The sequence below is a fragment of the Leuciscus leuciscus genome, assembly GCF_965113295.1.
Source record: "Leuciscus leuciscus genome assembly, chromosome: 7".
In the NCBI taxonomy this organism is placed as follows: Eukaryota; Metazoa; Chordata; class Actinopteri; order Cypriniformes; family Leuciscidae; genus Leuciscus; species Leuciscus leuciscus.
Genome location: NC_138731.1, coordinates 307,673 through 595,000, shown reverse-complemented (window position 1 = coordinate 595,000; position 287,328 = coordinate 307,673). Strand labels below are relative to the sequence as shown.

Here is a 287,328-nt window from a genome sequence, read left to right as displayed (position 1 = left end):
TAGTTTAAATTTTGATTGATAAATTAGTTAGAAAGAAAGAAAAAATATTAGTTAGAAAGAAAAAGATAGATTAGTTAGAAAGATAGATTAAAAGAAAGATTAGTTAAAAAGAAAGACAGATTAGTTAGAAAGCAAGAAAGCAAAAAAAGAAAGAAAGAAAGAAAGAAAGAAAGAAAGAAAGAAAGAAAAGTGGATTAGAAAGAAAGAAAGAAAGAAAGAAAGAATAGTGGATTAGAAAGAAAGAAAGAAAGAATTGTGGATTATAAAGAAAGAAAGAAAGAAAGAAAGAAAGAAAGAAAGAAAGAAAGAAAGAATTGTGGATTAGAAAGAAAAAGAAAGAAAGAAAGACTAATTAGTTGAAAGGAAGAAAGAAAGAATGGTGGATTAGTTAGAAAGAAAGAAAGATTAGTTAGAAAGAAAGAAAGAAAGAAAGAAAGAAAGAAAGAAAGAAAGAAAGAAAGAAAGACTGATTAGTTGGAAGGAAGGAAGGAATGAAGGAAGGAAGGAAGGAAAGAAAGAAAGAAAGAAAGAAATATGGGCTTGGTAGAAAGAAAGACTAGTTAAAAAGAAAGAAAGAAATATGGGCTAGTTAGAAAGAAAGATTAGAAAGAAAGAAAGAAAGAAAGAAAGAAAGAAAGAAAGAAAGAAAGAAAGAAAGAAAGAAAGATTAGTTAGAAAGAAAGAAAGATTAGTTAGAAAGAAAGAAAGAAAGAAAGAAAGAAAGAAAGAATTGTGGATTAGAAAGAAAGAAAGAATTGTGGCTTATAAAGAGAAAGAAAGAAAGAAAGAAAGAAAGAAAGAAAGAAAGAAAGAAAGAAAGAAAGAAAGAAAGAAAGAAAGAAAGAAAGAAAGAAAGAAAGAATGAATTGTGGATTAGAAAGAAAAAGAAAAAAAGAAAGAAAGACTGATTAGTTGAAAGGAAGAAAGAAAGAATGGTGGAATAGTTAGAAAGAAAGAAAGATTAGTTAGAAAGAAAGAAAGAAAGAAAGAAAGAAAGAAAGAAAGAAAGAAAGAAAGAAAGAAAGAAAGAAATATAGAATTGTGGATTAGAAAGAATGAACGAAAGAAAGAATTGTGGATTAGAAAGAAAGAAAGAAAGCAAGAAAGAAAGAAAGAAAGAAAGAAAGAAAAAAGAAAGGTGGATTAGTTGAAAGAAAGAAAGAAAGAAAGAAAGAAAGAAAGAAAGAAAAAAGAAAGAAAGAAAGAAAGAAAGAAAAAAGAAAGAAAAAAGAAAAAAGAAAAAAGAAAGAAAGAAAGAAAGAAAGAAAAAAAGAAAGAAAGAAAGAAAGACAGACTGATTAGTTGGAAGGAAGGAAGGAAGGAAGGAAGGAAGGAAATATGGGCTTGGTAGAAAGAAAGACTAGTTAAAAAGAAAGAAATATGGGCTAGTTAGAAAGAAAGAAAGAAAGAAAGAAAGAAAGAAAGAAAGAAAGAAAGAAAGAAAGAAAGAAAGAATGATGGATTAGTTAGAAAGAAAAAAAGAAAGAAAGACTGATTAGTTGGAAGGAAGGAAGGAAGGAAGGAAGGAAGGAAGGAAGGAAGGAAGGAAGGAAAGAAAGAAAGAAATATGGGCTTGGTAGAAAGAAAGACTAGTTAAAAAGAAAGAAAGAAATATGGGCTAGTTTAGTAAGAAGATTAGTAAGAAAGAAAGAAAGAAAGAAAGAAATATAGAAAGAAAGATTAGTTAGAAAGAAAGAAATATTAGTTAGAAAGAAAGAAAGAAAGAAAGAAAGAAAGAAAGAAAGAAAGAAAGAAAGAATTGTGGATTAGAAAGAAAGAAAGATTTGTGGCTTATAAAGAGAAGGAAAGACAGAAAGAAAGAAAGAAAGAAAGAAAGAAAGAAAGAAAGAAAGAAAGAAAGAAAGAAAGAAAGAAAGAAAGAATTGTGGATTAGAAAGAAAAAGAAAAAAAGAAAGAAAGACTGATTAGTTGAAAGGAAGAAAGAAAGAATGGTGGAATAGTTAGAAAGAAAGAAAGATTAGTTAGAAAGAAAGAAAGAAAGAAAGAAAGAAAGAAAGAAAGAAAGAAAGAAAGAAAGAAATATAGAATTGTGGATTAGAAAGAATGAACGAAAGAAAGAATTGTGGATTAGAAAGAAAGAAAGAAAGCAAGAAAGCAAGAAAGCAAGAAAGCAAGAAAGAAAGAAAGAAAGAAAGAAAAAAGAAAGGTGGATTAGTTGAAAGAAAGAATGAAAGAAAGAAAGAAAGAAAGAAAGAAAGAAAGAAAGAAAGAAAGAAAGAAAGAAAGAAAGAAAGAAAGAAAGAAAAAAGAAAGGTGGATTAGTTGAAAGAAAGAAAGAAAGAAAGAAAGAAAGAAAGAAAGAAAGAAAGAAAAAAGAAAAAAAGAAAGAAAGAAAGAAAGAAAGAAAGAAAGAAAGAAAGAAAGAAAAAAGAAAGAAAAAAAGAAAAAAGAAAGAAAGAAAGAAAAAGAAAAAAAGAAAGAAAGAAAGACAGACTGATTAGTTGGAAGGAAGGAAGGAAGGAAGGAAGGAAGGAAATATGGGCTTGGTAGAAAGAAAGACTAGTTAAAAAGAAAGAAATATGGGCTAGTTAGAAAGAAAGAAAGAAAGAAAGAAAGAAAGAAAGAAAGAAAGAAAGAAAGAAAGAAAGAAAGAAAGAATGGTGGATTAGTTAGAAAGAAAAAAGAAAGAAAGACTGATTAGTTGGAAGGAAGGAAGGAAGGAAGGAAGGAAGGAAGGAAAGAAAGAAAGAAATATGGGCTTGGTAGAAAGAAAGACTAGTTAAAAAGAAAGAAAGAAATATGGGCTAGTTTAGTAAGAAGATTAGTAAGAAAGAAAGAAAGAAAGAAAGAAAGAAAGAAAGAAAGAAAGAAAGAAAAAAGAAAGGATGGTGGATTAGTTAGAAAGAGAGAAAGAAAGAAAGAAAGGTGGATTAGTTAGAAAGAAAGAAAGAAAGAAAGAAAGAAAGAAAGAAAGAAAGAAAGAAAGAAAGAAAGAAAGGTGGATTAGTTGAAAGAAAGAAAGAAAGAAAGAAAGAAAGAAAGAAAGAAAGAAAGAAAGAAAGAAGAAAGGAAGAAAGAAAGAAAGAAAGAAAAAAGAAAGAAAAAAGAAAGAAAAAAGAAAAAAGAAAGTAAGAAAGAAAAAAAGAAAAAAAAGAAAGAAAGAAAGACTGATTAGTTGGAAGGAAGGAAGGGAGGAAATATGGGCTTGGTAGAAAGAAAGACTAGTTAAAAAGAAAGAAATATGGGCTAGTTAGAAAGGAAGAAAGAAAGAAAGAAAGAAAGAAAGAAAGAAAGAAAGAAAGAAAGAAAGAAAGAAAGAAAGAAAGAAAGAAAGAAAGAAAGAACAAAGATTAATTAGTTAGAAAGAGAAAGAAAGAAAGAAAGAAAGAAAGAAAGAAAGAAAGAAAGAAAGAAAGAAAGAAAAGATTAGTTAGAAAGAAAGAAAGAAAGAAAGAAAGAAAGAAAGAAAGAAAGAAAGAAAGAAAGAAAGAAGATTAGTTAGAAAGAAAGAAAGAGAGAAAGAAAGAAGATTAGTTAGAAAGAAAGAAAGAAAGAAAGAAAGAAAAAAAGATTAATTAGTTAGAAAGAAAGAAAGAAAGAAAGAAAGAAAAAATATTAATTAGTTGGAAAGAAAGAATAGTTAGAAAGAAAGAAAGAAAGAAAAAAAAGAAAGTAAGAGAGAAAGATTGATTAGTTAGAAAGAAAGAGAGATAGATTAGTTAGAAAGATAGATAGATTAGTTAGAAATAAAGAAAGATAGATTAGTTAGTTAGAAAGATAGATAGATTAGTTAGAAAGAAAGAAAGATAGATAAGTTAGTTAGAAAGATAGATATATTAGTTAGAAAGGAAGAAAGATCGATAAGTTAGTTAGAAAGAAAGAAAGAAAGAAAGAAAGATAGATTATTTAGTTAGTTAGAAAGATAGATAGATTAGTAAGAAATAAGTAAAGATAGATAAATTAGTTAGAAAGATAGATAGATTAGTAAGAAACAAAGATAGATAAGTTAGTTAGAAAGATAGATAGATTAGTAAGAAACAAAGATAGATAAGTTAGTTAAAAAGATAGATAGATTAGTTAAATTGATTCGTTAGAAAGTATTAGTTAGAAAGAAAGATTAGTTAGAAAGAAAGAAAGGATTAGTTAGAAAGAAAGAAAGATTAGTTAGAAAGAAAGAAAGATTAGTTAGAAAGAAAGAAATAAAGAAAGAAAGAAAAGAAAGATTAGTTAGAAAGAAAGAAAAAGAAAAAAGAAAGATTAGTTTGAAAGAAAGAAAAAGAAAAAAGAAAGATTAGTTAGAAAGAAAGAAAGAAAGAAAGAAAGAAAGAAAAAAGATTAATTAGTTAGAAAGAAAGAAAGAGAAAGAGAAAGAAAGAAAGAAAGAAAGAAAGAAAGAAAGAACAAAGATTAATTAGTTAGAAAGAAAGAAAGAAAGAAAGAAAGAAAGAAAGAAAGAAAGAAAAGATTAGTTAGAAAGAAAGAAAGAAAGAAAGAAAGAAAGAAAGAAAGAAAGAAAGAAAGAAAGAAAGAAAGAAAGAAAGAAAGAAAAAAGATTAATTAGTTAGAAAGAGAAAGAAAGAAAGAAAGAAAGAAAGAACAAAGATTAATTAGTTAGAAAGAAAGAAAGAAAGAAAGAAAGAAAGAAAGAAAGAAAGAAAGAAAGAAAAAGAAAGAAAAGATTAGTTAGAAAGAAAGAAAGAAAGAAAGAAAGAAAGAAGATTAGTTAGAAAGAAAGAAAGAGAGAAAGAAAGAAGATTAGTTAGAAAGAAAGAAAGAAAGAAAGAAAGAAAGAAAAAAGATTAATTAGTTAGAAAGAAAGAAAGAAAGAAAAAAGATTAATTAGTTAGAAAGAAAGAATAGTTAGAAAGAAAGAAAGAAAGTAAGTAAGAGAGAAAGACTGATTAGTTAGAAAGAAAGATAGATAGATTAGTTAGAAATAAAGAAAGATAGATTAGTTAGTTAGAAAGATAGATAGATTAGTTAGAAAGAAAGAAAGATAGATAAGTTAGTTAGAAAGATAGATATATTAGTTAGAAAGAAAGAAAGAAAGAAAGAAAGAAAGATAGATTATTTAGTTAGTTAGAAAGATAGATAGATTAGTAAGAAATAAATAAAGATAGATAAATTAGTTAGAAAGATAGATAGATTAGTAAGAAACAAAGATAGATAAGTTAGTTAGAAAGATAGATAGATTAGTAAGAAAGAAAGATAGATAAGTTAGTTAAAAAGATAGCAAGGCAAGGCAAGGCAAGGCAAGTTTATTTATATAGCACATTTCATACACAATGGCAATTCAAAGTGCTTTACATAGAAGAAATTAAAATAATGAAAAGAAATAAGAATAATTAAAACAGTTTAGAAAAATAAAATAAAATACAGTACTTTTAAAAAATAAAAAAGAATAGATAGATTAGTTAAATTGATTCGTTAGAAAGTATTAGTTAGAAAGAAAGATTAGTTAGAAAGAAAGAAAGAAAGAAAGAAAGAAAGATTAGTTAGAAAGAAAGAAAGAAGGATTAGTTAGAAAGAAAGAAAGATTAGTTAGAAAGAAAGATTAGTTAGAAAGAAAGAAAGAAAGAAAGAAAGAAAGAAAGAAAGAAAGAAAGAAAGAAAGAAAGAAAGAAAGAGGGAAAGACTGATTAGTTAGAAAGAAAGAGATAGATTAGTTTGAAAGATAGATAGATTAGTAAGAAATAAAGAAAGATAGATTACTTAGTTAGTTAGAAAGATAGACAGATTAGTTAGAAAGAAAGATAGATAAGTTAGTTAGAAAGATAGATAGATTAGTTAGAAAGAAAGAAAGAACGAAAGAAAGAGATTACTTAGTTAGAAAGATAGATATATTAGTTAGAAAGAAAGATAGATAAGTTAGTTAGAAAGATAGATAGATTAGTAAGAAAGATAGATAAGTTAGTTAAAAAGATAGATTAGTTAAGAAAGAAAGATACGTTAGTTAGAAAGATAGATAGATTAGTTAGAAAGATAGAAAGATTAGTTAAAAAGAAAGAAAGATGGATTAGTAAGAAAGAAAGATAGATAAGTTAGTTAGAAAGATAGATAGATTAGTAAGAAAGAAAAATAGATATGTTAGTTAGAAAGATAGATAGATTAGTAAGAAAGAAAGAAAAAAGATAGATAAGTTAGTTAGAAAGATATATAGATTAGTTAGAAAGAAATATAAGTTAGTTAGAAAGATAGATTAGTTAGAATGAAAGAAAGATAGATAAGTTAGTTAGAAAGATAGAAAGATTAGTAAGAAAGAAAGAAAGAAAGAAAGAAAGATAGGTTAGTTAGAAAGATAGATTAGTTAGAAAGAAAGAAAGATAGATAAGTTAGTTAGAAAGATAGATAGATTAGTAAGAAAGAAAGAAAGAAAGAAAGATAGATCGATAAGTTAGTTAGAAAGATAGATAGATTAGTTAGAAAGAAAGACAGATTGATAAGTTAGATAGATAGATAGATAGATAGATAGATAGATAGATAGATAGATAGATAGATAGATAGATAGATAGAAAACGTTTGAAGATAGATAGATAGATAGATATGGTTTGAAGATAGATAGATAGATAGATAGATAGATAGATAGATAGATAGATAGATAGATAGATAGATAGATAGATATGGTTTGAAGATAGATAGATAGATAGATAGATAGATAGATAGATAGATAGATAGATAGATAGATAGATAGATAGATAGATAGATAGATAGATAGATAGATAGATAGATGGATAAGGTTTGAAGATAGATAGATAGATAGATAGATAGATGGATAGATAGATAGATAGATAGATAGATAGATAGATAGATGGATAAGGTTTGAAGATAGATAGATAGATAGATAGATAGATAGATAGATAGATAGATAGATGGATAGATAAGGTTTGAAGATAGATAGATAGATAGATAGATAGATAGATAGATAGATAGATAGATAGATAGATAGATAGATAGATAGATAGATAGATAGATAGATGGATAGATAAGGTTTGAAGATAGATAGATAGATAGATAGATAGATAGATAGATAGATAGATAGATAGATAGATAGATAGATAGATAGATAAGGTTTGAAGATAGATAGATAGATAGATAGATAGATAGATAGATAGATAGATAGATAGAAAAGGTTTGAAGATAGATAGTGTAAGAAAAAATGAAGTGGACGTCGAAGATCTCAAAAAATGAAGTTTATTACAGCATAGTAGTGGCAAGGTACACGAAGCACCTTGGGTTCACCGGCGTCAGAATGAACCCCGAACATACCCCAACCTAAACCTTTTATCCTGGTCTTAATGTAAATGAAGTTGCTCTTCTTGCAACAGCTGTGGTCTGTATGTTAATGAAGTTGAGACACCCCATGGTCCCTAGTGTCCCACAGAAGGTTCTCTGTTATTCTTTCAAATAAGAACAGCCAAAGGTTAAAGTGATAAGATTGTTTGAAGTCCCTTTAATCAAGATGGTTCTCGATTGCCCTCAGTCACTCCCAAGCTATAGGTGACACCTGTGCCTCTGTGATACTATTTTCATATTACTGAGATTGGATGTAATCGTCTCTATATGATAATTAAGCTCTTTTAAGTGAAGGAACATTTTGATATATATATATTGGAGTTGAAGGGGTTTGGAACAGACCATAATTTCTTATAGACCCCCATTTGATGCTCTTGGCCCAAAGTAGCATCACAACCACTCCCTTTTCAGATAACACCTCCCGAAACCTGGTGGGCAGGTGCCCCAGTGGCGGTGTAGCCCGTGTCTTAGGTCGTTCCCATCTATGGCCATCAGAGAATCTTACCCGTCATAGGGTCAAACACCTCCTGCACACTGAGTTATGGCTCTACTTCACTTGAGCAGAATTATCATATTTTGTGTTTAAGAAAGAAAATCTTTTTTTTTTTCTTTTTTTTTTTTTTTAAGAGGTAATCAAAAACCATCATATCCAATTAGAACATTCAATATTGATCATAGAATTATCTTCAATCTTACGTCTCAACATGGAACAAATAACATTATGCATTGGCAAATAATAAGAAAGATACATACAGCCATTTTAAATGTGACATTCCAAATTGAACCAGAATAGGGCATATCTCAAAGTGTCCATCAAGCATTTGTTTTCTTTCTTCAAGGCCTTGTTGGGCTCTCACAATGTCTCAATCTTTCCTTTGCCTCAGTGATATTAGCATATTGTTTAGTTTTGATAACTCAAACTATCAACAATCAATAGACAATAAAATGTGCGTGTGTGTACTGTGCACGTGTGTGTTTGTGTCCATTTTCTCCGTGTGGACATCCTTTATCCACTTGTTTTCCCTCTGTGGAAAGACTGTTGTCCATAGTCTCAGAAATGGTTTGTTTCTGAAATCTCCTTTTCTTTCTCTTTTCATTGTCAATTCTTTTCCACTTGGACCATAAGTCCTTCTAGAAGAAGCAGTCACTGGTGTTGTTCGAGTCTGTGCCTCTTCATCAGTTCCATCCATCCCATGGTGGGTTTCAGGGTTTTTAGGTATTTTAGGCCTGCAGTTCATGATCTTGCAGGTCTGGAAATCTCTGTATTCTGTCATTTTTCATGAGAAAATCCCCTGGCTCCACTGGTTCTACAGTACTTCCTTCTCGTCCTTCAAACGACCATGTCATGTTTCTACATGAGGTTACTCCTTTCAGGCAAACATCTTTATGCTTATATCTGAAATGATAATCAAAAAGAAGTTGCCCCCCCCTTTTCCCCACAATCATCTTTTCACATTCAAAACATTAAAGTCAAAGGTTTAATCAAATAAACATCAAACATTATTAATGTCATAAAATTTCACTTTACAAATCAAAAAATCATAAAGAATCACATCAAACAATCAAATAATCATAAATAATCACCCCCCCTTTTGATAGTAAACCTTTCTCTACAATGTGTTACTATCAAAAACTTATTCTAATTTGCATCAGCTTTTGCTTGTGACTGAGCTACAGTCATGTTGCTGGTGCAGTGATATATTTGACAAGGTGTGAATGACTTCTTCATTTCCTTTCAACAGTGCCAACTGGGTTTCTAAATTGCCTATTTTCTTAAGCAAACAACGATAGTCCATCTTTCTTTTGTGTGAAAATTGACACTGTCTTGCCTTGTGCCCCATCATTCCACAATCAAAACAAACAACCTCCTTATCTTCCTTTCTTATCTCTAAACAGTGCCTTGCAATGTGACCATCCTTTCCACAAGCAAAACAAACAACTTCCTGATCTTCCTTTCTTTTCTCCAAACAATGCCTTGCAATGTGACCATCCTTTCCACATGCATGACAGACAAAGTTTTGAAGAGGTCTCTCACTGTCTTGACAATGTCTAGCAATGTGACCAGCTTTTCCACATACATAGCAAAGAATAACACCTTCTGAATTTATTCTTGCAAATCTCCTTGGTCTATGATGGAAACCATTAGGCAATGTAATAGAACATTCTCTCTCGCCAAAGGCAGCAACTGGATGTCTAGATTTGGCTGCTTTCATTTGACTATTTGCATGAACATTATTGTTGTAAAACTGTGTCATTTTAGCAATAATGTCATTATATTCAGATAGTGGTGTCACATGCATTGTCACAGCAGACCGGGTGAGTTTGTCACATTTGTTAATCAAGGCAGACTTGAAAGTGACATCATTCTTAGTAATGTCCGGATTGCCACTGAAAGTTTTAAACATCTCCAATAATCGTTCTGAAAATGCTGCTGGATGCTCCCCTTTCCTCATGTGCATCTCAGATATTTTATCCCAATTAACTGACATCACACCTAAGACTTCAAGCAGTGCCTTTTTCCTCTCTGACTTATTAGCATTTCTGTCCTTTACTTTCTTAGTTAAGGCTCCAGACAAAGTCTCAGGCAAGCACATTCTTAACAAAACGCACGCATCACCATCAGTAAAATTGTAAACTTCAGTATATTCCTCCAAGTTTTTTAGAAAATCTAATGGATCTTGTTTGGCAGGATCAAATTTCCCAATATTCTTGATCACAGCATCTAGTTCAGTTGGATTAAATCCTCGGACTATGGTAGTGGTCATTGGTTCCTCCCTTCCTTCTCTAGCAGGCGTAGTCGTAGTAGAATGAACTGGTGCCATCGGAAATCTAACTCTACAGTCAGAGTATTGGCTACTGAATGACTGATAATCTTTTTCCAAACCCTCAGCACTGTCTTCCTGCAAATCTGGCATCTCTGGAACTGGGTTACACAACGTGACACCTAACAATGTCTTACCAGGGTTTTTCTCTGTTGAGCCATTCTTTATCATAAACTGACAAGCCGCCTTCGCCTCCTCCAAATTTTTAGACAATGTTTCCACAGATGATTTAAGCATACTATTGTTAGTTCTAAGAAGTGAAATCTCATTCTGCATCTTGATCTTTTCTTCTTTCCATATCGTTTCACTAGCCAGGTAATTTTTTGTAGAAATTACCCCAACACTGAGTCGCTCATTTTCAGCCTCTAACTCATCTACTCTCCTCCTAGTTACTTTGTATGAAGCAAAAAGTGCTTGAAGCGCATTAGCAATTTTCCCATTTTTGTTCTTAGGCATTTTGGGATCATTTTCAAACTTAGAGATAGCCCACTTGTACGGTTTATCAACAATATTCTCTATTCCGTCAAACATTCCCTGAGAACCGTGTTTAGCGATGTATTTAACAATAATTTCTTCCATTTTCAAAAGTCTTATCAAGCTTTAAAATATCTCGTGATCTAATAGTTATTCACAAAGTCTGATTTAAATGACTACACGTTATCTAGTTCCTTTAAGATATCTGTTAGTCTAATTATTCACAGCTCCAGTACTTCGGACACAAATGATCAAAATAGCCACATTACCTGAGGCTTCTAAACTTAACCACAGTCACAATCCATTGGTCCTTAAATTTCGTTACGCAAAACAGTTAAGAAATGCAACACTGTCACAGTACGTCGGACAAAACCACACTATGTCTGGTTAGGGCCCGAGCACCGATGGTGTGAGGACCCTCTTGGAATTGCTCTGTTTATTATTATTATTCTTCTCCGCATTTAATTGCATTTTTGAGGGCCTAAACATGCTCGAAAACTCACAAAACTTTGCACACGCGTCAGAACTGGCGAAAATTTACATCTGATATAGGTTTCAGAATTGGACGGGGCAAAATGGCTCGATAGCGCCACCTATAAAAGTTCAACGGAGTGCGCCTCCCGCAACGTTCCACGTACGTGCACGAAATTCGGTACATACATGTAATCACCTAATACCTACAAAAAAGTCTCTTGGAGCATAGCCCTAAACACAACAGGAAGTCAGCCATTTTGAACTTCCTCTCAGATTTTTGTGCAGTTTTTGCCATTTTCATGCCTCGTACTTTAACGAACTCCTCCTACAGTTTTAATCTGATCATCTTCAAATTTGGTGAGTGTAATCTTAAGGCCTTTGCGACGTTAAATTGCGAAGATCTTGAGTTTTCGTCGAAGGGCGGGTCCTCGGCGGCCTGACAAATTTCGATGTTTCGCCATGAAACAGGAAGTTGCTGTAACTCAGGCATGGAATGTCCAATCTGCCCCGAACTTCACACGTTTGATAAGCGTTCTGTCCTGAACACATGACCATGCTCATATTCAGTTATAGTCATAGCGCCACCTGCTGGCAACAGGAAGTGACATGTTTAACACTGTTATGGACTCCTAATAACATATAAAAAAGTGCCAGCAAGTGCTAAACATGCTAACAACATACTAGAAGCATGCTAAAACATGCTAGCAAACTCTTAGCTAAGTGCTAAAGCATGCTATTTTTGCAATTAAATAGGAATTTGCTGTAACTCAGGCATGGAATGTCCAATCTGCCCCAAACTTCACACTTTTGATAATCGTTCTGTCCTGAACACATCTACATGAGAATATTCAGTTATAGTAATAGCGCCACCTACTGGTAACAGGAAGTGTCATGTTTAACACGTTGATGCCATTCTAGCAACATGTTAAAAATGCCATTGACTTCTAAACATGCTAGAAACATGTTAAAACATGCTAGCAATACTTAGCTAAGTGCTAAAGCATGCTAATTCAATGAAACAGGATGTTGTTGTTACTCAAGAAGGCAATGTCCAATCTGCGCCAAACTTCACACTTTTGATAAGCGTTCTGTCCTGGACACATGACCATGCTCATATTCAGTTACAGTCATAGCGCCACCTGCTGGCAACAGGAAGTGACATGTTAAACACTGTTGTGGACTCCTAATAACATATAAAAAAGTTCCAGCATGTGCTAAACATGCTAACAACATACTAGAAACATGTTAAAACATGCTAGCAAACACTTAGCTTAGTGCTTAAGCATGCTAATACTGCAATTAAATAGGAATTTGCTGAAACACAGGCACGGAATGTCCAGTCTGCCCCAAACGTCACACGTTTGATAAGAGTCATGGCCTGAACACATCTACATGAGAATATTCAGTTATAGTAATAGCGCCACCTACTGGTAACAGGAAGTGTCATGTTTAACACGTTGATGCCGTTCTAGCAACATGTTAAAAATGCCATTGACTTCTAAACATGCTAGAAACATGTTAAAACATGCTAGCAAAACTTAGCTAAGTGCTAAAGCATGTTAATTCAATGAAACAGGATGTTGTTGTTACTCAAGAAGGCAATGTCCAATCTGCGCCAAACTTCACTCTTTTGATAAGCGTTCTGTCCTGAACACATGACCATGCTCATATTCAGTTACAGTCATAGCGCCACCTGCTGGCAACAGGAAGTGACATGTTAAACACTGTTGTGGACTCCTAATAACATATAAAAAAGTTCCAGCATGTGCTAAACATGCTAACAACATACTAGAAACATGTTAAAAAATGCTAGCAAACACTTAGCTTAGTGCTAAAGCATGCTAATACTGCAATTAAATAGGAATTTGCTGTAACACAGGCACGGAATGTCCAGTCTGCCCCAAACTTCACACGTTTGATAAGAGTCATGGCCTGAACACATCTACATGAGAATATTCAGTTATAGTAATAGTGCCACCTACTGGTAACAGGAAGTGTCATGTTTAACACGTTGATGCCGTTCTAGCAACATGTTAAAAATACCATTGACTTCTAAACATGCTAGAAACATGTTAAAACATGCTAGCAATACTAAGCTAAGTGCTAAAGCATGCTAATATAATGAAACAGGATGTTGTTGTTACTCAAGAAGGCAATGTCCAATCTGCGCCAAACTTCACACTTTTGATAAGCGTTCTGTCTTGAACACATGACAATGCTCATATTCAGTTACAGTCAATGCGCCACCTGCTGGCAACAGGAAGTGACATGTTAAACACTGTTGTGGACTCCTAATAACATATAAAAAAAAATGCCAGTAGGTGCTTAACATCCTACCAACATACTAGAAACATGCTAAAACATACTAGTAAACACTATAAGTACTAAACCATACTATTACTACAATTAAATATGAATTTGCTGTAACTCAAACATACAATATCCAATCTGCCCCAAACTTCACATACTTGATAAAAGTCCTGCACTGAACACATCTACAAAGCAATATTCAGATATATAACCCCACCTACTGCCAACAGAAACTGAACTGGTTAACACAGTAATGCAGTACTAACCACATACCTATTGTGTACTAAGCATGCTAAAAACATACTAAACATGCTAGCAACTACTATATACTGTATACCTCCTTAAATGCACATTGCCCAACCATGCTCTGTCTTCCTAAAGCCAACGAGTGACGATGGCACGGGTGCGAGGGCCCTTTCATCGCTGCTTGCAGCTTTAATTTTATGTTATATTCTTAAAACAACTTGGCCATAGTACGTCAGGCTTAAACAATATAAAAAAAAATTAACACTGTCACAGTACGTCGGACACAACCACACTACGTCGGGTTTTTATGTTATTTTCTTAAAACAGCTTGCTTATCAGTACTTCGGGTTCAAACTATATTTATGAATTTTAAAACAATGCCACAGTACGTCGGGCAAAGCCACACTGCTTCGGGTTCTTTGTTTTAAACTTCACAAACTCACAGCACATCAGACTCACTAGTCTAGCCTATGCTATAACACACAATAGTTGTGAAATAATTCTGTGACCACACTGCGTCGGGTCTATTCAATTACTTTAGAATTTCCTCAGAATTATTACAACTTCACAATCGGTTTCAAGTATGTTAGAAACATATACATTTGTTTCAGTTACTTTAGAAACAACCAATCTATTATAACTCTGCCACCACTTCGGGTTTATTCAATTACTTTAGAATCTTAACAGAATTATAAGAGACCAACTCCAAATTTCAGTTACTTTAGAAACTTTACACTTAAGCACTTTGTTTCAATTACTTTAGAAACAACAATTCCAATACAAGTCTGCTACCACACTGCTTCGGGCTTATTCAGTTACGTTAGAATCTTTAACAAAAATGTACGGAATAGGCTTAAAATTCTCCTGCTAATACTGAATAAACCAAATTCGATCTCTTCTGTCCTTAATTTTTCTTTTCTAGATTTTTTTAAACCGAGGAATTCCTTGACAAAAACAGCATAAATGAAAGAAAACAGCTTTTTCTTACCTTTTCCCTTTTTTGTTGGAAATCCGTCGATTCCTGGGTCTGGCTCGCCAATGTAAGAAAAAATGAAGTGGACGTCGAAGATCTCAAAAAATGAAGTTTATTACAGCATAGTAGTGGCAAGGTGCACGAAGCACCTTGGGTTCACCGGCGTCAGAATGAACCCCGAACATACCCCAACCTAAACCTTTTATCCTGGTCTTAATGTAAATGAAGTTGCTCTTCTTGCAACAGCTGTGGTCTGTATGTTAATGAAGTTGAGACACCCCATGGTCCCTAGTGTCCCACAGAAGGTTCTCTGTTATTCTTTCAAATAAGAACAGCCAAAGGTTAAAGTGATAAGATTGTTTGAAGTCCCTTTAATCAAGATGGTTCTCGATTGCCCTCAGTCACTCCCAAGCTATAGGTGACACCTGTGCCTCTGTGATACTATTTTCATATTACTGAGATTGGATGTAATCGTCTCTATATGATAATTAAGCTCTTTTAAGTGAAGGAACATTTTGATATATATATATTGGAGTTGAAGGGGTTTGGAACAGACCATAATTTCTTATAATAGATAGATAGATAGATAGATAGATAGATAGATAGATAGATAGATAGATAGATAGATAAGGTTTGTAGATAGATAGATAGATAGATAGATAGATAGATAGATAGATAGATAGATAGATAAGGTTTGTAGATAGATAGATAGATAGATAGATAGATAGATAGATAAGGTTTGTAGATAGATAGATAGATAGATAGATAGATAGATAGATAGAAAAGGTTTGAAGATAGATAGATAGATAGATAGATAGATAGATAGATAGATAGATAGATAGGGTTTGAAGATAGATAGATAGATAGATAGATAAGTTATTAGTTAGACAGAAATAGCTTAAAGCTTAATTGAGTATCAATGGCTTCTAGCAGTTTACATTAAACATAGTTCAAACAGACATGGACTTTTGGTCAATGAAAGTCTATGGGATTTTTATGATTTTTAATATTAATTTTTAAGAAAACCATAACTCAAACCAGTCTGAAAAGATATAGCACACCAAGTCAGAACAGTATGAAGGTCTGACCCGAGTTTGGAGTATGTAGCTTGAACGGTCTAGGAGGAGTTAGAGTTGAACATTTTTGGGTCAGAAGAATAAGAAGAAGAAGAAGAAGAAGAAGAAGAAGAACTAGAATGTACATTTCCTGAAGAAAATGTGAAGTGGTGCTTGCAGTGGCAAAATTTGCCACTCGGATGTTAGGGTGTAGTACATGATTGCATACGAGCCAACAACCATGTCTGTACGATGTTGTGGAGCTGAAATATGGCTTCTATATGTTGCAATATGGTTGCTAGGTAGCTTTAAATGGTTGCTAAGGTGTGGTTACACAGTTACCATGGTGATATTTACAGACTGTTTCCCAACCGAAACAAACAAACACACCCCCATTTCTATACGATGTTCTGGTGCTGAGATATAGCTCATTCATGTGTTTGTACGGTTGCTAAGGTACTCCAAATCATTGCTAAGGTTTGTTTATACAGTTTATGGGGTAATATTTCAAGAGTATTTGCAGGTCTGGGTAAAACAATGCCCAATTCTGTGTTTTTACAATGTTTTGTTGCTGAGATATGGCTTGTAAATGTTGTTCAATGGTTGCTAGGGGCCTGTAACTGGTTGCTAGGGCGTGGCTATGAAGTTGTTATGTCACTACTTTTTGGCTGCTGGATAGGACGAATCAAAAGAGCCCAACCCCAAGGCTCTATGACCTTCTGAGCCAAAGATATGATTTTGCAAATTTTGTGCCAATGTTAAGTCTATGGGACATTTTTCTGCAAATTTTTCGCCTGCCAGACGAACATCGTACGCCCGATTGCTTATTAAAGTCATAGCACACCTCTCCTCAATAAACCGGTCGATTTGACACCTCATTCAGGGGTCTGACAAACGGTGTGGGGCGAGTTACGTGCCGAAGTTTTGTCTAGGTGAATAGTAATCACAACACTAGAATGTACATTTCCTGAAGAAAATGTGAAGTGGTTCTTGCAGTGGCAAAACTCGCCACTCGGTTGCAGGGGTGTTGTACATGATTGCATACGAGCCAACAACCATGTCTGTACGATGTTGTGGAGCTGAAATATGGCTTCTATGTGTTGCAATATGGTTGCTAGGTGGCTCTAAATGGTTGCTAGGGTGTGAATACACAGTTACCAGGTTGATATTTACAGACTGTTTTCCAACTGAAACTAATGAACCAACCCCCATCTATATACAATATTCTGATGCAGAGATGTAGGTCTTGTAAAATGGTTGCTAGGGTACTCTGTTTGGTTGCTATGGAGTTGCTTGGCAGCTGCTAATGATGAAACTGCAAAGGCTTCTTGTCAGTATGAATGATATAAACCAACTCCCATCTCTATACGATGTTCTGACGCAGAGATATACGTTTTGCTAAACGGTTGCTAGGGTACTCTGTTTGGTTGCTAGGGAGTGGCTTGTCAGCTGTCAATGATGAAATTCCAAAGGCTTCTTGTCACTATGAATGATATAATCCAACTCCCATGTCTCTGTGACATTCAGAATGGAAGATATGTCTCTTTGGATTTTGGTTGCTAGGGTACTCTGTTTGGTTGCTATGGAGTTACTTGGCAGCTGCCAATGATGCAATTCCAAAGGCTTCTTGTCACTATGAATGATATAAACCAACTCCCATGCCTCTGTGACATTCAGAATGGAAGATATCCCTCTTTGGATTTTGGTTGCTAGGGTACTCTGTTTGGTTGCTATGGAGTTGCTTGACAGCTGCCAATGATGAAACTGCAAAGGCTTCTTGTTATTATGAATGATATAAACCGACTCCCATGCTTCTATGACATTCAGAATGGAAGATATCCCTCTTTGGATGTTGGTTGCTAGGGTACTCTGTTTGGTTTCTAGGGAGTGGCTTGGCAGCTGCCAATCATGAAACTCCAAAGGCTGCTTGTCAGTATGAATGATATAAACCAACTCCCAAGTCTCTGTGACATTCAGAATGGAAGATATGCCTCTTTGGATTTTGGTTGCTAGGGTACTCTGTCTGGTTGCTATGGAGTTACTTGGTAGCTGCCAATGATGACATTCCAATGGCTGCTTGTCAGTATGAATGATATAAACCAACTCCCATGTCTCTGTGACATTCAGAATGGAAGATATGCCTCTTTGGATTTTGGTTGCTAGGGTACTCTGTTTGGTTGCTATGGAGTTACTTGGCAGCTGCCAATGATGAAACTGCAAAGGCTTCTTGTCAGTATGAATGATATAAACCAACTCCCATGCCTCTGTGACATTCAGAATGGAAGATATCCCTCTTTGGATTTTGGTTGCTAGGGTACTCTGTTTGGTTGCTAGGGAGTGGCTTGTCAGCTGCCAATCATGAAACTCCAAAGGCTGCTTGTCAGTATGAATTATATAAACCAACTCCCATGCCTCTGCGACATTCAGAATGGAAGATATCCCTCTTTGGATTTTGGTTGCTAGGGTACTCTGTTTGGTTGCTAGGGAGTGGCTTGTCAGCTGCCAATCATGAAACTCCAAAGGCTTCTTGTCACTATGAATGATATAAACCAACTCCCATGCCTCTGTGACATTCAGAATGGAAGATATCCCTCTTTGGATTTTGGTTGCTAAGGTGCTCGACAATGGTTGCTATGGAGGGGCTAGGAAGTGTTGAGGTGATTCATGATTGGCCGTTTGCTGCCCCGAGTCAAATGAGACCACCCTCGTGTTTGTATGACAATTCAGTCTGGAGATATCCCTTTGATCTATTTCAATGGAAGTCTATGGGACTTGTTGCTAAGGTTCTCTAAATGGTTGCTAGGGCGTGGCTTGATAGCTTCACAATGAGCCTGAGAGACTGATTGGTCGTCTGAGTAAAATGAGCCCACCCCCTTGTCTCTATGACACTGTGATCCAGAGCTACGTTCAATAGAAAATCCCTATGCAATTTACCATAGTAGGAAAAGCATGTGTGTTTCACGGGATGTTCCTTCCCCATAGTAAGTCAATGGGGCAACTTTGGGCAGCTCCTGCCCCCCAGGGGTGCAACTTTTACCCCATTGTGAGGTATGTTCTTACAGAGCCTGTTAGCCTCTTCAAATGTGGCAAATCACACGTTTCTGCGAAATCCTCGCTCCGAGCTACGAGTGCTCAAAGTTCGTCGCAATGTTAAGTCATTGGGACTTTTTGGGCCGCTTTATCGCCCCTGGGGCGAACACCGCCCCCCCGATCGCTTATAAAAGTCATAGCACACCTCTCCTCAATGAGCCGGTCGATTTGACACCTCATTCATGGATCTGTGACAAACGGTGCGGGACGAGTTACGCGCCAAACTTTGTGTGGAATAATAATAAAAAGAAGAATAATAATAAGTATGAGCAATAACAATAGTGATGCCTTGCTTTCAGCAAGCACCACTAATAATAAGTTTAAATAGGATTTCAGTAAGTTGGCTTTCTCAAGCCAACTTAATAATAAGTTTAAATAGGATTTCAGTAAGTTGGCTTTCTCAAGCCAACTTAATAAAATAAAATAAAATAAAATAAGCTTAACTTAGGATATCAAGGGGAGCCTTATCATTCAAGCTCCTCTTGGCAAAGCAAAATCTGCTCGTCACAACATGGCAGACAGAGCATCATTCTGCTTGCTTCGATGCTGGACAGGACAAGAGGAAAAAAGAAAAAAAGAAAAAAAAGGACTTGCAGGAGGCCTCATCATCAATCTGTCTGCCACTTCTGTGTTGTTAGATGTCCTTGGACCAAGGAGTAGCATGTGTTTCTATCAAGGTGTAGCTCATACACCAACAATGACTGATGTGTTGGCTGTAAAAGGTACAGTAGATCTGTTTGGTTAGGCTATCTGAAGATCTTCAGGATGCATTGACATATACATGGTTTATGGTTTAAGACGGTAAAGGGAAGGGCTGAGGTAGTTAAAGAAGTAGGCCTGTAAGGACAGAGGCCCTTTCAATTTAAGTAAAAGAATAAAGCTGCAGAAAGCCTTCCGACAGTGCATGGAGCATTCACATACACACTTTCATTGGTGCAGTGACCCAGATTGGGACAGATTTATGGGGATAAGTGTAAAGGAGACAGCATTGCTACTGCTGGCATTTGAATATTTACAATATTTATATTGTATGAATATTTTGCTAACTTAACATAAGTTGCTTATAACATATAGTTGCCTGTAGAATGTTGGGTAAATCCCTCCCTGATGCCTCATAGGACCCATTTTGCTACCCGATTGGCTTTTGGTCAGTTTGCACATCCATCTACCACGCCGGATACCCAGATTCAAGACCCGCTTGGGGAGTGGTTTCTGGTATCAGAGGTGGAAGTCATTAATTACAAATACTCAGATTACTGTAATTAAGTAATTTTTTGGGGTACTTGTACTTTTATGAGTAGATTTTCAAGCCTGTACTTTTACTTGTAATTAAGTATTCATTAATCCATGTAATCTACTAAGTTACTTTTAAAATCATAGTTGAGTACTGAGTACAATTTTAATTCATATCCAAACCTTTTATCTGCATTTTTGTAGCCAGTAAGGTGATTTGATAGCAAACAAGCCGATGAAAACCGGGTCATGAGGACGGAAAACAAAACAAAACAAAAAAAGGACGTTAATGATTGATCTTTCATTGATTCTGAATGAAGAATTTAACCAGTTAAAAATGTATTCATGGATATTTAATCAATAGTCGTGGCTTCTCATGTAATTTCGTTTTTTGTCTGCCGGAGACATTTGCTTAATAAGGAAATAAAAACTTAAATGAGAAAAAAATTAGGGAAAAACACTTGTTTTGCATCTTATCAATTATTAATGATTAATAGATTGTTGGCATGTTAACTTCTGGTAAAGGAAAACACACAATTTCCAGCCCTAGTCTGGAGAAGTGACGGTGACATCAGTGGTTAAAAGTAACTAATACTCTGAATATTTTCTTTTTAGTTTTTTTTTTAGTTAAAAAAAAAAAAAAAAAAAAATGACAAACTGTACTTTTACTTGAGTATTTCTCTAACACCGGTGCTTTTACTCGTAATTGAGTAATATTTTAGCAATGCACTTAATTGTACTTGACTACAGATTTTCAGTACTCTCCACCACTGCCTGTTATGCACAACAACACCTAATTAGTCTCATTCATAATGAAGCCAGCGAAGCAGTTAAGTCGTTTGTTAATTCTCTCACATATCCTTTAATTTACGAATTTTATTAAATTGTTATTTGGTCAGGCAGTTCGGACATCTCTGGGGCCTGTATGCAAAGGCCGTTTGTTTCGCGCTCAAAACGTTAACAGTCCATTCGGAAAGCAAGCTGGCTGTGACTTGGAGGTGAAGTGCATATTTCTTCCGACCAACGCCGAATTTCCATAAAATTAAGGTAAGTTGAAATATTATGTTGCCATAAAAATAACACTGCAGATTGTACAGTAGTCTGTATTTTTTGGTTTGTGCTGTTTAATCTGATGTAGAATCTAACCAAAAGGAAAAACAGCGGGTTTGGTTTAGCTATAGGACTGGACAATAATTCAGTATCAATATATCACAATATACTTTTATTCAATAACGGTGATATGATATAAAATATATTCATCATTATTTCACTTCAAATTCATCTGAGTCAATATCAGATTCAGAGTTTGGTTCCCTCCTGAACCCTTCCTCATGCTTTAAACATAAAAACATATTGCACATATTGCATAACACATACTTCAACATATTGCACTGTCCCCACCTTTTGCTCTAAGAATAAATTGGAACAAATCAAATCAAACTAAATGTGTAAGCAAACAGTCTCAAATGTTTTGGGCTTGTAAACATCATAATGTTTGTTATACAGTAACTCCTCATTAACAGTGTCCCTTTCTGCATTTTCTGGAGGCAAAATCATCAATAATGTCGTCATGATATTTGCTTCCCAACATCACGGTTGATGCTCATGATGCCATTGCCAAACCACTCAGATGTTCCTGGGAGTCATAAGGCTGATATTAATTCAGCTCCATCAAATTGGCTGTGCTTGTTTTACTTTCATATACTTAAAATGTAGGCTAGGTAATTATATTATTATTATACAATTATCATTTATTTAGCTCCTTTGTCAGAATATTTTATGAGTTTTAATAATTCTTATATTTTTATAATAAGATATCTGCAGCTATATTTGCTCTTTGGGTTATGCAAGCAAACAAAATTCAACCTTAGTCAATTTTTATCCTTCATTTTGTATTAGTGCAGTTGTAACTGCAACACTACAACTAACGATAGAAGCTAGCAAGATGCACAGGGAGACCTTTTTATGTAGGTAAAACATGGCCAAGAGGGGAGAGGAGGGAGAGATAGGCCGATTCATACAAAAAGTAAATAAAAATGTAAATCTAAAACCAATTAGGCACAGCTCGGTCAGTATAGACATAAATCCATAAACAAATAAACATATCCATTTTTTAAGGACAGGCTAATGTGTTTTATAAAAAAAAAAAATTATAAATTAAAATCAAGTGAACATGTTTTCCTGTAAACCAAGGGCAGGCACATAGCAGCAGTTAAACAGTGAACACAACAAATATTAAGTGAATTTTGTGAAGTACATTCAGTGGACAACTGCACAGTCTGTTGCAAAAGAACTTTACAATTCTCACCAGGCTGAAATTATTCGCTGTATCCAGGCTAAAAAGCTCCCAAACTTTAGCTGCTGTATAGGACACCACCATTACTGTACGCTACCGCTCGGCAGAGATGCTATTGTGCATGTGCAACTCACGGCAGAGATTGTAGTGAGATGCCTTGTCCACAATGGAATTCATTGTCGACTATTTCTATTATCGATTTTTGTCGAAAACATTGACGAGTCGTTGCAGCCCTAAACTATGCATATTGCTGAGTGACACGTGAGCCTTGCTTATCGTGGACGCTTGCACACACTAATGTCCCTGTGTGCTCTGCACGCATACACATGCACACAGACACACGCACACGCCACACACACACACTTAGTGTCATGTAAGCTGGTTATTTGATGTTAAATGGTTACTTATCTTTTTATTGAAAGCTCCTGTTGAACACTGATTTGCTCAATTTTTGTCTAATTTCATTAAGGTCTTGCCAGCCAGGAGACAGGAGCCAACCAGACAGGAGCCAGCCAGACAGGAGGAGGTGTACTCTGTTGTTCATAAATATGGCGTAAGTTTCCATACATCGACCTTAAAGTTTCCTTTAAATGCTCCTGATATGTTACAAGACGTTGACAAATTATGTTAATTTCAAATGCTTATGACTTATATGTTTAACCAGGATATTCTCATTTCAAAAGCAGAGGTGCAGCCCACAACTGATATTGTTTACATTTGATATTTGATGAAAGTTCCCAATCAGGGAGAGGAGGGCTCTAAAGTATTCAGAATTTGGGTGGATATTTTATTTAACCCATTTTGCCCATTTTTATCAATTTCTTAGATTAAGGGTTCTTCCTCCATAGAGATTTCGGTGGCGGCCGCCACCACGTTATTTCTTGCCGCCACCGCCTCACGATGAGAAAATCCAAAAAGAAATACTTCAAGCGCTGTCTGTCGGGTGCGCTGGTTTTTCTTATTCTGCGCGACCCATGCTATTTCTGGATCTTACAGTTACGCTAGCACCCCCCCCCCCACCGTAGTAGCTATGATCGCACCATGCCGCGTGCTCCGCCAGGGGTTACCGCCACTCTCCTTTTTTGGCCAAGGAAAAACCCTGATATTGCTCAATTAAACATGATTGTAGTATCAGTTCTGGCCACAATCTTACATATGACTCCTTTAAACAGACCATCACAGATTAGGGATGTGTCACGATCTTTGGATATTGGAATATATTATCTCTGAGCCACAATTAATTTCACACACACATGTGTGACAGTCCAATCAATCAATATATTCCTCTTGAAACAAACTTTGTTGAATTATTTTAATTTAATACTGTGAAGCTGCTTTGATACAATCTGTATTGTGAAAAGCGCTATACAAATAAACTTGACTTGACTTGACTTGACAGTCAGCAGGTCTTTAACTTAAACACCTCAATATGTCTGTCGGTTTTATATAGTACAAAAGCTTTGTCTGTTACAGATCAAAAAGAAAAATGGATTATGATGACAGTCGTTGGACTAAACGAAGACGTGTTAAAATGAAAGTACAGGAGCACTTGAAGTTTTTGGAAGACTGCCATAATGACGAGGACATTGTGCCAACAAATATGGATTTCATTGCATCAGAGGAAGAGTTGGAGTCTCATGGAAGTAACAATTCAAATGACAGACAGATCTGTGGACATCATAGTGAAGAGTTGGGGTCTCAAAGTGATGAATCACATTCTGAAGTTGTTTCCAAACACAGTTTTGAAGCCACAAATGATCAGACTGATTCGGAAAGCACAGGTGACAAATCAGACCTTTGTAGGAAATTGGGAGACTGGGCAGTAAATCACAATATTTCACATAGTGCCCTGTCAGAGTTGTTGTACTTATTAGTGCAGTGTGGCTTAGAGTTACCAAAAGATCCAAGAACTCTTTTGTCAACCTCAACAACCTACGAAATCAAAGACATCGGAACTGGATGCTACTGCCATATTGGAGTGTCTAACTTAATAATTTCAGCGCTGTCAAAGGAAGCACATTCCTCAGTAGACACTATAACACTGCGCATTAACATTGATGGTATACCCCTCTCAGGCAGCTCTAAACAGGAGTTATGGCCTATTCTGGCTAAGATCAAGGAACTTCCCAGAGCTAATGTTGGTGTCATTGGTCTGTTTACAGGCCCAACAAAGCCTCAATCGGTTCATGAATACCTGAAGGATTTCATTGAGGAGTTGAAGCTATTAATGCGTGATGGTCTAGAATACAATGAAAGACATTACAATGTTGCTCTTCCAGATGCATTTATCTGTGATGCACCTGCTCGTGCCTACTTGAAATGCACCAAAGGTCACACTGGCTACAGCTCCTGTGAGCGATGTACTGAGTATGGGGTTCATTTAGGTACAGTTGTGTTTCCAGAATTGACTGCACCGCTTCGGACAGACTTGACCTTTGATCAGCAGCTTGATAGTGAACATCACCATAATGATATAGTCTCACCGCTACAAGAGCTTGGCATTACAATGGTCTCAAGCTTTGTCCTTGACTATATGCATTTGGTATGCTTAGGACATGTTAGAAGAATTGTACATCTTTGGACCAAGGGACCTTTAAGTAGTCGTCTTTCTGCTTCCACAATCAACATGATTTCTGATCACTTGGAATCAATCAGAGCAAATCTCCCACAGAATTTTTCACGTAAGCCAAGGTCACTTCGAGAATACAGAAATTGGAAGGCCACTGAATATCGGCAGTTTCTGTTGTACACAGGTCCTGTGGTACTGAAAGGACGCCTACCAACAAGGCTGTACAAAAACTTTATGCTACTCTCAGTTGCAATGAGGATACTTCTCAGTCCAGCCTTGTGCTCTGAGCACTGTGAATATGCAGACAAGCTACTGAAATGTTATGTGACAAATTTTGGACAGATATATGGATCAGAGCAGCTAGTCTATAACACTCACTCACTCATCCATCTTGCTGATGATGCCAGAAACTTTGGTGCCCTAGACAACGTGTCATGTTTCCCTTTCGAAAACCATCTGGGGACTATGAAGCGGCTAGTGAGACGGCCCCAAGGCGCAGTTCAACAACTCGTAAGACGTCTCAGTGAAAAGCAGCGTTCACTCTCCCTTAAAAGTGGAAAAGAGAGGGCAAATAAGCCTCTACAACCACATTTCTCAGGTCCGACTCTCCCTGATGTTCCTGTCCGCATGCAGTACATGAAGTACAGACACGAGGGCAATATCATTTCTCGTCGTGAAGGCAGCAATTGTTTTAATGTTAAGGGCAAAGTTGCTGTGGTGCGGAACATTGTTGAGTTGGTATCAGGGGGTATGTACGCAGTCTGTCAGTTTTATGAAAAAGAAGGCAGCTTTTACAACTACCCTATTGAGTCAACGTGTGTGGGGATTAGAACAGTGACACGGCTGTCTCACCAGCTGCACGGTGTGTCGGTCACAGATTTAACTGAGAGACTAATACTTCTGCCCTTGCAGGATGGAGCTGTTGCATTTGTCCAATTACACAATCAGTAACCATTATGAACTTTGCAGCATGCCCCTGTTCTGTGTTGTCGAGTTTATTGGCGAGACCCATGATGGCCAGTCTGTGGTGGATATAATTCCAACATGTTGGATGACCGAAGAACAAAATGAGTGTTTCTGGCCATCAGGCCGTAATGTAACCAAGGCTGTGAAGGACCGACAGAAGCCAGAGGAATCGTGGCCGAAATACTCCATCAGGGTACTTGGATGGGCAGGTAAGAGGTTCTTTTCTGAATTTGACAAATACTCTGTCTGTCATCTATCTAGCTCAATGTCAATAAGGCATCAATTTCTATAAGTGCCAATAATGTACTTTTCAAATTTAGGCTGTAAAATTGTGATTTCTATATTCAATTGTCTTTTTCTGAACCAACATCAGTCATCATAAATGGTAAACAATATTTTTTTATGTTTACTCAACTCCAGGCATTTGAGATTATTTATAGGTGCAAATACCAAAATTATTTTTTTTATCCCGGTCAGTATAGATTGCATACTAATACCCTTTTTCCTTTTGTTATTAAGACACTTTCGAGGCTGCTCGCAAAAAATGTAAAAAAGCGGAGGCAACGTCTGACATACAGACAGATGGTGATGATTTGCCTGCAAGGCGAAAAAGGAGGTAATGTAATACACAGAATATATAATGTTATATAATGTTATATAATTAACGTTGCAGAATTTCTGGCATTAAAGGAAAAGTACTGTTTTTTTAATCTACTGTTTTTTTAAACCTTGTTTCTAGCATGTTTCTTTCATAAACTTACCCGGGGAAGTTTGGAGTGACTTTTTGTCCTTCTGGAGATATTTAGATCCATGTCATTCCAGCAAAACGTTAGAGGTTGGGGCCAGTAAGCCTAAATAAAACATTATCAGTGACAAAACATCTTCTTTTCACCAGTATGTAGTTATGCATTGCCAGTGCTATCCCTCGATGACTTCAGAACAGCTTGTTTGTCATCCAGGCATTTAAAAAAAGATTTGTCAATACGAGCCGATGACGTCATTGCTGTTTGCCACCACATGATTATTTTATTTCAGCCTTGTACACTACATCCAATGGCCTGCTAACTTGCTACTGCTAGTACAATATAGCAGAATATCCGATTTTGAGGATATGTTGGACATCTTCAATTGTGCACAATTTTGTGGAAGTGACGTCATCGATGTCTTCTGTCAACCCAAAGCTATCTAGAACTAACCTTAGGCTTGTTTGCTGAATTTTTTTAAAAGCCCTGGAAGACAACCAAGCTGCTCCAAAGTCAACGAGGGATAGCACTAGCAATGTATAACTACATATTGGTGAAAAGAAGACGTGTTGTTACTGATAATGTTTTATTTAGGCTGTAATGTTACTGGCCCTGACCTCTACCGTTTTGCTGGAATAGCACTCATTGAGATGGATGTAAATTTCTTGCGAACGACATCAGGTGACTCCAAACTTCTCCGGGTGAGTTTATGAACTTATTTCGTGCTAAAAATAAGGTCCAGGTTCAAAAAAACTTTTCCTTTCCCTTTAATTTCCATTTTTCATTTACGTCAAATATGGCAGTTGTTAGAAAAATTCCTTGAGCCACATACAGTATAAAAAACTCCTTTCGGTGGGAATAAATCATAAAAAGCAATATTGATGCCAATATTTTAGAGTCCAAAACTAGATCAGTATGCCTCTTATGCCGCTTTTCCACTGCCACACGGTACATCACGGTATGGCACGGTATGGCACGGTACAGCACCACACGCTTTGGACAACCAGGACGGTTTTTGTTTCCATACAGAAGGTAGTGTCGTTACGACCTGGAAGTGGGTGTAGTTGGCGTGGCGACACTGCTGTGACGTTGTTTTTATTAGACGGCATATGTACTGTCACGCCGTGGTCAGTAAAGTAAACACAACAATGAAGGCATTAGAGGCGTTACTGCTGCTGTTGTTTGCTCTGTGGCTTGTAGTCAGCGAAAACGCCAAAAGACAGAGCCAGGAACATTTAGAAGAGGCGAGGCTGTTGTGTTGTGTGTTCTGTTGTGTTTTACACACATGGCGCGCTCGCTAAAATCACGCTCGATCTGCTGCCCCCCTGTTTACACCAGACATGATTTCTCCGCGATGGTCGGCAAGCGCTTCTGATCAGCTGTTGTCCTTGTAGAACATGTGCTGGGGATCCAGAGGTGGAAAGTAACGAATTACATTTACTCGCGTTACGTAATTGAGTAGTTTTTTTGTGTACTTCTACTTTTTCAAGTAGTTTTTAAAATCTGTAATTTTACTTTTACTTAAGTACGTTTTGTTTTAAGTATTGTACTTCGCTACATTTTAAATCACATCCGTTACTGAGTAAAAAAAAAAAAAATGTATAATAATAATTTACAAAGTTTGGAAAAAAAAAAATCGCGCTCCGGAAACTGCTACATTGATTGAAGGGCGGGAGAACAAACGTGCAAAAAAGGTGACGCTGACTCAGCTGGAAGAGAAACGCCCTCGAATTATTATGAAGCGAACCATGGCCAGAAGGCTATGTGAATATACTTTAGATCTAGGAAAAACGCGTGGTTAGATATCCAATTTGCTGAAAATGTGGACGCAATGTGGTTCTAAGTCTAAAAGGAGGAAACATAGACCATCTATCCATGCAGATAAAGGTATGTCCCGTTTGCAGAGCGCATCCCCGAATCCAGTCATGCAAATGGAATTAACATGCAGATGTCACGTAAAACACGCAATGATGTAGGCCATATGAATAAATTGAAATTATAGCTGTGCATTCAATCCAATCGCGACATGGTCTCAAAGCGCAAAAAGACTGCTGTGTAAATGTTCTGTGTGCCTGTGTGAACGAGCTGCTCTGGTTTGTCTACTGCATACTCAAGTATGCCTGATGCTCGTTGTGTTTTCGGTGTCTAACAAACAATATGAGGACATGATTTAATGAATGAACATTTAGAGAGCTGCTCTGAGAGAACGCATAATACACTCTGCTGAAACAGATCTTCACTACCCGTCAAAATAAAAATTTGGTTTAACTAGGAGAAATTAATATCAGAAATATGTTACTATTGTAGGCCTACAATAGAACATACTTATCAAAATAATAACAATAATATGAATAATAATAAAAAATATTATTTAAGGAATATATTTTTTCACCCAAAAATGGAAATTAGCCCATTATTTACTCACCCTTAAGTCATCCTAGGTGTATATGATATTCTACTTTAAGACTAATACAATTGGAGTTATATAAAAAAAAAATATTATAATGGCAGTGAATGGCCGTTTCTGTTTTGAAGTCCATAAAAGTGCTTCTATGCATCATAAAAGTGCATCTATCAATGATAAAAGTGCATCTATCCATCATAAAAGTGCATATATCTATTATAAAAGTGCATCTGTCCATCATAATAGTTAACCCATCCATCATAAAAGTGCTCCACATGGCTATGGGAGGTTAATAAAGGGATTCTGAAGCAAAGCAACGAGTTTGTGTAAGAAAAATATCCATATTTACTATAGCTTCCGGCTCTAAAGCGCAATTTATGCGAGTAATGAGACGTACTGCTGATATTTACGCTACACAACGCTACTTCAACGTCATAAGTTACGCAAGTTGTGCTTTAGACGCAAGTAGACTCCGTATGGCTGTGTGGCTGGAAGCTAGAATTGTACATTGTACATTTTTTATGAGGAAAACTCATTGCTTCGCTATAGAAGGCCTTTATTAACCCCTCAGAGTACTTTTATGATGAATAGATGCACTTTAAAGGACTTTTTTTTATAACATAACTCTGATTGTATTTGTCTGAAAAAAGAATGTCATATACACCTGATGACTTAAGGGTGAATAAGTCATGGGCTAATTTTCATTTTTGAGTGAACTATCCCTTTAATACCATAAACCGTAATATTTTCTGAGACAATATCATACTGTGAAAATCTCATACCATTACAACCCTACACGGGAGAAACCCCCGCTGTTAAAAAAGTTACTCAGTAACTTTTACTCTAAGTACATTTTAAATGAGCTACTTTTTACTTTTACTTGAGTAATTTTTTAGACCAGTAATTTTACTTGTACTTAAGTAAAATTTTATTCAAGTAGTAGTACTTTTACTTGAGTAGAATATTTTATTACTCTTTCCACCTCTGATCATATCCAACATTTAGCCACTGGGGGGTATATCAGAGCTTGAGTTGAAGCTGCTTCATCGAGCCCCTCTTCAGTGGACAGCAAGCCAAATAAGTTTAACCTAATATCTTAAAGATTTTATGGGCAAGCAAACTCGTTAATTAAAAAATAAAACAATGTCTAGCACTAGTGATATTATTGATAGTATTGTGATGAAACACTAAGTACGCAGTGTTCGTGCTCCAGATCCTCAGATTATGTGTTCTTGAGAAGAGTCTACTGCTACTTTACTGAGTGATCAGACGCAACTCCCTTGTTTCTCCATGTTGGGGGGATTTCGCTTGATGTATACTTAGCAGTGATGCGCGGGTTGATCCAAAATGAGCGGGTCCCTGCGGTCACCCGCAATTACGAGTCATCCAAAAATATTTTTAAAGATATTCGGGTCGCGGTCGGTCGGGTCGTTTGAAATAAAGATGCCAATTAAACCTTTGTAATTTATATAGTACTAGACATAATTTTCTATGAAATACATAGGCCTACACTTTATTGGCTGAATAACTGGCGCGAAGATGACGCACAAGCTCAGTCTGCAGGTAGAGATGGAGGCGGCAAGAGAAAAGGTGAAGACTGGGGAGTGGAAGCTCCGCAAATACACAAATAGAAAGAGCAAAGTGTGGGAGAAATAATGCCGAAATAATGAAAGATGATGACCAAAGTGCTGGCTTTGTCATGTGTAGGCCTACTTCTTGCGATGCTATTTACACATTTGATAGCCACAAAACTGGCACAACCAACCAGGCACGGCGCCAGGATTCCAGTTTTGGATAGGCCAGACCAATTGTGTGTGGGCCTTAAATTAAAAACGTAAAAAAAAAAAAAAAAGTTATCCAATCACTGCTTAACCTAATAAAAAAATATTGACTAATATAGCCTACTGTTATATTATCTGTGCATATACATAATATAGATTTTAATAGCTTCATGCTCTTTAAAAATGTTGTTGCATTGTTAAAAGTTTCGGTGCATAGGACAGACCTAGCCGCGATCGCTCTCCATGGTTCTGACCAAAGAAGAGCGCTTTGGAATCTCCGTTACGCATCATACGCATTATACCTGGGCTGCATTTTCCGATAACATTGTCTCTTAGCGCGCTACGAAGACTCTTAAGGTATAACTTAACTAAAGGTACTACCACTAAAGGTATACCATTGCTAGGCGTCTTCAGGGCTATCATCCACTCGCGAGGCAGAGGCGCTGAAAGGCAGAGGCGCTGGCGCCCTCCTAGCAACGGCGCTGTTTTTGGTAAAACATAATTTTGACGACTTCAATAAGTTTTGTTTTATAGAAAACTCTTTTTAAAAGATTTTCGTTTTGTATAAATTGTATCTTAATTTTGATCAGTGTTTTATCAATCAATTGCCCGTATTTAATAAATAAGAAGCAAATATATAGCAGACAATGTAATAAGGCACCGGCACTATCACTTGCATTGCATGTGAACTGGAGGGCGCCGAAACTCAGCTTGAGTCTCACAGATTTGAGAAATATAGGCTATATATTACAGAAAGCTTGAAATGTCTACTTTTAAACGAAAATATTCAAACCAAAATAAATAGGCTACTCTCTGATTATGTAATTCATATGAAATGTGCATTTCTCTCTGGCGTTTATGGCGAGTCCGCATCGTCAAGTTAATCTTTGCAGCGACACAGAAAACACAAGTTTATTACTAAACAATTAAATGTCTCCTTGCTAATTTAGACACATTCATAATCATTACTTTAACCGGTTCTTTGTGGCAAGCTTTATGCGTGCGGTCATAACGCTTATTATCCTGGCTATAGCCTAATTAAATTAATATAAAGGGGCGATTTGTCCACGAATGGCTTAAATGAACAACTACTAGTCGACTAGAAAAAAAAAAAAATTGTCGGAGGCAGCCCTTATTCCACATTTTCGAACCAGCAGGCCATTCTGGGTTGAGCGAGCGACCCTGCGTAATGAACGAGCGGAGCGGAATATTCAGAAATGTGCTCTCCGCTCACGAGCTCTGATCGGAACAAACCCGAACCACTGTCTGCTGAACTTGCGCAGAAACATCAAAATAGTTCCTACGTCAATGGCCCAATGACGCTACGATGAGCATTTACTACTTTAAAAAAGTTGCGGGTCAGGAAGCGGGTCGGGTACAATATTTTCTTTTTCTTTTTTTGCGGTCCGAGTTGCGGGCGGGTTAGTTGAAAACGTCGGTCGGGTGCGGTTTGTTTATACATTGACCCGCGCATCACTGATACTTAGCACGTATTCTCAATCTTCATTGTGACTCACAGCAGTGTGTCGTGTGTGTATCGGCAGTGACAAGTTACGTACTATAATCAACAGCCACAATAACGGCCAGACCAAACACATCAATAGTGTCATATTCATTACCATGCCAAACTCTCAGAGAAAAATACAAAGTTCTGTCCTGAAACTCTAGATGGCGCAGGCTGATGAGTGCTTAACCTTAATAGGGCACCGCTTATTGGTTCCTGCTGTTTCATCAATGATGAGCTTGCTGTTCAACATTCACATACTTGCCTATAGTTTGCTGTAGCAGTTTGCAGTGCGCTTTCAGAAACACCACATCTTCCCCAGCTCCTCTTACGTTTTTAACATTTGTACTGCAGTAGTAGTTCATCTCGACAGGTTATTCTCTGCCTCACACTATGTGCCCATGTTGTAATTTTTACACACAATAAACACCACATTCACTGAACCCTATGCTGGATTTGGTTTTAACAATGATTCCGCAGTGTATCTGTGTCAGATTTAACAATTTCCTTTGAGGAACCACAGAAACATCACACAATGGGATAAATAATTATTTTTTACTCTCACTATTCAAGTGGTTAACTCATTAATCAATGTTAATTTGTTAACATTAGTTAATGTATTAGCTAACATGAACTAACAATGAGCAATACATTTTTTACTGAATTTTGTAATATTTGTTAATGTTAGTTAATAAAAAATACAGCTGTTCATTGGTTGTTCATGTTAGTTCACAGTGCATTAACTAATATTAACAAATAAAACCTTTGATTTTAATAACGTATTAGTAAATGTTGAAATTATTATTAACTAAGATAAATAAATGCTTTAGAAGTATTGTTCATTCTTAGTTCATGTTAACTAAGATATTGATCATTAATGAACCTTCTTGTAAAGTGTTACCTTTTAATGTTCCATTCCAGTATATGTATATTTTGGATGCAATGTAATTTGGAAAGTGTCTGCCAAATGCATAAATGTAAATGTAACACTTCTTTAAAAAGTCTTGTTCTGTTTTGGGTCATCATGACATTATATGTTAACTTTTAATAGTGTCATTATATATTTTTCTCAATTTTGCAGTGGTTTTATTTGTATTGCTTTTTTCGTACTTTACTGTGCTTAATGTGAGAATCAATATGACTTCAGTAGGTTTCAGCAGTGAAAAATAACTGGTCAGATCAGGTGAACATGTCTCTTTAATGGAACATCTGCACTGTGTAACACTGGGTTACTGGTTTTCTTCAATAAATCTTTGCACATGGTGATGGTAAATCACATTAACTGTCATGTTGTTATTTTAGACAGTTTTAACTGCAGGTAGGTCAGAAGTAACATACATACTGGTAACAAACATACTGGTAACCGACAGCATAAAGTTTTTATTAAATAATATTTATAGTAATACAACTTCCATTCATACGGTGTGTGTGTTTAATCACAAAACCATCTTAAAGCATGACTGCTTTGAGAATGTAATGATGCTCTGCACCACTAGATGGAGTATGATTGCTTTTCAAATGGCTGGAAGTGAAAGTAAAAGAGGATTAAAGATTCTCTATGCCAAGACTTTAAACCTGTTAGAACTGGATATTTAAACGGCCGCATATTTTGGTAGGTCCAAAACTTATTCTTAATCATGTAGTCATATAAAAATGAGCTTACATTTTTTTCTTGTTTTGTTTTTCTTCCTTACATGACATTTTAAATCCAGATAATTATATTTTGATGTGATTTTTGGTTAAACTCTTATGTCTATACAATAGCGATCTTTGACCAGCTTTGATCAAAATAACAACTAAAGTTAAATTACTTTTGGAATTTACTACATATTTGATCACATTTTTGTTACAGTATTTTAAACTGTCAATATTTTCAGATCATACATTCACACACTGCTGTAGCAAATATTAAAATCTAAAGAAACTGTAAGAAATTAGAATGTGTCATATGTCAGGTATATTCATATGAATATGGAGAGTATAACAAAAATACCTCATCAACAACTCACAATGAACTAATTTAAACTAATTAATATCTGAACTAAATATTAATATATATTTTCATTCATATAAATTAATGCCATCTACTTGTATATATATATATATATATATATATATATATATATATATATATATATATATATATATATATATATATATATATAATTGGGGTTTTACCTCAAACAAAATTACAACAAGCTGAATATGCTAATAAATACTAATTGAATATTAAAACTGAATAAATACATAAACACAAAACAGAAGTTCTGTGAAATATCTGCACAATCCTCTATGATCGCCCATCATTATGTGTGTGTTTGTCTGTTATTAAGTATCTGTTCCTCTCTGCAGATGATGTGGTTTTTTGACATGTGACAGTGTCTGTCTGGGCAGAAATGTGACTACACAGTCTCTTTCGTTTATTTAAGTAAAATAAATTGTGTTTAGGATGACCAAAGCACAAGAAGGCAGGAATAAAAAAAACCTGATCCCCAACTGAACAATTTCAGCTCAAGTGTTTGTAGGGAGGATATGGTTTCTAAATATACCCTTTAAACAACCATCTAGAATTAACTATAATTTAACTTTATCAAATTATGAGAAAGATAATGAGATATCAAAGCGGTTTCTGCAGTTTCCAAATATACTGTTGGTTGCAGCATGTTAACTTTGGTAAAGCATTACTGTACTACAGAAAAACTCTGTGTTTCCAAATTAAAGGTCTGCAATCAGTTTCTCAACACTTATTTGTAAGAGTAAGTAAGAGTTGAAGGATAGTGACTTTAAAATGAGTCTCCATGTCAAGAGAGACGATGAGGGCACTGCCTCTAAAATGAGATCTCCATATCCTGGATCAAGCTGTGTGTCTCTGAAGAGTAATACATCCATGGAGAAGAATCCTCCTAAACTCAGTGATGGATCCGTAACCTCTGACCCCAGGTAAGACACTAGTGTATAAAGACTTTTCTCTGAGCACTTGACTGAATCCTGTTTATGCAGCACTGTCTCTCTTTAATAGTATTAAAAATAAAAAAAAGAGTAGTTTTCTCTGTAGTCTGTGTACTATTTATTACATTAATCTCTATACTAACCTGTACTCATCTGAACAGTCTTTTAAACTCGTATTACAGCACTTATGTCACTGAATCATTTTTGTATACCATCTTTGTACACGAATAAATGTAAATCTGAAGTGCATTCAAGCTACACAAGTGTGTAAAATGCTTGTTGCGAGCAGGACGAGGCCGAGGGCCATGAGAGAACGGCGCGAGGCCGGAGGCGTGATTGATAATGATTGACACCTGCGCGACGCACCGGTCTCATTTCTCTCATGGAGGAGTGAAAGCATAAAAGGAGGAGCGACGACAGTGAAGAGAGAGAGAGGACCGAGCCTGGACTTATGTTGTGTTTTGTTTTATTATGTGTGGCAGCATTCGTCTGTGAGGGGCTGCCGTCTTTACTTTCGTTTTGTATTTGTTTATATATTTATCAAAAGTTGTTGAACGTTTGCCAGTTCCCACCATTTTTCTTCCCACAACAACAACAACAAACTTTTTAACAATGCTTTTTGTTGTTTTTGTCAGCATCAGCATTAGCAGCAGACAGAAATCTGAGTCTCCCGAACCCAGCAGTGTGTCTGTGAAGACTCTCAGTTCCATGGATTGTACTCTTGACTTCAGATATGGAACAGAGACCTCTGACCTCATGGTGGATGACACACAAGCAGCCCTGCTGGTGGAGACGGGAGACCACATACTGGATGATGAACTACAGAGAGTCAAAGATCAACACAAAACCAGCATGAAGAACAAGTATGAGAGATTATTTGAGGGACTGAAACTCCAAGAGAATGAAACCCTCCTGAACAGGATCTACACACAGCTCTACATCATAGAGGGAGAGAGAGAAGGAGTGAATGAAGAACATGAGGTTTTACAGATGGAGACAACAGCCAGAACACAACACTCACAAGACACTCCAATCTACTGCAATGACATATTTAAAGCCTCACTTGAACCAGTACGTGAGAAAGAGCAAATCAAGACTGTTCTTACTAAAGGCATCGCTGGAATCGGGAAAACTGTCTCTGTGCAGAAGTTCATTCTGGACTGGGCTGAGGGAAAAGCCAATCATGATGTAGATTTCATGTTTGTTCTTCCATTTCGAGAGCTGAACTTGATCCGAGATCATCAGTACAGTCTTCACAGACTTCTGCTGAACTTTCATCCTGAACTTCAAGATCTGGACTCAAAAAAGATTTATAAGGAGTGTAAAGTTGTGTTCATCTTTGATGGTCTGGATGAAAGCAGAATCCCACTGATGTTTTCAGACGCTCATAAAGTCTCTGATGTGACTGAGACTTCATCAGTGGGTGTGTTGATATCAAACTTCATGAAAGGAGATCTGCTTCCCTCGGCTCTCATCTGGATCACCTCCAGACCAGCAGCAGCCAATCAGATCCCCTCCAAATACATCCACCGTCTGACAGAGATTCAGGGATTCAATGAGCCTCAGAAGGAGGAATATTTCAGGAAGAGAATTAGTGACGAGCATCAAGCTAGCAGAATCATCTCACACATCAGAAGAGCAAGAAGCCTCGACATCATGTGCCACATACCCGTCTTCTGCTGGATCTCATCCACTGTGCTTCAGAAGCTCCTGGAAGAAGATCTGAGTGCAGAAATCCCTCAAACTCTGACTGAAATGTACATCCACTTCCTGCTGATTCAGATCAACATGAGGAATCAGAAGTATGAAGAGAGAGATCCAGAGAAACTCCTGCAGTCCAACAGAGAAGTGATTGTGAAACTTGCTGAAGTGGCTTTCAAACAGCTGATGAAGGGCAATGTGATGTTCTATGAGGAGGACCTGAGAGAGAGTGGCATAGACGTCACTGACGCCTCAGTGTATTCTGGGATTTGCACTGAGATCTTTAAGGAGGAATCTGTGATTCATCAGAGGAAAGTCTACAGCTTCATTCATCTGAGCATTCAAGAGTTTCTCGCTGGTTTCTATGCATTTTATCATTATGTTATAAAAAATGTTGACACGTTGCAGTTCTGTGATGTGATGCATAATCTGCATAGAGATGCAGTAAATAAAGCCCTTGAGAGTGAGAATGGACACCTGGATCTGTTCTTGCGGTTCCTCCTGGGTGTCTCACTGGAGTCCAATCAGAGACTCTTACAGGATCTACTGACTCACACAGAGAACAGCTCAGAGAGCATCAGGAGAACCACTCAGTACATTAAAGAGAAGATCAAAGATGGATATGAACTCTCCACTGAAAGATCCATCAATCTGTTCCTCTGTCTGCTGGAAGTGAAAGATCAGACTTTTTCCAGAGAGATAGAAGAGTTTCTGAAATCAGACAAACACTCAGAGAAGAAACTCTCTCCTGCTCACTGCTCATCAATCTCCTACATGCTTCAGATGTCAGAGGAGGTGCTGGATGAGCTGGACCTCAAGAAATACAACACATCAGATGAGGGTAAAAGAAGACTGATACCAGCTGTGAGCAACTGCAGAAAAGCTCTGTAAGCATTTAGTTATTTACATTTACATTTTACATTTATTCATTTAGCTGACGCTCTTATCCAAAGCGACTTACAATTGCTATATATGTCAGAGGTCGCACGCCTCTGGAGCAACTAGGGGTTAAGTGTCTTGCTCAGGGACACATTGGTGTCTCACAGTGGATTCGAACCCGGGTCTCTCACACCAAAGGCATGTGTCTTATCCATTGCGCCACTACCACCCCGGTTATCAATGAAGATTCTGGTTAAAACATTTTAAGTAGCATCTTAAGTAAGTAACTGCTCAGTTCACCCATCAACAGATAAATGTTTTTATTGCAGTATAAAAAATTTAAATGTAACAAAATTCTGACTAAATTTCTGATTTAATTTCCCTCTCTGTATGTTGTAAGGCTGTATGGTGACAGAGGAAGGCTGTGGTTATGTGTCTGTAGATGATCAGTCTGTTGATGTGTGTGTCTGTAGATGATCAGTCTGTTGATGTGTCTGTAGATGATCAGTCTGTTGATGTGTGTGTCTGTAGATGATCAGTCTGTTGATGTGTGTGTCTGTAGATGATCAGTCTGTTGATGTGTGTGTCTGAAGGTTGTCAGGCTGTATGGTGACAGAGGAAGGCTGTGGTTATGTGTCTTCAGCTCTGAGTTCAAACCCCTCACACCTGAGAGAGCTGGATCTGAGTAACAATGACCTGCAGGATTCAGGAGTGAAGCTGCTCTCTGATGGACTGAAGAGTCCAATGTGTCAGCTGGAGATACTGAGGTATATTATGGTGGTCATAATGCTGATATGTGTTTGTATGTGATCTGACTGTGTATGTGTGTCTGTAGATGTTCTAACTGTGTGTGTGTGTCTGTAGGTTGTCGGGCTGTATGGTGACAGAAGAAGGCTGTGGTTATGTGTCTTCAGCTCTGAGTTCAAACTCCACACACCTGAGAGAGCTGGATCTGAGCTACAATCACCCAGGAGAATCAGGAGTTCAGCTGCTCAACGACAAACTCAATGATCCAAACTGCTCGCTGAAGATACTCAAGTATGGGGGGCAGTGTAACACATTGACTTGTGTGTGTCTGTGGCTGCGTTTACACTTGTCTTTTCAATGTGTATGTGGACAACATCCAGATACAGGTCGCATGTTAATTCCAAGTGTAAACGCAGCCTCCGACAAGAGTTTTTAAACTGGGACACTCATCATTATTCCTCCATGTCCATGCTTATAATTCTTCCTTTTGGATTCAAATATTGGCCAGGATAAATATTTACATTTGCTACGATCCATATTTATAGATCAGATTTATTCTAACAGATAATAGTGGTTTAAAATAGCATATAGTGGAGCAAAAGATAAACTTTTAATGTTATATCTCATATTCTCTATATTACTTGTGCACTTTCTAAATAATTAAACACTAATTATTTGTGGTTCTTATTTGTCTCTTTCTAGTTTGGACCTTGGAGGCCATTTCAGAATCACAGCAGGACTAAGAAAATGTAGGACCTGTTTCTCATTCGATCTGTCTCTCACACTTATTTAACAGTGTTATGAACTATTTTTGACAAAGATGCCTTGTGTTCAGATGCCTGTAATCTCACACTGGATCCAAACACTGCAAACACTTACATCGTTCTGTCAGAGGAGAACAGGAAGGCAACACATGTTAAGGAGCCGCAGCAGTATCCTGATCATCCAGAGAGATTTGATGGTGGTGAACGGGTTCTGTGTCGAGAGAGTCTGACTGGACGCTGTTACTGGGAGGCTGAATGGAGCGGCTGGGGTCATGCAGCAGTGACCTATAAGGGAATCATGAGGAAGGGAGGCAGTGACAGCAGGTTTGGATACAATGACAAATCCTGGAGTCTAGACCGCTCTGATAACAGGTTCACTGTCTGGCACGATAAAAAGCGGGCTGACTTATCAGACCCTTCACCCCTGTCTAATAGAGTAGGAGTGTATCTGGACTGGCCGGCCGGCACTCTGTCCTTCTACAGCGTCTCTGACACACACACACTCACACACTTACACACATACAACACCATATTCACTGAACCCCTCTATGCTGGATTCAGGGTTTATGATTCTGAACTGACTCTGTGTCAGATTACTCAACAAAGAGACAAACTCTAACTTACACACTTTAAAATTAAATCACATGCAAATTAAAAGTATTATAAGTGAGCCTCTTGCGTGATTTTTTTAAAGACCTTTTATAGACCTTTTATGATACGGTTTCTGTGGCAAAGCTTCTGCAATGGCTCTCGCCTTGCTCTTTTTAATTATTCCACTGCTTTCCTTGCAAGGAGAAAGAGAAGAGCATGCAGAAAAGAGTTTAAAGAAGATGATTGTGAAAAGATTCACAGGTACCGCTATTGTTGTGTTCCGCTGGGATCTGAAAGAGTGTTTGGGTTTTACAGTCATTGTATCATTTTTATTCACAGTATTCACACCCATTATTACGCACACTTGAATATGTATACCAACTCCTACTCCTTACAACTACTAAAGCCATGTAATAAGTAAGCAAGAGTTGACATATTAAATACTTCAAAAATTTTCATTTATTAATCAAATTAAACTGTATACTCCAGAGTGATGAATCCTAAAACAAGCTATAAGCTGCATTGGCATAACCATACCATGTATGAAATGGACAAAACGTTGTTAAATAAATAAACAAATAAAGTTGTGTGGATGTCTCAATTTCATTTCAGTATATTGTTCATAATCACCTAAACAAAGGCTGCCTCACAAACACATTTTTGTCAGGTCCCAAAAATACACTGTTCACCCTACAGCATATAATAAATAATAAACTAAACAAGATTACTGCCAGCTGACTCACTGTTATTGTTGACGAATGGTGATTATTAACTAAATAATGTTCTCAATTTCAATAAGACTGTATTGTTTGTTTTCATTGATTTGTAGTCTTGTGTTTTGCTGTCAGTGTGTTAAAGGAGTCATGACCTGTAATTTTCACTTTTCCACGAGAATCAATGTATGTTATGATTGCCTAACGATTATACACTGGCCGGGAAGCCGATATTTAAAAGTGAAGCGTTTGTTTACCCCTAGGTTCGTAAACCAGCCCACGTGCACGCGCACTCAAATACGAGATTTTAATTTCTGCCCCGACTTGACGTCAAGACGGGGCAGGATATACCATATATGGACACCGCAGACCTATGCTGCAGGAAGCCCGCCCTGCCCCTCTCCCCCTCATATTCAGTCGAGCGCGGAAGATGCAGAAACGTGGTGCACACGTGAGTTGCTCTGTTGTTGAAATTTTTTTTCTCTCCCAAGAACGGACCAAGCTATCAGGGACCAGTGGGTTAAATTCATTTTTAATGACGCGGTTCTTACAACCCTTCCCACTGGCTTAGGTGTCTGTGCTAAACATTTTACAAAAATTGCGTTGCAATGATAAGATCTTTATTCACGCGATCAACAGACTGTCTGTCTTCTGCTCAGTCAGTGCTCATCATGCTGCAACCTTTCATGTGATGGAATAGATTTAAATATAATGCTTTAAACGATACTTTTCACGATTCGTTAATCTCGATAGCTGTAGTAGTAAAAACGTAGTAAAAGTTTTCGAGAGAGTTCATGAACTTCATGTAATACTACTAGCTATTTCATATGCAAGCATGTCAGCCAATCACAGCAGTGGGCGTTTGCACTGCAGTCTCACAGCAGACACGCCCCTTAAAACAGAGCGTTCAAATCTGAGGCTGAAATCAGGCTTGGAAAAATGGCTTTTATTTATAAATTATGAAAATTTTTGATGTAAAAATCATACTAACATTATAAGGGCACCCCAGGCAACATTATAAAATAAAAAAACAATCCAGTTCATGACTCCTTTAATTGTTTTTGTCATCCTCATTTTCGCCTGCCGGTTTGTCACCATAGTTACATATTGATTAGAGTTTGAGTTCAGGTGTGTCTAGTTAATTAGTCTCATTAGTTCCTCTGTTTGCAGTGTACTTTCACCCTGTGTGTCTTTCTGCTCATGGGCAGGTCTACGATATGTTACGTTGATTGTTCTATTTGTTATCCTCATTCCTGTGATTCTGTTTTGTAAAGATTTGAGTTTGTTCTTGTAATTAATGTTAAAACTGCTGCACTTAAATCTTGCTTCATCTCTGCTTTAACCAGCCCGTGATATAACACAGACACATTGAAAAAACAGTAACACTTTACAATAAGGTCTCCTTTATCAACATTAGTTCATGTATAAATTAACATGAACTAACAATGAGCAATACATTTGTTACAGTATTTATTTATATTTATTGTCAGTACATATACAGCTGATCATTGTCTGTTCATGTAAGTAGTAGATACACACTGACACTGCACGCTCGCTCAGAGCCATAAGGGTGAGGTGTTTAAAGATGTGATTGGGCCAGCCCAGTGTCAATCAAGAAAAGAACCAATGAGCAGGTGATCTACGTGTTTCATGGGCCGGTCTGTCAGAAAAAAATTTAAATAAAAGAGAGATGTATCGGCCCAAAAGCACGTCAGCCCAGCGGAAATATGTCGTCTCTGCCAGACAGCCAATCCACACCTGGATTAGGCTATACTATTTATGACTAGTTGTATATAAAAATAATGTACATCCAATGTCCCCATTTAGATTTAACATGTAATAATCAAATAATTAAATCGGACCATGTTAAGGAAGCATCAGTAAATGATCCCCTCCTCCAGACTCTAGATGTTGGAAGTGTTTACAGATCAAATACAGAGAGTTTAGAGAGAGCAGCTTTTTACTTTGTAGTTTTCAGTTTTATTTTTATTTTTAAAATAAGGTGTGATGTTTGTGACAGAAGTGTTCATTATGAGCACAAAAAAATACTGTTATGTCAGACACCAAGCAGGATATGCTTTATTGACACGACCATCAATATATAACAGGCAGAAGTTACAAGGCATGCTGGGTAACTGACAGCACAACAATACAAAGTAAAAGCTTCATTTACATTTTTGTGAGATTGTAAAACACTGACCAGATCTGTGAAATAATGACAAAGAGCGTTATAGTTTTTTTTTTTTAAGTTTACCACATCCTGCGATTTCCAGGCATTTTCAATGTTTTATTTTATTTTATTTTTATCTCATTACAGCCTCTCAATGACAAAACATATCACTAAGATACAAATCACCCTCCAGCCTTTATTTATTTACCTTATTTATTTACTATCTCACCACAAGCTATTTGATAGTAAGGGAAAACCCTTGTAAAAAAAGTCACAAATCTGTTAAAGTTCTAACAAAATTTGCACACTAGTCTGCTTTCATTTAAATCCCCCCACATTTATATTCTTCTTTTTCAAATTCATCATCTGGCAGGCTTTCACTGAATTTCTCAGCTTTATCAAGGGAAGAGCAGTTTTCTCCTTTTGAAAGGTTTACACTTGGATCAATTTCACAACAACTGAGGCATCTTTGCCATCTTTTAGGGAAGGTAAGGACCCGACTGACGTGAAAGACGAGGCTAACCTGATCCCACACATTAAACTCTTGGTTCTTTTTTTCAAGTTTTTGAATCCATTGATTACACTCCTGGTTTTTGTGGGTTTGACAAATGGCTTGTGCTCTCCAGATGATTTGATGTCCATCATAAGCAACCAATGAGTTGGAAGTAAACGGTGGAAATGTTTTGAAATTCTCATTAAACTGAGGGCTGTGAACGAGAACAACATACTCAATCTCCTGCTTGAAAAAGTTGGTCCCGTATACCCTGAGAACCGGCTCTTTGCATCAGCTCCTCCATCAGTTCAGTAAGAGGAAATGTGAAGCGGAGGTAGCCGTAGCGTGAGGTTTCATTTTGGAACAAGGGTGATGTGGTGAAATCACTCAGGAACGGCTGCTGAGCTGCTCTTTCTTCTCCGGTTCTCTCTGGAACGAACTCTCGAGGAAACGCTGCTAAGATGCTCTTATATCTGCTTCATTGATCTTCAGGCTTCACCATGAAAATGAATCTTTATCAAGACCCTTGAATCCCCCTGAATTCACAATCTGTGGAAGTTTTGTCTTATTAGTGACATGAGCCACTTCTGTGATGTGAAATTCAGTAGGAGTTGGATAATCTGAGATGTTCTTTGAAAGATAGTTGAAAATTTGTTCTCCTTTTATGTCATCTCTCAATTTCAGATATTGTATTGCAAGGTATTCTCCTTTACGGACCGATTCTTTTGCTTGTAGAGCATTTCTTCTTGCATTGAAGTTTGCCTGGGAAGATAAGGTACATTTAGTTAAGGTAGGTTTCATTCTAGCCACATTCAATGAAATTAAAGTTTACTTCCGCAGTGCACAAATACATACTATAAATACTCTCTAGACAAATAACACTGATCAGTAATACAGGGGCACAAAGTAAAGGACATTTAATGGGAAGGACAGTGATAGTATAGTGTTAATAGTGTTAATAGTGTGATAAAGTGTGGTGCTTGGCACTGTCATACAAACACATTGATTAATCATTCACAAAGATTAGATCCGTTTTTGTATGTTCGTTAGTTCTAACTGAAATGTTAGGGTGTATTATAAATATGAAGTCTGAACAATCTGAAAACTGTGTACCTACAGTAGTTTATAAATTAAGAGCATGGACAACATAGCACACAACTGAAACTATTTTGTTGTAAAACTGCAGTTAAATGAACGTAAGCAATTTTCATATTTTCATATATTATAAAAATGCTGCAATACTGTAAAGTTTTGACAGCTGGGTGCATTAAAAACAATACAATATATTCAGCACATTTTGGTTCTCACTATGTTATTTTAATGTGTCTGCTATGAGTTTAATGCCAAATGAATAGGATTGCCTACTTACTGCGTTTGCCATTTGGTGAGGTTTATGTTTTCAAGCCAAGTGTGATGTTGTTCTGCTCTGCTGCGTGACGACTGAGATCCGCTGCTGGTTTTACAGGCTTTCCCTCTGAACACTTCCACACCTATGAGGGCTTTCTTTAGAAACAACACTTCTCTTCTCTTCTTTAACTTATCTTGCGTCATCACACAGGAAACGTGTTAGTTCGGAACAAATAAATACAAAAATGATAAAGAGTAAATAAAGCAAAATAATGTATTACAAAACAATAAAAAATAAAATAAAATAAAAAACATTTTATACTAACAAAGCCAAAGAGAATCAGTTCATCTTAACCCAACTGCTTTTTTGCACGTTAAAGGATATTTAGGCCTCGGCCAGCTTCTCTATAACTAAGCAATAGTTTTCCTGCGCATGCAAAATATCATGCGTGGTCTGTAACTGTCATTTCTAAGAACTGTCTATCTTTATGTGTCCGTGAGTCACTATTCAATTCCTTTATCTTCAGTCACCATAGAGAATGTGTACGAGTGAAGACATGTCATGTAGACTCTTCAGTATTTTTCCATGACTGCCTTAGAAGTTGTTTTTTAAGACATACAGTATCTATCACAAGCAATCCTGATGTTAACCTGTGTAGCAAAAAGATTACAATTATTACAATTGTACAATTCAGTCCCAGCTCATTTCAATATTTCAACATTACGAAACTATAAAATCCCTTCTCAAACTTACACAAATCTCTTCCTCTGTTCGATTGCAGCAAAAGTACGTTTTCTCTTTGCTTGCACTTTAATGGTGTTCAGCATCGGAGCGTTTTCATTCTTGTGCCATTAACACTATGAAGCCTATGGAGTTATGATCAATGACTGTGATATGAGTAGTTCTTAGTTTTATTTATAATTGAAAAATGTATTTTTGTTACTCAGTGATCAGATTTAGCGGTTCTCCGATTATGAATCTGTTGGATTGCAGATGATAAATATTATATATAACTAATAGACAATGATAATCTAGATCATCTTTCAGTTTTATGCTCACTCTCTCTTCACTACACTATGAATGAAAAAACATAAGAAAACACTCACTATCATTATTATTAATAATCACATTCACAACACTCTCAAAAATACTAATAATTATAATGTTGGAAAGACACGTCACAGTCTTTTTAAGCATATTAGTCTTCTGTTCTTAATGAAATAAGACTGCTGACCTCAGCTAATGTGACAATGAAGCATTATTGTAGCATGATATTTAATGAAGTGTGCTCGCTTTGTTCCGTGTATTTTGTACTTTTATCATATTGTTTAATTTTAGCATGGTTCAGTTTTCTAAAATTCTGACTCTTTCATATTTTGTTTTGTTTTGTTTCATATTTCATCAAAACAAACTCTAGTTCAGTTTCATAAAAACATTTAGAGTTTTTGGAACAAAATACTTGATTGCTCAAGACATGCATGCAACAATCTTCCCAGAGTCCATCTAACTGGCTTTTTCATTTCAAACTCTATCATTAGTGTATGACACATTCATATTTTTATTAACTTTTTAGATGAATTAGAGATTAATTATTCATAAAACATCTATGAAGCAGAGAAACTTGTAAATAAAGGAAAGATCACATTCATTACAGTAGATAAGAGATAATAAATCATTGCTCCACCATTGCTCTAAAATTTTTATTTTTGTGGTAATTTTCTGGCAACAAACTGAAAACAATTATTATTGTTTTTAAATAAATAATTCCCCCAAAATTTCCCAGAAATAGGACATGAAATATGTAGCTGACTCCATATACAATTTAATTCCTAAAAATGTGTAAACCCCCAAGACTGTCAAGCTTCATGCTGCAAAGCATTCTGGGAGCTACCATAGTATAAAACTCATCCACGGTTCCCAGCATGCATTGCGACAAAGCATGTCACCATTGTTGAGATTCATATGCTGATTCTTGATGTCTGTGTGTGTCTAAAGATTGCAGTAAGTCAAAATATTTTGTGCACAATGTGTTTAAAAAAAGTATCTAATTACCACATCATTTGATCTCTTGTTATAGTTTCACTGTGTTTATAATGCAATATGTATATTGTTATGTCCCAGGACGTATGCATTTGTGTTTTACAATAATGTGTAAGTGCCATTCATTGATGTACTGTGTGTGTGCTGCCAGTGGACCCAACGGCCTGCTGGGAGTTGTAGTTTTTATTGTATGTTCTGTCCAATTTCCTGTGCTCCTCTTTGTCTTTATTTAGGTGATGGGACGGTACCAGCTGCTCCTCATCAGTGGCAAGAGGATCCAGTATTTAAGCAGAGCCGGAGAGACGGGGAGACGGGGAGAGGGTCGACGCGGTGCTTCCAGTGGGGATCAGACGGGTGCTTGCTGAAGACGCCCGATTGGAATAGAGATCTGACTGTAACAGAGGATTATTTTGAACTGATTTATTGGATTAATCATTGGACACTGGACTGAGGACTTTTTTTGACTTGATAACGGTAACGTTAGGTCGTTAGTGGAGAAGAGTGTGGGAGTACCGACCGACAGCCTGTATAGGTCCGGTAGCGGTGCTCCTCCTCTATTTCCCATCGACTAAATAATATCAAACTTTTCAGGATGGCGGAAAGAGAATCAGGATATGAAAACAACAACATGGAAAGTAGAGATCAAGAAGGGGAAAGTGAATGGGAGGAAGTGATAGGGGGAACTAGAAACAAGAAATTGTCTAGACATTAAACAAAGAAAAATGACTCAGAAAGTTTGGATGGAATGGAAAGTGAGGGGAACAAAGATGAGGTAAAAGATTTGAGGTCAGAATTGTTCAATGTAGTAGTACGTTTTGAGGGAGAAGGGGGAGTAAAGAAAATTGACCCATTAAAACTTACTAAAATCATTAAAGCACAAGTAGGAGAAGTAAAATATTCAAGAGTACTGGGAGATGGAAACTTGCTCATTGGATGTAGCTCTGAAAAAGATAAGATAGAGAAGGCAAAGAGAATGAGGAGTGTGGGAAAAATAAAAGTAACGAAAGTGGTAAGAGTTGGAGGGGAAAAAGATGAGAGTTGTAAAGGAATAATGGCAGGAGTTCCTCTTATGGTGGGTATGAAGGGGATCGTAGAGAATTTGAGGGTGAGAAATGGATCAATTAAATCGGCTAAAAGAATGACAAGATGAATAGATAAAAAAGAAACGGAATCTGTTCTGATTGAATTTGATTGTAAGGACCTCCCTAAAGAGGTATACTCTGGTTATATTAAATATAACATAAGATAATTCATAAATAAACCTATGAGATGTTATAACTGCCAGGAATTTGGTCATGTGTCAAAGGGATGTAAAAAGCAAAGAAGATGTGCTAGATGTGGAGGAGATCATGGGAAATGTGGAGAAGGTGTTAAACCAAAGTGTTGAAATTGTGGAGGCAATCATAGTGTTGCCTTTTGGAGATGTGAAGTAATGAAACGGTAGGTGGAAGTACAACAAATTAAGGTAAAGGAAAAAATGTCTTAAGGCGGGCATACACTGTGCGATTTTCGTCCGATTTTTGTCCAATTTCAGCCGAATTCTGACTCGTGCGACTCTTTTTCGGGTTGGGCCGATTTTCAGCTTTGTCGTACGTTGTTTGTCGTGCAGTGTTCGTGCAGTGTACAGGGGGGAACGAGAGGCGATTAACCTCTCACGACCGGCAATCGGATGGTCGGATGAATTTCTGGCATGTTCGAAATGTTGGTCGCTCCTCGTGACTAAATCACACAGTTGAAGTGTCACAGGGTGACAAACAGCTCCAGATCTGTATGAGTGTTTGTCGTCATGACAACTAAACGGCAGATTGACGACAGGTGTAGGGACTTCACTCTGAGCGTCTGATTGAGGCCACTCCCGCTTTTAGAGAGGATAAAACACACGAGGAGGAGAAGGCTGGGGGTACTGTGCCATGCTGTGGTGCTGTGTTGTTCTTCTGCCCTGTTGATCTGGATCGTCCTCCCCCCCGATCGTGGGTGGTTTCTCTCTCGTGGGGAATTGGTTATGGGCACTGCAGTTGAGGGGTTGTCTTGAAGGAAGAGGAGCGTTGTTTGAGAGGACGCGAGGACGGCCCAGAGGAATGAAACGCGCTGACTGAGCTGGAGAAGAGAGAGATGAGTAGTTAACAAACTGAATCTCATAATTGCATTGTGTTCTCCACTAAATTGGGTATTGGATTGAAGTGTTTGGAGCATGTGTACACCCTTCACCGAGTGAAATACTGATTCTTTGTCGATCTCTCACCTCCTCTCCCCGATTGGAGTTCAGCGAAGTGAAGTCCGTCTGTGACCGCGAGGAAAAATCTCTCGAGTGTTCTGTCCGCCCCTGGCGATCATCAGTGCGGTAGACCAGGACTTGCGGGTGAGTGCTGGCCTTATGCGCACTAGAAGAGTGAAGTTGCAGTGTTTAAATTGACGTTTCCCCTCACGATTGCATGCTTAGAGTTGGATTGCAGTGTGTGTGTGTGGAAGAATATCTTTATTGCTGTGCAACCGCCCATGCGTCCTGGGGGTCTACTATCTACCGTGAGAGCTGAGTGAGATTGCTTACATCTACGTGCGGTGTCTAGAAAGAAGAACCTCCGCGAGATAACATCACCCCATTTGAGAACTGTGTATTGCTGTTGAAGTTGATTCTGTCTGTCCTAGAGAAGCCCCGCTCAGCCTGCGACTTTGAGCCTGTTGCAGTCCTAAGCCCAACTGCACGGTGTGAAGTTATCTGTCCCCTGCAACCCACGTGAGAGCTGTGTATTGCTGTTGAAGTTGATTCTGTCTGTTCTAGAGAAAGCTCTGCTCTGTCTGTGACTTGGAGTCTGCTGCAGCCCTGAAGCCCAACTGCACGGTGTGAAGTTATCTGTCCCCTGCAACCCACGTGAGAGCTGTGTATTGCTGTTGAAGTTGATTCTGTCTGTTCTAGAGAAAGCTCTGCTCTGTCTGTGACTTGGAGTCTGCTGCAGCCCTGAAGCCCAACTGCACGGTGTGAAGTTATCTGTCCCCTGCAACCCACGTGAGAGCTGTGTATTGCTGTTGAAGTTGATTCTGTCTGTTCTAGAGAAAGCTCTGCTCTGTCTGTGACTTGGAGTCTGCTGCAGCCCTGAAGTCCAACTGCATGGTGTGAAGTTATCTGTCCCCTGCAATACACGTGAGAACTGTATCTTGCTGTGTGAAGTCTTAATTTCGTCTGCCTTAGAGAAAGCTCTGCTCTGTCTGTGCCTTTGAGTCTGCTGCAGTCTTGAAGTTCAACTGCACGGAGTGAAGTTATCTGTCCCCTGCAACCCACGTGAGAGCTGGGTATTGCTGTTGAAGTTGAAGTTGATTCTGTCTGTCCGGGAGAAGCCCCGCTCAGCCTGCGACCCGAGTCTGCTGCAGTTTTGAGCCTACCTGCATGGTGTGAAGTTATCCGTCCCCTGCAACCCATGTGAGAACTCTGTATTGCTGTTGAAGTTGATTCTGTCTGTTCTAGAGAAACCCCGCTCTGTCTGTGACCTTGAGGCTGTCGCAGCCCTGAAGCTTACCTGCATGGTGTGAAGTTATCCGTCTCTTGCAACCCATGTGAGAACTGTGTATTGCTGTTGAAGCCGATTCTGTCACCTGTGACACTCATCTGTCTAACGCTCTCCCATTGAGAGTCTGGCACCAGTCTGTGAAGGGAGTGCGCCTTGATCCCTCTACTCACCTGTGATACTCACCTGTCTACTGCTCTCCCACTGCGAGTCTGGCACCAGTCTGGAAAGGAAGTGCACTTTAAACCCTCTACTTACCTGTGATACTCACCTGTCTACTGCTCTCCCACTGTGAGTCTGGCACCAGTCTGTGGAGGAAGTGAGTCGTGATTTCTCTACCCACCTGTGATCCCCACCTGTCTGACGCTCTCCCACTGTGAGTCTGGCACCAGTTTGTGAGGAAGTGAGCCGTGATCCCTCTACTCACCTGTGACACTTACCTGTCGAACGCCCTTCCACTGTAAGTCTGACACTCACCTGTGAAGGAAGTGATCCCCGTTCTCTCTACTCACTTGTGATACGCACCTGTCCAACGCTTTCCCACTGGGAGTCTGACACCAGTCCGTGAAGGAAGTGAGCCTCGATATCCTTACTCACCTGTGATACTCACCTGAGATTCTCGCCGGTCCATACCCGCAGCGGTGCTGTTCCGGGTTCCTGGGAAGAAGACAAGGAATTTTAGATTAGGATTTCTTAATTGCTTTTTAATAGAAAATAAAGTTGCCATTCCTTTTACTTCTGCCTCTTGCCTCCTCCTTGATACGCTCCTCTGGGTGACAGTGGTTTAGGGGTGAGCGCAGTCTGGCTTGGCCCACCCCGACCTGTGACAGAAGCAGAGCTACGAACCGATTGCCCTAAACTCAGTGTTCTTTCCCTCACTGCGCCTGCGCCAAAACAGTTTCATCTGCAGCAAAAAAAAAAGAAAAAAAAAAGAAGGGAGATCTTTAAGTTCTGTAGTTCAAAGCTACAAATTACTGTAGCTTACCTCCAGTTCGTGTTGCAAAATGGATTAACCATTACCCACTTCTTCCAAGCCACCTGCGATGTAGGCCTATACGCTGATTTCACGCAGCCGCCATTTTGAAATCGAAAATGAGGCTCCGGTGGGAAGAACCCCGGAAGTAAAGATAAACAACAATGCCTTGGATTACCAACCTGAAGCTGCTGCCGTGATTTACACTATTGGATGTTAATATTCAATATAGGATGTGTATATAGTTCATTCCTGCTGCTTTTTTTACATTCTGAATTATATATAAAAAATTATTTTCACTGTATATAGTCTAAAGTTAGAATTGACACAACATCATTAAACACAACAATACGCCATCGCATTCACAACTCTCCTGTGATTAAAGGCGACACTTCCGGTTTTCTTCCCACCGGAGCCTCGCTTTCGATTTCAAAATGGCGGCTGCGTGAAATCAGCGTATTAGCTACACTTTGCCTCTTTTATTGTTAAAAAATGTTTTTACTCACCTGTGACACTTACCTGTCGAACGCCCTTCCACTGTAAGTCTGACACTCACCTGTGAAGGAAGTGATCCCCGTTCTCTCTACTCACTTGTGATACGCACCTGTCCAACGCTTTCCCACTGGGAGTCTGACACCAGTCCGTGAAGGAAGTGAGCCTCGATATCCTTACTCACCTGTGATACTCACCTGAGATTCTCGCCGGTCCATACCCGCAGCGGTGCTGTTCCGGGTTCCTGGGAAGAAGACAAGGAATTTTAGATTAGGATTTCTTAATTGCTTTTTAATAGAAAATAAAGTTGCCATTCCTTTTACTTCTGCCTCTTGCCTCCTCCTTGATACGCTCCTCTGGGTGACAGTGGTTTAGGGGTGAGCGCAGTCTGGCTTGGCCCACCCCGACCTGTGACAGAAGCAGAGCTACGAACCGATTGCCCTAAACTCAGTGTTCTTTCCCTCACTGCGCCTGCGCCAAAACAGTTTCATCTGCAGCAAAAAAAAAAGAAAAAAAAAAGAAGGGAGATCTTTAAGTTCTGTAGTTCAAAGCTACAAATTACTGTAGCTTACCTCCAGTTCGTGTTGCAAAATGGATTAACCATTACCCACTTCTTCCAAGCCACCTGCGATGTAGGCCTATACGCTGATTTCACGCAGCCGCCATTTTGAAATCGAAAATGAGGCTCCGGTGGGAAGAACCCCGGAAGTAAAGATAAACAACAATGCCTTGGATTACCAACCTGAAGCTGCTGCCGTGATTTACACTATTGGATGTTAATATTCAATATAGGATGTGTATATAGTTCATTCCTGCTGCTTTTTTTACATTCTGAATTATATATAAAAAATTATTTTCACTGTATATAGTCTAAAGTTAGAATTGACACAACATCATTAAACACAACAATACGCCATCGCATTCACAACTCTCCTGTGATTAAAGGCGACACTTCCGGTTTTCTTCCCACCGGAGCCTCGCTTTCGATTTCAAAATGGCGGCTGCGTGAAATCAGCGTATTAGCTACACTTTGCCTCTTTTATTGTTAAAAAATGTTTTTGAAATTAAGCTGTTTTTAATTTTCATTGATGAATTATTGCAGTGTTCGGACATATTATAGACTATTAATAATTAATTATATGTATATAATTCATTGTAATCGACCTAAATGTTTTAGACAATTTTTAATGAGGAGAAGAAAGCTTCTATGTAATATTTTATTATCCTCACAGCGCGTTGGTTATGCGGTGATGCGCTATGAAATTGTTGTGTGGCAATTTAATTATAATAGCCTATCACTTTAATAATAAAAGTAGCCTAGGCCTTCCCTAATAATAATAATAATAATAATAATACAATAATACTAACCTACTAATAATTTAATATATAAATTGGAAATTCTAAATCTTCTTGATATTGATAGCTGATGCTTGTTTTGACAATATCTCTGGATAGGATACATGATATCATCCAAAGGCGCAACCGGGCACGAGGATTTATCGCGCTGATTCGCGCATATTTCACACGTATAGTGTGAGCAGTCGCAGCTCAACGTTCGGACCGTACAGTGTGAGCACATAAATCCTGAGCTTTGGCTTTACATCGCATGCGATCTACTCTTTCAGTGTGAGTAGGTTCCTTGCTGAAATCGCACAGACATCGCACAGTGTATGCCCGCGTTTATGCTGATGCTATCAAGAGAAGTGAGGGGAAAAAGCAGGATAAGGATGCTGAGTGTGACAAAAGAAAAAATGGAGGTGAACAGAAAGAATTGAAGCAGATTTGGGAAGAAAAAACGAAGTTAGGTACCTTTATAGCAGGGGTGATAAATGCAACATCTGAGATCAAATCTAAAACTGAAAGAATTCAAATCATAGTTAAAGCGGCAGTACATCATTTGGAATTAGTAGGATTGAAATGGGAAGAAGTAAGAGATGAGCTTAATGTGCAGTCAAGTCAAGATCCAACTTAGGTGGGTTGATAATATTAATTATGTTAATCCTCCAATGGAACGCTAGAAGTCTAATTGCAAATGGACAAGATTTTAAACAATTCATAGACAGTAGAGAGGAAAAACCAGAAATAGTATGTGTGCAAGAAATTTGGTTAAAACCTAATTTGGATTTTGTTTTAAATGGATAGCAATTAGACAAGACAGGAAAGAGGGTGGAGGTGGAAAGGTGTTACATTTGTGAAACAGGGAACTCCTTATAGAGTTATAAGATTGGAAAGTGAGCAAGAATATGTGAAAATAGAGATTTGGGGAGGAAAAACAAAATTATCAATTGTAAATTACTATAATCCATGTAAAAAGCTTGAAATGAACAAACTTATAGAAATTGGGGGACAGGGTGAGAACAGTATTGTATGATGTGGGGATTTTAATGCACACAGTACATTGTGGGGATGTGGAAAATGTATTTATTTAAATGTATTTATTTATTATTTATTTATTTAAAATTAACGGATATTAATGGGTTAGTATTAGAGTTATTGGAAGAAAGAGAATTAGTGTGTCTAAATAACGGAAATAAGACACGGATTGATATTAGGACAGGAAAGGAATCAGTACTTGATCTTACTTTAGTATCAAAGAAATTGCCATCAATTTGTGATTGGAGAGTACATAGAGATGGGACAATAGGTCATTATCCGGTTATATGTAAAGTCAATATCTCTGTGGGTGTATGAAAAAGCTGATTGGGAAAAGTTTCAAACAGAAAGTGATAAATATTTAAGTCCAGTTGATAATTATAGTGATATAGAGTTATTAAATAATGAAATAAAACAAGGAATTTTAATAGCAGCAATAGAAGCTATACCTAAAAGTAAAGGTATAAAAAGGAGGACATCAGAACCATGGTGGAATGATTGTAAAGCAGCGGTAAAACACAGAAATAAACCCTTCAAGTTAGTGAAAAGATCTCATAATTTCCAGCACATGATACAGTATTTATACATGCACAGGCACAAACATGCACAGGCAGTTGTAAGAAGAACAATTAGGCAAACAAAGCGGATATATTGGAGGGAGTTTTGTAGTTTTGTAGTTTAATTGGAAGTACTACTCAGATAGGAGAAGTTTGGGGGATGATTAAAAAGATGAGTGGGGATGTAAGGGAGTGGATTATCCTGTGTTAAAGGATGGAGATAAAGATGCAGTTACTAACAAAGGAAAAGCAGAGATGTTGGTAGATGCATTTGTTAGTATACACAGCTCAAACAATTTGTCAGTGGAGGGAAGGAAAGGTAGAGAGAACACCAAATCTAAGAATATGGAAGTTTAAAAAAAGAAGGAAGTATTTGAGGATGATCTAAATAACCCTTTTAATATAGGAGAAGTCGAAAGAGCGTTATCTAAAACTAGAAACACTGCACCAGGAAAAGATGAAATAAGCCATATTATGTTAAAACATTTAAGTACAGAAAGTAAGGAAAAATTGCTCGTTATTTAATAAAATATGGGAAGAAGGGAGAATTCCTGAAAGTTGGAAATAATCAATAATTATCCCAATAAGGAAGCCAGGAAAAGATCCTAGTAAGCCATCAAACTATAGACCTATAGCATTAACATCGCATATTTGCAAAGTAATGGAAAGAATGATTGATTAATGTATTTTTTGGAAAAAAAGGTTTGATGACGGAATTTTAAAGTGGGTTTAGGAGAATTGAATTTGAATTTATTGAAGGATAGCCTCTTGAGATGCAACATCTCATTTTCAAGAGGGTCCTATAAACACAAATACAGAATACAAAAAACAAATCATAAACAAAAAATAATAAATAACAACATTACAAATACACATATAAATTCATTCATACACAACACATTCATACACAGATTCTCTCACCAACATACACCTACCAATCCCACTCACCAAAATTATTTTTTAAATCGACAAATATGCAAGAAATTGGGGTTAACTTAAAATTTTAGAACATAAACAGGTTGTTTTAAAATATAAAAGTAGGGATGATCTGAAAAAACGGAAAGAAGTTATAGATCTCAAAGAAAGAGGAAGATTATTCCAGTCCCATGGCGCTTTATATTGGAACGTTCTACGTCCAACTTCTTTATATATTCTGGGTACAACAAAAAAGAGGTATTGCATGTGTCTGAGTGAATATGCAGACCTGCCTGGAATTAAATACTGTTTTAAATAGGAGGGACAGTTCAAATAAACACATTTGAAAATAAACGGCATCCAGTGGAGTTGCCTTCTTGATTTAAGCTGCAACCAGTTAAGTGATTCATACATTAAACAATGATGAGTTCTATAAGGACACCTCAAAACAAATCTACAAAGCGAGTTCATTACAACATTAAGGGGCATAAGATTGGTGTCAGTGGTATTCTGATAAACAAAGTCAGCATAATCAATAATAGGCAGTATCATCTGAGAAATTATTATTTTTCTGACAGGAAGAGTGAAACAATTAACAGAACGATAGAGTGAGTTAAGACAGCCATATGATCTTTTAGTAATAAAGTCCATATGTAGTTTAAATGAGAGTTCAGGGTCAATCCAGAGTCCGAGATATTTAAATGAATCAACCTTCTCATGAAGGGTCCCATTAACGAACTTAATTTGTAACTCCGAGGAGTAAACATGACTATATCGAGTTCCGAACAACATACAGCATGACTTCTTCCTAGGAAGGGGAACAACGGATGCAGTGTTGTGTTTAGAGGATGATGTAAGAAAAGCTCAAATAAATAAAGAATCTGTGGTAGCAGTATTTACTGACGTTGAGAAAGCCTATGATATGTTATGGAGAGAGGGATTAATGATTAAATTACACAAAATGGGAGTAAGAGGTAAAGTTTTTTATTGGATTTTAGATTTTTTAAAAGGAAGATCAATTCAAGTTAAAATAGGAACAGACACTTCAAATAAGCATAAAGTAGACAATGGAACACCACAAGGGAGTATAAGTCCTACACTTTTTCCCATTATGATAAATGATATATTTAAGAATGTACCTAATGATATGAATAGATCATTGTTTGCAGATGATGGAGCGCTTTGGGGAAAAATGTGGGAAAAATTTAAAATATGTAGTTAAGAAAATACAGGAAGGAATACATCAGGTTGAAATATGGGGAATGGAATGGGGTTTTAAGTTTTCTGTTGAAAAGTCAAAAGTGATGGTTTTCTCTGGAAAGAAAAATAAAGATATCAAAATGAAATTATATGGGAATAATCTGGAAAGAGTTGGAAGTTTTCGTTTTTTGGGAGTGTGGTTTGATTCTCGATTAACATGGAGATCACACATTAAACAAGTAGAGGATAAATGTAAAAAAATAATAAAGATTATGAGGTGTCTTACAGGAGTAGAGTGGGAGCAGATTTCAAGTCATTAAAATATATATATATATTTCATTAGTAAGATCTAGGTTATGGGAGTCAGGCATTTGGATCAGCAGCAAAATCAGTATTAGTGAGGTTGGACAATCTTCAGGCACAGGCATTATGTCTCGGAGCCATGAGAACATCACCAGTTTGCTCAATTCAGGAAGAGGCAGGAGAAATGCCTTTGAGACTAAGACGGAAGCAGCTGCTTGCAGAGTATATGGAAAGGAGTTTTGTAAAGCTGTGGTATGGCCCAGTATCCCAGTACTATGTGGAAGTTTGACAATCCAATAGTGGATTTGGAGGTATTACAGATCATAATACTAAACAATCAAGCTAATGTGGTGAGTGAATTTTATAGACCAAATAGAACCAAAAATATATGAACTTTAAGCTAGTTTTTTACAGATGGATCTAAAGACCCGATAACAGGAGTTACAGGCGCTGCAATTGTAGTTCCCAGTCAGAAGAGTGAGATGAGCAGGAGAACATCAGGGGCCCGTTCTTCGTACGTTGCTTAAAACATCCGAGATCAAATTACACATCCAAGATGATATAATCGGCCTAATCATGATCTGGCTAATTAGGTTCTTCGAACACACCTGCCGGATATGATTAGTATAGCTGGATTGAGTTATCTGAGATAATTAGTCAGAGAGGGCTAGTCTGGCGCATGCTCTGCTGCAGTGCTTTAAGTGGCCCAAAAGAGGTGCCGGTACTCTATTATTATTTTTTTTTTTTTTTTTTTTTGCTGACTCCCCTCCTCCCCAGGGGTAACAACAACTATATTGAAGGGGTTTTATATACAGCAGTCAACAGACGACCTTATAAAAAATAATAAATCATTTTATTAGTGTGTGGATTTGCTTGAGCTAGAAAGAGCTACTGAACATAAATAAAATGTGCAAAAGTGTTTTGAAAAAATACCCTTAGAAAGAGCTACAGTAGAAAGAGCTACTGAACATAAATAAAATGTGCAAAAGGGTTTTGAAAAAAATACCCTTAGAAAGAGCTACTGTAGAAAGAGCTACTGAACATAAATAAAATGTGCAAAAGGGTATTGAAAAAATGTTGAACAAAATGTACATAAAATAAATTATAAAACATAATAACATAATAACCATAGAAGAGTAGAACATAAACATGAGTCTTGAAGATGGTTCATTTCTTTACCCTTGAAAAATATACAAAAGCAGATTCAGCAAAATACACAGTAGCCTACACCAAATGAAAAATGAGAAATACTGTACAAATCATTTTCTTTTACTACTCAGACTCAGAGTCTGACGCCAGGAGAGCATATTAAGTGTTCATTGTATTTGTATTTTTACCGAGCAGCTATGGTTGCGCGTTTCACACACCCTCTCCGAACCACGTTGAGTTGTTGACACTGACAGCGGCAAAAGCGACGTATGCGCTTTTCACTTGTAAAACTCAAGGGTGTATGGGTAATAGTCTCTGCTCTCGGTGGGACGAATTAGGAAGCGTGCATTGTGAAGGGCGCTCTGAAAAGCGTCAGCGCAGCCAAAGGATTAAAACAGGTGTGCAAATGAGCGTACCGGTACGCTAAAAGCACGTTCTGGGCGCACGGAGAGGTGGCGGTACGCTCAAGAGCTATATTTGGAAGTGGCGGTACTGAGTACCGGCGCGTACCGGCCCACTTAAAGCACTGCTCTGCTGCGACAACACAGTCTGTACCCTCCCACGCGTCAAGTCTGCGTTGAGTCACCTGTCCGTGTCTACGTTTTTTTTTTTTTCTTTTCTCTTGTCTAAGTTTGTTTATGTCTTGTACTGTGTGAGTCCATAACTTTACCCTATGGATAACATGATCTATGTCGGGAAAATGCTAGGGATCATTGTGATCTTTCTATTGATCACTCGCGATCTCAGGTGTGCAGCGTTTCACCTGGATGCACAAAGCAGCAATAAAATCACTTACTCTCGTCAAGATCTCCTCTGTCTCCGAGGCTCTGCTACTCACGGCCTAAGACCGGCGGATGTAATTCCAGCTGACATCCTATGCAAGCCGAGGAAGCGAGGAAGGCGAGGAGGGGTACGCGCCAGGCTTTGGAGCCGTCCTTTTAACCCCCCCCCCCCCTTCCCCCAGTCGTGATGGCTAATGTACGATCTCTCCGGAACAAGATGGACATCTTACACGCTAGATGCCGAGTGGAAAAATCTTTTCGGGAGGCCTGCATCATCGCGCTGTCCGAGACGTGGCTGAAGGACTCCATTCCCGATGAAGAAGTTGGGTTGGATAACTTCACCATCATCCGAGCGGACCGGACGAGTGATTCCGGTAAGGAAAGGGGTGGGGGTGTCTGTGTTTATGTTAACAACCGGTGGTGCAATAACATCAAGATCCATGATAGGGTCTGCACACCTGGCATTGAAATGCTGACTGTTTCGCTTCGTCCTTACTGTCTCCCTCGGGAATTTTCCACGCTGGTTATCAACTGTGTTTATATTCCGCCTGGTGCTAATACCAACACGGCAGCTGAGCTAGCAGCCCAGAATGTTCATGTTATGTTGAATAAATACCCTGAGGCTCCGGTGTTTATTATGGGGGATTTTAATAAATGCAAGTTGGACAGTGTCCTCCCATCCTTTAAGCAGTATGTTGATTCCCCCACTAGAAAAGATAATGTGTTAGATCTGTGCTACGGGAACATAAACCATGCTTATACTGCTCGCGTGCAGCCTCCACTAGGCTCCACGGATCACAACACCGTCTTTTTGCTTCCGCAATATAGACAACTGCTGAAGAGAGAAAAGCCAGCTACATACAGCATCACCCAGTGGACAGAGGATACAACTGCACAACTTCAAGGGTCATTTGCATGTACAGACTGGAGTATTTTTGATGGCGACCTAGATAAAAAAAACGGAGATAATAACTGACTACATCAAGTTTTGCATGGCAACTTGTATTCCAGTCAAAACTGTTAAAAGATATCCCAACTCGAGACCATGGATGACCTGCCAAATAAAACTCAAACTCAAGGAGAAACAAGCATTTAATTGCAAAGATTGGCTTTCACTGAGAGACATTAACCGCTCTGTGAAAAATGAAATCAAAAAGGCAAAACTTGCATATAAGGACAAATTAGAAAAGGATTTCAGTAGTATGAACACCAGGCAGGCCTTTCAAAGGTGAAAACACTCACTGGAACCACTTCAAATGCCAGCATTCCTACATCTACTGATCCCAGCTCGTTCACCAAAGACCTGAACAAATTTTATGCCAGGTTTGACACCCTGAACTGCACCACTGAATGTGAAAGACTGCTCAGGAGCCTACCCACTCCTGAAGAGCCACATTTTGTCACATTAACGGTGGGAGATGTCATCAGCAGCTCAGGAGGTGCCACACTGGCAAGGCCCCCGGCCCAGATGGAATCACCGGGAGGCTGCTCAAGAATTGTGCCCTTGAGCTATTTCTTGTTCTTCATTCACTTTTTAAAGAGTCACTACAGACAGCAACTGTCCCCGCCTTCTGGAAAACTGCTACTATCATTCCTGTACTCATGCGCTGGTTTAAAAGGGGATATGTATCGATAGTAGAAACATTGATCAGCAACGCTGCTATTGGCGGTTCAGCGTGGCCAAAGAGCGGGCTCAGTTTTTCTCCTCAGCAGAGCAAGAACTAATAGTCGAAGTTTATTCGGAATTTTAATGTTTAATCAAAACGCCAGGGAACACCTCAAAGTCTGCAAAAGCTAGGAGAGAGGGCTGGCAAAAAGTAGCAGACAATTTAAATCCATTAGAAGTGGCCATGTTAGATGTTTTTATCACTTATTAGCCTATATTTTGTATTTTAATAATTGCATAATTATGTCACAGGTCGGGGTGGGCCGAGCCAGACTGCACCCACCCCTGGAAACCGGGTACCACCGAGGAACGTGTCAAGGACCAGACAGACAAGGGAATAAAGGAATAACAGGTTTCTTTATTAAGTTAAGAGCAGTAATTTGAAAGATCCTAATTAAAATCTTCTTGTCACCAGAGGGAATTCGATGGCCCCCTGGACCGTAGAGGGGAGAACGATCGTGGCGGCCCTGCAACTCGTTGGAGAGGGATCAGAGGGAAACTCACACCGTCTAGGTAGGTCACTGGGTAAGTACTCTTTACAGGACTCAAGAGGAAGTCGTGGTTATACGGACCCCATTCGGACTGGAACCTTGGACAACAGGAAGACACTTCGATTCGAGGCACGTGCCGCAGCTATTCCTTTTCCTTCTCAACAGGGGCAGCGGCTTGCAACGTAGGCATGGAGGGCTTCTCTCTTTCTGAACAGGGCGGAGGCCTTCACTGGGGCATGTGGGGACCACCAGGCGGACGAACACTTGGCGCGAAACGCTCCCTTCGGCTGTGTACTGCAACAATACAACAGGGTTCAACGGTATACAAGCACTCGACAGTGATACCTTCTCTCTTTCTGAACAGGGCAGAGGCCTTCAATAGGGCATGTGGAGACCACCAGGCGGGGAGGACACTTTGAGCGAGACACTCCACTTCGGCTGTGCGCTGTAACCAGGTAGCAGGGTTTAACTATTCAACAGCATATGAAACATTCAGTTGAAATACCTTCTCTCTTTCTGAACAGGGCGGAAGCTTTCGATGGGGCGTGTGAAGACCACCAAGCGGGGAGGATGCTTTAAGCGAGACACTTCACTTCAGCTGTACACTGTAACAATGCAACAGGATTTAACCATTCAACAGTAGATGAAACATTCAGCTGCAATACCTCCTCTCGTTCTGAACAGGGCAGCGGCTTTCGATAGGAGCGTGTGGAGACCACCAGGCAGAGAGGATGCTTTAAGCGAGACACTCCGCTTCAGCTGTACACTGTAACAATGTAGCAGGGTTTAACAGTTCAACAGCATATAAAACATTCAGCATTAACAGAGCCAGGCTGTCTCAAAATGGTAAGTTGGGCACTTGATATATCAAAACCTTCCTTGGAGACAGCAGGTGAAAGACTGTAAGGAGAGAGTGCACAGCAGACTATTACTTCTCCACACGATGAACTTCACTCCATAACACAAACCGTGTGAATCGTCACTTCAGGCACTGCATTCCACTCGCACACCGTGCATTCGGGCCAGCACTCACCCACCGGTCTTTCTCCCACCAGATCAACTCTCGTCTCTCGCAAGGGCTCAACTTCTCTCCGAAGACAGCAGAAGACGGGTGCAGCGATCGTCACATTCAGCGAGGAGCGGACAAAAGTTGGAGACAGATCAACAATTCACTCGGTGTACTAATTCACTCGTGCCACACACTTTCCAAACTCTCAACACCACTTCAGTGTTAGTGCATATAAACAACGGATCCAATACTCATCACTTTGCGTCTTTCCCACTGCTGACGATATTCCTTGGGTTTTCGCTGACAAATACTTCACTCTCTTCTCTCTACTTCTCTACTTCTCAACTTCGATCTTCGCCCGCTTCATAGCCCAGCCTCAATAAAAGAACAACCCGTCGACAAAAACACAGTATCTCACAGGAGGAGAACCCCCAGGCGGGGAGGAGAACCACCAGGCAGTCTGCTTCCTCTCTATTTTTAAAGCCCCATCTCAATACGTGTCCCTCTCACAACACTCTCTGTAATTACTCCACACCTGCTGTCAATCGGGCAATTGGCCTTGCTGCCATGGCAACAGATTCGCAGTGCAATAGAGACGGGTGTCCACTGGAGGTCTCCACAACAACACTGCATCACAAGGACTTTAGTCTTTTCTCTAATTTTTGTCACACCGTGACAATTACTTTGTTCATTGTAATGTCAGAGTCACCACACTAGAACATGGGAACAAATCAAATTGAAGAACAAAAATATTCTACATAATGGTAATTTTTTGTTATATTTCTAGTCTCTTTTATAAAAGGCACTGTTAAATAAATGGCTGTCTGTTTATAAAAGCAACCAAGAAAAAGGCTGAGAAAAAAAATAGGAATGATCTGTCACAGTGTCTGGTTTGTGTTTCCCCGGGTGTCCACTAGAGGTCTCTCTCCCTTACTGTCACCATTCATTCTGGAACTGCATTTCCCACGATCCTTTGTCTGTTCTCATCACTCATCATTGCATGCAGCTGTTTCCCATTACATTGTTTAGTTTCTGTGCATAAATACCCTGTCTGTTTCAGTCCATGTCATGGAGTCGTCACATATTGTCACCACACTTCTGAGGTCTGTCTTGCTAGTCTGGTTCTTGTTTTGTTTATTGTATTTTTGATTGATTATATGGACTTTGACCCTTGCCTGGATGACTACGATTTGGATTATACTTAATAAAGCCCACTGCATTTGGATCTACTGTTTCCCGTGTGTTCCCGTGACAAGATCTTAGTAGCCTACACTGTAAAATAATTTTTGCTGCATTAAATTAAGGCTGTATAGTCATTTCAACTGTTAAATCTTGAGTAATGATGAATTGCTTTGACTTGTGAAAGTGAAAACTGATAAACTTATGTTAATGTAAAAATATTTTGCCATGAGTTATTGATCACATTTTTCCCGAGTGTAGTTCATTTTAATGACATTCTGTTTTCCTCTTTTGTGCACTTTTACATAATACACCAACACTTGTATCTGTTCCCAAGAAAGTGGTGCTGAAATATGTGCAGTAAGTGGACATTTTCTAACTTTCCAAAGGAAAGAAAGTATAAGACTTTGTAATGTCCATTTGTTTCCATTGCACTGGACAGTGAATAAACCCTCTCAGATAACTGTCATATGGAGGAACTAGCCCTGCAAGTGCATAAATAACTTTACTTCATTTATACTTGTATGCTTTATGGCTGCAATATAAGTTGCAGGATTCCACATCTACAGAAAGGCCTACAGAAGAGTCTGCACAGACAGAGGAGACATAGGCCTACAGGTGGGCAGTGGATAGACAACTTTTCCTTTTTATTTGTTGCATGAGGCATGTGTCTAATCAAGGCCGCATTAACGCACGGGCTTACCTGGGCTGAAGCCCAGGGGCCTCCCAAGTTCAGGGGCCTCCCATGTTCAGGTTCATGATGAGCTGAAAAGGTCATATTGTTTTAACTTGTCAGATTTTGTCGCTGTATGTCGCTTGTGGACGTTGGTAGTGCTGTCGCTCTAATGTTATTGTTATGGTGCGTTCACCAAACGCGAATAGAGCGTCTGGCGCGAGTGATTTCAATGTTAAGTCAATGCAAAGACGCGTTTACGCGCGTCTAGAGGTCCCGCGGCGCGAATGGTGCGTGTCCACTACAGCGGCAAAAGTCCGCTCAGTGCCGCTGGCAACGCTGTAACGTCTCCGCTTTGGGGTGTGTCTGTTGCGAGTGTTTAATCTAAGTTTTTTTCAACACACGGACAGTATCATCAGCGATGCACGCGATTACATTTAGAAATAGACAAGCTTTGTTTCCAAATGTACCAAGCAATGATCCTTTCAATTTTATAAACCCAGCCAATATAATCACAATGAACACATCCAAAATAAAATATTTAACATGAAAGAAAGATTAATGCAAGAAAGAAAGAAAGAAGAAAGAACATGTATATAACAACTGCAAAGCGTCTAATTTGTAAACAAAATGATTTACGCACTAAATCCAGCATAAACTCACTGATACTGTGGACAGTTTCTTTTCCATGCATCATTTTATTATATCCATGTTTGTGGTTAGTTACAGTAAATCATATAAAACAGTGAAATCGCCCTTGAACTCTTCTGTCTTGCCTGCACTGCACTCGAGACGGTGACGGGAGCTGAGCTCCACTGAAAGGCTTCTTTCCTATTGGTTGCCGCTCGCGAAAATCGCTTCTCATTTGCGTAAAGTTGAAATTTAGTTGCTGTGTGTGGTTGTTAAATAAAGTGTCTTGTGTTTATGTGCTCAGTGATATGTTAATAACAATATTAAAAATGAAAACAATATAAAAAAAACTCACTGTTGTAGGTCTCGAAAGAAATTAATGCATTCTGTGATGGAGATTACCTAGAGATATTAAACTTTTTTTTAAATGAGACTCTATAAATCGAGGGGATGGGGGGCCTACAAAACCTCTCAGCCCCGGGGCCTAACATTAGGTTAAGCCGGCTCTGTTATCTCTTGTTGCAGGCACTTGACCACTGGCTTTTTTTTTTTTTGCCAATGTTGTGTAATATGGCACATGCAACAATGTCACAGGCAACAATGTCACCGGCCCTGTCAGGTGTGCAACCCTCAGACTTTTCAGACACTGAAATCTTCCCTTTAGTTAGCCAAAGCTCATTTCATTGTGTGCCCTTGTCCTGGCTAGAGCTGCATTGTAACTGGTTTGGGACAGGGAACATGTCATAATCACCTATGAAAATGTCACGGAGTGACGAAAAGGCAGGGCGGAACCTTTTTTTTTGAGGGGGTGTTTTCCCCGTCGGAGCATTTCCGGTGGGACACCGGGCCGGTTCCGGTTTTGACATGTGATGGTCGATCGCGGGGTAATGAAGGAAGAAACGAGTGTCAGCTGTGAGAGATGAGGGAGGCGATCAGCAATTGGGACATGTGTCTTAATAATGGATATAAAGAGGCATTTTGGGTGTGCAGTTCAGGGGGAGAAGTAGGACACGAAGGACAGAGCGCAGCAATGACGGGTGACTGAGGGCAGAGGTAACGGAGAGAAGCTGCAAGAAGAGAGGAGTGTGATGTGGGACGGACAGCGCCGGAGATTACTGTTCTATTTCAGCACACAAATGAGCCATCTGTCAACTTTCCATTCTGGACCCGAGCAACTGCTTTATTCATATTGAGGTTTGTGGATTGCAGTGCTGATTCATCGTATCACGTGTGAAGAATTGTGTGATTTGCGGTGTGTGCACGAGTGTGGGACGTTGCAGACTACGCGGGTGATGGAACTGTGACGAAGCTGTGCTGGCCAGTGAACATTGCGTTAAAACAAAGAAGCTGCTTCTGAAGAGAATGCTGAAGGAAACGTAAGCCGTGGATCATGTTCATGTCTCTCCCTGTCTGCTGCTGAAGAGAATGCTGCGGCTGGAGAACGCGGAGGCTGAGCCAGCGTTTTAAAGACTGCTTTTATTTAATAAAGAACATTTATTTATTTTTTATTCTGTGTCTGCCTCCTTCGTGTCCTCGGTCAGCTCCTCAGGGGCTCCCGCTGGCGCCCGCCCCGACCTGTGACAAAAAATGCAGTTCTGTTAGGATCAGCATAAGTGTATGTAATACAGTGAGCTTGATATTTAATTGTGGAACTTTCCTTACCACTTTCAAATAATGTTCATACATGTGAATCTCTGAAAATTCTTAAGTCATGCACAGATCCTGGCCATTTTGCTTTCACATTTGTGATATGGAAGATTTTAGTCAACTGCCTTTTTTATTTTTATTTGATATAATATTACAAATCTGGATTATTAAGAATCACAATAGTAACTGGGCTGCACATTTACATTGTGAACCCCCTTTCTGTTCACATAATCCCCTTCATTGAGGCCTTGATGGCAGTCTATGGTCTCCCAATCCTGGTCCTGGGGACCCACAGCTCTGCACAGTTTGCATGTCTCCCTCATTTAACACACCTGATTCAGATCATCATCTCGTTAGGAAAGAGCTCTGAACTGAACTGGGTGTGTCAGATAAAGGAGACATACAAACTGTGCAGAGCTGTGGGTCCCCAGGACCAGGATTGGGAACCACTAGCTATAGTGCTATGGTACCAATCACGTTAGTGAAGCCTGAGTGACATATACTGTAATCGGCATGGTCATGATTGCATGATCTTCATAAATTATGATAGCCAAAAAAAAAAAAAAACTGCTTTAAAAAAAACTGCTTTACAACATTGGGTCTTAAGTGGCTTGGAAATGCCACAAAAAAACTTAAAACTGTTTTTTAAACCTAAAAGCGCCAGGTAAACTCTGAATGACACGACAGACAGCACTTTCCATCAAGTTCTCCGCATCTCCAATAGTGTAAAGGAAAGAGCCACTCGCAAATAATCTTAGGGCAATGCAAACAGTTTGTTCTGTAGTTAAAGCCAGTCGAAAATAAATGTGCGTTTCCAACAAATTAATAATGTAAACGACAATCTCACGAGTCACGAGAAAAAATATATATCTCAGAAAGTGCACTATCTCACTGCCCTGGACTTCCCGTATCAGCTCCGCTTATGAAGCCGGGATCAAAATAATCCTGTTAACATGAAATAAGCTCCCGAGCAGGTTTAAGATTGCGCACCTGTTGCTATGACAGCAAGTCCAGGGGCCTGTACCATGAAGCCGGTTTAGGTGGCTAGCCAGCTATGTTTCAGTTTAGTTTCCGCCAACACCGGGTTTTAGGTACTATGAAAGTAGCTTGGCTTTAATCGGTGTTCGTTGCCATGGTATCTTACGCTGCACGGCTAACCTGCTCCGGGGCAGGTTATGTTCTGGATTCAAGATCTCAGACTGAAGTTTGACCAATCAGCTGAGAGCAAAGAAACATATAGGTGACGTAACTTATTCCCAGTGTTACAATGACTTCACCTTTTCTTCCAAATCCTGTGACATCTCAGCGCAAATTGTTTGACGAGCACTTCGTAGAGAAATAGTTTTTAGCCAGACAAAATCCCCTTGCCTTTCCTGATAGTTACTTGTATGAAAGATACAGATTTTCCGCGGAAGGAATGTCTTATCTTTGCGAACTTCTTGAGCCGCACATAAAGAATTTAACACGTCGAATTCATGCACTTACTGTACCGCAAATGGTATTGCGTTGCGTTTTTTTGTTGCAAGTGGTACATTCCTGCACGGTGGTTGTAGCTTGGCTTTAGCAGAACACACTAACTATACATACCTATGTATAAATGTATAAGATAATGCAATGTAAGTCGCTTTGGATAAAAGCGTATGCCAAATGTATAAATGTAAATGTAGCAGAAGCAGAAGCCGAAGCTATAGGGGAAAACACGGTTTGTCGAACCATTGGTAAGGTGGTCCTCGCTCTGCAGGAGTACATGAATAGTTTCATTAATAGTGTTCCCCGGACATTTATCGACCATGTCCATAAAAGAGGGCTTTTATAAAATTGCCGGTAAGATATATTGTTAGGGTGACATCACATGAACACATTTTATTTTATTTTTTTCAAAAAGCAAATTGCACATACTATACAATATAACACATGTTAAGAATTATTTTAAATCTTTATTATTATTCTGTTAATCTTATGATAGGATTCCCTAGCTTTCTTAGTAGTACAAATACGTTCTATATTTATGTAAAATTATGTATATATGTATGTGTAGCCTATGTGTAATATAGCCTATAGCCTATTTTTATAATATATAAAAAATGTGCATGTATCATTTTTTATGTATTATAAAAATAGGCTATAGGCTATATTACACATATAGGCTACACATACATACATAATTTTACATAAATATAGAACGTATTTGTTTAACTTACACATTAACAATCAGCAATCTTTCTCCAACAGTCTTCTCTTGCTTTGGCAGCAGAGACCGTATTGTTTCGAGCTTGAAATACATATTTAAATTCATCGTAATTCTGAATGATTATCTCTTGCTCCTCCGTGGGAAAATATATCACTCTCGCTCTACTACCCGCTATTGGTTGTTCAGTGTCGACGTCACTCTTTTATGTGCACGCGCGCGTGGAGTAATCATAGCTTAAGGATCAAAGCCTGAGTTGACAGAGAAAGTTGATGAGCTGCATCATGGTACCAATAAAGCCTGATTACATCGGTTTGGTTTTGTCAACTCAAAACTAATCCTGTAACCCCGAGTTTGTTCAGCTACCTTCATGGTACAGGCCCCTGGATGAGCGTCGAAGAACCAAACAATCCAAGATCATGCCAAATCATCAACAATCAAATCCAGCTAACTGAGTTAGCGACGTACGAAGAACGGGCCCCTGATCATTAAGTGTATATGCTGTTGAGATGTTTGCCATTTTTATGGCGTTAGAATGGATAGAATGCTCTAAGTTAAAGGGGTGGTTGATTATGATTTGACTTTTCTAACTTTAGTTAGTGTGTAATGTTGCTGTTTGAGCATAAACAACATCTGCAAAGTTACAACGCTTAAAGTTCAAAGCAAAGGGAGATATTCGCTTTTAAAGAAATTGCTTTTTAAGGACTACAACAAACGGCTGGTAGGGACTATTTTTATTTTTATTTTTTTTATTGCAAACAGAGGATACAAATGACATGTAAATAGCCAAAATAAACATAATATACAATAATAAAAACATTTAAAAAAATATATATATATAAAACAAAATTGCTAGGGGAAGCTTATTTAAAAGAAAAAGAGGACCATACGTTGACACTTTTAACAGCCTTTTGGTTGTTTGAGCCAGAAATCAGATTAATATAATGTTCAACTTCATGGAGAAAAAGTACATAACTAGGTTTTTTAGCGCTGAATTTACATTTATGAATATGACATTTTGCCAAAATAATTAACAGATTTATAATGAAATACAGCCTTTCATTATTTTGACTTTTATAAAAGCAAAAAATAACATCCTTCCACAATAAAGCAAAGTCTTTATAAATATGATCAATTATGAATCTGCTGAGGTTTTGCCAAAATGTTCTGGTGGGTGGGCAATACCAAAAGAGGTGCAAGACAGTTTCTGGGTCTTTACAAAAGGAACAGTTTGTATTGATGTCTCTTTTAAATTTAATCATGTAATGATTAGCCGGGTAATATCTGTTATGGTTTAGAAGGAGAGAACCCAATCGCAGACCATTTGCAGACATCTCTAGGGTTTATTACAGAAAAAAACAGGGAAAACAAAACCCACGAGGGGGCAGAACAAGACAGGATTGACAAACAAGACTAGACTAAGACTGACAGAAAACTGAACAATAAACTAACAGCTAAGACAGGATCAAAACACTTCACAAGACTTCTCAACAGGTTACTCACAAATGAATCTTCACATAAAGATTGGCAATGAACCGGCACAGGACAGCAAACACAAGGGGATTAAATAGGGAGAAACTAATGAGGGAAACAGGTGACGGCGATGAAACAATAATGATAACAAGATGAGATAACAAGGGGGCGGGGTTACATGACGAGACAACGCAAGCACACAGCCAAACAAATGGCCATGTGCTTACACACAAAACATGGGCCTGTCATGATCCTGCCTCAAGACCAGGGAAAATCAGAGACAAGAAGGCAGAATCATGACAATATCTGTGAATTATTCTGAAAGATACTTCTTTCACCTTGTTTACTAGCAAGTATCTGTGAGGAATCATCCAAGCCTTTTTCCAATCAATGTCATTTACAAATCGGTTCCAATAAAATGTAACATTAGGAATAGAAACAATTTCTTTCTGGAATAATGCACGAATGTTCTTATTGTTATGAGGAAGTAGGGAAAAACAGATTCTTCCAACTGGTGAATCAGCCACATCGGGGAGAGAGATAGAGGTAGGTGGCAGTCTGCCAGTATATTTATAAAGCATGATTGTGCCTGATGGAATGGCGTCAAATACAATTGCGAATTCTTTCGGTGTAACTGGAATGTTATACAGTATGTTGATAAAAAATCTCTATAGGAGAAAAGTCGCCCCTCTTCATTAAATAGCTGGTCCACCAGCAGAATCTGATTACGTACCCAATTCTCAAAAAAAAAAGACACTTGGTCTTATATAAAATATCTCTGTTATTCCAAATTAGAGAAATTATGCTTGTAAATAAGAGACCAAGCTAAGAGGACCTGCTTGTGAAAAGTGGACAGTTTTACAGGGAGTTTGTCTACATTGTAGTTACAATTCAAAATAAAGCCCAGACCACCAAAACGAGAGAATATATAATGGGGAATAAAATTCCAAATCGAGACAGGGTTTTTAAGAAAATGCTTAGCCCAATTAATCTTAAAAGTATTATTTAGAGTATAGAAGTCCCAAAAATTGAGCCCACCAGATTCATATTTGTTCATAACAACACTTTTTTTGATATAATGGATACGATTTTTCCAGATGAAGTCAAAAAGCATTCTGTCAATATCTTTACAAATTTTACTGTCTAAGTGTAAAGAAAGGGCTGCATATGTAAGCCGAGATATCCCTTCAGCCTTGGTAAGCAACACTCTGCCTTTTAGAGATAAGTCCCTTTGCAACCACTGGTTCAGTTTGTTCTGAGTTTTATTAATGATTGGAGAGAAATTTAACGGACATCTCATTTTCTGATCTTTAGAGATAATAATACCCAAGTAAGTAACTTCGTTCTTGATCGGAATGTTGCAAATAGTTTGTATATTACAGTCTTTTAAAGGCAACAGCTCACATTTATTAATATTTAGGCATAAACCAGATGCCTCTGAAAACTGGTTAATTACTTGAATGGTGACAGGTATCTGGCTTGCATTTTTTAAAAAGATTGTGGTATCATCAGCAAGCTGACTGATGATGATGATATCCCTACCCGCAATAGAGATTCCTTGTATAGCACTATTACAGACAAGTTGTGAGAATTTGTGTACAAAGTAAAAACAGATAAGGGGAAATCGGGCATCCCTGACGAATACCCCTTTTCAGATTAAATCTAGGTGAAGTTCCATTTTTCAGTTTTATAGAGCTATTGCCATTAACATATAAGGTTTTAATTGCTTTGCGGAAAAATTCCCCAAAACCAAATTTCTCTAAAGATAAAAAAATAAATTGGTGTTCTATTGTATCAAAGGCCTTATAGAAGTCTAAGAAGAGGATGAAGCTATCTTCAGATATTAAGTCAGAGTAGTCAAGAATATCTAATACTAGTCTAATATTATTAGATATATGCCTGTTTCTCATAAAGCCTGATTGTGTCTCATCTATAATTGTGTCAAGAGTTTCTTTAATTCTTCTGGCAAATATTGAAGCCATAATTTTGTAATCATTGTTTAGCAGACAAATGGGTCTCCAGCTGTCAATAAAGAGTGGATCTTTTCTAGGCTTGGGAATCAATGTGACAAGCCCTTGAGTAAGGCTAGGAGGAAGGGAATCATTCTCTATACTCTCTATAAAAACCTGTAGTAAGAATGGAGCCAAGTGCTCTGAGAACGCTTTGTAAAATTCTGCACTTAACCCGTCAGTGCCCGGAGATTTATTGTTTTTAAGTCGAACAATCGAATCAGTGACCTCTGTCAATGAAAGAGGGGTGTCACAATAATCTTTGTCTGCCACATCAATCTTTTTTACATTATTTATTGAGTTAAGAAAATGAGACGTAACTTCTTTATTATATTTTGAGCTGTATCAATTGCTATAGAATTTTGAACAAAAATCTGAAATTAATTTAGCGTCATCAGTAACGACCCCATTAATATTTAAATTATAGATAGAATTGATTTTAGATCGGTATCTTTCAAGATGGAAAAAGTAAGCAGAATTTTGCTCCCCCTCCTCCAGCCATCTTCTCCTAGACCTGCTCCCTCAGCTTTTTGTCGATATAATTCGTCTAATTTGTTTTGGAGTTGTAAAAGAAGTAGTCTATCCTCCTCTGAAACTTCCTCGGGTGGTCTCTGATAAAATGAGGAAATTGTATTTATGACTTCATCTTCTTCTGCTCTTTTAGCTTTGGCAATAGCGGTTCCATACTGTCTCAAGAATTTTCCTGACTCAAACTTAAGCAGTTCCCAGTTAGTGTTGTAAGATTTTTCCTTTTTAGCCTTGTTGTAAAAACGAGTAATTAACATAATAATTTCAGCCTTAACCTTTTCATGTTTTAACAGGGAATTGTTTAATTTCCAGTAGCAGGATCTATGGAATGTATTCAGGGCCGGCCCATGGCATAGGCAGTATAGGCAAATGCTAAGGGCACCGGCGCCGTATACCCTAGGGGGGGCGCCAGAGCCGCGTAAGGAACTTTTTTTTTTGTGATCAAATTTTTCTAATGGCATTGACTTTCTCTTATAAATTCTTACTTTAACATGACCAGGGGGGAGTTGAAGGGATCACACATATACACTTAGTTCACGGTGCAGAACAAAACATGAGGCGCCACAAAGCAGGATGGGAAACCACCTCCTCCACCAATCAGACTTCTTTTACCCGCCATTCGGTTTTCGTTTTTATTGCGTCAAAAAAAGTTAAAATGTCAAAGCGTCCCAAATTATCTGGTGCCCAGGGGAGGAAAAAAAGAAAAGAAGAGGAGGAAAAACGCGACAAAGACAAAGGTAATGTTACAGTAAATATGATGTTAATGATATTATTTATTTTGATGTTACAGAACGATGATCAATAATGCCATTAGTCATTAGCATACATGGTTAGCTAATCTATAAATAACAAGCGCTATCTGCTAACGTTAGTTCTAACCAAAATATTAACAGTCAATGGTTCTAACAGATAAGCCTAGCGCTATTATTATGGAAAATAGTAATATGAGTACCTTCCTCGGACAAATGTGTAAATATTAGATCTAATCAGCAGGTGTATTAATGTTAATTTCATTGACATCATTATCTCACGTTTTCCCAGCTTGTAATAATCAATCAAAATACCATTAATAATCATAATAATAATTCCATAATTGTAACGCCAGCTGTTAACTGTGTTACAGCTCATATTGTCTATAAAGTGTGTTTATCATGTTAAAATTTACACCTGTGTTAAAGTGCACATCATTAATGTTAGAGCATAACTTAGCATTCCCACATGCAATATTATACTGCAGTTTACTGAGTATGAGTAAACTGTATGAGTAAACTTCTTTTGCATTCTGCTAATTAGAATTTCATTGTAATGACAATAAAATTTAAATTATTACTAATATAGGAATTACTAATATAATTTGTATCTGAAAAAATACATTGTATATTATACACTATAGTCTACATCATGTATTTATCTCTAGGTTTCTCATGTATATTATTTCATTTTATTGTATTTTTTAAATCATGTGTTTATTATTAGACTGGTGTCACATACTCCTCTTCTGTCTTCAGATGCGCTGCTGAGGTTTCTCAGTCCCACCCTTGCCAATCCCTCTGTTCCCTCCACCTCAGCAGCACAAACCAGCAGTGATGCAGCAGCATCAAGCGCTCCTCCTGTCGCCTCCACCTCAGCAGCATCAAGCGCTCCTCCTGGACCTGTCGCCTCCACCTCAGCAGCATAAAGCGCTCCTCCTGGACCTGTCGCCTCCACCTCAGCAGCATCAAGCGCTCCTCCTGGACCTGTCGCCTCCACCTCAGCAGCATCAATCGCTCCTCCTGTCGCCTCCACCTCAGCAGCATCAAGCGCTCCTCTTGTCGCCTCCACGTCAGAAGCATCAAGCGCTCCTCCTGTCGCCTCCACGTCAGAAGCATCAAGCGCTCCTCCTGGACCTGTCGCCTCCACCTCAGCAGCATCAAGCGCTCCTCCTGGACCTGTCGCCTCCACCTCAGCAGCATCAAGCGCTCCTCCTGGACCTGTCGCCTCCACCTCAGCTGCATCAAGCGCTCCTCCTGTCGCCTCCACCTCAGCAGCATCAAGCGCTCCTCTTGTCGCCTCCACGTCAGAAGCATCAAGCGCTCCTCCTGTCGCTTCCACGTCAGAAGCATCAAGCGCTCCTCTTGTCGCCTCCACGTCAGAAGCATCAAGCGCTCCTCCTGGACCTGTCGCCTCCACGTCAGAAGCATCAAGCGCTCCTCCTGGACCTGTCGCCTCCACCTCAGCAGCATCAAGCGCTCCTCCTGGACCTGTCGCCTCCACCTCAGCTGCATCAAGCGCTCCTCCTGTCGCCTCCACCTCAGCAGCATCAAGCGCTCCTCTTGTCGCCTCCACGTCAGAAGCATCAAGCGCTCCTCCTGTCGCTTCCACGTCAGAAGCATCAAGCGCTCCTCTTGTCACCTCCACGTCAGAAGCATCAAGCGCTCCTCCTGGACCTGTCGCCTCCACGTCAGAAGCATCAAGCGCTCCTCCTGGACCTGTCGCCTCCACCTCAGCAGCATCAAGCGCTCCTCCTGGACCTGTCGCCTCCACCTCAGCTGCATCAAGCGCTCCTCCTGTCGCCTCCACCTCAGCAGCATCAAGCGCTCCTCTTGTCGCCTCCACGTCAGAAGCATCAAGCGCTCCTCCTGTCGCTTCCACGTCAGAAGCATCAAGCGCTCCTCTTGTCGCCTCCACCTCAGTAGCATCAAAGCGCTCCTCTTGTCGCCTCCACCTCAGCAGCACAACCTAGCAGGTATGCAGCAGCATCAAGCGGACCTTCTGTTGCTCCAATAGACCCAGCTGTCTGGCCATCTCCTCTAACTGATAAGGTACGAACAGAGTTGGTTGACAGAGGTCCATTTCAAATAGAAAACAGCTTCACATTCCCTAAAACAAAAGACGGACGAAGATGTCAGCATGACTATTTTAACAGACTCTTAATCAATGGAGAAAAAGTCAGAAGAAGCTGGCTTATGTACTCTAAAAAAGATGATAGCTTGCACTGCTTCTGCTGCAAACTTTTTTCTAAAAGAGAGTACAAACTTAATAGGGAAGGACTAAAGGACTGGAAAAATGCAAGTCACTTGCTCAAGGTCCATGAGGATAGCCAGGAGCATAATGCTCACATGGCAACATGGAAGGATTTGGAGGTCCGTTTTGCAAAAGGGATCACAATAGATAAACAAGAGATGGCACTTGTTGAGGCTGAGAGAAAAAGGTGGCGTGACGTTCTACATCGATTGGTGGCAATAATTCAGTCCTTAGCTGAAAGAAACATGGCTTTCAGGGGTTCCATAGACACATTACATAAACCAGACAATGGACATTTTCTGAAAGAGGTGGAGCTCATGGCCAAATTTGATCCAGTGATGAAGCAGCATGTCAGTAGGGTGGAAAGTGGAGCTGGCAGTCATGTACATTATCTTGACAAAACAATTCAAAATGAACTGATAGACTCCATCAGTTCTAAAATAATAGAACACATCGTGACAGAGATAAAAATATCAAAATTTTTCTCCATCATTTTAGACTGCACCCCGGATCTGAGTCATAAGGAACAGCTCTCTGTCATAGTCAGGATAGTGTCACAAGAAGACATTCCTCAAGTAAAAGAGCATTTCTTAGGCTTTCTTGTGGCAGAGAAGTCAACAGGAGAACATTTGTCATCTCTAATCCTAAAAAGGCTAGAGGAACTTAACATCCCATTTGAGGACTGCAGAGGCCAGTCCTATGACAACAGCGCCAATATGAAGGGGAAAAATAAAGGTGTTCAGGCAAAGTTGCTTCAGCTGAACTCAAGAGCTTTTTATGTCCCATGTGGTGCGCACACTTTAAATCTGGTAGTAGCTGATGCTGCAAAAAGCTCACCAGATGCCCTTGGCTACTTTGGGCATTTGACAAAGCTATTCAAGCTCTTCTCAGCCTCCACCCAAAGGTGGGATGTCCTCTTGAAATATGCAAAAATCACTCTGAAATCATGGGCTGAGACCAGATGGGAAAGCAGGGTGAAAAGCATTGAGGCAGTAAGGTATCAGGCTGGGCAAATCCGAGAGGCTCTTCTGGAGGTGAGGGAAAAAACTGCAGACCCTGTGGTGAGAGTTGAAGCCCAGTCTTTGGCTGAGGAGATTGGATCCTATCGCTTTTGCATTTGTATAGCCATATGGTATGACATTCTCTGCAAGATCCAGCATGTCAGTAAACTGATGCAGTCACCCTCCAGGCAGCTTGATGTGGCTGTCAACTTGCTGAAGAAAACAAGAGATTCCCTCACCAGTTACAGAAACACTGGATTTTCTGATGCACAGACAATTGCGAAGGAGATGTGTGAAGAGATGAACGTGGAGGCTGAACTCAAACAAAAGCGCTTGAGAACCACAAAAACACGCTATGAGTCTCCAGATGAGCCCATACAAGATGCACTGCGAAAAATGGAAACCACATTTTTTTATGTGGTCGTGGATTCTGCCATCTCTTCACTTGATGAGAGATTTCAGAATCTTGGAGAGGTGAATAACACGTTTGGCGTGCTCCTTGATTTCCCCAACTTAGCAGAAGAGGACCTGCTACAGAAGTGTCAAACCCTAAGTACTGCTCTGACCCATGACAGCCAGCCGGACATTGATGGCATTGAACTTGCAAGGGAAATGCAGAATTTCCCACCATTGCCATCAAAGAATATGACAAACATGGAACTTTTGACCTTCCTGCATGTGAAGAAGCTGGCAGAAATGTACCCCAACATGTGGGTTGCTTTGAGAATCTCTGCCAATTTTCCTGTTACAGTGGCTGCTGCTGAAAGAAGCTTCCCAAAGCTCAAACTGATTAAAACTTACCTGAGATCTACTATGATGCAAGAACGTCTCAGTGGACTTGCCATCATAAGCATCAACCATGTGGTCTCTAATCAGTTGTCATATGATGATGTTGTAGATGACTTTGCCTCAAGAAAATCCAGGAAAGTCAAGCTGTAGCAAGTCATGTGAGATTAAGGAGGTGGTGGTGTAGTTTCTGAAGTAATTTAAGGCACCAATAGAGCTCTTTTTAAGATCATCTTTTCATTTTTTTTATTCAAATCCTTGTAGTATTTCTGTGCCTACTTAAAGATACAAATAGATAAGATATATAAGATAGATAGATAAGATAAGATAGATAAGATAAGATACTAATGTCTTATTTTGCACAGTGCCGTATTTCTATTGTATTTAAGTTAATGTCACTTGTTTACACCTTTCATTTCGGGAGTATTAAAATTTAATACTTTATGTAAGCTATCTATATTGTATTTCATATGTTGAGTTCATTTTTTTAATTTGTTTCTTTAATTATTATTATTATAATTAGTATTTTGAATGTGCAATTGTTTTAGTTAAAAAAAAAGAATGTCTAAAACAAAGCTATTAAGTTTATTGTGAGTATATGTACACTAACAGTGCAAGTACTGTACTGCGATGCAAGGGGGCACCACTTAAAATCTTGCCTAGGGCACCAAATTGGTTAGGGCCGGGCCTGAATGTATTAGATGCACTAAATTGAATGTTTATATGAATTGCTCTATGGTCAGTAAGGGGTGTGGCAAGGATATTTACTAACTTTCTCTTTATCAATGTTACTGGATAATAGCCAAAAATCAATGCGAGACTGACTGGATCCTGACCTGTTGCTCCAAGTAAAGGATCTATCATCAGGAAATTTTTCTCTCCATATATCTACAATGTTAAATCTACTCATAAGTCTTTTAAGGTTTGTGCTGATGGAGGAGGGCCGCCCAGGGGGCAACCTGTCAATAGCATTATATAGGGCAATATTAAAGTCTCCACCAATTAAAAGAATAGAGTTTGGGTATCTGGTAAGCCAAAATGTAATTCTTTCCTCTATTGAGTCAAGTAATTTATCATTCTCAAGTTTGCTATTGTAACCGTAAATATTAATAATTATGTTAAAAATGTTGTCAACTCTGATTACAAGACAAACGTAGTGTCCTAGGGAGTCACAGTCTGAGTGTAAGATATCACCTGAGAAAGTATTTTTAAGTGAGGTTACTCCAGCAGATCTCTCTGAGCCCTGAGAGAACCAAATATCGTTACCCCATTGAGATTTCCAAAAATTGACATCAGCAGAAGTGGAATGACTTTCTTGAAAAAAACAAAAATCTGTACGAAGTTGTTTGGCAAATAAAAATAAGGCTTTTCTTTTACAAATCTGTCTTAGACCCCTAGCATTTAAAGAAACAATAGATAAAGACAAAGTTATTAACGAACACGAACAAGGAATAAACTAGAAAGAGATCAATAACCAATTGGTTAGAAGGGTAATACCGGATAAGGGGACCAAGTGCTGCTTCATATAAGAAAGAAAAAAAATCGGTAAAGAAGAAAAGATATAGTTCCAACCAACTAAAAAGCACAGCATCGATATCAGTTATAATCAGCTGCCTCGTTTGTTAAACGGATAAAAAAACACAGAACATAAAGAAATGGCAGCGAATTTGTAATTTAAAGTGCCTTTGTAAAGTCCTAGTAACAGTCCAACAAAAATTATAATATTACAATATCAACTCTGAATGTAGTGCATATCAAACCAGTGGGTGTCCTTGTGTTAACAAGCAGCAGGCGAATCTGTTTCTTAGGTGGGCAGGAAGACTTCTGATCCGTTGACAAATCCGCGACCGCCAATGAAGAAGGCTGGTTTGCCCTCCTCTCGAGCTTTTTTTATCACTGGCCAAAGTTTGCTCCTCCGTTCTCTGTCTTCTTTAGAGAGATCCTCCGCAAATTTCCATCCGTTGTCGCGCAGGTACGGTGACGTCTTCGCAGCTTTCCATACGGCGTCTCTGCAGACACGTGCAATGAACTGGATGATGATGCCTCTGGGTCTGTAGTCATTCTGCCGCTTAGTGCCGAGCCGATGTACAGTGTCGATAGCGTCGGCCAGCCTGTTCTTTTCCTCCGGCAGAACAGCCTGACAGATCTCAATGGCCTTCTTTCGTATGTTTTCCTTTTCTGATTCAACAACTCCGTAAAGTCTAAGGTTCCATCTCCTGGAGTATCTCTCTAACTCCGAGACCCTTAGCTGACATGAGTCTACTCGTTTTTCCTCTTTTGCCATTTTCACCTCGAGTGTACACACTTTGCTTTTTACATCCTTGATCTCTGCACACACAAAGTCAATTGTCTTTTTAAGACCTTCAATTTTAAGCGCATTGGCACTGACCATGCTCTCAATGTTGTCTGACCGCGTGTTTATCAGAGCTGAGAGGCTAGCTATGATGTCGTTGGTATTGGTTTGTTCAGACACGACTGTGGACATCATTTTCTTCTTCGGTGCTGGCGACTTACTGGGAGTGATAGGAATCAGTGGAAATTCTTCCATAAAGTCTTCCGCATTGGTGAGAGGTAGGGAAGTAGAGGTATAATCGTGACAACTGTCAACTAAAGCATTGCCAGCCTTAGAAGTAACGATGCTAGTATCTGGATTTAGCTTCTGTCCGGTGCTCTCTTGGCCTCTTTTCCTTTCGCGTTGGTTTGGCATTGCTCAATGGCTCGTCTTACGAGTGCTGTAGTATTTCTAAAAACAAAATTTAGTGCTTGGAGAGATAATAAATCTAGTTTTACCGTTTCCAAAACTTTCTTCGCAGAGCTCGGTAGAAAGCGTCTACTCACTCGGCCATCTTGGCACGCCCCCCGGCTGGTAGGGACTACACAAGCTTCCTCCCGGGTTAGTGACATCACTAACCCTAGAATTTACATAAATCCCACCCCCTGAACACGATTTATAGATTATCAAGACAGAATATGCTAATCATGTTGTCACTTCTTGAGTCTCTCCCTCATTGTCTGAATCCGGTTTGAACATAAAAGGCTAAACGTTTTTGAAATTTTCAGTGCATGTCTGTGTGAGTGCAAGCTGCAAGCTCCGCCCTCTGTGCTGGGAGCAGCAGCTCATTTGCATTTAAAGGAACAGACACAAAACGGTGCGTTTTTGCTCACCCTCAAAAAGTGACAATTTTAACATGCTATATAAAAATATCTGTGGGGTATTTTGAGCTAAAACTTCACATACACACTCTGGGGACACCAACGACTTATTTTACATCTTGTGAAAAGGGCATTATACCACCCCTTTAAATAAAACTGTAATTTGCAGCGACTCTGTCTCTGTATTGCAGAGTCTCAAGACCGGCATGGTTAAAGGACAAATCCAGTGAAAAATGAACCTAGGGGTAATTAACACATGGTTACCGAGTCGATCGTTCCCTGGGGTGCGTTTTCATGCTAATCGAATGTAAAGAGTTTTATTTATAAAAACAGATTAGCTCATAACACTAGTATATGGGGCACAGAGTAAGTAAAAACAAATCGCAAGTTAATACCACTAACAAGGCTCAAAATAGCCTCACACTAACACGGTATCATGATGAGGGTCCATACATGCAAACCGAAGCATTGAGAACTTTGTAAGTGTACAGACAGTTTAATAAGAAGATACTTTATAAAGACAGTACATTACGCGTTTACAGAGAGGATCCATCTTGGAAAACAGTCTCGACTAGTCGAGCAACGAACGCCGCGCTAAGTGAGCTGGTCGATAGGAATTACGCATAGTGAAATCTAACGTAGCAGGGCGTTCGTGACTCGATTTGTCGAGACTGTTTTCCAAAATGGATCCTGCATGTAAACGCGTAATGTACTGTTTTTATAAAGTATCTTCTTATTAAACTGTCTGTACACTTACAAAGTTCTCAATGCTTCGGTTTGCATGTATGGACCCTCATTATGCTACCGTGTTAGTGTGAGGCTATTTTGAGCCTTGTTAGTGGTATTAACTTGCGATTTGTTTTTACTTACTCTGTGCCCCATATACTAGTGTTATGAGCTAATCTGTTTTTATAAATAAAACTCTTTACATTCGATTAGCATGAAAACGCACCCCAGGGAACGATCGACTCGGTAACCATGTGTTAATTACCCCTAGGTTCATTTTTCACTGGATTTGTCCTTTAAGAATCATCAGGAGGTTGTTTATGATATTACGGCTATCTATTCAAACATTTAAAAGAAAGGTGATGAAGTTATATTGATGTGGGTCCCAGCACATGTGGGTATTATAGGAAATGAAAAGGTAGACAAAATAGCTAAGGAAGCACTGAAACAAGAGAATATAGAAGCAGTCAGCAGCCTTTCAAAATCAGAAGGAAAGAGTATAGTATGGGGAGACATTTCTAAAAAATGGCCACAAAGGTGGGACCAAGAATCAAAAGGAAGACATTTATACTCAATTAAAAAAAGAGTCGGCACTGTGGAAAATAAGAGAGGAAACAGGAGAGAAGAAACTATAACCACATTAAGAATAGGGCATACTAAACCATAGCACTCTTCATATAATGTGGAAACATCTAACTGAGTTTTGTGATCAATGTCAAATACCTGAGACTGTAGAACATGTGTTAATTAATTGCTCAAAATACGAATTACAGAGAATAGTTATGATAAAAGACATGGAAAAAATAGGACTATTAGGACATGGAGTAAAGAGTATAATCGACTGCAGTGGGGGTGAGCAAGGAATGAAATATTTGATTTGTTTTCTGACCAAAACGGGACTAATGACAAGAACATGATGACTAAAATATATGGGAAATAATGAGAACCAGAAGATTGCAGTAATGCAACACTATGATGCAAGCTGCCGTTAAAACCCAAAGAAGAAGAAGAATGTCCTGCTGTTCGTCGCAGCTGAGCCATAACAGAGCCCGTCTACGGAGAGCCTTGGCACTTCCTATTAGCCCCATTGTATCGATCTTGGTTGCAGTTCCATTAGAATTCCACTGGAGGTGATCGCGGGCGAGTGCAGACTGAATGAGAGTCTATGGGGCTAGACGGCTAAATGTGTCTCTTTCACCCGATTGCCGTTGAGAAATCTCAGATTTTATTGTAGGTTTTGCAAGTTCAACATGGGTTATAGGTCGAAAGTTGAATGAACGAGTACTTATTTCTTTTCGATTTCTTACAGTTTGAGTTGTTGTTGCCCATAACACGCTAGCATTCTGCTAATGACGTCAGCATTCTGACGTCATTGACATTTTAAAAGACTTTTTAAACCAAATAAGTGACTCTAAAAAATCTAACACCCAGCAATGTGTAATTTCTTTGCATCTCCTTTCGAATACAACAATAAAATTACTAGACAAAAAATTATATCCTGAGAAAAGTGGATTTTGAGGGGTTTTCGCCATAGACCTCCATTCATTCTGCACTCGCCTGCGAGCGCCCCCGCATGGACAGAGACTTGTTACTGCAGCCAGTCCAGAAACCGGAAGTAAGCAGAGAGTGACAATTCTCTTCCTATAGGCTAGTTGATTTTACGAACGTTCCATGATTGTCAGACGTCACTGGTGGGCGCTGGCATTTCCGGTCTAATGTTACGTTAGCTTTATCGACGACGCCGGTAACTGTCAGGTAAGATTAGGACCAGATAAACATGGCTTTCTACACCAGATCCCTTCAACATCTGCCAAGGATAACGATAAACGATGTACACCGAATAATTAAAGCGTCATCATCTGCTCCCAAGAGCAAGAGGGAAAAGGGTTTCAAGATATACGTCTCTTCATTCATTGACAATTATGAAGGTAAGTTATGCTATGTCTTTAGCTAGCTGTAGCCCTAACGTTAGCGATGATGCTAGGTGACGTTAAGCTAGAAAGTAACCTTTACAAAATACTTATTAAACGGTTCATTTTAGAGGTTGGTCACATGTGGTTTATTATATGTTCATTTTACTATCTGACATTGAATAAATATATACGAATGACTTTTGTTGTTCAGTTACATGTATTGACAGTATTTGGTTATCCCCAGTATCAAGTAAAGATCTACAGACAGGGAGAGTCAGCATCCGTGCTAGCTGTCATAGATCTTTGAGGAAACATGAGAAACCTCACACCATCAGAGTAGGATGAAAGACAGTTCAGTTGTTCGTCTGATCCAACCAGTTCTGTTCCAGTTATGTTCTGGGGCTTCAATTTGGCAATGATGGGTTAAACTGGCAAACAAATGTATAATTACCTAAACAAGTTGAACATCTTATACAACTATCTAGCTAGCCAAACGTTTGAAGTAGGCAACACTATGATGACACTTGCAGAATTAATGAGACTTAATTAATAACACTCTTAGTGTTCTAGTAAACCTACCATTCCTATATGAAACCCCAGAAGCTGGTTGTTGAGACAGTTGTTTTGCTGTTTATATTGTGTTCTGTTTAACTTACTTACTTTCTTACTAACCCTAAAGTAACCTCATTCTCTAACTCATAGTAGCTAACTTGAAAAATAATGCAAAATGCACCTTTGACTTTGAGATATTTGATCAGTTTGTGATCTCTGCTGATTATAACACACTTTTTTGTTTTTTAAAAGATTGTCCTTGAAGACTCCACCCCTGTTCAGCTCTATGAGGCCGAGTGCTCCTGTGTGGCTGGAAGAGCCTTATGCAATCATAATGTTGCATTACTGTATCAGACTGCTCATTACTCACAGTTAAACATCACAGCTGTACCACCTGTTTTGAGCTGCACAGAGAGCGAACAACGTTGGCACAAACCAAGAACTATGGTAAACTTTAAGCAGCATAATTCCATGCTTATGCAAGATTTGCCTATAGTCCCAATCTGTGACCTCTGAAATGCCTTTTCATTTATTATTGATAGGGTGTGAAGCCGGGCCGTGTGAGTGACATGGTGGTGCTGTCTGCAAAGCCCAAACAGAGGACGGTAGCGAATGGTGTCAGGTATGTCCAGAATGTCTTGCTCATTTAGAATTAAAGGTTGTATCTAGAGATGCACCGATTGATCGGCTGGTGACCGGAATTGGCCGATTTTCACGTGATCGGCCGTGATCGGCGACCGGCCGGTTAGTCTGACATATGCCGATTTTATGCCGGTCAAATGCACCCGGGCGCCGCATGATTAACATCGCGCAACATCAGCATCACACGTGCAAACGGAATGCAATAGGAAACCTTGTGAATTACGTCCGTTTCACACCGCAAGTGAGCGGCGCATGAGCAGCATGTATTTTTTCCGGCGTGCATGTTAATCAGTAAGTGCATTCACACCGTGAGCAGCAGTGAAGCGCAGGGTTTCGGCACCGAGTCTATTTTTGCTGCTGCTCACGCTCAATTAAAGGGTTAGTTCACCCAAAAATGAAAATTCTGTCAGTAATTACTCACCCTCATGTTGTTCCAACCGCGTAAGACCTTCGTTCATCTTCGGAACACAAATTAAGATATTTTTGATGAAATCTGAGAGCTGATCACTTCTCCGTAGGCTGCTAGGTGGCCCAAACTTGCTGGCCCAGAAAAGTTATTAAAGAGATCGTTAAAGGTATAGCGGAGGATGTTTTACTTCCTGGTGGGTAACCTATACTATTGGTCCTCCTAATTGTCAATCATTCTGGTGAATCAATCAAACTTTTCAAAAAGTGGAGAGGGCGGGTCTTATCTAAAATTTGGAAAGATCCTCCGCTATACCTTTAATATAGTCCAAGTGACTACAGTGGCTCAATCTTAAGTATATCAAGCGACGAGAATACTTTTTGTGCGCAAAAACAAACAAAAATAACTACTTTATTCCACTATTCATTTCCTTCTCTCTGGGCCTCGTAGTGATTTTGCGCAGCGCGTCTGTGTTACACGTCACCACGTAGGCTCACTATTGGCCGACGCTGGTCATGTGTGTGACGCGCAGCGCAAAAACACTACGTGAACCAACTAGAGGCCCAGAGAGAAGGAAATGAATAGTGGAATAAAGTCGTTATTTTTGTTTGTTTTTGTGCACAAAAAGTATTCTCGTCGCTTGATATACTTAAGATTGAGCCACTGTAGTCACTTTGACTATATTAACGATCTCTTTAATAACTTTTCTGGGCCAGCAAGTTTGGGCCACCTAGCAGCCTACGGAGAAGTGATCAGCTCTCAGATTTCATCAAAAATATCTTAATTTGTGTTCCGAAGATGAACGAAGGTCTTACGCGGTTGGAACAACATGAGGGTGAGTAATTACTGACAGAATTTTCATTTTTGGGTGAACTAACCCTTTAAAGTGAAAGCACACTTTTGATGGACAAAATAAGTATTATTTCACACAAAATGTTCTATTAAAGACAAGATAGAAAATAAATATTTATGTGTGCTGTAAAGTGGTTAGAACTCAATGAAAAATCGGGAATCGGAATCGGCCAAGAAAATTGTAATCGGTGCATCTCTAGTTGTATCAGTGATTTCAGGGCCAACAAAAAAAGATCACATTCATCTAATCTTTCCTAACGATCCGCTAGCTGCCCGCCCCATAAGCATGCCATCAAAAAAACACGTCTCTGTAGGCAGCCTAGGCTCTGAGATCTGCACACAAAAACAATTGGTTTCACCAACCACTCAAAACCAAAACAAATAGTGTTCCAACCAATCACCGACAGGGGGAGGGTGTTGTGAGGTTTTGTGCCAGCTTCTTCTTCAGCTCCGACTTTGCGTGCAGCCGTGCACGAGCACAAACCTCACAACACCCTCCCCCCTGTCGGTGATTGGTTGGAACACTATTTGTTTTGGTTTTGAGTGGTTGGTGAAACCAATTGTTTTTGTGTGCAGATCTCAGAGCCTAGGCTGCCTACAGAGACGTGTTTTTTTGATGGCATACTTATGGGGCGGGCAGCTAGCGGATCGTTAGGAAAGATTAGAGTAATGTGATCTTTTTTTGTTGGCCCTGAAATCACTGATACAACCTTTAATCAACCAATATGATTATGGTTGTCTAAATATAAATGTGCGTAGTGGTCCGATTTGAATTATGCTATGCAACTCTACATAGGAGCACTCTCTACAAAGCAATGCGGGGGGATCTGCCTGATCCTGATGTCCTGAAGGTGGCGGAAGCTTATGAAGGCTTTCCATCGGACATAGCACCTCTCATTACCACCATGTCCATCAGTGCTGATGTCCCGTTGGTTGAGTCAGCTCTGGGAAAAGTTCAGGAGGGCAGCCCGATTTCGTACCAGCAGCCAGTGCCAGTCAGCCGCATTATTCTTCTTCACACTGGTGCTCCTCCACCCCCACCTCTGCCTTTAGATGGCTACAAACTGGAGCCCACTACATGCCAGTTTGTGTGCAGTATCCACCAGCAGCTGCATCTGCAATCTCTGCAGACTTCCTTGGATACAGCAAGGAAAATAGAAGAATCAACAAGGGAGCAGAGTATGTCCACAGAGTGGCACCAAGTCAGAAGGATGAGAGTAACATCATCTCACTTCAGGGAGGTATGTCATTTTCGCAGTCAGAGTTCAGCGGAACAGCTTGTTGAAAGAATGATTAGGGGAGTGGCACAAACGGCATTGATGAAAAGAGGTCTGGCATTGGAGCCACTTGCCATTCAAGAATATTGCAAAGCAAAGAACACTAACTACTGGCCATGTGGCTTCGTTGTACACCCCGATGCCCCCTGGTTAGGGTCTTCCCCTGATGGGGTTGTTTTCGACCCAACAGAGAACCCACCCTTTGGCCTGGTGGAAGTGAAATGCCCCAATGTAAAAAGTTATGTTGACTGTAAATACCTAAAGCTTCACGATGGCACCATGAATCTAAAAAAGCAACACGGTTATTACTGGCAGGTGCAAGGACAACTCCTGCTAACAGGTATGGACTGGTGTGATTTCGTTGTTTGTGCAGAGGAGGATATGATCAGTCAAAGGATCTACAGGGACCCAGAGGTTGCTGCCGTCATCAGGGAGAGGGGAGATTATTTCTATTTCTACTTTTATTTATCATATTGCATGAAAATTTAAAATCAACCCACCTTCCAAAACATGTGTTTGTGTGAAAATCAATGTTAATGTAAATAGTTATCTTTAAGAAATACACATGTATGTACATAAACAACAAACCTATACAAGGTACCTTTTGTTAATATGAATTCAGTGTTAGTAGTTAGTAGATTACATTAGATTAGATTCAACTTTGTCATTTAGCAGAGTACAGGTACAGAGCCAATGAAATGCAGTTGACATCCAACCAGAAGTGCAAAGAAGCATTAAAGTACTGTTGAGTACTGTATTATGTGCAGTTATGTGGACTAGTTATCTACAAACTCATAACTCATACAAAATGTCAAAGGTTTCACCACAATGTTTATTTACATAGTTTACATAATTCATCATTACAGATATATACAAGGAGCCATGTTATTGTTGAGTGTAGTATGACACCTTGTGTCTTTGTATAATAAATGTCTGAATTAACTGAATTAATTAATAAATGTCTTTATTTGTGTTCCTCCTGGCAGTGTAAAAGACAATAAATGACAAATGTAAACATGTCAATATTTCAGACAATTTTCTGAAAGGTATATCACAAGATACAAAAAAACAAACAGCATAGTAAATGACAAAATATATAAGCAGTATATGGAAGCTCATAGAGAAAAATACAGTCACATGCCAGTCTAGATCTTCACTGTTGAGTTGCCCATGCCTTGACAAGGGGTCCATTTTGGTAGTTTACCAAGAAGCAAGCCACACTGAACAGTTGATCAATACTCCCACACACAGATAAGGGAATAACTTTGTCAAACAGTTTATTCTCTTTAATTCTCCGGATACACCTTTCAACGTGAACCCGCAAACGGGCGATGGACTGTGTTTGTTCAACATCCTGTTTACTCATCTGAGTTTTCTTTGACAGAAAAGCAGGCCGGTACACTTTGCAGGGTACAAGACCATCCACAAGAAACCCCTTGTCTACCATAATTGCCATGTCAGCTGTGAGTAATTTTGTAATCCCTGAAATTCTGAAAATTTCCCTATCACTCATAGAACCTGCATACAGTGGAGAGACAAAGGTGATGGGACCATGGGGGGCAATGCCAATCATGGCCTTGAAAGTGGTGTGTGACTTGTAATTGGAGAACACCTCACTTTGCAGAACAAGAGATGAGGGTGTTTGACAAAATATTTCTGTACAGTCCAGCACCACTTGTGTGTCGGCGTACTGGGAAAACTCTGGTGGTAAGTGAGCTTGTACAACCTCTTTTGGTAGCCACAGCCTGATGGAACCAAGAAGGTGGTACAGAAAGTGTGTCCAGGTCGTTATAATTCTGCTGACAGTGGTGCGGTGGATACCAAAACGGTTGGCAAGATCACGGAGAGATAGGCCAACGGAGAGATGCATTAGGAACAGAAGTAACTCGTCTATGGGCGCAAGTTTCTGTTAAAGAGATTATAGAAAATGAAATTATATTAGCAAAAGTAAAATTACAGTTACATTTTTACTACTTAAGAGTAGATACACCACCTAATGAAATAAAGATGGAACTTAAATGGGTCAGAACTATGTAACATGATTTGCCTTTGTACTGTGATTCATTGTACATAACATTACATTAGGCTGATGCATTTTTAACCAAAGCGACTAACAACATGGTAAACAGTTTAAGTTTTAAAGCAATTCTCTCAACAATTCTAGGACTATTTAGAAAAGGTAGAGTACAGTAAGAATAAGTGCATCAGTGAGTGCTGATTTTAAACAGTTGAGTGTCAGTTCTAGACAAGTGGTAAGTGCTAGGATCAGCAAGACTAGCTGTAAGTAGTGCTATGAGAGGAGATGTTCTCTGAAGAGCTGGGTTTTCAGGAGTTTTTTGAAGACCCAGCTCTTCAGAGAACATCTCCTCTCATTGTAGCCTTAAAGGGATAGTTCACTTTGAAATTAAATTTTGGTATGTTTTAGCTTACCTCAAGGGCATCCAAGATGTAGGTGTCTTTTTTTCCGCAGTAGTTTCAATTTTGATATTTTTAGGTCAAACCGTTCTTGTCTGTCAGTCATATAATGCAGGTCTATGGTCACTGTCTCAAAGAGCATGCACAGAGTCCAAATTAAAACAATTCCCCATCGTCCAAATTAAACAATTCCGCATCGTAAGTACACATTGATGGCCTAAGACACGAAACGAGTCGTGTGCGCAGACTGGTGCATAGATATATACACTAGATGTTTGTAATTTGGACTCTGTGCATGCTCTTTGAGATAGTGACCATAGACCTGCATTATATGACTGACAGACAAGAACGGTTTGACCTAAAAATATCAAAATTGAAACTACTGTGGAAAAAAAGACACCTACATCTTGGATGCCCTTGAGGTAAGCTAAAACATACCAAAATTTAATTTCAAAGTGAACTATCCCTTTAAGTGTGCAGAATGCAGCTGGGTGGGGGTTTACTGGTGATGAGCAGTGAGCTGTTTGGGGGGTATGGAGTGGGGGTAATGGAAGTCAGGTGTGTGTGTGTGTGTGTGTGTGTGTGTGTGTGTGTGTGTGTGTGTGTGTGTGTGTGTGTGTGTGTGTGTGTGTGTGTGTGTGTGTGTGTTATCTGGGTTAGTATAGTAAATATGCATTAATCTACGAAAGCCTGATGACATAGCTTACTGTTGATCTGTGTTGAGATGCACCGGCTGCACTGGCACTGGTGACCCGCACCATCTTGGTATTCACGGCTGATTCCACAAGTTGCCAAAAGGCCTGGAAGTGCCGGTATGATGCAAATCTAGCAATGAAACAATTATGTTGGGTTAATTTAACTTTAAATTAAATTCAATGTAATGGTAGACATATTGATTTCAAAACGATTTTTCATAGACATGGTCATGGACCTACCTTGTGTAAAACCGAATGTCCTCATCAGACCCTGCAAGACGCTCTACACCAAATCTTGATTGCAGTTGCAGAGTTTCAATCTGTTGTTGCTGCTCCTGGACTTTTTGCTTCAACTTTTCGTTCTCTTCCGCTAACTCAGATGGAGTCACCGATGTCGTCGGAGTTACAGAGGAGTCATGCTCCAGTGGTAACGTTACTTCCATCTCGCAATCAGAGCCAGCAGTCTCTGACAGGGGATCCGGCGGGGGAGAGGGGCGTTTAGGGCAGCGCTCCCAAACACTGCACCTTGGCGCTGGTAAACAAAAATTGTTCCACTCAAAAAGACATGGCACAGCTCCTTGAACAAGTTTTCGACGTCCCGTGGTTGTTGTGATGAAATCTTCTAGCTTAAAATGTCGACTGCAAACCCGGGTGTTATCGGTAGGAGTGAAGTTCTCGCGTCTGATCTTGACTAGCCACTGAGCTCGTACCTCAGGCTGATGCGGAAAACGATGAAAACTTACTTCAGAATTATACCTCGATGAAACGGCACATAGAGGAACACTACAATGTAATTTAGAGTTGCCAATTTGACACTGATATGTAAGACGTTTCTTGTTTACTGTTAACATTTTACATACGGTACTCACTGATAGCTTGCCACTCACTCTTCAACAACATCTACATCGGAAATGCCGGTAGTAACCTAAACCGGAAGTCACCCCGCCCACCACACAGATTTCGAACGTTCGTCGCGTCACCCTGTGCACAGAGCGAATTAGACATTCTCTGGCCATAATCTGACGTCACTTCCGCGTCGTGTCTGTGTGTGTGTGTGAGAGAGAGAGAGCTTGTCCTCGAGAACTGAAACTGAAACAAACTTGAGCTCAAACTCAGAGAAATCATCGCGATGCGGATTCAGATGCGCAAACATGAAGCTCCGCGGCTCTGAAGTGTGTGTTTCACTGCTGGTGTGTGTTTCACTGGGTGAGTCCATCATTACTGTGTGTTAGTGACGAGAAAGTGTGTGTTTCAGTGGTGAGTCCATCATTACTGTGTGTGACGACAAAGTGTGTGTGTGTGTGTGTGTGTGTGTGTGTGTGTGTGTGTGTGTGTGTGTGTGTGTGTGAGTGAGTGAGTGAGTGAGAGAGAGAGAGAGAGAGAGAGAGAGAGAGAGAGAGAGAGTGAGAGTGAGAGTGAGAGTGTGTGTGTGTGTGTGTGTGTGTGTGTGTGTGTGTGTGTGTGTGTGTGTGTGTGTGTGTGTGTGTGTGTGTGAGATCACAGTTGTAGCTGTCACAGTTTTCATTAAGGGTTAGTTCGCCCAAAAGTGGACGTTCTGTCGGTAATCACTCGCCCTCATGTCGGCTCTGGTCGTCAGAGACTGACGGAAGAGAAGAAATGGTTGAATAAAATTATAATTTTTTGCGCACAAAAAGTATTCTCGTCGCTTCATAACATTAAGGTTGACCCACTGTAGTCTCATGGACTATTTTAACGATGTATTTATTAATTTGCTGGGTCTTGAAAGTGGTCGTCGCAGTCTGTGGAGGAACAGAAAGCTCTCGGGTTTCATCAAACATATCTGGTGTTCCGAAGATGAACGAAGGTCTTACGGGTTTGGACCCGCATGAGGGTGAGTAATACTGACAGAAACACACAAGCTTTCTGTCTCCTGGGGGGATAGGGCTCATGTCTTGGTTTCATGTTGAAAGGGTGTGTGTGAATATTTGGATCTGGTGACTTTTCTTCATAGGCTACAATCTTTAGCATTTAAAAACGACATGATCACCTGTAGTGGGAAATCTACTCGCCTTCAGATAAAAGTGGATGTATATTGTATAAAAAGTTGTTAAGTGTAAGCATGTTATGTTGAAATGTAATTTATTTTTTAAAATTTTTCATTATCTTTTTGTAAATATGTGTGTCTCAGGGGAAATGTCCTCCTTTTAGAGGTATAAAATTATTATTATTATTATTTTATTTATTTACCAGGACAATGCATATTAACAACAGTATGCCTGTAACATGCCAGAGTTAGTCAGTGGCTAATTTTCATCTGTAGTCCTGATTGCCAGATGTACAGTGGCACCCTAGGGAGAATAACATTTTTTTTAAGAGTTTGCATGTAAATACAAATATGTCTGCTACAGCGTAGCTACAGTAGAAGGTAATTATGAAAATATAAAATCTCACTAAAATTAGTTCTGAAAAGCATCCTAATTATATACACAAGCAGTAGCAGCAAGTAGCATGCATTGTCGGTGTAACAGATTAAACCATTTGTTAGATGCATATGAAGATGATCAGTTTTAGCATCATTGCAAATTTATACAGAAATAAAAAATCTAAATCACAAAACAAAAACACACATTCACAACTGTAACACAAACGGGCAAAAACAAGACTTTAGTGTTGACAGGTCTGATTACTAATAAGCCAACGTTTCAGATGTAATCGAAAAAGGCTATATGTATTAATGTCTCTGATTGATGACGGAATGGTGTTCCACTCTTGAGAAGCCCTAACAGAGAAGGCGGACTGACTAAAAACACTTTTTCTAATTGGAATAATACAGTCACCTCTTGACACTCCTCTGGTGATTCTGTGTGTAGTTGTTCTAAGTTTAACAAAATCACCAAGGGGTGGCGGGGCCATTCCATGTAAGATTTTATAGACCTGACAGCAATTTGTGAACTTTATTAAATTTTCCCAGCTTAAAATATTGTATTTTAATAAAATAGCGCAGTGGTGAAAATGTTTCGGTTTCTTATCAAGTACTTTGAGTGTCTGTTTGTATAAAGATTGTAGTGGTTTCAGAGTAGTCGAGTTAGACTGGGACCAGCTCGTTAAACAATAGGTAAAATAAGATAGAATCATTGAGTGCATGAAGGTTTTGGCCGCTTGAATGGACATTGAATTTCTAATAAATCGGAAGTTAGCTAAATTAAATTTGACTTTTTTACATGTTTGCTTTATATGTGATCTAAAATTTAGTTTGGTGTCTAGATAAATGCCAAGATATTTGTATTCTTGGACTATTTGTATTTTTTCCCCTGACACTAAAATATCTGCATCTTTGTTTACCTTATGTGATTTTGTAAAGTACATACCCACAGTTTTTGACATATTAAGTTGTAAACACTTCCTGCCTCAAGTGGAGGAGTTCAAGTATCTTGGGGTCTTGTTCACGAGTGAGGGAAGGATGGAATGGGAGATTGACAGAAGGATCGGTGCAGCTTCTGCAGTAATGCGGTCGCTGTACCGGTCTGTCGTGGTGAAGAAGGAGCTGAGCCTCAAGGCGAAGCTCTCGATTTACCGGTCAATCTACGTTCCTACTCTCACCTATGGTCATGAGCTTTGGGTCACGACCGAAAGGACAAGATCCCGGATACAGGCGGCCGAAATGAGCTTTCTCCGCAGGGTGGCTGGGCGATCCCTTAGAGATAGGGTGAGAAGCTCGGTCACTCGGGAGGAGCTCAGAGTAGAGCCGCTGCTCCTCCACATCGAGAGGGGCCAGCTGAGGTGGCTCGGGCATCTTTTCCGGATGCCTCCTGGACGCCTTCCCAGGAAGGTGTTCCGGGCATGTCCCACCGGGAGGAGACCCCGGGGAAGACCTAGGACACGCTGGAGGGACTATGTCTCCCGGCTGGCCTGGGAACGCCTCGGTGTCCCCCCGGAAGAGCTGGAGGAAGTGTCTAGGGAGAGGGAAGTCTGGGCATCCCTGCTTAGACTGCTGCCCCCGCGACCCGGCCCCGGAAAAGCGGAAGAAGATGGATGGATGGATGGAAGTTGTAAACACGATTCATTCAACCATTTTGTTACTTTAACCATCACATATGTAAGCTTTTCAGCTACCTCAGTTTTTGAAGATCCATGTACATACGCGTACATTTGAATGTTAACCTCCGGACACACCAGTGGTAGATCGTTAATGTACATACAGAATAAGACAGGGGATAATATGGAGCCTTGTGGCAGGCCGGTCGACAGAGGGAGGGGCTCAGACTGACTATTATCAACACGAACAGTTTGTAATCGTTGACAGAGATATGAATTTATCCATTTTAATACCTTATCTGAGAGATTAAAAGAGGATAATTTAGCCAATAGGATACGATGGTTTACTGTATCGAATGCTTTTCTAAGGTCAAGAAAGACCGCTCCTACAATGCTATTGCTGTCAAGTGATAACTTGATTTTATCAATAAAATAGCAATTTGCTGACTCAGTTGAATGGTTAGGTCGAAATCCGAACTGTAGTGGGTGAAGATGAAAAGAGCTATTATTTAAATGGTCTTTTATATGATCAGATGTCCATTTCTCAAGGACCTTAGACATTACAGGTAGGATACTGATAGGTCTATAATTAGAGACGAATTGTGGGTTTCCTGATTTAAAAATAGGTGATACAATAGCTGTTTTCCATGTGTTTGGAAATTCTGCTTGGCATATGGAGTGATTCATGATTATTGTAATGGGACTGGCAAGTGATAAACTGAGATTTTTGAGCATTGCTGTGTCCATTCCATGGACATCTTTCGCTTTGGACGATTTAAGTTTTTTAATGATTGCTTCAGTATTTGCTGTTGTGGCACATGTAAAAACGAAACTAGGTTCTGTTGATGGGGTTTTACACACCGCAACATTTACAGGTTGGAAGCTCTGGGCAACGGCTGAAACCGAGTCAACAAAATAATGATTAAATGTGGTAGCTACTTGCGCTGGATTCCTAATACGCTTTTCATCCACCGTTAGTTCAACAGGTTTTCTTGTTTTATATTCTTGGCCCATTAATTTTTTTAGTTGGTCCCATACTAACTTTGTGTTACCCCTTGCCTCGCTAATTATGGTCAGAAAAAAGTTAGCCCTAGACTTTCTCAACATGGATGTTACGGCATTCCTTAGCATACCAAAATGATGTTTATCAAGTGACAGGTTTGTTTTAATAGCCCTTTTCAATGCAAGGTCACGCTCTTTCATTTTCTTCAGGATATCTGCACTAATCCAAGGGAGACTACTTCTCTTTTTCCTATGTGTATACCTACAAGTGAATTTTTTTATAATACACTGTAGTTTACTTGAGAGTGTCCTGCTTCCCTCATGGACATCTTTTCCAGTTAACAAAGAGTCCCAATTAAAATTATTCACTGTGTTTTTAAAATGTTCTTGATCTTTATTAGGTATTCTAAATGATTCCTGGTCTTTAAAGGGGTCATATAATGCCATTTTTGTACAAGCTAATATGATTCTTTAGGGTCTAAATTAAAAGTTTGTAATATACTTCAATTAAAAATTCTCATTAGTATTGTAAGAAAACACTAATTTTACCTGGTCAAAAGCAGCTCTGTTTTCAGCACGCCGTTTCAGTGCATGTGTCTTTAAATGATAATGAGCTTTGCTCACCCCGCCCCTGTGTTCTGTGCATACACCGTTTGTAACACAATAACCACGCGTTGTTCATTATAAACGTGGGATTATGAATTATATTGAGAACGTCGTACATAGAAAACATGCTGTAATGTACCCTGAGTGTAAACCTTAGATGCATTCATCGTGAAGCCTGCAGCAAGGTTTGCAAATTTCGCAAAGATTAATATAAATACTAATATAAAGGTTAATAAAACATTACACTCACATCTTCTGGAGGTTCAGCAGTAACACGTTGGTACCGATCCGTTTTTTCTCGTTTGTAAAGCTGTCTGGTGTGAAATGATTCGCGTAAACATGAAAGCATGGACGATCGTGGGGAATCCCCGTGAGGGAATCCCCGCGTCAATCCTTTGGGCATATAGCTTCAAAAACAAAACTCAGCCACTGCATCTATAACGGCTCAGATTTAGGAACATCCAAATGACTGCTGTGTTCCTTATTACATCTAAGAACAGAACACCACAATCGTGTAGACGCCATTCTACTCCAGCATATCAACAATGGCGGACTACTATGAGACGGCTGTCACAGCTTGCTCAGGGCGGGTCTTGTGTTGAAGCACGGCTGTCAATCACAATCGCGGGAGGGGCGTACGATCTTATGACGTCACAATATCGAACGGCTTGATTTCATAGATGGTCAAACATATAAGGAGATTAAAACAAAACCACTGGATGGATTTTAATCATGATAGGATGGTTGTGTACAGGCACTGCCAACAGACATTTCAGTGCAATCAACTTGTAAAAGTGCATGTACCATTATATGACCCCTTTAACATTAGAGACACCAAATCTCTTTTTTGTTAATTTTCTCACCAAAAGTACTAAATTGTGGTCAGATAGTCCCGTCATCATGTTGAGTGACTTTGTAACCCTTTCTGGTCTATTTCTGAATACCAGGTCAATCTGGGTTTTGGTTGACTGGGTTACTCTTGTAGTGCCCTTAATTACCTGTGTGAGGTCGAAACGATCTGTTATTTGTTTATGTTTTTTCCTGACTGATCTATCCTCCCAATTTATATTAAAATCCCCCATTATTATTATCTCTTTATCAAAATTGCAATTTGCCAGCATACTTTGTAACCCTTCATAAAAATCAATATTTGAGCTGGGTGGGCGGTAAATTACAATGAGGCTAAAATACATTTGTGGTGATAAAATAATTTTCAGCCAAATACATTCTAGTTCACAATTCGCCAAGTTTATCTCTTCACACTGAATACTGTTCTTTATGTACACCATAACTCCGCCTCCTTTAGATTTCACTCTATCGCATCTATAGATCTGGTAGCCTGGTACCATGATTGCGGCTGATGGTGAATTTGCCTTTAGCCAGGTTTCTGATAAGCAAAGATAATCTAGATTTGACTCTGTTAAAATATGCTGAATTTAATCAGATTTAGTTATGAGGCTTCGTATATTGAGGTGGCCCCCAAATAATCCATTTGGTTTTGATTTTGAATCCCATATTATTTTTCAATGGTTAACAGTCTGAAAAACATTCCACTTCCTGTTTTTTATGACAGCTGGATTTGTAGTCCATTTCCTGTGTTGACGAGTTTGACTTCCGGATATTTCGCTATTGATTTGATTAGCATCATGTTCATTTGGCGTGAGAGTTGGTGAGCCCCCACCTGCAGCACCCGACAGAAACAGCAGCTTCCGACGGACCGATGCCTCCCGAACGCTCAACACGCCACCATCCCGACTCCAAGCCGACGCCGATGACGTTCCCGGCGAAGGTGGCGCACGCGACTCCGCACAGGCCGAGACGCCATGCCCGGCCCCGATCTCCGTCCAGCCAGCCGTCACATCCCCATCAGGCACCACCATCTCCACGGCGCTCATCGGAGAGACAAAACCATCCAGATAAGATTGTTGCCCATTAATGTAATTTAAATTACATAAAGAGCGTACCTGACTGTTACTGGTGATGCTCACGCTATGCGCGGACGTGGTGTACGGTCTATTTTGTTCTTTTTGGTTGTTGAGCGGACCGGGGCACTGATGGATGTCTCCGGACAGCAAGAGTGAGATGATTATTAGAAACACGTAGCTTTGTTGTGGCTTTATTTTGCTTTTAAAGCGTTTTGTTGTTCGGTTGGAGAGATGTGATTGAAAGAAGGTGGTGGCCAGGACGTGTCTTCCGAATCCATGATGTTTTTTTGCTTGATTTGTCAATAAAACGGTCGCAGAGAGTAGTTTTGTGTTAGGCCTATTATTAAAATAGTAGTCATTGAAGATTTGAGCGGTGTCGGTATAGCAGAAGATACTTGACAACAGCACATAGGTAAAGAGCGCTGTAGCTACACCTGACACACCTGGTCCCGCCATCATGTCCCTCTCTTGATTACCCATGTCTAAATAAGGGTTTTCGCACTGGAGGAACCCTTTCACAGCTCCTAACCCTAACCTAACCCTTTCACAGAGGGGCGAGGCCAGAAATGTTAAACAGGGTGGGCCTTCATTAAACAGGGTGGGCAGTGTGGCGTTCGAAAACTGACCGCCAAATCACCCCAAAAAATACAAACAAATAAAATAAAATTCCAACACAGCATAACGTTCCATACTAGCAAATAACAACATTTAATATAATGGCAAATAACAACATATGCCTATACATTTTAGTCTATATGAAGTATTGTTAGATTTTCTTTGCAGAAAATATTGAGAGAATTTTTGTATAACATACATTTACATCTACCTTCCTTTACATGTTGTCCAGTCCAGCTCCTATAACATTAGTCTGAGACCACGGGGTTTTTGATTAAAAACGGAGATGATCTCATCGTAATCAAGTGTCTCTGTCAGTTCACGTTCAAAGGAGAGAAGAGATCAATTGTTTAGGCGTCCAGTAAGCATTGAGAACCGTTGCACGTTGCACGTCCAGGGCAGACAGGTCCTGTGGTGGGGTTCCAGTCCAGCGTTACTCGTGAGAGGCTGGGATACACCACATGATCAACAGATTACCCTGATGAACTCGTACACTAGTAGTGTCCAGTCCAGCGTTACTCGTGAGAGGCTGGGATACACCACACGCCTGTAGCTCAGGTCTGCGACCCGGAGAGTCTGCAGGAGTTGCCGAATGTCGGCGCCGCTCTGCAGATTCAAAATCACGTAGTGTATGATGGGCACAGACTCAGATTATTTTAGCTTCAGATTATGATTCCATCCAGTCGGAGGATATCAAAACATGTTAGATATTTTGAGCCGATTTAAGAACACACATCGTAGTGTATGACGCTACTGAAACCGGAATAAGCCTTAATATTTGCGTCCTCAGCGCCGCTCACCTCTAACTCCCACTGTAATCTGTACTCTTCTTTTCTAAATGAAAAAAAAAACTGTAGCCTACTTTTAATTTGTTATGCCGGGTGACGTTCCTCTCTTTGTTTTATTTTAACGCAATACATGTTATGCGTAGTTTATTCTAAACGTGCTGTATCTTTTTTTCTGGACGATGCTCAATTCACAAATTAATCATTCTTTTGAATCGATTCTGTTAAAAACGTCATTAAACAATTTGGCAGAACTGTCTAAATCGGTTCGCGAATCAGTTTGAATGATTTGTTCCTGCACACACTGTATCTGAAGCGGTTTCACACTCGGACTCGTAACAGGAAGATTTAAGAACATCAAGTGTTGGATGAAGTGGACCTACAGTCAAGTGAAAGCAAATCTGCAAATGCATCCTACGGTCATCTTCATAAGCTGTCTGTGAATGAATGATTCCACAGGACGATGCATTCGATTTCATTTCATTCAGGGAATATTTTACACCTAGACAGATTATTAGTCTACGCCACGATAGCACTACTACACAGAATGACATCACCAGTTTCTTGGACATATACATTAATTTAAACATTAAATAAGCCATTGTCCACAGTTTATGAAATGAACACGCGGTGATGTTGTGTGTGTTGCGCAGTGGCGTGCGAACTCGTCTTGAAAACGAATGCCTTTGCCTGTCTTAGACACAGTTAACCAGTTTAAACACGCTGGCAGAAATATACATGAGCTTGATCACATGTTGGAGAACAGACAGAAGATGACCCGTGATATGCGTTTGATCGTAGTGTGTGTTCAGATGTTCAGTAGTGGTCATGAGCGCGAGCACATGAAGAGTTTAACTCTTTCTTCTCTGTGTCAATGGTTCCCTTTACATGCCTGTGAATGCAAAACTCTGCAGATTCACTTTATTTCCACATTGTTTAATAATCCAAATGTAGTCGTTGTTATTATACAAACCAAAGGACAGGCAATGATTTTCGGCCTGAAAAAAAAACAATGCTTGTCTGTTCTGTGTTTGTTGCAAAGATAGCCTATCTAATTATGATAATTATAATCATTTAAATTAAAAATATCTAAATAACACACACACACACACACACACACACACACACACACACACACACACACCCATATATATGTATATATAGTACAATACAGGAATACAATACAGGAAAATAATTTGACTCGGGTAAGAGTAAATAAGTAGTTTGCTGAAAAACTACTCAAGTAACTACATTACAAAGTACTTTAGTATATTTTAATAATAATATTATACGTGTTGTATCCATTAAAGAAAACGCATTTAGTTTCTTATTTATGTTTAAATAATAGGCCTATAATGTTATTTTCTAATTTCATCTGTGTTGATTATATGAAAAGTGAACAGCAAGATAGGGATAAGATAGGTAAGATGGAAGATAGGATAATTAGATCCGCAATATCGGGAGACAGTGACATATGGAGTGGGTCAGACATGGTTTTGACCACTTGATTAAGTTTTGGTTAGAAAGCCTTTCGTTAAAGTGAATTTCGTTTTGTAAAAATTGTATCTTAATTTTAATCAATGTTTCATCAACCAATTGTCTGGATTTAATAAATAAGAAGCAAATATAGCAACCACTAAAATCAGGACGTGGAGGCACCGGCGCGTGAACTGGAGCTCGTCTCATAAATGAACCGAAACTCAGCGTATAGGCTACTTGCCTCACATACATGAGAAATATATTTATGGAAAGCTTGAAATGTCTACTTTTAAACAAAACATTTGCATTTCTTTCTATAGGCACGTTCACAATACTCCGAAGATTGCGAGTCAGCATCGTCAACTTCATCTTTGCAGCCGACACTGACACAGAAAACACCTGTTGATTAATAAACAATTAAAATGTCTCCTTGCTATATTTGACACATTCATAATCATTACTTTTGCCGGCTTTGTGGCAAACTTCATGCGTGCGCTTGAGTGCGGAACAGGCTTATTACGTAAACGCTCATTATGGTTTAGTCTCTCCAGTAGGGCTGGGCGATAAAACGATAACGATATGTATCGCGATAGACACGTAATCAATATCAATAAAAAATGCGTTCGATAAAACGTTCGATAATTATATTATTATTTTTTTCGTTGGAAGAAACCAGCAAAGCAAGTTTGATTGCATGAACAAAGGCACTCACTCTCTAGTAACTAGATAAAACAGAAAAAGTCAGCTCGCCTGACTTAAAGTCTGACCGTAGTCAGACCAATGTCGTCTGCAGATTATGCAAGACCGTCGTCAGTTTTTCTGTTATTCGCGTGCTTATGCGCTGTTCTAGCTAGTTTCTCAGCGCATACATGTGAAGCTCACATGCACTAAAAGCCTGTCTACCAGCGCCTGAATACTAAGTTATCTTTCGAGTCTTATTTTGCTAATACTGTTATACACACAAGGTTTACATAAACTAGTCGGATATGTCTAAAGTGAAAGCAAACTTGAGAAAATTGAGAGAAAATCTGCTTGTCAAATGCGTGTATATTAGACGCGTCGCGCGCAGCTCTTAAAGAGACAGTAGTAATAGTAAACACGCTGCCGCTTGTCCTTAAAGGGATAGTTCACCCAAAAATAAAAATTATCTCATTATTTACGCACTCTAATGTTGTTCCAAACCTGTATTAATTGCCTTCTAATATTTTCTAATATTAATATTTTGAAGAATGTGGGTATCCAAACAGTAGCTGGTCCCCATTGACTTCCATAGGAGAAAAATATACTATGGAAGTCACTGGGGTATATCAACTGTTTGGTTACCCACATTCTTCCAAATAACTTTTATTTTCAACAGAAGAAAGAAACTTATTCGAGTTTAAAACAACGTGAGAGAGTAAATTATGAAAATTAGAATTTTTAGGAGAACTATCCCTTTAATGTTAATAAAACAACAAAATGTAAAGAGAAAATCACTCACTGCTCTTGACTAATAACTTTATTAATAGCTTTAATAAGTATCAATGTATAATTTATAGAAAATAGAAAGAAATAGATTTATATAATTTATAGAAAGAAATCGTAATATTATATTTTTGCCATATCGCCCACCCCTTTATAAAGCATTTCTTACGTATTCTTTAATTTTGCACCTTAATGTTAAGAGATAATTGTTAAGTGTTCATTGTGATTTTAGACTTTTGAGTTTTCCATGGTCGTGTTGACATTTCTGCCTTTTTAACTGATGGGATTATAATCAGAGGTAGGTTAAGTTTAAAATAAAAAATCTTTAAATGTAATATATTTGTCTCCTGGACTGGTCCTTATTTTAAATATGTTATAAAAAAAGTCAATAATTATCGATATCGACCGATATGAAACACTTATATCGTGATACAGTTTTCAGCCATATCGCCCAGCCCTACTGTCCAGTATTAAGTAATTAAATAAATATAAATATGTGATTAGTCAACTAATGGCTTAAATGAACAACTACAAATTAACAGCCCTACTTATTTCTGATTCTGATTCTTATTTCACATATTTTCGAACCAGCATGACACAAAGGGCATTCTTCGTAAAGTCTCTCTCCGCTCTGGAGGAAATATCCCCACTCCGCTCACATGCTCTGGTGTGAGACAATGTGTTCCTTCTGTTGTCTGAGAGTTGATTGACAGCGTTTAGGTGTGTTATTGGCAGCGTCACCCTCTGGTTACATGAACGCGTCACCACCGCATCAGCACCGAAAACATGGGGATTTTTTTTAGACAATAATCGCACAACCTATTCCATATTCTACAATTAAAACAACTAATCGAATATTCGAAAATTGTGACCCATCCCTAATAAGCAACATGATTTTGGAGCAAAACATGATATTAATCTCATAAATTGTCGTGTTTGACACTATGCTAAGCTAACATACTAGCTCTCCCTGTTGCCAAGAGCATTGTTTTATTGCTAATTTTGAAAAGTCCACGTAAGATCATTTGGATGTTTTTTTAAGAAGGGCAAGTGAGAGGTCTAATTAAAGAAATGATGGATTAAAGTAGTATGAATAAAAAAAGTGCCAGTAAAACAATAAAGCAGGGTACGGTTTAACTACCGAAGACAGTTACACTGTAAAAGTACCATGTGACGTGTGAAAACCTGTATGCGACCTTAACTAAGCGTGTTTGATTGTGTGTGCGCGTGTGTGTGTGTGTGTGTGTGTGTGTGTGTGTGTGTGTGTGTGTGTGTGTGTGCGTGTGTCTCCCAGCTCTTGCAGATTTGAGCCCTCCTCAGAATCTCTCTGTTCAGAGTCTCAACACACAGTATGTTCTGCGCTGGGACTGGGCTGACGATCAGCTGAGTGCCATCAACGGGACGCTCACCTTCACGGCACAGTATCTCGCGTAAGATCACTATATCTCTGCTTTCATCCATAACATCATGTTTATTTAGATTATTGAGCCAATCGTCTAATTACAGATAACAAAATGAAAATTAATTACACAGGCTGGACAGGTCATAATAGATTCTTGTAAGAGATTTGAGGTTCATGTCCTGTAGTATAAAAATATTTGTATATATTGACTAGGGATGCACAGATATGAACATTTTGGCTGATACCGATAACCGTTATTTCTTTACATTTGAAAGCTGATAACCGATATATTGGCCGATCATTTTTATATATTGATAGCCTGAATACAAAAACAAAAGGCTCACCATTAAAAGCCATGTCCCAAACACTTCAACATAAATCAAACATATACAATACCGTAGCATACGTTGAACCATTGTAAGATTCCCTAACTTTTAAAATTAATTTTACACTCCTATGGCCAAATTTCTTTATTAAAAAATGGTAACACTTTATAATAAGGTTTCATTTTGTTACCATTAGTCAACATGAATGAACAATACCTCTACAGCATTTATTAATCTTAGTTAATGTTAAGCTCAACATTTTCTAAGACATTTTTAAGATCCAAAGTTGTATCTGTTAACATTAGTTAATGCACTGTGAACTAACATGAACACAAATATTTTATTAACTAACATTAACAATGTTAACAACTGAAACTGAAGAACTTTACTTGCGGGTTGTTTAAATCAATGAAACGCATCCTATGTGAGATTAATCAGATATTTATATTACATAAACTTAATATTATGACTCATATCTGCACAAAATCACATGAATGCACAAGCAAACTTGACTGTGCTGGTCAGAACGTGTAATCCCTGTTCTGGATGCACTATTCCCACAACAACACGCTGAAACACGGCAACTAAACCCAGAGAATTCATAACGTTTTATTACAATAGTGTTCTAATTATAATGGCATGTATATGACAGTCCCAAGTTATAAATGTGCATTGCTGTTTGAGCTGCGCACGCTGAAGATAAAGATGATCACCGGTACAATTAAGTGCTTTACTGCATCGTTCATTAACTCAACCAAACGCATTAATCAGATATATACGCACAAAATAAACATATTACAACTTACAATGGCACAAAATGCTGCGAATGCTCAAGTGAACTTGACTGTGCTTGTCATGAAGGCTTTAATAACCGTAGACGCGCTCTTTCCGCCACAACGCGCTCGTCGCTCTTAAACACTGGCGAACCAGAATTCACAACATGATTTTACAGTCGTAAAAAAATTCTCATTATCGTAATCTGTCCAGATGTTTTGTTTTATTCTTGGTCTTCTCAATGTGACTTATTTCTATAAATTAAATTAAAGGCAGTACAACAAATACTACCTTGATGTGTAATATAGAATTATTTTTCTAGTAATTCATGTCATTTTTGCATCATAATAGTAAGAATTAAGTGAAAAATGTGCTGAATTGTGCTTGGAATGTTTCGCCAAATCTATGCAAAGCATAGGCAAAAGTTCATGGGAACAGACGTCATCCAGCCAATGAAAATGAATTCTAAAGCATTATACTGTATATTGTAAGTAAATATATAGAAGAATACAGACAGACACAGAAGCAAGTAAACATTGGGATGGACGTCCAAGCCATGACATGTTTAGGGGTGTGATTCTTCTGGAAAATCCGGAAATCCGGCTTTTCCGACCTGAAAATTATGCTCTCGTAAATCATGCAAATTTTTTTTTTTTGCGGGTCGCACACAAAGCATGGTTCGGGTATTGGTAAACATAATGACCGCTCACCGCTGTCAACGTTTTTTGTGACTCTGATTCATGTCTTCATGTCACTCCGCAAGTAGTCCATTCATTTGTCACGATGGAACTTCCTTCAAAGCAGAGCTCCACCAAAGAGCCTTCACTCGTTGCAGAAGGTTATATAAAGTGTGCTAAGATGGTAGGTGCGCCATATTTTTTCCTGATTTTTTGTCCTTTGCCAATCACACCTATGCATGTTAATGCTTTAATAAATAAACTCCAAATGGGAGACATCCAGCAGTTTCCCTCAGGCATCATGTAGAAACCCTCTGTCCAGGGTCAGTGACTGCTGTACTTCACATGATGAATCGAGTCACTCATGTGGTCTTTCCTCCAACAGGGCATTTAAATCCCGTAAGCCGCCTCACCAGCAGAACTGGAGGGCCGTGTGCGCGGATGTTCTGGAGCGGTGCTGTGATTTCACTGATGCTGGACTGAGTTACGACACCATATATCTCCTGCGTGTGCGGGCCAACACGGCACAGCATTTCTCCAACTGGACCAGCATCACCTTCTGCCCAGATAAAGAGGGTAATTAAACTGGTCTGTTGTAATCTGGCCTCGGCTCTTGATTCTGCAGTGTGACCACAGCTCTGTCCCTCTCCTCTGTAGCTGATCTAGGTCCTCCGTCCAGTGTGAAGCTGACCTCTGTTAAAGGAGATCTGGAGATCGTCATCACTGACCCTCTGAGCAGCACCAACGAGTCCATGAAGACGCTGGTCCCCGAAATGCAGTACCTCATCCACTACTGGAAGCAGCTTGAAGGCTATCAGGTATCTGTGCGCTAATGACCAACAGTTGCACTGCATAGATCAGCGGTCCTCAACTCTGGCCCTCGAGGGCCCCTGTCCTGCAGGTGATCAAACACACCTGCCTGGGGTTCTCTAGTGGTCCTGCAGAGATCAACTCTGATCAAACACACCGGCCTGGGGTTCTCTAGTGGGCATGCAGAGATCAGCCCTGATCAAACACACCTGCCTGGGGTTCTCTAGTGGCCCTGCAGAGATCAGACCACTGAGATTAGCCCTGATCAAACACACCTGCCTGGGGTTCTCTAGTGGTCCTGCAGAGATCAACTCTGATCAAACATACCGGCCTGGGGTTCTCTAGTGGGCATGCAGAGATCAGCCCTGATCAAACACACCTGCCTGGGGTTCTCTAGTGGCCCTGCAGAGATCAGACCACTGAGATTAGCCCTGATCAAACACACCTGCCTGGGGTTCTCTAGTGGTCCTGCAGAGATCAGCCCCGATCAAACACACCTGCCTGGGGTTCTCTAGTGGCCCTGCAGAGATTAGCCCTGATCAAACACACCTACCTGGGGTTCTCTCGTGGTCCTGCAGAGATCAGCCCTCATCAAACACACCGGCCTTGGGTTCTCTAGTGGTCCTGCAGAGATCAGCCCTGATCAAACACACCTGCCTGGGGTTCTCTCGTGGTCCTGCAGAGATCAGCCCTGATCAAACACACCTGCCTGGGGTTCTCTAGTGGTCCTGCAGAGATCAGCCCCGATCAAACACACCTGCCTGGGGTTCTCTAGTGGCCCTGCAGAGATTAGCCCTGATCAAACACACCTACCTGGGGTTCTCTCGTGGTCCTGCAGAGATCAGCCCTCATCAAACACACCGGCCTTGGGTTCTCTAGTGGTCCTGCAGAGATCAGCCCTGATCAAACACACCTGCCTGGGGTTCTCTCGTGGTCCTGCAGAGATCAGCCCTGATCAAACACACCTGCCTGGGGTTCTCTCGTGGTCCTGCAGAGATCAGCCCTGATCAAACACACCTGCCTGGTGTTCTCTAGTGGCCCTGCAGAGATCAGCCCTGACCAAACACACCTGCCTGATGGGGTTCTCCAGTGGTCCTGCAGAGATCAGCCCTGATCAAACACACCTGCCTGGGGTTCTCTAGTGGCCCTGCAGAGATTTCATTTCATTTCATTTTTTATTTTATTTGATAGGGACAATGCTCATTGATCAACAGACAAGTTACTTGCTGTAAACAAGCCAGAGTTAGCTACAAGTGCTAGTTTCCATCTGTTGTCCCTAGCCAGGTCTTAACAGGCACCCTAAAATACAAAAGTCAATAAAGATACACTATAAAATACAGTAACAATGTAATAAGTACAGCAGGAATTTTAAAACAATATGGGCATACCCTCAAACAGACATTATATTATTCACCTCATCAACCCTCAACTTAATTACAGTATAGAGTAGATACAATATAAAAAAAATATATAAAAAAAAATATATATATATGTTCATAAACTTAAATATTTGGTGTATGGTTACAATTATAATTATCCCTAATCCAAGATTTAAGCTGTTTTTTAAAAGAGGAGAGACTATTACACTGCCTTAACTCAGTGGGCAGGCTATTCCAAAAAATTGTGGCTCGGACAGAAAAGGCTGTGTTTCCCATCCTACTTTTTCTATACTGAACTATGCAGTCCCCTCTGGTGGTTGCTCTAGTTACTCTATTGGCCTTATCTTTCTGTTTTATAAACTGGCACAGTGGTGGTGGAGCAAGCCCACGGAGTACCTTAAAGACAAGACAGGCATCAGTAAAGTGTCTGAAGTTTTCAAAGCTAAACATATTGTGTTTTTTGATTATGTGACAATGATGATAGCTATTTGCCTTACGGTCCAATGTCTTTAATGCCTGTTTATAGAGTGACTCCAATGGTTGCAATGTTATTTTATTGGCTTGTGACCAGCTTGTTAAACAATAAGAAAAATGTGACAAGATCATCGCATGCAAGAATAACTTTGCGGCCTTCAATGGTAGATATGATCTTATGTGCTTAAAATTTGCAAGGTTAAATTTAACAATATTGGCAACCTTTTTTATGCTTTTTAAATGAGAGTTGTGAGTCTAGGATGATTCCCAGATATTTAAAGTCAGATACCACTCTAACCTTATCTTGGTTAACAATTACCTCAGGGTCATAAGTCACAGTAGTTTGTTTAGTAAAATACATACATACTGTTTTACTTATGTTCAGGTGTAAGCATGAATTAGTTAGCCATATGGATACCTTGCTCATGGCCTCAGTCAGTTGGTGTGCAGCTTGTTGTTTATTTTTAGCATGCACGTAGAGGACTGTGTCATCTGCATACATTTGTAAATGTACAGATGAACAAACAGTGGGCAGATCATTTATATAGAGACTGAACAAAAGGGGGCCCAGTATAGATCCTTGAGGGACACCTGTTTTACAGTTTAAATATGTAGATTGAGTGTTGTTAATGCGTGTGCTTTGTTTTCTGTCAGTTAAGTATGATTTCATCCATTTAATTGCATTCCCACAGAAATGAAAATAGGATAGTTTTGACAAAAGAACGTCATGATTGACGGTGTCAAATGCTTTTTTTAAATCTAAAAATATTGCACCCACCACGCCTCCTTTATCTAGATTCATTTTGATATTCTCGATAAAAAAGCAGTTGGCTGTTTCTGTGGAGTGATTACTTCGAAAGCCAAACTGCATTGGGTGCAGTGGTGTATGGCCTTTACTAAGATGAGCAGTCAGCTGTTTCGCCACCCATTTCTCTGCTACCTTGGATATTACAGGTAGTATACTGATGGGCCTGTAGTTCTCCACCAGTGTTTTATCACCGGCCTTGAAAATGGGGGTTACCACACAGCTGTTTTCCAGGAACTTGGGAAAATACCTTGTTTAATTGATAGATTGATTAAATGTGTAAGAGGTTTAATTAAAGACTGTTTATGAGTTTTAAAAAATACAGAATCAAATCCAAAAGCATCTTTAGCTTTTGAGTTCCTTAGTGAATTTATGGTATTCTCTACCTCAAATTCACTAATTTCCTCAATTCTAAAAATAGGTTTGTCATTATCAATAGGAATGCTCACTATATTACTAGTAATGCACTTCTGTGCCAATTCCTCAACTGATTGGATAAAAATATTGTTAAAAGTGCTTGCTATAATGTCGTCTTCTCTGGTTATGATTCCATTTAATTTCAGTTCAAGTGCCGGTGCGCAGTGCTGAGTATCTTTACCAATTAATTTATTAAGATTGTTCCAGATTAATTTCCCATCTCCCTTTGCATCGTCAATTACTTTTATATAGAAATCTGCTTTGGCTTTCCTTATGTTCCTTACTACTCTATTTCTGAGGGATGTATAGCTATACCAGTCACTTCTGAGTCCTGACTTAAGTGCAATCTTTAGTGAGGAGTCCCTGTCCCTCATCTGTTTCCAGAGAGCCTCATTGAGCCAAGGTAGAGAATTTTTCTGTCTTGGTCTGTGTGACATTCTTCTGTTATATAAGGATATAATAGTATTAACAGTGCTTGAAAACATGTTGCAACTGTTCTCTATATCTTCAGTAGCCAGAAGATCAGTCCAGTCGATATCATTTAAGGCAGATTTCAATTTGTCCATATCATTTTTAGGAATACTCAAATGATGTTGTTTCACTATGGTTGTGTTCTTAAAATGTTTTTTGGTGAGTTTCCTTCCTAATAGTGTTATATTATGGTCAGATAAACCTGTTAATAAATTGTATGATTTTGTTATCCTTTCCGGTCTGTTTGTAAACATTAAGTCAATTTGTGTCTGAGAGGAGTGAGTGATGCGGGTGGGACCAAGAACTAACTGGCTGAGATCAAATTTGTCTGTTATGTCTAAGTTTTTTCCGGTCAGATTTATTTTCCCAGTTTATATTAAAATCACCCATTAAAATGAGCTCCTTTCCTTCTTGACATTGTTTTAACAGTTTATGTAAATTATCATAAAAAGCAATGGTATAATAAACTTTTATTTCCAGACCCAGAGGGATCCATAATTCAATACAAAACACATACATATTAAAAAACACATACACAAAAACACATACATAGTAAAACACACCGTGTTCAATGTCTAACATACAGACATGTACCCCAATGGTTCCACAGTCTGGACGACAATCTTACAGAACTTCGTCTAGGGTTAGTTAACACAGCAATTAGGTCATTTTTTGACTCAGACACCCTACCCATAAATCTAAACATTAAGTTACGCAAGACTGCAGCACAGGTAGGTACCCCGGCACTAACAAACATATGGCTTGCACTGGAGTCTCTTGGAACTCTTAGCAGCAGCCTCATGCTGTCATTATAAGCTACTGTGAGCTTTCTAATGCTATCTTGCTTGTAACGGCACCACAGATAGGCAGTGTACAACGGTGTACAGTATGTTCTAAAGAGTAAAATCTTCACAGGGACAGAGCACATACTAAACTTACGACACAACATGTTCGCCTGCACATACAGCTTACGACGCTGCCTATAAATATCCTTGTCATCAGACAGGTCATTTGCAATAATATGTCCAAGATATGTAATATCTGTGCATACATCAAGTACAGTACCAGATAGATAAAAATCAGGGAAATGTGAATATTTATCTTCTCTACTTCTTATAGTCATAATTTTACTCTTTTTTGGATTATACTTTATATCAAAATCTACTCCATACTGTGTGCATAGTCTCAAAAGCTGTTGTATACCAGCACTACATGGGCTAAAAATGACCAAGTCATCAGCGTACATAAGATGATTAATTAGTGAGTCACCAACCCTACAACCTGTACCACAAACATTTAAAATCATAGACAAATCATTCATATACACATTAAAAAGAAAAGGAGACAAAATTCCACCCTGTCGAACCCCATTGGTCACTTTAAAAGGAGCCGTTGTTACACTCCCCCATTTAACTCTCATTGTCTGATGAGAATACCAATAGACCAAGATTCTAATCAAATAACCTGGAACCCCACTTTTAATCAATTTTAAAAACAATTTTTGATGATTAACACGGTCAAATGCTTTAGAGGCATCAATGAAGCACAAGAACATTGTGGAATTTTGTTTATTATATCTATCTAAAATTTCCTTTAGTGCAAAAATACATAAATCAGTACCATGCTTTCGTTTAAAACCAAATTGATTATCCGTAGACAGGACGTACCTCTCAAGTCTACACAAAATAACTGTCTCCAACACTTTTGACATAACACTGGCCAGAGCTATTGGCCTATAGTTATCTGAGCTATTCAGCTTCCCCACTTTATCCTTGATAACAGGTACCAGCTCAACAGACAGCATAGAATCAGGTAACTCTCCATGAACAAAAAACCCTGTGTAGCACATAGCCACCAAAGGACACAGTTTCTTACTGGCAAGTTTAAGATGTTCGGCTGTAATATGGTCCGGACCACATGCCTTATTATCTCTTAGCTTCAATATTGCTTCATGGATTTCAGAAGAAGTAATAACAACATCATCATTATACTCCACATTATCCACCACAGACAGATTACTTTTTACACAGTTTAGTAGTTCACAATAATGTTTCCGCCATAACTGTGAAATTTCATCAGGACCACTCACACCATCTATATTAGACGGAAGAGATATTTTGCAATTATTAATAGTTTTAATTTCTTTCCAGAAATCATTAACATTATTATTTTGCAGCTTCCATGCCAGTGAATCAGACCTCATAATGTTTTCATTTCTTTTAATATAGCGAAGTGCACATTTAAATCTGGCATTAGTGCTTTTTTTTGTTTCAAACAAGGGGCCATGCCTACTTTTGCCTGACTCAGCCCATTTTTTAAAAGCATTACGAGCCTCTATATGAAGCTCTTCTACGTGTTCCTTCCACCCCGGCTTAACAATGCACAAATTTTTCCTAGGTTTATATAGAGGCCTACTCGAAATACTGAGAGAATCCACAATAGCTTCATACAGGGAACATAAAGCCTTACAGTGTTGCACATTCTTACAATTCATATCCCGACACAATAAGGCATCATTTGGGACCTCAATATTGGCCAGCAAAGCATCTGAATGATCAGCATACCTATTAAGATCTTGCTTAGAAATTTTTGACCAATTTATTTTCTCTACATCAATGCCATTGTCCACAGGCAACAACACCGGTATAGTGCCCGTGTTCAACACCATAAAAAAGGGTATATGGTCCGTAATAGCCAGATCATACTCAATCTTCATTATCTCAATGGAGTCATGGGCATCCACTGTACAAAGGCAGTGATCTAGCCAGGAAGTAGAGTGCCAGGCCTCACTGATATAAGTATAACTATCATTTGGCAATAGTACCTTACTAGATAAAATTAATCCACTGTCTGTACAAAACTGCAATAAATGATTACCAAATGAAGATTTTGCATCAGAAATGTCAGCATTCATGTCACCTAAAACATATATACAGGTGGATGAATTATCCTGAATAAAAGACATGATAAATGCCAATCTACTGAGGTACTCATCCTCATTATATATGCACTCATATGGCGTATAAACATTCAAAATTATTATCTTCATGTCATTACAACACAGCTCAATACCAATGGCCCAATCAACTCCCAATCTTATAACATTAACCAACTGATCATATTTTTTATTCCACAACGTAGCAACCCCCCCAGGAATTCTCCCCCGGACAACTTTAGCACTTAAGTCTGTTGTTGATTCACCTGCTCCATGAAAGTTTCTATGCAGGGAATTTAATCCATCCAGTTCTTGTTTAGCAAGGAACGTCTCCTGGACACACAAAATGTCACATCTCTCCATCAATTTGTCCACAACGACACGGCGTGATTTATCAGTATCACTGTGGCCAACACGCAATCCACGCGCATTATAAGACGCGACACAAATGTTCATATAGATGAATTAATTACATAGCAGCAACTGCAGACTGACTCCCGTGCGGAGCTACAAGTGTACCAAGACAGTTCAGTTCACCACCCCGCTCATTGCCCAAGACTTTGGAGCCACGGGCCTCATAATAGCGGCGAACATAAGTCCCGTCGGGCCAGAGTTTTGGATTGTATATATCAGCAACATTGTTACATTCAGCAGTAATGTGAAATGAGCCATACCTGCTATGGGCCGTCTCAATCTTCCGACACGTCACTATTCCATTCTCCAGTTTCTCAGATAAATATCCACGTAGCGTGTCTGCATCCAGCGTGGGAGAAAATCTAGTGGCAAACACATTCACCAACTTTGTTTTCACCACTCCAATGTTGCTCTCAGTACCGGTTCCAATTATTCCCACATTCCTCTGCCCACGTTTAAGGTGACTTTGCTTGTTGTGGGATTTCCGTGGCACAGTTCCTTTAAGGGACCCCGACTTTTTGCGACCTTCTTTCACAACAACGCTCCACTGTGAGGACTGTATTTGTGATCGTGGCGATGTTACTGCTACATCCAGGAGCTCCTGCTGTTGAGCGGAACCCTCCAGTCCCTTCACCCCCCCACATGAGCTACTGGCGATCTCAGCATCCAGACCCAGGTGACAAGACTTCCCTGCGGGAGACGTTGTTAACTCCTCCTGTCGATCAGGGCCTGCACGCCCCGACATCCCTTCACGTGCGATGTCATCAGCCCCTATATCATAACCCGATGTGCAGTGCGTTTCCACCGCTGTCACTCGGCGATCCATGGTCGCAACAATTGTCCCCAAGTTTTCACCCACTTCTGCCTGTATTTGCAATGCCCTCCTCAGGCCAGAAACTTCTTGGTTCAGTTGCTCCATTCGGCTAAGCAACGCCGAGGCATCCATATGGCCAAATCCCACAGGTGGCAGTTCATCCAAATAATGTGAAACAAACCGCGGAATATTCTCACCACACTCATTTAAAACCTTCAAACAGGCCTTGATATTATTCACGTCCTTCTGTGGGCCTTTGTGTCCGATACAGCGTAGCGTGGTATCCGGGCATACATCAAACAAAAGCCGCTTGGACTCCTCTATCCACTCAGATGAAAAGTTATTAGTTGCTAGCAAAACAATCTCATCATGGCTTAACGTCTTCATTTTAACCACGATGAAATTTAACAGTTCATCTTCCACTATCACCTTCCCATTATCCGTTTTATAAATTGCAGGTTTTATACGGGGGCAAGCCGAGCCTCCACCAGCGGCTCTCATCAACACTGCCGCCATGCCATCTAATGGGTGTGTTTTGGGCTTTTGGGGTAGATGAAGGAGGACGATAAAGGCAAATTAAAATAAATGACATTTCAGGGGATAGCCAAACGTTCAGTCCAAGGCATTCAATATCTAATACAGGCGACCATTCAATCAGATTACGTTTGATTGTGTCTTTCACATAGATTAACACGCCTCCCCCTCGCTCTTTGTCTCTGTCCTTTCTGAAAACATTGTATCCAGATACATTAACAGCAGCCTCTGGGGAATATTTACTTAACCACATTTCTGAGACCCCAAGAAAATCCAGGTTGGAATTATTTAGTAGATGTTCCATTTGATCGCTCTTTGAGACCATGCTACGGATATTAATATGTCCGCCTAATAATCCCCTTGGTTTGGAGCGTGGGTCCCATAGAATTTTTGCATGGTTTAGAGTTTGAAAAAATGTAAACTTACGATGTTTCCTGATAGCTGGATTGAGATCAGCAAGTTTTCGTTTATCACGAATAGGCCGCATTACCGGTGTAGAGATCCCCAGCATCGATGGCATGAATGATGAAAGCTCACCGCTGGCATGCGTCAAAGTTCCGGAATGTTCCTCACGTGTCGCTCCGTGCAAGGTTGAATCCAAACCGGAGGCCACACATGGACCCAGCACATCCAGGGAAGACTGCAGCATGCTGTCCACCGATGCCATCCACGAGCACCCGCACGATCCCCGGCTTCCTCCCACATTCAAACTCCGACTGCGGTTGTTGTCCCACCGGTAATCCAGGGCAGGTCCCAGGCGACAGTCGTGCACGTCTATGGAGAGGACGGCGTCACCAATACCGGCTCCATGCGGACCTGGGTTAGGCTCTACATCTCCAGCCAAGAGAAGGATAGTCAACAGCAGAAGGATATCCTGGTAAGGCCGTCTTGATTTTATTTTCCTTCGGATACCTGTATGATTTGGCAGGGTAGCTTGGCCTTTGTTTAGCAGAGCTCCGTAAATAGCATGTTGGCTCGATGCGTTTGGTCTGATGCCGTGCTGAGACTTTCCAAGCCCAGCTGAACCGGCACAACAACATCGCACAGACAGTAGGAGTAGCACAAAAACTAAACTTGCTACAAACAGACTTTTTGTGATCGTAACACTTTGCTTTGATGATATGAGATGGCATGAGCCAGTTTTGTACCAAAAATAGGGTTTTGCGTGGTTGACAGCATCATCTGTCCGCATGCGTGCTGCCATGTTTTTTTTTAGGAGTCAGGACCGCCGCACACCGCACACATACCAGGTTCTTCCGGTCATCAAAGGTTACTCAGCCCTGACTAAACACACCTGCCTGGTGTTCTCTAGTGGTCCTGCAGAGATCAGCCCTCATCAAACACACCGGCCTGGGGTTCTCTAGTGGTCCTGCAGAGATCAGCCCTCATCAAACACACCTGCCTGGGGTTCTCTAGTGGTCCTGCAGAGATCAGTCCTGATCAAAGACACCTGCCTGGGGTTCTCTAGTGGCCCTGCAGAGATCAGCCCTTATCAAACACACCTGCCTGGGGTTCTCTAGTGGTCCTGCAGAGATCAGCCCTCATCAAACACACCTGCCTGGTGTTCTCTAGTGGCCCTGCAGAGATCAGCCCTGATCAAACACACCTGCCTGGGGTTCTCTAGTGGTCCTGCAGAGATCAGCCCTGATCAAACACACCTGCCTGGGGTTCTCTAGTGGTCCTGCAGAGATCCGCCCTGATCAAACACACCTGCCTGGGGTTCTCTAGTGGTCCTGCAGAGATCCGCCCTGATCAAACACACCTGCCTGGGGTTCTCTAGTGGTCCTGCAGAGATCCGCCCTGATCAAACACACCTGCCTGGGGTTCTCTAGTGGTCCTGCAGAGATCAGCCCTGATCAAACACACCTACCTGGGGTTCTCTAATAAATAATACAGCTTCACTACTGAAACCTACATTATATTTCTCAGCAATGAGGTGATAACTTCACTGTAATTAAACCAACAAGCTTCACTATTAGGTTACTCACTAGGGGTGTAACGATACACAAAACTGACGGTTCGGTACGCCCCACGGTTTTGACATCTCGGTTCGGTTCGGTTCGGTGGGGTGGGGTGTTTAGAAAGCTAAAATTGCTGCTTCTTTTTTTTTCACAGTGGTTTAATGAACAAATTCTGTCTTTGTCTTTATATTAATTCAATTACAATTAAACTTTTCGCAAGGATAAAAAAAAAGATCTGCTAATGCTGTAAACTATATAGGGAGCCCACACATTACTATAACCTTAAAGGTTAACAACAGAGCCTAGACTTTTAGCCTAATTTCAGATACTATTTATTTTTAGATATAATAATCAACACTCAACAAATTGTATGAAAACATGTAAACTGCACATAAGGCAGTTTTCTCATTAACCCTCTGGGGACCAAGCTGTTTTTGGGGCCCTTGAGATGTTCTGACATGCTCTGACATTTGTGCTTTTTTCAGTTATTTATAAACATGTTAATGGCAAAGGTGTAAATTCACTCTATATAGCACAAACAGGCCTACCATAATATGCGAGCAACATGTATGTAGATGTTTGTATTTTTAAGAGAATAATGTTTATGCGTGGTTATTTAAAAAAATAAAAATGAAAGTTGCTGAAATAAGACCACAAAACTCATACAAAATATGTGCCCACAAGACTTTTGACTAATGGATGTTTTCTCTTGGAGTTCTAGCTTCAAAATTATGTGAAAATAGTCTTGCTTTATCGTTCACCAAAAAAAAATACATTGATTTAAATGGTGTAAAACAGGTTTTGCTTGGAAAGCCAATATGCGAGGGGGAGGAGTAGTTTACACCTTAGATTACCCAGTCCCACCCACTCTGCATAATGACTCTGCATAATTAGCCATTCATTCAGGTGTGACACTGACTGAGCCACAATGCAAGGACAAAATAGCCTATATATTTAGAAGAAGACTTATATTGACCATTTAAGATTTTGCTTACATCTATCTTGTAAATATGTTTTGCTATTTTATTAAAAAGGTTACAATTACAACAATAATTACAATTTCAGCAATATTTCTGCAAAAAAAGTACTCTTTCTTTGTAAAAAAAAAAAAAAAAGATTATAGGCCTACATTTTATCATATGTATTCATTAGTTTGAATATAGCCAACATTGGAACATCTTAGTCTATGACTTTATTTTTGACAAAATAGTATTTTATATATATGAGCAGAAAAGCTTATTTGATGTGACAGTATATTCTACAGTTAAAACTGTACCCAAATCTAGTCAACAAAATGTTGTCTTTCATACTTCGCCTGACTGTAACGCAGTAACTGTAACTGTAAAAGCAGTTTATTCTTTCACACACAGACGCGCGATTCATATTTAGGCTAAACAGTCTTTACAAATATGTACCCTTCATTCATCTCACAGAAACGCTATTCATATTATAGAAACGCGATTCATCTTTTTGTTTACATAAGCCTACAACGTTATTCCATAACGTTATTCCACATTAACACTTGAGAAAGGATAACTTAGCCTACCTCACTCCTCAGCGGGATCTGCTCCTCATATCAGCACGGAAAATTTTCTCCATAAGGTAGGCTATATTATGCCTCTTTGTTTACAGCTGATGTGGGGGCGTTTCACAGACTGAAATGGTTCTCAGAATTTGCGTTTGAATAGCACGCGCTCTCCGGGGCGTGGTCAAATTACTGTGAATTATCTCGTAATGAGCTCGACTGGAGTCGCTCTCTTTTTATACAGATTACAGAAGCTGATAATATTTGTTTTTTATATAAATTACTTCATTTAAAAGCTGCGATCTCAAGCTTCATGCCCGTGGGTCTGTTTCCCTGTTTGACTGAATTTTTCGAACGCGTTTCAAATGGGAGTTTACTGGCAGAGAGAAGGCAGAAATAGCATCATGTTAGTTTTTCTTTATTTGTCAAAAAGCAAAACACTTTATTTTTATTGTGAGTATACAGAAAAAAAATAGAAACTGAACAGGATCGATTGATGTATTACACGAAAATGAAAGATCAAAATTAACAGAGCATTTTGTGTTTATTTTTCATTGCTAAAAAAAAAACCGAGCAAAACGCGCGGGCGCGTTTTTGGTCCCCAGAGGGTTAACTTTTTTTTTCTACTCTAATTTGTTATTGAAATATAAATATTTACACAGTTGCTGTCATTTTCATGACAGATATTTAAAACATAGGCTACATTAAATAATCAAGATATCAATCATTAACATGTTAAGTAAAATATATTATATAGGCTAATATAGTGCATTTATTTAGTGCAAGAGTTAATTTAGGAACCAACAAGCTGTGGGCACTGAATGACTTGCCTGAGGTAAATATAAGGCTATGTGACAAACTAAGACGTTTTATTGGTGTCTTTCCACTGCTGAAACACTGATCGATTGATTACACAAGTTATGATGCCTTTCAGTAAGTATACTGTATCTTTTAACATACCTTCAGGTGTCCATTCATGTTTATTCTGTAACTGAGGAAGAGAATCGCGTTTACTCGCGCTCCGCGCTGCCGCTTTAAATGAGGAGCTAGTACAGTGATCTGTCACGCCACATCAAAGAGCGCCAAAACGGCATTTCTTGTTTGAATTTCGTGATCAAATAGACAGAATTTGAAAGATTACACCTTGCTTATTATCGAAAGTAACACAATACGGAGCTTGCTATTATAGGGTGTTAATGGTGGTTAGGCTATAACGCTGTATTCGTTGTGTACACATAAGACATGAGGTCCATTGAGCCGGGGCTGGGCCAGGGCAGCAGGGGGCGGGGCGTACTCGGTACGCCATGAGAGTATCGCGATACGTATCGTGGGTGGTGTATCGCGGTTTTTCGGACTCATGCACTCTCTCTCTCTCTCTCTGGTTAATTCATTCTAATTAGGGATGTCAACGATTAATCGACGATCGATTAATTGTCGATAATACATTTAATCGATACAACTTATCGATCATCGATTAAGCAGGTCTTCATGCGCGTGCGCGCTGCTCAACCGCGAAACATGTAAAGCGAGCGCGCTGGAGTTATGTTTGGGACCATTTTACACCTTCATCATGACTATAAGTTTGCGTGTGCATTCGCAGCCTTTTGTTTTGTGCAAATGTAAGTTGTAATACTGTTTATTTTCTGTAGGCCTATCTATATCTGATGTATCTCATATTGGATGCATTTGGTTAAGAATTAACTCTGTAGTAAAGCGTCAGCTTCAGCGCGCGCAGCTCAAACGGCAGTGCACGACTAATAATGACTATTGGGACTGTAATATCACATAACATTATAAAGAGAACAATATTGTAATAAAACATTGTGAATTATTTGGGTTTAGTTGCCGTGTCGCGTTGCTCCAGGAAGACCGCGTCCACAACATGAGTAGTTCTGAATGAATGGCACGTAACTTAGTTCAAGTTCACTTGTGCATGAATTTGCGTCATTTTGTGCAGATATAATTTGTAATATTATGTTTATTTTGAATATACCTGATTAATCTCATATAGGACGCGTTTCTTTTAGATAAATAACGTGCTAGCAAAGTGCTCCAGTTTAACAGTAGCAGATTCATTCAGCGCGTGCAGTTGTTCCAGGAAGAGCGCGTCCACAACAGTCACACATTCTAAGCGCATATGAGGCGGCGTTGGTGACACGTTGTATTAGTAGTTATATTTGATTATTAAATAATTAATTTAATTATCAATCACATCGAAACATTTTACAATCCTACTAGCCCTTTATTTATATTTAAAACCATTCTAATTGATTTGGTGAGGAACATAGCGTTTTGAGCAGCATTTGCAGACCCTGTCATGCTGTTATAGCCACTGCAGTAGACGCATATCGCAGTAGTAAGGCTAACGATTAATCGATTAATTGATCGTTAATTTAAACGACGATCGATCATGGGAATTTGTGAAAATTGACATCCCTAATTCTAATTCATAAAAAAAGTATATTACAGGGCTACTTTATTTCACTTCAGAATTCTCCGGACTATCTGTTCCGTCAGATTTTGCGCTGCAAAACATTCATGAGTCACAACAGCTGTTATCTTGTCCACGCTGGAAAATAATCATGACCACCCGACATGAATTATATAAATAATTTGAATAGCACAGCCATTCAAAACCAGGGTCTACCATGTGTGTAGTAAAAAGATCAGCGAAAGTAATTTTTGGCGGGAATGAATGTAAACAGGTATCGGATACCAGTCCTGTCTAAAGTTAATGTAAACAGTCAGGCCAAAAAACGGAACTGTGCATTAAGACTTGCTGTGTAAATGCAGCCTTAGTGTCCGAAAGTGGCATCTAATGTGGACTAGTACAATTTCTGATGTCAACATCATTTCTGAGACTGAAGGAATACAGAAGGTTTTTAAGAGCATGATGACCACGTTCTTTAAAAAGATGTTGGTTTCTAATCTGTATCCAGATTCTTCTCTCTTAAAGTACTTTAAAACTATTTCCACAAACACTGAGGTCCAGAAGTCTGAATATGTGGATGTCACTGGATTTTTGGACCATTAATCCACCAATAATAATAATATTAAAAAGGATAATAAAGGTACTGATGAGGGAAGTATAGCATTCCCACTAAAGCTAACCCATTTCCTCTCCTCTTGTGCCTGTGCAGAAGGCTGAAGTCTCGAAGACGAAGAATAATGTGGTGACTCTGCCTAAGCTGGACCGATGGACGTGGTACTGTGTCAGAGTTCAGAGTCGCTATAACTTATACAACAAGACAAGTGTCTTCAGTGACATCCACTGCACACGGACTGAAGGTCAGCAGATCCATCACTCACACACACACACACACACACACACACACACACACACACACTCACTCACTCACTCACTCACTCACTCACACATACACGCTAAGTTCAGTTTGCTTTCCAGTGAAATCAACAAGAGTCATATGTTGTTAATAACTCTTCATGTCTGATAACAGATTTCATTTGTCATTTATGAGTCTCGTGTCATGTTAACCTCTTTGGTTCAATAAAAGGTTAATGAACAACCCACACTCAAATGTTTCTTAAACATACAGCCATAGAAGTGAAAACTAAATATGGTGATCAACTGACACAACTTACCCCTCACTGCACCTTTACCTAGTAAAGGCTGCCATTCTGAGAAACATGATTCATTTAATAAATGTAGTTCTCTTAAGCTACATCATTTATATGGTTATTCAGCAATATCTATGATATTTATAACCTACCATTTATGGATCATGTTACATAAGGCAGAATCTATGCTTCAGATGTCATGGCTAGTCCAGCCCAGATGAATGAGTGTGAGACGTGTAGAGATTGAATGCTGTGTGTGATTTCAGGACTGATTCCGTACTGGCAGATATTTCTGTACTTCCTGTTGTCGCTGGGGGTGTGCTTCCTGCTGGGGCTGCTGGTGTGGTTTAGCTTTTACAAGGTGTTTAAGTCCTTCAAGAGCATCTTCTACCCAAATGTTCAACTCCCGTCTCACATTCAGGAGGTAAAAACATTTATACTCTTTATTACATGCTATGATATCACAAGGTTTCAATAGCCGCGTTTCCACTGTCGGGCCAGGGCCGGGCCGTGCTAGTGCGTGCCAGGGCCAGTCGCGTTTCCACTGTCACTTCCGGGGCTTGATCGGGGCTTACTCTGGGCCAACGGCCAGGATTTCTGGCCCGTCGAATACCTTGGGCCAGAGCGGGCCAGCTCGGGCTAGAGGAGTGGTTACGAACAGAGGCGGAGTCGGGAGACGGCAGCGTCGGATGATTCTGTCAGCATTAAAGACTTTTAAAATAATTTAACTCGCGTTCATGTTTGAATGCCTTGTGTTTGTGATGCAAAAGACTATGCGCGCTAACCATTACCATAGTAAACATGGTAAACGCTTGAAGATACGCATAGTAAAAAAACATAGTGAACGCTTGAAGAAATCAGACCATGCAATCATAAAGGCTATCACAATCATGTTTTTATTTTATCTGTCAGTAGCCTCGTCTCTTTATACCGGACTATCATACAATAAAGCAACTTTTTTTTCGGGAGCTTCCTCTGTTTCTCTGACGGAAAATATCTGTATGGGAGTCGAGAGAGTGCTGCTAAAGCTCCTCAGGTCGTATTTTTGGTGGCATATATTTGTAGAAATTATCATTCTTTCTAAATGTGATGTAAATATGTCCTGTAACTACCAGATAAACAGTAACAGACGCGCCTGAAGAAGTGTGTCCTCTTTCTTTTGTGAAATAGACCTAACAGTAATTTATTTCTGAGTGACTAATGTGCAATTTTGACATAAATTAATTCATTATGATCAATGTATCACTTTTTATTGTAAACCTGTGGTAAAACATCGATGCTTGGGTTTTAAATATTCAAGTAAACAACAAAAATGCCAGCAAACGGCCGCTTTTATCATGTTTGTTTTCAACGCTGTTTCAAAGCTGTTTCCAGTGATTTCTGATTAGTTTTCTTTTTTTTTTTTTTGGCCTGATTAGTTTTGGACTGATTAGTTTTCTGATAAAACTTCCATTTGTTGGTGAATGGGTTAGTGTGACGTTGTTCCAGAGAGGCGTGTTACGGGCGTGTTTTAGTGAAGCGCTGTGGAGCTTCTGGCCCGGCACGGCCCGTTTAAAGCCCTGGCCCGGCCCTGGCCCGACAGTGGAAACGCGGCTATTGACCTTTGATTAAATAGGGGTCGTCTATATTGGTCGGCTATGTGGGACATATAGGGGACCATCTATGGGGATTGTCTTTGTGGGTCATCTTTAGGGGTTGTCTATATGAGACATCTTTGAAGGACTGTTAGACCATCCAATGAAGGACTGTTAGACCATGTAATGAAGGACTGTTAGACCATCTAGTAGTAGTAGTAGTAGTAGCCTTTGTCACTTAGTCACAAGTACCAGCGAAATTAGCCATCAACCTGTCCATACAAACATACATACAATATGACAAGGGGGTAGACAGGACAGGAAGACAGGGGATTGAGGAAAAGAATACAGCATAACATGAGGAGAAAAAAAGGCAACCCCCAGACTATGCTCCTGTGAGGAGTACAGTGTGGGAACAGGAAAAAACAGTGATTGCATATGTGTATATATGTAAGAGTTCGTGTATGTGTAGCCCTGGAGAGTCGCTACGCCTGGCAACATAATCTAGGTGCCTCAGTCCGCAGGATTGTCATAGCGATACACAGTAGTTGCCATGGAGACAACCTTGATCAGGTCCCAGACAGAGTCAACAATCAGCAGGTGTCTGTGGGGAGTGGGGGAAGGAACGCAAGAGCGTCTCGCTGCAGTGCTCTTCCGGGGGAGTTGTTGTTCCAGCAGCAGCCTCGGCCAAGGCCAGTGCTGGTTGAGGGGGGCCTAAAGCAGATAAGATTGGGATTGTTTGGTCTTGGGACAAGTAGCCGTATTCAATTTACACAGCTATACTCCTGGTCCATTTGGGTCTCCGAAACAATCCATTTGTCTTTGCAAAGCTGTGAGCTTCTCCATGATGTTATCCATATTGTGGTTCATAGTCACAGTCTGAGTGCTGACAGCTCTGCCCACTTCAATCATGACGGGCAGCCCTGTGGGGCTTTGGACAGCTGTCACCGTCTTCTTAATTCCTCGATAAACCAGGGCAATGCCTAATCCAATCAGCAGAAGACCTGTTATCATGGTTCCGAATAGGTAGATATCTTCAATGTCCTCCACGGAAAGAGCTGTCAGACACACAACCCGCCACCTCTCCCACGCGTCCATCGTGTAGCCAGCTGCGAACGTTCCGGCAGGGCAGTCAGGTACCCCCGAACCCAAGCTTCTCGTCGAGAAGATGGTGTCAATTGCGTTGAGAGACCAGTTGATCAAATCCATAATTTCTTAGTTTGGAGAGCAGTGCGGAGAGAGTCTCTCAAAGTACAGGACAGTAGACTAGACGAGACGAGAGGAGCAAAGCAGGGGAGGTAAGGGAGAGGAGGGGAAGAAAATGCGACCGCCTTCGTTGAGAGCCAAGAGAGTGAGCTCTTCATCCTTATCCAATGAAGGACTATTAGCCCAATCCAATGAAGGACTGTTAGCCCAATCCAATGAAGGACTGTTAGCCCATCCAATGAAGGACTGTTAGCCCATCCAATGAAGGACTGTTAGCCCATCCAATGAAGGACTGTTAGCCCATCCAATGAAGGACTGTTAGCCCATCCAATGAAGGACTGTTAGCCCATCCAATGAAGGACTGTTAGCCCATCCAATGAAGGACTGTTAGCCCATCCAATGAAGGACTGTTAGCCCATCCAATGAAGGACTGTTAGCCCATCCAATGAAGGACTGTTAGCCCATCCAATGAAGGACTGTTAGCCCATCCAATGAAGGACTGTTAGCCCATCCAATGAAGGACTGTTAGCCCATCCAATGAAGGACTGTTAGCCCATCCAATGAAGGACTGTTAGCCCATCCAATGAAGGACTGTTAGACCATCCAATGAAGGACTGTTAGACCATCCAATGAAGGACTGTTAGACCATCCAATGAAGGACTGTTAGCCCATCCAATGAAGGACTGTTAGCCCATCCAATGAAGGACTGTTAGCCCATCCAATGAAGGACTGTTAGACCATCCAATGAAGGACTGTTAGACCATCTAATGAGAGAGTATTAGTCTTGCTCTGGAATAAAATATGTTCTCTCTGTGTGTCTCCAGCTTTGGTTGTCGGAGACGCCGCATCTTCTGCCTCCTCCAAGCTCCGGCTCTGTGTGGGATCAGCTGGACATGATCAGCGCTGAGACGGACACAGTCCCGGACATCCAGATCTCCATCCCTGAGGATCAGGACACCAGCGTTCCCAGCCGGCACGGCAGCGGAGACTCCGGCTTCAACTCAACAGAGGAGGACTCCAGTCTCCGCCAGCTCAGCTTCACACGACACGACACACACACTGACCACAGGTGCAAGACAGACATGCAGCACAGGGAAGAGATGCATGATGGGACGCTGGAGATCTGCGCTTAACAACACAAACACATGACAGTCAAACAGACATGACTTAGACTTGTTTTTCTCCATTCAAATCATCTTATTGTACTTGTGAAACCTTTGTGTGTTTGTCATTTCAGCCATATTTTCATTTCTGTATTTAAGCATGCAGATTCTTTATGATTCTTATAGAATCTTTATTCATCCATTCGTTAGCTTCACACTCATCTCCACCCAATGTCAGATTAAAATTGACTCTATCATGTGCAGTCTCCTTGTTCTTCTTCAGATTCTGTCACTAGGAAGTGTTTGTTAAAACCCTGTTCCTGTTGTTTACATGCATGTTTGCTCCAGGAAGGATTTATTCATTCAACTGTTTGTCTATTTTTACTCTTACTGCATTTGTTTGTAATTATAATAACAGCTTGAGGCTCTACAGCACGTGGAGAACCTCACAACAATAGTTATTAATAAAGCTGAGGTTATCGCAAGCCTTGGTAAACTGAGGTTAAACAAGACCTGATGGTTTAAAGCCCGTCGTCTTCAAGACTCCTCAATTAAAAGGAGTTTTTCAAGTTTTCCAGTTTCTTCTGGACACATGTACACTGCAAAACTATGGAAATACCTGTGGCATAAAAAGCAAGGCGCGGTTATGCTAAATGATTTCCGGCCTATTGCAATAACTTCTATGTTGTGCAAAACTAAGAAGCAAGTTTTGGCTGATCATGTCATTTCAACTGTGCCCTCGAGGTCAGATCCACTTCAGTTTGATTATAAGAGTAACAGATGATACTGTACTGACCCTGCTTAATACAATTACTTCAATGAAGACACGTATTCTCATAAAAAGGCTTGTTGATCTTGATGTTAATACAGGTTTAGTCCTCTGGATTAGAAACTCTTGCTATGATTGATATGATCTTAGTTGGCCTACTGGACAAAAACTAACTCTCTACATGATGTTGCCATCTGGCTCACACTAAGGCCCTTGAAACTTGGTGTCACTTCAGCCAATTATAAATTAATTTTGCAAAGACAAAATAATTATGTGCACAAAACTAGTCTTGATAATCAAGCCAATTTCCCTTGAGGCTCAACCAGTTGAAATTGTGGAGAATTTTAAAGGGGTGGTGTAATTTTCCCGGCACAGGGGGCGGAGCTTCAAGAGCTTGTGTCCTTTTACCTCACACCGACATGCACTTTAGCCTTTTATGTTCAAACCAGAGTCAGACAATGATGGAGAAACTCAAGAAGAAGTGACAACATGTAGAAGCAACAGGACATTTCTGAATGGTTAGTTGATGAGTTTATGTAGCTGATGTGTAGTTATCTTCTAGTCATCTATAAATTGTGTTCCGGGGGCGGGGTTTATGTAAATTTTAGGGTTGGTGATGTCACTAACCCGGGAGGAATGTTGCGTAGTCTCTACCAGCCGTTTGTTGTAGTCCTTAAAAAGCAATTTCTGTAAAAGCAAATATCTCCCTTTGCTTTGAACTTTGAGTGTTGTAACTTTGCAGATGTTGTTTATGATCAAACAACAACATTACACACTAACTAAAGTTGGAAAAGTTAAATCATAATAAACCACCCCTTTAAATAGCATGGCTCAATTCTGGACTCACATGTGAGCTTCGTTATCCAGAGTAAATAAAACAAAAATGCTTGCTGCGTTTATTTCTTCTTAGACAACCTAGTGGCCTTGGAATTAGTCAGCATATTTTATAACTTGTGTACAAATCTATTGTAGATAGTGTACAAACGTTTCATCTCTGATCACTTAAACTGCAGATCTAAGAACAAACTCGCCAGAATTGTGTCAATGTCCAGCGAAATAGTCGGCAGACCTCAGACCTTTTAATGCTGAAGGGCAAAGGCGGCGTTGAGGATTATTCTAGAGTTCTCACCCTCTCTTTAGTCAGTCTGAGCCCTTGAATTTAGTTCAGCGCTATTGAATCCCTCTGGTGAATTAACTGTGTTTAAGAGGTCTTTTATTCCAAATGCTGTTAAAAACATCAACTCCGCAAGAGATCGATAAACCAAATGACAGTGACATGAACTGTATTTTTATATCTATGTAATGTGAATCTGAAAACATAAACAGAACGAGGCGTCAGTTTGCCACATCTGAATGAGAAATATAACAGATGTTTAAGAAGAAACGGTGTAATATCTGAAGGCAAGACGAACCTGTTTGTATTTCTCATTACATCTGTTGCGCTTGTACACCGAACTCTCCTGCAGTAATTTCAGTTTGAGCTGTTCAGATATTAAACTCTTTCCCACCATTGACAGAATTTCCCAGCAGTCCATGTTTTCACTGTTATACGGTAGGGGGCGCTATTACATATCTTCTGAAAGAGTACATAATCTCTGGATCAAAACACAGGCGAAGAAGAAGAAACAAGGATAAAAGCATTGCTTATGCACATTGTGGTCTTTGAAAAAAAGCGAGTTGTTGCTTTTTCAATGAAACTCACCTATTAATGTTGATTAAAAATGCATGGAGCTAGAATAAAAAATGTGTGTGTTTGTGTTTAAAAGCAGGATCTGTTCTTTCTTTTGATATATTTTATGTTCAAAATATTCTAAGGGCTATGACATTTTTGGGGAAATTATCAATAATGCTAGCAGTGGCTGGAAACTTAAAAAAAAAATAATAATAATAACCTGCCGTGGAAAGAGTTAACTAGAATCTGTTCGCTGGTGCGGAAGCATCGCAGAGTTCCCGCGTTGTCTTAAAAAGTCTTATTTTTATTTATTAGAGGTCTTAAAGGGATAGTTCGGCCAAAAATGATATTAAACCCATGATTTACTCACCCTCAACCCGTTCGAGATGCACATGTCAATAATTTTTCAGACGAACACATTTTCAGTTATTTTAGAAAATGTCTTAGATCTTTCAGTGGTTATAATGTCAAGTTATGGGGTCCACCTCCTTCAAGTCCCAAAAATGTGCATGCATCCTTCACAAAAGTAATCCATCCGGCTCCAGGGGGATAAACGAAGGCCTTCTGAGGGTAATCCGTGCGGTTTTGTCGTAAAAATATACATATTTAAAACTTTATAAATGAAAATAACTGGCTTCCGGCAACGGTCGACGTGCGTTCACGGGAGATGGATGCCGACGTAGCGTAGGAACCGTGACCCTAATCAAACACACCTGAACCAGCTAATTAAGCTCTTCAGGATTACGAGAGAGCTACAGGCAGGTGAGTTTGATCAAGGGTGGAGCTAAACTCTGCAGGAAAGTGGCCTTCGAGGACTAGGATTGAGAACCCCTGCTTTAAGTAGTACTTGAAAATGTTTGTAAAACTACTAGTGCTTGGAAGTAATCGTAAATCCCTTTAGACAGAGATACGAGGTCACCAGCAGGACAACCGGCAAATTGCACCTAATATTGGTTTTATGTATATTTCTTTATTCGTTTTTTTTTTACTTGTTTTATTTTTTTCCCTTAAATATATTTAACGTAATTCAATAAAGAAATATTAATGAATAAAGAAATAAAATCTAAATTACATGACTGAACACAAATAAATTAAGGAATGAAAAAGTACACTGCTGTGTTTGGACATTTCAAGGAGAGTACAAATGTTATACTTACCAGGGAAATGGCTAGTATGCTTTAAAGATTAAAAAAAATAAAGGAGGTACTCAAAAAAACATGTCAATGCTGGCGTGCAGGAAACCCAGCCATGTATTGGACATGTCTTGCTTGTTCATCATGATGTCTCGTGCCATCTTTGTTCTCCTCCTCCCTGACGTCCAAGGGCACTCTCGCCCGGACTGTAATGTTTTGCAACATAGCTGTTACTGATATTACAGCACAGCACTTTTGTGGCGCAAAGAGAAGACCACCACTGGACTTGTGAATAGCCCGAAAGCATAGCTTCCATCTCCCTAAAGTGGGCTCCACAATACTTCGGGCAACACGATGAGCCTCATTGAAATCTGCTTCCCTGTAATTGCCAAGATTAGCTACAGGGGTGAACAGATACGGCCTCAGTGGATATCCACTGTCCCCAAGCAGCCTCCACTGTCTCTGTGGATTATGGGCCTCTTGACCCTCAGATGAGTTAGTAAAGATAAAGGAGTCATGCGTGCTTCCAGGACACCTTGCCACAATGTCTGTGATCAAACACTTTTAGTCACAGATCACCTGGCAGTTGATTTCTGCATAACCTTTGTGGCATATATATATGGCCATCCACAGATGGCGTACTGATCGGGATTAAAGTACCATCAATCACTCTGATGACTTGCGGTATTTGGTGATGTTTTAACAAATACCTGTATGTCTGACATGGCCTGTATGTCATCTTGATGCTGGAAATGTAATGTGTTCAGCAGCAAGTGGAAGCAATGCATAGGGGACTGCTTGTACAGCTCTTGACACAGATACCTTACTGAGTCCAAGTCCATCACCAGGTACCTGAAGGAAACTGCCATGAAATCTGAGAGCGGCTGGTCAGGGGACAAGGCAAAATCCCTCCTGGTAGCACGCCTCAGCTGACATTTAGCAGTTGATCTATTTCTCCTCGTGGCAGACGGTATCTGTCAATGACAGCCATATCATCAAGCATATCCAGAGGATTTTGATTCTGCCTGATGAAGGCATCTATAGTAAACAGTGCAGTCCTTGGTCGTCTTGGTCTTTCTCTTTGCCTTTCTCTCACTCTCACTCTCAATTGAAGAACACGCTGTAGTACAGCCATGATATCCTCTGCAAGACTACTGAAGTGTGAACTTTATATAATATCCTATAATTGCTCACAGGAACCATATGATTAAAGGTTTTCAGGCTGTGATAATATTCACATATCACACACTGTCTATCATCTACTATTCCACTAATAAAGGCCCTACCCTGATTTGAGAAATTGTATTGATTAGCTCTTCCCTTAATTTATTCTCTGATTGTAAGGTTCATAATGGCCAAAGGTTGTGCTTTTATAAATGTATACATATATATATTTATACATATAACAATGCTGTTAAAGCCTGTGTGCAATAAGCATTTCTTTTCTGGACCTATAGAAATGGATAGGCTATAATAAATAGGCCCTAATAATATATACACTTCATTGTAAATAGCCACAGACACCCTCAAGACTCAAGATGTAATGAAACAAATAGGGCTTGCATGCCTATTTTTTAAAAGTTCTACAAGTAGCCATTTAAAAAATGTAAACACTACGAAGAAGAATACTTCTACTGTAGTATTTCATATGCCTTATGCTTTGAGTGGTTTAACAAACGCATGGACATCAAACAATTGAATGTAAACATTTATTGATTCAAGTTTGTTGTTTGTTCCCCAAGACCTGCAAAAGACATTACACAAGGGATGAGTCCTAACTACATTTGGAAAATAATATTTCATGGTACACAAGAGATTATTAAAACATATAATTAGTAAAGATTAAACAACATTAAACAATATTACCTGACTCATCTGGCAAGATAATTTACACTGAAATGGAAACTTGCAAATTCCATCTCCTCCAGTGCCAATCTCATTTCTTCTAAAGCCAGTTTGGTCTTCTTGAGTTCAATGAGCAAGGCTGGCAAAGTCCTTCCCCTTCTTCCTGACCTCCCTCACTGATCTTTTAATGCCACTAGTTGCAGTCAGTTTTGTGGCAATGTCCTCCCAAATTTATTTATTTTTTGTTTATTTGTATGACTGCCCTTTAACCTGCTGAAAATAATATGTTTGTATAGCTCCACCTCCTCTAAAACTGCTACAGTTACGAGCCATTCTACAAGGTGACATTTCAGCACTTGACAAGCGGACAGCGACTCTTAAGTAGCACTTTAAAGAGTGCACTCAAAAAGTGCATTTTTGTGAAACGCACGTGAAATGAACACGAACGTTCGTAAAGTCGCTCGTAGAAAATGCTCATAAGTGCTAAGAAACATCGTTATCTGGAAACGCAGCCCAGATCGGTGAAGTAATGACAAAGAGTGTTCTAGTGTTTTTTAAAAAGGTTACCACATCATGCGACCCAGCTAACAGAGTTTTCTTACAAGAATGTTCTCCAAATATTCAGTGTTGGTTCTGGGAACGTAAAAAAACTCCAGTTTTCTTGAATGTTAGAGGAACGTGTTTTAAAAGGTATGATGTTCCTCAAGCGTTCTTTCAACTTAATTTTGATTAACAATTCAACATTCTAGGAACGTTGATTTGTAACATTCCAAGAGCATAAAAATGCCCAGTTTCCTGAATGTTAATTGAATGTTAATAGAATGTTATTTAAAGGTTAGTGTGAAGTTCCTGAAACATTCTCTCAATCATTCAAACACCTGCTGTGAACAAGCACTGAAAGAAAGAGAAATAAGAACACAAGACAAGTTCTGCCAGGAAGACTTAAATGTTACGTCACTTATTACTTTCTGGTCTATTCAATCACTATCTAATAATTGGAGTATAAAAGATTGTTACTTGCACATGTTTGAGTTTGCAGATGATAACGCAAACATTCCCCTCCATCCTCCCCAGCACCACCAGGATGGTCCCTGTCCACACCTCCCCGGGGGTCTCTCATCCTAACTCACTCTAACCCTAACCCCTGCCTTCATCTTCAGGCAAGATATGCAGGGTCCGCTACCCTCCGAATGTGAACTACAGACGGGGCCTGCGCCAAAGAACTTTACCATCCAATATTTTTGTTTTCATTTTCTGGTCTATTAATTAATAAATGTCATTGTGATATCATCTCGCCTTCCGAGTCTTTCTGGTAGAACTACAACTTTCTTCGGCCACAGCCTTAGATGAAACCAACTGAAGATAAAAGAAGACGTCAAATGTCTCAAGATCTCAGCAGAGGGCTTCCGGTGGCACATCATACAGAATGGCAGCACAAGACAAAGCTCTGATATCGGCCAAATATAATCCCAGAAATTCAAGTACGTTCGTTTTCTAAAACAAGGACAAACTATAGCGAAATAAATGGGGACAAAAACAAGAAAATGAGGTCAGGGGTTAGAGGAGTGAAAGAGAAAGAAATAGAAAAGGGGCAGAGAGCCCACGCTAGTGGAGTCGGCTCAAGGCAAGATGGCGACGTTGAGGAAGTCGACGGCCTCGCTCACTTCTATTCGCAAAGTAGTGAGCGAAGCCATGACCCAAAGCATGGGTGACTGGGAATCAGAAATGAAAAAGGAACTTTCAGATTTCGATCGTGGTCCAGTTTCTACAGTTTACAATGAAAGAGAACATCCTGCACACAGCACTGAAGAAGAAAATTCTGGTGGAAGAAAAGAGAGTGCTCTTTGATCATGACTACGCCCCTGAGGTGCAACAAAAAAGAAAGGACGTATGCCCCAATTTAGAGAGCGCTTCTGGATAAAAAGGTTTGTTTTCAAACCTCGCTGACAAAGATGTGTGTACATTTTGACTCAGGCACATTCATAAGACTCAGGCTTTGACAAATTTGGTTCCCACACAAGAACTGGCAAATATGTATAATTTTAATTGGAACTTATCATATATTCAGTATCTTGGGTGGGATATATCTACCGAAGGATTTGTCCTCTTTATACACTCTAAATTACAACCTATTAAATAGGAAAATCAATAAAGATTTGGACAGATGGCCTTTGCTTCCTCTGGATATGGGCAGCAGGGTAATATCTATTAAGATTAAGATTTTACCCAAAGTATTATATCTATTTACAGCGCTGCCAACTGAGATCCCTCGGAAACAGTTTAGAGAATGGGATAAACACATCTCTAGATTTATATGGAGCAACAGAAGACCCCGCACATGATATGCTGCCCTGCAATCTCCAAGAGAGAGGGGAGATATGCCATTACCGTGCTTGAGGGATTATCAGCTGGCGGCACAGTTAAGTACTGTGGTTCTGTCCAAACTATAAAGCAAAGTGGAAGGACATAGAATTTTCTTTGATGGACACTCCAATACAGTCGGCCCTGGACTGTGTAGATCAGGTGAAAGATCTATATCTAATACAGAATCAATGTGTGGGTCATTCTGTTAAACTATGGAAGAAGGTGGTTAGACGCTTCACGCTCCATAGAGAGGTAAAGGTATTGGGTTGGCCAGCCTATGATCCACAATCTGCTCCAGCTCGTCATGATCACAGATATAAGACTTGGATCTCTCACGACATTACCGCCATTTGTAAAATTATATCTAATGGGGATTTGGATCATTTTAAGAATCTTTGTCAGAACTTCGACCTCAATCGACAGGACTTTTATAGGTATCTACAAGTACGCCATTTTTTTGGGACGAGATCAAAAGCCCTAATAATAGAACTTTTTCTAAACTGACCCAGATTTGTATTGAAGCATATAAGGGTGAAAATGTGAAAGGAGTAATAGGTAAATTATACAAATATCTCCTCAATGACAATTGTAAGCATTGTAAGTCATCCAGTATTTTATATCTTTAACACACTCTGTCAATTTAGATAATTTATTGTTTTCATCCGGTCGTGATGAAATATATAATTGAGTGTCATCAGCATAACAGTGGAAATTAATTCCATGTTTTCTTATAATATTACCAAGCGGCAGCATGTATATTGAGAATAGCAGAGGGCCTAATACAGATCCCTGCGGCACTCCATAGTTTACTGACGTTATCTTCGATTTAAACAGACAAAATGGTAGCGGTCTGATAAGTACGATCTAAACCAGCTTAATGCCTGTCCATGAACACCAGTGTAGTTTTGTAGTCGATCTAAGAGTATTTTGTGATCTATAGTATCGAACGCAGCACTAAGATCAAGTAAAACTAGCATTGAGATACAGCCTTGGTCAGAAGCTAAAAGTAAATCATTTGTGATTTTAACGAGCGCAGTTTCAGTGCTATGATGCAAGGCAAGGCAAGTTTATTTATATAGCACATTTCATACACAATGGCAATTCAAAGTGCTTTACATAGAAGAAATTAAAATAATTAAAAGAAATAAGAATAATTAAAACAGTTTAGAAAAATAAAAAATAAAATACAGTACAAACAGTCGGACGAACATTGGCACAGTGCTCATTCAGTAAATGCATAGTTAAACAGATGTGTTTTGAGTCTGGATTTGAATGTGACTACAGTAGGAGCACATCTGATCTCCTCTGGAAGCTGGTTCCAGCTGCGGCTGGCATAATAGCTAAAAGCAGACTCGCCATGCTTAGAGTGAACCCTTGGTATTTCAAGCTGATATGATCCTAATGATCTGAGTGATCTGTTGGGTTTATATTCAGTGAGCATATCTGCAATGTATTGAGGTCCTAGGCCATTGAATGATTTATATACCAGTAATAATACTTTAAAATCAATCCTAAGTTTAACTGGGAGCCAGTGTAAAGACCTGAGGACTGGTGTGATATGTTCATATTTTCTGGTTCTGCTCAGAATCCTAGCGGCAGCGTTCTGTATGAGCTGCAACTGTCTTATAGTCTTTTTGGGAAGGCCAGTGAGGAGTCCATTACAATAATCCACCCTGCTGGTGATGAAAGCATGCACAAGTTTCTCTAAGTCTTGTCTGGAAACAAAGCATCTAATTCTTGCAATATTTTTCAGATGATAGTATGCTGATTTAGTTATTGCTTTGACATGACTACTGAAACTAAGCTCTGACTCTAGTGTCACACCAAGATTCCTGACTAGATTTTTGGTTGTTTGACCCCTAGAGTGAAGGTATGCGTTCACCTTGAGAACTTCATCTTTGTTTCCAAACGCAATGACTTCAGTTTTGTCTTTGTTTAACTGAAGAAAGTTTTGACACATCCAACTGTTGACTTCGTCAATGCATCGGCACAAGGAGTCAATGGGGCTGTAATCGTTAGGCGATAGGGCTAAGTACAGCTGTGTGTCGTCTGCATAGCTGTGGTAAGCAATTTGGTTCTTTCTCATTATTTGGCTCATTGGGAGCATATACAGGTTGAACAGGAGAAAAAAAGATGTGGGAAGTGTGTCAAGAGCGCATGTTGATGTTTTAAGGTGCTGTACGGTTTCTTCCAAAATTTTGCCATCAATTTCTTTGAAATCAGACATAGTAACTACTTTCTCAGGTGGTTTGATCTGTCTGACCCCAGCGCAAGTCAAGGATGTGCTGATCACCTTTCTGATATTATTGATTTTCTCAGAGAAGAAAGAAGCAAACTCACTGCACTTGCTGTTTGAGAGCATTTCACTAGGAATCTGGCTTGGGGGGTTTGTCAGTCTCTCTACAGTAGCAAAAAGAGTGCGTGTGTTGTTTAAATTACTGTTTATAATATTTGAGAAGAAAGTCTGTCTAGCTTTGCCTAGTTCCATATTGAAAGCATGAAGGCTGTCTTTGTAGATGTTATAATGGACTACAAGTTTTGTCTTCCGCCACATGCGCTCTGCTTTTCTGCATTGTCTTTTCATATGTTGCACTATGATGCGGTCTGAATCCTGACTGAAATTTTTCATAGATATCATTTTCTTGCAAGAAAGAGCACAATTGAGCGGACACAACTTTTTCTAGTATTTTAGACATAAATGGTAGGTTTGAAATGGGTCTATAATTTGCTAGGTTATTATGATCTAATTGTGGTTTCTTAATGAGAGGTTTTATAACTGCCAGTTTAAATGTTCTTGGAACATGACCTAAAGATAAAGACGAGTTAATAATATTGAGAAGAGGCTCTTCCACTACAGGTAACACTTCTTTCAGTAGTTTAGTGGGTATTGGGTCTAATAAACATGTTGTTGGTTTAGATGCAATGATAAGTTTATTTAGCTCTTCCTGTCCTATAGTTGTAAAGCGGTGTAGTTGTTCTTGAGGGGCGATAATTGAGGCTGAATCATAAGACACCATTAAAGATTGTACATTTACAATTGTGTTTCTGATGCTTTCTATTTTCTCAGTGAAGAAGTTCATGAAATCATTACTACTGAACTGTAACGGTCTAGCCACGGTGTTAAATAAAAACCTTGGATTACTTTGGTTATTTTCTATTAGTTTGTGGAGATGCTCAGCCCTGGCTGCTTTTAGGGCCTTTTTATAACGTGACATACTGTCTTTCCACGCGATTCTAAAGACCTCTAAATTAGTTTGTTTCCATTTACGCTCTAAATTTCGAGTTTCTCTCTTGATAACATGCGTAGCACTGTTATACCATGGCGCTTTAGTTTTCTCTCTAACCTTTTTTAATCTAATTGGTGCAACGATGTCTAATGTACTAGAGAAAATGGTGCTCATAGTGCTAGTCATTTCCTCTAGTTCATCCGTTTGTTTGGGTTCACTGAGCAGCTGAGATAGATCAGGTAAGCTATTTGAGAATCTATCTATAGTGATTGGAAGGATTGTTCTGCCTGGTCGATAACGCAGCGCAACATGACAAATTTCAGCAGTACGTATTATGCAAGTTACCATGTAATGATCAGTGACATCATCACTTTGCGGTATAATATCTATATCGCTTGGATTGGTTCCATGTGATATAATTAAATCTAGCGTATGATTAAGACGATGAGTGGGACCAGTAACGTTTTGCTTGACCCCAAAGGAGTTTAATAAATCTGTAAACGCAGCCCCTAACGCATCATTTGGATTGTCTACGTGTATGTTAAAATCTCCAACAATTCTCAACAAATCTCCAAATGCTTTATCGACATTGACTAATAGGTCTGATAGAAAATCTGCAAACTCTTTTAGGAAATCAGCGTAAGGCCCAGGCGGTCTATATACGGTAGCCAAGGCTAGAGATAATAGGGATTTATTTCTTTCATCTAAGAGTGTAACATTTAGTACAAGTACTTCAAACGAATTAAACCTGTGACCTGTTTTTTGAGTAACATTAAGAATGTCTTTATAGATTGTTGCAACACCGCCGCCACGACCAATCAGACGGGGCTCATGTTTATAACAGTATCCAGGAGGAGTAGACTCATTAATACCGAAATAATCATTTGGTTTAAGCCAGGTTTCAGTAAGGCAAAGTACATCGAAACTATTATCTGTGACCATTTCATTTACAATAACTGCCTTAGGTGTGAGCGATCTAATGTTTAGAAGACCCAGCTTTATACATTGTTTTTGTTCACTAATATTGAGATTTTCTGGTTTAATTACAATTAGATTTTTCCTAGATCCTACAGTAGATTTAATGTTTGACCTCACTAAACGAGGAATAGACACAGTTTCAATATAATGTTCTACATTGGTACTTATATCAATTAAGTTTGGACAGCAAAGAGTGTGATTTGGACTTTGACTTACTAGTCATATGGTGTGCAACACCTTGGAGATGTTGTCCGACAGAAGAGCCGCTCCGATTCTGCTGGGGTGAAGTCCATCAGCACGGAAGAGCCTAGGTCGCTCCCAGAACAGATTCCAATTATTTACAAAGAGCAGTCTCTGTTCGTTACACCATGACATTAACCATTCATTTAGAGCAAATAATCTACTGAACCTTTCATGTCCTAGTCGGTACGTGGGAAGCGGTCCAGACACGATGATCGTTGTTTCAGGCGATGTGCTGCGTACCGTCTCGATCAGGCTCCTGTAGTCCTTCTTCAGAACCTCTGTCTGCCGCAGCCTGATGTCGTTCGTTCCCGCGTGCAGCACGACAGCTCCGATGCGCTCGTCACCATTCAGGATCTCGGGGACCTGCGCAGCCACATCGAGAACACGAGCACCAGGAAAGCAGTGAGTGCGCACCTTACCTTTACCTGAGGTAGCGTGTACATGCCGGACGATGGAAGTGCCGATGATCACAGCGTCGCGTCCCGTCTCGCGAAGAGGGGAGAAGCGGTTCCGGGTGGAGATCTCGAAAGCCGGGAGGGGCGGAGAGGTCCTTGCTCTGGTCCTGGCTCGCGTCTTCCGCTGTGGAATCACCCAGGGTCCGTTGTGTTGTGTCGGTGCCGGAGTGAATGAAACCAGGGATGATCGCGTCCTGGTTGCTCGCGTCCTGTGCAGAGAAACACACGGAGTTGACGAGGTCGGAGTCAAAAGGTTACTAACCACTGACTTGTGAGCATCAGCGCGTGATGTTTCAAGCGCTGATCGCCGATCTCGCAGCTCGGCTTGTCTCTCTAGTAGGTCGCGGATCTGCTTTTCCACCGAGTCCAACTCTAGCTGCACAGAATGCAGCTCGAACGTGTCCTCACCTGCACTCAAAGGTAACGTTAGACACACATCCGATATATTCGCCATTATAGCAGATGTGCTATAATGGCGAATTATAGCTTTAAGTGATACAGGTGTAAAAAAGACGATCAATAGGCGCGGCCACGCGTGTAATGCTAGCGGGCTAAGGCTAGTAGCGGTAGTTCGGAAAGTTGGATATAAGTAGCGATATCAAGGCAAGGCAAGGCAAGTTTATTTATATAGCACATTTCATACACAATGGCAATTCAAAGTGCTTTACATAGAAGAAATTAAAATAATAAAAAGAAATAAGAATAATTAAAACAGTTTAGAAAAATAAAAAATAAAATACAGTACAAACAGTCGGACGAACATTGGCACAGTGCTCATTCAGTAAATGCATAGCTAAACAGAAGTGTTTTGAGTCTGGATTTGAATGTGACTACAGTAGGAGCACATCTGATCTCCTCTGGAAGCTGGTTCCAGCTGTGGCTGGCATAATAGCTAAAAGCAGACTCGCCATGTTTAGAATGAACCCTTGGTATTTCTAGCTGATATGATCCTAATGATCTGAGTGATCTGTTGGGTTTATATTCAGTGAGCATATCTGCAATGTATTGAGGTCCTAGGCCATTGAATGATTTATATACCAGTAATAATACTTTAAAATCAATCCTAAGTTTAACTGGGAGCCAGTGTAAAGACCTGAGGACTGGTGTGATATGTTCATATTTTCTGGTTCTGCTCAGAATCCTGGCGGCAGCGTTCTGTATGAGCTGCAACTGTCTTATGGTCTTTTTGGGAAGGCCAGTGAGGAGTCCATTACAATAATCCACCCTGCTGGTGATGAAAGCATGCACAAGTTTCTCTAAGTCTTGTCTGGAAACAAAGCATCTAATTCTTGCAATATTTTTCAGATGATAGTATGCTGATTTAGTTATTGCTTTGACATGACTACTGAAACTAAGCTCTGACTCTAGTGTCACACCAAGATTCCTGACTTGATTTTTGGTTGTTTGACCCCTAGAGTGAAGGTATGCGTTCACCTTGAGAACTTCATCTTTGTTTCCAAACGCAATGACTTCAGTTTTGTCTTTGTTTAACTGAAGAAAGTTTTGACACATCCAACTGTTAACTTCATCAATGCATTGGCACAGGGAGTCAATGGGGCTGTAATCGTTAGGCGATAGGGCTAAGTACAGCTGTGTGTCGTCTGCATAGCTGTGGTAAGCAATTTGGTTCTTTCTCATTATTTGGCTCATTGGGAGCATATACAGGTTGAACAGGAGTGGCGCAAGAATTGAGCCTTGAGGGACTCCGCATGTCATGGATGTCCACTCAGACTTATGGTCTCCTATACTCACATAATAACCTCTCCCATCTAAGTATGATCTGAACCATTTTAGGACTATCCCAGAAAGCCCCACCCAGTTTTCCAGCCTGTCCAGAAGTATGTTGTGATCGACAGTGTCAAATGCAGCACTGAGGTCGAGTAGTACCAGCACTGATAATTTGCCTGAGTCAGTATTTAAGCGAATATCGTTTATTATCTTTATGAGCGCTGTCTCTGTGCTGTGGTGCGGTCGGAAACCAGATTGAAAATTGTCAAAGTATCCATTCGAGCATAAGAATTTGTTCAGCTGATTGAAGACAACTTTTTCAATAATAATAATAATAATAATAATAATAATAATACATTTTATTTATATTGCGCTTTTCTTGTACCCAAAGCGCTACAAGTACAATACAAAAGTAAATACATTAAAAATACATTAAAAAACAACAATAAGAAGTATAATAGAATATACATCGAGTGTCAACAATTAAGACACAGACATCTTAAAAAGATGGGTTTTTAACTGTTTCTTAAAACTTGTTAGTGTTGGTGCATTCCTAACAGTTAAAGGAAGTGCATTCCACAACCTGGGGGCGGACACAGAGAAAGCTCTTTGACCCATCGTTTTCAGTCTGCAAGAAGGCTGTTTAAGTAGAAGAGAGTTGGCAGAACGGAGAGATCGAGAGGGCATATATAACGTAATTAAATCACATATATATGATGGTGCAATTCCATGTACAGCTTTATATGTTAAGATAAGAGTTTTAAAATCAATACGGTCATGGACCGGAAGCCAATTCAGGTTCCTAAGCACCCCAGATATATGCTGACGAAAAGGAGTATGTGTAAGAACACGAGCAGCTGAATTCTGTATATGTTGCAGGCGCTTAATAGATTTTGCTGGTAGCCCAAGATAAAGGGCATTACAATAATCAAGCCTAGAGGTCACAAGTGCATGGACAAGCCTTTCTGCATCAGGTAATGAAAGAAAGGACCTAATCCTAGCAATATTCCTTAGATGGAAAAATGCCGATTTTGAAATGCTCTTGATATGTGCTTCAAGTGTCAAGTGAGAATCAAAAATTACTCCAAGGTTGCGTACTTGTGGTGATGCAGACAGTACATTGTTTTCAATCTCCAAATTCAATTTTTTACCATTACAGGTAGCTGCAGGGGTACCAACTAAAAGAACCTCGGACTTTGTACCATTTAATTTAAGAAAATTTTGGTACATCCATAATTTTATTTCCTGGAGACAGTCAGAAAGGGTTGCTGATACACCTTTGATATTAGTTTTTGTGCTAATATAAATCTGTGTATCATCAGCATAGAAGTGGAACCCGAGACCATGCTTTCTGATAATCTGCCCTAAGGGAAGCATGTAAATATTAAAAAGTATCGGGCCAAGGACAGACCCCTGAGGAACACCATGACACACCTGTCCAACGTTAGATTTATTATTTTCTAAAATAACAAACTGGGTACGATCAGTCAGGTAAGATTTAAACCATTCCAGCACTGTACCGGAAATACCAAGCCAGGTCTCGAGTCTCTCAAGCAGTATAGAGTGACACACCGTGTCGAAGGCTGCACTCAAATCTAAGAGCACCAGGATAGTAAGGGCACCAGAGTCAGCAGAGACGAGGAGATCGTTCATAACTCGGACCAAGGCAGTCTCAGTACTATGTCCTGAACGAAACCCAGATTGAAAAGGTTCTAAAAGATCGTTCATGGACAAGTGAGAATGAAGTTGTGACACAACAACACGTTCCAAAACCTTCGCCAAAAAAGGAAGATTCGATATTGGCCTATAATTAGACAGATCAGACACATCACACCCAGGCTTTTTAAGAACTGGTGTGATGGAAGCAACCTTAAGGGCTTGAGGAACAAGTCCAGTAGTAATGGAAGTATTAACAATGTTCAAAATGAGAGGACTGATAGATGGCAGACACTCTTTGAGAACCTGAGTTGGAATAGGATCCAAGGTGCAGGTAGTGGAACTCATAGTCATAATTAATTTGGAAATATAATCAATGGTAACCGTTTTAAAACTAGAAAACCATGTAGACGGACAATTTAAAGGCTGAATCTCAGAAGGGGCACTCAGAGAGGCACAAGTAATAGACTGATAAATATTATCAATTTTTTCAGCAAAGAATTTCAAAAACGTATTGCACTGCTGCACAGTGGAACAAATAAGTGAATTAGAAGGTTTAAGAAGTTTGTTAATTACTTTAAACATCTTATTTGGATTAGCAGTACCATCATTAATGATTTTAGAGTAGTATTCGGTTCTTGATATTTTAAGGGCATCGCTGTACTGAACCAAATGCTCATCATACATACGTTTATGGACAGTGAGCCCTGATTTTTTAAACTGTCGTTCCAACTGCCTATTTTTTGCTTTAAGAGCCCTGAGCTCAGTAGTAAACCAGGGTGATGATTTCAAAAATGAAACAACACGTTCCTTCTTGGGGGCCAGCACATCTAGAGTTGATGATAAAATTGAATTATAATGATCAACAGTATTTCCTGCAGAACTGTCATTTATCATACATGAAAATTGATTAAGATCAATATTTTTAAGATTTCTAAAACTAATAACCCTCTTTTGTAATTTTTTCAGAGAAACAGATAAGTTAAAACTCAAGAGCTTATGGTCACTAATACACAAATCTTTACCTTCAAGCTGATTTATATCAGCACCAGCTGTGCACACTAAATCCAGTGTATGACCTTTTCTATGAGTTGGAAATTTTACATGTTGTATCAGGTTAAAACAGTCCAGAATCTCCATCAAAATAGCAGTATGATTACAACTAGGATTATCAACATGAATGTTAATATCTCCAATAAGAATCATAGATGGACAAAAGGGATTCACAAATGCAATTAGCTCTGTGAGTTCATCAAAGAACAGAGGGTTAGGCTTCGGTGGCCGATAAATAAACAAGATCAAAACAGGAGAAGCACCGCTAATTTTAAAAACAATACTCTCAAACGATAAAACAGAAGGAACAACAATTTCAGTAACAGAGACATCAGAACTGTACACAACAGCAAGGCCACCGCCTTTTCCAGTTGCTCTGGATTTGTCAAGATATCTATATCCCGGTGGGGTACATAAATTGAGATTTAAAAAGTCATTCTGTTGGTGCCAAGTTTCAGAAATACAGAAGACATCAAGTTTTTTGTCCAAGATGATGTCGTAGAGTAAATCAGTCTTTTTGTTTAAAGAACGTACATTGAGATGGGCAAACCTGATGGAATCAGGGCGTACTTTATCAGAGTATGTTGTAGACACTTGTTGTGGATAGCATAAGTTCGCAGGGCAAACACCACGAGAGATGTTTTGTTTAATATCAGTACATAAGGGACGGGAACATAAGACCTTAATGTCAGTCCCTGTGATGTTAAAATTCCGCTGTGAACCCCTATGAACATATTTAGGCCGACGTAGAAGGTGAAGTGATCGTAAAGTTTCACGAACACGTATGTTGAGCACCAACTGGTGTTTCTGTGAAAGCAGTTCAGGCAAAGAGTACCTTATCATAGCGTGGTCCGGGTGTTCGAGGATCCGCTCTCCACAGAGCCCAGACACTGACAAAATACCGATGACAGCAGATAGCAGACGAATCCACATAGTAATGTCAAAATAAGGTCAAAGACGTTATGATGGACCTAAAATCAGACACTGCTACACAGGACACGGTTTGATCCAGTCTAAAATGTCCGAGTAAATCCAAAGCGTTGTAATAAAACAGATCTTCTGAAGCACGGTTTACACAGGAACACGGTGAGCACACACGAGTGAAAAATCCAGGCACAGCGTGAGTGTGTCCGATCCCAATCAGGAATGTGGTAGCACGACCAAAGGAAGGAATCCAACAATAACGTATAATAATAAATAATTAAACAAAAAACAAACAAAAAACAATTAAAATTGCAGAGTGGAGAAGCGGCAACCAAACATGCCAGCGTTCTCTCCACCGGAAATGAATACCTATGAAAGGAAGATTTGAGATTGGTCTATAGTTGCTTAATATGGTCTTATCCAGATTGCTCTTTTTCAGGAGGGGCTTGACAACTGCAGTTTTTAGGGAGTTTGGAAAACTCCCAGAGAGAAGTGAAGCATTTACCACTTCTAGAAGATCTGCTTCTAAACTGTTTAACACACTTTTGAAAAACGATGTGGGAAGTGTGTTAAGAGCGCAGGTTGATGTTTTAAGGTGCTGTACGGTTTCTTCCAAAATTTTGCCATCAATTTCTTTGAAATCAGACATAGTAACTACTTTCTCAGGTGGTTTGATCTGTCTGACCCCAGCGCAAGTCAAGGATGTGCTGATCACCTTTCTGATATTATTGATTTTCTCAGAGAAGAAAGAAGCAAACTCACGGCACTTGCTGTCTGAGAGCATTTCACTGGGAATCTGGCTTGGGGGGTTTGTCAGTCTCTCTACAGTAGCAAAAAGAGTGCGTGTGTTGTTTAAATTACTGTTTATAATATTTGAGAAGAAAGTCTGTCTAGCTTTGCCTAGTTCCATATTGAAAGCATGAAGGCTGTCTTTGTAGATGTTATAATGGACTACAAGTTTTGTCTTCCGCCACATGCACTCTGCTTTTCTGCATTGTCTTTTCATATTTTGCACTGCTGTTGAGTTTCTCCAAGGTGCCTTTTGTCTGCCACTCTTCTTCCTGACTTTCACAGGAGCAATATCATCAATTACACCTTTAACTTTTGAGTTAAAAGAATCAAGGAGAAAATCAACAGAGTCTGCAGATATGCTTGGTGTTAAAGATATAGCCTTCATAAATAGGACACTAGTGTTCTCATTTAAGCATCTCTTCTTGACAGACACAAATCTAGCTTCAGTGGCAGGAGAGATCAATATATCAAAGAAAATACAGAAATGATCAGACAGTGCTACATCCTTAATAACAATCGATGAGATGTTTAGACCCTTACTGATAAGTAAATCTAAAGTGTGTCCACGATTGTGTGTGGGTCCATGTACATGCTGAGTCAGATCAAAAGTTTTTAAAACAGTTTTGATTTCTTTTGCCATATTGTTTTCTGCATTATCTATATGGATGTTAAAATCTCCAGCAATGGCAAAACAGTCAAACTCTGAGGTAATTGTTGATAACAGTTCTGTAAAGTCCTCAGCAAAGGCTGGAGAGTATTTTGGAGGCCTGTAAATAATGAAAAGTAAAATGCGTGGAGCACCTTTTAACACAATACCCAGATATTCGAAAGACAAGTAATTCCCAAATGATATTTGCTTACATTGATAGATATCTTTAAAAAGAGCAGCTAGACCCCCACCTCTCTTAACAGCTCTGCAGACACTCATAAAAGTAAAGTTAGGAGGGGCTGCTTCATTGAGGATTGTTGCACTGCAGCTGTCTTCTAGCCAGGTTTCATTTAGAAGCATAAAATCCAGGTTGTTTGTGGTTATTAAGTCGTTGACTAGAAGTGATTTATTTTTAAGTGAGCGAATGTTTAAAAGAGCTAACTTAACAGACTTACTTTTCCCCACAGCAATATTAGTTTGACGTGTAATAGGCACATAGACTGTAAAAAATATGGACAAAGCGTCTGTGACGTCACCCATAGACTTCTGAAGAACGGTTTTGAGGCCGTTTATGGGGGGTATGGGCGGCGCCATATTTCAATACAAATGTTCAGAAAGGATAACTTACAGGTATGATGTGTTGTGTCAGATCATGGCCGAGACGTCAAATTTCAGGAATTCCACTCGGCGCAGCCTATGCTCGTTGTCAGCTGTCAATCAAGCTGTCAATCGCGCCCTTATTTGTCATACATTTTATATCTAAATACGATCTAAACTAACGAGTTAGAAAAAAATTCACCCCCCTCACAGTTGTCAGGCACTCGGAACCTATCGAAAAATACAATAAAAGTCCATGGTACCAACCTGTAAAAACATGAATTTATACTGTGAAAACTGACATTTTAACATGGGGGTGTATGGACATTTGCTCCCTTTTGGGACCTGCCCCTAGCGGATTTTCGATGTATTGCAGTTTTTCGCACTTCCGGGTAGGCTTCATTTTTCAGATTAGAATGTTGCCGCTTGAATAGGCACCAGATTAGTTGGCTTTGCTGTACGGCTATTGAAGGCCTTAGACTTTCTATCATGTAATAGAACAGCAATAGAGAAAGATACAGGCACACTGGGTTCCCGCTTGTTTTGTAAACATTTGAGAAAGTTACTGTTATCAAAACGGGGACCCGACACATATCACTGAGAGCTGGTATCAGTTGTTTTTGGTTCACCTCGAGCAGAAGGAGGAGGGTGTGGGCCCTGGCGTTGTGGCAGAGGCCGAAGAGCTCTCACAGGAGGAGGGGGAGGGCGAGCTGGGCCCGCAGGCTTTGGTGGTAGTGGTGCCTGTCTTTTTTTAGTTGGTATCTGGGGGCTTGCAGCAAAAGAGTGGGATAGTCTGGTTCCAGCATGCACCAGTTCTTCCATTTTCTGTGAGAAGCACAGTAGTGGCGTAGCAGGGGAGAGGGAGAAAGTATCTGGTGAAAGGGGCTGTTGCTCTGGTGTTATAGGAGGCTGTAATATGCTGTCCTGGCTTCCCTGGCTGTTTTCCAGGAAGTCGTCCTTGGGTGCTGAATCTTCAAGCAGTTCTGATATGTCTGTCTGTGGTGAGCTCTGTGTGCAGGGCTCAGCTGAGATTGTGTCCGTGAGCAGAGGTTGTTGTGGCGGAGTGGTGTTATCATGTCCATTTTGCTGCTGAAGTGAAGTCCCGTGGTCATTCATACTGTGTCCAGGTGTGTGTGTGCCGTTCAGATTGAGTGGATTGGCACAAACCGCAGAAGGATGATTTAGGGAGAAGTAGATATTGTCCTTTAACACTCTTGAACCAAGTTTGTTTGGGTGATGGCCACGATGAAACAGTTGTCGTTGACTCCAGAAAAGATTGAAATTGTCAATGAAGTTCACTGCTTTTATATTGCAGGTTTTTTGCAGCCATGTATTTAGCCCAAGCAACCGTGAAAACCTGTTTGTTCCTCTTGCTGGGAGTGGTCCACTGATGAATGTTTGAACTTTCAGTCTTTTAAGTGTTTCAAAAAGTTTATTGAAATCCTTCTTAAGGAGTTCTGACTGCTCTTTATGAATATCATTCTTCCCCACATGTATGATGAGTCGATTAGCAGTCTTATGTTTCATCAGAATGTTCTGAAGTTCCCTGTTTATATCAGAAGTTGTTGCTTGTGGAAGGCAGCACGTAGTTATCCCTGCTGCTAATGTTTCTGATTATGGAGTCCCCCACTATCAGAGTCCTGGGCTCGGCTGCGCTCTGAGCTGAGTGCCCGTGTCTGCTCGACCTTGAGCGCCAGTTAGCATCAGTGTTAGCTACTGGCCTATTCAGTCTGTGTTCGATCACATTCATCACGTTTGGGGGTTCCTCATTTACATTCATTAGTACTTCAAATCTGTTCTCAAGATGTATAGGTGTTGGTAGCAGACCAGTGTTTGCAATCCTTGTCAGAGCTGTATCTGGGGTAGAGGATGCTACTGCGGTAATATGTGAGGCTCGTGACAATCTGATGTCTCGAGTGCCTTTGGGTCTCGCTCCCTGTTTGTGCCATCGATTCGTAAGTCGATCGGCTTGTTTCTCTACCTGTCGAGGAGCACTAGTTTCATGGGACTCACCGGTATGCTGAGGGTGTCCATGACGAAGCTCTGTTGTGTGTTCCGTCTGGTTTGGTGGTCCCGTAAGTAACTTTGTTTCTAGAACTGCAATCCTTTGTAAAAGTCTGTGGCAGTTAGTGCAGCAAGTAGATTCCAGAAGAGGCATTTTCTCTTATCCTTGTAGGCAGTTGTGTTTTCCTTTCCCGGTATGTAAGCTGGTCGGGTAAAAGAATTCTCATTTTTTGTAGTAATCCAAACTTTGTCGTATGAGCACTGTGCTGATTTGCTGAAGTTAAAATTAGGTGATAAAAGGAAATAAAATAAAGGAAATAAAATATAGAAAAAATAGGAGATAAAATGTAAAAGCGATAGAGCAAAACGCGGAGCAGTAAGCAAGAGCGTCCGAACAGTAGCTGAGCAGGAAGTCCATCCGAGTATCAGAGTAATCCAATTGTTTTTTAAATAGAATAGTATTCCACATATGTTCACACGCTGTAAAAATGAAAGTGTTCGTTTGTAAAAGAGTGTAAAGAAGAAAATCATGGTTTATGAATTAATTAGACGGAGCTCCAAACACAACAACGCACTCAATCGCGACGCATGCGCAGATAGTGTGGGGTGCATAACTCTGTGAGATGTCTCTTTGGTCGGCTGAAGTTGACCATCTTCAGTTTTTGTGGCTAAACATTTTTTCTGGTCACCGTTCACTCGCATGGCGAATGGAGTAAAAGAACAGACAAATTATTTATTGTTTTGGTCAGCTATAACTTTGATGACATAAGTAGAGACGCACACAGAGTTTAATGTGGTTATTCTGAGGCGAGCTCCACAGCATCTACTCTGTTAGTAATGTTATAGTATACAATCATAGAGAAAATGCATGGCAATGTTCTTCATTATTACGGACTGACTGTATACATGTTTTGAATATCCACCTAAAAATAAAATCATTTATCCACACTCAAATTGTTCATTCATTTCTGTAACATGTTAGGAAGAATGTTAGTCTGTAATCATTCATTTTAATTAAAATATACAACGGGAAAAAATTGCAATTAAGATGGATGGTGAGTATATACATTCAGCAATAAAATGTTGACTTTAATGTAATTACACATTCACTTTATTCAGAGCAGCCGTGTCTCATTTTAATGTTAATTTTCGTCTTGATACTGTTGAATTTTAAAAGTAATATTTAATATTATCTAGATATGCTTGAATATTTGCAATTTTGTGTTATACACGTAATAGTAATACCGTATGGCAAAGTAATTTAGAAATTTAATGGCACTGCACATACTCAACAATTACAACTCTATAATAAATTTAATTTAATGTGCGATGGAAAAACTTAACATTTAATTGGATGTCGCTACTTCCTGCCATCATCATCATCTCTGACCTTGGGGATTTCCACATAAGCCCCGCCCATTTTGTAAAGTCCAGCCCACTTGCGGCGTAAGCCCCTCCCACCTGAGGGTCTCCCGGTTGCTCACGGGAAGTGTTGACTTGTACTGAATAGACTCAGGATTGGCCATTGTAAAGTTAAATGGCACTCTTCAAACATCCCACAGGTCAATGCAATGAATGTCAAGAGGAGGAAACAGTTAGTCACAGTTTTATGTCATGCAGGAAATTTACACAGGGAGGCAAGAGTTGAAGCATAATTTACAATAAATTGGTATAGGACAGTATAATGTAAAAAGTATATTAGAATGTGGAAATAGTGAACAAAGGAGGCTATATATTTGTTTTGTTTTTTTAAGGAGGACTGGACTGGAAAGACGAATATAATATGAAGTGACAAGCTAGACAGCAGGTGTCAGTAATGCAACTCTTTGGATGCCAACTGCCTTTAAACACCAAGGAAGAAGAAGAAGAAGTGTTGTTGACTGTTGAGGGACAGATCGTTATTAACGGCAGGAATTACAAACGTTCATCCATCGACCTCAAATATTCCTTATCATTTGAAACATGTAAGTAATAGCAACTTTACTAGATAAATGTGCGTTATTATCAGGTGAATAATCCAAGTGTGTGCGGAGTAGGGATGGAGAAATGAAGCCTATTAAAGCTTGATGCTTTTCTCCGATTGTTTCGATAAAAGATTCGAAAACAGTGGCAGGTCAATATAGTATAAACCCTTCAGAGCAGCGTCTCACTTCGGAGGCTATACGTCATCAAGGCGGTCTCGTTTAAGAAAGGTAACCGTTTGATTGCAAAATAAGAAAGAAATTACAGTATGCTATGAACGCAGTACGTTAAAAATGTCTCATTAATCTATGACATTAATTTACTCACCCTTCAACCATCGAACATTAAAATTAAATTTAAAAGTGTAAAAGCATCAACAAGGTACTTTAAACAGATCAAATAACCCCAAAAGTGTGAGTCTTTGGTTAAATATCACTGTATTAATATCTGTATTATGTAACTTATATGTTGCGTAAATCAAATATGTGCATTAACTTCAGCATTACGTGATACTATTTCAAAGTGATTTCCGTCATTTGACAGATTATAAATTGAATTTAACGTTACCTGTGAAAACAAACCTGGAAAGAGACGTGAGGATTTGAGGAGAATAACGAGAGATTCTGCGTGCATTCCAGTGAATTATTAATGGAATATATCGTAAATTAAATTCGGCAGAACAGACCACAAATGTGCAGCATATGTTGTCCTTTTTCATACTTATACAATGGATTGCAAAGGGAAAAAGAAAATAATCACAAGGAAAAGAAAGCAGTGACTGAAAAGAGCTCTTGCCGTAGATATTCTTGTTATAACATGTCACGTTAAATGTTTATTATTCAGATAGCAGATATTTGTTTAAATGATAGATGCGCATTTCCTGAATGTTGACAGAGAGAGTATTTTAGCCTGATTGTTTGCCTTTTCTGTTACTAATAATATAATATCGCATACCATTTACTTTATTTGTTTACCAGTTCTGTCTAACAAAGTATTAGATATGACTGACAGAGATGGTAAACTAATGAAGACGGAGAATGTGAGCGAGCGCTGTGTGAGCAGTTCTCTTCTCAGGCACTGGTGTTCTCAGCGCCGCCCGTCAAAATAAAAGTCTGGAGCGCCGTCAAAATAAAAGCCCCGCTTCCAACACATCAGCCAATCATAAAAACGTATTGGCCGATGCCGATATTTAAAATTTCGACCACTACTCTTTTAGTCCAACCGCTACTCCTGATTGGAGGCTTCCGTAAACTAAATTTAATGGTGCAACGCAAAAATATTTAGTAGTGTGTTAAAGTTGTATCTTAGAAACTAGGCTAAGTTGTAATTTAGGCACAGTTGGTGCAACCAGCCCCAGAGTTTTGAAAACAGTGCCACCTTGTGGCAGGTCAAATTAAGCAGGGCTTAAATCTTGGCGCAGGCTTTGCAAACAGACTTTTACGATATGGATCTGCCAGCAACGCCACAAACATGCAAGTACTCATGTTTATTCTTATGCCTGATCTGAGATCAGTGATTTCTGATGTAGCCTAATTATTCAAGTTCAGACAGATTATCTCTCAAAATATCATTCAATACTGTTTATGCATCAGTAAATCAAGCCAGTGACTAAACGATCAACTTCACGTCGTTGCTCTTAGTAGGATGAAAATAATTTTATTTAAACTGTGATTAAATTATATAAAGAAAGCGATCAAAGAACGCTTCCTTTCCAATTGCCCAAGCTGTCAATCACACAGCGCGAGTTTATCTGGACACTTGCCAAAACTCGTTATGAAATCAATAATCACAAAATCATGACGCTGTTACAATGTACAGTACAACCAAGCTCTTACAGTATTTACATCGTGTTTACATTGTTATTTGCTGAAAGCCAGAGGTGTAATTTCATACGCGATCAACAGACTGTCTGTCATCCGCTCAATGCTCATCACTGCAACCTTTCATGTGATGGGAATAGATCATTATGATCAATACTTTTCACGATTCCTTAATCTCGATAGCTGTAATAGTAAAAACATAGTAGGCTAAAAGTTTTAGAAAGAGTTCCACATGTAGCCTAATACTAGCTATTTCATATACAAACATATCAGCCAATCACAGCAGTGGGCGTTTACACTGAGGTCTCACAGCAGTGGGCGTTTACACTGAAGTCTCACAGCCAATCACAGCAGTGGGCGTCCTTCACAGACACGCCCCTTAAAACAGAGCGTTCAAATCAGAGGCTAAAATCAGGCTTGGAAAAATAAATGACAATTTTTTATGTTAAAATCATACTAACATTATAAGGCGCCCCAGGAAACATAAAATAATAAAATAATCCAGTCCATGACCCCTTTAACATAACTAGTCAATAATGTGAATAAAGGGAGGGATTTGATTACACTATTTCGGAGAGTCTGTTGGGCAGGCTGGTTATGCATTTAGGTAGCCCGACTGGAAAACACAATAGCCCTGGGACGTCGGGCTAGCGATTTTGCGAACCCTGGTGCAAATGTTAAATTGTAATGGACCTGGGGCGTTTCCTCCGAGATCTCCTCTAAAAACTGGATGAGAAAATAATCTATATTACAAAAAATAAAACAATGTGAATATTACATAGTGTGACATTAAAAAGTGTAAAAGTCGCTTGTTTTTCTAAAGTAACAGTGTCCAACAGCGACACCCGCAGGCAAAGGTGCAGTGAGTCCGTGTCTCTCGTGTCTCTGAGACCTGCGAGGGACGGATTTTTCTGTCTATATAATGTATGCATGTATAAAATATGTTACCTTCTCCCGCTCCCGCCCGCAAAAGCTCGCTTAAAAGTATAAAAAGATGTTTTCTGAACCTCCATGAAATACTTTCAAGTTAGCCTGTGTCGCCACCCCCTACACATCAGCATAAATGCTCCCGATAAATTATTTGTAATTAAGTGTGCTTGCTGAAAGCAGCACACTTATTGTTCTTTTTAAGTTTTCTTATTACAGTGGGTACGGAAAGTATTCAGACCCCCTTACATTTTTCACTCTTTGTTATATTGCAGCCATTTGCTAAAATCATTTAAGTTCATTTTGTTTCCTCATTATTGTACACACAGCACCCCATATTGACAGAGAAAAACACAGAATTGTTGACATTTTTGCACATTTATTAAAAAAGAAAAACTGAAATATCACATGGTGCTAAGTATTCAGACCCTTTGCTCAGTATTTAGTAGAAGCACCCTTTTGATCTAATACAGCCATGAGTCTTTTTGGGAAAGATGCAACAAGTTTTTCACACCTGGATTTGGGTATCCTCTGCCATTCCTCCTTGCAGATCCTCTCCAGTCATGTCAGGTTGGATGGTAAACGTTGGTGGACAGCCATTTTCAGGTCTCTCCAGAGATGCTCAATTGGGTTTAAGTCAGGGCTCTGGCTGGGCCATTCAAGAACAGTCACGGAGTTGTTGTGAAGCCACTCCTTCGTTATTTTAGCTGTGTGCTTAGGGTCATTGTCTTGTTGGAAGGTGAACCTTCGGCCCAGTCTGAGGTCCAGAGCACTCTGGAGAAGGTTTTCGTCCAGGATATCCCTGTACTTGGCCGCATTGATCTTTCCCTCGATTGCAACCAGTCGTCCTGTCCCTGCAGCTGAAAAACACCCCCACAGCATGATGCTGCCACCACCATGCTTCACTGTTGAGACTGTATTGGACAGGTGATGAGCAGTGCCTGGTTTTCTCCACACATACCGCTTAGAATTAAGGCCAAAAAGTTCTATCTTGGTCTCATCAGACCAGAGAATCTTATTTATCACCATCTTGGAGTCCTTCAGGTGTGCTTTCATGTGTCTTGCACTGAGGAGAGGCTTCCGTCGGGCCACTCTGCCATAAAGCCCCGACTGGTGGATGACTGCAGTGATTGTTGACTTCCTACAACTTTCTCCCATCTCCCGACTGCATCTCTGGAGCTCAGCCACAGTGATCTTTGGGGTCTTCTTTACCTCTCTCACCAAGGCTCTTGTCCCCCGATAGCTCAGTTTGGCCGGACGGCCAGCTCTATGAAGGGTTCTGGTCGTCCCAAACGTCTTCCATTTAAGGATTATGGAGGCCACTGTGCTCTTAGGAACCTTAAGTGCAGCAGAAATTTTTTTGTAACCTTGGCCAGATCTGTGCCTTGCCACAATTCTGTCTCTGAGCTCTTCAGGCAGTTCCTTTGACCTCATGATTCTCATTTGCTCTGACATGCACTGTGAGCTGTAAGGTCTTATATTCATGGGTTTCATCCGGTCCCTTTCCACAGGTGTATAAAATCAAGCACCTAGATTATGAATGCAGACTGCATTGTGCTTGATTTAATACACCTGTGGAAAGGGACCGGATGAAATCCATGAATAGACAGGTGTGTGGCTTTCCTAATCAAGTCCAATCAGTATAATCAAACACAGCTGGACTCAAATGAAGGTGTAGAACCATCTCAAGGATGATCAGAAGAAATGGACAGCACCTGAGTTAAATATATGAGTGTCACAGCAAAGGGTCTGAATACTTAGGACCATGTGATATTTCAGTTTTTCTTTTTTAATAAATGTGCAAAAATGTCAACAATTCTGTGTTTTTCTGTCAATATGGGGTGCTGTGTGTACAATAATGAGGAAAAAAAATGAACTTAAATGATTTTAGCAAATGGCTGCAATAACAAAGAGTGAAAAATGTAAGGGGGTCTGAATACTTTCCGTACCCACTGTATTATTAAGTGTGCTTGCTGAAAGCAGCACACTTATTGTTCTTAAGTTTTCTTCTTCTTATTATTATTATTCTTATTCCCGGGAGAGACATTTTGGCCAGCTCCTGCGCCTAGGCCCTTTGAGACAGAGACACCGTTCCAACTTTAAAACGTCCGGTCAGTACCGGTGTAAGTTGCTCGCGAAGATGACATCACGAGTCCATGTCGTTCGTCCGCCATATTGGATTGAACAGAAAGCGAAACTAAATTTTCACAGGTCAGAAATTTGGTCCGAACTTCACGAAACTGGACGTACATGATCCTTGGCCCAAGCTTCACAAAAGTTACTAGAAGGATTTTTGATTTTCGGAAGCGTTTGCCCGTCACAGCCAAACGAAATCAGCGGCGTAGTCGCCAAAACAGGAAGTAGTTAATATTTCAGGAACGCTGTCACGTATCGAAACCAAACTTTGTACATTAACTCGAGACTCCAATGTGAGGATGTACAAGATAAAAAAAATATCTGTGAATATTTTATACGCACTATAAAATCTAACCTTGCGGGAATGGTTTAAATTATGCGCAATCCCCACATTCCCGCACCGAAATTCAAGCCCTGAAATGGCAGCGGGATGTGTAACTTTAGCATATGGCACATATGTCATATAAAGTTAGGCAAGGCCAAACAGCGTTATCCATGTTGTTGCGATTGCATCGCTAGAGTAAGCTAATAGTGAAACTGATAGCGTTTTTCATTTAATTACAATATGAGGACTGACGGTAGGCTATAAAAATCAGCGTTTCTGTGTAGGTGATGACAACCATCTTGACAGCAGCAATCAAAGCATCGCTAATTACGGTAGACCTTAATTTGAGATAGTAAATTTGTTCCTAATCAAAGGGAACACTCAACCACAGAACAGCTGGGTGAGTTTTGTACTGGCTTATTGGATACAGTAAATGAAGACTGTCAACTTCTTTTCAATAGGCTACTATTTCATCACCCAAAACACTCCCACTCTCTGCTGTATATTCATAACCAATTATTTCAAAACCAACAACCAAGCCACATAAACAATGCCATTGGCACTAGTCTACATTGCAGACATGTCTCTTAATGCACATGAATTTTCACCTTTTTGCACAATCTTGAAAAAAGTACTATTGTTGAAATTCTCAGATCAAGCAAACTTCAACGCACCCTTATCCACTACCTGCTAACGTTAGTGAACCGCACCCGAGCAAGCACACTTTGCAGTTCCTCCGGAAATGCATTTTTCTAGTTAAAGCATTAACATTCACAAACTGTTAGTTTAACATAAAAGCAAGCAGGCTACTACATTCATGGTTTGACATGACAAAATCCCATAATAATTCCTAAAAAGCTGACATCTCAGTTCATATGGATCTCACAAATCTCTGTTATCATCAATGAAGCTGAATGCACAATGAATCTTTCATAATGTCAACACTTTGTTTGTTATATAGGATTTGCCAGCATGCAGAATCGGCACTGAACAAAAACTCAGTTTTGAGCGGCGAGTGCATATTAAATGCTTCTGATTGGCCATTGCGTTCAAGAAATCAACGCATATGTCTGTGATTGGCTGTTGTGTCTATTGTGACCTGCGCAGTAGCGATCTCTTCTGCCGTTACTGCCGTTTCAGTGTGGGTGAGAAACTTTTGGAAAACGCCTGAAAACGCTAGTGTGGACGGAGAGAGTTTTTAAACGAAAACGCCTTTTTCAAATGTATCCTAATTAATTTAGTTGTAGCCTAAGTTGATTAAATTTCTTTTTAATAAATAGAACATTAGTGCAAAAATACAAAATAGAATTGTATTTGGTCTCTTTTTTTTATGTAATGTTTATTTAACCAGGAAAAGTAAGTGTGACAAGGGACATAAATTTACATTTGCAGTATATAAAAAGTGTGCAGATTTTTGCCGCCTCATTTTAAAAGGCCACCGGACACCACTGTAATGGACGAACTGCACAGGCTTTCGGAATTGATGAACGGCTCTGTCTGTTTATTTGGCTGTATGTAAAACTTCAGATCAGGTTTTTTTTAACTCAATAGAGGAGCAGAACGCCACACAGCAACTTTTCGGCATTGCACAAAGCAAATATCACTCGTAATCATTGCAAAGAGTAAAGACCAAGCCCTAACAAGGTCTATTTCCCCACAGCATAAACGGGTATGACGTTTTTGTGGGCATTCCCAGTAATGCCACTAATGTAAGACTGCGCTGTAAGACCACTGATTGTATACTGCATAAAAACGTTCATTTTAAAACTCTGTCATCCTAACATCGAACAGCGCTGCGTAATGGAGAGTAGCAGAGCAGCATCAAGAATATCAAATATTTTGGGGGGTGGGGGTAATTTGGTAATTTGGGGGGGCATGTGTTCCTCAATGTCTATGGTAGTTACGGCCCTGCTCACAGACATGAGAAATATATCTATAGAAAGTTTGAAATGTCTACTTTAATTGAAAACAAATGCTCTCTGCATATGTAATCCGTAATTCTCTCTAAAGGCTCTTCCACTGCAGAGATGGAGAGTTAGCGCACTGCTAACTGCCTAAGAAATCACTAGTTAATTAAAAAATAATTAAATGTCCCCTTGCTATTTTTTTCAACACATTCATAATTATTACTTTTGCTGGTGCTTTGCAGCAAGCTTTATGCGTGCGCTTTAGCACAGAATAGGCTTTGTATTACGCTTGATATATATTTATATTAGGGATGCACCGAAATGAAAGGAAACCGGGACGGCAGAAAATGGCACTGTGATTGGTTTCTGTATGTTACAAAAGCTTTAAAGTTTGGAATAATTTCTTGCTTCTATCCGTATGACCATAAATTACGGAGGAACAGGGAAGGACAAAAACACCCGTGCTGGCGCCTCACGCACACACAACCTATTCTAGCATTGCTAACATCGCAGCCTGCCTACTGTTCATTATCAAAATAAAATAGTCAACCAAACATATAGAAAGTTACCTAACCATGTCAATGCTACAGAGGTAGCCCTGGTTTAGGAACGAGCTGGTCCTTCTTCTCGGAAACACTCGGTTCTGTCTCTTCACTTCATGCTGTTATTCACGTTTCTGCCTGCATCCCCATGGTAAAAACATCCCCTTTAAAAAACAGAGTCTCAAAATGATTGTGGATGACATTAAAGATAGGCTTTTTTGTTGAAAAAATAATCTTAATTTAATATATTTAAACTTTAAAGTAAATATATAAATATAAGTAGTCTAAATACAAAACACAACAAATTTACAATAAAACCTAAGCCACCTAACCCAAATACAATAATTTAACACGAAATAACAAAAGTAATAACAGCAAAGTAGTCTTTATTCTGGGTATGCTACAAACCAGCTTTAAACTTCAGCAATTCTTTTCACATGTTCTGCCTTCTCTTTCACATGACCCCTCTCCTGACTCACTGCATGTCCTGCACACGGTGAGCGTTATTTTAGAATGCATCGCTTTAAATGCCTTTTCGTGAAACCCCTCGTGGAAGAAGAACGCCGTCATGTTTACAACTCTGATAATAAACACTGTAATTTTAGGGACATCGACTTTATACATTTTCACACTAAACATGACGCGGAACAAAACGAACTGTGATTGGTTGCGTTGCATGTCAGTCAGTCCTTGGCCTATTATTTTTATTCTTAAATACATGTAAGTGAATGTGTTTTGTTATTTAAGAAATCGTTATAATGATCACGATTATTGGTTATTGGTTATTGTTTATTCTATTTATTTATGTTCTCATTTAAATGCCTGTTCTAATGTCATGTATGTACCAAGAGCTCCTGTAAAAAAACACAAAAAATTCCTTGTGTGTTTGTGCACACTTGGCGAATAAAGCTCATTCTGATTCTGATTCATGTTAGATGATCTAGTATGCACTGCAGTTCAGAGAAGTGTATCTGTCAGATTTAGACAACACGTCAATTCATCCACTTCTCCCGAAATACATGAAAGTAAGAATAGAGTAAATATAATAGTTACCTACACAATGTGCATCTAAACACGTCATCAATTTATCATTGAAAGGATTGTTATCGTCGCTTCCATAGACAGTGTATTTTACAAACTATAAATGTTGTTTTGCTAGTATGTATTTAAATGTCTGAAACATAACATAACATTTGTTATCGTGAATTTGTGACATCTTGTGAAAGGACAGCACTGAGTGTCTGTCTCTGCAGCGCCAGCCAACGCGCGAAAGAAGATTTGAATTTAGCAGTTGATGATCACGCGATCTGAACATTAAGCACACTAGTGTGAACGACTGTACGCGTTAAAGGCTTAACTAGCGATTAACCCTTTTAATCAGCTGAGGCATTTAAGTGGCACCGAAATGAGGCACCGAAATTAGGACTGTCGCGATAACCGCAATATCGCAGTACCGCGCTACTGACAAGCCAACCGCAGAGGAATTCAAGTAACCGCAGCAACCGCAATATTCGCGTGTTTTCTTTTCTCATAAGGCTATACCCTTCTTGTTTTGAACTTCGTGCATGTGTATTGAATGTTAAATAAGTTAATAATGATAAGACGTGGTGATCATGGTTTTATCATGGTGATTTGTGGGTGAATGACGGATAAGGATTAAGATGTGAAAAAAATATTAACTGCCAAAAAATGTCTAATTTTAGGACTTTCTATACTTATTAGAGTGTTGTGTATGTAATGCAATGACATGTACACATTTCAAGAATGTAATTAACCACTTTTTTTGGTGAATCAGATCTTTTTCCCCATGAAAATGTCATTCCTGGGTAACGTAATGAATTTTTAAAACAATTACATTTCTACCATTGTTGGCATAAATGTACTGATATCCATAATTGGAGCTCAACAAACAACTAGTGCTCGTAAAACTACATTTTAATCACAATTAATATAATCAATTTGGGATTTCATATAGACATGGGCTCAGTTTTGGCTGCTGATAACTCAAAATTCAGAACCAAATTTTTTAAAAAGCTGGAAAATGTTTAAAAATGTTTTCCAATAAAGTAAATGAGACTTGTTTTATCATTAACTCAACAAAAAACTGAATTGTGTAATCTAACACACAAATATGGGTTAAATGAATTCCCTGTGTCATTGTTAGCCGGAATGACATACTGTTAGACGGAAGGACATTCTGCAATATTTTTCAGGATTACCATAAAAACCATCCTCAGTATCATTTTTTCCTTTCCAACACTCAAACTTGAAACAAAGTAAGAGACACTGACAAGTTTTTAATGATTTAAAAAAGTTAAATTCATTGATAATGACCCATGTGACTCATTGAATCATATGAAATCAAGATGAATGACAGCTAAAATATGGCAAAAAAACATACAATTATGTAAATAATGTTAATGTTAATAATATAACAATAATAACTTTGCCTAAAAGTTTACAAATGTTAATTAAAAACTAGATTGTTGTGCATATGTCATTCTGGATAACGGATGACATGTCCTGGCTAACAGAGGTTTTTTGTTATACAAGAATGACATGTTGTTATCCAGGAATGACAAAAACCAATATTTAGGGGTTCAAGCATGAAATGCTGAAACCCTATTGTAATTGTAAGGATTCGTAAAACGCATCGTGCAGGACAAACCGTAAGGCCTAGAGACGTGAAACCTGGCCAGATGGTAGGCCTCAATTTGGGGACAACCTATCAGAGTATGACCCCAATTGGCCCATAGGTGGCGCTACAGCAACCAAAAGTACTAAATCGCTCACAACTCTTAGACCGTTTGTCCCAGGATCAAGTGTCTTATATCGTTGGAATCCTTGGCTCAAGGCGGACAAAATGGCTATCTCCGATTTGGATGTAGGCAGGGAAAATTTTCTGCTATGTCGGATTTTGTCCAAAACCTACTTTTGCGAACTAGTCCCTGGTTTTTGGCCCGATCGGAACCAAACCAGTCTAGGACAATTCTCTGGACCCTCTAGATCAATAATTATCGAAAAAAAGTTGAACTTTTGCATTTGGCTGGCTGTAACAGGGTCATTTAGAAAAGGGGCGTGGCAAAATACACTAAAAAGCCTATAAATCCCAAATGAAAACTCAGAACTTCACAAAAATGGATGAGCATATGTGTCAGAACATGGTGAGGAAGCATGCAGAGTTTCATGGAGATCGGACCATAGGTGGCGCTATAACTGGCAAAAAGCCTTCATTCTTATTAGGGGTTCAAGCATGAAATGCTGAAACCCTATTGTAATTGTAAGGATTCGTAAAACGCATCGTGCAGGACAAACCGTAAGGCCTAGAGACGTGAAACCTGGCCAGATGGTAGGCCTCAATTTGGGGACAACCTATCAGAGTATGACCCCAATTGGCCCATAGGTGGCGCTACAGCAACCAAAAGTACTAAATCGCTCACAACTCTTAGACCGTTTGTCCCAGGATCAAGTGTCTTATATCGTTGGAATCCTTGGCTCAAGGCGGACAAAATGGCTATCTCCGATTTGGATGTAGGCAGGGAAAATTTTCTGCTATGTCGGATTTTGTCCAAAACCTACTTTTGCGAACTAGTCCCTGGTTTTTGGCCCGATCGGAACCAAACCAGTCTAGGACAATTCTCTGGACTCTCTAGATCAATAATTATCGAAAAAACGTTGAACTTTTGCATTTGGCTGGCTGTAACAGGGTCATTTAGAAAAGGGGCGTGGCAAAATACACTAAAAAGCCTATAAATCCCAAATGAAAACTCAGAACTTCACAAAAATGGATGAGCATATGTGTCAGAACATGGTGAGGAAGCATGCAGAGTTTCATGGAGATCGGACCATAGGTGGCGCTATAACTGGCAAAAAGCCTTCATTCTTATTAGGGGTTCAAGCATGAAATCCTGAAACCCTATTGTAATTGTAAGGATTCGTAAAACGCATCGTGCAGGACAAACCGTAAGGCCTAGAGACGTGAAACCTGGCCAGATGGTAGGCCTCAATTTGGGGACAACCTATCAGAGTATGACCCCAATTGGCCCATAGGTGGCGCTACAGCAACCAAAAGTACTAAATCGCTCACAACTCTTAGACCGTTTGTCCCAGGATCAAGTGTCTTATATCGTTGGAATCCTTGGCTCAAGGCGGACAAAATGGCTATCTCCGATTTGGATGTAGGCAGGGAAAATTTTCTGCTATGTCGGATTTTGTCCAAAACCTACTTTTGCGAACTAGTCCCTGGTTTTTGGCCCGATCGGAACCAAACCAGTCTAGGACAATTCTCTGGACCCTCTAGATCAATAATTATCGAAAAAAAGTTGAACTTTTGCATTTGGCTGGCTGTAACAGGGTCATTTAGAAAAGGGGCGTGGCAAAATACACTAAAAAGCCTATAAATCCCAAATGAAAACTCAGAACTTCACAAAAATGGATGAGCATATGTGTCAGAACATGGTGAGGAAGCATGCAGAGTTTCATGGAGATCGGACCATAGGTGGCGCTATAACTGGCAAAAAGCCTTCATTCTTATTAGGGGTTCAAGCATGAAATGCTGAAACCCTATTGTAATTGTAAGGATTCGTAAAACGCATCGTGCAGGACAAACCGTAAGGCCTAGAGACGTGAAACCTGGCCAGATGGTAGGCCTCAATTTGGGGACAACCTATCAGAGTATGACCCCAATTGGCCCATAGGTGGCGCTACAGCAACCAAAAGTACTAAATCGCTCACAACTCTTAGACCGTTTGTCCCAGGATCAAGTGTCTTATATCGTTGGAATCCTTGGCTCAAGGCGGACAAAATGGCTATCTCCGATTTGGATGTAGGCAGGGAAAATTTTCTGCTATGTCGGATTTTGTCCAAAACCTACTTTTGCGAACTAGTCCCTGGTTTTTGGCCCGATCGGAACCAAACCAGTCTAGGACAATTCTCTGGACTCTCTAGATCAATAATTATCGAAAAAACGTTGAACTTTTGCATTTGGCTGGCTGTAACAGGGTCATTTAGAAAAGGGGCGTGGCAAAATACACTAAAAAGCCTATAAATCCCAAATGAAAACTCAGAACATCACAAAAATGGATGAGCATATGTGTCAGAACATGGTGAGGAAGCATGCAGAGTTTCATGGAGATCGGACCATAGGTGGCGCTATAACTGGCAAAAAGCCTTCATTCTTATTAGGGGTTCAAGCATGAAATGCTGAAACCCTATTGTAATTGTAAGGATTCGTAAAACGCATCGTGCAGGACAAACCGTAAGGCCTAGAGACGTGAAACCTGGCCAGATGGTAGGCCTCAATTTGGGGACAACCTATCAGAGTATGACCCCAATTGGCCCATAGGTGGCGCTACAGCAACCAAAAGTACTAAATCGCTCACAACTCTTAGACCGTTTGTCCCAGGATCAAGTGTCTTATATCGTTGGAATCCTTGGCTCAAGGCGGACAAAATGGCTATCTCCGATTTGGATGTAGGCAGGGAAAATTTTCTGCTATGTCGGATTTTGTCCAAAACCTACTTTTGCGAACTAGTCCCTGGTTTTTGGCCCGATCGGAACCAAACCAGTCTAGGACAATTCTCTGGACCCTCTAGATCAATAATTATCGAAAAAAAGTTGAACTTTTGCATTTGGCTGGCTGTAACAGGGTCATTTAGAAAAGGGGCGTGGCAAAATACACTAAAAAGCCTATAAATCCCAAATGAAAACTCAGAACTTCACAAAAATGGATGAGCATATGTGTCAGAACATGGTGAGGAAGCATGCAGAGTTTCATGGAGATCGGACCATAGGTGGCGCTATAACTGGCAAAAAGCCTTCATTCTTATTAGGGGTTCAAGCATGAAATGCTGAAACCCTATTGTAATTGTAAGGATTCGTAAAACGCATCGTGCAGGACAAACCGTAAGGCCTAGAGACGTGAAACCTGGCCAGATGGTAGGCCTCAATTTGGGGACAACCTATCAGAGTATGACCCCAATTGGCCCATAGGTGGCGCTACAGCAACCAAAAGTACTAAATCGCTCACAACTCTTAGACCGTTTGTCCCAGGATCAAGTGTCTTATATCGTTGGAATCCTTGGCTCAAGGCGGACAAAATGGCTATCTCCGATTTGGATGTAGGCAGGGAAAATTTTCTGCTATGTCGGATTTTGTCCAAAACCTACTTTTGCGAACTAGTCCCTGGTTTTTGGCCCGATCGGAACCAAACCAGTCTAGGACAATTCTCTGGACTCTCTAGATCAATAATTATCGAAAAAACGTTGAACTTTTGCATTTGGCTGGCTGTAACAGGGTCATTTAGAAAAGGGGCGTGGCAAAATACACTAAAAAGCCTATAAATCCCAAATGAAAACTCAGAACTTCACAAAAATGGATGAGCATATGTGTCAGAACATGGTGAGGAAGCATGCAGAGTTTCATGGAGATCGGACCATAGGTGGCGCTATAACTGGCAAAAAGCCTTCATTCTTATTAGGGGTTCAAGCATGAAATGCTGAAACCCTATTGTAATTGTAAGGATTCGTAAAACGCATCGTGCAGGACAAACCGTAAGGCCTAGAGACGTGAAACCTGGCCAGATGGTAGGCCTCAATTTGGGGACAACCTATCAGAGTATGACCCCAATTGGCCCATAGGTGGCGCTACAGCAACCAAAAGTACTAAATCGCTCACAACTCTTAGACCGTTTGTCCCAGGATCAAGTGTCTTATATCGTTGGAATCCTTGGCTCAAGGCGGACAAAATGGCTATCTCCGATTTGGATGTAGGCAGGGAAAATTTTCTGCTATGTCGGATTTTGTCCAAAACCTACTTTTGCGAACTAGTCCCTGGTTTTTGGCCCGATCGGAACCAAACCAGTCTAGGACAATTCTCTGGACCCTCTAGATCAATAATTATCGAAAAAAAGTTGAACTTTTGCATTTGGCTGGCTGTAACAGGGTCATTTAGAAAAGGGGCGTGGCAAAATACACTAAAAAGCCTATAAATCCCAAATGAAAACTCAGAACTTCACAAAAATGGATGAGCATATGTGTCAGAACATGGTGAGGAAGCATGCAGAGTTTCATGGAGATCGGACCATAGGTGGCGCTATAACTGGCAAAAAGCCTTCATTCTTATTAGGGGTTCAAGCATGAAATGCTGAAACCCTATTGTAATTGTAAGGATTCGTAAAACGCATCGTGCAGGACAAACCGTAAGGCCTAGAGACGTGAAACCTGGCCAGATGGTAGGCCTCAATTTGGGGACAACCTATCAGAGTATGACCCCAATTGGCCCATAGGTGGCGCTACAGCAACCAAAAGTACTAAATCGCTCACAACTCTTAGACCGTTTGTCCCAGGATCAAGTGTCTTATATCGTTGGAATCCTTGGCTCAAGGCGGACAAAATGGCTATCTCCGATTTGGATGTAGGCAGGGAAAATTTTCTGCTATGTCGGATTTTGTCCAAAACCTACTTTTGCGAACTAGTCCCTGGTTTTTGGCCCGATCGGAACCAAACCAGTCTAGGACAATTCTCTGGACTCTCTAGATCAATAATTATCGAAAAAACGTTGAACTTTTGCATTTGGCTGGCTGTAACAGGGTCATTTAGAAAAGGGGCGTGGCAAAATACACTAAAAAGCCTATAAATCCCAAATGAAAACTCAGAACTTCACAAAAATGGATGAGCATATGTGTCAGAACATGGTGAGGAAGCATGCAGAGTTTCATGGAGATCGGACCATAGGTGGCGCTATAACTGGCAAAAAGCCTTCATTCTTATTAGGGGTTCAAGCATGAAATGCTGAAACCCTATTGTAATTGTAAGGATTCGTAAAACGCATCGTGCAGGACAAACCGTAAGGCCTAGAGACGTGAAACCTGGCCAGATGGTAGGCCTCAATTTGGGGACAACCTATCAGAGTATGACCCCAATTGGCCCATAGGTGGCGCTACAGCAACCAAAAGTACTAAATCGCTCACAACTCTTAGACCGTTTGTCCCAGGATCAAGTGTCTTATATCGTTGGAATCCTTGGCTCAAGGCGGACAAAATGGCTATCTCCGATTTGGATGTAGGCAGGGAAAATTTTCTGCTATGTCGGATTTTGTCCAAAACCTACTTTTGCGAACTAGTCCCTGGTTTTTGGCCCGATCGGAACCAAACCAGTCTAGGACAATTCTCTGGACCCTCTAGATCAATAATTATCGAAAAAAAGTTGAACTTTTGCATTTGGCTGGCTGTAACAGGGTCATTTAGAAAAGGGGCGTGGCAAAATACACTAAAAAGCCTATAAATCCCAAATGAAAACTCAGAACTTCACAAAAATGGATGAGCATATGTGTCAGAACATGGTGAGGAAGCATGCAGAGTTTCATGGAGATCGGACCATAGGTGGCGCTATAACTGGCAAAAAGCCTTCATTCTTATTAGGGGTTCAAGCATGAAATGCTGAAACCCTATTGTAATTGTAAGGATTCGTAAAACGCATCGTGCAGGACAAACCGTAAGGCCTAGAGACGTGAAACCTGGCCAGATGGTAGGCCTCAATTTGGGGACAACCTATCAGAGTATGACCCCAATTGGCCCATAGGTGGCGCTACAGCAACCAAAAGTACTAAATCGCTCACAACTCTTAGACCGTTTGTCCCAGGATCAAGTGTCTTATATCGTTGGAATCCTTGGCTCAAGGCGGACAAAATGGCTATCTCCGATTTGGATGTAGGCAGGGAAAATTTTCTGCTATGTCGGATTTTGTCCAAAACCTACTTTTGCGAACTAGTCCCTGGTTTTTGGCCCGATCGGAACCAAACCAGTCTAGGACAATTCTCTGGACCCTCTAGATCAATAATTATCGAAAAAAAGTTGAACTTTTGCATTTGGCTGGCTGTAACAGGGTCATTTAGAAAAGGGGCGTGGCAAAATACACTAAAAAGCCTATAAATCCCAAATGAAAACTCAGAACTTCACAAAAATGGATGAGCATATGTGTCAGAACATGGTGAGGAAGCATGCAGAGTTTCATGGAGATCGGACCATAGGTGGCGCTATAACTGGCAAAAAGCCTTCATTCTTATTAGGGGTTCAAGCATGAAATGCTGAAACCCTATTGTAATTGTAAGGATTCGTAAAACGCATCGTGCAGGACAAACCGTAAGGCCTAGAGACGTGAAACCTGGCCAGATGGTAGGCCTCAATTTGGGGACAACCTATCAGAGTATGACCCCAATTGGCCCATAGGTGGCGCTACAGCAACCAAAAGTACTAAATCGCTCACAACTCTTAGACCGTTTGTCCCAGGATCAAGTGTCTTATATCGTTGGAATCCTTGGCTCAAGGCGGACAAAATGGCTATCTCCGATTTGGATGTAGGCAGGGAAAATTTTCTGCTATGTCGGATTTTGTCCAAAACCTACTTTTGCGAACTAGTCCCTGGTTTTTGGCCCGATCGGAACCAAACCAGTCTAGGACAATTCTCTGGACTCTCTAGATCAATAATTATCGAAAAAACGTTGAACTTTTGCATTTGGCTGGCTGTAACAGGGTCATTTAGAAAAGGGGCGTGGCAAAATACACTAAAAAGCCTATAAATCCCAAATGAAAACTCAGAACTTCACAAAAATGGATGAGCATATGTGTCAGAACATGGTGAGGAAGCATGCAGAGTTTCATGGAGATCGGACCATAGGTGGCGCTATAACTGGCAAAAAGCCTTCATTCTTATTAGGGGTTCAAGCATGAAATGCTGAAACCCTATTGTAATTGTAAGGATTCGTAAAACGCATCGTGCAGGACAAACCGTAAGGCCTAGAGACGTGAAACCTGGCCAGATGGTAGGCCTCAATTTGGGGACAACCTATCAGAGTATGACCCCAATTGGCCCATAGGTGGCGCTACAGCAACCAAAAGTACTAAATCGCTCACAACTCTTAGACCGTTTGTCCCAGGATCAAGTGTCTTATATCGTTGGAATCCTTGGCTCAAGGCGGACAAAATGGCTATCTCCGATTTGGATGTAGGCAGGGAAAATTTTCTGCTATGTCGGATTTTGTCCAAAACCTACTTTTGCGAACTAGTCCCTGGTTTTTGGCCCGATCGGAACCAAACCAGTCTAGGACAATTCTCTGGACCCTCTAGATCAATAATTATCGAAAAAAAGTTGAACTTTTGCATTTGGCTGGCTGTAACAGGGTCATTTAGAAAAGGGGCGTGGCAAAATACACTAAAAAGCCTATAAATCCCAAATGAAAACTCAGAACTTCACAAAAATGGATGAGCATATGTGTCAGAACATGGTGAGGAAGCATGCAGAGTTTCATGGAGATCGGACCATAGGTGGCGCTATAACTGGCAAAAAGCCTTCATTCTTATTAGGGGTTCAAGCATGAAATGCTGAAACCCTATTGTAATTGTAAGGATTCGTAAAACGCATCGTGCAGGACAAACCGTAAGGCCTAGAGACGTGAAACCTGGCCAGATGGTAGGCCTCAATTTGGGGACAACCTATCAGAGTATGACCCCAATTGGCCCATAGGTGGCGCTACAGCAACCAAAAGTACTAAATCGCTCACAACTCTTAGACCGTTTGTCCCAGGATCAAGTGTCTTATATCGTTGGAATCCTTGGCTCAAGGCGGACAAAATGGCTATCTCCGATTTGGATGTAGGCAGGGAAAATTTTCTGCTATGTCGGATTTTGTCCAAAACCTACTTTTGCGAACTAGTCCCTGGTTTTTGGCCCGATCGGAACCAAACCAGTCTAGGACAATTCTCTGGACTCTCTAGATCAATAATTATCGAAAAAACGTTGAACTTTTGCATTTGGCTGGCTGTAACAGGGTCATTTAGAAAAGGGGCGTGGCAAAATACACTAAAAAGCCTATAAATCCCAAATGAAAACTCAGAACTTCACAAAAATGGATGAGCATATGTGTCAGAACATGGTGAGGAAGCATGCAGAGTTTCATGGAGATCGGACCATAGGTGGCGCTATAACTGGCAAAAAGCCTTCATTCTTATTAGGGGTTCAAGCATGAAATGCTGAAACCCTATTGTAATTGTAAGGATTCGTAAAACGCATCGTGCAGGACAAACCGTAAGGCCTAGAGACGTGAAACCTGGCCAGATGGTAGGCCTCAATTTGGGGACAACCTATCAGAGTATGACCCCAATTGGCCCATAGGTGGCGCTACAGCAACCAAAAGTACTAAATCGCTCACAACTCTTAGACCGTTTGTCCCAGGATCAAGTGTCTTATATCGTTGGAATCCTTGGCTCAAGGCGGACAAAATGGCTATCTCCGATTTGGATGTAGGCAGGGAAAATTTTCTGCTATGTCGGATTTTGTCCAAAACCTACTTTTGCGAACTAGTCCCTGGTTTTTGGCCCGATCGGAACCAAACCAGTCTAGGACAATTCTCTGGACCCTCTAGATCAATAATTATCGAAAAAAAGTTGAACTTTTGCATTTGGCTGGCTGTAACAGGGTCATTTAGAAAAGGGGCGTGGCAAAATACACTAAAAAGCCTATAAATCCCAAATGAAAACTCAGAACTTCACAAAAATGGATGAGCATATGTGTCAGAACATGGTGAGGAAGCATGCAGAGTTTCATGGAGATCGGACCATAGGTGGCGCTATAACTGGCAAAAAGCCTTCATTCTTATTAGGGGTTCAAGCATGAAATGCTGAAACCCTATTGTAATTGTAAGGATTCGTAAAACGCATCGTGCAGGACAAACCGTAAGGCCTAGAGACGTGAAACCTGGCCAGATGGTAGGCCTCAATTTGGGGACAACCTATCAGAGTATGACCCCAATTGGCCCATAGGTGGCGCTACAGCAACCAAAAGTACTAAATCGCTCACAACTCTTAGACCGTTTGTCCCAGGATCAAGTGTCTTATATCGTTGGAATCCTTGGCTCAAGGCGGACAAAATGGCTATCTCCGATTTGGATGTAGACAGGGAAAATTTTCTGCTATGTCGGATTTTGTCCAAAACCTACTTTTGCGAACTAGTCCCTGGTTTTTGGCCCGATCGGAACCAAACCAGTCTAGGACAATTCTCTGGACCCTCTAGATCAATAATTATCGAAAAAAAGTTGAACTTTTGCATTTGGCTGGCTGTAACAGGGTCATTTAGAAAAGGGGCGTGGCAAAATACACTAAAAAGCCTATAAATCCCAAATGAAAACTCAGAACTTCACAAAAATGGATGAGCATATGTGTCAGAACATGGTGAGGAAGCATGCAGAGTTTCATGGAGATCGGACCATAGGTGGCGCTATAACTGGCAAAAAGCCTTCATTCTTATTAGGGGTTCAAGCATGAAATGCTGAAACCCTATTGTAATTGTAAGGATTCGTAAAACGCATCGTGCAGGACAAACCGTAAGGCCTAGAGACGTGAAACCTGGCCAGATGGTAGGCCTCAATTTGGGGACAACCTATCAGAGTATGACCCCAATTGGCCCATAGGTGGCGCTACAGCAACCAAAAGTACTAAATCGCTCACAACTCTTAGACCGTTTGTCCCAGGATCAAGTGTCTTATATCGTTGGAATCCTTGGCTCAAGGCGGACAAAATGGCTATCTCCGATTTGGATGTAGGCAGGGAAAATTTTCTGCTATGTCGGATTTTGTCCAAAACCTACTTTTGCGAACTAGTCCCTGGTTTTTGGCCCGATCGGAACCAAACCAGTCTAGGACAATTCTCTGGACTCTCTAGATCAATAATTATCGAAAAAACGTTGAACTTTTGCATTTGGCTGGCTGTAACAGGGTCATTTAGAAAAGGGGCGTGGCAAAATACACTAAAAAGCCTATAAATCCCAAATGAAAACTCAGAACTTCACAAAAATGGATGAGCATATGTGTCAGAACATGGTGAGGAAGCATGCAGAGTTTCATGGAGATCGGACCATAGGTGGCGCTATAACTGGCAAAAAGCCTTCATTCTTATTAGGGGTTCAAGCATGAAATGCTGAAACCCTATTGTAATTGTAAGGATTCGTAAAACGCATCGTGCAGGACAAACCGTAAGGCCTAGAGACGTGAAACCTGGCCAGATGGTAGGCCTCAATTTGGGGACAACCTATCAGAGTATGACCCCAATTGGCCCATAGGTGGCGCTACAGCAACCAAAAGTACTAAATCGCTCACAACTCTTAGACCGTTTGTCCCAGGATCAAGTGTCTTATATCGTTGGAATCCTTGGCTCAAGGCGGACAAAATGGCTATCTCCGATTTGGATGTAGGCAGGGAAAATTTTCTGCTATGTCGGATTTTGTCCAAAACCTACTTTTGCGAACTAGTCCCTGGTTTTTGGCCCGATCGGAACCAAACCAGTCTAGGACAATTCTCTGGACCCTCTAGATCAATAATTATCGAAAAAAAGTTGAACTTTTGCATTTGGCTGGCTGTAACAGGGTCATTTAGAAAAGGGGCGTGGCAAAATACACTAAAAAGCCTATAAATCCCAAATGAAAACTCAGAACTTCACAAAAATGGATGAGCATATGTGTCAGAACATGGTGAGGAAGCATGCAGAGTTTCATGGAGATCGGACCATAGGTGGCGCTATAACTGGCAAAAAGCCTTCATTCTTATTAGGGGTTCAAGCATGAAATGCTGAAACCCTATTGTAATTGTAAGGATTCGTAAAACGCATCGTGCAGGACAAACCGTAAGGCCTAGAGACGTGAAACCTGGCCAGATGGTAGGCCTCAATTTGGGGACAACCTATCAGAGTATGACCCCAATTGGCCCATAGGTGGCGCTACAGCAACCAAAAGTACTAAATCGCTCACAACTCTTAGACCGTTTGTCCCAGGATCAAGTGTCTTATATCGTTGGAATCCTTGGCTCAAGGCGGACAAAATGGCTATCTCCGATTTGGATGTAGGCAGGGAAAATTTTCTGCTATGTCGGATTTTGTCCAAAACCTACTTTTGCGAACTAGTCCCTGGTTTTTGGCCTGATCGGAACCAAACCAGTCTAGGACAATTCTCTGGACTCTCTAGATCAATAATTATCGAAAAAACGTTGAACTTTTGCATTTGGCTGGCTGTAACAGGGTCATTTAGAAAAGGGGCGTGGCAAAATACACTAAAAAGCCTATAAATCCCAAATGAAAACTCAGAACTTCACAAAAATGGATGAGCATATGTGTCAGAACATGGTGAGGAAGCATGCAGAGTTTCATGGAGATCGGACCATAGGTGGCGCTATAACTGGCAAAAAGCCTTCATTCTTATTAGGGGTTCAAGCATGAAATGCTGAAACCCTATTGTAATTGTAAGGATTCGTAAAACGCATCGTGCAGGACAAACCGTAAGGCCTAGAGACGTGAAACCTGGCCAGATGGTAGGCCTCAATTTGGGGACAACCTATCAGAGTATGACCCCAATTGGCCCATAGGTGGCGCTACAGCAACCAAAAGTACTAAATCGCTCACAACTCTTAGACCGTTTGTCCCAGGATCAAGTGTCTTATATCGTTGGAATCCTTGGCTCAAGGCGGACAAAATGGCTATCTCCGATTTGGATGTAGGCAGGGAAAATTTTCTGCTATGTCGGATTTTGTCCAAAACCTACTTTTGCGAACTAGTCCCTGGTTTTTGGCCCGATCGGAACCAAACCAGTCTAGGACAATTCTCTGGACCCTCTAGATCAATAATTATCGAAAAAAAGTTGAACTTTTGCATTTGGCTGGCTGTAACAGGGTCATTTAGAAAAGGGGCGTGGCAAAATACACTAAAAAGCCTATAAATCCCAAATGAAAACTCAGAACTTCACAAAAATGGATGAGCATATGTGTCAGAACATGGTGAGGAAGCATGCAGAGTTTCATGGAGATCGGACCATAGGTGGCGCTATAACTGGCAAAAAGCCTTCATTCTTATTAGGGGTTCAAGCATGAAATGCTGAAACCCTATTGTAATTGTAAGGATTCGTAAAACGCATCGTGCAGGACAAACCGTAAGGCCTAGAGACGTGAAACCTGGCCAGATGGTAGGCCTCAATTTGGGGACAACCTATCAGAGTATGACCCCAATTGGCCCATAGGTGGCGCTACAGCAACCAAAAGTACTAAATCGCTCACAACTCTTAGACCGTTTGTCCCAGGATCAAGTGTCTTATATCGTTGGAATCCTTGGCTCAAGGCGGACAAAATGGCTATCTCCGATTTGGATGTAGGCAGGGAAAATTTTCTGCTATGTCGGATTTTGTCCAAAACCTACTTTTGCGAACTAGTCCCTGGTTTTTGGCCCGATCGGAACCAAACCAGTCTAGGACAATTCTCTGGACTCTCTAGATCAATAATTATCGAAAAAACGTTGAACTTTTGCATTTGGCTGGCTGTAACAGGGTCATTTAGAAAAGGGGCGTGGCAAAATACACTAAAAAGCCTATAAATCCCAAATGAAAACTCAGAACTTCACAAAAATGGATGAGCATATGTGTCAGAACATGGTGAGGAAGCATGCAGAGTTTCATGGAGATCGGACCATAGGTGGCGCTATAACTGGCAAAAAGCCTTCATTCTTATTAGGGGTTCAAGCATGAAATGCTGAAACCCTATTGTAATTGTAAGGATTCGTAAAACGCATCGTGCAGGACAAACCGTAAGGCCTAGAGACGTGAAACCTGGCCAGATGGTAGGCCTCAATTTGGGGACAACCTATCAGAGTATGACCCCAATTGGCCCATAGGTGGCGCTACAGCAACCAAAAGTACTAAATCGCTCACAACTCTTAGACCGTTTGTCCCAGGATCAAGTGTCTTATATCGTTGGAATCCTTGGCTCAAGGCGGACAAAATGGCTATCTCCGATTTGGATGTAGGCAGGGAAAATTTTCTGCTATGTCGGATTTTGTCCAAAACCTACTTTTGCGAACTAGTCCCTGGTTTTTGGCCCGATCGGAACCAAACCAGTCTAGGACAATTCTCTGGACCCTCTAGATCAATAATTATCGAAAAAAAGTTGAACTTTTGCATTTGGCTGGCTGTAACAGGGTCATTTAGAAAAGGGGCGTGGCAAAATACACTAAAAAGCCTATAAATCCCAAATGAAAACTCAGAACTTCACAAAAATGGATGAGCATATGTGTCAGAACATGGTGAGGAAGCATGCAGAGTTTCATGGAGATCGGACCATAGGTGGCGCTATAACTGGCAAAAAGCCTTCATTCTTATTAGGGGTTCAAGCATGAAATGCTGAAACCCTATTGTAATTGTAAGGATTCGTAAAACGCATCGTGCAGGACAAACCGTAAGGCCTAGAGACGTGAAACCTGGCCAGATGGTAGGCCTCAATTTGGGGACAACCTATCAGAGTATGACCCCAATTGGCCCATAGGTGGCGCTACAGCAACCAAAAGTACTAAATCGCTCACAACTCTTAGACCGTTTGTCCCAGGATCAAGTGTCTTATATCGTTGGAATCCTTGGCTCAAGGCGGACAAAATGGCTATCTCCGATTTGGATGTAGGCAGGGAAAATTTTCTGCTATGTCGGATTTTGTCCAAAACCTACTTTTGCGAACTAGTCCCTGGTTTTTGGCCCGATCGGAACCAAACCAGTCTAGGACAATTCTCTGGACTCTCTAGATCAATAATTATCGAAAAAACGTTGAACTTTTGCATTTGGCTGGCTGTAACAGGGTCATTTAGAAAAGGGGCGTGGCAAAATACACTAAAAAGCCTATAAATCCCAAATGAAAACTCAGAACTTCACAAAAATGGATGAGCATATGTGTCAGAACATGGTGAGGAAGCATGCAGAGTTTCATGGAGATCGGACCATAGGTGGCGCTATAACTGGCAAAAAGCCTTCATTCTTATTAGGGGTTCAAGCATGAAATGCTGAAACCCTATTGTAATTGTAAGGATTCGTAAAACGCATCGTGCAGGACAAACCGTAAGGCCTAGAGACGTGAAACCTGGCCAGATGGTAGGCCTCAATTTGGGGACAACCTATCAGAGTATGACCCCAATTGGCCCATAGGTGGCGCTACAGCAACCAAAAGTACTAAATCGCTCACAACTCTTAGACCGTTTGTCCCAGGATCAAGTGTCTTATATCGTTGGAATCCTTGGCTCAAGGCGGACAAAATGGCTATCTCCGATTTGGATGTAGGCAGGGAAAATTTTCTGCTATGTCGGATTTTGTCCAAAACCTACTTTTGCGAACTAGTCCCTGGTTTTTGGCCCGATCGGAACCAAACCAGTCTAGGACAATTCTCTGGACCCTCTAGATCAATAATTATCGAAAAAAAGTTGAACTTTTGCATTTGGCTGGCTGTAACAGGGTCATTTAGAAAAGGGGCGTGGCAAAATACACTAAAAAGCCTATAAATCCCAAATGAAAACTCAGAACTTCACAAAAATGGATGAGCATATGTGTCAGAACATGGTGAGGAAGCATGCAGAGTTTCATGGAGATCGGACCATAGGTGGCGCTATAACTGGCAAAAAGCCTTCATTCTTATTAGGGGTTCAAGCATGAAATGCTGAAACCCTATTGTAATTGTAAGGATTCGTAAAACGCATCGTGCAGGACAAACCGTAAGGCCTAGAGACGTGAAACCTGGCCAGATGGTAGGCCTCAATTTGGGGACAACCTATCAGAGTATGACCCCAATTGGCCCATAGGTGGCGCTACAGCAACCAAAAGTACTAAATCGCTCACAACTCTTAGACCGTTTGTCCCAGGATCAAGTGTCTTATATCGTTGGAATCCTTGGCTCAAGGCGGACAAAATGGCTATCTCCGATTTGGATGTAGACAGGGAAAATTTTCTGCTATGTCGGATTTTGTCCAAAACCTACTTTTGCGAACTAGTCCCTGGTTTTTGGCCCGATCGGAACCAAACCAGTCTAGGACAATTCTCTGGACCCTCTAGATCAATAATTATCGAAAAAAAGTTGAACTTTTGCATTTGGCTGGCTGTAACAGGGTCATTTAGAAAAGGGGCGTGGCAAAATACACTAAAAAGCCTATAAATCCCAAATGAAAACTCAGAACTTCACAAAAATGGATGAGCATATGTGTCAGAACATGGTGAGGAAGCATGCAGAGTTTCATGGAGATCGGACCATAGGTGGCGCTATAACTGGCAAAAAGCCTTCATTCTTATTAGGGGTTCAAGCATGAAATGCTGAAACCCTATTGTAATTGTAAGGATTCGTAAAACGCATCGTGCAGGACAAACCGTAAGGCCTAGAGACGTGAAACCTGGCCAGATGGTAGGCCTCAATTTGGGGACAACCTATCAGAGTATGACCCCAATTGGCCCATAGGTGGCGCTACAGCAACCAAAAGTACTAAATCGCTCACAACTCTTAGACCGTTTGTCCCAGGATCAAGTGTCTTATATCGTTGGAATCCTTGGCTCAAGGCGGACAAAATGGCTATCTCCGATTTGGATGTAGGCAGGGAAAATTTTCTGCTATGTCGGATTTTGTCCAAAACCTACTTTTGCGAACTAGTCCCTGGTTTTTGGCCCGATCGGAACCAAACCAGTCTAGGACAATTCTCTGGACTCTCTAGATCAATAATTATCGAAAAAACGTTGAACTTTTGCATTTGGCTGGCTGTAACAGGGTCATTTAGAAAAGGGGCGTGGCAAAATACACTAAAAAGCCTATAAATCCCAAATGAAAACTCAGAACTTCACAAAAATGGATGAGCATATGTGTCAGAACATGGTGAGGAAGCATGCAGAGTTTCATGGAGATCGGACCATAGGTGGCGCTATAACTGGCAAAAAGCCTTCATTCTTATTAGGGGTTCAAGCATGAAATGCTGAAACCCTATTGTAATTGTAAGGATTCGTAAAACGCATCGTGCAGGACAAACCGTAAGGCCTAGAGACGTGAAACCTGGCCAGATGGTAGGCCTCAATTTGGGGACAACCTATCAGAGTATGACCCCAATTGGCCCATAGGTGGCGCTACAGCAACCAAAAGTACTAAATCGCTCACAACTCTTAGACCGTTTGTCCCAGGATCAAGTGTCTTATATCGTTGGAATCCTTGGCTCAAGGCGGACAAAATGGCTATCTCCGATTTGGATGTAGGCAGGGAAAATTTTCTGCTATGTCGGATTTTGTCCAAAACCTACTTTTGCGAACTAGTCCCTGGTTTTTGGCCCGATCGGAACCAAACCAGTCTAGGACAATTCTCTGGACCCTCTAGATCAATAATTATCGAAAAAAAGTTGAACTTTTGCATTTGGCTGGCTGTAACAGGGTCATTTAGAAAAGGGGCGTGGCAAAATACACTAAAAAGCCTATAAATCCCAAATGAAAACTCAGAACTTCACAAAAATGGATGAGCATATGTGTCAGAACATGGTGAGGAAGCATGCAGAGTTTCATGGAGATCGGACCATAGGTGGCGCTATAACTGGCAAAAAGCCTTCATTCTTATTAGGGGTTCAAGCATGAAATGCTGAAACCCTATTGTAATTGTAAGGATTCGTAAAACGCATCGTGCAGGACAAACCGTAAGGCCTAGAGACGTGAAACCTGGCCAGATGGTAGGCCTCAATTTGGGGACAACCTATCAGAGTATGACCCCAATTGGCCCATAGGTGGCGCTACAGCAACCAAAAGTACTAAATCGCTCACAACTCTTAGACCGTTTGTCCCAGGATCAAGTGTCTTATATCGTTGGAATCCTTGGCTCAAGGCGGACAAAATGGCTATCTCCGATTTGGATGTAGGCAGGGAAAATTTTCTGCTATGTCGGATTTTGTCCAAAACCTACTTTTGCGAACTAGTCCCTGGTTTTTGGCCTGATCGGAACCAAACCAGTCTAGGACAATTCTCTGGACTCTCTAGATCAATAATTATCGAAAAAACGTTGAACTTTTGCATTTGGCTGGCTGTAACAGGGTCATTTAGAAAAGGGGCGTGGCAAAATACACTAAAAAGCCTATAAATCCCAAATGAAAACTCAGAACTTCACAAAAATGGATGAGCATATGTGTCAGAACATGGTGAGGAAGCATGCAGAGTTTCATGGAGATCGGACCATAGGTGGCGCTATAACTGGCAAAAAGCCTTCATTCTTATTAGGGGTTCAAGCATGAAATGCTGAAACCCTATTGTAATTGTAAGGATTCGTAAAACGCATCGTGCAGGACAAACCGTAAGGCCTAGAGACGTGAAACCTGGCCAGATGGTAGGCCTCAATTTGGGGACAACCTATCAGAGTATGACCCCAATTGGCCCATAGGTGGCGCTACAGCAACCAAAAGTACTAAATCGCTCACAACTCTTAGACCGTTTGTCCCAGGATCAAGTGTCTTATATCGTTGGAATCCTTGGCTCAAGGCGGACAAAATGGCTATCTCCGATTTGGATGTAGGCAGGGAAAATTTTCTGCTATGTCGGATTTTGTCCAAAACCTACTTTTGCGAACTAGTCCCTGGTTTTTGGCCCGATCGGAACCAAACCAGTCTAGGACAATTCTCTGGACCCTCTAGATCAATAATTATCGAAAAAAAGTTGAACTTTTGCATTTGGCTGGCTGTAACAGGGTCATTTAGAAAAGGGGCGTGGCAAAATACACTAAAAAGCCTATAAATCCCAAATGAAAACTCAGAACTTCACAAAAATGGATGAGCATATGTGTCAGAACATGGTGAGGAAGCATGCAGAGTTTCATGGAGATCGGACCATAGGTGGCGCTATAACTGGCAAAAAGCCTTCATTCTTATTAGGGGTTCAAGCATGAAATGCTGAAACCCTATTGTAATTGTAAGGATTCGTAAAACGCATCGTGCAGGACAAACCGTAAGGCCTAGAGACGTGAAACCTGGCCAGATGGTAGGCCTCAATTTGGGGACAACCTATCAGAGTATGACCCCAATTGGCCCATAGGTGGCGCTACAGCAACCAAAAGTACTAAATCGCTCACAACTCTTAGACCGTTTGTCCCAGGATCAAGTGTCTTATATCGTTGGAATCCTTGGCTCAAGGCGGACAAAATGGCTATCTCCGATTTGGATGTAGGCAGGGAAAATTTTCTGCTATGTCGGATTTTGTTCAAAACCTACTTTTGCGAACTAGTCCCTGGTTTTTGGCCCGATCGGAACCAAACCAGTCTAGGACAATTCTCTGGACTCTCTAGATCAATAATTATCGAAAAAACGTTGAACTTTTGCATTTGGCTGGCTGTAACAGGGTCATTTAGAAAAGGGGCGTGGCAAAATACACTAAAAAGCCTATAAATCCCAAATGAAAACTCAGAACTTCACAAAAATGGATGAGCATATGTGTCAGAACATGGTGAGGAAGCATGCAGAGTTTCATGGAGATCGGACCATAGGTGGCGCTATAACTGGCAAAAAGCCTTCATTCTTATTAGGGGTTCAAGCATGAAATGCTGAAACCCTATTGTAATTGTAAGGATTCGTAAAACGCATCGTGCAGGACAAACCGTAAGGCCTAGAGACGTGAAACCTGGCCAGATGGTAGGCCTCAATTTGGGGACAACCTATCAGAGTATGACCCCAATTGGCCCATAGGTGGCGCTACAGCAACCAAAAGTACTAAATCGCTCACAACTCTTAGACCGTTTGTCCCAGGATCAAGTGTCTTATATCGTTGGAATCCTTGGCTCAAGGCGGACAAAATGGCTATCTCCGATTTGGATGTAGGCAGGGAAAATTTTCTGCTATGTCGGATTTTGTTCAAAACCTACTTTTGCGAACTAGTCCCTGGTTTTTGGCCCGATCGGAACCAAACCAGTCTAGGACAATTCTCTGGACTCTCTAGATCAATAATTATCGAAAAAACGTTGAACTTTTGCATTTGGCTGGCTGTAACAGGGTCATTTAGAAAAGGGGCGTGGCAAAATACACTAAAAAGCCTATAAATCCCAAATGAAAACTCAGAACTTCACAAAAATGGATGAGCATATGTGTCAGAACATGGTGAGGAAGCATGCAGAGTTTCATGGAGATCGGACCATAGGTGGCGCTATAACTGGCAAAAAGCCTTCATTCTTATTAGGGGTTCAAGCATGAAATGCTGAAACCCTATTGTAATTGTAAGGATTCGTAAAACGCATCGTGCAGGACAAACCGTAAGGCCTAGAGACGTGAAACCTGGCCAGATGGTAGGCCTCAATTTGGGGACAACCTATCAGAGTATGACCCCAATTGGCCCATAGGTGGCGCTACAGCAACCAAAAGTACTAAATCGCTCACAACTCTTAGACCGTTTGTCCCAGGATCAAGTGTCTTATATCGTTGGAATCCTTGGCTCAAGGCGGACAAAATGGCTATCTCCGATTTGGATGTAGGCAGGGAAAATTTTCTGCTATGTCGGATTTTGTCCAAAACCTACTTTTGCGAACTAGTCCCTGGTTTTTGGCCCGATCGGAACCAAACCAGTCTAGGACAATTCTCTGGACCCTCTAGATCAATAATTATCGAAAAAAAGTTGAACTTTTGCATTTGGCTGGCTGTAACAGGGTCATTTAGAAAAGGGGCGTGGCAAAATACACTAAAAAGCCTATAAATCCCAAATGAAAACTCAGAACTTCACAAAAATGGATGAGCATATGTGTCAGAACATGGTGAGGAAGCATGCAGAGTTTCATGGAGATCGGACCATAGGTGGCGCTATAACTGGCAAAAAGCCTTCATTCTTATTAGGGGTTCAAGCATGAAATGCTGAAACCCTATTGTAATTGTAAGGATTCGTAAAACGCATCGTGCAGGACAAACCGTAAGGCCTAGAGACGTGAAACCTGGCCAGATGGTAGGCCTCAATTTGGGGACAACCTATCAGAGTATGACCCCAATTGGCCCATAGGTGGCGCTACAGCAACCAAAAGTACTAAATCGCTCACAACTCTTAGACCGTTTGTCCCAGGATCAAGTGTCTTATATCGTTGGAATCCTTGGCTCAAGGCGGACAAAATGGCTATCTCCGATTTGGATGTAGGCAGGGAAAATTTTCTGCTATGTCGGATTTTGTCCAAAACCTACTTTTGCGAACTAGTCCCTGGTTTTTGGCCCGATCGGAACCAAACCAGTCTAGGACAATTCTCTGGACTCTCTAGATCAATAATTATCGAAAAAACGTTGAACTTTTGCATTTGGCTGGCTGTAACAGGGTCATTTAGAAAAGGGGCGTGGCAAAATACACTAAAAAGCCTATAAATCCCAAATGAAAACTCAGAACTTCACAAAAATGGATGAGCATATGTGTCAGAACATGGTGAGGAAGCATGCAGAGTTTCATGGAGATCGGACCATAGGTGGCGCTATAACTGGCAAAAAGCCTTCATTCTTATTAGGGGTTCAAGCATGAAATGCTGAAACCCTATTGTAATTGTAAGGATTCGTAAAACGCATCGTGCAGGACAAACCGTAAGGCCTAGAGACGTGAAACCTGGCCAGATGGTAGGCCTCAATTTGGGGACAACCTATCAGAGTATGACCCCAATTGGCCCATAGGTGGCGCTACAGCAACCAAAAGTACTAAATCGCTCACAACTCTTAGACCGTTTGTCCCAGGATCAAGTGTCTTATATCGTTGGAATCCTTGGCTCAAGGCGGACAAAATGGCTATCTCCGATTTGGATGTAGGCAGGGAAAATTTTCTGCTATGTCGGATTTTGTCCAAAACCTACTTTTGCGAACTAGTCCCTGGTTTTTGGCCCGATCGGAACCAAACCAGTCTAGGACAATTCTCTGGACCCTCTAGATCAATAATTATCGAAAAAAAGTTGAACTTTTGCATTTGGCTGGCTGTAACAGGGTCATTTAGAAAAGGGGCGTGGCAAAATACACTAAAAAGCCTATAAATCCCAAATGAAAACTCAGAACTTCACAAAAATGGATGAGCATATGTGTCAGAACATGGTGAGGAAGCATGCAGAGTTTCATGGAGATCGGACCATAGGTGGCGCTATAACTGGCAAAAAGCCTTCATTCTTATTAGGGGTTCAAGCATGAAATGCTGAAACCCTATTGTAATTGTAAGGATTCGTAAAACGCATCGTGCAGGACAAACCGTAAGGCCTAGAGACGTGAAACCTGGCCAGATGGTAGGCCTCAATTTGGGGACAACCTATCAGAGTATGACCCCAATTGGCCCATAGGTGGCGCTACAGCAACCAAAAGTACTAAATCGCTCACAACTCTTAGACCGTTTGTCCCAGGATCAAGTGTCTTATATCGTTGGAATCCTTGGCTCAAGGCGGACAAAATGGCTATCTCCGATTTGGATGTAGGCAGGGAAAATTTTCTGCTATGTCGGATTTTGTCCAAAACCTACTTTTGCGAACTAGTCCCTGGTTTTTGGCCCGATCGGAACCAAACCAGTCTAGGACAATTCTCTGGACTCTCTAGATCAATAATTATCGAAAAAACGTTGAACTTTTGCATTTGGCTGGCTGTAACAGGGTCATTTAGAAAAGGGGCGTGGCAAAATACACTAAAAAGCCTATAAATCCCAAATGAAAACTCAGAACTTCACAAAAATGGATGAGCATATGTGTCAGAACATGGTGAGGAAGCATGCAGAGTTTCATGGAGATCGGACCATAGGTGGCGCTATAACTGGCAAAAAGCCTTCATTCTTATTAGGGGTTCAAGCATGAAATGCTGAAACCCTATTGTAATTGTAAGGATTCGTAAAACGCATCGTGCAGGACAAACCGTAAGGCCTAGAGACGTGAAACCTGGCCAGATGGTAGGCCTCAATTTGGGGACAACCTATCAGAGTATGACCCCAATTGGCCCATAGGTGGCGCTACAGCAACCAAAAGTACTAAATCGCTCACAACTCTTAGACCGTTTGTCCCAGGATCAAGTGTCTTATATCGTTGGAATCCTTGGCTCAAGGCGGACAAAATGGCTATCTCCGATTTGGATGTAGGCAGGGAAAATTTTCTGCTATGTCGGATTTTGTCCAAAACCTACTTTTGCGAACTAGTCCCTGGTTTTTGGCCCGATCGGAACCAAACCAGTCTAGGACAATTCTCTGGACCCTCTAGATCAATAATTATCGAAAAAAAGTTGAACTTTTGCATTTGGCTGGCTGTAACAGGGTCATTTAGAAAAGGGGCGTGGCAAAATACACTAAAAAGCCTATAAATCCCAAATGAAAACTCAGAACTTCACAAAAATGGATGAGCATATGTGTCAGAACATGGTGAGGAAGCATGCAGAGTTTCATGGAGATCGGACCATAGGTGGCGCTATAACTGGCAAAAAGCCTTCATTCTTATTAGGGGTTCAAGCATGAAATGCTGAAACCCTATTGTAATTGTAAGGATTCGTAAAACGCATCGTGCAGGACAAACCGTAAGGCCTAGAGACGTGAAACCTGGCCAGATGGTAGGCCTCAATTTGGGGACAACCTATCAGAGTATGACCCCAATTGGCCCATAGGTGGCGCTACAGCAACCAAAAGTACTAAATCGCTCACAACTCTTAGACCGTTTGTCCCAGGATCAAGTGTCTTATATCGTTGGAATCCTTGGCTCAAGGCGGACAAAATGGCTATCTCCGATTTGGATGTAGGCAGGGAAAATTTTCTGCTATGTCGGATTTTGTCCAAAACCTACTTTTGCGAACTAGTCCCTGGTTTTTGGCCCGATCGGAACCAAACCAGTCTAGGACAATTCTCTGGACTCTCTAGATCAATAATTATCGAAAAAACGTTGAACTTTTGCATTTGGCTGGCTGTAACAGGGTCATTTAGAAAAGGGGCGTGGCAAAATACACTAAAAAGCCTATAAATCCCAAATGAAAACTCAGAACTTCACAAAAATGGATGAGCATATGTGTCAGAACATGGTGAGGAAGCATGCAGAGTTTCATGGAGATCGGACCATAGGTGGCGCTATAACTGGCAAAAAGCCTTCATTCTTATTAGGGGTTCAAGCATGAAATGCTGAAACCCTATTGTAATTGTAAGGATTCGTAAAACGCATCGTGCAGGACAAACCGTAAGGCCTAGAGACGTGAAACCTGGCCAGATGGTAGGCCTCAATTTGGGGACAACCTATCAGAGTATGACCCCAATTGGCCCATAGGTGGCGCTACAGCAACCAAAAGTACTAAATCGCTCACAACTCTTAGACCGTTTGTCCCAGGATCAAGTGTCTTATATCGTTGGAATCCTTGGCTCAAGGCGGACAAAATGGCTATCTCCGATTTGGATGTAGGCAGGGAAAATTTTCTGCTATGTCGGATTTTGTCCAAAACCTACTTTTGCGAACTAGTCCCTGGTTTTTGGCCCGATCGGAACCAAACCAGTCTAGGACAATTCTCTGGACCCTCTAGATCAATAATTATCGAAAAAAAGTTGAACTTTTGCATTTGGCTGGCTGTAACAGGGTCATTTAGAAAAGGGGCGTGGCAAAATACACTAAAAAGCCTATAAATCCCAAATGAAAACTCAGAACTTCACAAAAATGGATGAGCATATGTGTCAGAACATGGTGAGGAAGCATGCAGAGTTTCATGGAGATCGGACCATAGGTGGCGCTATAACTGGCAAAAAGCCTTCATTCTTATTAGGGGTTCAAGCATGAAATGCTGAAACCCTATTGTAATTGTAAGGATTCGTAAAACGCATCGTGCAGGACAAACCGTAAGGCCTAGAGACGTGAAACCTGGCCAGATGGTAGGCCTCAATTTGGGGACAACCTATCAGAGTATGACCCCAATTGGCCCATAGGTGGCGCTACAGCAACCAAAAGTACTAAATCGCTCACAACTCTTAGACCGTTTGTCCCAGGATCAAGTGTCTTATATCGTTGGAATCCTTGGCTCAAGGCGGACAAAATGGCTATCTCCGATTTGGATGTAGGCAGGGAAAATTTTCTGCTGTGTCGGATTTTGTCCAAAACCTACTTTTGCGAACTAGTCCCTGGTTTTTGGCCCGATCGGAACCAAACCAGTCTAGGACAATTCTCTGGACTCTCTAGATCAATAATTATCGAAAAAACGTTGAACTTTTGCATTTGGCTGGCTGTAACAGGGTCATTTAGAAAAGGGGCGTGGCAAAATACACTAAAAAGCCTATAAATCCCAAATGAAAACTCAGAACTTCACAAAAATGGATGAGCATATGTGTCAGAACATGGTGAGGAAGCATGCAGAGTTTCATGGAGATCGGACCATAGGTGGCGCTATAACTGGCAAAAAGCCTTCATTCTTATTAGGGGTTCAAGCATGAAATGCTGAAACCCTATTGTAATTGTAAGGATTCGTAAAACGCATCGTGCAGGACAAACCGTAAGGCCTAGAGACGTGAAACCTGGCCAGATGGTAGGCCTCAATTTGGGGACAACCTATCAGAGTATGACCCCAATTGGCCCATAGGTGGCGCTACAGCAACCAAAAGTACTAAATCGCTCACAACTCTTAGACCGTTTGTCCCAGGATCAAGTGTCTTATATCGTTGGAATCCTTGGCTCAAGGCGGACAAAATGGCTATCTCCGATTTGGATGTAGGCAGGGAAAATTTTCTGCTATGTCGGATTTTGTCCAAAACCTACTTTTGCGAACTAGTCCCTGGTTTTTGGCCCGATCGGAACCAAACCAGTCTAGGACAATTCTCTGGACCCTCTAGATCAATAATTATCGAAAAAAAGTTGAACTTTTGCATTTGGCTGGCTGTAACAGGGTCATTTAGAAAAGGGGCGTGGCAAAATACACTAAAAAGCCTATAAATCCCAAATGAAAACTCAGAACTTCACAAAAATGGATGAGCATATGTGTCAGAACATGGTGAGGAAGCATGCAGAGTTTCATGGAGATCGGACCATAGGTGGCGCTATAACTGGCAAAAAGCCTTCATTCTTATTAGGGGTTCAAGCATGAAATGCTGAAACCCTATTGTAATTGTAAGGATTCGTAAAACGCATCGTGCAGGACAAACCGTAAGGCCTAGAGACGTGAAACCTGGCCAGATGGTAGGCCTCAATTTGGGGACAACCTATCAGAGTATGACCCCAATTGGCCCATAGGTGGCGCTACAGCAACCAAAAGTACTAAATCGCTCACAACTCTTAGACCGTTTGTCCCAGGATCAAGTGTCTTATATCGTTGGAATCCTTGGCTCAAGGCGGACAAAATGGCTATCTCCGATTTGGATGTAGGCAGGGAAAATTTTCTGCTATGTCGGATTTTGTCCAAAACCTACTTTTGCGAACTAGTCCCTGGTTTTTGGCCCGATCGGAACCAAACCAGTCTAGGACAATTCTCTGGACTCTCTAGATCAATAATTATCGAAAAAACGTTGAACTTTTGCATTTGGCTGGCTGTAACAGGGTCATTTAGAAAAGGGGCGTGGCAAAATACACTAAAAAGCCTATAAATCCCAAATGAAAACTCAGAACTTCACAAAAATGGATGAGCATATGTGTCAGAACATGGTGAGGAAGCATGCAGAGTTTCATGGAGATCGGACCATAGGTGGCGCTATAACTGGCAAAAAGCCTTCATTCTTATTAGGGGTTCAAGCATGAAATGCTGAAACCCTATTGTAATTGTAAGGATTCGTAAAACGCATCGTGCAGGACAAACCGTAAGGCCTAGAGACGTGAAACCTGGCCAGATGGTAGGCCTCAATTTGGGGACAACCTATCAGAGTATGACCCCAATTGGCCCATAGGTGGCGCTACAGCAACCAAAAGTACTAAATCGCTCACAACTCTTAGACCGTTTGTCCCAGGATCAAGTGTCTTATATCGTTGGAATCCTTGGCTCAAGGCGGACAAAATGGCTATCTCCGATTTGGATGTAGGCAGGGAAAATTTTCTGCTATGTCGGATTTTGTCCAAAACCTACTTTTGCGAACTAGTCCCTGGTTTTTGGCCCGATCGGAACCAAACCAGTCTAGGACAATTCTCTGGACCCTCTAGATCAATAATTATCGAAAAAAAGTTGAACTTTTGCATTTGGCTGGCTGTAACAGGGTCATTTAGAAAAGGGGCGTGGCAAAATACACTAAAAAGCCTATAAATCCCAAATGAAAACTCAGAACTTCACAAAAATGGATGAGCATATGTGTCAGAACATGGTGAGGAAGCATGCAGAGTTTCATGGAGATCGGACCATAGGTGGCGCTATAACTGGCAAAAAGCCTTCATTCTTATTAGGGGTTCAAGCATGAAATGCTGAAACCCTATTGTAATTGTAAGGATTCGTAAAACGCATCGTGCAGGACAAACCGTAAGGCCTAGAGACGTGAAACCTGGCCAGATGGTAGGCCTCAATTTGGGGACAACCTATCAGAGTATGACCCCAATTGGCCCATAGGTGGCGCTACAGCAACCAAAAGTACTAAATCGCTCACAACTCTTAGACCGTTTGTCCCAGGATCAAGTGTCTTATATCGTTGGAATCCTTGGCTCAAGGCGGACAAAATGGCTATCTCCGATTTGGATGTAGGCAGGGAAAATTTTCTGCTATGTCGGATTTTGTCCAAAACCTACTTTTGCGAACTAGTCCCTGGTTTTTGGCCCGATCGGAACCAAACCAGTCTAGGACAATTCTCTGGACCCTCTAGATCAATAATTATCGAAAAAAAGTTGAACTTTTGCATTTGGCTGGCTGTAACAGGGTCATTTAGAAAAGGGGCGTGGCAAAATACACTAAAAAGCCTATAAATCCCAAATGAAAACTCAGAACTTCACAAAAATGGATGAGCATATGTGTCAGAACATGGTGAGGAAGCATGCAGAGTTTCATGGAGATCGGACCATAGGTGGCGCTATAACTGGCAAAAAGCCTTCATTCTTATTAGGGGTTCAAGCATGAAATGCTGAAACCCTATTGTAATTGTAAGGATTCGTAAAACGCATCGTGCAGGACAAACCGTAAGGCCTAGAGACGTGAAACCTGGCCAGATGGTAGGCCTCAATTTGGGGACAACCTATCAGAGTATGACCCCAATTGGCCCATAGGTGGCGCTACAGCAACCAAAAGTACTAAATCGCTCACAACTCTTAGACCGTTTGTCCCAGGATCAAGTGTCTTATATCGTTGGAATCCTTGGCTCAAGGCGGACAAAATGGCTATCTCCGATTTGGATGTAGGCAGGGAAAATTTTCTGCTATGTCGGATTTTGTCCAAAACCTACTTTTGCGAACTAGTCCCTGGTTTTTGGCCCGATCGGAACCAAACCAGTCTAGGACAATTCTCTGGACTCTCTAGATCAATAATTATCGAAAAAACGTTGAACTTTTGCATTTGGCTGGCTGTAACAGGGTCATTTAGAAAAGGGGCGTGGCAAAATACACTAAAAAGCCTATAAATCCCAAATGAAAACTCAGAACTTCACAAAAATGGATGAGCATATGTGTCAGAACATGGTGAGGAAGCATGCAGAGTTTCATGGAGATCGGACCATAGGTGGCGCTATAACTGGCAAAAAGCCTTCATTCTTATTAGGGGTTCAAGCATGAAATGCTGAAACCCTATTGTAATTGTAAGGATTCGTAAAACGCATCGTGCAGGACAAACCGTAAGGCCTAGAGACGTGAAACCTGGCCAGATGGTAGGCCTCAATTTGGGGACAACCTATCAGAGTATGACCCCAATTGGCCCATAGGTGGCGCTACAGCAACCAAAAGTACTAAATCGCTCACAACTCTTAGACCGTTTGTCCCAGGATCAAGTGTCTTATATCGTTGGAATCCTTGGCTCAAGGCGGACAAAATGGCTATCTCCGATTTGGATGTAGGCAGGGAAAATTTTCTGCTATGTCGGATTTTGTCCAAAACCTACTTTTGCGAACTAGTCCCTGGTTTTTGGCCCGATCGGAACCAAACCAGTCTAGGACAATTCTCTGGACCCTCTAGATCAATAATTATCGAAAAAAAGTTGAACTTTTGCATTTGGCTGGCTGTAACAGGGTCATTTAGAAAAGGGGCGTGGCAAAATACACTAAAAAGCCTATAAATCCCAAATGAAAACTCAGAACTTCACAAAAATGGATGAGCATATGTGTCAGAACATGGTGAGGAAGCATGCAGAGTTTCATGGAGATCGGACCATAGGTGGCGCTATAACTGGCAAAAAGCCTTCATTCTTATTAGGGGTTCAAGCATGAAATGCTGAAACCCTATTGTAATTGTAAGGATTCGTAAAACGCATCGTGCAGGACAAACCGTAAGGCCTAGAGACGTGAAACCTGGCCAGATGGTAGGCCTCAATTTGGGGACAACCTATCAGAGTATGACCCCAATTGGCCCATAGGTGGCGCTACAGCAACCAAAAGTACTAAATCGCTCACAACTCTTAGACCGTTTGTCCCAGGATCAAGTGTCTTATATCGTTGGAATCCTTGGCTCAAGGCGGACAAAATGGCTATCTCCGATTTGGATGTAGGCAGGGAAAATTTTCTGCTATGTCGGATTTTGTCCAAAACCTACTTTTGCGAACTAGTCCCTGGTTTTTGGCCCGATCGGAACCAAACCAGTCTAGGACAATTCTCTGGACTCTCTAGATCAATAATTATCGAAAAAACGTTGAACTTTTGCATTTGGCTGGCTGTAACAGGGTCATTTAGAAAAGGGGCGTGGCAAAATACACTAAAAAGCCTATAAATCCCAAATGAAAACTCAGAACTTCACAAAAATGGATGAGCATATGTGTCAGAACATGGTGAGGAAGCATGCAGAGTTTCATGGAGATCGGACCATAGGTGGCGCTATAACTGGCAAAAAGCCTTCATTCTTATTAGGGGTTCAAGCATGAAATGCTGAAACCCTATTGTAATTGTAAGGATTCGTAAAACGCATCGTGCAGGACAAACCGTAAGGCCTAGAGACGTGAAACCTGGCCAGATGGTAGGCCTCAATTTGGGGACAACCTATCAGAGTATGACCCCAATTGGCCCATAGGTGGCGCTACAGCAACCAAAAGTACTAAATCGCTCACAACTCTTAGACCGTTTGTCCCAGGATCAAGTGTCTTATATCGTTGGAATCCTTGGCTCAAGGCGGACAAAATGGCTATCTCCGATTTGGATGTAGGCAGGGAAAATTTTCTGCTATGTCGGATTTTGTCCAAAACCTACTTTTGCGAACTAGTCCCTGGTTTTTGGCCCGATCGGAACCAAACCAGTCTAGGACAATTCTCTGGACTCTCTAGATCAATAATTATCGAAAAAACGTTGAACTTTTGCATTTGGCTGGCTGTAACAGGGTCATTTAGAAAAGGGGCGTGGCAAAATACACTAAAAAGCCTATAAATCCCAAATGAAAACTCAGAACTTCACAAAAATGGATGAGCATATGTGTCAGAACATGGTGAGGAAGCATGCAGAGTTTCATGGAGATCGGACCATAGGTGGCGCTATAACTGGCAAAAAGCCTTCATTCTTATTAGGGGTTCAAGCATGAAATGCTGAAACCCTATTGTAATTGTAAGGATTCGTAAAACGCATCGTGCAGGACAAACCGTAAGGCCTAGAGACGTGAAACCTGGCCAGATGGTAGGCCTCAATTTGGGGACAACCTATCAGAGTATGACCCCAATTGGCCCATAGGTGGCGCTACAGCAACCAAAAGTACTAAATCGCTCACAACTCTTAGACCGTTTGTCCCAGGATCAAGTGTCTTATATCGTTGGAATCCTTGGCTCAAGGCGGACAAAATGGCTATCTCCGATTTGGATGTAGGCAGGGAAAATTTTCTGCTATGTCGGATTTTGTCCAAAACCTACTTTTGCGAACTAGTCCCTGGTTTTTGGCCCGATCGGAACCAAACCAGTCTAGGACAATTCTCTGGACCCTCTAGATCAATAATTATCGAAAAAAAGTTGAACTTTTGCATTTGGCTGGCTGTAACAGGGTCATTTAGAAAAGGGGCGTGGCAAAATACACTAAAAAGCCTATAAATCCCAAATGAAAACTCAGAACTTCACAAAAATGGATGAGCATATGTGTCAGAACATGGTGAGGAAGCATGCAGAGTTTCATGGAGATCGGACCATAGGTGGCGCTATAACTGGCAAAAAGCCTTCATTCTTATTAGGGGTTCAAGCATGAAATGCTGAAACCCTATTGTAATTGTAAGGATTCGTAAAACGCATCGTGCAGGACAAACCGTAAGGCCTAGAGACGTGAAACCTGGCCAGATGGTAGGCCTCAATTTGGGGACAACCTATCAGAGTATGACCCCAATTGGCCCATAGGTGGCGCTACAGCAACCAAAAGTACTAAATCGCTCACAACTCTTAGACCGTTTGTCCCAGGATCAAGTGTCTTATATCGTTGGAATCCTTGGCTCAAGGCGGACAAAATGGCTATCTCCGATTTGGATGTAGGCAGGGAAAATTTTCTGCTATGTCGGATTTTGTCCAAAACCTACTTTTGCGAACTAGTCCCTGGTTTTTGGCCCGATCGGAACCAAACCAGTCTAGGACAATTCTCTGGACTCTCTAGATCAATAATTATCGAAAAAACGTTGAACTTTTGCATTTGGCTGGCTGTAACAGGGTCATTTAGAAAAGGGGCGTGGCAAAATACACTAAAAAGCCTATAAATCCCAAATGAAAACTCAGAACTTCACAAAAATGGATGAGCATATGTGTCAGAACATGGTGAGGAAGCATGCAGAGTTTCATGGAGATCGGACCATAGGTGGCGCTATAACTGGCAAAAAGCCTTCATTCTTATTAGGGGTTCAAGCATGAAATGCTGAAACCCTATTGTAATTGTAAGGATTCGTAAAACGCATCGTGCAGGACAAACCGTAAGGCCTAGAGACGTGAAACCTGGCCAGATGGTAGGCCTCAATTTGGGGACAACCTATCAGAGTATGACCCCAATTGGCCCATAGGTGGCGCTACAGCAACCAAAAGTACTAAATCGCTCACAACTCTTAGACCGTTTGTCCCAGGATCAAGTGTCTTATATCGTTGGAATCCTTGGCTCAAGGCGGACAAAATGGCTATCTCCGATTTGGATGTAGGCAGGGAAAATTTTCTGCTATGTCGGATTTTGTCCAAAACCTACTTTTGCGAACTAGTCCCTGGTTTTTGGCCCGATCGGAACCAAACCAGTCTAGGACAATTCTCTGGACCCTCTAGATCAATAATTATCGAAAAAAAGTTGAACTTTTGCATTTGGCTGGCTGTAACAGGGTCATTTAGAAAAGGGGCGTGGCAAAATACACTAAAAAGCCTATAAATCCCAAATGAAAACTCAGAACTTCACAAAAATGGATGAGCATATGTGTCAGAACATGGTGAGGAAGCATTCAGAGTTTCATGGAGATCGGACCATAGGTGGCGCTATAACTGGCAAAAAGCCTTCATTCTTATTAGGGGTTCAAGCATGAAATGCTGAAACCCTATTGTAATTGTAAGGATTCGTAAAACGCATCGTGCAGGACAAACCGTAAGGCCTAGAGACGTGAAACCTGGCCAGATGGTAGGCCTCAATTTGGGGACAACCTATCAGAGTATGACCCCAATTGGCCCATAGGTGGCGCTACAGCAACCAAAAGTACTAAATCGCTCACAACTCTTAGACCGTTTGTCCCAGGATCAAGTGTCTTATATCGTTGGAATCCTTGGCTCAAGGCGGACAAAATGGCTATCTCCGATTTGCTCGCCCTTCAGGCGCCAATTTCGAGTAAATTGCATTTTTTTGAAAAACCTATTTTTGCAAACTTCTCCTAGGTTTTTCTCCCGATCGGAACCAAACCACTGCAAGAATATTCTCTGGAGTCTGACAATCAATAATCATCCAAAAAATTCAAAATTTCAATCAACGGTCGATAAAGGGAACCAAAATATTTGATGGCACCAGGGCCACTTTTACTAAAACAGTTATAAATTGTGAACGGAAAGAGATTTTTTTGCTAAACTTGGGATACTTCTTCCTGAGCTCAATCTGAGATCACTTGAAAAAAATCGCAACAATTGGCCACTAGGTGGCACTATAAAACGGTTATAACTTGTGAACGGAAAGAGATATTTTCACAAAACTTGGGACACATGTTCATAAGCTCAATCTGAGTTGACATGAAAAAAATCGTGACAATTGGCCTTTTGTTGGCGCCATAACAGTGAAAAAATCATGAAAATAGCTATAAGCGCACCCAACCATTAGTCTACTGATAATTGGCACGCAGTGTCTTTGTCCAGGGTGCCATGATAGTCTATGAGAACATTGGTGTATCTCAAAAAACTCAGTATACGTCATTGGCACAATGCCTTGAAGGAGCCTTAGAAGTTTCAAGCCCGTGTTTTATTCACATGAGTGACCTCTTAAGACTCCTGAATCCTTGCCGAGTCCAACAATACCAAACATGCCAGGTTTCGCCTTATGACTTTTGTAAGTGTCATTTAGAGCTTTAAAAAATTGTGGTTATCTTCAAAGCCGTTAGTCCGATCGAGACAACAACAAAAAAACAAAGAAAATTTGAAGACATAGGTAAATAGCTAAACAATAACGCCAAAATGTTAAAATTAGGATAGGAACTGACAAAAAAATAAATTAAATCTAATCAATTTCACCCATGGATCATTTTGATGCTCTCACATGTTTGAAACGAACAATGATGGATTGTGATGAAATTTGTTTTGAATTGGGACTGGCGAATCCCCGTCCATACTGTCAATGACCGTTCGCAAAGACCCGCCCACTTTAGTTACTGTTGCTATGTCTGACAAGCGTATGTCTGACTCTCACACCACACCAAGTTCTCACGCAGTGAAAAATACATTGCGGATCAGAGAAAAGACTGCGCACTGACAGACAAGTACTTTTGATATGAAACAAAGTCTCACCTTTCAAATGTAGTAATTTTTTAGAGACATTTAAACAATAAATACCGTTTTGTTTGTGACTCTTTAATGTGTCTGACAGATCGCTGTAGACTCGAGGCTCAGTTAAAGCTGCTTGTGAACTGATCATCTCTTCCTTCTAGTTAATTTATAGCATTAAAATAAACATGAATAAACATAAAAGAAATGTTGTTTTAAAGTGCTAAGACGTCAGTACACTTTGTTTTTCAAATTTAAATCCTCCAATGTTAATCTACTAACTCTCCTGACTGCTTTGTTGGGCAAAATGGCGGATTATGATTAGTCAGATCACCTGTCAATCAAACTCCCTGCAAAGGGTCAATTGAGAATGCCTGTGCGCACAATCCAGATCTAATCGACAACTTTGCAGTTGCACAAAGGAAAGCTCGGAAAATGTAAGAGAGCATCTTTTTTATGTATTTGGACCTAGGCCTAACAATGTGTTATGGTGCGCTGTTGTTGTTTTTTTTTTGGTGAGCGTAGGCTACTCCTGATTTTGTTAGTCATCTCATCTCTTATATATCCTGCCCTATTCATGGTAGCCTACTCGCGGACATTGCGTCATCAATGTCATCAATTGCGTCATCAAGGGGCCCGCCTTGATAATCCTACTTAAGGGCCCGGTGTTGGCTCGTTACGCCACTGAATATAATTGTCTAAACTCCTTATCAAAATTACATATTTACAACAAATCTGACACATATATATATGGGCACACTTTGAGTACTACTAATATAAGTGGTGGAGATCAGGCAAGACTATAAGAAGACTCAGGCAAAAAGGTGCTATAACTGTAAAAACGCTTTAAAACCATATATTTCCTATGGTACACTGCCTGTATTGGCTGTAAATTGACTTTTTCATCTATGATGGCAGTTGTTAAATGCTTGCTAAATAAAACTTAATGTCTTTTGATGCTTGTGTGCTTAAAGGCCTTAAAGGCCTTAACTGCTTGAACCCCGATAAATGCTGCTTGCAGCTTTAATTTTTCTTTATAATCAGGCACTAACTTAACCACCTATGGAAAACTACAACTTAGCTATCATCACTTAAAGGACAAGTTCGGTATTTTACACTTAAAGCCCTGTTTACAGATCGTATCTGATGAAATAGAACGGTTAAGATTAAAATTTGGACACATGCTGCTGTCCCGAGAATTTTAGGTTTATTTCGCTTCTCCCCCCCACCCCCACAATGGTTGTCAATATGCACTGGAAGATTCCGTCCTAAAAACACATTAAACTTTCGTTTACAAAGACGTGAAACTCACCGAGTGGTCAGGGGGTGTTCACTGATATGTTCCATCAAAAATCGCTGAAAAAGATGCATTCCAACAGGTTTTATCGTACTTTTTGTCCAACTCCATTGACTTGCTGTGAGACCGCAGCACCTTTACGATATTACTCCGCCGCTTCTTCTTCTGCTTCTTCTGTGTATTCAATGAAATGCCCGTGGTTTGCTTGCAATTGGCAAAGGTGCATTATCGCCAACAACTGGGCTGGAGTGTCTATTATTCAAGCTCTCAACGGAAGAATCACGGGTGTGACGCGTTTGGCAAAATAGGTCCACAAAAGCGAAATAAACCTAAAATTCTCGGGACAGGAGCATGTGTCCAAATTTTAATCTTAACCGTTCTATTTCATCAGATACGATCTGTAAACAGGGCTTTAAGTGTAAAATACCGAACTTGTCCTTTAAGGTAACCTTTTAGATCAAATAGATCGTTTTTTAATATAAAATCATTATAAATATTTTATTAGTGTTATCCAAAAGGTCACATGATATTGCTACAAAGTGCACCAGTGACCGAAATATCAAAATATCGACATTTTAAGAGACGCTTCCTGACCTTTGCACATGTTCTAGTGCTCCTTCAGGGTCTTCTTTTTGATACAATATTATGTCACATGACATACCAAAATGCATTATGGTCCAAAATGGTCATTGATGTCTGTTATCCAGGACTGACATTAGAGAAATCACAATTTGGGGACAATTTTATGACGTTCTGTCATAAAAATGTAAATAAGCTTAGTATTATCACTATATTTGTAGGAATCATTGAAAACATCAATACAATTATGCCCAAGTAGATTTTAAATACTTTTATTTATATTTTTAAAATTTTTGTTGTATTTTTGTATTCAGATTTTAAGCCGGGACAGTTACCCGGAATGACATTTTGAGACTTTTGAGCTCAATAGTTCCTTAAAGATTAATTATTTATAATGAATTCTCACATGAGTAATTAAAGAGGGGGAAGTTGAGTCACTTAATGAAGTGCATTTAAAAATGTATACATTTTATATTATGAATATGCTTGGGACACCAGAATTGACACGCCACGTCATTGACCCTTGTACAGAGGCTTCGTGGATTTGCACTTAAGCCTAAACAGACAGTGAATGAGAGCGATCGACTGAGCGCTTGCAATTACCTGCGTTGGTCTTTGAGGTCAAGTCATATTCGTGAAAATGTTGCCGTGTCCAGGGAAAGTTAAATATTTGTCCTGTCATCCTTTTAACGTTTAAAATAAAGGGTATTTACCATGAATGGCATCAGCGACAGTGCTGGTCAGCATCCACAGCGCGAGGAACTCGCGGTCGCGGGAAGTTGACAAAACTCAGTGAGTCACGCATTTAATCAATGCCATTTGTCTCTATTAATGGCGCGTTTCCACCGAGCGGTACGGTACGGTACGGTACGGGTCGGTACCCTTTTATTTGCGTTTCCACTGCCAAAAGTTGAGAATGGTACCAAAAAGCCGAACCGTACCGTACCACTTTTTGGGTACCCTTCCGTTGGGGTACCTAGCACAGTGGTGCGGTACTAAAAGGTGGAGCTAGACTCACTGCAGGACGTTGATTGGTTGACAGAGAATCGTCACTTGCGCGTGCTACGAGGGGAATGACAACATAAGAAGCGCCATTTTTTAATATACAGTTTAATATAATACTACTGTTACTGTGTCACGAAATGTAATTTTAAGAGTTTTTCAGGCGAGAATGTAGTTGTTTAAAGCACAAATCTGTGGTTTATTTATAAAGATGATTTGTTTTTCCCCGGTTGTGAGATCCATGCGATCAGCGGGCGCTCGGCGCTCATGTTTCCCGGCTGGATGAGCCTTTCCTCGGCTAGTTCTTCTGACGTTCGCTGATGACTCCGACGGTAGTGGTTAAACATGAGATATAATTCGTCTTGTGTAGACCTAACGGGCGATCTTCGGTCTCGTGAATATATAATTCGTTCCCTGTCAATCGTTTTGGCTGAGGGCTAAGTTTAGTTTCATATTATAGGCTATTTGTATTTAACTTTACTGTTGTAATGTTAGACTAGAGCGCAGCATTTGGATTTATTTGGTTTGCTTTATTTCTTATTGTATAGCTTCTTGTACCTTTTACTTAAACTTTTATATTGGCTATTATTGATAAAACTGAAATTTTACAAAAAGAAATATGGTTTGTCATTTTCTTATTACAAGATTATCACTGATGTTTATTGCAACATTTGTACAAATGCATATATATTGCCTGTAATATGTGTAATTTTTTTTGTATTTAAACGAAAAGAGGTAACGTTAGGGTTGTTTTAAATTTTGTTTTGTTATAAATAGAATAACTTATAACGTGCAGTGAATAATCAATATGCGTTGCGCATGAACCACATTTGTGTCCCTATAATGTTTAATTTATTTAAATGAAAACGAAAAGAGGCAGAGTAGTGTTTTATAACATATTTCGTTTTATTGTTGCTTAAAATGTATACAGAGTAACAGAGATGAGTAGCAGAGCGAGCTGAGTGACGCTTTTAAGAACGCTGTACCATTTGCATGTAGGAGTGAATCGCACATGGCAAGTACAAACTTTGCGTACTTAATATTGAGAAAAGCCTAATGTCGGCGCTTGTCTTCTTGTGACAAACATGTCGAGGAGCAAGAACAAGATCTGCTGTATATGTCATCCATTGTAGTTTACTATGTTCTTCTTCGCGCGAAAATGACGTCGATCGAAACACCACGCCTATCAAGTAAGGGTACTGTTGGCAGTGGAAACGCTAGCCAGATCATGGTTAACAGACCCGAACCGTACCGTACTGTACCGTACCGTACTGTACTGCTCAGTGGAAACGAGCCATAAGAGAAGCTTCGCGTTACCCATGCGACGGCATTGCTGGTCAGCTGAGCCTTGAAAAGTGGAGCTCAAAGTTTAAAATAATTAACCTTGTTTCATTACTATCTTTTAATGAATCAATCAGCGTTTTTGAACGTGTTGTTGAATGAATGGTTTAATGACTCACTCAAAGACAGTCCGTTGCCGTAACAACAGCGCTGCGTGACAGGCTTTCAATGCGCAGAGACGCTGTTTAGATTCGGTTTATTGGTTACTGAAAATGTACTCGTTTTTGTGCATGCTGACCACATCGTGACACTTATTTATATAGCAACAAATAAATCAAAATAAATTAATAAATGCGGTAAAACCGCATATCGCGCTATTGAGACACTCAAAATTACCGCAAGGGAAAATCCTTCACCGCGACAGCCCTAACCGATATCTGCGTTTTGATTGGGTCCGGTTACATACTAGTAACCAAAAGTCCAAATCATAGTCTCTGCTGCACCAATTCAACTGATATAAATACTAGTGTAGAACATTGCATAGAAACCGTGTCTATTCCTCGTTTAGTGAGATCAAATAATAAATCTAATGCAGGATCTAGGAAAAATCTAATTGTTATTAAAACAGAAAATGTTGCTATTAGTAAACAAAAACTATTTCTAAAGCTAGGTCTTCTAAACATTAGATCACTCACACCTAAGGCAGTTATTGTAAATGAAATAGTCACAGATAATAGCTTCGATGTACTTTGCCTTACTGAAACCTGGCTTAAACCAAATGATTATTTCGGTATTAATGAGTCTACTCCTCCTGGATACTGTTATAAGCATGAGCCCCGTCTGATTGGTCGTGGCGGAGGTGTTGCAACCATTTATAAAGATATTCTAAATGTTACTCAGAAAACGGGTTATAAGTTTATTTCATTTGAAGTACTTGTACTAAATGTTACGCTCTTAGATGTTAGAAAAACATCACTATTATCTCTAGCCTTGGCTACCGTATATAGACCGCCAGGGCCTTACGCTGATTTCCTAAAAGAGTTTGCAGATTTTCTCTCAGACCTATTAGTCAATGTCGATAAAGCATTAATTGTTGGAGATTTTAACATACACGTAGATAATCCAAATGATGCGTTAGGAGCTGCGTTTACAGATTTATTAAATTCATTTGGGGTCAAGCAAAACGTCACCGGACCAACACATCGTCTTAATCATACACTCGATTTAATTATATCACATGGAACCGATCCAATCGATATAGATATCATTCCACAAAGTGATGAAGTCACTGATCACTACATGGTAACTTGCATATTACGTACTGCTGTAATATGTCATGCGGCGTCGCGTTATCAACCAGGCAGAACAATCCTCCCATCCACCATAGATAATTTCTCAAATTGCTTATCTAATTTGTCTCAGCTGCCGCCTGAACCCAAACAAACAGATGAACTAGAAGAACTAACTAGCACTATGAGCACCATTCTCTCTAGAACATTGGATGTGGTTGCACCTATTAAATTAAAAAAGGTCAGAGAGAAAAATAAAGCACCATGGTACAACAATACTACGCATGTTCTAAAGAGAGAAACCCGTATTTTAGAGCGTAAATGGAAACAAACTAATTTAGAGGTCTTTAGAATCGCGTGGAAAGACAGTATGTCACGTTATAAAAAGGCCCTAAAAGCGGCCAGGGCTGAGCACCTCCGCAAACTAATAGAAAACAACCAAAATAATCCAAGGTTTTTATTTAACACCGTGGCTAAACTAACAAATAAACAGACGTCACCCGAACAAAATATCCCGTTACAGTTCAGTAGTAATGATTTCATGAACTTCTTCACTGAGAAAATAGAAAGCATCAGAACCACAATTGTAAACGTTCAATCTTCAATCGCGCCTTATAATTCAGCTTCAATTATCACCCCGCAAGAACAATTACAGTGCTTTACAACTATAGAACAAAAAGAGTTAAATAAACTTATCACTTCATCTAAAACAACAACATGTTTATTAGATCCTATACCAACTAAACTACTGAAAGAAGTGTTACCTGTAGTGGAAGAGCCTCTCCTCAATATTATTAACTCGTCTTTATCTCTAGGTCATGTTCCAAGAACATTTAAACTGGCAGTTATAAAACCTCTCATTAAGAAACCGCAATTAGATCATAATAATCTAGCAAATTATAGACCCATTTCAAATCTTCCATTTATGTCTAAAATATTAGAAAAAGTGGTGTCCGCTCAACTGGGCTCTTTCTTGCAACAAAATGATATCTATGAAAAGTTTCAGTCTGGATTCAGACCGCATCATAGCACTGAAACTGCGCTCGTTAAAATCACAAATGATTTACTTTTAGCTTCTGACCAAGGCTGTATCTCAATACTAGTTTTACTTGATCTTAGTGCTGCGTTCGATACTATAGATCACACAATACTCTTAGATCGACTACAAAATTATACTGGTGTTCAAGGACAAGCACTAAGCTGGTTCAAATCATACCTATCGGACCGCTACCATTTTGTCTATTTAAATGGAGAAAAATCGATCATAACTCCAGTAAACTATGGAGTGCCGCAGTGATCTGTGTTAGGCCCTCTGTTATTTTCAATATATATGATGCCACTTGGAAATATTATAAGGAAACATGGAATTAGTTTCCATTGTTATGCTGATGACACTCAAATATATATTTCATCAAGGCCGGATGAAAACGCTAAATTTTCCAAATTGACAGAGTGTGTTAAAGATATAAAAGATTGGATGACGCGTAATTTTCTTTTATTAAATCCAGACAAGACAGAGGTAATACTTATCGGTTCAAAAAACCGCCCACAAAACCTCGCACAATACAACTTTAACATCATAGGATGTCCTGTTACTTTATCCGCTACAGTAAAAGACCTGGGTGTTATACTCGATTGCAACCTGTCTTTTGAAAATCATATTTCATATGTTACAAAAACAGCCTTTTTCCACCTTAGAAACATTGCTAAGCTACGTAATATGCTATCAGTTTCTGATGCAGAAAAGTTAGTTCATGCATTCATGACCTCGAGACTGGATTACTGTAATGCTTTATTAGCTGGTTGTCCTGCATCCTCAATAAACAAGCTACAGTTAGTCCAAAATGCCGCCGCTAGAGTTCTTACGAGATCAAGAAAATATGATCATATAACACCGTTTTTATCATCACTGCATTGGTTACCTGTAAAGTTCCGTATTAATTACAAGGTATTGCTACTGACTTATAAAGCCCTAAACGGCTTAGCTCCAGTCTATTTAACGGATCTTCTATCGCCCTATAATCCATCGCGCTCTTTAAGATCACTAAATTCAAGGCTTTTGGTCATACCTAGGATATCCAGAACCACCAAAGGAGGGAGAGCATTTTCACATTTGGCTCCAAAACTCTGGAATAGTCTTCCTGATACTGTTCGTTGCTCAGACTCGCTCTCCCAGTTTAAAACTAGATTAAAGTCGCATCTCTTCAGCCAGGCATTCATATAATCCCACAGTTCAAACTACAATCCGGCCTCTAGCTCATAAATGCCAGAGGAGAACTGGCCCCCGACTGAGCCTGGGTTCTCCCAAGGTTTTTTTTCTCCATAGGTCACCTGATGGAGTTTTAGAACACCAGTAGGTCACTTGATGGAGTTTTTCGGTTCCTTGCCACTGTTGCCTTTGGCTTGCTCAGTTGGGGATATTTTGGGGATATTTAATTTAATTTTATCAATCAATAAATTCCTCTTGAAATTAACTTTGTTGTATTATTTAAATTTAATACTGTGAAGCTGCTTTGATACAATCTGTATTGTGAAAAGCGCTATACAAATAAACTTGACTTGACTTGACTTGACATACCAGTTACTCCGGTTACTTACCAGGTTCCATATCGGTGCCCGGTTTCGGTACCTAACCATACTGATTATTGATTTCATTCACCTGTTCTGTCAATTATGTCATTAGTTTTCCTTGGTAATTAAGACCAGTGTTTCCTTAGTTCATTGTCGTGAATGTTTGATTGTGGTTTGGTTTTCTCGTGTTCCTTGTTGGATTTATTATTAAATACTATTCTATTCCTTGATCTCCTGCATCCATGCAATTTGTACAATCAGATTGTGACAACCGCAAATTTCCTTCCATTCAAGAGCATGTTTGAAATGTGTGTTTGAAACACATTTATTCTTGTACGCAGGCACTGAATTAAGCAGTACATAAAGTATTGAATGTTCCTGTTGCTACATGTAAACATCTGAAATGTCAGTTTATTTGAAAAATGCTGGCAAATACATCTAATCAACTTCATCTGCAATATAGACAGAAAACAATATAGTAAGAGTCACCACGGGAAGCAGAAGGTGTACGACTTCAGTGCTTGATTTTCAACTTCTGCCCCGTCTTCAAGCGGCAAATCTCGCCGATCGGTAAGTTCGTTTGAGATCTGCCAAACGCCTCGCCTTGAATGTTGAAAGCATGCGGCTGCAGTCATGCTGTATTTGTGGCCGATATACAAATATTACTCGTATTTCATTCGAATGGTGCTAGTATTCCACTATGCTGACGGAAGAATACGCCGCTTTGAGTCAAAACAGAAGTTGCGTAAGGTCATGAGAAAAGGACCTATGATCAGAATATTTAGGAAAGTGTGTCAAGTTCAAATAGTCAATGTCAGTTTTTATACAGCTGACCAATCAGATGAATCTGGAGGCGGGGCATAGGCATAATGTGCATGTTAAGTGTTTACAAGAATGAAGCTGCATGAATTTCATATAGTCATGCAGTCAATAATCTCCCGTTCAAGTCAGTAAATAGTAAATACTTAAATTTAAAGATAATTGCATGCATTGCATGTAGATTTGATGGTTTTTAGTTGCCTTGTGTTGATTTGCTAAACATGCAATTTTATAGACTACATTTTTCGTTTATTTTCTGTTTGGTCCCCTCACAAATTTCTCAAATGACCTTAGAATTTTCAACAAGTGAGTTTTTATTATTCACTTCAAGTGACCATCAGAAAGTGACTGTAGTTTCCCATCTGTCATTTACTACAGTGTTATGTCGACTGACAAATGGGGTCTCGCTTGGGAGCCCCAATCACCTCTAAGTTTTAGAAAAGTGGCCAATGGAATTAGCGAGTGAATTTCCATGCCAAATGCCGGCATCCACTGGCATTGCTTCGGAGCCAAGTGCACTGCAATCACTCTTTCAGTCAACAAGCAACTAACTAACATGAACCACGAGCAATACATTTGTTACTGTATTTATTAATCTTTGTTAATAAAAATACAGCTGTTCATTGTTTGTTCAACTAAGATTGTTACTTCACAGTGCATTGGGCTAACTAATGTTAACAAATACAACTTTTGATTTAAATAACGTAGGCTACTAGTAAATGGTGAAATGAACATTAATAAAGATTTTAAATGCTGTAGAAGTGCAGTTTATTAATAGTTAATGTTAACTGATCTAGTTAACTAGAGTTTAATAAAGGGAACCTTATTGTAAAGTGTTACCGATTTGTTATTCACCGATTCAGACGTCTCGTGAGTTCAGTGTTGGACAGATCAGTTGTTTTAACCATTCATTAAAGTGAATCGGATCAAAGGAGTCATTAGTTCGCGAATCGGACGTGTCCTTAGCGGACGTGTACGCGTTGTGTGATTATCCCGGCAGTTAGGACATCGCACAAGATTTGTCAACACAGAAAACATTTCATCATTGGATATTTTATTTTATTTTTTTATTGAAAGTGTTTTTCAAGTCAGCTGAATGGGTGGAACGCTTTTCAGAGAAGAAAATCTTTTTTTTTTACAATTCACACCCAGCGGTAATTCAGGAAAAAAATATCCGAATGCTCCACGTGAAACTTCGGTCTTCCGATCTTTTACCATCGTGTCAATTCTCTATTGATTTTGATTAATATGCGCGAGGGAGCGAGACAGTTTGAAGACGCGCGCGCGACCGGTCCTCTCCCTCTCCCTCTCTCTCTGCTCGTTCTTTCAGTAATATGCGCCCTATCGCAAGCGCAGCAGTCATCTACATCACTCACCGATCAAATAAGACTTTGGCAAGACAAAAAATCGCTTGTGAGAGAGACGCGTGAGTGACAGAGAGATGGAGGGAGAGCAGGGAAAGGAAGCTGAATGAACACCGATTGAAGGTGTAGTCGAGGTGTTTTAAATAGCGTAAAAAAATTTTTTACGAACTAAACACAATATGTGGCGGCCGGTGTTGATTCTGTGGCGCACCGGTGGTGGTGGCGCAATGGATAAGACACATGCCTTTGGTGTGAGAGACCCGGGTTCGAATCCACTGTGAGACACCAATGTGTCCCTGAGCAAGACACTTAACCCCTAGTTGCTCCAGAGGCGTGCGACCTCTGACATATATAGCAATTGTAAGTCGCCTTGGATAAAAGCGTCAGCTAAATGAATAAATGTAAATGTAAATGCACCGCCACAAATTAGTCTGTGTGGGAAACACTGATAATGTGTGCAGGCGTGTAGTCCTTCCCTACAAATCAACCCTCAACAAACTACTTGTCTGGCCTTAAAATGTATAAAACAGAATTTTTATCGCTTCCGCGTAGCCACGCGAACCGGAATTATCCCAACAACACTTTATCAGTAGAGAGGTAAAGGGAGGGGAGGGAGGCCTTCACAGGGGAGAGACTAGTTGACATTTCAGGACTGCACTGTCGTCGCGTCCAGGCGCAGGTCCTTCATCAGATCTGGTGTGTGTGTGTGTCCAGGCGCAGGTCCTTCATCAGATCTGGTGTGTGTGTGTGTGTGTGTCCAGGCGCAGGTCCTTCATCAGATCTGGTGTGTGTGTGTGTGTCCAGGCGCAGGTCCTTCTTCAGATCTGGATACAGCTTGGATCCGGTGGACTGCGGTAAACCTCGGGATAAACAGAGAGACTAATATTAGCGTAGACGCCATTCTTCTTATGATGTAACGAGTACATCAGGATTTATGGGAAGTGTTCCCGGTTCCGGCTGACCTGATCTATGCAGCCTAACATTGAATTATAGAAGTCTATAATGTGTTATGTGTATGCTAGGTCAAAGAGATGTGTTTTTAGTCTAGCTTTGAACTGACAGAGTGTGTCTGCTTCCCGGACAATGTTAGGAAGACCGTTCCAGAGTTTTGGTGCTAAATAGGAGAAGGATCTACTGCCAGCAGTCGATTTTGATATTCTAGGTATTATCAACTGGCTGGAATTTTGAGATCGCAATAGACGTGAAGGACTATAATGTGTTAAGAGCTCGCTCAAGTACTGCGGAGCTAAACCATTTAGTGCTTTGGAAGTAATCAGCAATATTTTAAAATGTATACGATGTTTAATAGGGAGCCAGTGCAGTGTTGACAGAACCAGGCTAATATGGTCATACTTCCTGGTTCTGGTAAGAACTCGAGCTGCTGCGTTTTGGACCAGCTGTAGTTTGTTTATTAAGGGCAACCACCCAGTAGAGCATTGCAATGATCTAGCCTTGAGGTCATGAACGCATGAACTAATTGTTCCGCATTTGTCAATGAGAGTATATGGCATAATTTAGATATATTTTTAAGATGGAAAAATGAGGTTTTACAGATACTAGACACGTGACTTTCAAATGAAAGATTGGTATCAAAGAGCACACCCAGGTTCCTAACCGACGACGAAGACTTGACAGAGCAGCCATCAAGTGTTAGACAGTATTCTAGGTTATTATGTGAGGATAATCCTGTTTTTTTCAGGGTTAGGGTCCAATAATTAGAATCTCTGTTTTGTAGTAGGAAATTACTAGTCATCCAATTTTTTTTGTATCAGCTATACATTCCATTAATTTTGTGAATTGGTTAGTTTCGTCAGGGTGTGAAGAAATATAGAGCTGAGTATCATCGGCATAACAGTGAAAACTAATGCCATGCTTCCTAATGATATCTCCCAAGGGTAGCATGTACAGAGTGAACAGCAGCGGTCCTAGTACTGAGCCTTGTGGTACGCCATACTGAACTTGTGATCGATAAGACATCTCTTCATTTACTGCTACAAACTGATAACAGTCAGATAAGTATGATTTAAACCATGCTAAAGCAATTCCACTAATGCCAACATAATTTTCGAGTAAAAGAATGTTGTGGTTGATGCAGCACTAAGATCGAGTAACACTAATAGAGAGATACAACCACGATAGGATGATAGGAGCAAATCATTTGTGACTCTAATGAGAGCTGTCTCAGTACTATGGTATGGTCTAAATCCGGACTGGAAATCCTCACAGATATCATTTCTTTCTAAGAAGGAACATAGTTGTGAGGATACTGCCTTTTCTAGTATCTTTGACAGAAAGGGTAGATTCGAGATCGGCCTGTAATTGACTAATTCTGTACGATCAAGTTGCGTTTTTTTAACAAGCAGTTTAATCAGAGCCAGCTTAAAGGTTTTTGGTACGTATCCTAATGACAAAGATGAATGAATGATATTAAGAAGAGGATCTATGACCTCTGGAAGCATCTCTTTCAGTAGCTTAGTCGGTATAGGGTCTAACATACATGTTGTCGGCTTAGATGATTTAACGAGTTTAACAAATTCTTCCTCTTCTATAGCAATAAATGAATAAAAATTTTCCTCAGGGAGACTACAATGCACTGCCTGATGCGATACTGTAGTAGACGGTTGCATAGTTATAATTTTCATCCTGATGTTATCAATCTTATAAGTGAAAAAGTTCATAAAGTCATTACTGCTGTGCTGCTTGGAGACTTCTGGGCTTGAAGCTTTATTTTTCATTAGTTTAGTCACTGTTTAAAATAAATACCTAGGGTTTTATTTATTTTCTTCTAATAGGGTTGAAAAATAAGCAGATCTAGCAGCTTTTAAGGCCTCTCTGTATGCAATCGTGCTCTCCTTCCATGAGATGCGAAATACCTCTAGTTTTGTTTTCTTCCAGCAATGCTCCATTTTTCTGCCTGCTCTTTTAAGGGCCTGAGTGTGCTCGTTGTACCACGGCGTTGGACTATTTTCTTTAATCTTCTTTAAGCGCAATGGAGCAACTGTGTCTAAAGTGCTGGAAAAGACAGAGTTAAAAGTTTCTGTTGCAATATCGAGTTCTTCTAAGCTATCTGGGATGCTGAGATGATGAAACTGATCAGGAAGATTATTAATAAAGCAATCTTTAGTGGCAGAAGTGATAGGTTTAACATATTTGTAACATGGAGTCGGCTTTGCAGTCTTGGCTAAATGTAATTTACATGAGACTAGATAATGATCGGAGATGTCATCGCTCTGCTGCAGAATTTCAACGGCATCAACATTGATTCCGTGTGATAATATTAGATCTAGAGTATGATTACGACAATGAGTAGGTCCTGACACGTGTTGTCTAACTCCAATAGAGTTCAGAATGTCTTTAAATGCCAATCCTAATGCATCTTTTTGTTATCTATATGTATATTAAAATCACCAACAATTAGTACTTTATCTGCAGCCAGTACTAACTCTGATAGAAAGTCAGCAAATTCTTTGATAAAGTCTGTATGGTGGCCTGTATACAGTAGCCAGCACAAATCTCAAATGTGATTTATCATTTACACTAGATATTGCTATATTAAGCACCAACACTTCAAAAGAATTATATTTGAAACTCGACTTCTTAGTAATTTTGAAAATATTACTAGGCAAGGCAGGCAAGGCAAGTTTATTTATATAGCACATTTCATACACAATGGCAATTCAAAGTGCTTTACATAGAAGAAATTAAAATAATGAAAAGAAATAAGAATAATTAAAACAGTTTAGAAAAATAAAATAAAATACAGTACTTTTAAAAAATAAAAAAGAATATTTATTATAGATCTTTCTTTCAAAGGATTCCCTTAAGACTTAAATCTTTCAACCTTCTTTTAACCTTCAATCTTCTTACGACTTCCATCTATCAACTTTCCTTTAACTTTCTTTTCTCCCTCATTTACTCACACGTTGTTTTCACTTTCTTTAGCACTTTAGCACTGCGTTCACATTCTTTCTCAGACGAAAACTTTAATCAGAATCAGAATCAGAAAGAGCTTTATTGCCAAGTATGCTTGCGCAAACGAGGAATTTGTCTTGGTGACAGTAGCTTCCAGTAGTACACATACAATATAAAGTGACAAGACAAGTGACAAGTAACAGGTATAAATAAAAAATAGAAAAAATAAAATAAAAAGATTATAAATTATAAATATATATAAAGTTATAAGGTGCTATAATGAAATGTCAGAGGGAAGTATTGCACATGTTTGTTCCACAGTAGGGGAACATTTAAGTGTTCATGAGGTAGATGGCCTGGGGAAAGAAACTTTTCCTGTGTCTGGTTGTTTTTGTGCTCGGTGCTCTGTAGCGTCGACCAGACGGTAACAGTTCAAACAGAAAGTGTGCTGGGTGTGACGGGTCCAGAGTGATTTTGCGAGCCCTTTTACTCACTCTGGATGAGTGCAGTACTTTGAGTGTGGGAAGGGTAGTGCCAGTGATTCGCTCAGCAGTCCGAACTATCCGCTGTAGTCTACGGAGGTCGGTTTTGGTAGCAGAGCCGAACCAGACGGTGATGGAAGTGCAGAGGATGGACTGGATGACAGCTGAGTAGAACTGTACGAGCAGCTCCTGTGGCAGGTTGAATTTCCTCAGCTGACGCAGGAAGTACAGTCTCTGTTGGGCTTTCTTCACAATAGAGTCTATGTGAGTGTCCCACTTCAGATCCTGAGAGATGGTGGTGCCCAGGAACCTGAATGACTCTACTGCAGTCACAGTGCTGTCCATGATGGTGAGTGAAGGGAGTGCAGGGGGGTTTCTCCTGAAGTCCACGATCATCTCCACTGTTTTGAGCGTGTTCAGCTCCAGGTTGTTATAACTGCACCAAAGAGCCAGCTGCTCCACCTCCTGTCTGTACGCAGACTCGTCACCGTTCCGGATGAGTCCGATAACAGTAGTGTCGTCCGCAAACTTCAGGAGCTTGACAGAGGTGTCTTTAGAGGTGCAGTCATTTGTGTACAGGGAGAAGAGCAGTGGTGAGAGAACACATCCCTGTGGAGCACCGGTGCTGATGGTGCGGCTGTCGGACGTGATTTTGCCCATTCTGACTAGCTGTTGTCTGTCTGTCAGAAAGCTGGTGATCCATTGACAGATGGAGCTAGGGACAGAGAGCTGGGTCAGTTTGGTCTGGAGCAGTGATGGGACGATGGTGTTGAAGGCAGAACTAAAGTCCACGAACAGAATCCTTGCATAGGTCCCTGGTTTGTCCAGATGTTGTAGGGTGTAATGCAGTCCTATATTGACAACATCATCCACAGACCGGTTTGCTCTGTAGGCAAACTGCAGGGGGTCCAGCAAGGGTCCAGTGATGTCCTTCAGATATGCTAACACCAGTCTTTCGAATGACTTCATGGCCACAGATGTTAAGGCAACAGGTCTGTAGTCATTGAGTCCTGTGATCTTTGGTTTCTTCGGGATTGGGATGATGGTGGAGCGTTTAAAGCAGAAAGGGACTTTGCACTGCTCCAGTGATCTGTTGAAGATCAGTGAGAAGATAGAGGCCAGCTGGTCAGCGCAGGTTTTCAGACAGGCTGGTGAAACACCGTCTGGGCCTGGTGCTTTCCTTCTCTTCTGTTTCCTGAAGATCTGACGCACATTATCCTCACTGATCTGAAGTGCAGGGGGGGAGGGGAGGGGGATGGCTGGAGGTGTTGATGGCTGTGTAGAGAGATGGTCAGGGCGGGTATGGGGTGTCTGATCGGGGGTCTCAAATCTACAGTAAAAGACATTCAGCTCGTTCGCAAGATGCTTGTTGCTGTCGATGCTGGGTGATGGTGTCTTGTAGTTGGTAATGTCTTTCAGGCCTTTCCACACTGATGCAGGGTCGTTGGAGGAAAACTGGTTTTCCAGCTTTTTGGCATAGCTCTTCTTAGCCACTTCAATCTCCTTTGTCAATGTGTTCCTGGCCTGATTATACAAGATCCTATCCCCACTCCTGTAGGCATCTTCTTTGACCTGACGAAGCTGTCTGAGTTTTGGTGTGAACCATGGTTTATCATTGTTGAATGATAAGTAAGTCCTGGTAGGGATGCATAAATCCTCACAGAAACTGATGTATGATGTTACAGTCTCTGTGAGCTCGTCCAGATTGCTGGCAGCAGCTTCAAAAACACTCCAGTCAGTGCATTCAAAACAGGCTTGTAAGACCTGCTCTGTGTCGTTGGTCCATCTCTTTACAGTCCTTATTACTGGCTTAGCAGTTTTAAGTTTTTGCCTGTAAGTTGGTAGAAGATGAACCAGGCAGTGATCGGAAAGTCCTAGAGCTGCTCTGGCGACGGAGCGATATGCATCCTTTGTTGTGGTGTAGCAATGGTCCAAAATATTATTGTCTCTGGTGGGGCATGTAATGTGCTGTTTGAATTTAGGCAGTTCACGTGTGAGTTTTGCCTGATTAAAGTCTCCGAGAATGATAAGAACAGAGTCCGGGTGTTGTTGTTCTGTTTCTGTGATCAGATCAGCCAGCTGTTGCAGCGCCGTACTCACGTGTGCTTGCGGTGGAATGTAAACACTGATGAGAACGAGCGAGGAAAACTCCCGCGGCGAGTAGAACGGCTTACAGTTAATGAAAAGCACTTCCACATCAGGACAGCACATCTTCCTTAACACAGTTACATCAGTACACCACCTTCTGTTGATGTAAAAGCAGATTTTTTTGCAGTTGATGTAAAAGCATGTCCCACCACCGCGCGTTTTCCCCGTTGACTCCATATTGCGATCCGCTCTGAACAGCTGAAAGTCCGGTAGATGTAACGCGCTGTCCGGAATGGCTTCGTTCAGCCAGGTTTCCGTGAAACACAGAGCAGCAGAGTTGGTAAAGTCCTTGTTTTTGCGTGAGAGCAGAAGTAGTTCGTCCATTTTGTTAGGGAGAGAGCGGACATTCGCCAGATGGATGCTAGGCAGCGCCGTTCTGAATCCGCGCTGCCTGAGCTTAACGAGTGTGCCGGCTCGCTTCCCACGCCTGCGCGTCTTATACTGTTTCCACAGTGCAGCGGCGCAACCGACGACAATGTTCCGCAAAACGCCAGAAGAATCAAAAACTGGTTGGTGATCAGTTGGTGTGCACTGCCGAATGTTCAGCAGTTCGTCCCTGGTATAACTGATAGCGAATGACAAACATAAAACAGGACAAACTAACAAAAACAGTGTAACAACTGGAGAGCTCAACACCGAGGCAGCCATCCGCGGCGCCATCTCGATGAACTATTAATATCGTCATTTAAATACTGTTCTACTTTCAAACCCACATTAATCACTTTCACATTATCACCTTCTGAGTGGGCATTTACAGTTTCGGGCTAAATGCCCTGCTGACATAGGAGAAATTAAAATAATTAAAAGAAATAAGAATAATTAAAACAGTTTAGAAAAATAGAGTAAAATACAGTACAGTACAAACAGTCGGACGAACAGCGGCACAGTGCTCATTCAGTAAATGCACAGCTAAACAGAAGTGTTTTGAGTCTGGCTTTGAATGTGACCACTGTAGGAGCACATCTGATCTCTTCTGGAAGCTGGTTCCAGCTGTGGCTGGCATAATAGCTAAAAGCAGACTCACCATGTTTAGAATGAACCCTTGGTATTTCTAGCTGATATGATCCTAATGATCTGAGTGATCTGTTGGGTTTATATTCAGTGAGCATATCTGCAATGTATTGAGGTCCTAGGCCATTGAATGATTTATATACCAGTAATAATACTTTAAAATCAATCCTAAATCTAACTGGGAGCCAGTGTAAAGACCTGAGGACTGGTGTGATATGTTCATATTTTCTGGTTCTGCTCAGAATCCTGGCGGCAGCGTTCTGTATGAGCTGCAACTGTCTTATGGTCTTTTTGGGAAGGCCAGTGAGGAGTCCATTACAATAATCCACCCTGCTGGTGATGAAAGCATGCACAAGTTTCTCTAAGTCTTGTCTGGAAACAAAGCATCTAATTCTTGCAATATTTTTCAGATGATAGTATGCTGATTTAGTTATTACTAGGCCTATAAATTACAGCAACACCTCCCCCTTTGTCTTTCAGACGAGGCTCATGTTTATAACAGTAATCTTGCGGGGTGGACTCATTTAAAGTAATGTAATCGTTTGGTTTTAGCCAGGTTTCTGTCAAACACAGCACATCTAGGTTATAATCTGTAATCATATCATTAACAATAAGTGCTTTTGAAGTAAGGGATCTAATATTCAGCAACCCAAGCTTTATTATTTGCTCATTTGTATTATATCTGTTTTTTATCTGTTGAACATCAATTACATTTTTGACCTTAGATGGGTTTGGAATTTTTTTTGTATTTCCTAATTCAGGGAACAGACACAGTCTGTATATGGTGATATCTAGGTGAAAGAGACTCTATGTGATGGGATTTATCTGACCTCAGTGACGAGAGACAGCTAGCAGACGGTCGGTTTAGCCAGTCTGTCTACTTCCTGACCTGAGCCCCAATTCATGTTTGAGCTCTAAGACTATGTGCCATATTACTAGAGAGAAGAACAGCACCATCCCAGGAGGGATGAATACCATCTCTTTTCAACAGGTCAGGTCTGCCCCAAAAACTTTTCCAATTGTCTATGAATTCTATATTATTTTGCGGACACCACTTAGACAACCAGCCATTGAGTGAGGACAACCTACTAAGTATCTCATCACTCCTGCGAACAGGAAGGGGCCAGAGCAAATTACAGTGCCTGACATCGTACTTGCGAGTTCACACACCTTTTTAACATTCATTTTGGTGATCTCCGACTGGCGGAGTCGAACATCATTAGTGCTGACATGAATAATAATCTTAGAGAATTTACGATTAGCATTAGCCAGCACTTTTAAATTTGCTTTGATGTCAGGCGCTCTGGTTCCCGGCAAACATGTGACTATGGTGGCTGGTGTCTCTATTTTCATGTTCCGTGTAATAGAATAGCCAATAACTAGGGCAAAATCAACAGGATTCTCAGTGGGTGTTTCACTGAGAGGGGATAACCTGTTTGTTATGGTAATCCGAACGGAAGAGCGGTGTTTTGTCCCGCGACTACAGCACCTCATTGTCACCCAGTTGCCCTGCTGCACGGGCTCTACTACAGCCGGAACCAAACAATGTACAGAGTTCACTAAGCTAGTCGCATCCAAAGCAGTATCTAAAGCCCTTGCACTCTTACTATCCTCGATTAAAGCTTGGATGCGTGTCTCTAGTTCTGAAATCTTCCCCGTCAGCTTTACTATCTCCCTGCATTTATCACATGTAAATCCTGTGCTGACAGAGAAGGCTATGCTATACATGTTACATGAGGTGCAAGTGACAATAAGAGGAGAAGATGACATGACTTACCGTGTTTGTTGACTGATCCTACTCACCTAAGATGTTTGATGAACTTGTAAAAGGCGCGCGAAAAAAAATGAATAAATAAATAAAGATCGGACAGATGGATGGCACGCTAATTACTAGCGTGTTTTGCTAGCAATAACGATTTAGATTGAAGCTAGCGATGTCAGGTTAATGTGTGATGTTGAGTAAGCTATATTTAGCAATATAAACGACAAGGAATGATAGTAAATAATGATTCAAAACGGAAAGATATCCGAAGCTTACAGACGTAAACCAACGCGGCGGCAACGAAGCAGACAGGAGCAATCGATCAACAATCAATCGAGCACAATCAAGTCTCCAAGTTGCAGTAGTCCCAGCCCTTGCATTACTATGTCAAGTCAAGTCAAGTTTATTTGTATAGCGCTTTTCACAATACAGATTGTATCAAAGCAGCTTCACAGTATTAAATTAAAATAATACAACAAAGTTTGTTTCAAGAGGAATTTATTGATTGATAAAATTAAATTAAATATCCCCAAAATATCCCCAACTGAGCAAGCCAAAGGCAACAGTGGCAAGGAACCGAAAAACTCCATCAAGTGACCTAATGGTGTCCTAAAACTCCATCAGGTGACCTAATGGAGAAAAAAAAACCTTGGGAGAACCCAGGCTCAGTCGGGGGCCAGTTCTCCTCTGGCATTTATGAGCTAGAGGCCGGATTGTAGTTTGAACTGTAGGATTATATGAATGCCTGGCTGAAGAGATGAGACTTTAATCTAGTTTTAAACTGGGAGAGCGAGTCTGAGCAACGAACAGTATCAGGAAGACTATTCCAGAGTTTTGGAGCCAAATGTGAAAATGCTCTCCCTCCTTTGGTGGTTCTGGATATCCTAGGTATGACCAAAAGCCTTGAATTTAGTGATCTTAAAGAGCGCGATGGATTATAGGGCGATAGAAGATCTGTTAAATAGACTGGAGCTAAGCCGTTTAGTGCTTTATAAGTCAGTAGCAATACCTTGTAATTAATACGGAACTTTACAGGTAACCAATGCAGTGATGATAAAATCTGTGTTATATGATCATATTTTCTTGATCTCGTAAGAACTCTAGCGGCGGCATTTTGGACTAACAGTAGCTTGTTTATTGAGGATGCAGGACAACCAGCTAATAAAGCATTACAGTAATCCAGTCTCGAGGTCATGAATGCATGAACTAACTTTTCTGCATCAGAAACTGATAGCATATTACGTAGCTTAGCAATGTTTCTAAGGTGGAAAAAGGCTGTTTTGTAACATATGAAATATGATTTTCAAAAGACAGGTTGCAATCGAGTATAACACCCAGGTCTTTTACTGTAGAGGATAAAGTAACAGGACATCCTATGATGTTAAAGTTGTATTGTGCGAGGTTTTGTGGGCGGTTTTTTGAACCGATAAGTATTACCTCTGTCTTGTCTGGATTTAATAAAAGAAAATTACGCGTCATCCAATCTTTTATATCTTTAACACACTCTGTCAATTTGGAAAATTTAGCGTTTTCATCCGGCCGTGATGAAATATTTGAGTGTCATCAGCATAACAATGGAAACTAATTCCATGTTTCCTTATAATATTTCCAAGTGGCATCATATATATTGAAAATAACAGAGGGCCTAATACAGATCCCTGCGGCACTCCATAGTTTACTGGAGTTATGATCGATTTTTCTCCATTTAAATAGACAAAATGGTAGCGGTCAGATAGGTATGATTTGAACCAGCTTAGTGCTTGTCCTTGAACACCAGTATAATTTTGTAGTCGATCTAAGAGTAATGTATGATCTATAGTATCGAACGCAGCACTAAGATCAAGTAAAACTAGTATTGAGATACAGCCTTGGTCAGAAGCTAAAAGTAAATCATTTGTGATTTCAACAAGCGCAGTTTCAGTGCTATGATGCGGTCTGAATCCAGACTGAAACTTTTCATAGATATCATTTTGTTGCAAGAAAGAGCCCAGTTGAGCGGACACCACTTTTTCTAATATTTTAGACATAAATGGAAGATTTGAAATGGGTCTATAATTTGCTAGATTATTATGATCTAATTGTGGTTTCTTAATGAGAGGTTTTATAACTGCCAGTTTAAATGTTCTTGGAACATGACCTAAAGATAAAGACGAGTTAATAATATTGAGGAGAGGCTCTTCCACTACAGGTAACACTTCTTTCAGTAGTTTAGTTGGTATAGGATCTAATACACATGTTGTTGTTTTAGATGAAGTGATACGTTTATTTAACTCTTTTTGTTCTATAGTTGTAAAGCACTGTAATTGTTCTTGTGGGGTGATAATTGAAGCTGAATTATAAGGCGCGATTGAAGATAGAAAGCATCAGAACCACAATTGTAAACGTTCAATTTTCTCAGTGAAGAAGTTCATGAAATCATTACTACTGAACTGTAAAGGAATATTTTGTTCGGGTGACGTCTGTTTATTTGTTAGTTTAGCCACGGTGTTAAATAAAAACCTTGGATTATTTTGGTTGTTTTCTATTAGTTTGCGGAGGTTCTCAGCCCTGGCCGCTTTTAGGGCCTTTTTATAACGTGACATACTGTCTTTCCACGCGATTCTAAAGACCTCTAAATTAGTTTGTTTCCATTTACGCTCTAAAATACGGGTTTCTCTCTTTAGAACATGCGTAGTATTGTTGTACCATGGTGCTTTATTTTTCTCTCTGACCTTTTTTAATTTAATAGGTGCAACCACATCCAATGTTCTAGAGAGAATGGTGCTCATAGTGCTAGTTAGTTCTTCTAGTTCATCTGTTTGTTTGGGTTCAGGCGGCAGCTGAGACAAATTAGATAAGCAATTTAAGAAATTATCTATGGTGGATGGGAGGATTGTTCTGCCTGGTTGATAACGCGACGCCGCATGACATATTACAGCAGTACGTAATATGCAAGTTACCATGTAGTGATCAGTGACTTCATCACTTTGTGGAATGATATCTATATCGGTTGGATCGGTTCCATGTGATATAATTAAATCGAGTGTATGATTAAGACGATGTGTTGGTCCGGTGACGTTTTGCTTGACCCCAAATGAATTTAATAAATCTGTAAACGCAGCTCCTAACGCATCATTTGGATTATCTACGTGTATGTTAAAATCTCCAACAATTAATGCTTTATCGACATTGACTAATAGGTCTGAGAGAAAATCTGCAAACTCTTTTAGGAAATCAGCGTAAGGCCCTGGCGGTCTATATACGGTAGCCAAGGCTAGAGATAATAGGGATGTTTTTCTAACATCTAAGAGCGTAACATTTAGTACATGTACTTCAAATGAAATAAACGTATAACCCGTTTTCTGAGTAACATTTAGAATATCTCTATAAATGGTTGCAACACCTCCGCCACGACCAATCAGACGGGGCTCATGCTTATAACAGTATCCAGGAGGAGTAGACTCATTAATACCGAAATAATCATTTGGTTTAAGCCAGGTTTCAGTAAGGCAAAGTACATCGAAGCTATTATCTGTGACTATTTCATTTACAATAACTGCCTTAGGTGTGAGTGATCTAATGTTTAGAAGACCTAGCTTTAGAAATAGTTTTTGTTTACTAATAGCAACATTTTCTGTTTTAATAACAATTAGATTTTTCCTAGATCCTGCATTAGATTTATTATTTGATCTCACTAAACGAGGAATAGACACGGTTTCTTTGCAATGTTCTACACTAGTATTTATATCAGTTGAATTGGTGCAGCAGAGACTATGATTTGGACTTTTGGTTACTAGTCCAAACTACTTAAACTACTCGGTCAGCTATGTCCCATTCGCGCATAAAGCTCTGATCAGCTCTTTGTATGCTTTGGAGGCCAGCAGAAGGGAAATGCTGTCTCCAAGCAGAGGATGGCCCACTGGATAGTGGATGCCATCGTCTTGGCATACCAATCCCAAGGCGAGCCATGCCCCCTCAGAGTAAGGGCTTACTGCACTCAAAGTTTTGCCTCTTCCCGGGTGTTGTCGCAGCGCCTCTCCAGAAGACATCTGCAGAGCTGCGGGATGGGCGACACCTAACACATTTTGCGAGATTCCACAATCTCTTGGTTGAGCCGGTTTCTTCCAATGTGTTTGTTAATTTGTGGGTAGGCTGGCTCCGTGTCTCGCTTGCAGCACCATTCCCTTCTAAGGGGGGGATACGAGCCCCTTCTTTAATCTCCAGGTGAGTTCCCCACTTTTTGAACCCTGGATTAAGTTTCCTCTGAGCATCCTCTGGTAGTCAGATGCGGCGGAGGAGTCCCATGCCAGGTCCAGTACTCAAGTGAATGCCCGCTCGGTCAGACCCAGTACTGGGCTAGATGTGCTCCATGTGTTGTGATTCCCCCTTGGTTATCCCATATGTGTATTCTTACATGGTATGGTTTCCCATTTGGTAAACCTGTGTCTCCCTGGGGAGATTCTGTGCTGCCACATCTCTGCATCTGTATTAGTTTCATCCCTGTCTGGGCCTACCGCAGATCTTTCCATATGATGCACTGCCCCACGGGTGAGTCCCCAGGGCCTGAATTTCATTTTGGAAAATGGGTGATTCTTATGGAGGGGAATTTTTTATTTATTTTTTATTACATTTATCTCGCCTAAATGTATACTCACTCATTGCATTTTTACAATGGGGTAATTTTGTTCTTAAGAATTTACACAACTCAAGGAAGCTTGATTTCAATCTTTGAATTAAATTGAAAAAAGTAGCACAAATAAAAACAATAGAATAAAGATCCCAATAAAGAGAAATAAAGAGAAAATGTTTTGCTTAGGTCTAACACTAGTATTCAGAAATACTACAGAGACTGAATAAAGTAATCAAATGTAAAATAACACTGGGTAGTATTTTAGTCCTGACTAAATTAAATACATAGGCTATTAATCCTGATTCCTGATTCCAAATTAATGACAGACACGTATGGCTGCTGTCACTTTAAGTGCTAGTGCACGGATCCTGTGTTCATTATACGGTCACATGCGATTTATGCTTATTTAACCCTCTGAGGTCTGAGCTGTTTTCTGGGCCATGGAGGTGTTCTGACATGCTCTGACATTTGTGGTTTTTTCTGTTACTAGTGACATTTTCATGGCTAAAGTCTGATTACACTGTATTCAGCACAAACTCTGCTACAATAATATATCAGCAGCATGTATGTAAAAGTTTGTAGTTTTGAGATAATGACATTTATGCGTGGTTTGTGAAAATACAAAAAAAAATTCTCACTGAAATAAGGCCATGAAACCCATACTGATTATTTCTTCACAAGACTTTTGAAAATTGTATGACATAGCCTAGAATATTTGCTCCAAAACTATGTGAAAATCACCCTGACTGCTCATTCAGATAAGACAATATATTGATTTAAAATTTCTAAGACGTGTTTTGTGTGACAAAGCCATATGCGAAAAGGCGTGATCATCTCATGAATATGTAAGGTTTTAACACCTGAGAAAGACAAAGACACTCCCCTAACTGCCCTATTAGGAGCGATCAGGCCCTGTCATTCAGAGCAACCTTGCACAAAGAATGAGGAGATTTAAAAAAGAATGGCTTTTAGATTGTTTGGATTTATTTACAGCACAACACAATCCAAAAATACAAATGACAAAAGAGCACATTGAAAACAATGATCCAAAGACAGAGACCTTTGTGCCATTCCTAAAAACATTGTACATACCTTTCATTTCCAAGGTGTTTGATTTTCACTTTACCATGTTCATGTACAGAGACTCATGTGAATGTTGAAGTCAGCAGGACTCAGTTGCATCTGGTCCCTGAAAGAAAAAAAAAAAGAAAAAAACTGTGAACATAATGATATCAAGAGAAACTATAGGGCTGCACGATTTTGGGAATAGATTTTAGATTTTTCTGGTTAAAATTTCTTTTTAAAATTCACAGAATACACACACACACACACGTTTCCAACAATATATAATGAACAACAGGTTTGTTGTGCCTTGTAGGCATAGGCTACGCAGTGCTGCATAAAATAATAATAACAATAAATTAAATCTTCCAAAAGATTTCAAGAACAACTACGCTAGAGAAAAATATATTGATTATCATATGTTACTTCAAATGTTTCCATTCATTATGATGATATGAAATGAGATAATAGTAAAAACATAAAGCCTAATGTTTGGTGCATTTTTCCTTTCAAACGCAATCGCGCTCCAAAATATGATGCATTAAAACCCACAGCGCGCTCCAAAATATGATACATTCAAACCCACAGCGCGCTCCAAAATATGATACATTCAAACGCCATCGCGCTCCAAAATATTAAACATTATGGTTATACATATCTATGTTTGAGCAGATATCCACAAACAGTATTTAACAGTAAACACGGGTCTAAATAGTATAATATTCACCATATATCTAGCAACAGTTCAACTGCAATGTGAAGTTTATGCAACAATACCATAAACTAATAAGTAAGAATTTCTTACCTTACATCTTTCTTGTCTTCAAATCGCGTTCTTCTTCTTCTGAGTTAAATCCAATGTAAGCTCAGACGTGTCTTCCAAACTCGACGAAAAGCAGAGACTTGTGAAGTGTTTTGGTGTTTTGTGTTTGAGGTAACGAGGGCGTTCGCGTCCCATGTGGAGATTTGCATGTGAATCTCTTTTGCGCGAGTGGGCGTGTCGAATTAAAAAATAATTAGCAAGCGTTTGAGATACTGGACATCCTGTTGGTTTTATACAAATTACTTAAACAGAGAATATTTGTTTTCAGTTTGAATCCGATCATTTAAAAGTACACACTTAAATGTTTATAAAGGTGTATGGCTCATAAATGTGTGACAAGTATTCGTTGAGTTTTGTTTCAGTTTATAGACGTGCTCAAGAAAAAAAAGTTCACCGCGACGGAGAGGCAGAACGCACACCCTGTTTATTTTCTTTATTTTACAAAAGCACAATGTTTTGATTTGATTGTAAGTGGACACATACAAAAGTAGAAATATCACAGATTATTTTTTTATATTTCTTTTTTCTGTATAACCATAAATGACGGAGTAATTTAAGTTTATGTTGCTGCTATGTGAAAAAAATCCAGCAAAACGCGGGGGCGCGTTTCTCGACCTCAGAGGGTTAAGACATAACCGATATTTTGGGGATATTTAATTTAATTTTATCAATCAATAAATTCCTCTTGAAACAAACTTTGTTGTATTATTTTAATTTAAAACTGTGAAGCTGCTTTGATACAATATGTATTGTGAAAAGCGCTATACAAATAAACTTGACTTGACAAAACCAACTGTGTTTAGAGGATACTCACTAAGACCGAAATTGACATAATTTTCGCAGGTTTTTGACTGTTAAAGCGATATAATCCACTAAAAATAACTTTGTTACCCGCGAGTAGACTTGTAGTCAAGACCGCCTAAACCGAGACCAAGACACTACCAAGACCAGAGGGTATCGAGACCAAGACCAAGACAGACCAAGTCAAGACCGAGACCAAGTCGAGACCGGAGGGGAAAAAAAACAGACTAGTGTTGAAGCTAAGCAACTTGTATGAATTCAAGAACAGCAGCATACTAGGGTTCAGCCGCAGTTTACATTCAATACATATTAGTATTACTTCAACTACACAGGCAGAACAATACAGAGACAGACCATGTCATGTGTGTGACTGTGAGCTCACTGTAAATGTTTTTGCAGACTGGGTGAGTTCAACTATGTGTAGCAACTGCATGACGGCTGTTACTGCACTATTAGAGGATTGAGACTCCCTTAACTTTTGTGTACTGTTGAGGACTGACATGACTGGTACTGACTGGTTCATCTGACAAAACATCAAACACCTCCAACACCATCTTGCTCCTCCAACAACTGTCTAAAGAATGTGAAATATGTAACCAATTGAAATTATACTTAATGTGTAGATGAAATTGTGACATCAAATTAAAGATACACAATTGTAAACTTGGATTAGGCCTAATGTTTAGTCAACACAACGGAAATATGCAGATGATATTTAAAAGACCATTTATTTAGTCTAACACCATCTTAAATACAATACTGTAATCAAACAACACACACACACACACACACACACACAGAGAGATATCAAAGTCACAAATTCATCTAAGCAAATGCCTGCCTATCTCTGCTGATTTCGGAGTCTCCAAATGAATCCATTCTGCAACTTTTAAATACATAATTCAATTTTTAAAAACGTATTTAAAATTATAGGCTTAAGTGCAGGATCCGAAAGTTGGTCGTTTTGTCGCTATGGTTACACACACACACACACACACACACACACACACACCGTTGGCGGTGCGCTCAAAGTCATCTGTCAGTTGTGCAGTTACCCAACATCTCCTGAATGAAGTTAAAACCCATCATGTCACTGATATGTGTTTTTTAAATCAAGTGATCAAAGTGATCCTTGCCGCTGCGATCAGTGGCGCGGATAAAGTGTTTTCTGGTGTGGCTCGCGCACACGCCGCACTTTCACTCGGACGCGCGCTTCAATCCGTTTCCGTTGCGGATAATAATGTTGCATTATCGAACGTTGTGTCGTCGTGGATATTGTAGTATTGTATTGCTAAATTCCCCGACCACTATGTCGGTCTGAGACAGCGAGACCTAGTCAAGACCGAGAGGTCCGAGACCAAGACAAGACCAAGACCAAAGACCGTCAAGGCCGTGACAAGACCGAGACCACGTAAAAGTGGTCTCGAGACATACATCACTACCCGCGAGCTGTTTGTGAGGTGGCTTTACTCTATGTATGTGTGCAGAGAAAAAAAAACATCTCTCAGACAGCGCGCAAGTACCGAATAGTTTAAAATCGCGTGAATGTTTACACTGGTAAGACTTAAAAAGACGTGCAAATGGTAAACTTTAGTTACTCATGATGTAATGTAGTGATGCTCCGATTGATCGGCCGCCGATCTTGATCAGCCGATATTGGCAAAAAATAGCTTGATCGGCAACCCCCAAAAGCGCCGATCAAAAAAGCCGATCATGTGACGTAAATAACTCGCGCAACTTTTCCGCATGCGCGGCAACACAACAGCAGAGCAGAGCTTGCTTAACAGTGGCAAAATGAGTTCTCCTATGACGGCAATTCAATGGCAATTATAAACGAGCGCACAACTGATGCTGGCGCGAGCGGTAAATGACATTCGCGAGAGGATAACAGATCTACGCGCGAGGAAACGGGAACTCGCGAGCTCATTCAAACCCTGCGCGGGGCGCATGACATCTCTGCCCTCGCGCGCGCGCATGATCATTCCCCACACGCTCGCGCTTGATCTCCTCTCGCCTGCTGATTTTGCTCGCTCGAACACTTTTATTTTTGGCAGTCGAGGGGCGGGACTTACTGTTTTAATAACCTCAAATGTCATTGTCATTATTTTATTTTTTGGATCTGATGTAGTTAGTTCCTCAACTACATCCATTGTAGTCTGCCTGACCCCTCTTTGTTTTGAAAAATTATACTGTGCCTTATTTGGAAAAGGTGGCCTACAGTAGCCTTATGTTATCTTGTTTTCTAACTACAATTAAATAAATATTGGTGGTTCTTCAAGATTTTCTTGACTCTAGCATATTTCCATTCTGTGATCGGCAGTGATCGGCAATCGGCAGATCATGATTTTGGTGATCGGTAATCGGTGATCGGCCCCAAAAATGCTGATCGGAGCATCACTAATGTAATGCTGGCCCGATTATGCAAGTGACAATTCCGTCTATCCTGACTCCCGAAACGCGAGTGTTATCGCCACCTGCTGCACGCTTAACGATTGCCTTGTGCAACACATTTTAAGAGACAAGAGATAGAAGACGCAGCACCGCTGAATCACTCACGCTGTTTGTGAAATTGCGTCTCGCAGACAGTTTTAAAATGACTGATTTGATTTTATAATCTGTGTGGATTAATTTACTAATACAACCTACATGCTAAAGTGAATCAATGTTTGCGGGAATTTCCCGCATTATAAATGGGAGACCTGCGGGAATGATTAAAATGATGCGCAATACCCGCAATCCCGCGCCGAAATTCGAGCCCTGGTCCATATGTGTATTTCCTCATGTTCCTCCCTGCGTGTAGGATGTGGCCTCCTTAAAGGTTGTATCAGCGATTTCAGGCCCAAACATAATGCCTACAGAGACGCGTTTTTTTTTTTGGACAGCATGCTTATGGGGCGGGCAGCTAGCGGATCGTTAGGAAAGATTAGATGAATGTGATCATTTATGTTTGGGTCTTTTTTGGGCCTGAAATCGCTGATACAACCTTTAACAACCCTCTCCATTGGACTAGGTATGCTACCCCAGCGTTAAAAACATTGGTCATGGCTGAGAAATGGGTATTGAGAACCAAAGCTCTCTTCCTGTGACACAGGATTATCACCTGCGACCATCTCCATGGTAATCCCATTGGCATGGAGGACTATCATCTGGGTTTACGTGGGGTGCTGGGTAGGTTACAACTAAACTGGAATAGTTGCCAAAATGACACGCTATGGCTTGCCAGTATCTGCATCTGCAACACTCGTAACACAGTTAAGTGGTTCTGGTGCTTTCCATAGGGACCCCATTTGTCAGTCAACACAGCGTTTGTAGTGACTGACAGATGGGGAATGTCTTGGTTACTGATCTAACCCTTGTTCCCTGATGGAGGGAATGGAGACGTTATGTCCCGCTGCCACAACCCTGATGATGATGATGATGAATTTTATTTATAATGTACTATACATTTGACATCAAATCTCAAAGTGCTACAAGAATCAAACAGATAAAAATCACCACTGAATGGCCGGGGCCCTCGTCTCGGCTCCTCAGCATAAAACTGTACGAGGGAGTGGCTCGGCATGCAAATTCCACTTGCCAGTTCCATTGGCCGTTTTTCTAAAACTCAGGTGATCGGGGCTCCCAAGTGAAGACCCCATTTGTCAGTCAACATAACGTCTCAATTTCCTCCATCAGGGAACGAGGGTTACCTCAGTAACCAAAATGCTCTGGAAGTCATTTGTGCTTTATATGTAGAGCCTTTGCCTTATTTTGAGCTCCATTTTAGATGCACTGACGTCCCAAGGAGAGAGAAGAGGAGGGAACTGCCTCTATAATGAGTCTCTGTGATGAGAGAGAGGAGGAGGATGCTGTTCAGACCCAGACAGCAGCTTCTCCAGGCTCTAGCTGTGTGTCTATGAAGAGTAACAGCTCCATGATCAAACCTCCTTTCTTTAGTGATGGAGTGGGAACCTCTAAATATAGGTAAACTATTTATTTATATCCTGATGCTTTCCCCTTTATATTAACAAAATCAGCCTTCAAATGTAAAATAAGCCAATAAATAAACCAGAGAGCTGTAGATTTGAAGGTTTAGTTTTTTATGTTTAATGATGAAATGGTGACCTCTGACCTCTAAGTTATATTACTTTCTTAACATAATATTTCCAGACACCACATCCAGAGTGCAGCATCTCCAGTCTCTAGCTGTGTGTCTATGAAGAGTAACAGCTCCATGATCAAACCTCCTTTCTTTAGTGATGGAGCGGGAACCTCTAATTCGAGGTAAGGCTAGAGCTGTGAAAATAGTAGTAGTAATAATAATAATAATAATGGCAGATTTTTCTGTGATTTAATCATGTTAGGTGCAATTAATCATGATTATTAAATCCTTCAATTTTTAAAAAGGTAACTGAGATAGCTGCTCTTTGTACTGCTTTAGACAAGATAAAAAGCTAGTTAGCATGTTTTTTTTTTTTTTTTTTTTTTTACTTTGGGATGTCAGTGTTTCATCACTCTAGTGTGTGTGCGAGTTAGTGTGGTTGAGAAATAAAGTGAGTGGGGGTTGTATTTCTTTGTCGGTTCTGCTCACAGCTCCACTGTAGCTGCCGATATGCTCTGTGCTGCTGGCTGTGAGAGGAAGCCCAGAGCTGTAAAGTCCTGTATGACCTGCGATGCATTCTACTCCCAGACCCACATCAGGCAGCACTACACAGAACCAGCCCTGCACACACTGGTGCTGGAGACTGGAGATCTGGAGCAGGATTTGCACCAACTAGTGGATGATGTCTTGCAGAGAGTCAAAGAGAAACACAAAACCAGTATGAAAAGGAAGTATGAGAGCTTATTTGAAGGAATCAAACTCCAAGAGAATGAAACCCTCCTGAACAGTATTTACACACAGCTCTACATCATCGAGGGAGAGAGAGAAGGAGTGAATGAAGAACATGAGGTTTTACAAATAGAGAAAACAGCCAGAACACAACACCTACAAGACACTCCAATCTACTGCAATGACATATTTAAAGCCTCACCTGAATCAGGATGTGAGGAGAAAGATCAAATCAAGACTGTTCTTACTAAAGGCATCGCTGGGATTGGAAAAACTGTCTCTGTGCAGAAGTTTATTCTGGATTGGGCCGAGGAAAAATCCAATCATGATGTAGATTTCATGTTTGTGCTTACATTTCGAGAGCTAAACTTGATTAAAGATGAGCGGTACAGTCTTCACAGACTCCTGCTGGACTTTCATCCTGAACTTCAAGATCTGGACTCAAAGATTTATGAGTGTAAAGTTGTGTTCATCTTTGATGGTTTGGATGAAAGCAAAATTAAACTTAAGTTTTCAGACAGTAGGAAAGTCTCTGATGTGACTGAGACTTCATCAGTGGATGTGTTGATATCAAACCTCATGAAAGGAGATCTGCTTCCCTCTGCTCTCATCTGGATCACCTCCAGACCAGCAGCAGTCAATCAGATCCCCTCCAAATACATCCACCGTCTGACAGAGATTCAGGGATTCAATGAACCTCAGAAGGAGGAATATTTCAGGAAGAGAATCAGTGACGAGCATCAAGCCAGCAGAATCATCTCACACATTAAAGCAGCAAGAAGCCTCCACATCATGTGTTACATACCTGTCTTCTGCTGGATCTCATCCACTGTGCTTCAAAACATCATGAAACAAGATCACTGTACAGAAATACCCAAAACTCTGACCGAAATGTACATACACTTCTTGATTATTCAGACAAATATAAGAAATCAGAAGTATGATGAGAGAGATGAGAGTGATCCACAGAAACTCCTGCAGTCAAACAGAGAAGTGATTGTGAAACTTGCTGAACTGGCTTTCAAACAGCTGATACGTGGAAATATCATGTTCTATGAGGAGGACCTGAGAGAGTGTGGCATAGATGTCACTGAGGCCTCAGTGTATTCTGGGATTTGCACTGAGATCTTTAAGGAAGAATATGTGATTTATCAGAAGAAAGTCTACAGCTTCATTCATCTGAGCTTTCAGGAGTTTCTTGCTGCCTTTTATGTCTTTTACTGCTATGTAAATGACACTTCTGATGCCTTGAAAGTTTTTGATTTACTTCATAATTTACATAAAGGAGTACTGGATAAAACTCTAAAGAGTGAGAATGGACGCATGGATCTTTTCCTCCGGTTCCTCCTGGGCATCTCACTGGAGTCCAATCAGAAACTCTTACAGGGGCTACTGACACACACAGAGAACAGCTCAGAGAGCATCACGGAAACAATTAACTACATTAAAGACAGAATCAAAGAATGGAAAAACACTTTTTCTGCTGAAAGATCCATCAATCTGTTCCTCTGTCTGCTTGAAATGAATGATCTGACTCTGCACCGAGAGATTCAGGAGTTTCTGAAATCAGAAAAACACTCAGAAAATGAACTCTCTGCTGCTCACTGCTCAGCAATAGCCTACATACTTCAGATGTCAGAGGAGGTGCTGGATGAGCTGGACCTCAAGAAATACAACACATCAGATGAGGGTAGAAGAAGACTGATACCATCTGTGAGAAACTGCAGAAAAGCTATGTGAGTACAAATTTATTTGAGTCAGTGCAGTTAATAATGTGACTATTTAGTCTTGAGATATTGTATTGCATAACACAACTTTTGGTGTAATTAATTTGCTTTTTAGTAACATAAGTGCTGCTGAATTCACTTAGATAAGTACAAGCTAAGACAGGGACAGAGTTAAGACAAACAGTGAAAATTTGTTTTTGTATGAGAAGTGGATTAACAGGTAAGTTAAGTGTTCATGGAAAAGCTGTGTCGGCTTTTCTTGAAGATATGCCATTATCACTGCTTTAAACTTGAAACGGGCAACAATTGGCAGCCATTGGAGCGAGAAAAGGAGTGGTGTAACATAGCCTGTCTTGGGTTCACTGAAGACCAGTCATGCTGATCCCTGTAGTACCATTTGATCAGAAAATCTATTAATTTAAAAAAAAATATCTTTCAGTCTTGCTGACTGCAAAGTCACTGATCAGTCATGTGAGATTGTGGCCTCAGCTCTACAATCATCAGACTCTCCCTTGAGAGAGCTGGATCTGAGTAACAATGACCTGCAGGATTCAGGAGTGAAGCTGCTCTCTGCTGGACTAAAGAGTTCGAACTGTCGGCTGCAGATTCTGAGGTATTTAAGAATATTTGTATTAAATGAAGATTAAAATAAAGCCTTAACTAAAAATATTCCCATGATTGGTCTTTAATTATTTAGGTCCTGCCTTTAAATGTGTACTGTCATTATAACTTGTGTTCATTTATTTCTAAATTCACATGAAATGAAACAACACTTCTTGTTGAGCTGTAACCTTGGGCATTAGGAGTATCATCATGCCCAACTCCTGCCTTTCTCCATCAGTCCATTAGAGGTCGCTTTATTTACCACAATACTAATTATGAGCTGTCACTTCTGAAATCAGCAATGTTTCTAAAGAGAAGTACATCTGCACTAAACGATCATGATTGCGAATAGAAATGAAATGTGCTTTTTAACCACACGTTCAGTGAAATTCTGAAGGAAACACAAACAAATCTGTACAGTAAGGCATTTGTATTTAATTGATACCAGAATAAAAAAATAAATAAAAAAAACTCTGAAACTTTTGTCTCTTTGTAGACTGTCTATTCTAATAACCTCAACTTGTTTTCTGTTAAAGATTATCTGGCTGTATGGTGACAGAAGAAGGCTGTAGTTATCTGTCTTCAGCTCTGAGTTCAAACCCCTCACATCTGAGAGAGCTGGATCTGAGCTACAATCATCCAGGAGATTCAGGAAAGCTGCTCTCAGAGAGACTGAAGGATCCAAACTGCAAACTGGAGATACTCAAGTATGTAGCATAGCAGTGATGGTGTTTTATGGCAATAATTATGCAAAATAATGTATTTTTTAAAAACTATTTGCACATGGAACTAGAATTATTTTTATTGAGGTAAAAATAATTATATATTATATTTGCATGCACTGACACATTTACCTCTGTAAGTGTAATGCAATCTGTTGTAAATAAGGACCCTACCCCTTTTTGCAATTTTAGAATAAAAACTAACTTTATCAGTTTGTTTTACCAAAAACACATCCACAATGTCCCCAAAGGAATGTTTTGTCAGAAATAACAAGTTTGTCCTCAAACTATAGTTAAGGATACACACACGCTCCTAGGGCGTGTTAACCCCCTGAGGTCTACGGTATCGCCGGCGATACCAGCTCGCTTTTTTTTTATTAGTGTAAAAGAAACTCATAAATACTCTGTTGACTTTGATTTTCCATAGGAGTTTCATACATCAATCGATTCTGTTTAATGTGTATTATTTTTGTGTATACTCACAATAAAAACAAAGTGTTGTGCTTTTTGCCAAATAAAGAAAAATAAACACGAAGCGAGTTCTGCCTTCTCTCTGCCAGTGAAGTCCATTCTGAAACGCGTCCGAAAATGAACAATAACTCAGCGAATACTCAGTCAAACAGACATACAGACACACAGGCATGAAGCTTGAATTCTCTTCTTTTAAATGAAGTAATTTATATAAAAAACAAATATTCTCATCTTGTGAAATCTGTATTAAAAGAGAGCGATTCCAGTCGACCTCATTACAGCTAATTCAAATGTAATGTGACTCCGCCCACGGAGAGCGCGCGCTATTCAAACGCAAATGGCTGAGGCAATCCTGTGAACGCCCCCATCAGCTCGAGAAAACACACAAGTTTATTTAGATCATTACTTTACACCATCTTGCAGCGCTGTGAGGAATAATACTAATGGAAAATGTCCCTCAGAAGTGCGGGTATATCGAGGAGCGAGCTGAGGAATACTAGTAAGTTTTTTCCTTCTCACGTGAATTTCTTCACGTGGGTTTCTGTTTATGAATGAATAAACGGCAGAGATGCGCGCTGTTTACCACAGCTGGCAAAGACAGTTTAAATTTAAATCGTGTGTGTGAATGAATGATGATGTTTTAGCAAACTGTATTGCTATACTGAGATGAGTAAAAACGTTACAGTCAGACGAAATATGAAAGACAACATTTTGTTGACTAGATTTGGGTACAGTTTTTACTGTAGAATATACTGCCACATCAAATAAGCTTTTGTTTAGCAATTTCTATATATAAAATACTATTTTTGTCAAAAATAAAGTCATCAAATAAGATGTTAGCTGTTCCAATGTTGGCTATATTAAAACTAATGAATACATAGCCTAGATAAAATGTAGGCCTATAATCTTTTTTTTTTACAAAGAAAGAGTACACTTGAAATATTGTTGAAATTGTAATTATTGTTGTAATTGTAACCGTTTTAATAAAATAGCAAAACATATTTACAAGATAGATGTAAGCAAAATCTTAAATGGTCAATATAAGTCTTCTTCTAAATATATCTTTTGTCCTTGCATTGTGGCTCAGTCAGTGTCACACCTGAGTGAATGGCTCATCATTATGCAGAGTGGGTGGGACATTGTATTCTAAGGTGTAAACCCCTCCTCGTTCACGCCCCCCTCGCATATTGGCTTTCCAAGCAAAACCTGTTTTACATCAATTTAAATCAATGTATGGTTTTATGTGAACGATAAAGCAAGACTATTTTCACATAATTTTGAAGAAAAACTATAGGCGACGACATCCATTAGTCAAGTCTTATTGCGACATATTTAGTATGTGTTTTGTGGCCTTATTTCAAAAACTTTAATTTTTAGTTTTTTCGATAACCACGCATAAACATTATTCTCTCAAAAATGAAAACATGTACATACATGTGGCTCACATATTATTGTAGTCCTGTTTGTGCTATATAGAGTGAATTTACACCTTTGCCATTAATATGTTTATAAGCAACTGAAAAAAGCACAAATGTCAGAGCATGTCAGAACACCCCCAGGGCCCAAAAAACCGCTCAGACTCCAGAGGGTTAAACTGACTCCCACTTTTCACATTTGTTTTTTTATTAGAAAATATTCTAAACAAACAAAAACAGTTTGTTTGCATTTTTTTTGTGCACAATGTAATATTGTGTGTTTGTGTTCTTTCTAGTTTGGACCATGGAGAACATTTCAGAATCACACCAGGACTACAAAAATGTAGGTCCTTTTGTTGCTTTAAACATGCACACACACACACACACACACACACACACACACACACATACACACAAAGTTGTCAATCTCTCTCCTTGTTTACAGATACCTGTGATCTTACACTGGATGCAATCACGGCAAACAATCATCTCTCTCTGTCTGAGGGGAACAGAAAGGTGACACGGGTGGAAGAGGAGCTGCCTTATCCTGATCATCCAGAGAGATTTGACTGCTTTGAACAAGTTTTGTGTAGAGAGAGTCTATCTGGACGCTATTACTGGGAGGCTGAATGGAGTGCAAGGGGAGCTGGATTGTCAGTGACGTATAAAGGAATCAGAAGAACAGGAAGTGACTGTAGGTTTGGGCTCAATGAAATGTCCTGGAGTCTGGTCTGCTTTGATAACAAATACTCTGCCTGGCACAGTAATAAGAGAACCAACTTAACTACCCCTTCTCCCCCCTCTAATAGAGTAGGATTGTATCTGGACTGGTTAGCCGGCAAGCTGTCCTTCTACAGTGTCTCTGAAACACACACACTTATTCACTTGCACACATTCAACACCACATTTACTGAACCTCTATATGCTGGATTTAGGCTTTATCCAGATTCTTCAGTTTCTCTCTGTTAGAATGAAGAGCTTAATGAGAAAACAATTTTTTTAACGCAGCATCCGGTTTTTATTTCATCCTTTGACTAGCGTTACATTATATAATCACGCTCTTATTCATGCAAATGCTTTTAAACCATTCAAACACAACAAAAGAGAACTCGCTGTCTATTAATGTCCTGTTTATGTAATAGACTCGACGCACAGAAAGACGCGCACCAGTATCGTGCGCACAGACAGCATACCAGAATCAAGTTCACAGTTCAGATCAGAATCACAGTTATGCCCAACTGTCCGTTTTGTTGAGTATCCTCATAAGACCAGTCCTAAATTCGTTAACCAAAGTCTTAAATGAAAGTAAATAGCTGTGAGAAACTTGGACGTGTGTGAGATCCACGTCATGTGCGGCAGCATCAGAATCTTAAAGTGGCAACAGCCACTAATTCTCTCTGTCATTAATGTTAATAAAAAAACAAAGGGAACAGATAAAATTGCTCACTGCTCTTGACTAAAGAACTTTTGTAGTTTTAATAAGGATTAATCTATATTTAATTTATATTTTATGCAGTGCAGACTGTTTGATAACTTTATTTAATTTCTGTATATTTCACAGGGCACAGGTAAATATGACATTTTATTATGTGTTTATGTGAGGATTGTTTTAAGTTCACTTAAATTATTATTCTTTTTTCTTTAATTGATAGCTTTCAATTACACTGTAATGTTGAATGGATATAATTAATGTTTATGTATTAGTATCAGTGATACTGGCCTTCATTTAATAAAAATATGTCATTAAACAAGTAATTAAATTATAAGCTACTGTCTTGTTATTGTCTACTGTTCCTGTTAATTGTATATTAACTCTGAAATTAATACATTATAAAATATTAAAACTTATAAGAACTTTATATTAAAATCTTATGTGTTTTATTTATATATATATAACAAAAAAGATATGAATTGGGTTATGAAACAAATTGATCGAATTTTGTATCTTGAATGTCTTCAATGTACCTACCTGTGTGTGTGTGTGTGTGTGTGTGTGTGTGTGTGTGTGTGTGTGTGTGTGTGTGTGTGTGTGTGTGTGTGTGTGTGTAAATTGTAATCAGAAATTCGTGAACACTTGTGCTGAAATTGTCCTTTCTCGAACACCGTAGTGATCAGGTGGCATAGTAAGCTTAATAAAATGATGGGCGGACATGAATGTTGGACGCTGATCGTTGAGCCTATGTTGTTTTTATGTGGATTTTATGCTTTATGTGAATTTGACGCACATCTGATGTTGATGAAAGGATTATCATATTTGATTTGCACTCCTTGGGGAGCATAGAGAGGTATGTTGATTGTAATTAAAGAAATTAATGAATGTTTGTTGCACAATGTAATGTTTGTGATGTTTATGCAATTCATCATGTTATGAGTCTATGTTTGAATTGTGGATCTTGTGTTTGTGTTAATATAGTTTTCACGGTGCTGTGTATGGAATAAAGATGCTGTTTGAATACATTGCGTTGTCATGAGTGGTGAATTAAAGGACGCTTAACGCATATGTTGAGGCTCTCGAGACCCAAGGGGTTGCAACAATATATATTTATATATATTAGTCTTGTGTACTGTAACGTTTTCCCACACTCCTTGTTTGGGTTTTTTTATATGCTGGGGTGCCAGAAAGGATTTCTGTCATTTATTTAAGTTTCAGTTTAAGAAAACGTACAAAGATCTTGTGTAGTCTGAATTCACAAAACCCGTCACTTAATGAGATAATGATTTTACACCAGTAATCTATACAATAATACCCATAATAATCACTCTTAAATAGACCACCAACCATTCAATACGACAGGACGCATAGAATTGCATTCAAATATGTATTTTCACAAGATCCACAATTTCAAGTGTTTCAAAATTGTTTTGTTTAGTTTTTTTTGTTGGAGAAGAAAAAAACTAAAATCAAATGCCTCCCGACAGCCGCCGCCATCTTTCTGTGAGCGACACACGTCATCCAGATAAAGGTAACTAGGGGCTGGACTAAAAACGTCGCCATCTTGGTTCGGACACTTATCTTATGATGACTGTGTAGATTCATATAATATAGGCTTTTTCTTTTTATATTTGTGGATAATGATCTCAGATTTATTTTACAGATGAATGATGACTGATAAATGCAGGACAAATAATCATTTCATTGCTATTTATTTATTTCATGATGACATCGTCACAGAATGTATGTCAGTTGCTACCTGGGGCTCGTTCTTCGTACGTTGCTTATTACATCCGAGATCAAATGACACATCCAAGATAATATCATCGTGCTAATCATGATCTGGCTAACTCGGTTCTTCGAACACACTTGCCGGATATGATTAGTATCGCTGGATTGAGTTATCTGAGATAATTGCGCGTTCATGCGCTGGGTTAAAAGGGGATATGTATCGATAGTAGAAACATTGATCAGCAACGCTGCTATTGGCTGTTCAGCGTGGCCAAAGAGCGCGCTCAGTTTTTCTCCTCAGCAGAGCAAGAACTAATAGTCGAAGTTTATTCAGAATTTTAATGTTTTAATGCAAAACGCCAGGGAACACCTCAAAGTCTGCAAAAGCCAGGAGAGAGGGCTGGCAAAAAGTAGCAGACAATTTAAATCCGTTAGAAGTGGCCATGTTAGATGTTTTTATCACTTATTAGCCTATATTTTTGTATTTGAATAATTGCATAATTACTTTGTTCATTGTAATGTCAGAGTCACCACACTAGAACATGGGAACAAACAAAAGTGAAGTACAAAAATATTCTACATAATGGTAATTTTTTTGTTATATTATAGTCTCTTTTATAAAAGACACTGTTAAATAAATGGTTGTCTGTTTATAAAAGCAACCAAGAAAAAGGCTGAGCAAAAAAAAAAAAAGAAGAAAAGATCTTAGTAGCCTACACTGTAAAATAATTTTTGCTGCATTAAATTAAGGCTGTATAGTCATTTCAACTGTTAAATCTTGAGTAATGATGAATTGCTTTGACAAAACTAATAAACTTATATTAATGTAAAAATATTTTTCCAGAGTGTAGTTCATATAATGACATTGTGTTTTCCTCTTTTGTGCACTTTTACATAATACACCAACACTTGTATCTGTTCCCAAGAAAGTGGTGGCTGAAATATGTGCAGTAAGTGGACATTTTTTTTATAACTTTCCAAAGGAAAGAAAGTATAAGACTTTGTAATGTCCATTTGTTTCCATTTCACTGGACAGTGAATAAACCCTCTCAGATAACTGTCATATGGAGGAACTAGCCTACCTGCAAGTGCATAAATAACTTTACTTCATTTATACTTGTATGCTTTATGGCAGCAATATAAGTGTCAGGATTCCACATCTCCAGAAAGGCCTACAGAAGAGTCTGCACAGACAGAGGAGACATAGGCCTACAGGTGGGCAGTGGATAGACAACTTTTCCTTTTTATTTGTTGCATGAGGCATGTGTCTAATATCTCTTGTTGCAGGCACTTGAACACTGGCTTTTCTTTACAAAGAACAATTGAAATAAAACTCAAGGAACTAAGTATATTGGTCTTTTATTAAACTTTTCATTATATTATAATGAAAAGTTTTTTTTTTTTTTTTTTTTTGGCAATGTTGTGTAATATGGCACATGCAGCAATGTCACAGGCCCTGTCAGGTGTGCAAACCTCAGACTCATCAGACACTGAAATCTTCCCTTTAGTTAGCCAAAGTTCATTTCATTGTGTGCCCTTGTCCTGGCTACTGCATTGTAACTGGTTTGGGTCAGGGAATGGGGTCATAAAACACCTGTCTGCAGGCAGGAACATGTCATAATCTCCTATGAAGAAATGCAGTTCTGTTAGGATCAGCATAAGTGTATGTAATACAGTGAGCTTGATATTTAATTGTGGAACTTTCCTTACCACTTTCAAATAATGTGCATAAATGTGAATCTCTGAAAATTCTTAAGTCATGCACAGATCCTGGCCATTTTGCTTTCACATTTGTGATATGGGAAGATTTTAGTCAACTGACTTTTTTTTATTTGATATAATATTATTAATCTGGAATATTAAGACTCCCAATAGTAACTGGGCTGCACATTTACATTGTGAACCCCCTTTCTGTTCACATAATCCCCTTCATTGAGGCCTTGATGGCAGTCTATGGTAGCCTATAGTCTATGGTACCAATCACGTTAGTGAAGCCTGAGTGACATACTGTAATCGGCATGGTCATGATTGCATGATCTTCATAAAAAATGATAGCCAAAAAAAAAAAAAAAAAAAAAAACTGCTTTAAAAAAACTGCTTTACAACATTGGGTCTTAAAAACCTAAAACTGTTTTTTAAACCTAAAAGCGCCAGGTAAACTCTGAATGACACGACAGACAGCACTTTCCATCAAGTTCTCTGCTCCAATAGTGTAAAGGAAAGAGCCACTCGCAAATAATCATAGGGCAATGCAAACAGTTTGTGCTGTAGTTAAAGCCCGACTCCGACAAGTCGAAAATAATGTGCGTTTCCAACAAATTAATAATGTAAACGACAATCTCACGAGTCACGAGAAAAAAATGTCAATCTCAGAAAGTGCACTATCGCGCTGCGCTGGACTTCCCGTATCAGCTCCGCTTATGAAGCCGGGATCTAATCCTGTTTACATGAAATAAGCCTGCTCCCGAGCAGGTTCAAGTTTGCGCACCTGTTGCTATGACAGCAAGTCCAGGATGAGCGTCGAAGAACCAAACAATCCAAGATCATGCCAAATCGTCAACAATCAAATCCAGCTAACTGAGTTAGCGACGTACGAAGAACGAGCCCCAGGCCTCAATGTGGAAAACTTGAAATGCGTACCTATATCACAGTGGTTACATTTATTTATAAATGTCTGATATTTACAAAACCAATTTGAGTCCCCTATTTACAAGTGTTTACTTCAGGAGCTGGACAACAACAACAAAACCTTGCCTTGGAGACAAGTGTCTAAGACAGACCAAAACAACAAGCACTTACTCCTCAACTAACCAAAAGCAGGAATGGAATTGTAAGGCTGATGCCGAGCTGTCTAGGACCCAGAGAGGGCTACTCTTTGAGATGACAAAGGACTTTTCTTGAAATTAACATTTGAACTCTCTCTTGCAAATGTAACATCCCCATCTGAGACGCATTCACACTTAGTAGATCACACCTCAGTATTGTCTGATCTGCATTTCCTTCCCTTCACTCTCTCTTCCCCCATGTCTTCTCTCCACATGCTGATGTAGCAGACTTCAAGTGGTAACCACAGGACACCATGGAAACACGACCACACAACTACTGAAGTGATGATACTCGGAGCTGTTATATTCACCTTAAACAGAGTAGTGAGGCACAATTAGGGACATGCCAGAAGGCCTACTCTCTCATTCCTCCGCTTCCCCGTCTGCATACACCATGCGTCTGAGCGCGAACGCTTAAAGGAGAAGTATATAGCATTTAACATATGTAAATGATGGTGCTGAATTACCCCACATAACAGGACAGCACTCATAGGAAACATAGATGGAAATTAAATAGCACATTTGAGAAAGTTAACATACAAACATGTTATAAATTCACTTAAATGCACATATGAATGTACTTTAAACTGATTGTTGAACTACTGTGTGTATAATAAAGTTCCTTTTTTACACAGTCTCATTGTATGAAAATATACCACAAGGCATTTAGTATGAAATTAGCCCTAGTATATACTGGAGGTACACAACTATCGAGTTAAACTCACACATTACATAGTAAACAGTCCAATAAATGGAAAACAAATGGAAAAAAACATACCTTAAACAGAGTAGTGAGGCACAATTAGGGACATGCCAGAAGGCCTACTCTCTCATTCCTGCATTGAAAGACGCACGTGAAAATGAGGCTCTAACTTTAACACGGTTAAAAGAGCAACTTACAAAGAAAATAATCGAATCACACTGATACACATTATGACATAACCTCTTAACAGTGTTTTGACATCATAAATAAAGTGATTTCATTACAGAAAATCAGTTAACTCTCTGGGGTCTGAGCTGTTTTCTGGCCCTGGAGGTGTTCTGACATGCTCTGACATTTGTGCTTATTTCTGTTACTTGTGACATTGTCATGGCTAAAGTCTTATTACACTGTATTCAGCACAAACTCTGCTACAATAATATATCAGCAGCATGTATGTAAAAGTTTGTAGTTTTGAAAATACCAAAAAAAATTGTCACTGAAATAAGGCCATGAAACCCATACTGATTATTTCTTCACAAGACTTTTGAAAATTGTATCACGTAGCCTAGAATATTTGCTCCAAAACTATGTGAAAATCACCCTGACTGCTCATTCAGATAAGACAATATGTGATGCGATCTGGGAAAACCCGTCGGATGTCGCGCTGGGCCGTTTTCAGTAAATTCCAAAATAGTTTGAATGTCAGTTTTTTGTCAAAAAATTGTTTTCATTAAATTATTATTCTATAACATCTTTTCTCTTATCTCTGAAAATATCTTGGCAAAATGCCCTTGTTTAGTGCAGAAAAACAGCGATAGTGTCAAGCTGAAAATACTCTCTTTCTCTAATGCATTCTATGCGACCATTTTCTCTAACGCGTCTAACGCACGCAGAGGTGAAAAAAACAAAACAATCGGCGTATATCCCATACACCTGTCCGTCTCTTAACACTACAAAGATAGTTTACCTATAAAATAAACCACATAACATGTACAGTGAATGTGTATTAGTGCGCATTTCGCGCCAATCCTGTTTAAAAAAAAAAGAGTGCCAAGCGTCCCGACGGTGACAGTTATTAAACCTGTTTTTCTCAAAATTCCGTTCCAGAAAATCATAGCGATCGGCCATGTTTTATTAAAAACAGATTTGGAAAGGGCTTGATACCAGCTTCCATATGATATCAAAACCTGTAATAGGTAAAATTTCACCATGTGGTCGGTTTTCCCAGATCGCATCACATATATTGATTTAAAATTTCTAAGACGTGTTTTGTGTGAGAAAGCCATATGCGAAGAGGCGTGATCATCTCATTAATATGTAAGCCTTTAACACCTGAGAAAGACAAAGACACTCCCCTAACTGCCCTATTAGGAGCGATCAGGCCCTGTCATTCTGAGCAACCTTGCACAAAGAATGAGGAGATTTAAAAAAGAATGGCTTTTAGATTGTTTGGATTTATTTACAACACAACATAATCCAAAGATACACAACAAATGACAAAAGAGCACATTGAAAACAATGATCCAAAGATAGAGACCTTTGTGCCATTCCTAAAAACATTGTACATACCTTTCATTTCCAAGGTGTTTGATTTTCACTTTACCATGTTCATGTACAGAGACTCATGTGAATGTTGAAGTCAGCAGGACTCAGTTGCATCTGGTCCCTGAAAGAAAAGAAAAAAAGTGAACATACTGGTATCAAGAGAAACTAGGCCTGCACGATTTTGGGAATACATTTTTGATTTTTCTGGTTAAAATTGCTTTTTAAAATTCACAGAATACACACACGCACACACACAAATGTTTCCAACAATATATAATATAATGAACACCATGCAGTTTGTTGTGCCTTGTAGGCATAGGCTATGCGCAGTGATGCATAAAATAATAATAACAATAGCCTATAGCAGCCTATAAATCTTCCAAAAGATTTCAGTAACAACTATGCTAGAGAAAAATATATTGATTATCATATGTAACTTCAAATGTTTCCATTCGTTATGATGATATGAAATGAGATAATATTAAAAATATAAAGCCTAATGTTTGGTGCATTTTGCTTTTCAAACGCGATCATGCTCCAAAATATGATACATTCAAACGCGATCGCGCTCCAAAATATGAAACATTATGGTTACCATGTTTTACATATCTACGTTTGAGCAGATATCCACAAACAGTATTTAACAGTAAACACGGGTCTAAATATTATAATATTCACCATATATCTAGCAACAGTTCAACTGCAATGTGAAGTTTATGCAATAATACCATAAACTAATAAGTAAGAATTTCTTACCTTACATCTTTCTTGTCTTCAAATCGCGTTCTTCTTCTTCTGGGGGTAAATCCAATGTAAGCTCAGACGTGTCTTCCAAACTCGACGAAAAGCAGAGACTTGTGAAGTGTTTTGGTGTTTTGTGTTTGAGGTAACGAGGGCGTTCGCGTCCCATGTGAAGATTTGCATGTGAATCTCTTTTGCGCGAGTGGGCGTGGCCGAATTAAAAATAATTAGCAAGCGTTTGAGATACTGGACATCCTGTTGGTTTTATACAAATTACATAAACAGAGAATATTTGTTTTCAGTTTGAATCCGATCATTTAACCCTCTGAGGTCGAGAAACGCGCCGACGCGTTTTGCTGGATTTTTTTCACATAGCAGCAACATAAACTTAAATTACTCCGTCATTTATGGTTATACAGAAAAAAGAAATATAAAAAAATAATCTGTGATATTTCTACTTTTGTATGTGTCCACTTACAATCTAATCAAAACATTGTGCTTTTGTAAAATAAAGAAAATAAACAGGGTGTGCGTTCTGCCTCTCCGTCGCGGTGAACTTTTTTTTCTTGAGCACGTCTATAAACTGAAACAAAACTCAGCGAATACTTGTCACACATTTATGAGCCATACACCTTTATACACATTTAAGTGTTTACTTTTAAATGATCGGATTCAAACTGAAAACAAATATTCTCTGTTTAAGTAATTTGTATAAAACCAACAGGATGTCCAGTATCTCAAACGCTTGCTAATTACTTTTTAATTCGACACGCCCACTCGCGCAAAAGAGATTCACATGCAAATCTCCACATGGAACGCGAACGCCCTCGTTACCTCAAACACAAAACACCAAAACACTTCACAAGTCTCTGCTTTTCGTCGAGTTTGGAAGACACGTCTGAGCTTACATTGGATTTACCCCCAGAAGAAGAAGAACGTGATTTGAAGAAAAGAAAGATGTAAGGTAAGAAATTCTTACTTATTAGTTTATGGTATTGTTGCATAAACGTCACATTCCAGTTGAACTGTTGCTAGATATATGGTGAATATTATACTATTTAGACCCGTGTTTCCTGTTAAATACTGTTTGTGGATATCTGCTCAAACATAGATATGTATAACCATAATGTTTAATATTTTGGAGCGCGATGGCGTTTGAATGTATCATATTTTGGAGCGCGCTGTGGGTTTGAATGTATCATATTTTGGAGCGCGCTGTGGGTTTTAATGTATCATATTTTGGAGCGCGATTGCGTTTGAAAGGAAAAATGCACCAAACATTAGGCTTTATGTTTTTACTATTATCTCATTTCATATCATCATAACGAATGGAAACATTTGCTATTTTTCTCTAGCATAGTTGTTCTTGAAATCTTTTGGAAGATTTAATTTATTGTTATTATTATTTTATGCAGCACTGCGTAGCCTATGCCTACAAGGCACAACAAACCTGGTGTTCATTATATATTGTTGGAAACGTGTGTGTGTGTGTGTGTGTGTGTATTCTGTGAATTTTAAAAATAAATTTAACCAGAAAAATCTCAAATCTATTCCCAAAATCGTGCAGCCCTATAGTTTCTCTTGATATCAGTATGTTCACAGTTTTTTTTTTCTTTTTTTTCTTTCAGGGACCAGATGCAACTGAGTCCTGCTGACTTCAACATTCACATGAGTCTCTGTACATGAACATGGTAAAGTGAAAATCAAACACCTTGGAAATGAAAGGTATGTACAATGTTTTTAGGAATGGCACAAAGGTCTCTGTCTTTGGATCATTGTTTTCAATGTGCTCTTTTGTCATTTGTATTTTTGGATTGTGTTGTGTTGTAAATAAATCCAAACAATCTAAAAGCCATTCTTTTTTAAATCTCCTCATTCTTTGTGCAAGGTTGCTCTGAATGACAGGGCCTGATCGCTCCTAATAGGGCAGTTAGGGGAGTGTCTTTGTCTTTCTCGGGTGTTAAAAGCTTACATATTCATGAGATGATCACGCCTCTTCGAATATGGCTTTGTCACACAAAACACGTCTTAGAAATTTTAAATCAATATATTGTCTTATCTGAATGAGCAGTCAGGGTGATTTTCACATAGTTTTGGAGCAAATATTCTAGGCTATGTCATACAATTTTCAAAAGTCTTGTGAAGAAATAATCAGTATGGGTTTCATGGCCTTATTTCAGTGAGAATTTTTTTTTGTATTTTCACAAACCACGCATAAATGTCATTATCTCAAAACTACAAACTTTTACATACATGCTGCTGATATATTATTGTAGCAGAGTTTGTGCTGAATACAGTGTAATTAGACTTTAGCCATGAAAATGTCACTAGTAACAGAAAAAAACCCACAAATGTCAGAGCATGTCAGAACACCTCCAGGGCCCAGAAAACGTACTCGGTTACTAACGTAACCTCGGTTCTCTCTAGAGAGGAAACGAGTACTGCGTAATATCTTACGCTAGGGGAAATCTCTTTTCCGCGAGATACTGAAGCCAAAAAATTATCCTTAATTTTGAAATAATGTAAAACGCGTTGCGGCAGCATGCAGACATAGGCGAGACAGCTCGCGCGCCTATTGGCTGCCCTGCGGCAACTGCAGCAGCCTATCGATAAGGCCCTACCCGCCGAAACGGGCGTGGCCTGGGGCTATAAATATAGCATCGAAAGGCTAGCTTACCGGTTTTTCATCGCCGGAGCGAACCGGAGCGTGCGCAGGCACGGCAAGATACGCAGTACTCGTTTCCTCTCTAGAGAGAACCGAGGTTACGTTAGTAACCGAGTACGTTCTCTTACGAGAGGTACTCTCGTACTGCGTAATATCTTACGCTAGGGGAAACAGTGTAAAACGCCGTGCATGCTATGATCCAGCACCAAAGTCCCAAGGGCAGGTGCCCGGGCTCATGTAGTACATGATCATAAGTGACTCACAGAGAGCCCAGGAAGAGTGGCTAGAATAGCATCATTCCTGTAATGCAGCATCCTATAAGAACAGTTATAGTGATGGTATTTACTCAGTCAGGGCGACCCCGGCCTGGACTGATGAATATAGTGGGTCTTACACATTGCCCATAGAGCTGCGCGATCTAAACGAGCGTTGCTCGCGCTATTTTGGTATTCTGGGCCGGACGTACTCGGGGCAGACAGTACCGATTTTTAGACTGAAAGCAGCTTAGCTTGCAGAGCGGGAACCTCTAGGTTATAAAACCTTATAAATGTAGACGGGGAGGCCCAGCCTGCCGCCATACAGATATCTTGCAAGGCAATCCCACTAGACCAAGCCCACGACGAGGCCACGCCTCTCGTGGAGTGCGCTCTGACACCCAATGGGCACTGCAAGCCCTTAGAGGTGTAAGCCAGCGCTATAGCATCGACTATCCATCTGGATAGGCTCTGTTTCGAAACGGCGAGTCCCTTAGAACGTCCGTAGAGTGAAACAAAGAGCTGCTCCGTCTGTCTGAAAACAGACGTGCGGGACACATAAGCCCTTAGCGCCCTGACTGGGCAAAGGAAGCTGGCGTCCTTCTCCTCGTTAGAGACCGGCAGGGCAGACAGGGAAATTACCTGGGCCCTGAACGGTGTATTGAGGGATTTAGGGACGTACCCGTGCCTTGGTTTGAGTATGACTTTCGAGTCATTTGGCCCAAACTCCATACACGTCGCGCTCACTGAGAGCGCTTGTAAGTCCCCTATAAGCTTCACTGAAGCGAGAGCCAGAAGAAACACCGTTTTGAAAGACAAGTGTTTGATATCTACTGACTGGATAGGCTCAAATGGGGCACCCTTCATGGCCTCCAAGACCGTAGAAAGGTCCCATATGGGGACTGAGGGAGGTCTGGGAGGATTTAACCTCTTAGCTCCTCTAAGGAACCGAATGACCAGATCGTTCCTTCCTAGTGACTGACCAAGCGTTGGTTTGGAAAACGCTGCTATAGCCGCCACATAGACTTTGAGCGTGGATGGGGCTCTGCCTCTATCCAGTAGCTCTTGTAGGAAGGAGAGAACCTCCGTCACTCCACAGTCCAGGGGTGAAAAGCCGCGTGCTGTGCACCAGCTGGAGAACACTGACCATTTTGAGGAATAGAGCCGTCTCGTAGAGGGAGCTCTAGCCTGCATGATCGTGTTTAACACTCCCTCTGGGATATCAGAGGGTACCCGTTGATGGCCCACGCATGTAGGGACCAAAGCTCCGGGCGAGGATGCCAGATCGAGCCCCTGGCTTGAGAGAGGAGGTCCCTCCTCACTGGTATTGGCCATGGGGCAGTGCTCGTCAGCTGCATAAGAACTGGGAACCAAGCCTGGTTCTTCCAGAACGGAGCAACCAGTAACACTGAGCATCTGCTTTCCCTGATCCGCTCTAATACCTGAGGTAGGAGCGTGATGGGGGGAAAGGCATAGAGCGGGCAGCGGGGCCAGACGTGGGCCAGCGCATCCCTGCTCTTTGAGAAAAATTCCGGGCAGTGAGCGTTTTCTTGAGACGCAAACAGGTCTATCTTTGCTCTGCCGAATGTCTGCCACAGCAGTAGGACTGTCTGCGGATGCAGTGACCATTCTCCTGCTGGAACATTGTTCCTGGACAGTCTGTCTGGTCCCACATTCAGGTGGCCAGGCACATGCGCTGCTCTGAGCGAGCGCAAATTGTGCTGAGCCCATACCAGGAGGCGTTTCGCTAACCTGTATAGGTTTCGGGATGTGATGCCTCCCTGGCGATTTATGTAGGCTACCACTGACATGTTGTCCGAGCGGACCAAGACATGGTGTCCTGCTATTTGGGGACGAAAGCGCCTCAGCGCGTTGTCGACTGCCATCATTTCCAGGCAGTTTATGTGCAGAAGCTTTTCCCGTTCTGACCACTGGCCGAAAAACGGTCTGCCCTCGAGCAGTGCTCCCCATCCCGAGGTGGAGGCGTCCGTGGACACCACCTTCACACTCGAGGAAGTCCCCAGGCTTACACCTGACTGGTACCAGTCGGTCGCTCTCCAGGGTATCAGTGCTGAGACGCATTCCTGATCGACCTTGAGACGAAAGAGACCTGAAGTCCATGCTCGACGCGGTACTTGCGCTTGTAGCCAGAACTGCAGTGGGCGCATGCGAAGCAGACCCAGCTGGAGAACTGTGGATGCTGCTGCCATGAGACCGAGCATCCTTTGAAACTTCTTTAGCGGGACTATAGTGCCGCGGCGGAAGGTTTCTGTCATGCGCTGAATAGTCAATCTGCGCTGTAGCGATATTTGAGCTGTCATTGACAGCGAGTCCAGTTCTGTGCCCAGGAAAGATATTCTCTGACTGGGAGACAGTGAACTTTTCGCCCAGTTGACTTTGAGACCCAGATTCTCGAGATGTTCGAGTAAAATGGTTCTGTGTTCTATGAGCTCCGTATGTGACTGAGCTAGAACCAGCCAATCGTCCAAGTAGTTCAAAACTCGCATTCCCCGAAGTTTCAGGGGAGCGAGGGCTGCGTCCATGCACTTCGTGAATGTACGGGGTGCTAGGGACAGGCCAAACGGTAGGACTGTGTATTGATAAGCCTGGCCCTCGAAGGCGAATCTCAAAAATCGCCTGTGACGTGACGCTATTTGTATTTGGAAATACGCGTCTTTCAGATCTATTGACACAAACCAGTCCCCGTGGCGAATTTGCGCGAGGATTTTCTTGGTTGTGAGCATTCTGAACCTGCGTTTTGAAAGCGCTACGTTCAGTTGTCTTAGATCTAGAATGGGTCTGAGACCCCCGTCTTTTTTCGGAACCAGAAAATATCTGCTGTATAGCCCCCCTTCGCTCTGAGCTTGAGATAAAGGCTCTATTGCCCCTTTGCTCAACAGTTTCGCAATTTCGGTACGAAGTACACTTGCTACTTCCTTTTCTACCGTGGTTTCGACTCGCACCGCACAACGGCGGGGACGTCGAGCGAACTGTAGCGAATAGCCTCTTTTTATAATGTTCAGCACCCATTCTGATACACCGGGAAGCTTTGCCCACGCATGTGCGTGCATAGCTAAGGGTTGAATGAGATCGGAGCTCTGGTCGTGACATAGTGGCGACCGGGGAGCTTCGGTATGCTGTATTATAGACACCGCATTTGCAGCGCTCGAGGCGGGGAGTGTTTTGATCACAGCGGGCGGTTCGCCCGCGCTCGGCTCTCTCACGGCAGGTAGCTGAGAGACGGCGAGCGTGGGGGAAACCGAGGGATTCGTCATGTCTGTGAGTGAATGTGGGCGCAGGACAGCGGGCACATTTGCACTGAAAACACCATCGACCTGAGTCGGTTGTATGTGTGTTGGTTTCGTTTTTACAGAAACCAAGAGACATGCAGCGTGTAGTGTTTGTGGGCACTGGGACGTGGGCACGTTCACTACATTCTGTGCGCAATCGACATGAGTCGATTTTATGTGCGCGAGCCCTGTGGGGCGGGCTGTGTCTGTGTGTAGGAATGGGCACTGGGCAGTGGGCATTTTTACTACACTCATAACACCGTCGGCCGTGGCCGGAATACCAGAAAATACGCTCTTTACAGGATTTATCTGGGTCGCCGTGAAAACGGCGTTTGTGTACAGGCAAGCGGGTAATGCAACCGACTTGTTTACTGCAGAGTACACTGGAACAGTCGCATGTAATGGAACTGGACGAGCGGGAAGTTTTGGTGGAAACCCGGCCGCAGCGGGGCTTGAACACCGTCGTTTTCCTAAGCTGGCTAGGAAGACTTTGAGGCCTCGGGCTTCATCTCAACCTTCGGCCGAGTCCCACGCTGTGGGGGGCGGCGGCCGGCAGAGCGAGAGCGTGGTCTCTGGTCCCGGGCCTGTCGACGCTGTGAAGCGGCGGCGGGGGGCGGTGGCTGCGAGCTGCGAGCAGACGGCTGTTTAGAGCGGCCTGATGCGGAGCTAGAGCGCTTTGGCAAAAAGTGCTTCATGGCCTGCGACGTCTTTTGTACCTCAGCGAATCTGTCCGCGAAATCTTTGACGGACGATCCAAAGAGGCCAGTAGCAGAAACGGGGGCGTCGAGGAACACAGAGCGCTCCGAGTCCGGCATTTCTGAAAGCGTCAGCCAGAGGTGTCTCTCAGCAACGGTGAGAGAGGCCATGTTCCGCCCTATGGCCTGTGCAGCAGATTTCGTAGCGCGGAGAGCGAGGTCCGTAGCGCTCCTTAAATCCGCCACGTTGACTGCTTCCGTGCCTTCCTCGTCCAGCTTTCGGAGAAGGTTAGCTTGGAAGATCTGGAGAGTGGCCATAGTGTGTAGCGCTGATGCAGCCTGCCCAGCGGCGGTGTAAGCGCGACTGTGCAGGGTGGAAGTAGCGCGGCAGGCTTTTGAAGGTAGCGCCGTCTTAGTCCGCCGTCCAGCAGAGGGCGGGCAAAGATGGGCTGCTACCGCCTCCTCCACTAGAGGGAGAGCGAGGTATCCTCTGTCTTTGGCACCGTCCACCACGGAGAATGCCGCCGAAGCAGAGGAACGTAGCCTGGCTGAAAAAGGGGCGCTCCAAGACTTTGCCAGTTCTTCATGAAGCTCAGGAAGAAACGGGGCGGGTCTTGAGGGCGTGGAAACGCGGTCCCCTTGCAGAAAACAGCCGTCCAGACGGTTGCGTGTAGGCTCGGCGGGCGCGGACCACTCGAGGCCGAGGCTCTCTGTGGCCTGTGTGAGCAGACGCATCAGCTCAGCTTCAATGCTGGCCCGTTTTCCTGACGACTCGCGGGCAGAAGAAGGGGCGAGGTCCACAGAGCTCGCCCAATCCTCGCTGTCCGAAGCCAGGATAGAGCAGTTGTCCTCCTCGAAAACTGCCGCTTCTTCCTTGTCATCTCCGGCGGAAGCGGCGGCCAGCGGCGGCCACTGTCCGGGAGTGAGAGACTCGAGAGAAGCAGACGGCGAAGCTGGCAGGCGCACCGGCGAGCTTTTCTCGGTGGGAGGCTCAGGGATCCGCTGAGCACGGCGCTTTTTACGGCGCGGCGTCGAAGCGGGAGGTGCAGGCTCGTGGAAAGTTGCCATGCGAGTCCTCAGAGTCGCCATAGGCATAAGCTCGCAGTGAGGGCATCCGCCGTCAGCGAGCGCTAGAGCCGCATGTCCTTCACCCAGGCAGGAAACGCAGATGACATGGCGGTCCCCGTCGCTGAGTGGGTTAGGGTCTTGAAAAAGACGCTCTGCTCTTTTAGAAAGGGAGTGTGAGTCGCGGCGGCGAACACACACAATGCAATAAAAGGATATAACGCCGGATAGCGTAGCAGGAACGGTGGTTGAAGGCGGCGCGGCCAGCGACTCCAGGTACCGAACTCGTCCCGCTGAAATGCTGTTTCCACGGCGCGGCTTCTTCTCTCTGGATCCAGCGATGCGTGAGCTCCGCTGAAGAGATGAAAAATCGGTAAGCTAGCCTTTCGATGCTATATTTATAGCCCCAGGCCACGCCCGTTTCGGCGGGACGTGACGTATGGGGCGCGAAGCGCCCCCATTGGTGATGACGTCACGATAGGGCCTTATCGATAGGCTGCTGCAGTTGCCGCAGGGCAGCCAATAGGCGCGCGAGCTGTCTCGCCTATGTCTGCATGCTGCCGCAACGCGTTTTACATTATTTCAAAATTAAGGATAATTTTTTGGCTTCAGTATCTCGCGGAAAAGAGATTTCCCCTAGCGTAAGATATTACGCAGTACGAGAGTACCTCTCGTAAGAGAACAGCTCAGACCTCAGAGGGTTAAAAGTACACACTTAAATGTTTATAAAGGTATATGGCTCATAAATGTGTGACAAGTATTCGTGTGACTGAGTTTTGTTTCAGTTTATAGACGTGCTCAAGAAAAAAAAGTTCACCGCGACGGAGAGGCAGAACGCACACCCTGTTTATTTTCTTTATTTTACAAAAGCACAATGTTTTGATTTGATTGTAAGTGGACACATACAAAAGTAGAAATATCACAGATTCTTTTTTTATATTTCTTTTTTCTGTATGACCATAAATGACGGAGTAATTTAAGTTTATTGTGCTACAATGTGAAGAAAATCCAGCAAAACGCGGGGGCGCGTTTGCCGACCTCAGCGGGTTAAGGCCCCACATACAACAATTGATAGGAACTCTCGATCGGAACCATTGAAAATAGTACATTGAAAACAAGTTTTGCTGAAGTTAACAGTTTATACTACATTTCTTATTACACATAAAAAAATAAAACTCAAATGCCCAAATTGACCGGCTACATACTTCCCCCTTAACTTCACAAAACTTGAGCTTACACCTTTGTATTGAATAAAGGAGCAAATAGGGCAATTAGATTGTCACTTGACAACACCATTCTGTCATACAACATTCATGTTTCCCGACACTCACGGGAAAAAGAACATAAGAAAGTTGATCAGGCTCTCAGATATTCTTTTGCTCAAGAGGTGCCTTATACACCACTCAATGTGACTTAAATTACACTTTTTTTTTGTTGCCTCACATTCTTATTACTAGGTCCACAGAACTTAAAACCTCTTAAAATAAAAAAGACTTAGAAACATCTTTAACTGCGTTGTGAGTTGTTCTCTGAGTCATATTTTGAATCAGTCTGTTTACGAGTCTAACTAACCTACCAACCCGTGTTCATACCTGGGTCACTATCTCAGACACATTAGGGGAGATGGACATGGTGCTGGTGGATCTCAACTGCTCTCTAGCACTGGGCATTGCGCCAACTGCACGTACTTGGTCTTGAGAGTCTGTAAGATTTGATGGGATGATTTGGGAGTCGGACTGAGGGAAATTAATTTCAGACCCTGGGTCAGAATCGTCTGATTTACTCTCAGGCTTTCCAGGATCCATTACACTCTCCTGTTCTCCTGCATCTAATCGTCCTTCCACCGAATTATCTGTGTCAGGTAAGGAAGCAACCCACTCAGCAGTACGCTCTGTTTCAGGAAGGTCACTCCTCAGTGCAGAATAATGTGTCAAAGCTTCACCTGGCTGCTCCTGGCTGGTTAATGAGTCATCGTGGAAAGACTCATCTTCATGTCCTCCTTCCTCAAGAGGCAGAAAGTTGGCTTGCAACATAAGGTTACGGTGTACTACCTTCTCTTGACCTGTACTGATATTCTTAACACGATAAGTGTGGCATCTGGGGTCTTTAGAAACCACCACATAGGGCACTGATTCCCACTTATCAGCCAGTTTTCTCCGTCCTCTTTCACCCTTGTTGGCTAACAGTACTCTGTCTCCTTCCTCAATGTCGCATCCCTTTACTCTCCTATTGTAGAATTCAGCCTGTCGTTGCTGACTTGCACTAGCATTAGCCTGAGCAAGGTTAAGAGCCTCCTTGAGATCATCTCTCATTTTTGCAACGTAGCTGCCATAGTCGGTGATGTCGTCATCTCTTCCAACACTATGGAACATAACTCATATTGGCAGACGAGGGATCCTTCCATACATCAGATAGAATGGTGCGTAACCCATTGATTCATGAGCGGTGCAGTTATAGGTGAATTTCAGCGTTTGTAACATCTGAGGCCACTTTTGATTAACTCTTGGAGGTAAGGCTCGTATCATACTGCCTAGTGTGCGATTAAACCGCTCAGTGTGACCATTCCCCATAGGATGATCAGCCGTCGTTCTCGACCTCTTGACACCTGCAATCCGCATCAACTCCTGGATCAGTTCACTCTCGAAGTTTGCACCCTGATCTGAATGGATCCTCTCTGGGAATCCATAGATGCAAAAATATCTGTCCCACAGTTGGCGAGCTACTTGCTTGGCTGTTTGGTTTTTGCATGCAAAGGCATGTGCAATTTTGGTGAAATGGTTAGGGTTTTTGCATGCAAAGGCATGTGCCATTTTGGTGAAATGGTCTGTAATCACCAACACATCAACACTTCCACCCCTGCGATCCTCTGCAGACCAAAAGTCCATGCACACTAGCTCAAGAGGCCTGGTTGTCTTAACACTCTCAAGCGGGGCTCTTGCTTCTGGCTCAGGTGTCTTGCTAACCACACAGCGCTTGCAGCATCTAACATGTTCTCTGACATCTCGCTCCATGCCTACCCAAAAGAACCTTTCTCTGGTCAAATGAAGTGTTCTGGCCTGGCCCTGGTGACCAGCATTGTCATGTACTCCCTGCAGGACTTGTTCGGTGAGTGAAGCTGGAACGATATATTGCCAACGTTTCTTTCCTGTTAGCTGGTCTTTGCACACACGATACAAAACTCCATCCAACATTTTCAACCTCTCCCACTGTTTGAGAGTCTTCAGGATTTTTAACGAATCTTTTGTCCTCTCACGTCTTGATGGCCTCCTGCCACGGGAGACATAAGAAAGAACTCGAGCCAAAACAGGATCTTCTGACTGTTCATCTTGAAGCTCTTTCAGTGTAAATACTGGCAGCACACTTTGCCCAGCCGGAATTAAGTTGTGCACATCCTGGGCCCTATCTTGCACCCAGCGCAATTGACTTTGTACACCGACGCATGTATCATTCCTATTTTGCACCCGCGCACAGCGGACTTTTCCCTCCACAAACGCACGTTGGTTAACTAAGAAATACACTTGCGCTCCCCAGGGCGGTTCAGCGCAAAGAGGAGGCGTGTTCCGGCGCAAACGTTCCCTCATGCTATTTTGCAGGTTTAGAAACAATTCCGTCACTAACCGAAAAAAACTAGTTTAAAGTCAGTGGCGCGTTGCGCATGTTATTCATATGCTATTTTAAGGGCACATGCTTGACCATAATCAATGTAGCGTGTGCACGATAGTTTATTATGAAAGCATACAGCTTATACATTTACCCAAATTATCATACGCCTGTTTAACCGCAGCCAATTTGGGTGTGTTTCTCCATCCCCAACGTCACTTCTCTGTGTTTTACGGCCCTGACGAGAACATCGGTCTCCTCGGCTGTGAACCGCTCCTGGCACGCGCCTGGCAAATCCGCTGTTATAATAGGAATCCGCTTTAGAACAAGCACGCCTGCTCTTAAAGGGAATGTGAGATGACGCTCTGATTGGTTTATTTCATGTTTCGCCCAAACCACACCTATGAATAATGAAGCTACTTCAGACCAACCCATTTTAGATTTGCGTCGGGCGCAAGAGTCATTTATCCCGCCGGTATAATAGCAACAGCGCCCAAGACCCACCCACAAAGTTACTTGCGTTTCGCGCTTGATACTTGCGTTTCAGACCGTTAAAATAGGGCCCCCTGAGTTAGCCAATAATGCACTTCTCCCTTTGGCCCTGCATTCCACTCAGCCTGGTTCATCAGTATGGCCGACACTTCATCTGAGGAGAACGAGAAACCATTTGGCTCTTGGTCAGAGACAGGGGGTTCAACACTCTGACACTTAGCACTGATTCTGAAAGCGTGCTGTACTATGTCCTCTTTGAAGTGATTGGCCTCCTCCAGCAGACTCGTGTAAGGTTCTGTTACCAACCTCCGACTTGCACGTCCTTGGAAAAAAGGTTGTCGACTCATGGCATCTGCCACCACGTTCTTGCTCCCGGGGATGTACTGGATACTAAAGTCATATGGTGCCAACTTGGCGACCCACCTCTCCTCACACGCGTCGAGCTTTGGCTTCGTCAGGATGCAGGTTAGCGGATTATTATCCGTCCAGACGGTGAAGGAATGGCCTTTCAGCCAGTGGCTGAATTTGTCACAGACAGACCACTTTAAAGCCAGGAACTCCAAGCGGTGGGCAGGGTAATTGCTTTGTGCACGTGAGAGGGCCTTACTAGCGAAAGCGACAGGACGTGCTCTAGTTTCGCCTTCCGAGACTTGAGAAAGTACAGCACCCAATCCATCCAGATGGGCGTCTGCTGACAGGATGAAAGGGCGGTTGAAATCTGGGTGTGCAAGCACTACTGACTCCAAAAGGGCTGACTTTAGATGATTGAAGGAGTCACGCTGTTCCCTCTTCCAATCGCTTGGGTTCAGCTTCCTGAAGGCAGATGGCTTTGTTCCGCTATTCTTTTGTCCCCTCGGTGCAGCAGTCAGTGCGAACAAGGGTTTAGCTATGCTAGAGCAGTTCTGTATGAATCGCTGATAAAACATAACCATGCCCAAGAACGACTTTATCTTTTTTTGAGACGGCATAACCCCATCTTCCATCATAAGGTCTGTTTCGGGTATCGCTGTAATGGCTTGAACTTTGTCTGGGTCGGCCGTTACCCCTCTCTCATCAATCACATGACCTAGGAACCGTACACTCCGACGTAGCAGGTGGCACTTTTTCGGGGCAAGTTTTAGACCATGGGTTCTCAGGCGGCTGAACACCAGCTCGAGCCTTTCCATCATCACACTCTCATTTGGTGCAAATACTAGAAGGTCGTCTAGGTAACAGAGAATGGTAAGAAAGTTCTGGTCCCCGAATATGCCCAACATGAGACGCATAAAACTTGCAGGACTGTTGCACAAACCTTGAGGGAGTCGGTTGAACTCATAGAGTCCCATTGGTGTTGTGAACACAGTGAATGTTTTATCTTCCTCCGCCATCTCTATATTGTAGAATCCTGAGGTAAGATCCATAGCGCTGAATATGGCATTGCCGCCAAGCGCAGCTAGACAATCTGCCTGGTGTGGCAAAGGATGGGCGTCTTTAGTAGTGCGGGCATTCAGCCATCGATAGTCGACACAGATGCGTAAATTTCCGCTTTTCTTCCAGACGAGCACCAGCGGGGAGGCCCACTCACTTGAGGATTTACGAATTATCTCAAGCTCCTCCATTTCTGAAAGAACATGTCTGAGCTTGTGGTAATGGGCGGGTGGCACATGTCGGTAAGGCAGTCTAAAGGGGCGACTATCTGCAAGATGTATTCGGTGAGAGAAACCCTTCGCTTTGCCGCAGTCTAATTTACTCTTTGAGAACACGTCCTCATATTTACATACTAGCTGTACAAGTTGTTCCTTCCAATGCGATGACACCTCGCAAGACTCAACATCAAGGTCGCTTAGACCGAATTTGCTCAGTCTATCGCAGAAACTTGAATCAGCGGATCTACTGTCAGAGACTGAAACACCTGCAGTTTGGTTCATGACTTTCAGCTCATTACTGGCTAGATGCTGGGGACTGATATCCAAGTCCTCCAAATCTACACAAGGGTATACGTCAGCCAACTTGGTGTTCCTCCGCAATGTTATGGGCTTTTCTGTAGCATTTAGCACCTTGACTGGCACCCATCTGTCACCACTCATGGATGCTACCACCCGCCCAATGACAATGTTCTTATGTGACTGAGACTTTGCAGGTTCCACAAGGACAGCACTTCCCTCAGAAACAGGTGTGGTAACAGGTAGGCGTCCCCAGACGAGGTGTTCTTGCTGAGGACACAGCACTACGGCCTGGGTGAGTTTGGCCGTTCCTATCTTGTTGATACAAGATGGATAAGATACAAGATGGCGCCGCGGATGGCTGCCTCGGTGTGGAGCTCTCCAGTTATTGTGTTGTTTTTGTTGGTTTGTTCTGCGTTTAGTCATTCTTTTCCTATCAGTTTCACCAAAGACGAACTACTGGACATTAGGAAACACACACCAGACAACTTTTTTACAGATTTTGATTACTCAGACGTTTTACTGGACATTCTCGTCAGAGGGGCAGCGGTGTTGTTCAAACGCGCGGTCAGACGCAAACGCGGGAAGCGCGCTGGCGCGCTGGTTAAACTCCGCGAGCGCGGCCTCCGCACGGCACTCCCCAGTATTCATCTTGCGAATCTCCGATCTCTTCCTAACAAAATGGACGAACTTCTTCTCCTCACCCGCACTAACAAGGATTTTTTAAACTCCGCTGCTCTGTGCTTCACTGAAACCTGGCTGAGTGAAGCCATACCGGACAACGCACTACATCTGCCGGGCTTTCAGCTGTTCCGAGCGGATCGCATCGCGGAACTAACGGGGAAAACGAGAGGTGGTGGATTGTGTTTCTACATTAACGAAAGTTGGTGTTCAGATGTAACAACACTGAAGAAGATGTGCTCTCCTAATTTAGAGGCACATTTCATAAACTGTAAACCTTTCTACTCGCCACGGGAGTTTTCCTCATTCATTCTCGCGAATGTTTACATTCCTCCAGACGCGTGTGTGAGCGCGGCGATACAACAGCTGGCTGAACATATAGCTGAAATGGAACAAAGGTACCCAGACTCTCTTTTAATCATTCTTGGGGATTTTAACAAAGCAAATCTCTCCCGTGAACTGCCAAAATACAGACAGCATGTTACATGTCCTACCAGAGACAGTAATATATTGGACCACTGTTACACCACGATAAAGAATGCGTATCACTCCGTCCCACGGGCAGCTTTGGGGCTCTCTGATCATTGTTTGGTTCATCTTATACCGACCTACAGGCAGAAACTGAAATCAGCTAAACCTGTAATAAGGACTGTAAAAAGATGGACCAACGAAGCAGAGCAGGATCTACAGGCCTGCTTCGATTGCACTGATTGGACTGTTTTTGAAGCTGCAGCCACCGATCTGGATGAGCTCACAGATACTGTAACATCATATATCAGTTTCTGTGAGGATACATGCATTCCTACCAGGACATTCTTATCATTCACTAATGATAAACCATGGTTTACTGGGAAACTCAAACAGCTTCGTCATGCCAAAGAGGATGCTTACAGAAGTGGGGATAAAATCTTGTATAACCAGGCCAGAAACAGACTGACAAAGGAGATCAGAGTTGCTAAAAGAAGCTACTCTGAAAAGCTGAAAACCCAGTTTTCAGCCAACGACCCGGCATCAGTCTGGAGAGGCCTGAGGAACATCACCAAATACAAATCACCATCCCCCCGATCTGTGGAGAATCAACAACTGGCTGACACTCTCAATGCATTCTATTGCAGGTTTGAGAAGCCCAGACTCACACCTCACACCCGCTCTGATGTGCACTTCACACATCCACCATCACCTCCTGCAACCCCTCTCCTCCCCCCTTCTGCCATCCAACCTGAGCTTAAGGTCTGTGTGGAGGACGTGAGCCGAGTCTTCAAAAAACAGAAGACTAGGAAAGCTTCAGGCCCAGACGGCATCTCATCTGCTTGTCTAAAAGCCTGCGCTGACCAACTGGCCCCAGTCTTCACGCAGATCTTCAACAGATCATTGGAGCAGTGTGAAGTTCCCTGCTGCTTCAAACGCTCCACTATCATTCTGGTTCCCAAAAAACCTAAAATCACTGGACTTAATGACTACAGACCTGTCGCTCTCACGTCTGTGGTCATGAAGTCGTTTGAAAGACTGGTGTTGGCCTATCTGAAGGACATCACTGGACCCCTGCTGGATCCCTTTCAGTATGCTTACAGAGCAAACAGGTCTGTGGATGATGCAGTCAACATGGGACTGCACTATATCCTGCAACATCTTGACAGACCTGGGACTTATGCACGGATCTTATTTGTGGACTTCAGTTCGGCCTTCAATACCATCATCCCTGATCTTCTCACTGCCAAACTGTCTCAGCTCTCCATGCCATCCTCAATCTGTCAGTGGATCTCCAGCTTCCTGACGGACCGGCAGCAGCGAGTGAGACTGGGGAAGCTCTCATCCAGGACCCTCACCATCAGCACTGGCGCCCCCCAAGGGTGCGTTCTCTCCCCACTGCTCTTCTCCCTGTACACTAATGACTGCACTTCTAAAGACCCCTCTGTCAAGCTCCTGAAATTTGCAGACGACACCACCGTCATCGGTCTCATCCAAAATGGTGACGAGTCTGCTTACAGACTGGGGGTTGAACAGCTGGCTGTCTGGTGCAGCTATAACAACCTTGAGCTGAACACGCTCAAAACAGTGGAGATGATTGTGGATTTCAGGAGAAAATCCCCAGCACTCCCCCTCTCACCATCATGAACAGCACTGCGGAACCAGTGGAGTCATTCAGGTTCCTGGGCTCTACCATCTCTCAGGACCTGAAGTGGGCAAATCACATTGACTCCATTGTGAAAAAGGCCCAGCAGAGACTGTACTTCCTTCGCCAGCTGAAGAAGTTCAATCTGCCACAGGAGCTGCTGATCCAGTTCTACTCAGCCGTCATTGAGTCTGTTTTAAGCACTTCCATCACTGTCTGGTTTGGTTCAGCTACCAAATCGGACATCAGGAGACTACAACGGACAGTCCGGACTGCAGAGAGGATTATTGGTGCTCCCTTGCCAACCCTCCAGGACCTGTACTCTTCCAGAGTGAGGAAGAGAGCAGGTAAAATCATCACAGACTCCACTCACCCTGGACACCCCCTGTTTGAACTGTTACCGTCAGGACGGCGACACAGATCACTGGCCACAAGAACATCCAGGCACAGGAACAGTTTCTTTCCACAGGCCATTTCCCTTCTGAACACTTAACATGCCCCCCAAGGCATATGCCTGTAAGTGCAATACTCCCACTGTCTAGTGCAATATTCTCTAACTCAGGTGATATTTATATTTATATTATTCATACTACTCAAAATACTGTAAATATGTTCATAATCTGTAACATGCACTAGACTCCCACTGTCTAGTGTAATATTCTCTAACTCAGGTGATATTTATATTTATATTATTCATACTACTCAAAATACTGTAAATATGTTCATAATCTGTAAATGTTTATTCAGACTAAACCCAACTGTGACCCCTTTTTTTACTTTTTATACTATTTAAAAAAAAAATTAATATATTTTATTCTTAGAATTTGTATTACTATGTTTCTTGTTGTATTTGTATTTGTATTTGTATTTGTATTTGTATATGTGCACTGGAAGCTTCAGTACCAAGAAAAATTCCTTGTGGGTGCAAGCACACTTGGCAATAAAGCTCTTTCTGATTCTGATTCTGATTCTGATTGGGCATTTCAGTGCCTTTCCACCTGTGGAGGCCAGACAACATGTCCAGAAACTGCATAATATCTTAATTTCCTGAACTTTCAGGTCGATTTAGGAGACGCCAGTACCCATGTGTACTCTTCACCTGGCTGATGATGTACTTGATAACATTAGTGCCCAAGATCATTTTGTCCCGCTGACCAGGTACGACAAGAGTGGGAACACTAACCTCATGTCCATACACTTCCATTTCAAGCTGGTAAATACTCTCTGGTTGAATGCTGACACCACCGCAACCAACAAGGACGATATCGGGGCGCACTTCACTGGGGGCGAGCGCAACTCCTGCACTCTTCAACTTGCGTTCAGCCTCCACATTCATAGTACAGGCCATGGACCCACTATCGAGCAGAGCACGTAATGTAACTTGGGCCCTTGAAACGACAACATCAGTGTAAAACAGGCTGTCAGCTCTTTCCAACTTCATTACATTTTGATATAGAACACTTTTATCAGGAATTGCTTTGCAGCTTTCTTCATACATCCGAAGGTCATCTTTGCTGTTGAGGGTTTCACTTTTCCCGCTCACATAGTCCCCTCCCCAATGCGAGCAGGATAGTTTTCCTGAGTGTGAGGCACCATGTTCGGCTGGGAGGCTGGTTCTGTAACACTAGGACAGTCTTTACGCTGGTGTCCAACCCTCATGCAGACAAGACACCATCTCTCTCACATGCAGTGTGAGCGAGTGGAGTGTGCTGTGTCCCCACAGATGTGGCAAGACAGAATGCGAGCTCCATGTGTTTGGACGGGCCTTGAAGGACGATGCGCCGGCCGACTAGTCCGTTCAAGCACTCTCTCTAACATGCTGAGGACACGTTCTAATGCATCAGGATTGACTGCATCACCTGTCTTAGGATGGCTACTTGGAGTGCATGCTGCGGCATTGATAGCAGTTATTTCACTTTCCACAACTTCAACGTTAGGATTTGCTGTAGCTGTCGATACTTGAAGGGTGCGAGGCATAACTGTACTGGGTGCTCTTTAAAACTGACTTTCCCTCTGATGTTCATCAATAGCCTCCTGTATCTCTTCGACTGACCATTTGCTCATAGGCTTACATTTAAACACACTGGACAGTTCTGGGTCAGGGCAGTTTCGTATGAACATCATGGCTACTTCCACACTCATGTTCTCCATGTTACTCCCACTACGTTCTAATTGACCATTGGCTCGTTCAGCTGCGGAGTTCAATCTCACCCAATAGTCGACGGGGCTTTCCTTAGCTTTAGGCTGTGTTGCGTAGAAATCTGCCAATGGCAAAAGTGACACTGGGTGATCGCTAAAGTAGTGTCTCAACATGTCATTAATATTCTCGACACTAGCTAGACTAGAAGAAGCTGTGCTTTTTAGTCCCACTTTGATTATATTTTTAGCCCTTCCTAGGAGGTGACTCATGACGGTATCGGCTTTCTCCGCTTCGGGGGAAACTGCTTTTCTGCAAGTACAGTTCCATAACATCTATCCACTCTTGTACTGTGTACTTGTCAAGGCTTTTGGTCATACCTAGGATATCCAGAACCACCAAAGGAGGGAGAGCGTTTTCACATTTGGCTCCAAAACTCTGGAATAGTCTTCCTGATACTGTTCGTTGCTCAGACTCGCTCTCCCAGTTTAAAACTAGATTAAAGTCGCATCTCTTCAGCCATGCATTCATATAATCTTACAGTTCAAACTACAATCCGGCCTGCAGCTCATAAATGCCAGAGGAGAACTGGCCCCCGACTGAGCCTGGGTTCTCCCAAGGTTTTTTTTTCTCCATTAGGTCACCTGTTGGAGTTTTAGGACACCACTAGGTCACTTGATGGAGTTTTTCGGTTCCTTGCCACTGTTGCCTTTGGCTTGCTCAGTTGGGGATATTTTGGGGATATTTAATTTAATTTTATCAATCAATAAATTCCTCTTGAAACAAACTTTGTTGTATTATTTTAATTTAATACTGTGAAGCTGCTTTGATACAATCTGTATTGTGAAAAGCGCTATACAAATATACTTGACTTGACTTGACTCTTGTCTCCTTTGAACATGGGTGGTTTTTTGATGTCAGACCTCACTATAAAGTTGACTTTGGGGGATTCAGGTTGGAGCACATTCTTGGTTAACTCTGGTGGACTTGTGGGTAACGGGTTGACTACACTCTGACTGGCTAGCAAATGGCTCCCAGCTCTCCTATTAACTCTCGTAGCTGCTGTGTGACATTGTGGCTGGGGTCAGATGGAGTGGAACACGTTGGCTGTGCTAACTCTGGATGGGGATTTACTTTTGGCTCTGACAAGGTACTTGGAAATTTTGGTATGGCCCCTGTATTCTCTCTTACACTATACAGACCTCTACCCCTCCCAGCTAATGGAGTGAATATATCAGAAGTGTCTCGACCTCTTCTGGCCATTCTGAATGGTAAGACAAAGATGAAACCCAAATAAATTAACAGAAATTTGTGAAATATGTAAATATGCAGTGGTTACAGATTTGCAAAAAAAAAAAAAAAACTCAATGAAAATATATAATTTGAGATGAACTCAGTCTTCAAAGGAATGTAAATGTGAATGTCAACGTCCAATATGTGCAAATGTCTGATGTACGCTTGCGTATAAAGTGTACGGCACAGTCTGGAATTAAGTGGAACTTCACGGTGGACAGGTAAACGCGTGTGTGTGTGTGCAAATGTCAGAATAACGTCACTTGAATATCTGCTGTGTAGATCCTCTAGCCACGCAGAACACGTCACAGCACACTGCTAGACCCCGGCGATCGGCTGCAGCTGACCAAGTGGATCCGGGTCACGGCACCAGTTTTATGTAGCAGACTTCAAGTGGTAACCACAGGACACCATGGAAACACAACCACACAATGACTGAAGTGATGATACTCGGAGCTGTTATATTCACCTTAAACAGAGTAGTGAGGCACAATTAGGGACATGCCAGAAGGCCTACTCTCTCATTCCTCCGCTTCCCCGTCTGCATACACCATGCGTCTGAGCGCGAACGCTTAAAGGAGAAGTATATAGCATTTAACATATGTAAATGATGGTGCTGAATTACCCCACATAACAGGACAGCACTCATAGGAAACATAGATGGAAATTAAATAGCACATTTGAGAAAGTTAACATACAAACATGTTATAAATTCACTTAAAATGCACATATGAATGTACTTTAAACTGATTGTTGAACTACTGTGTGTATAATAAAGTTCCTTTTTTACACAGTCTCAATGTATGAAAATATACCACAAGGCATTTAGTATGAAATTAGCCCTAGTATATACTGGAGGTACACAACTATCGAGTTAAACTCAGACATTACATAGTAAACAGTCCAATAAATGGAAAACAAATGGAAAAAAACATACCTTAAACAGAGTAGTGAGGCACAATTAGGGACATGCCAGAAGGCCTACTCTCTCATTCCTGCATTGAAAGACGCACGTGAAAATGAGGCTCTAACTTTAACACGGTTAAAAGAGCAACTTACAAAGAAAATAATCGAATCACACTGATACTGTCACGTTTTCTCTGGCCCTGTCACGTACTACATTTCCCAGCATCCCCCTGGATCCACACCTGCACTCACTTCCCTCATCACCGCAGCTGAACCACATCTCCTCATCATTACCTCATCACCAGCCTTTATATTCAGCTCCCTCACATGCACTCACTGCCGGGTATTAACCCCCTGAGGTCGGCAAACGTGCCCCCGCGTTTTGCTGGATTTTCTTCACATTGTAGTACAATAAACTTAAATTACTCCGTCATTTATGGTTATACAGAAAAAAGAAATATAAAAAAATAATCTGTGATATTTCTACTTTTGTATGTGTCCAGTATCAAATCAAAACATTGTGCTTTTGTAAAATAAAGAAAATAAACAGGGTGTGCGTTCTGCCTCTCCGTCGCGGTGAACTTTTTTTTCTTGAGCACGTCTATAAACTGAAACAAAACTCAGCGAATACTTGTCACACATTTATGAGCCATATACCTTTATAAACATTTAAGTGTGTACTTTTAAATGATCGGATTCAAACTGAAAACAAATATTCTCTGTTTAAGTAATTTGTATAAAACCAACAGGATGTCCAGTATCTCAAACGCTTGCTAATTACTTTTTAATTCGACACGCCCACTCGCGCAAAAGAGATTCACATGCAAATCTCCACATGGAGCGCGAACGCCCTCGTTACCTCAAACACAAAACACCAAAACACTTCACAAGTCTCTGCTTTTCGTCGAGTTTGGAAGACACGCTGTGAGCTTACATTGGATTTACCCCCAGAAGAAGAAGAAGAACGTGATTTGAAGACAAGAAAGATGTAAGGTAAGAAATTCTTACTTATTAGTTTATGGTATTGTTGCATAAACTTCACATTGCAGTTGAACTGTTGCTAGATATATGGTGAATATTATACTATTTAGACCCGTGTTTACTGTTAAATACTGTTTGTGGATATCTGCTCAAACATAGATATGTATAACCATAATGTTTAATATTTTGGAGCGCGATGGCGTTTGAATGTATCATATTTTGGAGCGCGATCCCGTTTGAATGTATCATATTTAGGAGCGCGATCGCGTTTGAATGTATCATATTTTGGAGCGCGCTGTGGGTTTGAATGTATCATATTTTGGAGCGCGATTGCGTTTGAAAAGAAAAATGCACCAAACATTAGGCTTTATGTTTTTTACTATTATCTCATTTCATATCATCATAACGAATGGAAACATTTGAAGTAACATAAGATAATCAATAGATTTTTCTCTAGCATTGTTACTGAAATCTTTTGGAAGATTTATAGGCTGCTATAGGTTATTGTTATAATTATTTTATGCAGTACTGCACATAGCTTATGCCTACAAGGCACAACAAACATGGTGTTCATTATATTATATATTGTTGGAAACATTTTTGTGTGTGTGTGTGTGTGTATTCTGTGAATTTTAAAAAGCAATTTTAACCAGAAAAATCTAAAATGTATTCCCAAAATCGTGCAGGCCTAGTTTCTCTTGATACCAGTATCTTCACTTTTTTTCTTTTCTTTCAGGGACCAGATGCCACTGAGTCCTGCTGACTTCAACATTCACATGAGTCTCTGTACATGAACATGGTAAAGTGAAAATCAAACACCTTGGAAATTAAAGGTATGTACAATGTTTTTAGGAATGGCACAAAGGTCTCTGTCTTTGGATCATTGTTTTCAATGTGCTCTTTTGTCATTTGGATTTTTGGATTATGTTGTGATGTAAATAAATCCAAACAATCTAAAAGCCATTCTTTTTTAAATCTCCTCATTCTTTGTGCAAGGTTGCTCAGAATGACAGGGCCTGATCGCTCCTAATAGGGCAGTTAGGGGAGTGTCTTTGTCTTTCTCAGGTGTTAAAAGCTTACATATTCATGAGATGATCACGCCTCTTCGCATAAGGCTTTCTCACACAAAACACGTCTTAGAAATTTTAAATCAATATATTGTCTTATCTGAATGAGCAGTCAGGGTGATTTTCACATAGTTTTGGAGCAAATATTCTAGGCTACGTGATACAATTTTCAAAAGTCTTGTGAAGAAATAATCAGTATGGGTTTCATGGCCTTATTTCAGTGACAATTTTTTTTGGTATTTTCACAAACCACGCATAAATGTCATTATCTCAAAACTACAAACTTTTACATACATGCTGCTGATATATTATTGTAGCAGAGTTTGTGCTAAATACAGTGTAATAAGACTTTAGCCATGACAATGTCACAAGTAACAGAAATAAGCACAAATGTCAGAGCATGTCAGAACACCTCCAGGGCCAGAAAACAGCTCAGACCTCAGAGGGTTAATGTGACTTGATGTTATGTTCTGGGTCTAGTTTGGTTATCTGTCACTGGTTCCAAAGGTCATCGGTGAGATGATTCCATGTTTCCTCACTCGAGATGATTCCATGTTTCCTCACTCGAGATGATTCCAGTGTCTACGGTGATCTAGTGTCTACCGAGTCTGCATCTATGTTCCATGTATCTGTGAGTCTTCATTCAAGTTCAGTGCATCTACGTGACTACATCGAAGTTTCAAGGATCTACGGAGACTGAGACTGTTATCTACGGAGACGAAGACATTTCCTGAGTTCGAGTATTCAAAGACATTTCCTGAGTTCGAGTATTGAAAGAGACTCTAAGTTCATTGCCTTTTGGGTTTGACCTTCAGTTGCTTCCAGGGATTCTTGGGGTTGCACACGTGTATAAATAAAGTCTACATTTAAATGGTATTCTGGTCTCCTGTCCTGGTATATCGTGACAGATACACATTATGACATAACCTCTTAACAGTGTTTTGACATCATAAATAAAGTGATTTCATTACAGAAAATCATTTAATACAAGACAAATAGGAGAGAGAAAAACGACCTCCGCTTCCCCGTCTGCATACACCATGCGTCTGAGCGCGAACGCTTAAAGGAGAAGCGATATAGTTTCCGTTGGTGTCCCACTAATTAAGGCCCCACATACAACAATTGATAGGAACTCTCGATCGGAACCATTGAAAATAGTACATTGAAAAACAAGTTTTGCTGAAGTTAACAGTTTATACAACATTTCTTATTACACATAAAAAAATAAAACTCAAATGCCCAAATTGACCGGCTACACTGAGATCACCTGAAATTCACCCAAAATGTTAAATATGAATATGAAATAAATATGAAAAAAAATGTTATATGGAATCGTCAGTTCAAAAAGTCTCATCCGCCCGAGCGATAAATTATTAGAAATGGAAATCGATTGATCCCCTGGATCTCTCTGCTTTTATTGAGTCCACCTTAAAGGTCCCATGACATGCTACTTTTTGTAGGCTTTAATATAGGCCTTAGTGGTCCCTAGTACTGTATCTGAAATCTCTTTCCAAAAATTCAGCCTCGGTGCAGAATTATAGCCACTACAAGCCAGTCCCAGAATGAGCTTCCTTCAGACAGGCCGTTTCGGTGTCTGTAGCTTTAAATACTAATGAGGAGGAGAAAGGCAGCGCAAGGTGGAGGGTGGGTGTGGCCTTGACCATCTTGCGCAACGGTAACGTGGCGTGCATGTTTACGTTGGATATAGCAATGGCACGAATACACGCAGTCTTTCAAGCATTTCAGTTTGACCCAGAATCTGATCCAGATGGAGAAGCAACGGATGAAGAAGTTGCAACTCAGCGGCTCCAGCAGGACGATTCCGAATGGTTAGTTTAAAATATTATGTCTGGATACGGTACTTTATTCGGATGGTTTACAGTTATTATCATGTAGCTAACGCTAACCTACTGTTGCCTTTTCATGAGAGATCTGTAAAGTCTGTATTTATCTTATTACAATTACATCAAGCTCTGCGATCTTGAAATGCGGATATCGCGCGCGCCATATAACCAACAGGAAAACAGTTATCCAAATAACAAAGACGTGTACAACACTCGCGTTACAGTGTGTGTATTCACACACATAAACTGCATAGCTAATGTTACAGCCACATTCTACGTGTAAAATCTAGGTAACCATAAACAGTAAAGCAACACACTTATATATCATTAGTTGACTTACTTGTCCGAGGTGTGTAGCTGAGCCAAAGAGAGCGATCCAGACTTTAGTTTCAGACGTTCAGCAAGCCCAGCTCTGTATTGACCCTTCGGTGTTCATTTGTACATCCAATTATTGAGCAATTGTTATGCTTCGCTCGCTCAAAAGCCATGATATCTCTCGTGGACAAACTAAAATCGCGCGCGCGCATTCCTACTTCCTAGCGCATTTTCTCATGGGCGGAAAATATTCTCTGGGCGGGCAAAGCAGAGACAGGGGAGGTAACATTTCCTCCTTATGACGTCATAAGGAGGAGATTCAAGATCAGCGCGTATGAGCCTCCATTTTTTCAAAGGCAGAGAAAGATAGCAAAAGCTCGATTTACACCGATTGAAATTTTTAGAAACTTGGGGACCATATACAGGCTAGGGGAACTCATATTAATGTTAAAAAACCTCAGAAAGTGAAAATTTCATGTCATGGGACCTTTAAGATGTTTTTTCTCCATCTGACCCTCTGGACGACAGAGTTTATTCTGTTCCCCTGGCTGGTTTGGACTTAATTGCGCCTATGAAATCTCGATCTGTGTCATATGAGCGCTCTGTTCCGTGGTATAACGATGAGCTGCGCTATAAGAAGGCAGCTTGTCATAAGATGGAGCATAGGTGCTCGGAATGTACATCAACAAGCTTGAAAGGACCACTTAAATGAATACAAGGCAGAGATTGCATCCGTTAGGTGCCAATATCTTTCGCTGATAACTGTTAATAATCAAAGTAATCCCAGACAGTTGTTTCAAGTCAATAACAGACTGCTAAAAGGTAACATTTCTTCCAATAAACCCATTGCATTTTCTTGATTTTTTTTCAGCTCTAATAATAATAATAATAATTTGTTACATTTATATAGCGCTTGTTCTGAGACCTCAAAGCGCTTCACATAGAAGGGGGGAATCTCCTCAACCACCACCAATGTGCAGCATCCACTTGGATGATGCGACGGCAGCCATATTGCGCCAGAACGCTCACCACACACCAGCTTACTGGTGGAGAGGAGACAGTGATGAAGCCAATCAGTATATGGGGATGATTAGGAGGCCATGATCGACAGAGGCCAAGGGGCAAATTTGGCCAGGATGCCGGGGTTACGCCCCTACTCTTTTTCGAAGGACATCCTGGGATTTTTAATGACCACAGAGAGTCAGGACCTCGGTTTAACGTCTCATCCGAAGGACGGTGCTCTTTTGGCAGTATAGTGTCCCCGTCACTACACTGGGGCGTTAGGACCCACACAGACCACAGGGTGAGCACCCCCTGCTGGCCTCACTAGCACCTCTTCCTCTAAGATTGATGAGGCGCAAAGTCGTATTAATATCTCTTCTGTCCCAGCTAATTCTGCTCTAGTCACGTAGGAGCTTCAAGGTATTCCTGTTTAGCATCGGCCAGGCAACTAAAGTGACAGAGGGTACAGTCAATTCAGCAATTCAGTACAGACTCATCAGCACTTAGCCTGTGATTTACATGAAGAATTTCAAAAGGTTAAATGTTTAGTTTCTGCCTATGTGCGATCAGAAACCTCTTGGATTTCATCAAAAATATCTTAATTTGTGTTTCGAAGATGAAAGAAGGTCTTACGGGTTTAGAACGACTTTAGGATGAGTAATTAATGACAGAAACTTTATTTTAACCCTAAAAATGCAGATAGTTCACCCAAAAATGAAATTTCTGTCATTAATTACTCATCCTCATGTCGTTCTAAACCCGTAAGACCTTCGTTCATTGGCACCGAATTGACTGTACCCTCTGTCACTTTAGTTGCCTGGCCGATGCTAAACAGGAACACCTCGAAGCTCCTGAATGACTTCAAAAGATCTTAATCAACTCAGATCAACTCCACCATCCCTTATTTATTTAACCTTCATTTATCCAGGTAAACTGTTTGAGAACCACTTCTCATTTACAAACATGACCTGGCCATGTTGTATGTCTACCTGGCTTATATTTATATGTAAGAATGTATCTCTGCTTTAATATCTCCCAGCCATATGTTTCTTGGTACCAAAATGAACCTCTCTTATTTCCTAATCAATGGTGTACATTATATGATTATAAAATGCATTATACTATTTTTACCATCCTTTGGGGTTAAACCCACCAATTCTGACACCATCATAAAACATTTGGCAAATTAGGCTGTAAAAAGGAGGCAAAGAGACTTTCTCCCACTAAAAGTTCCTACCAACCATTGGTCATTTCAAAGGAGATAGGCATGTTTGATTTGTCTATAAAAGATAATCACACTATCTGCTCATTCCTTCCTATCCACTCACTTTTCTTTTCCTTCGGATGAGACACCTTCCTGACTTCTGGCAAAAACTAGCTTTCAAGTTTCAAGCTTTTTTTAAACTTTTAAACTTTTTTTAAACTGTGCTCACGAACGCACAGAGAGAATCTTTGCACACCCGCATCCTTACTCACCACCAAAACTCAATGCAAGTATTCATTTTATCGATCTTTAGATGCGTTTTAAGCTTACATGCCCCAATTAAGGTGATTTGATTCTTTGCTGGCTCTCAAGGTTAACTGTGATATTTGCCATTCTTTGATCTTCTCTCTCTTTCTTTCTTTTTTTACTTTTTGTTATTCTGTGTATATACATCCTTTGCTTAAGTTAGTTGTATGTAATTGTAGTTTCCATTTATTAAAACCATTATATCCATGCTCGATTGTCTCTGTTGCTGCTCACAAAATCATAGTCACTTAAATGTTTGATTTTTGCTACATGCTTTTTAGTACTGTTGGTACTATATAAAACGAGATTATATCGTCATTATTCGTGAGAGTTGATAAAAGATTGTACTGTAGGTTTGGTGGACGTACAGATCAGTCGATTTGAAATTAATTCTATTAAATGGTAATTTGGGTAATTCAGATATCTAGAATTGATCATAACACATAATTATGAATTAGATCTTCCCTTTGAGCTCATTTGCTATAGCCCCTTGCAAATGATTTCCAGGGGCAATTTTTTTTACCTTCATAAGTGCAATTTTTATGATTACCTGTTTTTTCTTTTATTTCAAATACTTAAATTTAACCAATTAATCAGAATACTATATAGACTGTTACAACTCTGTTTTTTGTGATGGGAGAATTTGAGAGTTTCAGTCAGAATTCCGTCAGAGCGCTCACCGAACAAAACTCTTTGATTCAGCGATGACTAATTTGAACACCTCTGATTGGCCATCACATTCATAAGCTCAACAAGTCAAGTCAAGTCAAGTCAAGTTTATTTGTATAGCGCTTTTCACAATACAGATTGTATCAAAGCAGCTTCACAGTATTCAATTTAAATAATACAACAAAGTTTGTTTCAAGAGGAATTTATTGATTGATAAAATTAAATTAAATATCCCCAAAATATCCCCAACTGAGCAAGCCAAAGGCAACAGTGGCAAGGAACCGAAAAACTCCATCAAGTGACCTAATGGTGTCCTAAAACTCCATCAGGTGACCTAATGGAGAAAAAAAACCTTGGGAGAACCCAGGCTCAGTCGGGGGCCAGTTCTCCTCTGGCATTTATGAGCTAGAGGCCGGATTGTAGTTTGAACTGTGGGATTATATGAATGCCTGGCTGAAGAGATGCGACTTTAATCTAGTTTTAAACTGGGAGAGCGAGTCTGAGCAACGAACAGTATCAGGAAGACTATTCCAGAGTTTTGGAGCCAAATGTGAAAATGCTCTCCCTCCTTTGGTGGTTCTGAATATCCTAGGTATGACCAAAAGCCTTGAATTTAGTGATCTTAAAGAGCGCGATGGATTATAGGGCGATAGAAGATCCGTTAAATAGACTGGAGCTAAGCCGTTTAGGGCTTTATAAGTCAGTAGCAATACCTTGTAATTAATACGGAACTTTATAGGTAACCAATGCAGTGATGATAAAATCGGTGTTATATGATCATATTTTCTTGATCTCGTAAGAACTCTTGCGGCGGCATTTTGGACTAACTGTAGCTTGTTTATTGAGGATGCAGGACAACCAGCTAGTAAAGCATTACAGTAATCCAGTCTCGAGGTCATGAATGCATGAACTAACTTTTCTGCATCAGAAACTGATAGCATATTACGTAGCTTAGCAATGTTTCTAAGGTGGAAAAAGGCTGTTTTTGTAACATATGAAATATGATTTTCAAAAGACAGGTTGCAATCGAGTATAACACCCAGGTCTTTTACTGTAGAGGATAAAGTAACAGGACATCCTATGATGTTAAAGTTGTATTGTGCGAGGTTTTGTGGGCGGTTTTTTGAACCGATAAGTATTACCTCTGTCTTGTCTGGATTTAATAAAAGAAAATTACGCGTCATTCAATCTTTTATATCTTTAACACACTCTGTCAATTTGGAAAATTTAGCGTTTTCATCCGGCCTTGATGAAATATATATTTGAGTGTCATCAGCATAACAATGGAAACTAATTCCATTGTAAACAAGAACACGTGTGATTGGTTATAATGCTCAAAACTGCTAAACAAAATCTGACTGAATGCTTAAGTCGGATGGATCGAATGAACGTTAAGTATTGTTGTTTGTTTAACATGGGTTTTCGTGACCGTACGAACCCTGGTCTTGTTCTGGCCAGGGATGGCAAAGCAAATGTGACATCTGCAATAAGCATAGAAACAGCAATGCCAGAGAACCTGTTGTGTCAGAAAGAGCTTGGTCAAAGGTAGGAATGGATTTGTTTAATTTCAGAGATGCTGATTACCTCCTTTGTGCTAACTACTTTTACAAGTATGCTAAAATTGCTCAGTTAAATGATTCGACAAGTAAGCAAATCACTGTGGTTCTCAAATCAATGTTCGCCAGACAGAGAGTGCCAGAGAACAGAACTCTGTTCAGAGAATGGTTGACAGCATGTAAGTGCTGAAATGCGAGTGTTTGCAGCCAGCTGTGAGTTCATTCATACTAACCCTTACGAAAAAGTATACTTCAAGTTCATTTTTTCAAGTATACTTAACCCTTTCATGCATGAATTATGATAACCTCAGTCAGTATTTTTTTCCTATGTGTTTTTATTGCTCTTAGGGCATGAAAAACAAGAATTGATTTTTATTTAATTTTTTTACAAATTTTTCAAAGAGATCTTCAGATGTCCACTTGAGTGGACAGCATGCGGTTATGGTTTAAACTTAAGATATACTATATTAAATATAAGACAATATTCAAACAGATAAAGTATGTGAATTTAACAAACTAATCAATACAATTATATCAAATCATGTGAAAACTATAAAATATATACAAAAAATATAAATGCTATATTGCAAAGGCTTCATACAACTTCATACAAGTTGCACTTCGCGTATCTTTGATATCAGAACATGAGGACGTGATTCCATCAGAATTTTCTACAGCCTGTCAAGGTACAACTGTGGAAACCACTCAGATGCTCCCTCCAGTGCACCAGAGTATGGAGATTTACCCTTATTAGCTGATAATTCTGATTATGTTCAAGATGGACACATTTCTATCATAGCCCTCCTCTGAGAAAACCTAGCGATACGTTTTTTTCAATCTCATCTGAAATGATCAGTGTTGGGGGTAATGCATTACAAGTAACATGCATAACGCATTCAGATTACTTTTTTGATGTTACAAGTAAAGTAATGTGTTACAAGTAACATGCATTACCTAATCAGATTACTTTTTGATCTAACAAGTAATTAACTACAAGTAATGTGCATTACCTAATCAGATTACTTTTTGATGTAACGAGTAAAGAAACACATTACAAGTAACATGCATTACGTAATCAGATTACTTTTTGATGTTATGAGTAAAGAAATGCATTACAATAACGCACATTACATAATCAGATTACTTTTTGATGTTATGAGTAAGGAAACGCATTACAAGTAACATGCATTACGTAATCAGATTACTTTTTGATATTATGAGTAAAAAAACGCATTACAATAACATGCATTACGAAATCAGATTACTTTTTGATCTAACAAGTAAAGTGTCATACATTATGTAATCACATGACTTTTTTCGATGTCAATGAAAATTACATTCTAATAATACAACTACATTTATTTACAGTAAAAAAAGTCACTGCAGATTAAGTTTTTAAGTTTTAAATTTCAAAAACAATATTCACAATATAATTATGAATTGTAGCTGAAATATAGCAATTGATGCATGACGTCCACTACAGTGGACATGTGATTAATCAGAGTTTTCTCTCAATCTAAAATCAAAACTTGGAAAATTTTACTGTGATATGACTCATTAGATATTGCTTGATGCTGCAATATTTTTTTTTACCTACAAGAGTCTCGTAGGATAGAAGGAATGGGTGGATATTCCGGAGCAACTTGGCATGTCTGACTGACCCTTGGCCATCTTGGCTTGGAGGGGGAAAAAATCGAAACACAAAGGCTTGCCACTTGGTTGCAATTTTTTAGGATGATGCACCAGGGTCCAATGAAGAGGCTGATGTGCAACTTTGCCATAAAAACCCGTGCAAATTCAAGAAAATGCTTTTTTAATAGCTGTCCACTGTAGTGACCACTATGCGTGAAAGGGTTCAAATATACTTGAAAATTACTTAAGTATACTTTGTGTAGTAAGTATACTAATATCAATGTAGAAGTATACTTGTAAGTGTACTATTTCAATACTGCTTGGGACTAAATTGGGCCACTTTTTTAGTAGATAAAGTATACATTTAAGTGTACTTTAAGTGCACAAGTAGTTCACAACTATGTTTATCATTTGTACTGCATCTGTACTACAAGTGAACTTAAATATACTAGTAGTTTGCTATTTTAATACTTGTAGCACATTTTTTTAGTTTATGAAAGTACACTTTAAAGTATATTCTCAGTAAACTACTAGTTTAGTAGTTTTATACTGCAAGCATACTTATATGTTTTTGTTAAGTGAACTTAAAGGGATAGTTATCCCAAAAATGTAAATTTACTCACCCTGAAGCCATCCCAGGTGTATATGACTTTCTTCTTTCAGACGAATACAATCGGAGTTATATTAAAAAATGTCCTGGCTCTTCCAAGCTTTATAATGGCAGTGAATGGCTGTATGTCTTTGGAAGTCCAACAAAGTGCATCATACTAAGGGCCCAGATTTACTAACAGCTTGAACCCAGTGCAAACCCTCTTTTGGCATTAATAAACTACTGTCAGGATTTACTAAAGAGAAAAATTAATGCTAAAAAGGCGGCTGACCTTATTGCATAAGCATTTGTAGGGGTTTCCCTTTCAGATGCAGTATTTATAGGAGGAGAGTATTTAAATGAATCACGCAAGGTGATTTACTAAGGTTTGCGCTCGTCAATGTACTGGTGTTTGCGCCATTATTTACCGCCCCAAAAAAGCACGTCTTAAACCAGATGCTACCTGGTAGATTGCACTGGTCATTATGGAAATAATCCAGCTGCGTCTGTGTTCTTTAATTTGCATGTCGTCTGTAAATCACAAGCTGTTTTGGAATTGCGCTCTCACGCTAAATTGCCCTGTTTAGTAAATCTGACCCTTATAGTTTACTATTTATATATTATTAGGGGCCAAGCCCTGAAAGTGTGTTGGCACCTATTGAAATCGTTGGCGTTCTTTGGCGTTCAACTCAAGACGATTCGATTGCACCCTATGATGTCATTTTCCGTCATAAAAATGTATCCGCCATTTTGAATTCTCAGATAAATCTACTTATTCAAACTACTCCTACGCCATTGTTTCGATTTTCACGAAAATGAACCAGATCATCACAAGCATTACCTGAGGCTACATATCCAATTTATATCCAATTTTTCCATATCGACCATTTTAGGCGTCTGCCATTTTTTTTTTTACCAAAATGCTGTATTTTATGAACGCATGAACGCATCGTTACGAAACTCGGTATGGGTCATCAGTACGATGCCCTGAAGGAGCCTGAGAAGTTTTGAACCAGCGCCACCTAGTGGTAAAAAAAAATATTTTCAAATGCTTATAACTCTGGGTGTGGTTGACTTATTTTCACGGGAAAATAATTATTTTCATCTCCTTAGGTTCCTGAATCCTTACCGAGTCCAACGATACCAAACATGCTAGGTTTCGCCTTATGGTTTGTGTAGCGTTGTGATTTAGTGCTTACATTTTTTTTTGCCAATATCTTCAAAACCGTTAGACCGATCGAGACGAAACTACTGTAGGAAATTCGGAAACATAGGTCGGTGGCTATATGCTAATGCCCAAATGACAAAGTATTCATAGTAAGTGGCAAAAAAATGCAAACAAAGTCAGGTGTGCGTAATTTTTTTGCGTCATAAATGTCTAATACTCCAAAACGAAATTAGATATTTTCACCAAATTTGACACACACATGTATGGACTCACTCTGAGGACACATAAAAAAGTAGTGGGATTGTGCCTCTTGTTGGCGCTATAATAAAACAAAACATGAGACTGCCATAGACTTCAACACAGGATTGTGATATAAAATTCTATACTTTATGAATGCATTAGCGTATCGTTACGAAACTCGGTAGGAGTCATCGTCACCATGACTTGAAGGTACTCAAAAAGTTTCAGGGCAGCGCCACCTTGTGGTAAAAAAGTTATAACAAAAAAACTTTTGAAGAAATGTGCCTATTTAATGACACTGGTCTTAATAGATTCCTTGGGTTATTTCTTGGGCTATGTAACGAAAACATAGATACCAAGTTTGCCATAGTCAGCCAAACTTCCCGTCCGTCATCTTTATTTTCTTTTAAAACCTACTTTTTCGAACTTCTCCTAGACTGTATTTCCGATTTTCACCAAAATAGAATCGTATCATCTCCAGACCGTGCCGACAAAATGATATGGATTTCGTGTCGATAGATGAAACCGTTTTCGTATACTGCAGCAGCAAAGTTGAGGCATGATACCAAAATAACTTTTCAGGCTTTATCTCTGCAATGCCTTGACATACTTGTGGGTAAGTTTTATTAAAAAACAACAATATTTTAAACAAAAAGCTGAGAAGTTCATAAAAAGTAGACTGAAAGTATACTTTCTTATTTTTAGTTTAAAAGAAGTATATTAATAGCACTCTTGAATAAACAAATTTTTTGTAAGGGGGCCTCAAGTCCTGGATTTCCAGAGTCAAATGGTCAGGCAGAGAGAGCAGTACAAACAATATAAAATCTGCTGAAAAAAGCACAAGACAGTAACAGACATTAGTCTCCTGGAGTACAGAAACAGCACAGTTACTTCATGCGAATAAGAATCAAACATTCCAGTGTCAAAGAAACTGCTGATGTCCAAGGTTTTCAGACAGGTTCATAACAGACTGAGAGACAGGCAAGTAATAAAAAGCAGTACTTTGATCATGTGATAAGAAAGCTACCTGAAATGAAGTAAGGTGAAAGAGTGATAATTAGACAGAATAGCAAATGGCTACCTGCAGTAGTTCTTGATAAACCTGAACACCCAAGGTCTTACATTGTTCAAACACCAGACAGTCACATCTTCAGAAGGAATAGAAGAGACTTGCTGAAAAGAGACAGTGTATCCTTAAACTCAATTTGAAGCTGTGGAAGACTTACCTGTTGTTTCGCGTGAACGCTTTGAGGCGCTATTGCGTCACCATCTTTATTATAGGAAGACAAAAGTAAAGCCAGTTGTGTTCAACCATGTGCGGTCTCCTGTCATCAATACATTACACATATGGAGATTACATGCAGATGAGGATATGCATAGTAAAATTGTCATGGGGTTTGCTTGTATAAATCCAAAGAAGAGGCGTGATACTGGATGAACGAATATGGGTAACTTGATGAACACAAAGAATAATCAGGCTCTAGACATATAACGTTAAAGGTGCTGTATGTAAGTATGTGTGTGACAATATCAATTCAATTACGCTTTAAAGAGAGAAAGACAAAACTGCAGTTAACATTAACCAACAGCATTAGCCAACTTAAATAAACTTAAAAATTATAAACGAATAGCTCTATGCTGCATGAATTGAGAAAGATAGCTATTTTTTCTCAGGATAAACACTCAGCAGGGAGGTAAAGTGGATCCAAACTAACGTCCGATGCATGAAAGGGGCGGAGGAAGAACACTTCTGGTGATTTGAACTGTCACAGATATGAACTGAATCGGAAAAGTACTTGGGCAGAGACTGATGACATTTCACAAGAACAGACAGGAATGCATTATAGCTGTGTCCCAGTTCAGAGGCTGCATCTTTCGAAGGCTGTGAAGGTCAAACCCATTGTTGATAAATGGGATGGTCCAGCCAACGGAGGTCCAGCCTACAGCTGCCATTGAGGAGAGGGAGAGGTAGTAATGTTTGTACTGGACTTTTTATATCCAGTTCCCCGAAAACTAAACAGGTTTCAAAAAAGATATGTCAACATTTGAACTGCTTTATATATATATATATATATATATATATATATATATATATATATATATATATATATATATATATATATATATATATATAATTTTTACATTTCTATACATTAGATTTAAAGGAGCCTTCGTACCCTGCTTTTTCATTAGAAACTTCAGACAACATGATCAAATTTCTACTTTATTTGGAAGGATAAATGCCATTACGTCAGAAAAGCTGACATGATTTAGGCCTGGTTTCACAGACAGTCAGTCATTTTCACAGATCCGTGTGAATGGGGATTGCTTGGCAACATTTTCCTTCATTGTGAATTTGTACATGAATTGAGTTCAGCGATATGCCACACATTTACTAAGGGTGCAGTCCATGCCAACTTTGTCTGCCTCACCAACTTCAGTCCTTGCCAACCTGAGGGGTACAGAGAAGCACCTCCTCCGGGATCCAGACCGTGCCACAGCATACAGCTCAGAAACAGGCTGAATACACCAAAAAAGTGAGTCAAAGAAATGTGGGAGTCATCCAGAGAGTCATGGTTCATCACGTATCATATGGTGACTCACAATGAGAAAAACAGAATTGTGTTTAACTGTTCCTTTACCCATCATGGAAACAGTTTGAATGAATAGCTCCTGCCTGGTCCCAATTTGAGCTCTTCTCTGCTAGGCGTCCTGCTGCGATTCAGAGAACATTCCACAACTTTCAGCAGTGACATTAAATATATGTTTCATCAGGTGAGGTTACTCCCTGAGGATAGACTACTCTTATGGTTCCTGTGGCGTGATATGCAGAGAGACAACCCTCTTAGTGTGTACGAATGGCAAGTCCTGCCATTTGGGACAACTTGCTCCCCATGCAAAATATGCACTTCAGAGGCACATCACTGATCACAGTCAAGAAGGAGATGATGTGTGTGATGCTGTCGAAAGACACTTTTCTGTGGACAAATGGCTCCAGAGCTTCTCTTCCCCTGAATCAGCTAAACCAGCAGTCAACAAGGTGAGAGAGCTACTGGCTAATGGAGGCTTTGAATTAAGGCAATGGGCAAGTAACATCCCAGATGTCATAAGGCACCTTCCCCCAGAAATACTGTCTCTAGACAGTGACTAGTGGCTTAACCAAATTCAAATGGACCTGCAGGAACCTGCTATAGGACTTCGCTGGAGGTGTAGGTCAGACACACGGACATACAAGTTCCATCTGCAAGACGCAAGCCCTACAACAATGAGAAATATCTACAGGGTGCTGGCCAGCCAGTATGACCCACTTGGGTTCATCACCCATTTCACTGTTGTGAAATAATAGAATGGGATGACCCACTGCTCCCTGGTGATATTCTCGAAGCTTGGAAAGCTTGGGAGAGCGAACTCCATAATGTCCCCGCCAAACACACCTGATTCAACTCATCAGCTCATTAACCCATGTGATAATGAGCTGATGATTGATCAGGTGTGTTTGATTAGGGATACAAAGAAAACGTGCAGTGTTGGGGTGCCTTCAATACATAGAGGAGAATTATTCTATGTTTACTAAGATATATACAGATCAAAAACAGAAGGTGATAGAGTAGGAGCTGCGTTCATTATACCAGAAGTGAATGTTATGTTAAATAAGAGAGTAAATGATAAATTGTCAGTGTTTACAGGAGAAATGCTGGCCATTCTCTTAGCCCTTGAGTGGGTTGGAAATAGTATGTTAAGGGAAGTGCTAATAGGGTCAGATTCAAGCAGTGCGTTAACCAGTATTAAGAACATGCAATCAGAAGCAAGACAGGATATTTTATTGGAAATAGCCAAAGCTGTTTATAGAATTAATAGAGTAGGAGTAGTAGTAAAATTCATCTGGATTCCAGCCCATATAGGAGTAGAAGGAAATGAATTGGCAGACAAGTATGCCAAAAATGCTACCAAAAAAACAGAGATAGATATGGTAATAAGTTATAGTAAGGCGGAAGTTAAAAGCATAATCAAAGCAGAAATGAGAAAGAAGTGGCAAGAGGAGTGGAATATAGAAATAAAAGCGAGAATGTATTACAGTATCCAGAAGAGGGTAGGAGGTATGAGAGAAAATAATAGGAATAAAAGGGAAGAGGATATTATTTCGAGAATGAGATTTGGGCATACTGGATTAAATAGTACGCTTAAAATAATAGGGAAACATGAATCGCATCAGGCAGTGCATTGTAGTCTCCCTGAGGAAAAATTCAAGTCATTCATTTCTATAGGAGAGGAAGAATCATCTAAATCAACCGACTAAGCTACTGAAAGAGATGCTTCCAGAGGTCAAAGATCCTCTTCTTAATATCATTAATTCATCTTTGTCATTAGGATACGTACCAAAAACTTTTAAGCTGGCTATGATTAAACCGCTTGTTAAAAAAAAGCAACTTGATCCTACAGAATTAGTCAATTACAGGCCGATCTCGAATCTACCCTTTCTGTCAAAGATACTAGAAAAGGCAGTATCCTCACAACTATGTTCCTTCTTAGAAAGAAATGATATCTGTGAGGATTTCCAGTCCGGATTTAGACCGTACCATAGTACCGAGACTGCTCTCATTAGAGTCACAAATGATTTGCTCTTATCATCCGATCGTGGTTGTATCTCTCTATTAGTGTTACTTGATCTTAGTGTTGCATTTCACACTATCGACCACAACATTCTTTTAAATAGACTCGAACATTATGTTGGCATTAGTGGAATTGCATTAGCATGGCTTAAATCATACTTATCTGACTGTTATCAGTTTGTAGCAGTAAATGAAGAGATGTCTCATCGATCACAAGTTCAGTATGGCGTACCACAAGGCTCAGTACTAGGGCCGCTGCTGTTCACTCTGTACATGCTACCCTTGGGAGATATCATTAGGAAGCATGGAATTAGTTTGGGGCCAAGCACCAAAGGTGCGGAGGCACCTATTGTAGAGTTCTCAACGGGTCGGGTCAGCCCGACAAACCCGACGGGACCCGCGGGTTCGGGCCGGGTTCGGGTCGAAAATATAAGCAAATGACTCGGGTCGGGTCGGACCTCGGGCTTAATCTTTTCCGCTAATAAAACATTTATTAATCATCGCTGCTGTTCACCGTAAAGAAAGTCTGGCTGCTGCGTGCAACGTCATGGGAGGGGTGGGGGCAGACCTGACGCCGCTGCGTGCACGCCTTTAGCCTGGAGAAGAAGATGGAGTTGGTGAAAAGTAAACTTGATTTCTTTTTATTTATTATTGTGTGAAGATTTTTATTTAAGGCATATTTATATAGCCTATTTATATATTTAAAGTTTATTGTTTCAGTTGTTTGTATTGTTTGTATTGTTGAAAGGCGTGAACATTAAAGGTTGATTTGAATTCCCGTCTGCTGGTCATGATAATATATGGTATTATATGGGGGGCGGCGGCGTCGGGCCGCGGGCCGGGTTCAGGCAGATAATTCATGTTGATGTTTCGGGTTACATTACACCCTATGACCTCATTTTTCGTCATGGAAATTTGTCCACCATTTTGAATTATCTGAAAAAACTACTTTTTCGAACTCCTCCTAGGCCGATGCTCAGATTTTCACGAAAATTTAACCAGACCATCTAAAGACCATGGCGACAAAAAATTTATGGAATTCATAAAAATGTATCAAACCGTTCTCGAATACAGCGCAAATTAATTTTACGTAGCGCTTGCGAAAACAGACATAAGGCTGTATCTCCGTAACGCTTTATCGGATTCAGACCAAACTTTGTAAATGTCATCACAAGCATGACCTGAGGCTACCTGCTACGTTTCGGCGCATCGCCACCTACTGGTCCGGAGATATGAAAAATGGCTATTTTTGCTTGTAACTTCTGAACAGTTTGTCCAAAAATCATAAAATTGGTCTCGTTAGATTCAGGGCATCATGCCGAGTCGACTGATATCCAATTTTACCATATCAGCCATTTTGGCTGTCGGCCATTTAGAATTTTGTGTTAAAATGCTGTATTTTAAGAACGCATGAACGGATAGTTACGAAACTTGGTATGGGTCATCAGCACAATGTCCTGAAGGAGCCTGATAAGTTTTGGACCAGCGCCACTTTGTGGTCAAAAGTTATAACAAAATTCCCAAAACTGCTAATAACTTTTGAATAAATCTGGCTATTGAAATGCCACTGGTCTTAATAGATTCCCTGGGTCAAGCCGAGAACATAGATACCAAGTTTACCTTATTTGGCCGAACTTCCTGTCCGCCATCTTGATTTTCATTCAATGCATACTTTTTCGAACTCCTCCTAGACTGTTTGTCTGATTTCCACCAAAATCGAATCGTATCATCTCCAGACTGTGCCGACTAAAGCCGCCTTTCCACTGCGCACGACATTCGCATTCGATTGTCGCATTTCGCCCCCTGGTGTCAGTCGCACGGAACTTTGAAATTGGTCGTGATGCAACCGTTACCCTCGGCTATTCACAATGGTAAAATTAATGATTTTAATGAATGTAATGCATGCATGAATATATCCACACAAAACAAATGATCCTCAATACATCTTATATATAAAAAACAGTCGATTTTATAGAGCTAATCAATATAAATATTGATTTAATATGATACAAATATTTTTTTCAGCCATAATTATTAATAACCGTCATTTTGCAGGAATAGCGTTTACATTAAAGTATTAAAATATTGGTAATTCTAGCTTCGCGCTCATAGTTTTGATTAGAATACATCACATCCGGTCGACCGGTCGCATACGGTCTAGCCGCAGAAGTTCAGATATTTCAACGCATCCGAAGCTCAAATCGGATCCGAAATTTCCGCATACGCATATGATCGGAACTCCCCGCAGCTCCCGTACGTCTCTCCATAGGAAATGAATGACTTCCGGTCCGACGGCTGTCGTTTGTCGTTTGCAGTGGAAAGGCGGCTTAAAAGTTATGGATTTCGTGTCGATAGACAAAACCGTTTTCGTATAGCGCAGCAGCAAAGTTGAGGCATGATGCCAAAAGCATTATTCAGACTTTATCTCTGCAATGCCTTGACATATTGACACCAAACTTTATATGTGTCATTGTTACTTCACTCTGACCACATCAGATCAGTTTTGTAACTGCGCCACCTATTGGCCGAAAGTGATAATCATATTAAATCATATTTTTAATTACTGTTTTTATGATTTTTCAGCCATTTCGCCTAAAATCCTCTTTAAATGTCTTTAATTGCTCATTGTTGCAGTTGGTCTGACACCTTCAGCCATGTTGGCGTGTCTTGTCGTCTTATTCTGCTTGGCCCCGGTAATTGCTGCTTGCAGCTATATTTTTCACTGTTATGCTGATGATACTGAGCTCTATATTTCTTCGCGCCCCGACAAAACCCACCAATTCACAAAATTAATGGAATGCATAGCTGATGTAAAAATTTGTTTGTTTTTTTCTAATTATTGGGCAAAAAACTTCTTCACGTAATAATCTAGAATACTGTCTAACACTTGATGGCTGCTCTGTTAAGTCTTCGTCGTCGGTTAGGGACCTGGGTGTGCTCTTTGATACCAATTTTTCACTTGAAAGTCACGTGTCTAGTATCTGTAAAACCGCATTTTTCCATCTTAAAAATATATCTAAATTACGTCATATGCTCTCATTGACAAATGCGGAACAGTTAGTTTATGACCTCAAGGCTAGATTATTGTAATGCTCTACTGGGTGGTTGCCCTGCACGCTTAATAAACAAACTACAGCTGGTCCAAAACGCAGCAGCTCGAGTTCTTACCAGAACCAGGAAGTATGACCATATTAGCCCGGTTCTGTCAACACTGCACTGGCTCCCTATTAAACATCGTATACATTTTTAAATATTGCTGATTACTTACAAAGCACTAAATGGTTTAGCTCCGCAGTACTTAAGCGAGCTCTTAACGCATTATAGTCCTTAACGTCTATTGCGATCTCAAAATTCCGGCCAGTTGATAATACCTAGAATATCTAAATCGACTGCTGGCGGTAGATCCTTCTCCTATTTAGCACCAAAACTCTGGAACAGTCTTCCTACCATTGTCCGGGAAGCAGACACACTCTGTCAGTTCAAATCTAGACTAAAAACTAGGGGTGACCCCGAGTAGTCGAAGATTCGATGCTTCGATAGGAGGAGCCTGATTCGACTACCGATCTCACGGTCGAATCTTCGCAGAGGTGTTATGAAACGAGGATCATGCCACTTTGGCTATATAAGGGCGTGCAATGTCTGATTTCACATAGAACTACCGGTTTTCTGTCAATACGTTAATATTCAGCCTATTATGATAATGCTGTATATAAAAATGTGCAAAGAAAGAAGCTTTTAATAAATATTTTTTAACGTGCGTGAATAAATCCAAACACCCTGTGACAGATTTAAGTTTCACTTTCAATCCGTGACCGACAGAGTTGCGTCTTGGCGGCAAGGATTTAAATCTTTAACAATGTCTGGGATAAGAAAATCTAAAGTGTGGATCATGTACACCATCAGAAAGGATATTCTCCAAGGCTGGATTTAGCATCAGGAAAAGAAAACCATGATCGCACTTCTGCCGGCCAACGTTAACAAGTTGGTTTTCCACGGGACATTCTAAAATGCTTAACGTGAAAAAAGCTTTTAAAACGCTTAAAAGGCACTTTAACGTGGCTTAATGTACACAGTACACACTTTATTAAGAAACCATTCTATGTGGAGATAAGCAGATGAACCCAGAATATGAACGCAATGCGTTTTCATATTTTAATTTAACTATTTTAGGAGATGAAGTCGTTAAACGTTTCTCACGTTAAGTGTTTTAGAATGTATTTTATCCGCGCGCACAATTTGAAAAGACTCCAACGGACACAGACGGAGTGAACGACTGGATTTGTTCTCTCGATCAGGTATAGGGTACAAGTGATTTCAAAACTTTTCAGCCGGTTCTAATTAGATTTTTGGATGCTGTGAACATGTTTAGCTAAAAAGACTGCCACTCCAGTTTAGCATTTATTGTTGTTTCTGCAGTTAAAAAGACAAAGTTGAACATTCTGGCTACTATCATTATTTTAATAATTTCTTTATTTTTTTTTTATTTATTGATCTGTCAGGGTTATCTAATCTAACTATTTGCGGCTTGTGTTTTGAATATATGTTCCCCTGCACTTCAGGCATTTTGCACACATTTGCTCCTCATCCTGTGACTTGATTCTGATTTATTTCGTGTGAAATGTAAATCCTGTCTGCAGTGTGTCCTTTCTGGAGTTATTTATGTTATTTCTTAGTTTTATTGATCCAAAATGTTTTTATACATTTTCTTCTATATCTTTGTGTGATTTTCTGTACATCGCGGCTTTGAAATGTTAAAGCCCCGCCCCCAGCCCCACCCCCATACACACGATTCGACTATTAGTCGACTATAGACAAGACTTGAAGATTCTGATTCGACTATGAAAATCCATAGTCGGGGACAACCCTACTAAAAACACATCTCTTTGACCTAGCATTCATATAGAACATTACATTTCTATTATTTAAATCAGTTAAATGATAATTAGGCTGCATAGATTAGGTCAGCTGGAACCGGGGACACTTCCTATAATACCCGATGTACTCGTTACATCATAAGAAGAATGGCATCTACGCTAATGTTAGTTTTTCTTTTTATTCCAAGGTTTACTGAAGTCAGCCGGATCCGGGCCATATCCAGATCAGATGATGGACCTTCGCCTGCACACGCATCCCTGAAGTGTAAGCCTCATCAGCCCTGTGAAGGCCTCATCGACACGACAGTCATCAGCACTGATCCTCAAACAAACTCGTCTCCATACCGGCGTGACTCCGATCTTCAACCAGATGGAATTGGATAATATTCTGAATGTTCTGATCCAATCTGACCTCTGACCTGTAATGCTGCCTGAATCATAATCATACACTGTTCTCTCGCTGGCCAGAGGAGAACTGAGCGACTGAGTCTGGGTTCTCCCAAGGTTTTTTCTCCATTCTGTCACTGATGGAGTTTTGGTTCCTTGCCACTGTTGCCTTGGCTTTTGGCTTGCTTAGTTGGGGACATTTGATATTCAACAATATTATTGATCTGCCTTACTTAGGGTGGACGATTATGCAATTTTCTTCTAGAAACAAACTTTGTTGTATTATTTTCATGTTATCACTGTGAAGCTGCTTTGATACAATCTGTATTGTAAAAAGCACTATATAAATAAAGGTGACTTGACTTGACTTGTGTTTTCGGACCGTTTACTGCTTCCCGTTGAAGGACTGAATGACTCAACGCTTTTTGTTTACCGTCTGTTTGCAACGCATACAGTTAATGCTAACCTTTAGGTTTTGCATTGTAATTGTTGTTAAGTAATGGCAACTTGGTTGTTTTGCTCTATAAGGAGATTTATTTACTTTTTATTATTATTGCTGTTTATATTGAATCTTAGATTCATATGACGTGTGCTACAGCTCATTCTTAGTCAAATCGTTTCGATATATTTTCTTTAGGAGCATATTATTGTCTATTTGAATACTTCTACATTATAAGGCAATCTAATAACTATTTACTGTATTGTTATTAATGATTAAGGTTTGTAATGTAAATTGTTGTGACTATACTAAGAAAATATATTATTTATTATCATTTCCTAATGTAGAACCACACCTCTATCCACCTGTAACTTTATAGAAGCAAGTTGGAATAGAGAGAATGTTTATGGAGAACATTCTAACCGATGCCCCACAGTGATCATAACTCCAAACTAGCAACACAATCTTACTCCTTCATTACAGCTGTGTTTCCCAAAAGCATCGTGAGCTAAAGCGATCCTAGACAACACTGCTGGAAATGCTCTCCTCGATCAACTCGGGCTCAGAATGCTTTTGGGAAACGCAGCCCTGATTGTTTTAAGTGAACACTTTACCCACACAGATGTGAATATCTAAAGATTAAACCCCATTTCAACAGATAGAAGAATGATTAGAAGCATGACGGACAGAAATGCCCTAAAGCTTCTTTCTGCTTTGGACTTGTTTATGTTAGTAGGTTAATGCTGTGATCCAGACAGCTCGTAATTTGGATTTTCCCCACAATCGATGATGGAAATAATGTCTGGAACGCCTCTCAAAGTCGTACATCTGCCCTGTGAACTCGGGGTACATCGACTCCGACCTCAGGAAGACGCGTCATTTCACATCACTTCCAAGATGCTTCCAATGAGCATAAAACAAACTGTAACATTAGATACCGTTTATGTAACAATACGTCAGATTTAGCTTTTCGTCAGCTGGTTTCAAAGCAATTTATGTTGATTTTATTCAGTTTTTGCCATAATTGACACAAAAACATGATATGCTCTCGAACATGTGAACGTGACGTCTGATTGGCTGGAACTCGCTGAGGTTTATATTTATTATATACTTTTGTATTTATAGAAATCTGCAATCAACACCTCCGACACGGTATCCGATCCTGTGCTGCTATCGGCTATCGAACAGCAAGTTACAGAGTCACTGGTAAAACTGCATTCAGTCTTGTTTTGTAAATCCATGAAAAGGGACATTGTATTTCATGAAGAGACACACTGTTGTGTAAACGATGAAAGCTTCTGGTGCGGGAGATCTAAATTCTCTCTGTCATAACTCCAGCTCGTCAGGTGGGGGCGCTATATCACTAACAGAGGATTTCAACAGGAAAGATTATGGAAACGCTTTCTTCAGTGGATTACCTCAGTTAATATGCATGATCTTTATAACATAGTAAAAACAATGGTTACCCTTTGAATGTATTAAAGTCTTCTGGGACTCTGTGAAGCATCTTCTCCACGAAGCCCTTATTGAGTGTGTAATGAAAGATGAATTGGCAGAATTAATGAAACAAGGTCTCATCTCTCTCATACACAAGCCTAATGAGGATCACAGATGATTATATAATTGGCGCCCGAACGATCACGTTTTGAACTCTGATTATAAGTTAATTGGCTTCTGTGTGCTGAAAAGCTCTACACAATTTCTAATTTCTAACACTCAATCTGGGTTTTAAAAGGTAGACATATCTCTAACATTATATTAATTGTAGATATTCTAGATGATTCTGTAATTTAGTTCAACCTCCCTAAAGCACAATCTGTTAGATATATCAAATCTTTGGATATATCCAAACTCAACAACAAATTGTCTTTTTCCTCACAAACTTTTTATCCCTAGTAAAATTTAAGAAGCTGTTCATATAGATATTACCCTTGTCATTTATTTTGAGCAGGTTTTCTGAGAATGTATCGTAAGTGTAATTGAAGAAGAATCAATTCTGTTATCAGAGGTCAGAGGTTACCATGTTAGTGTTCTTCTGTTGTAACAGTTGGTACAAATTACAGAATCTTTTTTTTTGTCCAATTTTCATTCCAAGGATGTTAATCTTGTTGTATTATTACTTTGTCAATCTTGGTTGTACTGCATTATTACTTCAATAAATAATAAAGTAAATTTAATCGTCACAAAGACAGAACCATTCACTGTATTTGAGCATAAAAAACATTTCTATGGGAGAGTGCATGTAAGAGTTTGTTGCTGATGTGAAATATGTTGTTTAGTTGTGAGTTATTTGAGCAGTTGTTGATATTTCAGGCTCGAGAGACTCTGTGGTGACGCTGAGGAAACACTGCGCATGCGCCACAACACGCCCTGGTGTTTGCTCGTTCATTCCATAGACATGTATAGAAAGGCTAGATAGCTTACCGGCGCTGAGAGCCAATGGGACCCGACGACGTCACACGGCGGCCATCTTAGGACAGGAAAGCTCGTCCAGTTATAACATTAAAGTCTATTGTGCATGTAGTGCTGAAATAACTATATTTTGCTCAATTTTCAACCGATTTTCAAACGGCTTGGTGTGTCATAAACGTCAGGGATGCGGCTATTTAACTGCATACTTGTGAAAAATTATAGCCACAAACGGCATCAGCACAAATCATAGCCACGTTAATAAGGTTTGTAATAAAACAAACCGTTTGTAAATCCGTCAAGAATTCAGCAAGTTACGAGCATTTTAGTTGGCGTATGTCACTCACCTTCCGTCCACAGCAGCAGGGAGCAGCAGCGCAGTCTCCTGACCTAAGATGGCCGCCAAGTGACGACACAGCTGACTCCGCCTTGAGCCATCTAGCCTTTCTATACATGTCTATAGGCTTGTTCGACTTCATGCAGCTCTGCGCAGAACGATCGGCGGCTGACTTGAAGCAGTGCATGCCGGTTAGAAATTTTGTCCGACTTGATACAGCGCCGACGCCACGTGACTGTGACGTATGGCATCAAAGTACCGCGAGAGCGTTTCGAGAGTAGCCGGAGAACTCAGCCAGCGCAGCTTCTCAAGAGCGGCTGCACTGGGCTGCAGGAGGGCTGATGACGACACAGCTGTTCCACGATTGGCCGGATTCACCGCATGACAACGATCACGTGTGTTTCGTGTTTATTCGAACACCTTTAGTTCCTCTAATGCTCTCAAATCAGTTTATTATAACAGTGAACACTCTTTTCATGTCGTTGTCATGTTATATTGTGTCATGTTTATCAAATTAAAACTGCTTAAAAAACGTAGACTCCACTTCATTGATAGTTGCTTATGTTGAACTTTATTCTTGTTCAAACAGACGCTGTATGAAGCAGTACATAAAGTATTGAATGAACATGTCTCATGAAATGAAACATCTGTGTATTATTTGGCAAATATTGCATTTATTTCACTGCAGCTGTGGTAAAGTATGCAAACACCACGTGAGCGGTCACTACGGGAACCAGAAAGTGTCCGACTTCACGTCTCCGTTTGCAGCTCCTCCCCGCCTGCACGCGGCTACTCTCGCCGATCGGTTACATCCAGCCGCAGCCGATGTCGAACACACCTATGTATAGAAAGGCTAGATAGCTTACCGGCGCTGAGAGCCAATGGGACCCGACGACGTCACACGGCGGCCATCTTAGGACAGGAAAGCTCGTCCAGTTATAACATTAAAGTCTATTGTGCATGTAGTGCTGAAATAACTATATTTTGCTCAATTTTCAACCGATTTTCAAACGGCTTGGTGTGTCATAAACGTCAGGGATGCGGCTATTTAACTGCATACTTGTGAAAAATTATAGCCACAAACGGCATCAGCACAAATCATAGCCACGTTAATAAGGTTTGTAATAAAACAAACCGTTTGTAAATCCGTCAAGAATTCAGCAAGTTACGAGCATTTTAGTTGGCGTATGTCACTCACCTTCCGTCCACAGCAGCAGGGAGCAGCAGCGCAGTCTCCTGACCTAAGATGGCCGCCAAGTGACGACACAGCTGACTCCGCCTTGAGCCATCTAGCCTTTCTATACATGTCTATAGGCTTGTTCGACTTCATACAGCTCTGCGCAGACCGATCGGCAACTGACTTGAAGCAGTGCATGCCGGTTAGAAATTTTGTCTGACTTGATACAGCGCCGACGCCACGTGACTGTGACATATGCCATCAAAGTACCGCGAGAGCATTTCGAGAGTAGCCGGAGAACTCAGCCAGCGCAGCTTCTCAAGAGCGGCTGCACTGGGCTGCAGGAGGGCTGATGACGACACAGCTGTCCCACGATTGGCCGGATTCACTTCATGACAACGATCACGTGTGTTTCGTGTTTATTCGAACACCTTTAGTTACTCTAAAGATCACAAATCAGTTTTTTATAACAGTAAACACTCTTTTCATGTCGTATGTTATATTGTGTCATGTTTATCAAATTAAAACTGATTAAAAAACGTAGCCTATAGACTCCACTTCATTAATAGTAGAAATTATGTTGAACTTTATTCTTGTTCAAACAGACGCTGTATGAAGCAGTACATAAAGTAGGCCTATTGAATAAAAATGTCTCTGAAACATCTGTGTATTATTTGGCCAATATTACATTTATTTCACTTCAGCTGTGGTAAAGTACGCGAACACCACGTGAGCGGTCACTACGGGAACCAGAAAGTGTCCGACTTCACGTCTCCGTTTGCAGCTCCTCCCCGCCTGCACGCGGCTACTCTCGCCGATCGGTTACATCCAGCCGCAGCCGATGTCGAACACACCTTATGGTTCATTCTAGACTAGAGCACCTCCTGCTGTTCGTCACTTCCGCATCATGTGTGCGTCTGCGTCTGCGTCTGCGTGTGAGTGAGAGAGAGCTTGTCCTCGAGACTGAGCGGAACTGAAACAAACTTGAGCTCAAACTCAGAGAAATCATCGCGATGCGGATTCAGATGCGCAAACATGAAGCTCCGCGGCTCTGAAGTGTGTGTTTCACTGCTGGTGTGTGTTTCACTGGGTGAGTCCATCATTACTGTGTGTTAGTGACGAGAAAGTGGTGTAAAGTATTTGTTAGTAACCATAATGTGTGTGTTCATCTAGTGCTGCTGTAACACTGGCTTTAAACGTGTAGGGCAGTGTGTGTAACACTGGCTTTAAACGTGTAGGGCAGTGTGTGTGTGTGTGTGTGTGTGTGTGTGTGTGTGTGTGTGTGTGTGTGTGTGTGTGTGTGTGTGTGTGTGTGTGTGTGTGTGTGTGTGTGTGTGTCACTGTGTAGATATTGTTTACGTCTCTCTCTCTCTCTCTCTCTCTCTCGTGAGAGTCAGTGTTTGTGTGAGTGTGAGAGAGGGTGTGTGTGTGTGTGTGTGTGTGCGCGCGCGCGTGTGTCACTGTGTAGATATTGTTTACGTCTCTCTCTCTCTCTGTGAGAGTCAGTGTTTGTGTGAGTGTGAGAGAGGGTGTGTGTGTGTGTGTCAGTCAGTCAGTCAGTCAGTCAGTGGAGGTGTCTCAGTTCGCTTGTACTCTACTGTAAATCATCTAGTAGTGTCA

The 287,328-nt window shown here is 40.4% G+C and overlaps 6 protein-coding genes and 2 long non-coding RNA genes across 15 annotated transcripts; 4 read left to right on the top strand and 4 right to left on the bottom strand.

Annotated features, from left to right (window-relative positions):
* Positions 1–7,881: 7,881 nt before the first annotated feature.
* On the bottom strand, positions 7,882–10,932 carry LOC309502726. The gene is made up of 2 exons (XR_014207383.1): positions 9,317–10,932; positions 7,882–8,683 (listed from the first exon to the last, which is right to left on the bottom strand). It is a non-coding gene; the product is annotated as an uncharacterized lncRNA (long non-coding RNA).
* Positions 10,933–33,684: 22,752 nt separating this feature from the next.
* On the top strand, positions 33,685–40,412 carry LOC309502701 (NLR family CARD domain-containing protein 3-like; the record flags this gene model as incomplete). Of its 5 annotated transcripts, none has more annotated exons than XM_082175176.1 (7): positions 33,685–33,806; positions 34,916–35,134; positions 35,791–37,731; positions 38,317–38,490; positions 38,588–38,761; positions 39,173–39,219; positions 39,306–40,412. In XM_082175176.1, the coding sequence occupies exons 2-7, from the start codon at positions 34,983–34,985 to the stop codon at positions 39,851–39,853; spliced, it is 3,036 nt and encodes a 1,011-aa protein (XP_082031302.1). In that variant the 5' UTR covers positions 33,685–33,806; positions 34,916–34,982. The 5 variants fall into 5 exon arrangements, with proteins under 5 accessions (XP_082031302.1, XP_082031301.1, XP_082031300.1 ...); XM_082175175.1 differs by having other exon boundaries at positions 35,785–37,731; XM_082175174.1 differs by having other exon boundaries at positions 35,779–37,731.
* Positions 40,413–40,564: 152 nt separating this feature from the next.
* LOC309502718 lies at positions 40,565–45,013 on the bottom strand. The gene is made up of 3 exons (XR_014207376.1): positions 44,571–45,013; positions 41,586–43,963; positions 40,565–40,655 (listed from the first exon to the last, which is right to left on the bottom strand). It is a non-coding gene; the product is annotated as an uncharacterized lncRNA (long non-coding RNA).
* A 37,629-nt stretch (positions 45,014–82,642) lies between these two features.
* Positions 82,643–87,314, top strand: LOC309502713 (uncharacterized protein). The gene is made up of 2 exons (XM_082175209.1): positions 82,643–84,082; positions 86,157–87,314. The coding sequence occupies exons 1-2, from the start codon at positions 84,030–84,032 to the stop codon at positions 87,124–87,126; spliced, it is 1,023 nt and encodes a 340-aa protein (XP_082031335.1). The 5' UTR covers positions 82,643–84,029; the 3' UTR covers positions 87,127–87,314.
* Positions 87,315–87,450: 136 nt separating this feature from the next.
* On the bottom strand, positions 87,451–90,739 carry LOC309502709 (uncharacterized protein). The gene is made up of 3 exons (XM_082175204.1): positions 89,988–90,739; positions 89,760–89,877; positions 87,451–88,543 (listed from the first exon to the last, which is right to left on the bottom strand). Exons 1-3 carry the CDS (start codon positions 90,596–90,598, stop codon positions 87,791–87,793), a joined length of 1,482 nt encoding a protein of 493 aa, XP_082031330.1. The 5' UTR covers positions 90,599–90,739; the 3' UTR covers positions 87,451–87,790.
* Positions 90,740–90,796: 57 nt separating this feature from the next.
* LOC309502710 (interferon alpha/beta receptor 1a-like) lies at positions 90,797–125,058 on the top strand. 2 transcript variants are annotated; one of them, XM_082175205.1, is made up of 8 exons: positions 90,797–90,953; positions 91,495–91,599; positions 102,923–103,049; positions 105,184–105,374; positions 105,456–105,616; positions 120,478–120,625; positions 121,183–121,340; positions 124,521–125,058. In XM_082175205.1, exons 1-8 carry the CDS (start codon positions 90,899–90,901, stop codon positions 124,827–124,829), a joined length of 1,254 nt encoding a protein of 417 aa, XP_082031331.1. In that variant the 5' UTR covers positions 90,797–90,898; the 3' UTR covers positions 124,830–125,058. The 2 variants fall into 2 exon arrangements, with proteins under 2 accessions (XP_082031331.1, XP_082031332.1); XM_082175206.1 differs by lacking the exon at positions 91,495–91,599 and having other exon boundaries at positions 102,914–103,049.
* A 10,666-nt stretch (positions 125,059–135,724) lies between these two features.
* Positions 135,725–138,335, bottom strand: LOC309502714 (uncharacterized protein). Its single transcript, XM_082175210.1, has 2 exons — positions 136,265–138,335; positions 135,725–136,069 (listed from the first exon to the last, which is right to left on the bottom strand). Exon 1 carries the CDS (start codon positions 137,937–137,939, stop codon positions 137,007–137,009), a length of 933 nt encoding a protein of 310 aa, XP_082031336.1. The 5' UTR covers positions 137,940–138,335; the 3' UTR covers positions 135,725–136,069; positions 136,265–137,006.
* A 9,683-nt stretch (positions 138,336–148,018) lies between these two features.
* On the top strand, positions 148,019–231,269 carry LOC309502700 (NLR family CARD domain-containing protein 3-like). 3 transcript variants are annotated; one of them, XM_082175172.1, is made up of 8 exons: positions 148,019–148,852; positions 222,820–223,027; positions 223,214–223,327; positions 223,637–225,610; positions 226,041–226,214; positions 226,741–226,911; positions 229,109–229,155; positions 229,258–231,269. In XM_082175172.1, exons 2-8 carry the CDS (start codon positions 222,879–222,881, stop codon positions 229,779–229,781), a joined length of 3,153 nt encoding a protein of 1,050 aa, XP_082031298.1. In that variant the 5' UTR covers positions 148,019–148,852; positions 222,820–222,878; the 3' UTR covers positions 229,782–231,269. The 3 variants fall into 3 exon arrangements, with proteins under 3 accessions (XP_082031298.1, XP_082031297.1, XP_082031299.1); XM_082175171.1 differs by having other exon boundaries at positions 148,021–148,852; positions 222,831–223,027; XM_082175173.1 differs by lacking the exon at positions 148,019–148,852 and adding an exon at positions 222,109–222,232 and having other exon boundaries at positions 222,831–223,027.
* Positions 231,270–287,328: the final 56,059 nt, after the last annotated feature.

What these genes read in the sequence shown, in the direction of transcription:
- LOC309502713 (XM_082175209.1), top strand. Translation starts at nt 84,030, where the DNA reads ATGGTGGTGCTGTCTGCAAAGCCCAAACAGAGGACGGTAGCGAATGGT. An exon ending in ACGGTAGCGAATGGTGTCAG is followed by an intron (nt 84,083 to 86,156) that starts GTATGTCCAGAA and finishes AACTCTACATAG; the next exon opens with GAGCACTCTCTACAAAGCAA.
- LOC309502709 (XM_082175204.1), bottom strand. Translation starts at nt 90,598, where the DNA reads ATGTTAACAGTAAACAAGAAACGTCTTACATATCAGTGTCAAATTGGC. An exon ending in GACATTCGGTTTTACACAAG is followed by an intron (nt 89,878 to 89,987) that starts GTAGGTCCATGA and finishes TTTCATTGCTAG; the next exon opens with ATTTGCATCATACCGGCACT. An exon ending in CATCTCAACACAGATCAACA is followed by an intron (nt 88,544 to 89,759) that starts GTAAGCTATGTC and finishes TCTCTTTAACAG; the next exon opens with AAACTTGCGCCCATAGACGA.
- LOC309502710 (XM_082175205.1), top strand. Translation starts at nt 90,899, where the DNA reads ATGAAGCTCCGCGGCTCTGAAGTGTGTGTTTCACTGCTGGTGTGTGTT. An exon ending in GCTGGTGTGTGTTTCACTGG is followed by an intron (nt 90,954 to 91,494) that starts GTGAGTCCATCA and finishes GGGTCTTGAAAG; the next exon opens with TGGTCGTCGCAGTCTGTGGA. An exon ending in TCCCGTCTCACATTCAGGAG is followed by an intron (nt 121,341 to 124,520) that starts GTAAAAACATTT and finishes GTGTGTCTCCAG; the next exon opens with CTTTGGTTGTCGGAGACGCC.
- LOC309502714 (XM_082175210.1), bottom strand. Translation starts at nt 137,939, where the DNA reads ATGGCGAATATATCGGATGTGTGTCTAACGTTACCTTTGAGTGCAGGT.
- LOC309502700 (XM_082175172.1), top strand. Translation starts at nt 222,879, where the DNA reads ATGAGTCTCTGTGATGAGAGAGAGGAGGAGGATGCTGTTCAGACCCAG. An exon ending in TGTCGGCTGCAGATTCTGAG is followed by an intron (nt 226,215 to 226,740) that starts GTATTTAAGAAT and finishes TTTCTGTTAAAG; the next exon opens with ATTATCTGGCTGTATGGTGA. An exon ending in CACACCAGGACTACAAAAAT is followed by an intron (nt 229,156 to 229,257) that starts GTAGGTCCTTTT and finishes CCTTGTTTACAG; the next exon opens with ATACCTGTGATCTTACACTG.